Source organism: Dipteris shenzhenensis, chromosome 14, assembly GCF_047967505.1.
Source record: "Dipteris shenzhenensis isolate YYH24624 ecotype China chromosome 14, Dip_SZ_1.0, whole genome shotgun sequence".
Taxonomy (NCBI): domain Eukaryota; kingdom Viridiplantae; phylum Streptophyta; class Polypodiopsida; order Gleicheniales; family Dipteridaceae; genus Dipteris; species Dipteris shenzhenensis.
In genome coordinates, this window is record NC_141609.1 from 9130906 (window position 1) to 9410258 (window position 279353).

Genomic DNA, 279353 nt, shown 5'->3' on the forward strand with positions numbered 1-279353 from the left:
TGCCCAATGCCTTCGTGAATATGTCAGCTACCTGATCCTCTGTGCTGACATAAACTAGATTAATAAGACCTAGTAAAACCTTCTCCCGCACATGGTGATAATGCATCTCAATGTGCTTTGTTCTAGCATGATAGACTGGGTTATTTACCAAATGTATACCGCTCATGTTGTCACAATAAATGACAACTGGCCCATCTGTAGACTGATGCATATCATAAAGTAGCTTATGCAACCAAGCTACCTCACATGCAGCCATTGCTACACCCCTGTACTCAGCCTCTGTGCTCGACAAAGGCAACTGTAGGCTGTTTCTTGCTGCTCCAGGTGACTGTAGCACTCCCAAAAGAGAACACATATCCACTGGTAGATCGTTTATCAGAAATACTACCAGCCCAATCAGCATCAGTGTATGCATGCAACTGTATCTGAACCCCAGCCTCATAAAATAGTCCATACTGCAATGTGGACTTCACATACCTGAGTATGCGTCTAGCCGCATCCAAATGCGGTTTCCTTGGAGCCTGCATAAACTGACTTACCAATCCAATAGCATAGCTTAAATCTGGCTTGGTAATAGTCATATAAATCAAACTTCCTACTATGCGTCTGTACATAGTAGGGTCTTCCAAAAGCTCACCTGCATTTGTGCTCAGCTTCACATTCTGCTCCAAAGGAACTGAAATAGGCTTACAGCCTGTCATCCCATATTTGGACAGCATGTCCAATCCATACTGCCTCTGTAAGAGCTGTATCCCACTTGGTGATCTAATCACCTCAATGCCCAAGAAATAACGCAGCTCTCCCAAATCCTTCAACTCAAACTTCTGCTTCAATAGCATTTTTACATGAAGGATATCTTCATCACTATCACCTGTGATGATCAAATCATCAACATAAATGACAAGCAGCATAATCCCTTTCTCTATTTTTCTCACATAGAGTGAGAAATCTGCCTTGGAAATCTGAAAACCAATAGTGACAAGATACTATCCTATCTTGTCAGACCATGCTCTAGGTGCTTGCTTCAAACCATACAGGGCTTTCTTCAACCTGCAAACAAACTCAGGATGAATAGCATGAACATAACCTGCTGGCTGCTCCATAAAGACCTCTTCTTGCAAATCACCATCAAGAAGGCATTCTTTACATCCATCTGATGTAAAGACCATCCCTTTGATGTAGCGATAGCAATGACTACTCTTACAGTTGCCATCCTTGCAACCGGACTGAATGTTTCTTCATAATCAATGCCATATGTCTGTGCATACCCCTTGACAACTAATCTTGCCTTGTATCTATTCACAGAACCATCTGCATTGTGCTTGATCTTATAAACCCACTTATAGCCAATTGCATTCTTGTTTTTACGCAAAGGTACCAATTCCCATGTAGCATTGGCTTCCAAGGCATCCATTTCTTCATCCATGGCTTTCTCCCATTTTTCATTTCCCATGGCTTGCTCAAAAGAAGTGGGTTCTGGTTCCTGTATCACTTTGACCATATAGGCATAGTGAATGGCTGTAAACCCATCATATTTCAGCCTATCCACAGGATACCTAGCTCTGGTAGACTTGCACAAAATAGGCTCACTTCTAGGTGCTCTCAAAACATCCCTGGTCTTCCTTACTCCAGGTGTAACAACAAAAGGAATACCCAACTCATCATCAATGCTCTATTCTGAGCCACTGGATTCACCATCCACATAAGAGTGACCTGCCTTCACATCAAACATGGGCTGATCTACCTTCTCTTTTCCTTTTCGTGATACCTGCGTACCACTATATGCATTGCTTTGAGGAGATTCTCCTGATCTCAATCTACCTGTCCATGGCGAAGTATGTGAACCACTGCTAGAGGACACTGCAGGTCCACTGATATTTTGTGATTGCTGCTGTGAATTCTGTGCAGCATTACCATTTTGTGCATCTACATCAATCATCACATTTACTAGTTAATACCAGCTGCTCATCTCATCAAAAACAACATCTCTGCTCATTGTAAACTTACAAGTAGAAGGGTTATAGCATCTATACCCTTTCTACTACAGAGAATAACCAATAAAGATGCACTTCTCAGCTTTTGGATCCACCAACTTGGACCTCAACTCATCTGGCACATGTACATAGGCAATGCAACCAAAAATTTTCAAATGAGAAATGTCTGGTTTCCTACCAGTATACATCTCCTCTGGCGTCATGCCATGTATTGCTGCAGTGGGAATCCTGTTCATTATGTAAACTACTGTAGCAACTGCTTCAGCCCAATAATAATCTGGTAGATCTTTCTCATTTAGCATGGCCCGAGATACCTCTCCAATATGCCTGTTTTTCCTTTTTGCAAGTCCATTTTGCTGTGGGGTATGACTGCATGAATATTGTTGCTATATGCCACATGCTCTTGCAGGAACCTTGCAAACTCATTTGAGAGGTACTCTCCCCCTCCATCTGACCTTAGGCATTTTATTTGCAGGCTGTTTCTTTTTCAACCATAGCTTTAAAAGCTTTGAAGTGCCCAAACACTTCACTTTTCTTTTTCATAAAATACACCCAAACTTTTCTGCTGAAGTCATCAATAAAAGTGACAAAATAGTGACAGCCTCCAATAGATGCAGCTTTAGTAGTCCACACATCAGAATGGATTAATTCCAATGGCTTTTTACTCTCTTGAACATGCCTAGGAAATGGTTTCCTTACCTGTTTTCCAAATTGACAGGCTTCACAAACGTTATGCATTTCTGCAACCTTGAATTTAGGCAATCCTACAACAATATTTTGGGCTTGCATTGACTTAAGTCACTGTATATTAACATGACCAATATGTTTATGCCAGATATCAATATCTGCAACTACACTGGTCCCATGTGCAAACATTGCTGCACTCAATTCGGGCATGTCTGCATCCAATGTAAACATCATGCCCTTCTTCTTTCCTTTTGCTATCAAGCGACCGTTATTTTTCATATCCTCAATAAAGCATCCATCAAGATTAAATTTGACCTGCAAGCCCTGCTCAACCATTTGACCAACAGAAACCAAGTTCTTGGTGATGTTCGGGACATGAAATACATCAGACAGGTATTTCTTTTTCCCATCCTGCATCGACAAAGGAATTTTACCAATCTGCACAATAGGATGTGCAGTATCATCACCAGTCTCCACAAATCCTGGTTTTTCCATTTTCCTTGCATCCTGCATCCATTCTACATGACCTGTCATGTGGTTTGATGCACCTGAGTCAACATACCACACATCAGTTCGTTCTTCTGCACTTGTCACAGAATTGGTCATATGCTGCATCATAAATAGATGCTCATTTCTGTCATCACCCTATCTACTAGAAGATGCATAATTGCCTTGCTGCAATTTTCCATTCATAATGTCATTCTACTATTTGTAGCAGTCCTTAGCCATATGACCCATTTTACCACAGTAGTAGCATTCAACATTGTTGTTTGCATTTTGGCCTCTCTGCCATCCACCACGGCCTCTTTGGCTCCCCTTACCTCTAGAGTTACCACGTCCTCCTCGATAGGACTGGTTTTCTTGAGTTTGCTGCATATTTTGATTTCTACCACGGCTTGCAGATCGGCCTCCTCTACCTCTGCCTCTACCTCTTCTAGCATTTGAGTAGAAGACAGTTTCTTTTGAAGTTCCTCCTGAAGAAGATGCACCCCCATTTCTCTGCTCTTCAGAAATTAGAAGAGCAAACAACTCTTCGAAATCAGGAAATTTTTCATGGATGGCAATGGATGTTCGGAACTATGCATAATCCTTTCCTAGACCATTCAAGGTCACAGAAACTAGATCATCATCTTCCACTGGCGACCCAATGGAAGCAAGTGCATCTGCAATTTTCTTCACCTTCATGTGGTAGTCATTTATGCTCAAATTTTCTCTCTGCACATTGTGCCACTCCTATTTGAGCTGCATTTTCCTGGCTTGCATATTTGTGCTGTACATTTTTGCCAAAGTATCCCATACCTCCTTTGGCGTACTTGCATCCTGAATATGCACAATCATAGAATCCGAAATACTGATAGATAGCCAATACATAACTTTTCTGGCTCTCTCATGCCATCCTTTAAATGCTTGCATTTCTTGTTGATTGGGAACATTAGGAAGAACTGGTTCTTCTTCATTTCCTGTAATGAACTCCCAATAGCCTTTTCCCATAAGGAAATTCGTCATTCTAAACTTCCATGCCTAGAAGTTATTCTTGTCAAGCTTTTCTGTGACAATCTGTGAAAGAGAATCAGACGCCATTACAGAACACTGCAAAATATTCTCACTGCGAAAAACACAACTTTTGCCTCACACGGGCAGATCTGCAAAACTGATGAAAGTGGTATTTGACCATACAGTCACTTCCTAGTGATGATTTTGCATCAACATGCAACAAGCATGATTCTGCAACTCCCAATATCTTTGCACATAGGCATACGATGCAATTTCTGTAACAACTTTTCACCGACCAGCCGAGCAGTGGTCGCACAACAAAAACAGGGCCTTTTTCTGAGTGCCTGCGAAGTACTTCCGCCTTCAAAACAGGCCCTAAAATGGCCTTGAATCAGAAAAATAAAGTCACTAAGGGCTTTGCCATCTCTCGTAGCATATACTGCCCTCTCGCCACACCACGAAGGGCGTCTCAATCTGAGAAAGTGCACTCTTGCACTTTTGGCTATGCTACCTACAGAGATTTGCTCCCAAACTCGAAATAGGAAAGCAACACTGGTCCTCTTACCAGGACACCGCGAACTTGGTTTGCTTTCTTGAGCTCCTTACCATGAACAAGGCTCTGATACCATGTGACGATAGTGGGAGAGAGGGAAGGAGTCTCATTTGCGGCTTTCTCACATGCACAATGGGGGAATACACACACAGGTGGAGGCTGAAAACAGTTTTCCTCTTCTTAGTTGTGAAAGCCAAAAGAACTCAAGTATAAAGAAATAAAAGAACCCTATATGTGGGTCTCAAACCAAACTCAATTAACTATGGTGGCATACTAACTGAGCCACGAACTAGAGTAGATAAGGATAGCTATCATCCAGCTATTATTCGTGGGCGGTGTACCGACCGCATCTGTAGCTAACAAGTCGATGACATAAATGCACAACGGTCACCCTGGCATATCACGAGTGGAGCTCGATATCTCAACATCTAATGCTTCAAATTTTCTCATCTGTACATCATATAGCTCTTGTTTCAATAAGGCCTTAGAGTGTTTCATTCTCGGGGGGGTTCACCTCACAAAATTTTAGTGTACCACGTGCATTCAAAAGGAGGGGTGTTTTAATTTAACTTTTTGGAAAAATTTAATAGGATTACAATAACAGGAGGGGTTTGTTAATTCAATTTTAGAAAAAAATCATTTAGTTTATAAGTAAAGATTGGTGTTTTTATTGGGTGAAATTTTTTAATTGAGGGGTTTTTAAAATACCCCTTGAACACACGTGATACATAGGGTTTCTTGGTAGTGCACCCCCCGAGGTTTCATTTTGACTCCAAATAGAGTCTTGAATGTCACCCAATTCTCTATAGTTGTCTTTGTAGTATTCAAATGATCAAAGAAATATGCTCTGAGAGCTTGACCCATCATACCCAATGCTCGTTCAATTTTTTGTTCCCACACAGGGATATTTTCTACTTTGTGACCACTACTCTTGGGTTTCTTCTCCGTGCCTGATACCACACTCCAAAGGTTCTTATGCATGAACCACAACTTGTTTGATAATTGCCAACTAGAGAAGTTTTATCCATGGAATTTTATAATTGGCTAATTTAGATTTCTCTTTTATCATAGACTCCATCATGAATTGTCACTTACGAAAGAAAGATTACAATCTTCTCGGGCCTCTTGCTTACTAAGATCTCCCACACCCTTGCCAGACAACAAGCCTTCTCAACTATAAGGCTCTGCATGGATGTTTTTATCGAAGCTATGCTTATATTTTTATATAAAATATTGGCAAAAGTTAATTAAGATCATTTTTTTAGTTTTACAATATTGATAGAATGTACTACACTTATATATTCCCTTTTTAATTTTGAGGTAAAAATGTAAATCCTATCAAAACTTTAGATTTTTTTCTATAAAGTTTCAAAATCTTGTGAATATTTCAAGTGTTAATTTTTATTAGAACATACAAACTTGCGACATCAATATAATAGTTTAGCTTCTTAACGAAACTAACTTGAAAAATCATCCATGAGGCTCTGACACCAATTGTAGGAATTTGCATGCAAAGAAGTGCATCAACTTTGAACACAAATAAGAATGCTCTCATGAAATATTCAAGCTTAGTAGGATATTTTCTCAAAAGGTGACTCTTCCTCAGAGAACACAACATGACAATAGTAACAAAAAATATCTTTATTGAAAGCATTCTATCATACGAATGCAGCTCATCCCTATGGGGCTATTTGCTGCAATACAAAATCAAAAAGATTCAGAGGATTGACTCTACTCACGACATTAGTAATGAGCAGATGCTATAACGAACCTATAGATAAAGACAGACATGCTTGATAGAGAGAACGACTCTCATAAGAGAGCTCTAGATGTCTCGACCTTCCAAAAAGAGTTTGTAAAATGTCACTCGCCACCTTCATAGAAGTCTCCACCAAAATGTTCATCTCCATCCATGACAAGTATTCCTTTGGACAAATGTCATCCATGCATGACCAAACAACTAAACCACCCAATCACATATCTCCATCATGCATGGACCAATCCCTATGAGTCCACCAGCAACTGCAACCAATCACATGATACCTAAACAAAACCACGATTTAACCTTAGTAAGAAAACACCCCCATGAGGCTTACTACCAACAACAACAAGCTTCTTCTTAAGTAATCCCAGACAATTGATGGAGTCTACACTGTCTTTCCAATGCTTGCTAAGGAGATCTCTTTTTGAGGGATCCATTTATTTTCAAATGTAAAAAATGAGATTCAAAATTTGATAGTCAATAATGTGATATGATATTAAGAATACCTCCTCAAGGGGTACACTACCAATAAATCCTAGGTGTCACCTGCGTTGAAGGGGTATTTTAAAAACCCCTTAGCTAAATTTGTTTCCTCAATAAAACCACCCCTCTTTACTTATAAACTAGCAGTTTTTTTTTCTAAAATTGAATTAAGAAACCTCTCTGTTATTGTAATCTTGCTAAAAGTTTTCCAAAGTGGGATTAAAATACGCCTCCTTTTTTAATGTACGTGGTACACTAAATTTTTTGGAGGTGAACCCCCCAAGAATACCTCACAATGCCACGATCATGTAGATAACTTTTTAAATCTCTTTTGATAAGCATTCTTTCACCAAAGTTGGGAGGATAAACTATCCAAGAAATAAATCAAAGAATTTACAGCAATGCATCATGATCCTAAGGGCGCTCAAGCATTAATATCAAATTTTGAAACATGGAGAATACTTATAGGAACTTATGCTAGTCGTGGGACTTGAGGCAAACAAGCTTATTGTCTTTTGTAAATGTTCCTTTCAAGCAATTATATGTGTCATTTTACTATCCAAAAAGAAGAAATGTCCTTCTTTACCCATTATCTTGGTAAAGATCCATGGTGCTTTCATGAGAATAATTTGACCATCACGGGTTCAAAATCACAACTTGAACAAGCTATTAATTACTTTAAAATCATATCATGCTTCCCTTGTGCCTTTTTGACCAACCAAACGTCCCTAAATAGAGCCCCCCACATTCTTGGAGATATGCATGGGATCCAAGAGATGATTGATATGAAATTGACCCTAATAAGAAAGCTCATAGACAATCGATATACTCTTGATTTTGGGCGGAAGCATCTCTTTATTCACTCTCCAAACCTGAATCCAATCACCTTCCTTCAAAGATGGTGGTGTAACAAGCATACAAGTCATGCACCCTAATTATTTTACACAAATTTGTATTTTCCAATAACAAGTCATTTGAATGATGAAAGTGGCATGTGAAGTATAACGGAAGATGGGCCGTGGGTGGTGGAATAAGTACTTTGACTACTACTTTTGTCGACGTTTTTGTGTGAAGAAACCATGAAGCGAGTGACAGGGATTTAAAAAGTACCTTTTTAAAAAAAACGTAGTTTTCAATTAAAGAACGTGGCCTAACACCCTAAACGCCAAAAAACACGGTTCTTTACACCAGATGTAACCGGTAGCATACTGCGTGGTTTGTAATATTACCACATGGTATATGGTTTGGATTACCACATGGTATCAAGCCATACCAAGCGGGATGAGCTACCCTACATGGTCCCACATCAATAGCGCATGGTTTTTTTTAGGGTGCCATAAGACACCGCACGATAACCCACCAATACCATGTGGTAGATGTCATATCGGCACGTGTGCCATCGTGGATTGTCCAATTTAAAATGATCTCAGAATGATATGCAATTGTGGACATTGACATACTGCATGGTGGGGGAAGGTACCGTGCGGTGTAGCTGCAAAAAATCTTATAAAAAGACCCCACCACTACTGGCGTGCGCATACCTGTCACTTTCTCCCATAGTCTCTCCTGAGTCTTTGGGTGAGTTCTTCTATAGCCTTTAGTGTAGGTCAGCTGGTCTAGGTGATGACCCACCTGGCCGGATTCACCCCGCCTTGGCTGATTGTCAATAGGTTGTTTGAGAGAGGGAAAGAGAGGGAGTCAAAGAGAGAGAGAGAGGGGGGGGAGGAAAAGAGAGGGAGGGAGAGTAAAAGAGAGAGAGGGAGTGTAAAAAGAGAGAGAGGGATAGGGAAAGAGAGAGAGGGAGAGATGCATGTTTATGTATTAGCAGTCAGGCTAGGAGATGATTTGCTTCGGCCAATCAGATTCACGTTGCCTCAATTGATGTTTGTAATAGTAAAGATTGAAGTCGGCTGATGGGTCGCATCTACCATTCGGTTCCCCCCGCTTCGATCTTCTTATATATCATAATTATCTATGTACATAGGTGTCAATAGAGCCGGGTTTTATCCCAATGATGGCTTACTTTAGCCGATCAATTCATCTCAATAAAACTCTTCCCAATTGGAAGGAGATTGGAAGTGTGATTGGCAAAGGTAATGTAGATGATCTTGATTATGTGATGCTATTATATGTTTCTTATCCTTACCTCCACTAGCTGATAGATTGAAACTCAATAGTGCCTTTACAAAATTGGCTCTATAATAGTAGATCACATAGTGATTGCTATAGTAGTGGAATATAATAATATTGCCTTGGAAAGTTAGTAGTTTATTCTAAGGATCGAAAGTCATGTGAAAGTTATTTAGAAATGTTAATCATGTTTCATGTTGCATGTTGCTTTTGAGTGGTTTAGTTTATAGTAGCATTGCAAATTTGCATGTGTCACTTTGGGTGCTTTTTATTTTGAAGTTTGAGAGCTTACAAAATGATTGTTGCATGCACTAGATCACTACACGCCCATCCTTGATGGCAACACAAGAGCAGTTGAAGACTGAGATTCTGATGCTTGTCAGTAAGACAACGATTGAACACTTGATAGGATTGAGTGATGAAGAAATCCGTGCACATGCAAGCTCAATTTTTTTATGCGATCAAATGGTATCCCAAATATTTGACCTTATGTACAATTCCTTTTGGGAGTTTCACAACTTACAAGTATTCAAGTGTTGTTCTTATCCATGGCATCCCTCCAATCTGAAAATTTTATAGCCTCCTCAAAACTTGATGGCTCAACATGTTGCACTTTGCTAACCATGTATACATAGTGCATCCTCATAAATCCATTGTAAGTCAATATGTCAATGGGATGTCTCACCCTTTTCGATCTTCTTAAGGGCTGTGTATTTGCCATTGACTTTCTAGCATGTGGCGGAACATACTTTGAAGCATGCTTGGTCTCTTGAGCCTTCACAAGCTGTAAATCACTCTCTTCATCATTATTGTCATCCTCAATACTCTCTTCCACTTCAACTTTTGCTTGCCTTTCTCCACATGCTTACTCCCCCTCAATCTACCACTCCATGGGCTCACACTATCAACACTTCCTCATGTTGTGATGGTAACTTGATAGCTCTTGGCTCTAATTTCTTCCTTAACCTTAACTCACTTGGAACATGCACATAGCAAATGTAGCCAAACACTTTCAAATAAGCCAAGGTTGTCTTGTACTCATAAAGATTTTCAAAAGTTGTCAACCCATGTATGGCATCTGTGGGTGTTCTATTCATGATATACATGGCCATATGCATCGCTTCAGCCCAAAAATGCAAAGGCATATTCATCTCATCCGTCAATGCTCTAGCCATGTCACCAATCACTCTATTCTTCCTTTCTGCAATGGGGTTTTGTTGAGGAGTGTATCTACAAGTGACCCATCTCTTAATGCCTTGAGCATCTAGAAACTCATCAAACTCATAGGACGCATATTCCCCACCATTGTCCGTATGAAAGCACTTGATATAGCATCCAAGCTCCTTCTCTATCATTATTTTGAATTGGAAAAACACTTGAAAACCATCACTCTTGGCTTTCAAAAAATAGACCCATGTCATCCGGCTATAATCATCTATAAAGGTGATCTGATATCTTGCTCTCCCAGGCATTGTATGATCCGTTGGTCCCCAAATATCTAAGTGAACTATTTCCAAATGTATTTGCTCATTCTCCCCCTCTTTGGAAATGACAATCGTGTTTGTTTGGCAAATTGACATGCAGGGCATACATGATTGAAATCCAAGTGACCAAATGTGGAAAGCCCTCTCACCAATTCTTTTGCTTGCATTTCTTTCAAACGTCTATAGTTGATGTGCCCAAGTCTTTTGTGCCAAACTTGAGCCTCGTGATCTTGTTTGTGACCATTATTGGCATACATATCTTGCTATAAATGAGGCTTTCCTGCATCAAATGTGAACAATCTTCCTCTCTTTTGTCCTTTAGCAACAATCTTGCCCACTTTGCCATTATGAAACTCCTCTACAAAGCATCCAAAATCGTTAAAGCGCACTTGATAATCTTCATCAGCCATTTGACCAACAGAAGCAAGATTTTTGGTGATAGTGGGCACATATGAGACATCTCCCAATGTGTTTTCCACACCATATTTATCTCTTAAGGGAATATCACCACTATGAGTAATCTTGTGCATATTATCATCTCCCATAGAAATAAACTCATCACCAAACATCTCATCTTTGCCAAACCACTCAACATGATGCATCATATGATTCGTGGCTATCAAGAATCTCTGAACCACCAATCATCACTAAAAGAGGGCTCTTGCATGATGCTCATAACACGCTCCATACTAAAGAGATGACTGCCATATCCACGCTCATATGCATGCTCTCTTTCACCAACATAATGATTGTATTGTGGTCTTCCACCATGCCCTCTATATGTGGCATTATGCTTGGCATAGAAATCTATTTCAAAGTGCCCATATTTACCACAAAAGTGACAATTTCCAGCTTGTGGACTATGAGTGGCTCTTCCTCTACCATGAGGTGTATCTCTCCCCCTTCCTCTTGGCATGAAACCACGTCTTCTTTGAGCAAACTCATTTCTGTCCATAGTGTTTTGAGGCATATGAGGCTCTTCCACAGCCTCTTGGGGTTCCACTTCTCCCTCTAAAATCACCTCTTCCACCCCGATGATAGAACAAATTGTCTCTTCCACTACTTGTGGAGTCTTTGAGCCCACCAAGCTTCACCTCTTCCGTCATGCATAATGCAACCACCTCCTCAAAACTGGGCATATAGCCTCTCATGGAAATAGAAGTATACAACGATTTGCACTGAGGGCCTAAACCATTCAAGGTGATAGACACCAAATCATCATCTCTGTAGAAGACACATCAAGCCATTGTTGGATACATAAACCCCTTGCTCTTGAGCACAGTTAAAAGATTGAAGTGCCTCACTTAACCATCCCCCTTAACATAAACTAATCAATCCTCCAAAAGGTACAAACGAGCCAATAGAAGAATCGTTCCCTGCCATTCATGATCTTGCACGTTTGCTGCATTTAATTGAAGCTCAAAATCTATTCCCACAATTGCAACTCTCAATTCTTTTTCCAGAGAAGGGGTGCTCCACCAACCACCAATCTACAGGGGCTTTGTTTTTCTTAGCTCAAAGTATGTAGTGCGCATCAAGTAAGGGATGTTCCCTTTTATATGACAACGATTTGATCAGAGAATCGAGGATGGGGCTACACTCAATCTCGAAGTACTTCTAGCATCCTTTTGCAACGTTCAGCTTGCATTTCCTTTACAATCTCATATTGTCTCATAGAATAGTTAGTCTCATAAGTGATATCGCCTTCTCTTCACTTGCTTGTGGCTTCTAATTGCAAGCTTCACAGGGACCTGTCTATAGATAGTATGCTGCACTTATCTCCACAGCTCCCTTGCTAAGTATTCACCAATCTCTAATGGCAGTACACAACTTGAAATATTTCTTGGCAACATTCCTCCTAATTTTCAACTGTGCTCCAATATAGTTTCTATCACTCACTCTCAATGAACAAACTCCAACCAAGCTCACACTGGCTCTGATATCAAACTGAAAATGTAAAGGGGGAAGACAAGGGAGGTACTCATGAATCCTCCATCTATCATTCCAGGATTCCAACACACTCTTGTCTATACAAGAGAGTCCTAAAAGGCTCTTCACATCACTTCTTAAAAGAAGTGGACAGTCATCCAATTATCCACAACTATCCATTCATCATATGCATACACATAGCTATGCATCTACAAATAGGGACTAGCTTTGAAAGTGCCCTAAACTTTATCATCTCCTCTTCTCATAAGGAGAGAATGAAGGATGGAAGCATAGTAGGGTGATGGAACATTACCATGTAGTGTCCTAGTGTTGCATCCATGCTGATGCTGTCACTGTGACCCCCACATTGTGTTGCAAAAAGTATGAGCTTCAATGACACCTTGAAAGTTGTGATAACATTAGTAATCTTTTTTAATCTTAAACTAAGAACATAAAATCATTCATATTGATAAAATATCACGAACTTATAATGTGGAGAACATCTTTTTTGTCATATCTTTGTTGAGAAATATTGATGGAGCTCTTGATCTCATCAATTATTGGAGGTGGTGCCGATGATAAGGCTGCCATAGGGGTCTCAACTCTCTATTCTTTATGCTCCCTCTCTACCTCCAATGTTTCTTGGACCTTAGGAAACTCCATCTCTATAACTATTGCATTATAGGAGTCATGTGTTTCCTCCCACACAGTCAAGATCGGTAGCTCCAAAGTGTTTGAAGGTGTGTTGAGGGTGACCTCTCCACCCATGTGGACCTCACCCAAGGAGGGTTAGTACACCCCTAGTAAAGTGAAGTTACATTAGTGATGAGTAGTGGAAAATTTTATAACTGTAGGGACAGTTATAACTGCCCCTAATAGCCAGTAGTAGTGGCCTTATCTACCACATCTTGTTTTGAACAATGTCTATTTTGGACTATTACCCGATTGAATTTGAATGATGTTATAAGTTGATTATCTCCTGTATTAGGGTGGTTGTTGTGATTTGCTGAAATACAAACTATTAGTAGCATTTCTACTCTATACACAGTTGTCTCAGTTCTTTGTATGTTTTGTACTATCTTTTCCTCTTTTTGACGTTAGTCAGACACTTAAGTTTGACCCTAACATTTCCATTTCAAGGTGTGGATATGTGTAGGTGTTTTCTAGTCTTTTGGAGACACCACTAACACTATTGGCAATCCTCTACTGCATTTGAACTCTCACTGCCAGTTGCTGCTACATAGCAATTTTGCAAAAGAGTGAAAAGCTATGATCTAAAACCACTACAAAGAAAATAGACTAGCAAATGCAACAACTTCCAAGAAAATCAAATCCATAATGACGCATTGTTGCAAAGACAACTTCTCGCAAAGAAGAAAAGGCACACAACCATGTTCAACAAGCGAAGTCATTCAAAATCACTTGAAGCTAGGCCACGGTCGGAATACCTTGTAGACTCTATAATCGACTTCATCAAACAAAAATCAACTAGATAGCTGCCACAACACTTCGAACAAGTGAATACACTGCAATGAGTGTGGTGCCTACGTAGCTGTGCCTCAGAGCGATCAATTAGCAAGAAGCGGATTGTAATCCGACTCCTTTCTGACCATACAAGTGTGGAAGAATAGTACAGCAAGCCCACACATCATCATTGGATGGATAGGCATCCTACTGCAAAACAAGAACAATCACGTACTGAAGGCAAAAAGATCGAGAAAGTGCAAGCAAATTCCTTATGAAAATGCACTAGAGGCAACTCAACAATAGCCAATAACTACAGTGCTCTATTTCTCTCTTACATGGAGAGTACCTTGGTCCATGTCGGACAACTCTCAGGAGTAAAGTCACCGAATTGGCTATGTGTATTTCACAAGAAACCGTGCTACACTGGAAGCGAGCACACAAACGGATGATCAAGATGACATTTTCCACGATCCAAATTACACACCAAGTGGAACAAGTTCTTTTGACAATTTTGCGCATGGTATAGAAATAAGTGAAGTACAAACCAAACTTACCCAATTGATGGTGCAATCATCTGCTGAAGAATTAATCAAGAGGAGTATTGTGACAAATTTCATAGCACACTTATTTGTATAAGCTCAAAGGAAACTTGACTTCAATCCACTACCTCCACCTCCAAAAAGGAGACAACAAGATCCACCTCAAAGACAACAACAATAGCCAAGAATGCAGAATCCCTTGGTGAAGTTAGCTAAATTCAATGGCAAGAAAGGACAAGATCCAGGCAGTCATGTTGGACAATTTCAAACAAGATGGGCTACAAGCGGATTCGAACAACTCGTGGACCTCACCAAAAAAGAGCAATTTGCAACAACTTTTAATGGTAAGGCAATGATTTGGCTTATGCAATATGGTGTAGCTAATTTTCCATCTTATGATGAATTGAAATTTACATTTTTAAGCCGTTTTCATAAATAAAAGACCCCAAAAGACATACTCAAGAAGCTTCAAAATATGAAGCAAAAACATATGTTAGTTGAGGACTATGCAAAAATGTTCAAAAATCTGAACAAGAGGTTGACAAACAATCAACAACCCACTGATGAGAAGTTGGGAGATTATTTCTGTAAGGGACTTAACAAAGAATTATGGACAATAGTAGTAGTTGGCAGAGATCATCTTGGAGGAGTAAATGATTTCAACAACATGGTTGATGCTGCACAAAGAGTAGAACAAATACTTGGCACAAAGTCAAGGTTAAAAAACAAAAGAAGAAAAGGCATTTAGACTCTGACACAGATTTTGAAATAGAAATAGATACTGATGTAGAAGATGAGAAAAGTGATATTATAGAATATGACACTTCAGATGACGAAAGTGAAGAGGAAGAGACCTCAAAGAAAAAGAAAAAACAGAACAAGAACAAAGAAAAATCAAAAGGCAAGAAGAAAACAGACAAGCTCTCTAAGTTAGAGCAAATGATCAAGGAGCAATTAGAAACATTAAAAACACCCCCACCCCTGCCCAAAGTTACTTGTGCATTTTGTGGGAAGGAAAATCATGAGAAAGAAAGATGCTAGTATAATCCAAATTACAGGGGGAGAAATCCTCCTCATGCACAAAACTCAAACAACCAAACCCCACCCGTGGCAGCTAATCAAATTACAGTAGGCAGGCAAGGACAACAAAGATTCAATAATGCACAGCCAAGAAGACCCAATCAACAGAATTGGGGAAATCAACAAGGACAAAACTAGGATAAAGCATGCACATACTGTGGGGCATGGTAGGCCATAGACAAGGACCTCATTGTGAGTTTTGGTGCAAGTAGAGAGGAGAAAGAGAAATCCCCATCATCAATTATAATGCAAGAGGTAACCAGAATTAGCAGTAGCAGCCACGTTCACATGGTGTGCCTGGATCCTATAAATTAGGATTACAATCAACAAAATCAAAGAAGTCAAGGTAATATACATGCACTAGTAGTGACCAGATATAAAGGTACAAAGCCCATGCCCGCCGGCCTTGGAGATGCACCAAGAATGACAACAAAACCAATGAACTGGCCTAATGAGGCACAGGTCAGAAATCAATCTCTAAAACAAATACTTCACAATAATGCAGCAATAGAAGCAAGAACACCACAACTCCATAACAAGGGTAAGACCTCAAACAACTTCAAACACAGCCCGATAGTCTTTCGATAGAAAATGTTCAACATCGAAGTACAACTAATCAACTTCAGCATGGCAACATACAACTTAACCAGGTTCCAGACACACACACAATAGTATAAGCTTCTTCCAACTAGAGATATATTTCAAAAGATAAAAATGATTTGCTAGCCAGAACCAGCTTGGACGCAGCAAAATAGAAAAATAATGGTGACAGGGACAAGCTGACAAACATCAAAGAGGAACAAGCAGTTCCAATTACAGACACCACGCTGAAGAACATAAGTCAGATACAGGAAAAGGCCAAACATGAACATGAGGACCCCACACTATTGTTTAAAGAGCTTTTGGATTCCAGATTTCAAATAGCATTGAATCAACTTATGAATCTTGTTCCAATATTGAAGAATCAATTTTGTCAGAATTTGCATTTTACTGATGCCCCTCAACCCACAAATCACCCACAGAGTGATGAAGAGGAAACAACTGATATTTACACATCTAGCATTGAAGATGTGGATTATCAAGTCCCACTCATAGATGTGGATTATAAAAGGCAAAGGAACCCTGAAGTACTGGTAGATGGAGGATCAGGAGTGAACATCCTCTCTGAGGATCTATATAAGAAATTCTATTGCAATGAACTTGCACTAGCACCATTTCAGGTTAGAATGGCTGACCAAAGGAGGATACAACCTCTTGGAATACTAAGAGGACATGAAATTACTATTATGGGACTATCCTTCACAGCTGTAGTACTCAGAATGGAGGAAAGAGATTGTGCCTATTCCATCTTATTTGGGAAGACCCATAGCTGAGAGCTGCCAAAGTAAAACAAGACTAGGGATCAAAAATAATTACGATTAGGAAAGGCAAAAAGAAGTTTAAAATCAATCTCTCTTTAAAGATAAGCTTCCGAAAAGAAGTTCAGCCACTACAAGCAAAGGGCATCAACATGATAGCTAAATTTGAGGAAGACGAGGAGGAAATTTTCCTTAGGAGAAATCCTCTTGTTTTCCCAGTATACATGCTCAAATAAACAAACAAAGCCATCATGGTAGAACAAAACACGGTCGAAAAATAGTCAGAAGCACATTCTATCAACCACAGTATCACAAGTGACAATCATGCCCACCCAGATGACTTGTTACATGAAGACAATCAAAAATCAGTTGCACAGGCCATCCTAAAGGAGTAGACCCTAAGTTCTATCAACATAGGATCAAGATGTTATCCTAGTGATACAAGGAAGATACAGAATGAATCCCAACTATGCAAAATAAGTGAAAGAGGAAATTGATAAGCTATTGAGAGTTGGTTTTATATATCCTCTCACCCATATTACATGGCTTTCACCTATTGTGACTGTGCCCAAAAATAATGGAAAACTCAGAATACATGCAGACTACAGAATGTTCAATGCTACCACCATAACTGACCCTTTTCCTCTACCATTTTGTGATTCCTTACTAGATGTTGTAGCAGGTCATGAAATCTATAACTTTTTCTTAATGGTTTCAGTGGGGGTACAACCAAATAAGAATGGCACGTGAATATAAAGACAAGACAGCATTTGTCACTGTGAATGGGGAGTATTTGCTTCTAATGTTATGACATTTGCTCTTAAGAATGCTCCTCCAAGCTTTCAAAAATCCATCCAGGAAGTACTTGCTGAGTATCTTACATATTTCATGAAAGTCTTCCTAGATGATTTTTTAGTATTTGGGGAAAAACTGGAACATCTACAACACTTGAGTTTATGCTTTGCCAAGTGTAGAATGGCTGGTCTAAGCTTAAACCTAGCCAAATGTGCATTTGGTATGAGGAGAGGAATTCTCCTAGGGCACATTATCTCACAAGATGGAATGGAAATAGATCCGAACAAGGTTTCAGCCATTCAACATGCCAAACCACCCAAAAACATTAAGCAAGTTCAAAGATTCATAGGCCAGATTAAATGGCACTGCAGATTTCTTAGATACCTTGCTGACATTTGCTATCCTCTCACAAAACTCACACGGGAAACAGAGCCATACATCTTGGGTGATGCATAGCAATATGCTTTTAATATCCTAAAGAAAATGTTGATGATAGCACCTATACTACAACCCCCTAGCTGGACACTTCCATTTGAGGTTTTTGTTGATGCTTCTGATGCAGTAGTAGGTGCAGTACTTATGTAGCAAAAAACACCAAAGTGGTTCAAACCAATTTACTTTGCTAGCAGAATCTTAACCAAGCATGAGAAAAACTATGAAGTCACAAAAAGGGAAGCACTTGGAATGATCTATGCATTGCACAAATTTAGACATTATTTATTGGGCAACAAAGTGCATTTTCATGTGGATCATCAAGCTCTCATTTACTTAGTGAATAAATTGCAACAATTAATAGGAAGATTGGCCAGATGGATGCTCTTGCTGTAAGAATTTGACTATAGCATTGTGCATAGGCCTGGAAAGCAACATGCCATTGCTAATTACTTGAGTAGGTTGATATCAAGAGAAGCTCCAATAGGTCTACCAGATGAACTTCTTGATGCAGGCATTTTCATGGTGAGAATTGAAGAACCACCAAATTGGTATGATAAAATGTTGTTCTTTCTGACTGATGGTTTGATCCCTGAAACATTAACTAGGGATCAAGGAAGAAACTTGTTTTACATAGCAGACCTTTCCTAGTGATTGCTGGTGTTTTATATAGGATAGGAATTGACTAGGTAATCAAAAGATGTGTCCAAGATCATGAACAGAAAGCTGTCCTAGCTGAAGCCCATGGAGGACCAGTAGGAGGACACTTTTCTAAAGACATTATAGGTAAGAAGATTTTGCAAGCAGGTTTATGGTGGCCTACATTTTTAAAAGATGCTCATGGTACATGAAGGGTACCAAGGAGATGTGCATCTGCTTTGGTAAAGGAGGCATGCGTGTACTTGGGTACACAGATTTGGACTATGCAAGAGGCATGTGGATAGAAGGAGATCCACTTCTAGTTATGTGTTCACCTTTGCAGGTGGTGCAGTGTCATGGATGTCTCGCACATAGAATTGCGTTGCTTTGTCTACCACAGAGGCTGAGTATGTTGCAACCACAAAGGGTTGCAAGGAGGCTATATGGCTTGATCGGCTAGTGGGAGATTTGGGGATTCATATAGGTGTACCAACATTGCATAGTGATTCCATGAGTGCTATTTAGCTAGCACGGAATCCGGTATTTCATGCAAAGACCAAACACATTGAGGTCAGGTACCATTTCATTAGGGAGGTACTTGAGGACAAGCGCATAGAGCTTGTCAAGGTTCATACAGATGATAAGCCTACAGATATGCTGATGAAGAGTCTACCTAGTCAGCGGTTTGAGTATTATCATGTATTGATGGGCATTGGATAGTATGCTCACTGGTTGTTCTCCCTTAAAGGCACATTGTCCTTTAAGTGGGAGGTTGTGGGGGTTAAAGGTCAATGTGCCTTTACCCCAGTTATGTACAATACTCAAATGCATATATAAATGAATGAAAAAGAAGATTAGGGTGATTCTGCACCCACCAAAACTTGTGTGGCTCTCTGTTTCTCTCTCTCCCTCTTTCGTTCTTGCTTCCATTGAGAGCACTCTCACTAACCATATTCGATGGATACATTACTTTGCACACATCTCAACTTAGATGGTATTGAATTGGTTGTGAAGTGGCATGCCCATCTGATAGTACTTGTTCACATAACATACCTAAGACTACGTTTTTTTACAATTGTGCATAACACTAGGGGAAAATTAGTATATAATGCATGATCAAGCATGCAAAGCATATCCAATGGGCACAATACTTTGCACTCACCTCAACCTAGGTGATATTGAGTTGCATGCAATGTGGCACACCAATCTGATAAGTACTTGTTGGAATAACACACCTTGGACAATGTTTTTTGACGCTTGTACATGACACTAAGGCAAAAGCGGAGTTTAATGCTTGGTCAACCATGAATATCATATCTGATTGCCTAAATACTTTGCACAGGTCTCTATTCAGGTGATATTGATGTGCATGCAAAGTGGCATTCCCATCCCATAAGTACTTGTCTGGATAACACACCTAGGAGCACTTTTATTGATGGCTAGGAGGAAAACATTGTATAATGCGTGATTGAGCATGAAACTCATATTTGATGGACAAAATACTTTGCACACGTCTCAAACTATATGGTATTGACTTTCTTGCAAAGTGGTGTGACCATCTGATGAGTACTTGTTTGGATAACACACCTAAGCTCGTGTTTTGCATGGATGTGCACCACATTGAGGCAAAAATGGTGTTTAATGCTTGATTAACAATGCAAAGCCTATCTGATGGGCACAATACTTTTGAGAAAGTTTATGCCTCTGATTTCAAGATCTACAATGGTTTGTATGCATCCAAGACAAGTAAGAGAGAATGTGGATTAAAGATCCTATGCCTCGAATCATTCCTCATATGCATTCGGAGTCCATATCTTGACCAGTCTCTACAACATAACATAAGGGGGACTTCCAAGAGTTTGCATCTCATGCTAGAGGAGAAAGAAATCCACAGGTCCTCTCATCATCAAGTGCACTCCAAAATCTATGAATGTCCTCCAAAAAGTGGAAGTCTTTTGATTACTATGTTGGAATACTTGCAACCGCCTAATTGGGAGGTCACCCTATTATGGATGGGATATCTTTTTGAAGATCTTCTCAGAAAAGGATAATCCACGAATATTATTGAAAGAAAGGCTTGCATGGCACACTCTCGGCACACTTCCACTTTCAAGCTGATCTAACTGTCGGCTATGAGAAAGAGGTAGAACATAAGAGGATTGGAGATAATGACATGGAAGATCTTCCTGGTTCACAAGATTACTAAAAGAAATCATGGACACATATCCTGGTATGACCCTTTACTTTTCTTTTACCAGCATTACATTTAACTATAATTTATCAATCTCACAAGCTTTTGTATTTTTTATAGACGGCAAAGGGGAAGCAAGAAGAAATGAGTTCACATGGATTTGAAGTTAGGAAGGCCACAATATTTCCTTCAAGTTTAATTGATATGGTGATTGCTGGAAAAACTACAAGTGAAATATTTATGACAATAAAAGGATCACCAAAAGACTTTCCTGATATAGAGGCTCTACTACTTCGCTTCTATGGGAACTCAGAGGATATGATGATGGCACGACTTACGCTTAAGAATTCTGAAGATTTATCCAAGCTATAAGAAATAGGAAGCAACTTTGATATTCAGGTTGTGATTGGACAGCAACCTCAATATCTATCATTTGTTCTATCAAAATTATGCCAGATCTTCCCTAGCCCTCTACCCTCTTCCCAGCCCCCCCACTTAATGTCCTCATCCTGATCCTCCTCCATCGACTCTCTTCTCATGCAACTACCCTCCTTTTTCCCCATGGAGCCCGACAACAAATTTGAGACAAAACTCGTCCTCTACCCCGTAAATCCATAGCCCACCAGCCCCTCTGAATTCAAGAGTACACCCTTAGGGACAATTCGGATGCCCTCTAATGTTCGAGCAAAGAAAGAAATCCACAGGTCCTCTCATCATCAAGTGCACTCCAAAATCTATGAATGTCCTCCAAAAAGTGGAAGTCTTTTGATTACTATGTTGGAATACTTGCAACCGCCTAATTGGGAGGTCACCCTATTACGGATGGGATATCTTTTTGAAGATCTTCTCAGAAAAGGATATTCCACGAATATTATTGAAAGAAAGGCTTGCATGGCACACTCTCGGCACACTTCCACTTTCAAGCTGATCTAACTGTCGGCTATGAGAAAGAGGTAGAACATAAGAGGATTGGAGATAATGACATGGAAGATCTTCTTGGTTCACAAGATTACTAAAAGAAATCATGGACACATATCCTGGTATGACCCTTTACTTTTCTTTTACCAGCATTACACATGGATTTGAAGTTAGGAAGGCCACAATATTTCCTTCAAGTTTAATTGATATGGTGATTGTTGGAAAAACTGAAAGTGAAATATTTATGACAATAAAAGGATCACCAAAAGACTTTCCTGATATAGAGGCTCTACTACTTCGCTTCTATGGGAACTCAGAGGATATGATGATGGCATGACTTACACTTAAGAATTCTGAAGATTTATCCAAGCTACAAGAAATAGGAAGCAACTTTGATATTCAGGTTGTTGTGATTGGACAGCAACCTCAATATCTATCATTTGTTCTATCAAAATTATGCCAGATCTTCCCTAGCCCTCTACCCTCTTCCAGCCCCCACTTAATGTCCTCATCCTGATCCTCCTCCATCGACTCTCTTCTCATGCAACTACCCTCCTTTTTCCCCATGGAGCCTGACAACAAATTTGAGACAAAACTCGTCCTCTACCTCGTAAATCCATAGCCCACCAGCCCCTCTGAATTCAAGAGTACACCCTTAGGGACAATTCGGATGCCCTCTAATGTTCGAGCATAGGAACTGCAAATAGAGGAAGAAATCTAAATGCAATAGGCCTCCTAGGAACCATTAGCAGAAGTAGTAGTGGGGCTGATACCACCTCCTTAAAGACATCCTAGAAACCATCAGTAGTGGGGCTGAGACCACCCCCTCAAAGACATCCAAGAAGCATACCCCAGCTCCAACACAAGGGGAGTATAAGATTGTGAGGTCCCAAACGCACTCGCCGCTCTGAGAAGCCTGGCTGCTTGCAACAACTCAATGGTTGCACAATCCACTCCAAATATGCCAATAAGGGGCATGATTACACCCTCCACTACCACAACGCGGCTGTATACCAATCCCTCAAGGAGCTAGAGGTACAAGCCTCCCTAGATTTGATAGGCCTTGGACTCGTTGTTGCGGGCTACCTTCCTTATCACCTCGACATGAAACTCCACGGGGAATTCCTCCAGGCCTACAACACAAAGACCAATGTTAGCATCCTTCGTGATGCAACATGCACTGCCCACTTCTACCATCTCAATGTGGATGTGGTGCACGCTAACTTCAGCCTCCCCATCATTGCAAAAAAGTACTCCCATAAGAAAAATTTGCACAAGGCCCTTGGCCAAATCTATAACTATGACCAGAAGAAGAGCAAGGGCCACATCCACTTCTCTAAAATCACCAAGCCATACTTGGAGAAATCAGCATGTGTGATCTAGTGTGGCTGGCAAGCATACGGACCACCACCAATCAATCGTGCCCAACATCCTTGCAAGATTGACAGCACCACAGGTAACCGGACTACTTCTACACCCAGATGTAGAAAGACCTCTCACAGAGAGTTCTTAGGCAACCCCATGCTATATATGCCAGTGCTCTACCACATGCTACAACAACAACTGCTGATTGGATATGGGCTAGCTGACAAAGCAGCCACAGAGCAGCCACATGACATGTTCCCATAGAAGAAGAGGAGACAGTGGCCATACCCAATGACCAAGAATAGATCCAAGTGCCACTCCCTACAACCATCCCTTGCAGCCACCCCTTGACAGCCAGCTACGTGCCCAATACGAGGACAGCTAGATGCAGGAATTCCTAAGAAGGTAGCACCGTGTCTCGATCATTTTGCTCTACTCTCTAAGGGCAAGGACACCACCCAGGACCCCATCAACATCGAAGACTTACATGGCGATGATACTGTATGCATTGGCCTCTACCTTGGAGCCCAAGGCACTTAGGACACCCCCTCTACTCCCCAAGTCTTGACCTCAAGCCTCAAGAGACTGCCTCCTTCATCACCAAATTCTCTTTGTCCCAGTGCACCCCAGTACTAGACCCCGTGCAGCTACAACACCATGTCAACTGAGTAGACACACCAATTAGATGGAGCTCTAGCTACTACTAGATGAGATGGCCTAGCTCCCATAGGTGGCATGAATAATTTTGTAGAGGAGGCAAGAGAACACCTCCAAATTGTCATCCTCTCTCCTCCAAGCACAACTTAGTGTGCGTGACAGCCACATGCTTATGGTCACTGCACAAGATACCTACCAAACCACCCTCGATAGAGTAAAGGAATATCAAGCCAAGTTGAAAGAGCTTGAATTATCCCTCACCAAGATCAAGGATGAGCTTTCTACCAATGAATCCTTGGTCTAGACCCTCATGGACCAGTTGCATAAGGCAGAATCCAGCCTTTGTGCCATAGAAGAATGCAGACCACAAGCCAAGGAACAGCAAGCTAGACTTAGGGAGGGGTACAATAGATGGATCCAAACCCTCTAGGATCTCCTAGCACAAAAGTGCACCCTCATCGTCCCCAGTAGGCAAAGAACAAGAGCATGCACACCTCTGGCCGCCCAGAGAAATCAACATTGGAAGACAAGGAGCAGCTGGAGTTCCAAATGTACCAAAAGGTCTCTGCACAACATTCCACTTACGTTCCCCTAATCACTCCAAATGCACTTCGACATACTCTATGCAAAGAACCTGATCTTCCACATAGACCTCACCGCCCCTCTTCTACCCAACGAACTCCAAACCATCCTCCACCACAATCACGACCATTGCTGCCCCATCCTTGCCATGTCTTATTTCTCCCTTGACCTTCAGCCCGCTAGTCTCTCACTCCTACATCCTTTTGATCTTTAGACCCTCGCTGCCCACCCCATCCTCATAAACTTCTAGGTGTGGTGTCACGGGTAATCATGGAGTCCACAAACTATCCACGGGATGATGAAGTGATGCAGTTAGCGAAGCCCAACAAACTTAGCCCATGGGTCTGCACTCTCGATAGCCTCCAAGCCGACATCAATTGGATGAAGACCTACAACTGGGCCTCCACCATCCAAATGCAAGGGCACTTAGTTGCATACCGGTCCACCGCCTACCATCCCCTTGGAATAATCATTTTGTATAATTGGGTGCTATAGGCCCTCCAAGACTTCCTTGGGTCCTTGGTTAGCCATTTGAAACTATTCACGTAGCCTACTCTCCTGAAGATGTCACCAAGGAGGAAGGGCAAGAACCCATAACTATCTTCAACTCTACCACCTCCCCCTTACTAAATTTCCATAGCCACCTCCCCTAGCAACCCACCAATCCCATCCTGTCCCCTCTCCCACACACCAACCTCCTGGAATATTCCTCTAATGCCTCCAATACTAGCTCTGCACAGCATGGGATCTCCCAGTCCATTTCCTCCAATGCTCCTATCAACCTTTCGGATGAGGCACTTAACACACTCCTAAAACCGACAAATTTTGAACCTACACCCATTGATCCATTGCTCATAGGGACTGCTGAGGAGGAACCTATGCCCATGGACAACGATGATGTCCCTCCAGTACCCCCCTCAACCCCACCTGAAGATGTCCAATGGCAACCCGATCTGTAGTCCTTTCAAGACTTGCCCAACAATGCCCTAATGCATCACTAGAAGGCTCAGAGCTCAAAGGCTCTCGCCTCCATCTCTATGAAATTATGGAAGTCCGCCCCCTCACTTAGTTGATTACCCAACCCTTCAATGACTAGCGGTGAACCCATCCAAAGTGCACAGGCTGTAACCACCAATAGTAGCCCCCAATATGCCCATTGCCCTCATCGACTTGAACGTCGTCTTCAACCCTATTGGCACATCCCTTTTTTAAAGAAGGAGCAATTTTAGAACTCCTACTGTAGCACACACATCGACCGGTGGATCCACCCCATTTACATATCCATGGAACAACGATGGGATTGGGCCCACTTTTTGGAGCTCCAACAAAAGGACCCAAATATTCTTTACTTCCCAAAGTATAATTTTCCCAAGGAAATGACTCAGAACAGATTTTGCTTCCACCTCTAATCATTCAATGACACATACAACTCTATTCTAGACCTTGTGGTGGTTGTAGCGGTCCACTTTAACTATCTCATCCTCTTACTCCTCTGTGATCTCCTCACCCACGGTTGCCCCATTGATGACAAGCTCCATAATCTCAACAAGTAGATTTTCTTCAACCCCAACATCAGCCCCTCTTAGTTCCAAGACCTCCACCTCAACCTTCAAATCTACAGCCTCCATGTCCATCACATTCGCACCTTCAAGAACATGCATGCCATCCACTTTTTATACTTTCTTAAGTGTACATAAACAATGGTCTCCATTCTGTAAACCCTCCCTAATATCCCACATTGGCTATAGAATATTATCATGAAATTCCTTTGCTAGCTCTTTGCATACCCACATGATCTTTGTTCATGTAGATGAAGATTGATTTGAAAAAAATATAATGGATGGCATGAACCAACTAACCCTAGAGATTTTGAACCGAAAGTAAATTTCATTGATGATTGAATATTTGATCACATCTTCACATCCCCCCCCCCTCCTCTCTCTCTCTCTCTCTCTCTCTCTCTCTCCCCCCCTAACACCCCCCCTCACCCCCCCCTCTCTCTCTCTCTCTCTCTCTCTCTCTCTCTCTCTCCACAACACACCCTTTCTCAAAACACATACACACATATAAATTATTAGTATGCACAAATGAAGTGACATAATGAAAAAAAGGACAATGTAAAAGAGAGATACATTTTGAAGGAAAGAAAGTTTGACTTGCCGGGTCCAAGTTCATGTCTCAAGCCATGTACACATGTTGAACCTTCACCTTAAGTCCTTTTTTTGTATTACAAAACCCAACAATATGACCCTTCCAATGCTTCTCTTTCTTTGCTCTATTCTTTCTAGAAACCTTGAATGGACCTATTTCAGATGGTTGCATTGTGACCCAGGACATTAGCCTAAACTCTTGAGGGAGGTAGATTGAATTGATAGCTTTGGCCTAGGGGAAGGGGAGTGCTTTACCATTGTAGAAATAATGGGAGCAAGAAAAGAGAAAGAAGTTGATAGGAGGAAGAGGTTGAGAGGAGGAGGCTGAGGAGAGGGATGAGGTTGGGAGGAGGATGAGAGGAGGTTGAGAGGAGGAAGAGGCTAAGAGGAAGGTGGGGAGTCAATGGGGATAGTTTGGGGAGGCTCCTGGGAGGTGTTTAGGGTGGTAGGGACACTTTTGGAAAATTTCAATTTTTTTAAAGGGGAAAAAACTCACGAATTTGGGGGCCTACCAAGAGAGGGAGGAGGGTATGGCGACCAACTAAAAGTCAAGGGGGGGAGTAAATGCTCCAGAAGGTGGTGGGGGCAACAAGAGGGAGGCAAGTTCAAGCCTCTAGTGGGGGCCAAGGGAGGAATCTCCACCAATGAGAGGCCGATTTGGAATCCTCCATTCTTTTAATGCCCAAGCCTTCCCATTGGCTGGTTTGCTAATCACAAATCTTAATGAATTAATCCAAGAGGCCCTTTTTGAGTCCAAATTCCCCTAATATAAAAATGTACAATTTTTTAGTCTAGTTAATTTTTGGAGTAAATGTTATTCTCATTATTTATTCAATATATGCTATGATTTACATGTGCTGGGATTATTATTCTTTTTGCATCACATAAATTGAAATTGATAAATTGTTTTGGAAATTGCAGCTTGCAATAGTTAAAAACTATGGGCTGCATATATTAATGGATAGCATCTATTCTTTGCTATTTAGTATATATTCTTTGATTGTTAGTATATGTACTATGTTAGGCAACATATCTTGTATGCTTGTTAGCATGTGTTCTGAGCTAGGTAGCATACATTCATTTGCTAGTTAGCATTTATTCTCTGTTATGTAGAATATATCATCTACCTATTGCATATGTTCTATGTTAGGCAGCATATGTTCTATGGTAGTTGGCATATGTTCTATGCATGTCAGCACATGTTCTATGCATGTTAACATATGTTCGATGCATGTTAGCCTATGTTCTATGCATGTTAGCATATGTTCTATTTAAGTTAACCTCTAGAGATATTCTACTCCTGTTAGCATATGTTTTGTGCTAGTTAGCATATGTTATGTGCCATTTAGCATATGTTCTGGTCTAGCTAACTTGTAGAGCATATTTTATTATATGCCTATTCGCATATGTTATCTAGCCACCTAGCATATGCTCTATGCTAATTAGCATATTCTCAGTGCTAGTCAACTTCTAGAGTATATATTATTCTATGCTTGCTAGCATAGGTTTTGTATCAGTTAGCATATGTTCTATGCTAGCACTATATAGTAATGCAAATCCTTAACGTGAGTGTTTTTTATGTTAGCATGTGTTCTATGCTAGGTGGCATACTTTCTATGTCTATATAAACTATAAGAGACATCTTGCTTGGCTATCTATACTTCAGTCTAGACTAAATCTGGCATGTCGATATGGCACTTGCCCCTAAAGGGCCATATTGACATGCTAGTGGATATTGTAAATATGCCCTTGAGGGGTCCCCTTTAGGGGTAAGGGCATATTGACATGCCAACCACCCCATTCTATCACAAGTGTATGTGATCCGGTATGAAATTATGCTAAGTTTCTGTGGTAAACAAGTGGGATGGGTGTGTGTATGTAGGACTTTGCGGAGGCATATTCTTGTTCATACCTCTAGAGACCAACAGGAGGGATTGATGTATGCCTGATAATATTTTATCTTTTCTCTCTTCTCCTCTATCCACCATTTATCTTGGAGTGTATCTAAATGAGATATCTAGAAGCGATGTATGTCGACTATCTTGGTGGCATAGGCAAATAAGCACCAACATTCCATCTATTGAACCAGTTGTTGTGGATATCCAATCCCCATCTAGTGGACAAAACTTTGGTTTTGTGACTCTTTTGCATTACCTTCATGAAGGCATGAAATTAAATGGGCCTACATCCTGTCTCTAGAAGCAGTACTGATGAGTATGGTGCTGTAACCATCACACCCAAGTGTTGATGCAAAATCTTTCTACATTTTCTCAATGTCATTCCATGTGGATGGTGTGAGAGAGAGAGAGAGAGAGAGAGAGAGTTTACCATTTAAAAATGGAAGCTTATAAAATGTTAAGCATTACCCAAAAAAAGTTAGATCTCAAAGGGCATGCTATTATAGATTGCCACATACATATCCAATGTGATACAATACATATTTCTTTTATGGGGGATACGCTGCATGGGCATCTTGATACAATAGACAAGATGTGATAGTATGTGAACTGGGGGCATATTTGAAAGGCACTTGCATCTCTTTTCTTGTAATACAAACCTTTTCCGACATATGATTGTTTGGGAATTTGATTTTCCCATTCATCCTTATAGTCTTGTTTAGCCTCCTCCTTCTATGCAATATATTTGATGAGGTAAAAGTCAGTTACCTCTATATTGGTTGCCAAATCTAGTTTGATTGAAAAAGTGTTACCAATCTGCAAAGCATTACTTAATGCATTATGATGTATGTCATATGTTACCTCATCGTATGCATCTTTTTCACCACCAGGAGGTTCAGAACTAGGCAAAGATTCCAAAGTATGATAATCCCATGAAGTAACATGTTCTTTGTTCATGCATCTATTCCAGCATGCATAACAAAAGCAAGCCAAATGTCTCATGGCAAGTCTTCTAGGGTCCCATGGGTTAGGACCACGAACAATATGCACAAATCATGATTTTGGGATACTTCTACAAAATTCCATTTTCCTCCCTATTCACATTTCCTAAATTAAACCTCCCAAAAAACATGGGCACAATTTCTCTATTTTGAAGGATAGCAAGCTTCATGCCCCTTTAAAAGATTGGCCCTACAATAAGTGACTACATCAGTAGCACACTTTAAGATAGCTCCATTTGGATTCAATTGTTTGTGTGTCAATGTTCTCTTCACCATAGTTCCTACTCCGTAATGTTCTCCCTTGCGGTGTCCTAATGCTAAGAAAAAATCACTCATTTCTAACCAAGTCAAACTAGCATATCTTGCCACAAAAGAAAAAGGTCTACAAGCCTTGAACTATGAAGCAACCCCATCTGACCACACCCAATGTTGTTTAAGTACCACACATTGTTCCCTCAATGATTGAAAGTGTAACATGAAACAATGTTGCACAAACAATGCATCATGCATTCTATCATCTGAAATGAAAAAATGCATAGATTTTGATCAGTTCATTCATCTTCCCATAGTACATTATGTGTACAAATATGGTAACTTCTATAGAATGCCAATGCATAGACTAGATCTCATTCTTGCCTTTAAAAGCATAGTTCTCAGCAAAGTCTACCATAGATAGAACCACATAATTTGAAAAATTATGAATGCACTCCTTGAACTATTGTGCCTATCGCCCAGTGATGAAATTGTGAGTAATGAAGAGGTTGAGCTTTGTTTTCAACATTTTAAGGAATGACCAACATTGCATCTCCTTGCTCACAAGATCTTTCCTTTTCTCTTTGTTTCCTTGTTTGTCCATAGTCTCCACATATTCAAATAGCTTCACAGTCATATTTTGCTCGATCTTTCTTGTCTCCAAAGGGTAGCATTACAATTTTTTAACACCAAAGTTTTTGCATTTCCCATCAAGCATTTTTTGTCATGAAAGGATTTGTCTTCCTTCTTTGGGCATACTATAGGCTCCCACAACTGTGTGACACCATTGAACGTATGAACTATAGAAGTACATGTTATGCTTTTACCATCTCCTACACATGCCTCACATCTACATTTGCATCCACATCCATGGAGACCAAAATTTTGAGAACAAATGTGGTTGAGTGCATCCTTCAAGAAAAATATCTGAATGTAATATTCACAACAACATGTATATCTAATCCTTCACTCGACAAATAAGGAAAGGCTTCAATGCAAACTATCTTTAAAGTTCAATGTTGACTATCATAAAATAGGCACTAACTATCATTAAAAGTGAATGCTAACAATGATAGAATAGGTATTAGCATATTGACATTAGGCTAATTATCATAAAACAGAATGCTAACTATCATCAAATAGGAGCTAACTATCATTAAACTAAATGTTAACAATCATATAATAGGTGCTTACCATCATGAAACTGAATGCTAACTGCCATAAAACTGATAGGTTCATTATCATAAGACAAGTGCTAAAAATCATGAACAGAGTAAGGGCTAACTAATAAAATAGGTGGTAGTTATCATGAAACATGTAGTAATTATCACAAAGCTGAAGGCTAACAATCATAAAATAGGTGCTAACTATCTTTAAATCTAAATGCTAACTATCATAAAATAGGTGGTAACTATCATTAAAAGTGAATGCTAGCAATGATAGAACACGTACTAATTAGCATACTGACATTAGGCTAATTATCAAATAGTGTGCTAACTATCATAAAATACGAGCTAACTATCATAAAATTGAATGCTAACGATCATAAAATAGGTGCTTACTATCATAAAATTGATTGCATTCTCTCATAAAAATGATAGGTTCACTATCATAAAACAAGTGCTATCCATCGTGAACACACTGAAGGCTAACTAAGAAAACAGGTGGTAACTATCATGAAACAAGTAGTAACTATCACAAAGCTGAAGGCTAACTATCATAAAATAGTTGCTAACTATCATTAAATCTGAATGCTAACTATTATAAAATAGGTGCTAACTATTATTAAAAGTAAATGCTAACAATGATAAAATAGGTGCTAACTATCATCGAAGCTAAATGCTAACTATCATAAAATCGATGCTAACTATCATTAAAAGTGAATGCTAACAATGATAGAACAAGTGCTAATTATCATACTAACATTAGGTAATATTTGTTCCTAGGTAACCAAATCCTATTTCGAATCTTCCACCGACTTGTAAGCATTCAACAACTCTTCTTTTCTCTCTTGCCTTTCCTCATCTTCACCATTTTTTTCAATACAGCTTCTAGCCACCGCCATATCCTGTACGAAAATTTAACTCGTTAGCATAAGAAGTATGTGATTAAAAGAAGCGAAAAAGAAAGCTAGGGATATTCACCTCTTCTACTGAGTTCAAATCAAGCAGCCATGTGCGTAACATATCCTCCTCGAATGATTTTCCCTTCATTGGTCCATACAAAAGGGATCTAAGACAGAATTTGAGTTCAGTAAATGAAGTCGGGTAGTAACTAGTCATTGTCTTAGAGGGAAAGTGGGAGAAGGAGAGTGAGGGAGCGATAGCGAGGGATGCATAGTGAGCTGCCCCTCCTTCAAGAGTGATAGAAAGTGAGGGAAGACGTAGAGTGAAAGACGAATACAAGTTAATAAGAAGGACTAGGATGTAAGAAATAAGAGAGTGTCTATGGAAGGACTAGGATGGAAGAATACAAGTGCACTAAGGCACGTGTTCGCTATGATAAGGATAAGGGTTGGAATAAAGTGAGAGAAGCATTGGGAATGCTCTACTTTAAGTGAGTGGAGACTGTCCAACTGAATAAAATTTTGCAGAGCATTGGGAATGTTGTACTTTAAGTGAGTGGAGCATTGGGAATTGATACTTTGGAGTGAAATATATTACAAATATTACATCATCACATATTCATATCAAAATTCTCATCACACAAGGCTATATTTCCAAATAATCACATCATCACACATTCATATCATAAAATTGTGTGCATGAAATAAATATATAAATATCATGACTAAACGCCACTTAAGTAATAAGTCACAAATTGGTAGATAATCAACAAAAACTACATCATGATTCATACATTACAACAAATAAATGTCAACCATAATATTCATGGAATAAACAACATCATGAGAATATGCTCCTCATGCATATATACAAACACAACATCATACATGCATCACAACTCTTCTGATGCTTCTAGTGGAGACTATGGCAACTCTTCTGATGCTTCCAATGGAGGCTGTGGTGCTCTAGATGAACACTCAGTCTCTACTTCTTCTATAATATGTAGTGCTTTTGGAGTAGAATCAGTATCCTCTTCCTTAAATGCAAGAAGCGGAGGCTATGGCAACTCTTCTAATCTTCCAGTGGAGGCTGTGGTGTTATAGGTGTACACTGAGTCTCTACTTCTGTAGTGTGCAATGCTTTCACAGTAGACTCAATCTCCTCTTCCTTAAATGCAAGCTTTGATATTGCTTCAATTGCATGTTGTATTCTAATGGCAGCAATTAGGTCTCGAATGATTTCAGCCCTAAAAAATTGTATATCCTCCTCTAAATATTTGAGCTCCAAAGAGTCTTCTGATGAGACCTGTGGCTTAAGTGAGAAAATTTCTTTGAAAATCAACATGCAGTTATAGGCAACTCTCCACCCACAACTATGCCCATCTTCCTACTCTACTACTAAATGATTTGGGAAGTCTAGCGAGTCTTTATACTGTCCTGTTTCTCTGATAGCAGATACCAACTTCTCAATCGACCTGCTCATCATGACATATTAAAAAAACTTAGTGTGTCTATTACATAAGGTACATAATATAGAAGTACCAATAGATTAATAGAATACTTACACTTGCACTGAGCCATGAAAGCCTGCAATCAAGCTGATAGACCAACAATAGTTGTCTTTAAGGTCCCAAACCACTAGACTCCAATGTTTCCTACACGAATAACTAAGAACCATTATTATTTAACACAATGTTGCCAGTATAAGATGAAAATAAAGGTTTCCATGATACTTACATCTCGTGATATGCCATAAATAGGACTCGCACGCCATGTAAATGTAAAGGCTGTAACCATTTACAAACATCGGCTATCGTCTTTCTGCTATCGCTAAGTATAGGAGAAAGGAGGGAATCCAACATATACACATAGTTTTGTATGGCTCTACAAAATCATGAGATAACTATATTGCACCAACAAATAAATGAATATTAGCTTATTAGATTTAATCAAAATATTGAATTATCAAGCAAAGAAAAAGTTTGTATCAAACCTGAGAATGGCCATCATAACATTGTTATTGACCTCATTTGAAGCTTTAGAGAGGATTGAAATCTCCTCTCCACCAAATTCAAGATACTGAGATCTATGTTGAATCATAACCCTAACATTAAAAGAGCTTCCCAATTCTTCCAATGAAGCCATGTTTGTAGAGTTGAGGTCTTCTATCCCCTTTGACTCTTTGACAGCATTCATTTCGCACTCCTCTGAGCCATTATCTATTTGACTTGTGGGAGGGTCCATAATGTTGCCCTTAATGATTGCTCGAATGGTACATGTTACAAATGCATAGAGATGCAAGTCCATATATGTTGACAATGTGGTGTCATTTTGTATCTCAAAAATTTGACCAAGTACCAAAAAGCAATTGTAGCCCACCCTCCATCCACAATTATAGATGTGGCTATCCTCTTGATGTGATACCTGACATGTTATATACTCTATTTGTTGTGCCAAGTCATGTTGCCGCATTACTGTGTCGATAGCACCTACCAACTTTCGAGCCGATCTGCACATCAAAACATATAACAACAATGAATATGTGCATTGCATATCAATCTACATGTCAAGAAGTGACAACAAGTGTAGTCTATACTTACCCTAACACAGTGCCATGGACGGATGTCATTGAGTTGGCAAAGAAGCACTTCTTAGCAAAGATGTCCAGGACCACCAAACTCCAATGTGAGCTGCATTATCGATAAAGAATAATTACTATGTTTGAGACAATTCTAGCAACGCAATAGAAAAAACAAGTAGGGTTTTGATGCTTACTTCTCATAATATGTTGTAAAGATAACTCGTGCCTCATTCATAGGAACATGCTTCAACCACTTGCAAACATCCTCTATGGTTTCTTTTTTGTTGCTAAGCACTTCAGAAATAAGAGGATCGAGCATATATGAAACTCTTTGTATATTTTGAGGAAAATCTGCTATAACATTACTATATTTTAAAAAAAAGTATTAGCTTCTTGGGTTTAATCAAAATAAGCAAAGTATAAAGCCAAGGAAAAGGCTGCATCAAACCTGAGGATGCTTGTAATGACTTTGACATTAACCTCTTTCTTAGGATTAAAGAGGATTAAAATCTCTTCTTCACCAAATTCAAAAAAATGAGGTTGTTGTCGAATTAACAACATAGCGATGAATGAACTTCCAATCTGCTACAATAGAGTCATATTTTCATGACTCATCTTATTGAGAGAGTAGTCTACATCGTATTCTTCTTCACTTGCTATGTCTTCTACATCCTCCTGCTATAAAAATACAAAAAATTTATGAGATGTACACATCCCAAATAAAGGCTTAAACAAGCATAGAAATATAAAGATAAGATTTCATACATGCTGCAATGTAGTCATATTTTTAGGTTGTTCCCCAACATTAATAATGGTTTTTTCATTAGACTACATAGAAGTATACAGATAAGGTTTCATACATGCTTTCATTAGAGTGAGTCTCTCCTCCTCTTGGAGCAAAATTTTAAAAAGTAAGGTTTCATACATGCTTTCATTAGAGTGAGTCTCTCCTCCTCTTGGAGGAAATTTTTAAAAAGTTATGAGATTTACACATCCCAAATAAAAATAAAGGTTTAAATAATCATATAAGTATAAAGATAGCATGCTTTCATTAGACTCAGTCTCTTCTCCTCTTGGAGGAAAATATAAAAAAGTTATGAGATTTACACATCCCAATTAAAGGCTTGAACAAGCATACAAGTATAAAGATAAGGTTTTATACATGCTGCAATGTAGTCATATTTTCAGATTGTTTCCCAATGGTAGCAATTAGATGCTGAATACTCTCAGCCCGAAACACTAGTAGATCGGCTTCTGTATATGATTCCATTTTGATTGGTAACTCCAAATAAAAAATCTCTCTAAGAAGCAACATGCAGTTGTAGGCAACTCTTCACCTACAGCTGTGCCCATCTTTTTACTCCACTGGTAGATGTTGTTAGAATTCTACTTTGTCTTGTTGCTCCCTGGTTGTTCTAACAATAGATACTAGCCGATATGCAGCACTGTCCATCATGACATATGAAGTATATTAATATGTCATGATCATAAGATACAAAATAAGAAAGTAACAAAAATATTAAGAGAATAATTACCTTGGGGAGTTGGCATGATAGCCTTCCATTGAATTCACAAACCATAAATAGTTGACTTCAAGGTCCCAAGCAATCAAACTCCAATGTGAGCTACACGACCAGATTAAAAATGATTATTGTTTTACACAAACTTGCCAAAGAAATAGTAAAAATAAGGTTGGAGTTGATACTTACTCCTCATGATAAGGCATAAAGATGACTCGCACCCCATCTAAATTCAAAGGGCTTAACCAGGTACAAACATCTTCTATAGTCTTTTGAGGAGAACTAAGAATAGAAGAAAGGAGAGCATCGACCATGTAGACACGATTCTGCACTGCACTAGGAAGCTGAGAAATAACTACACTGCACCAAGAAATAAACAAACGTTAGCTCATAGAATTGATTTGCATTCTGCACTAGGAAACTGAGATATAACTATAAACAAATAAACAAATGTTAACTCATTGAAGTAGCAACAAATAAACAAACGTTACCTGAGAATGGCCAGGATAACATTGTCATTAACCTCTTTTAAAGGATTGGAGAGGATTGAAACCTCCTCTCTACCAAAGCTCAAATATTGAGGTTCTCGTTTCAAAACGATCCTAATTTCAAATGAGCTTTCCATTTTATCCAATGCAGCTAAATTTGCAGAATGGGTCTCTGTCATAGCTTGTATTCTATGTTTGCGGTCATTCTGCTTTTCCATGGTGTCTTTAAAGCTCTTGTGCTCATGGGATTCTTCAACCAAATTCAGAGGTGGTTGCATTGCTGAAGTAGAAGGGAGTGCCTCCATATTGACTTCATTCATTTCTTCTCCCTCTATTGCCTGTAAACAAATATGAGAGATTAGATTCATTATATTTAAATTTAAATCTTATTTTAAAAATGGTATTTAGTTGAGAAATAGAGAGTTCATACCGCTAAGTATTGTCGTAGTGACCTTTTTACATAACCCTGCAAGCCATAATTATCAAAGAAGGCATCATCATCTTTCTCTTCATCCACCAACCTCTCTCTGAACAGGTCATGTAAGTCCATCTTTTCATCATCATCAACTGGGACATTATGATCTTCAAGGTCATCATCCATGTCATCAGTCTCCTTGTGCTCTACCTCTTTTTTATAGCCTGTGGTTAGATCTGCTTGAAGCTAAAAATAGGCCATGAAATGGTTGTTTTCAATAATATTTGTGGAGTTCCCTTTTCTGAGGAGATCCTTAAATAAATATCCCATCTTGCACAAGGTGACCTCCCAACATGCCGGTAGCAAATTCTCCACCATGGTAAGCAAGAGACTCCCACTTTTTGCCGAACTTCCATAGTTGTTTTTTTGATAATGTATGGACCTGGGAATATCTTGCTCTTCTAGCATCAATCTCAAATTATTTGAATTCCCTCTTATGTTCTTTTGTAAGGAGTGATCAGGGTTGGGACTCCGCATACACAAGAAGAATGATTCAAGAGATTGAATCGCTATGCCACATTCTCTCTTGCCTCTCTTTGCTGCATAAATACCACTATGGATCTTCACATCTGATGAATATGCTCGCTCTAGAGTAACCTGCATGGCTTCTTTGTCTTGTTTATCAACAAAAATGACAATGTTGTGAATTTCCACTTTGCTAATGGTGGTATATACTATTCTATCAATGAAGTTATGGATATCATCGCTAGAAACTTCATTGATGAAGAATAGTTGTGGCTTGTCCCATGCTGATTCATTCTTAATGAAGTCATCTTCTGAAACTCCCTTGAAGTTCACAAGCTTTCCAAACTCTGATGTAACCTCTACATTGAATTGAAAGCTTTGGTGCATATTTGTCGGCATCCTTATCTCGTTGATTAATCTTTCCACATATGCAACCACCTGTTGTGGAATTTCTTTTCTCATGTAAGAGGTTACTATTTCTGACCCATCTTCATCCTTTTTAATCCACCTGTTTGCCCATAGCTTAACCTTGGATGTTGACAAAGAATCTATATGCTTGACCACATTATAGTCAATGTTACAATGACTAAGTGGGATTTGTTTCTTTGACAACAAATACTTAATGGCACTATGCACTGCATCACGCCTCACCTATACATTGATGCATTCTTCCAAGCAGTGGTCTTTGTCTTTCTTTCCAAAAAACCATTCTTTCTCTAAAAGTTTTTGTGCTGCCATGGATGCATACTTATCAGGTAAGTACTTTATAGGCCTCCACATCCTTGCTATCAACTCCTCCTTATCCATTACCTTTGACTTTTCGGAGACAAACAAAGGAGCTTCATAAGTCAACTCTCCACACTCACATGCAATGCACACTTCAAGCATCTCATTGAACGCTTCAACAGGATGAAATATGATGGAAGTGTAGTCAGCATATCTGTCTCTCACCACCTTGAGGCTTGTCATATTTTCTTCTTGCTCTTGAGTTCCCCTAGGCACGACTACACTCAAAGAAGTATAGAAGTTTGTGAGTGTGTCAGCATCTGCTTTTGTGACATTTCTCTTCAAATCAGGATTTGGAGAACCAAATGTTGTCCATACAACCCTTGCCTTCTGTAAGACCTCTGATGTTGAGGATATCTTACGCTTTCCATGGACATAATGATTAAGTCTTTCAGACTCAATCAAATACTTGATCTCATGCTTGAATATACAGATGGTTGCAGGATAACAATGGAATGAAGTTATCTTTGCAAATTGTTCTGAAGTGAGTCTTTTGACCTCCTTTGCTTCTTTGGTGATCTGATTACCAGCATAAGCCCAATGTTGATGATCAATGGGTTGGAATCTGCAATTAAGGAGGAATTCCTTCTTTGCTTCCTTTAACATATTCTCACCTTGTGGCTCTTGGCCTTGTCCATGTGGAATATTTTTAAGAGTGTCTTTAAAGAATCAAGTGAAGGTTTCCTCAAAATGTGTAGGCCCTGTAAATGTAATTTGATCCAAAAAGCTATTTTTGATTGGACAAAACATTATTGGACGCAGGACCATGTTGCTTGCCACAGGTTTCTTTCCATCTCTCAAAGCCTCATATATTTGCAGTGCATAGGATATATCAAGGTTTCGACTATTAGTAAAGACAGCTGCAACTTCTACATCTTTGGCATTCACAAACCACGTCCCCCAGATATATCCCACATCATCATCCATTACTGCTTCATTAAGACGCAAATTGAGATTTTTGATTGAGGTGAGTTCATCCTAATCATCTTCAGCTTCGGGTTCTGAGTCTTCTTCATCTTTCTCTTCTTTTAACCGGTTTTCATCCACATGATCTTTCTTTACAGTGGGACGATGCCTTTTTCTACTGCTTGGAACCGTGACTCTTGCAGTACTAGCCTTTTGCATTTCACATCGTGGTTTGCTAGCAAGAGCTTCTAGCATAACTTTAGTGGATCGACCTTCATCTTCTTCAATTTTTTTAATTCCCGTGCACTCAAGGCTTGTGTTTCATCATCCTTAGTGACATCCACCATTTCTTGCTCTAGAAGTTTACGCTCATGTTCTGCATGTTTGTGATAGTGTGTAGGGCTTTACAAAGTATTTTATAGCAATAAATGTGGAAAATAGCCTAGAAGGCTTTACAAGGCTTAAATATTTGTACAAATGTAAGAAAATTAGCCAATAAAGCTTTACAATGAAATAAAATGCCCTCTAGTGATAAAGCTTCAATCTTCGTGATGACATGCAATCTATCCATCCATTGATTGGCCCTCTAATGATAAAGCTTCAATCTTCGTGATGACATGTAATCTGTCCATCCATTGATATCTATGCACTGATACCCAACTAATGCAATCTACCCACTAAAAACTGTTCCACTGATATCCACTTATGTAGTCCACTGATACTCATTAAATAGTGAATCATCGGGTTTATTACAAGGCGCTTCATATGGCAATAAATGTGAAAAATAGCCTAGAAGGCTTTACAAGGTTTTTTATGACAATAAATGAGCTTAAATATTTGTACAAATGCAATAAAAATAACCAATAAAGATTTACAATGAAATAAAATGACCACTATAATCATCAAGCTCCAATATGCCCCATGACATGTAATCTGTCCACTGATATATGTAATATGTCCACTGATATCTGCTATCTGCTCATGCAATCTGCCCACTGATAAACTTCTTGGTAAATGGTAAAAGGTCTTATTTAATAGCATGTTATGAGTGTGAAACCGCATGTGAGCGAAGGGACTGACAATGATTAGGAACTACTTAGAAAAATTTGAGCATTGCTTTGATTGGCAACTTGGAGAATTGTCTCTCCTCTAAGGCAATCTAATCTATGCTAAACCAACCGTCGAAGCGAAGAAAAGCAATAAATAATTTCTTTTTCTGTGTTCATTTTAATGTGCTGGGGTTTAAGAGGATTAAATATGCAAAAGAAGGGGTTTTGATGTAGAGGCTAAACCTGCATGTGAGAGAAATGAAGAGCAAGTACCTAAAGAAAAGTTAACATTTTTCAATTTAAAAGATGAATATATATATAAATATTATCTCACCTTCAAAACAAACCATAAATTCACACTTTTATAATTTTTTAAAAGTATAATACAAAACATGTAAATATATAAAACTTTCTCTCTTTCCTCTAAACTTTCTCTCTCTCTCTCTCTCTCTCTCTCTCTCTCTCTCTCGACTCCTAATTCTCTCTGTAGCCATAGTCAAGACACCTCATTCTCTCTCTTAATTTCTCTCTCTCTCTCTGACAACTTTTATGTCTTTCCCTCTCTCTTCTCATCCCACTCATTCTCTCTCTTAGTTTATCTCAAGTCTCTCTTTCTCTCCCTCCCATGGCCGTTAGGATTTATCATTCTCTCTCTTCATCTCTCTCTCTCTCCCTAGGATTTGTAATTATTTCTTTCTCTCCACCTCTCTCTCTAGAGATTTATTATTCTCTCTTGATCTCTCTCTAGGATTTGTAATTCTCTCTCTCTCCTCTTCTCTCTCTACCTAGGATTTATCATTCTCTCTCTTCATCTCTCTCTCTCTCTCTCTCTCTCTCTCTCTCTCTCTCTCTCTCTCTCTCTCTCTCTCTCTCACCCTCTCTACCTCCCTCCCTCTATCCTCTTGGCCGCTAGGATTTGTCATTCTTTCCCTCTCTATGTCTCTCTCTCTCTCTGAATTCTCTCTCTTAATCTCTCCCTCCCTTCCTCCCTCCCTCCCTCCCTCTCTCCCTTTCTCTCTCTCCTCTGTCCCTCTTCTCACTCTTAATCTCTCTTTCTCTCCCTCCCCTCTTCTCTCTCATTTCTTATTCTCTCTCTCTCTCTCCCTCCCTCCCTCCCTTGGTGGCCACGGCTGTTAGAAGTCTCATTCTCTCTCTCTCTCTACCTCCCTCTCTTGGCGGCCACGACCACTAGAAGTTTTATTCTCTCTCTCCCTCTCTCTCTTTCTCTCTCTCTCTCCCTCTCTCTCTCCCTAAGTCTCCCTCCTCTCTTCTCTCTCATTTCTCTCTCTCTCTCTCTCTCTCTCTCTCTCTCTCCCTCCCTCTGGCAGCCGTGGTTGCCAGAAGTTTCATTCTCTCTCTCTCCTTGTCTCTCCCTCTCTCTCTTTCTCTCTCTCTCCCTCTCTCTCCCTCTCTCTCTTTCTCTCTCCCTTAGTCTCCCTCCTCTCTTCTCTCTCTCTCTCTCTCCCTCTCCCTCCCTACTCTCTCCCTCCCTCTAGCAGCCATGGCTACCAGGAGACCCTCTTCTCTCTCTTAATCTCTCTCTCCCTCTCTCCTCTCTTTGTTTCCCTCCCTACTCTTCTCTCTTAGTTAAGGATCCCCTCTTCTCTCTCTAAATCTCTTGTCTCTCTCCCTCTCTCTCTTTCTCTCCCTCCCTACTCTTCTCTCTCATTTCTCATTCTCTCTCTCCCTTTGGCAGCCACGACCGCCAAGAGCCCCTCTTCTCTCTCTTAATTTCTCTCTTTCTCTCTCTCCTCTCTGCCAAAAGTTTCATTCTCTTAAACTTCTCTCTCTCTCTCCCTCTCTCTCCCTCTCTCTCTTTCTCTCTCTCTCCCTCTCTCTCCCTCTCTCTCTTTCTCTCTCTCTCCCTTTCTCTCTCCCTTAGTCTCCCTCCTCTCTTCTCTCTCATTTCTCTCTCTCTCTCTCTCTCTCCCTCTCCCTCCCTACTCTCTCCCTCCCTCTAGCAACCATGGCTACCAAGAGACCCTCTTCTCTCTCTTAATCTCTCTCTCCCTCTCTCCTCTCTCTCTTTCTTTCCCTCCCTACTCTTCTCTCTCATTTAAGGAGCCCCTCTTCTCTCTCTGAATCTCTCTCTCTCTCTCTCCCTCTCTCCTCTCTCTCTCTCTCCCTCCCTACTCTTCTCTCTCATTTCTCATTCTCTCTCTCATTTCTCATTTAAAACATGACATAGGGGGGTTTGCTATGTCCTTATATGGGCATTCGCTTTCCCTACGTGGACCTTGACATGTATAGCATTGGATCAGGGGCCTTCACACCAAGAAATTCACGTATCTTACCCTCACAACCATGGGCGTTGTCTCATATACTGGAACATGTTGATCCTCATGTAAAAGGTAGTGGTTTATGATGCCACTTCCCTCCTCCTAAGGATGATACTCAGGATGTCTATGATCATGCTCAAGCTCTTCCCAATCATTAGGTAGTTCTTCCACCAAAACTTGGTTGATTGGAGTTATACGAGGTGGGGCAGGTATGGGTGGTAGTAATGGAGCATGTTGTGCCCTATATTGCCCTGATTGTCTAAAGGGGCTCCTTGCGCATTCATTAGGTTGGATGGGGTTGTCAAGGCCAATTGAGGCCTTGGATGGTAGATCGATTGGGGAAAGACCTTCAAAAATCAGCACTAAGAGGTATCATGGTTCTCCTATCTATAGAAGTGTGCACAGTAATAGAGGGCTTTCCTTGCTCTGAGGTGGGGGTGCTCATTTGAGGGGTGATTACCGTTGAATATGCCACACCACACATTGTCTCTATGGGGGTTAAAGGCCACTGTGCCTTAACCCCAATTATGTACAATACTCAAATGCATATATATATAAATGATATAGAAGATTCGGGTGTTTTGCACCCACTAAAACTTGTGTCTCTCTCTTCTGGCTCTCCCTATCTCACCTTGTTCCATTTCGCTTCCATTGTTGAGAACTCTCAACTGGTATCAGAGCTCCAATGTTTTGGTTGAGCCTGGGTGTGAGTCTAGAGCCCAAAGTCTGCAACTGCAGCTCTAAGGGAAGAAGGAGAAGCTCTATTGTGTGATTTTACCTGCATCCTAGTGTGTACAGACCTTGTAAAAACCTTCGGAAAGTTCCCTGAGTAGTTTTTTTTAAGCCTATAGATGGTTTTGGGGGAAAAATATGTTTTTTGATGATTGTGGTGACTGAGAGTCCAAAATGATGTGTAGAGGCAACCATTGCTTGTTTTTGGTGTCCATTGCACTTTGAGAGTTTGAAAACCCCTTATTCTTGAATTTGGGATCATTTCATTGGATTTTTGACTCATTGTCTTTACTTAAATGTTTTTTTACCAATGTGTTGGAACTCAAGTTTGAAGCAACCATTCGCAGATCTGTCAATTTCAGCCAACTCAAGAGATCCTAAAGCATCTGTGTTGCTCGTCATTTGCACTCTAGTGGTGTTTACAAATAGGTCTATTTGCAAAAACGTTTTTTGTTCTGTGTGTTAGACCCGATGATTAGGACCACGGTTTCCAAAATCATATGTTCCATTGCGTTTCGGAGGACAAAAACCCTTACCTGTCAGCTCTTGCATGATTTCATGGAGATTTGGAGAAGTTATGTCTCTCTAAGATGCTGAATCATTTGTTTCTCTATTAAAAATCCATTCAAAGGTTCAAACCTTTAACTTTTTGATTATAGGTCAATTGTAAGGGTTGACTCCCCATTTCCCATTCATCGGTTGGGATTTAGGAGTTCCAACAGAAGAGACATATTTATAGATGGTCTTGTTGAGTTTGATTATGCAGTAATGCCCATGTTTTGAGGTATTCTAATTTCTATTTTCGCTAGTGATCATTGCCGTGGGACCATGATTTTTTGGATAAACCTTATGCAGGTCTCTTTGGTTGTAGTCTAAGCCTTGTGTGCTCATCTGTGGTTTGCATTGGGTTGCAGTGGATGCTTTACAGGCCATTTAGATGCATTGTGATCCTTGTTGGATGCATTGATAAGCCGAGATTGCCTTGTGGGATGCTTTATTGATGGACGTTTAGCACACATGCTAAGGGACAGCTTGCAATGGATGCACAGGTTGTGCTATGATCTCTTAGATGAGATTTTGTTCATGCATATGCTCATGGACAACATTTACACTTGAGGCATTTTGGCATTTATTGGCATTGGGATTGCCATTATTTTGCCATTGCAGTTGGCATTTTCTTTTGGGCCAGATTTGCTCATATGGATGCATAGTATATGCACATGAGTTAGATAAATTTTGATGCCTTGAGCATTGAGTTTTTGGTGATATTACCCCCCATTCTGGTTGATATATTTGGGCACGCCTGGTATTTGGTATGATTCTTTCTTACAAGCACTAGCATTTGGGATTTTGCTTTATTTGCATCATGGCATCCTCTTCCATGTCTGAAAAGGAGTTTTTTAGCATTAAAAAGTTTGATGGAACAAACTTTTCTTTGTGGAAAGAACAGATAAGGGATGTGCTTATTCAAAAGAAGCAGATTAAACCCTTGGGATTGAAGCTAAGCCTGTAGATATGTATGAGGATGATTGGAATGAGTTGGATGCATTAGCAAAGTCCTATTAGATTTCATCTTGCAAAGTCAGTTTATTTCATTGTAGTAATTGAGCAGACTGCGGAAGATTTGTGGAAGAAATTATGTGCTATTTATGAGAATGAAACTACCTCTAATAAAGTTTACCTCATGAAGAGGTTGTTTGAGCTACATATGAAGGAAGGGGTCTCCATTGCTTCTCACTTGAATGAATTCAATATTATTTTTAGCCAGCTTCAAGCTCAGAAGCTGAATTTTAATGTGGACACTAAGGAAATATTTCTCTTATGTTCATTGCCATCCTCATGGGATACCTTCCATACAGCTACTGTCAATACCTTTGCACCTAGTAGAGTACTGATGTTTGATGATTTTGTGGATAGCTTGTTGGCCAAGGAGATTAGATGGAATTCTATGGATGGCAACAAGAAGGATGCATCCTTAAATGTGCAAAGGGGGAGATCACAGCTCAGGGGGAAGTCCCAAGAAAGAGGGAAGTCTCATAGCAAATCTAGGGCACAAAACATTGAGGGTTGTTGTGGCAAAAAGGGCCACATGAAAAAGGATTGCTACAAGTTGAAAAGAGAGCAAAAGGATAACAAAAATAATGTAAATTGGGGTGCAAATAATAAGGACGAGAGTCCAAGGGAGGACAAAGGAAAAATGAAGATCGAGGAGATCAATGTAGTCACTGATAATAGTGACAATGACATTTTCTTCATGTCTAGTCTACTTGTAGACTTGCTTACCACTTCAGCCAACATTTTTCTAGGGGGTCGCGAGTGTGCAGTTCCTCCCTTGGACGTGTGTTGTCACTCCTGCTAGTTAGTGAGTCGGTCAGCTACCTTATAAGCCTCTACCACGGTCTTGATCTGTTGCCTCATGAGTTCGTCACTCATGAGCCCAGGGCTTCAAACGGGTGATGAAGTGATACAGACAGTCTGCCTCACTCATCTCCTTGATTTGAAGCATCAAGGATGAGTGGGCCTTGATGAAGTCCCTTAGAGTCTCGGTATGGTGGAGGCTACTGAGTGCATCACAAGCCTTCCACTCAATATGTACAGGGAGGAATTGCATTCGAAGTCCATGCTGTAGGTCATCCTAACTATTGATGGCAAAGGTGTTCCTTTGTAGTCTCTCATCTTCCTTGAAATTCTGCCACCATTGCTTAGCGTCATCCAAGAGGTACATAGATGCATGTAGCACTTGCTCCTGTGGCTCGCTGATTTTTGCAAGGGCTAGGTACTATGTCATGTCATAGACAAAGTTCTCCATAACCTTTACCTCTCGAGCTCCTTTGTAGACTTCAGGTTCCTTGGGCTTTACATTTACCTTGCCGGCTATAACATCATCCTTTTTGTGGTTGAAGGAGGTTATCTGAATACAAGCATCAGAGAGCTATTGTTGCAAAAGATCATAGCCCGCCCGCAATCCACCAGTATGGCCTCGTGCTCACGAAACTTTGTCTTCATCTAGCTGGCATGACTTTCAGGTCCTTCCTCCGTACGTGGTTCACCTTCGACTTGTGAAGCATCCATAGTGATGCTCTAATCTTACTTGTCACGGGGGTCGAGTTTACTCCCAAAATTTTCTCTCTTTTTCTTAAACACTCCTGCCCTCATGTGTGTCCCCTCCGGGATCCTCCTATCGATGGCTTCACAACACAGATGACCCCCTTGGTCACACCCGCATAACTCCGCGTGCACCTTTGATCGGGCTCAACTCTTCAAGGAGGCCCTGAAATGGCTAAGCCCCGCAGACGCATCTCTATCATCATCCGATTAGGCAAGAAAGATCTCCTCACCACTCAATCTTCACGTTTGAACCACACCATTGATCTTCCACTTTGAATCTCGACCGTCGGATGCCGATGGGACCTTTAAAAGTTAACCTCCTTGGAACCTAGGGCTCAGGCTCTCGAGTCCCCTTGGAACCTAGGGCTCACGCTCTCGAGTCCCCTTGGAACTCGCCGCTCCCAGTTAACAAGCCATCACGTGGCAAAAAGAGTCTCGCCACCCAACATGCACACTGCCGATCGAACCTATATATTCCACCGCTGATACCTCCCGCACAGACCCGCACATAGCCGATCAAACCCGTGACCCCCCGATCTGCACACAAGGGATCTATGCAACGGGATACGGTCGCATATTGACCTTATACACACCTCGCTTAGTTATAAAATATTAACTAAGAGGGTGGCCGCACACAAACCAACAAGAAGTTGTCTAAGTCTGAAGCTGCAGAGAACATAGGCTTCGAATAATGACGATTCTCAAACATACATGATGATTCTCATCTCTCTTTTCCCCTTTTCTTTCTCTTTTTTCTTTTCTTTCTCTTTTTCCATCTTTCAAAGCAACAAAGAAGTCATGTCACTAATCCTATAGCTTAGAATACTTGTAAGACATTGAGCAAGCTTAGAATCCTATAGCCTGACATTGAGCAAACATTTACAAACTCCTGCATTCTTTGAATTAGAGTGACAGAAGTCCGTATTTGTTTGCTCATGATAGGCTATTGAAGCTTCACGTGGGGAAAAAGCGAGAAGGAAAGAGAGAAGAAAAGAGAGGAAAAGAGAGGAGAAAAAAGAGAGAAAAAGAGAGGAGAAAAGAGAGGAGAAAAAAGACAGAAAAAGAGAGGAGATAAGAGAGAAAAAGAGAGAAAGTGAAAAGAGAAAAAGTGGGGATAAAAGAAAGAAAAAAAGAGAAGGAAAGAGAGGAGAAAAGAGAGGAAAATAGAGGAAAAGAGAGGACAAAAAAGAGAGAAAAAGAGGAGATAAGAGAGAAAAAAAGAGGAGAAAAGAGAAGAAAAGAGAGGATAAAAGAGAGTCACAATTCAAACATACATAGGCTTCAAATAATGATGATTCTCAAAACAAACAATATCTAGATAATGAGTCAAATTAATGCGGGAGCTAACCTCATCAAGGTCGAGACACTTATATCCGACCACCCATACTTTGCTTGCAGATTCCAGATTGAGAGACAAGCCCATAGTTTAGACATCCTAGCATCCTTGTACAACTGTGTTGATTGCAACTCTTGCATATTGACCTCAGACTCTGACATCACGTGTACATGTGATATAGTGCCCCTAAAAATAGAATCCATCATGTCCACCATACCCTCGTCATCATTTGGCACATCCGGGAGACTATAGTCTTACTCAAAGTGTGAAGGTATATGCGCACCCTCGACACCCTCATCCTATCTCAAGATTTCGTGTAAATATAAGATCTTGTCTCAAGGTTTCGTGTCATAATGGTATCTAATATTAATCACGAACTCAAATAGCATTGACTTACTGATGATCCATCACCACATGCAACACCAACGGTGGGTGCTGGTTCGGGCTCCTCCCCATACATCCACAAGTGGCGCATGACAATATGACGTTGATGTCGTACTTCTCGCTTGCAATGAGTGCAATGACAATACAACCTCTCTGTGAGCCACTTTGCACTCCTGGGCATTGGTGCATTATCTGACAAGCTTCCACTCGTCCCTTCCATCTACACACTTCCAAAATCACAACATGAGCTAAAAGGAAATCTATTAAGATCCAAAAAATAGCCACCCATGGGCTCCTTTTCTCTCTTCTGACAATAAGTGCCCTGAACCGTCACTATATAGCAATACTTTGTCCTATTCGTCACTATATAGCGATGCTTTTTGGATATAAACGTCATTATATAGCGACTGACCAATGTCACTATATAGCGATGCTGGGGGCATAAACCTGAAACCCCGCGCGATGCCGTCTTTCACATCTCTATTGCAAGAAAAGCAAAAATCTCTCCTCCCACCTTATATTTGACAACCTCACTTTCCTCCTCTCTATTCCCCACTCCTCACCCCTACCTAGCCCCTCTCCCAACACTTGTGCTCCCTCTCCACCCTTCTCCCTCTCTGCTTGTGTGAAAGGAAGTTTTTCAAGAAGGTGAGCCTCTTTAAGCAATGTAGGTTCATTTTTTGTGAAATTTCATTTTGTGAGTGTTGAAACATGTTTCTCCTTGTATTGCTAAGGCTATGTGCTAATTTTCATGCTTGATTTTCAGAGGTTAAGGACAAAAAACGAGATTTGGTAAAAGAAATAAGACTCACCTCTTCTCTTTTTGGTATTTCTCTTCCTCCTCTTTCTCCTTGTTTGTAGGCTTATGCTTGTCTCCTCAATCCAATCCCTTTGAGAAGTTGCTTCTCTAAACTCCTCCTTCCTCTAACTAGTTATCTGAAAAATGGTATGTTTCCTCTATTTTGTAGGGCCAGAGTCTACGAAACACCGAGCGGGACTTTTCCAGGTAAGAAAGTGCTTCCTCTTTTTTCCTTTTCTCATTTTTGTTATTTGCATTGGCCTGCAGCTAGTGCCTTATGTGCTAGCTGTAGTGATGGGCGTAGGAACCCTCTCTTTCCCTCTCTTCTCTTATTCCCTCTTCTTCCCCTCTTTTCCTCTTTTTCTCTTTGTTTCCCCCCCTCTTTCTCTCATATGCTCATGCATAAGCATAAGCATACTATTTCTCTCTTTTTCTCTTATGCATATGTTTTTCCTTCTCTTATGCTTATGCTCTTTTCCCCTCTTCTTTTTCCCTTCTTTCAATCTCTTTTCCCCTCTTCCTTCTCTTATTTTTTACTCTCTTTTTTCCTCTCTTTTTCTCCTCTTTTCATAAGCATATGTATTTGCCTATGCTTATGCTTATGCATGAGCATATGCTCATATGCTCATGCATAAGTCTTTAGCTTATGCTTTTTTCCTTATGCTCATATGCTCATGCATAAGCATAAGCACATGCTTTCTTTCTTTTTCTCTTATGCTTATGCTCTTTTTCCCTCTTCCTTCTCTTATGCTTATGCTCTTTTCCTCTCTTCTTTTTTCCCTCTTCCTTCTCTTATGCTTATGCTCTTTTCCTCTCTTCTTTTTTCCCTCTTCCTTCTCTTCTTTTTCCCTCTTCTTTTTCCCCTCTTTCAATCTCTTTTCCCCTCTTCTTTTTTCCCCTCTTTCAATTTCTTTTCCCCTCTTCCTTCTCTTATGCTTATGCTCTTTTCCCCTCTTCTTTTTCCCCTCTTTCAATCTCTTTTCCCCTCTTCCTTCTCTTCTTTTTCCCCTCTTTCAATCTCTTTTCCCCTCTTTCAATCTCTTTTTCCCCTCTTCTTTTTCCCCTCTTTCAATCTCTTTTCCCCTTCTCTTCTTTTCCCCTCTTTCAAACATATGCTTTCTCTCTTTTTCTCTTATGCATATGTTTTTTCTTCTCTTATGCTTATGCTTATGCATGAGCATATGTCTCCTTCTCCTTCTCCTTCTTCTTTCCTTCTCTTCTTTTTCCCTGTCTTTTTCTCTTCTTTTCATAAGCATATGCCTATCCCTATGCCTATGCTTATGCATGAGCGTATGCTCATATGCTTATGCATAAGCATAAGCATATGCTTTCTCTCTTTTTTTCTTATGCATATGCTTTCTCTCTTTTTTCTCTTATGCATATTTGGTTCTTTTCCCATCTTTCAATCTCTTTTCCCCTTTTCTTTCTCTTCTTTTCCCCTCTCCTTCTCTTATGCTTCTCCTTCTCTTTTGCTTCTCTTATGCTTCTCCTTCTCTTATGCATATGCTTTCCCTCATATGCTTTCCGCTTCTTCCCTGCTCTTGTTTTTTGGCTTTTGTTTTTGTGTTTGTGTCTACGTTTGTCCAATCCACCCAAATTAGACATGGGATCATGTCGCACATCCGACGAGTATGAAAACTCTCATAGGAGGAGACATCATGATCTCTATTCTCCAGAGGACTTTGATTCCACTCAGGTGACACCTCAGGGGCCTACCCTTACGACTTGACCCGACTCCTCTTGGATGTAGCACTGTGACTACCCCTCGGGGGACTCCTTTGCTAGCAGCCCATGGCTTTGTCGAGAGTCCCGACGAGTTTGTCGCATAGATGATCGATGTGGAGGCAGCAATATTCTTCTCTCTGCTATCCTAGAGGACCTCAGTAAATCCCTCTCCTACACCGATGGCTAGACCTACTGTCCAACTATCCCCTCTAGCTCCTTCGACTGAGGGGTCATCACCTGGGCATGCCCATCGTAAGGGAAGGAAGAGTAGGAGGGGTCGCTTATGTTGTGCTGACTTGGGAGATGTAGATGAGTCAGCACACTCACATCCCTACAAGTCTCCACTTGGTCCCGAGACCCAATACTAGTTAGGTCCCTTGCCCTCTACTACTCCCACTGCTACTCCTTGCTCCAGAACCTTGCTCCGGAAGCGCTTGCACAAACACCACTCGCTCTAAGTCTACCACTACCATGAGTCCTCCTTACCCGGTCGAGGACCTGTCCTATCAAATCACGGCTGTTGGATAGATAATAGAAGATAAAAAGGGTGTAGCAGTGATGGCCACCATGAGGCAGTTGATGAGCCACCACTTCAGGAGTGGCATAGCTACTGACTGGTGGTACCAAGATGACCAAAAGAAGTAGGCAGTCATCGATGAATTGAAAAGAAAATACCCTAACCCCCCAAATTGGGAGTTCAATGAGAATTACATGCAAGAGCAAATGGGTTTGGTCTTGAAGCATCGTAGGTCAACCTTGCATACTTCCATCGCAAAGGGGAAGGCTAAACTCAGATGGGTAGACAAAGCTGATTGGAAGTTTTTCAAGAAGCAAAACAGGGACCATCTCGAAATGTTTGAGGGTCAGAGGAGGGCTGCGAGGAGACGATTGGACTCCGTAGGTACTTCGCACTTTGGTGCAGGTGGACGGTTGGCATTCGAGGCAATCGTGGTAAGTCTACTTCTTTTTATTTAATGTATTGTTCTATTTGTTTTACTACATATTGCATGCACTTTATCTAACTCTCATAAATTGGGCCCACAATAAGTTGCAATGGGTCGCCTTCCTACAGACACAGAGACAAGACTCACATTTCGCATAGGAACAAAGCCATGGTTTGGTGGCTGCTCGCATGGTATAAGTATAATCCTACTTGTAATCTCACTTTTTAAACTGTTTTATTAAGTTCCAATCTAATTTCCAATTAATATGGTTTCTCTTAGAATCAAAGCTCGAATGTCCCATCAGCGGAGGTGAGCGGTGATGATGAGGGATTAGGCTTACACGGCTTCGACGAGGGCCAAGGATCAAGCACAGCTCGCGAGGGCTAGGGATCTTAGATGTAGCTCATGAGGGCCAAGGATCAGGCCAGCAAGACAAGGACGATGACGATGACGATTCGGATGAGCAATAGTAGTAGTAGTAGTCTACATATACTTCGCCATATATATGCTTTTGTATATCGGATCGTTTGAGCAATTTTGTATCACCCTTTTTGAAAGAGTAATTTTGAAACAAACAATCGACATGTATATGCTTCTGTCACTCGATTCATTTGAGCGATTTTGTATCACCCTTTCCACAAGAGAAATTTTGTAATAAAAAACATTCTTTTGTAATTACTAAATAAAAAACATTAGTGGGGAAAAACAGGGCTTGCTATGGCCTATTAAACCCCACTAATGTTTTTTTAAAGCTTTCGTTAATCATCACTATATAGCGACAACATTTACCAATGTTGCTACATAGCGACGCTTATATAGCGATCGTTCTTTTTCGATGCTTATCACGATGTAAATAACAACCTTTGCGCCCCTCCAAAAAAAAACTTTTTAGTGTAAAAAAGGTCGGTATTTTCGTCGAAAAAGGACCTATGCCTTGTAGTGAACCAACCACCGTGCTGGCGATAACTTATCCTATATATTACTACCGTGTAATCCCTACACTACTACCAAGTTATCCTAAAATTTGTTGCACAGTGCTAGTGCCCTTTAGGTTGGTTATCATTAAGCATTAGATTTAAAACACTCGGTTACTTAAAACATTTAAGTACTAAAACGGAAGTAGGTCGATACAAAATCAGGTGTTATGAGCACAATGAGAAAGTCCACATCCAAGAAATGTCTGCAAGATTTTTATTGTTTCAAAACACAACGACATTTTGCTTTTTCAAGGAAATTCTAGATTCCCAACTATCTTATTAGCCTCTCTATGGCAAGCATCTCCCACCTCTTTAGGGTAGTCTGATACACAATGGTAGACCTCTTCACACACTCGGATTACACACTACTTGCTTGACTTTGCCGACTTATACGCCCATAGTAACTCTTCCTTTCGCTGGGGGTCCTCTTCATTCTGGTCTTTGCACTCTATACATCTTCATGCCTATCATGTCCTACCACAAGAGATCTGCATCATGAGCTTAACAAATACCGAGCAAATACCTTAAACGAGCAAGAAAAACAATAGCTAGGGAAATTAATATTCACTGTCTCTGCCGACTCCAAGTAATACACCCACCATTAAAGCATGTCCTCCTTGCAGGTAATTTTCTCATTTTTCGAGTCTGTTTCTACGAGGATGCCATCCAACATCGTTTTCAGATAGAACAAAATCATTCCAAAGTTATTTGGGTATTCCATATATTCATTGTAGGTGGATTAGGAGTAGGTGGATCAGTGTACAGAGTTTGGATCGGTGTACAAAGTTTTGGGGCTAGATTTCATAATGGGCTCTTAGTTGTGTTTGCACTGTACTTAAATAAGGAGAGACTTCATTGAGCCCAACCTTCTCAATCTTCAATCTCATGTTAGTTTGGTAATCGAAATCTTTGAGTTCATTGAACCCAACCTTCTCATTCTTCAGTCTCATGTTAGTTGTCTAATCGAAATCTTTTATCTCACATTAGTTGTCTAATCGAAATCTTTCATCTTACATTAGTTCACTAATCAAAATCTTTCAGTCTCACATTCGTGATCTAATCGAAATCTTTCGTCTCACATTACTTGTCAAATTGAAATCTTTTGTCTCACATTACTTGTCAAATCAAAATCTTTGTCTCATTATCATCACCATGCTGGCATGGATCAAAGGACACTATCTAGTCACATAGCTGAGAAAACATTGCCCAAGTGCCCAAGTAAACTCTGGAGAAGATTAACAATTCAAAAGATTACACACAGATTACATAGATTACAATCTCAAAGACTTCTTTACTTCAGATTACATCTCAAGGACTCCTTGTTGAGCTCCCTAATTGCAGACTTGGCCCTCCTTGCTCCTTTCCAGAATGGGGCTGGTTCCTTACTACGGGGGCCCGACCCCTCCCTTCATGTCGCTTCCTCTTTCCTTGATTTGAGCTTTCTGGTTGTAGGCTCGGCCCTTCTTGCTCCTTTCTTGAAGGAGGCTAGTTCCTCCCTTTAGGCTCCTTTTCCTCATAGTTAGGCTCGATCTTGGCTGCCTTCAATTTGAGATCCCTATCTTTAAGATCCTTTGCCCAAATGGCAAATTGAGCTCCAGCATCTACTTTCTCATCATAAGTAGCTGTGGTAGTAGGCATGCACATTTGATCTATCCCATGACTTGGGCAATGGCAAATGGCATTCTCTGTAGCTAGATTTTGTATACACAAATGCTCTATAGCAAAAAACGTGCACGTGGTGGTAGCACGCAGGCCATCGGATACAATAATTATCTATGATGAGGGTATGGTAGACCATGCATTTCGGACCCTGTTGCAAAGCAGGATAGGCATCCGATTTAACTATTGCGGCTGTCAATACCACAGTCTTGCTCTGTACATGATGAAGTTGCTTCTTGATTCCTTCCTCCCTCATCCTAAGGCTGCAAATGTTCTCCTTCATCTCCTCTACTCATTTGCTCACTCTGTACAACAACTTCATTTGAATCCCTCAACATCTGTTGAAGCTTGCGTAAATTGCTGGAAAACATCTTCATGGGCATACATCTATCATGATCTTCTTACAAGGTCTTGTAGCTTACTCTTTGGATTTCCAACAGTGTTTTGAAAAAACAACCCTCACCGTGGCTACTGTAAATTGCTCCACCGTGGTGGCTAGAGCTTCCTCCATCATGGTGGATGAAACTTGCTCCACCATGGCTGCTCTCTCTACATCTTTCCTAGCTTGGGGAGCTACCTCGCTATCTTCTCCATCTTGGCTGCTCTCTACCCCATCCTTCCTAGTCTTGAAGCTCTCTCGCACTTCCTGCATCACCTTTCTGGTTTTTGCATTCTCCCTTTTCAGCTCCTCCATCATCTGGTCTTTTTCAATGTTCAATGCATTCTACATGTTGCAGAGCCGTTTGTAAAGACCCTCCTTTATGGCTCTCTGATCTTCAAGATCCTTTTTTATCTTTTCTAGCTCCTTGTCTGCCATGTCCCTGTCATTTCTCACTTCTTCAAGCCTACTATCTCGGAGCTCCTCCATCCGCTTCTCTACTTCTTCTCTTCTATGCCTTTCCATGTCTACCAATTTTGTAGCGGCCTCAGCTTGCTCTTGTGCCTAAAAGGCCCTCGCTTGTGCCTACTCTACCTTGGCTTCTACACCTTCCCTGAGACTTTTCTCAAGTTGCACTACCTTTATTACATCAATGGCTTTCTCTTGTAGAAAAGTCACCTTTTGAGACATCTGCTTATTGTATTGCGCAAAAATCCCTTTGAGGGTAGATGCCATCAGGCAACTTTAGTGGACTGAGATGACAATTGGGATCTGCCATCCACACAATTCTTTAGGTTGGTTAACATGCTTTTGGAGATCGCCCTTGAAAAAGATACATCACATCCTTTCATTTGCTCTACTACTGCTTGAACCTACTGCTTGAACCTACTAGAACTTGCACGTTCCTCTTGTATCAAGAAAGAAGTGAATAGCTTCTTTAGCACATCTTGGAGGTTTGTTGGCAAGCTCGAAATCTTGACTCCACCATCTTTACTAATGTGAGCATTGGGGTATACATCTAGAATATCATGTCTCTTCCACTGCTTCCTAAAAAAGTATGCTTGCAAACTGCCTCTAAAAATTCCTAGAGCATTTTCAATCACGCTTTCATTGATGGTAATCTTCTAACCTTGATAGACTAGTTGCCCCTCCACATTCACCTCCTGTACCAACCTGGTGAAGTTTTGGAGAGCATCCAAATTGGGCTTTTGAAGAGCAAGAGAGAAGCTTTCATATGTCACAATTTCAAGATTAGGGAAGGAGGGGCTCTCACATTGTGCTGTAGAGGGGGAGGAAAGATTGTGTGAGGAGCTCCGAGACTCTGTGCAGGGTCCATTATGAGAGGGGATAGAAGTTGTAGGAAGAGTGCAAGGGAGATAGAAATGGTTAAGAGGGATAGAAGATGAAATAATGAAGAAAATGGAATAGTGGAGCCTTGAGTTTGCATTCCAATTGCAAGGGAGAAAGAAATGGTCGAGAGGGATAGAAGATGAAGCAGTGAAGGAAATGGAATAGTGGAGGCTTGAGATTGCAAGGGAGAATGAAATGGTTGATAGGGATAGAAGAAAAAATGGTTAAGGGAATGGAATAGTAGTTTGTAGCCCGACTACACTATGAAGGTGAGAGCCACTGCAGTGGTTGTAGCCCGACTACTCTTAAGGTGAGAGCCACCATAATGGTTGGCCCGAATTTTGATTAATTCAAGGTGGCAATACTAACTTGCATGATAATGAATGATTAGAGGTGGTGGCATCTAAGATTCCAAGCCACATCTATGGTGGTTGTTAAGACCCACCGGGCTGGCAGTTAATTACCAGCCACCGCAGTGGCCCACAATTACTCAACTTCCAATTACCACCATCGGGCTTGCATACATGATTACTACGAGTGCAGTAAATTACCAGTCACCGAGCTTGCATGCTCAGGATAGTACTAGAGTGCATGGTAATGAGGGATTAGAGGTGATTAGGCTTCATGATTTACAAAATTGGTGGAAATTATTGCCTGATGGTGGTGGCTATCATCATCAGCCACGTCTGTCATGGTTACAATTCCACCGTGCCACCACTCACCCACCACCGGGCTTAAGCATGCATGATCATTACGAGTGCAGTAAAAATTACCAGTCACCGGGCTCGCATGCTCAATAGAGTACTAGAGTGCATGGTAACGAGTGATTATAGCCACGTGTATTGTGGCTACAATTCCACCGGGCTGGCAGTTAAAATTAACACCCACCACTCACCCACCACCGGGCTTAAGCATGCATGATCACTATGAGTGCATTAAAAATTGCCAGTCATAGGGCTTGCATGCTCAGTAGAGAACTAGAGTGCATGGTAATGAGTGATTAGAGCTTTATGATTTACCTTTGTGGGAATTACTACCCGGTGGTGGTGGCTCTCATCAGCTACATCTATCGTGGCTAAGATTCCACTGGGTTGGTAGTGAATTACCAACCACCGGAGTGGCATCACATGGTATCTTCTTCATGATTACTAGCCTATCTAGGGTGGCACCTAAGGTTCCACCACGGTGGCTTGCAATTAATATGGATGGAACCCCAGGCTCCAACCCCCATGGCAGCTCGAACTTTATAATATATATAAGATCCGTGGCATTTGGCATTTTACTACGTTGCTCTGATCCGCCCATGCTCTACTACTTTGCTTCACATGCTCTTCTACTTTGCTCCACACCCCTCCTCTAGCTCTTTTCCACCCTTGATCTACTTTTCTCCATGCTCCCTCTTGCAACTCTCATCACTCATCTACTGCTCACCCACTCATCTTCAACATGCCTACTACCACCCCCCTTGATGCTTTGTGATCCCAATGGTCCTAGTGCAGATGTTCAACCACGCCATATGTCATGGCTTCCTACACTCATGGAGTACCACCACCATTGTACCGATATACAAGGCAGGTGACCCCATGGATACTAGGAACTATCGCACTCTCATGATTGGCCATACACTGGCTAAGATCTATGGATCGGCGGCACTGGAGAGGGTGATCAGCAGCCATATAGAGACACATGGGTAGCATGCTCTAGAGCAAGCAGGTTTCCGGATACGTCACTCCACACTAGACCACATCTTCACCTTGAGGACTATCATTGAGGAGGTGAGGTCGAGAGGCCAAAAATTCTACACTTGTTTTGTAGACTTTTGGAAAGCCTTTGACACACTGTCCCACGATCCTGCATGATCATGAGACTGTAGGATATACAGATTCCAGAGATTCTGATCTGGGCCCTCTTGCTCAGATGAGGCAGCAATGGCTAGATGTAATATTTTAGCCTCTAAGGCTCACTGAATGTAATGTTTTGGTCTCTAAGGCATTTATGTAATCTCTTTTTGTTCAATTTGAGGGTATCCGTATGCAGCATTGTTGTTAAATTTTATATTTGAATGGTTATGGCCACTAGCTACAATCTTTTGGCCTTTAAGGTTCTCATCAATTGCTGAGTTTTTATAAATGTAAGAGCCTCAATTTTTGCTCAGTATAAGTTGATAATTTTTATATAACCTGTTATTGGACGTAGATGTACATTGTAATCACTTTTGCTCAATTTTCACTCGATAAATTATACTTTTTTCCTCATTTATATTTATTGCAACAAGACTAAAATACCAGGAAAGAAGGACTACAATTTCCTTAGTTTATGACCAAAATAGCATTAAAATAACTCCAACGATCCCACCGTCGTGATTGCATGGAGATACATCTAGAAAAATACAATTAAACTTTCAAAAAATGCAATTGATGATATGGCCCTTGAGGGTTTCCCTCTAGGGGCAAGAGCCATATCGACATGCATTATACAATATTTAGGATGCCACTGGACAGAAATGGCATGTCAATATGGCCCTTGCCCCTAAAGGGGACCCCTGAAGAGCCATATCGTCAATTGCATTTTGCATGGAAATGCAATTGATGATATGGCCCTTGAGGGTTTCCCTCTAGGGGCAAGAGCCATATCAATATGCATTATACAATATTTAGGATGCCACTGGATAGAAATGGCATGTCAATATGGCCCTTGTCCCTAAAGGGGACCCCTCAAGGGCCATATCGTCAATTGCATTTTGCTCGGTTGCACAACAGAATACATTTTCCTTGGTACACAAATATATAACTCAAAGAACCAAAATGGTGGCTATCATAGATCTCCTTCTGTTCTAATTATTACACCAAGAACCAATGCGGTGGTCTCTCCAAGCCAACCTTCAATTTTAATAATCTACATGGGTGCGGTGCCCAAAGACAAGTGGCAAAGCTACAGCGGTGGCAAAAGGCTGCATGATGATAAGTGATCAGGCAGCGTAGGCCAAAGACTGCACTACGCAAAGTAGTGCAGAGATGCCGTGTGCTGAGCTATGCAGTGTTCAAAACAAATAGATTGTGTCTCATTATTATGCCAATGTGCCCTCATGACATAAGAAAAATTTTTTGACAAGAGCGCAGGTCCACGCAAAATGCAAATATTCACCCAAGAGCGCATCACATCGCGGCCCCAAAATGGTGCCAAAAATAGTTCCGTGATTGGCTACACCCAAGCAAATGTTGACCCTTCAACAATGCACTTGCCAATGAGGCATTGTTTCATGTATGAATAGAAATCATAAATAATACAAAGTGTTGTTTCATTTATTGTTAAGACATTATTTATTAAGTTTTCACCTCTAGATTGATGGCTCTCTATGGTCTATGAATGATAAAGCGATAAATATTTGTAATTTTAAATCTGTGTGGATATTTTTATATCTGTATTGTGCACGAGAGAGAGAGTGTGAGAGAGAGAGATAGCAATTAGAGTGTGCAAGAGAGACTGAGAGAGAGAGAGAGAGAGAGAGAGAGAGAAGTTGAAAGTGCAATAAGTGACGTAAATAAAGCACTTCGCCATGAGACAGAGTTAGATGTATGAATAGAGAGAGAGAGAGAGAGAGAGAGAGAGAAGTCAGGGACACAAATAATGCACATGGCCATGAGACATTGATAAATGTATAAATAGAGAGAGAGATATACTATGAGAGAGAGAGAGAGAGAGAGAGAGAGAGAGAGAGAGAGAGTAGTTAAGGACATAAAGGGAGAAAAGAGACACAGGGAGGGGGAGGGGGAGGGAAAGATGGAGATGGGGACTGATAGAGAGAGAGAGAGAGAGAGAGAGAGAGAAGTCAGGGACACAAATAATGCACGTGGCCATGAGACATTGATAGATGTATAAATAGATAGAGAGATATACTATGAGAGAGAGAGAGAGAGAGAGTAGTCAAGGACACAAAGGGAGGGGGAGAGGGAGGGAAAGATGGAGATGGGGACGGGGATAGAAAGAGGAATATGGAGAGTGGGAAAGAGAGAGAGAGAGAGAGAGAGAGAGAGAGAGAGAGGTAGAGAATGGGAGAGAGAGAGTTAAGATTGCATTTATTCATTTGCACCTCTAAGTTGAGAAAGAGAAAAATAAGATAGTTAATTAAGGTCTTCGAGAGACTATGAGATTGAAAAAAAACCCAGATACAACTGATCCAAACAGTGGAGCCGCTAACAACATACAAAAGCCATATATGTAAAATCAATGCCCATGACATAGATAGCTAAGGGCAACAAGGCAACAAGATGATCATCGTGTGTGTGTGTGTGTGTGTGAGAGAGAGAGAGAGAGAGGGAGAGTGAGAGAGAGAGAGAGAGAGAGAGAGAGAGGGAGAGAGAGAGCAATGAGGGACACAAAGGGAGGGAAAGAAAGAAAGAAATATTAAAACATCCTCAAAAGACCTTGCAGGTCTATGGGGGAGAGAGAGAGAGAGAGAGAGAGAGAGAGAGAGGTATATAGCTAAGGGCAACTCTCACCCCTTCCATCCTCCCTTTCCATCAATTCATTCCCTTATAAACCAATTGTCATAATAACATCTCTGAGTTTTCTTGAGATCACTCATTAGTAGGGGTGCTCATGCTAGAGATAATTCTTTTTATGAGCATTTCCTAGTGAGACTTTTGGGCAATCCAACAAATTTGTGAGATTTTTGAATGATCAAGAAATTCATTCAAGAAAGTTATCTAGGATATCAATGATAAGGTATCACTGTGCGTTTGAATTTTAAGAAAGAGTTATTGAGCTTACATTCTAGGGATTATGTACATAATTTCATATGGAGGATGTGTGTGTGTCGAGCAAGACAAAAATATGGAGGAATGATTTCACACACCTTTCATCATCCCAACGCACCCACTCTTGTACTTTTGGCTCATCATAGCTCGAGAAGCCCAATGGACGTGTGTGATTTTGTGCAAACTAAAAAATTTTAAATGATCTATGTAACATAGACTCTCAACAATACATTTTAAGCACAATTTAAAAACATTAAAACCTCCAAGGAGCATACTAGAAAGCAAAGGGCATCAGTTTCCTTATTTGTCAGTGGATTCTTAAGAAAACATTTTAAATACATTTTGTAGCACAGTACAACTTCCATAGTGCATGCACTTTATGAAAGCAGTTTCAATTGACAATAAAATGAGAGAGACACCGAGAAGCAATAGGGTAGAGAGCCACAGTCTCTTCCAAACTTATCCAGATGAACTCTCTCCATTTGGATTGCTCATTTTACTGATGTTGTTTCCCTTGATTCTTTTGTTGATAGAAGATTGCAAGAATGGCTAGCAAGGGGAGGAGAAAGGTTTGAGAGGTGTCAATTTATGATTAGGTTAGTTCTGGAAGAGGACGGTATTTGGATATATACAATAACGAACTCCAAAGGCTCTCAAAGTGCATTGCTTTGTGAACATCCAAGGAACAACTTTTGAAGATGTGGAGCAAGTTAAGGAGATAGACGATACCAAGTCTCTACTGATGTGACACTACTGACATGGTACTTGATGACATGGACTTATTGATGTGGCCCTATGACATGGTTTGTGGTGATGTGGTAGATATGCTTACATGGCACTATGTGTGGTTGCTGACATTGATTGATAAGGTTAATTGATGATGTGGCAATTGTGCATATGTTGATGATGTGGTAGTGTCCACCTCGTGTCCACATGGTAGGTAGCAAGCCACATGGCTATTTGTGGACTCAAGGGTAACCCTATCTCTAAAGATTTGAATTGTGCTCTACCACATGTCGTCCATCGAAATCTTTTGGAGATTTTGTGAGAATCCAAAGATTCTGTCAGGCCTCAGAATTCTCATCAAGGCTAGAGAGTGGTTCATCGTGGCATCATTGTGGTATCATGTGGAGAGATTGTGGGTTGTAGGAGTCATCCATGTTGCAGTGGCATGTGAGCTTATTTGTTCGTTGATGCCTTTGTCTACTTGAGGTCCGTGGCATTGTACATTGTTGTTGAAGCTTATCGCCGTCTGCCATGAGAGTCGTTGAAGATTGCCAACCAGTCGCTTGTAGTTGGCCCCGTTGAGTTCTTGGCTATGGTGCTATAGTTAGTCACTGAGCAAGTCACGTAGATGGTTGAAGACAAGGTAGCCGCCCCTGTTGAAGAGGTCACGTAGGCTTGCTACGTGTTAAGGGCATGTCATATGAAGATATGGAGGCTCTGTAGTCGTGGCAAGCCTACGTGTTAAGGGCATGTCATATGAAGATATGGAGGCTCTGTGGTCGTGGCCTGACTTGTGGAATCGACAAGTCTGTGTTATGCATTCAAGCTACTAGTCGACTGGTACGTGCTACCTTTAGATTTGCTTTCTTGTGAGTTGTTATTTGCTATTGGTCAAGAGGATGCTTGTCTAAGCTTGATGAAGTCATTGATTGAGTCATGTCCGAGCACTAGCTCGTATTGGATGTGCTACTAGGTACTCTCGAGTAGGCTGAAGGATGTTAGTGATGAGTCATTGCTTTGTAGTTTGCAGTCCAATTGAGCTACGCTGAGCTGTAGAAGGCATCGTTGTGTAGGAACCTTCCTTTCCTTGCTTGTTGTGTGTCATAGTATAGCTGTCGGGCTTGTAGTGTAGCCTAGTTGATAGACAAGGATGTCGAAAACCACTATGGAAGGTATCTCTCTAGATCTTATCACTAAGATCTCAGCTCTCTCTCTCTCTCTCAAAGCAATAAATTGAAGTGAAGATTTCTTTATCACTAAGATCTCTATCTCTCTCTCAAAGCAATAAATTAAAGTGAAGAATGGATCTCTCTCTCTCTCTCTCTCTCTCTCTCACATGAGCAAAAAATGGACCAAAATTCTCTTGAACAAAGAAGAATTCTCTCACTAGAAGAGAACACTCAACAATCTCTCGATCTCTTTCACTCTCTCCGAATGACGCATCAGCAGAAGGTAGAACCATGAGCTCTGATACCATGAACAAATATGGAGAGGAGAGAGGAGAACATTGGAGATGAGGAGAGATGGAATGGCTAGAGAGCACACCACAAATGACTAATTGTACACTAATATTAGTGGAAAAGAATGAATATATACAAACCCCTTTAGGGTTAGGGTTAGGGTTAAGGTTAGGGTTTTCAACCCTTGTCTCTTTAGCACTCTTTTGGTTATTGATATGCACAATATCAAACATGATGTTGAGATGAATCCTCAACAAGGCTCTCTTCTTCTGAAGCATGTAGGGTTGGGGCTGGGGTGTAGCTATTTGTAAAGTTCAACCACAACTTGATTGGTCGAAAGACTTTCACTAGCCACATTTTCAAAATCAATTTACTCGATTAGTTGTCTACTAGAACTCTTTACCCTAGCCCTAGCAATAACAAAGTTATAGACAATTCTGCTAAAGTGGTGCATCGTTATTGAGAGCATTTGGCTCATCGTGTAGGATTGAAAGTTAGAAGGTTCTAGTTGCAAATGGATGATGCTAGGGTTCTACAAATTACAGGATAGTGGAGGCTCTAGCTTACGAACACTATTGGAGGAGGCAATGCCAATTAGGGACGTTAGGAGGGTCAAGAAGCCGATGGTGACAGTCACTAACATCGATTTTAACTAACTTTCAAATTTGAGAGTCTCATCCATCATCGTAATATGCATAAACAAAGCATTATGTATAGGATTGATGATCCCCAAAGTTAGGAACGCTACGAGGGTCAAGAAGCCACTAGTGACAGTTGTGATAACATTGTTTTTAACTAACTTTCGACTTTGGGAGTTTCATTTGTCACTGCAATACACATAACATTATGTAGAGACTCGAGGTGCGTGCATCTTTTCTTTGTTTAAGGGGGCTCATTATTGATAGATTGGAGTTTTTTGCTCAAAAGAAGCCATTCCTCAATATGAAGTGCATGTGGAGATCCATTTCTCTACTTTTCGCTTGTGCATAGATTTTGTTCTAGTGCTCTATTTTGCCTTTGGTTTCATGAGTTAAACCGATACATGCTACCATTACCCTTCCTCGCAGATTGATCAGCATCAATGGATTCATCAAGCATGATGATCATCTGCTTGGCCATCATTATTAGCTTCACTAATTGGCTTTCATCGGTCACTAGCCTATTTAACAAATCAATGTTGTGGTCCCCTTTAATGTCGCACAAACATTTATTGAAGCCCCTCATTGATCAATGCAGTTTGCCTTGCTTTGCAGGCTTCATTTTCGATTCCTTTCGTAACAGAATGACATGCAAGCCTGCATGTCACTGGCGACGATTGGTATTGACCGTGGATCTCAAAAAAGCCTACAACCTTATGTCACTGGCGACGATTGGTATTGACCGTGGATCTCAAAAAAGCCTACAAGCTTGTCACTCGGGATTGACAAGCTTATCACCAATGATTCGTTGCAGTCGTTGAATCAAGTGCCAAGTGGCCTACACTATGGCACATTCAGTGTTGTTGGAGGTCTATGAGACTCCTAATAAGGTATATCATAGAAATCATCATTCTTCTCTTTGGTAACTTCCACTTCAAGAATCCGATTCCACTAACTTAAAGGCCTAATGAATAATATTGAACTTATTTTTGGAGTTTTATTCGCAATCTATTTTTAAGAAGAATGGCCTAATGAATAATATTTACCTTGTTTTTTGAGTTTCAATATCCTTCATGTGAAGCTTTTGAATGCTATGAAGGTTGAAGTGCTCTAAGAACCAAGAATTCATGTGGTCTTTCCATGCGATGTGCATGTGTCAAGCCCATTGGCCTGCGCCGACAACTAAGGCCAAAAGCCTAATGAAGGTGAGGGCGTAAGGCACAAGGCGACGATTGGTGGCCCCTCGAAAGGAAGCTGTGAGCGACCCCAACACCTGCACCAAAGTTTACGAAAAAAGTTGTAAAGAACTTGCAACATTTTCCTTTTCACCTCTATTGTTCCTGCACCAAAGTTTACGAAAAAAGCTGTAAAGAACTTGAACATTTTCCATTTCACCTCTATTGTTGAGAAAAATGTTTTATGTGAACACTAACCTGCACTCCGAGATACCACTGCAACAAAGCGCCCCCCATCATCAAACCCCGGAAGATTGCCTGGAACCAATGCCCACCCACAAAGCCCACCCCCTCCATTATGCTCAAGATCACCACCGCTGCATTCACTACCCCACAAACTCCTCCCACTTCTACCCACTTTCGCCTCCTCTCAGCTTGGCTTTCCTGCTTGTAGTAGACTGCATTCAACAAGCTTGCCATAGTCACCACAATCGCACACACCGCACTCGCCCACATCGGCTGCCCTTTCAAGTAGCTGCTGCCCGCCGGGTGCACCCATGGCGTGATGAAGACCGCCGTCATCCATACCGCAAGCACCGCCCCTTCCAGCACTGCTCCCAACCATAAAACCCTCTCTGGGAGCCTAAGGATTACGCTTCGCTTTGGTTTCAGGACCACCATTGGCCTCCCGCTTGCTTGCTTTTTGCCGTAGCTTTGCGCCACACTGCAGAAGTTCTGAACTGGGAGCTTTGTTCCCGTCCTGTCTGTTACGTAGCCGCGCAACGCTCGCCTAGCCAGTAGCACGCTGGAGAAGGCGTCCGTTCGAAACACCGCCGAGAGCGTGCCTGCTATTGCCAACGCGCTCAACCTTGATAGCCACCATGAGGAATCCTGGTACTCTTCCCTGCCGGTCGACGAGGCCGACTCCTGCAGGCCTTCAACTGCCTTGCTGTAGCTCACAGTGAACGGATTCTCGTTACCTCGCTCCTCAGAGTCTTTGGTTACACTTGCTTCTAATATCGTCGTCGCCCACTCCACGCTATCTTCGTTGGCCGGCTCCAACATCACCAACCCGCTGTTTCCTTCCTCTTCAATGTATAGGTCGGCTATGCTCCGCAGAAATACATCCGCTTCCTCTACCCAATCTAAACGAGGACCCACGGTAGCAACACCCATATTCACGTCTAGCCTGTACACAGAATTGTTGAATTCGTGGCACTCATTATGACGGCATCCTGCACATATGACAGCATCCAGCTCGTCGTCCAGTTTGAAGATGACCCCGGCCAGTCCAATCGTTACCAAATGCTCGGTTACGCCGGCCACTCGTTTCCAGAAGAGGCACTTGCATTTTGTCGCTGGACACTTGCATCTATCTAATATTCAGAGAGGAATAAGTAAACCAACTGAATCGCAGGCTTTACAATTAACTAATTTACAGACCACGCTCCTTATAAAACGCACACGTGTATGGAGGCTTCAGCTACCTCATTTCCACGGTTGCACCAGGAGGATAATTGTCCGGGTGTAGCCACCGACCTGGGACGAGATCTATAGTCTTCCCGGACGTTGCCCCATAGTAAGAGTAGAGCTCTTGAGCCCACGTTACCGCTTTTTCCTCCACGATCAGGAGAGCCTTGCTCAAGGAATGCGTTTGGTTAGCATCGCTCCCAGCCGCTACTGTTACTAGTTTAAGTCGTCGTCCCTCCTTGAAGACCAGGAGATCTCTCGTGCTGTTCTCCGTATCCAGCCTTCCTCTCAAGATTGTTGTTACCAACGCCGTTACCAAGCCCAGAGCAGTGAGACCTGCATCGAAGAAATTCACAGCGTCTGAGAGAGCGAGGTTTGGTTCGGAGGCCATCGTTGTTGGAATGCGCAAAGGGAAATATTGCCAACCGAGGCTGCTTGTCTGTGGTGGTGAAGCGGTGATATGGACGACAAACTTTAATTATGTCACCATATCACAAACTTTATGTCATTGTCATCCCGTCGAGTCTGTCATAAGCTGGCAAAATCCGTCCATCTTCAAGAGAAGCTTGCAAGTTGCGCGTTGCAGCTTTTTCCTTCACGATCAGAAGAGCCGTGCTCAAGGAAGCGTTTGGTTATAGCATCCCTCCTAGCCGTTACTGTTAGTGGTGTAAGTCGTCGTCCCTCAGCAGAACTCTCGTGTTGTTCTACGTATCCAGCCCTTCCTCTCAGTACAGTTGTTTACCAAATCCAGTGCGGTGATGAGACTTGCTTTCAAGAAATTCACAGCGTCTGAGAGAGCCAGGTTTGGTTCGTAGGCCATCGTTGTAGCGATGCGCAATGCGAAATATTTGGTTGATATTTATGGCCTTTGGATGGCAAGCAAACTTTATGTCGTTGTCGTCCTGTGACCTGTCTAGTCTGTACGATGGAAGATCTCATCCGCACATGCTAGCAAATCTGTTGCCGTTGCTCCCTTCCTAGTTCCTTGAGCTCTCCTAGTGTACAACCGTGGCAAGCAATGTGGCTTGAAAATGAATGAATGTCCCCCAATACATTTTATCAGTGTGTGGGGGGGACATTCTTTAATTTATTTATTTATTTTATTTTGTTTTTGTTAAACAGCCACATCATATTAAAAGCAGGGGGGCCCCTTAAAAACCCCTACAAAAGGTGGCGAACCAAATGGGTAGGACCCTAGGCATACACTCATGGAGTAGAGGGAGAGCTATACGAAGATCTACTTCCAAGTGCCAGGCTAATTAGTCGCCCAGGCATTGGCTTTCCAGAGGCTTCCAGATCACACAACGTGGCTTTAACCACTCCAAAAACTACAACCTCCTTGGTTCCCATGGGTATATCTTTCCGAAAGATTGCTTGGTTCCTGACAGTCCAAATGGACCAACAGACAGCCCCTCTAATGAGAGGCCAGCAAGCTTGTAGAGTGGATGGGAGTCCCGAAGCGTCTCCCAACAACAAGCTCAATTCCAATGGAAAACTTCGTCATTAGCCCTACATCTCTGACAACTTTCTCTATCTTCTTCTAGCTCCCTTTGGCAGCAGGGCATTGCCACATCAGCTGCATTACAGATTCCCTTGCACTCCCACACAGGGCAACCTAGAACTTTTTGGCAAGCTTGAATCTTACCGGCAGCGACTGGTCTTGGATTTTCCAAAGTATGAAGCTGAAATATCTGCCCACAAAGCACGTTTTCCACACATCCTTAAATCTATCACGCCACCATCCATGAGTATAACGAAGACCCCACTTCTTGTTCAGGTTCCAAACTGGTATGTGACTTTCTAGCAAGCATCTATACATAGGTTTAGCATAGATCTTCCTTAGAGGAGTTCTCCCCAGGTACCACTGCAACAGTGTCCAGCCTAGAGATTCTATACAATTAGAGGGCCAAGTTTTTGGAATCTTTTGTGGTACATCATGGATCAAGGCAGTCTCTTGCACTGTCAATAGGTAATTACAGCTGATGTCAACTAAGCGTATCCAACTACCGCTTTTAGGGTCCCAGATTTGTGACCAAAAGCTTAACCCTTTTCTGAAAATACTACATGTAGCCTTCATGTTTAAGTGAGCTCGGGACACTCCATTGTGTGTCACAGCTTTAGACCACCAAATACATTCGCTCTTAGACCTGCATCCCCTTTAAGTCCACCTAAGTTTCTCCATGAGCATTTATCAATCACCGTCCTCTAAGCCACTGAGACCAAGCCAGTAGTTGAATCAAATCCTCTGATCTGTAATGGGAACTCAGAAAAGAGTCTAGCACCCTAAGGAGTGCAAAAAGGAGAGGGCAGTCCTCACGGATAGAGCACGTGAGATTAAAGGTTCCAACAATACTAAAGACCGACATGTTAATAGCTGCATGAAAGCCTTTATGTCTTCTTTGGTTGTGATTTGAGCTAACCTTCCCCCGGCATTTATCCATTCTACACAATGTAGTAGAGGCATTCCCAAAGAGCATTGTTATCATTTGAGTAAATTGTGGGGGTTAAAGGTCAGTGTGCCTTTACCCTGGTTATGTACAATACTCAAACACATATATAAATGAATGGAAAATAAGATTAGGGTGTTTTGCACCCACCAAAAACTTGTGTGGCTCTCTGTTTCTCACTCTCCCTCTTCCGTTCTGCTTCCATTGAGAGCACTCTCAACTAGTATCAGAGCCCGGGTGATCTAGCTGAGCGTGCATGAATGCCTAGAAGCTCAACAGCTCTGTGGGAGGAAGGAGAAGCTCTGTGGGAAGCTTTGTGGGTGACTTTACTTGCATCCGAGTGTGCAGAGACCTTGAAGGAACCTTTGGAAAAGTCACTTTGGTTTTGCGAAGTGGTTTTGAGAGCTTGTTAAGTGTTTTCAAAGAAAAAGTCATTTTTTTAGCTTTTCCTTGTTTCGTTCGACGACAGAGACTTCGAAACACCTTCATTCTTGAATTTGGGATCATTTTGTTGGATTTCTAACTCACTGTGTCAATTTGAACGTTTTTCTACTCGAGTGTTGGAACTCAAGTTTAGAGCAACCATTTGCAGATCTGTTAGTTCGGTGGACTCAAGAGGTCCTAAAACTTCTATGTTGCTCATCATTTGCACTCCGGTGGAGATTATAAATAGTTCAATTTCCAAAAATGTTTTTTAGTCCATGTGTTGGACCCAGTGATTAGGACCACAGTTTCCAAAACTGTCAGTCCCATTGCATTCTGGATGCCTAAAAACCCCTACCTGTCAGTCCTTGCATGATTTGGTAGAGTATTTTCAAAGTTATAGATCTCTGTGTATTTGATTTCGTCTCTCTGTTATGCATTTTTCATTCTAAGGTTTTGAAACCTTAGATTTATGTCACATTGGGTTGCAGTGGATGATTTATAGGCCATTTGAATGCATTGTGATCCTTATTGGATGCGCTAATAGGCCCAGATTACCTTGTGGGATGCTATTTTTTATGGACGCTTTGCACATGGATGCTATTTTATGGTGAGGGACAGCTTTGACACATTGTAGGTGATGCACTGATAGTGTTATGCTCTCTTGGATGAGATATTGTTGATGCATATGCCATGGACAGTGTTTATGCTTAAGCCATTTGGCACTTATTGGCATTTTGGATTGCCATTGCAGTTGGCATTTTCTTTTAAGCCAAATTTGCTCATATGGATGCATCGTACATGCACATGAGTCAGTTGTATCTTTTGATGCTTTGAGCTTTAAGTTTTGGTGATATTCCACTCTATTGTGGCATGCATATTTGGGTGCACCTGGTATTTGGTGTGATTCTCTCTTGCAGGCACTAGCATTTGGGATTTTGCTTTATTTGCATCATGGCATCCTCTTCAATGTCTGAAAAGGAGTTTTTCAGCATTAAAATGTTTGATGGAACAAACTTTTCTTTGTGGAAAGAACAGATAAGGGATGTGCTTATTCAAAAGAAGAGATAAAACCCTTGCAAGGGATTATAGCTAAGCCTGCAACCATGTCCACAAATGAATGGAATGTATTGGATGCATTGGCAAAGTCTACCATTAGACTTCATCTTGGGGAGATAGTTTATTTCACAGTAGTCACTTAAAAGACTACGTAAGCTTTATGGAAAAAGCTGTGTGCTACATATGAGAAAGAGACTACCTCAAACAAAGTCTATCTCATGGAGAGATTGTTTAAGCTGCACATGAAGGAGGGAGTATCCATAGCTTTGCACTTAAATGAATTTAATATCATTTTCAGTCAGCTTCAAGCTCAAAATCTGATTTTTGATGCGGAAATGAGGACAATACTTCTCTTATGCTCGTTACCATCCTCATGGGATACTTTTCGTACTGCTATCAGTAACTCTGCACCTGGTGGAGTAGTGAACTTTGATGTTGTGGTCGGTAGCTTGTTGGCTGAGGAGATTAGATGGAAGTCAATGGAAGGCAACAAGCAGGATGCAGCCTTAAATGTGCAAAGGGATAGATCACAGTCCAGGGGGAAGTTTCAAGAAAGAGAAAAGTGTGGTGTGCATTGGGTCTGCATTTATTTTGAAAAGTGTGAGACATGTGCCTAAGCTAACCAAGAGTCTCATTTCAACGGGTCAGCTAGATGATGCTGGTTTTCAGACCACCATCTTTGGTTCTAGGAGTTGGAAAATTCAGAAGGGTTGTATGCTTTTGGCCAGGGGTGCCAACTGTGGGACTTTGTACCCCTTGCATGTATCAAGGATGTTTGATCATGTTGTTGCAATAACCGAGCAGCCAAGCACTTCTTTATGGCATTGCCAGTTGGGCCATATGAGCCAAAATGGGATGAAACTCTTATGCCATTTGGGCTTATGCTATAGCTCGAAAGAGTGATGTGTTCAAAGTGTTTTAGAAATGGCTAGCCTTGGTTGAGAACCAGTTAGGTAGAACACTTAAATGCCTATGGACTAACAATAGTGAGTATCTCTCTCATGACTTTCAGCATTTCTGTGATAGACATGGGATTAAGAGGGAGCTCACATCCCCTCATACTCCATAGCAAAATCTAGTTGCAGAAAAGAGGAACCGTACCATTCAAGAAAGGTTGCAGTGCATGCTTTCTAATGCAAGTCATTCTCGTGGTTTTTGGACTGAGGCAATGAAGATTGCAGTGCACGTGATCAATAGATCACGTAGTAAGAGTTTGGATGGTGGTATTCCTAAAGAGGCAGGGAGTGGCAAGAAGCCTCTTACTCTCATTTGCATATATTTGGGTGTGAGGCATATGCACATGTGCCAAAAGAGCTTCGAAAGAAGCTAGATCCTAAGTCTAGGAAATGCATCTTTCTGGGTTATGGTGAAAGTGGAGAGATGGGCTATCGTCTCTAAGATCTAGAAGCAAAGAATATCATATGCAGCCATGATGTAGCCTTCAATGAGAAGAAGATGAATAAGGCACCCATGAGGGATGTGAAAATGAGGAGAATCACTTTCCAGGACGTGAATCCACCTGCATATGTTGATAGACAGCAAGCTGTCCATGCACCAAATGTGCAAGAAATGGTACCAACAAGTACTCCCACAGGTATACAATCAAGGGTAGATTATGGATCATCTATTGGTGGAAATGATGAGCCAAATGTGGCTAATATGTAGGTGGGACAGCAACCTGAAATGCCCTTAAGAAGATCATCTAGAGTGTCTAGACTACCTGATAGGTTTGTTCCAGGGGTAGACTATATGATGCTTACTGATTGCGGGGAGCCTTCTTACTACAAAGAGGCTATGATGCGCGAGGATCAATGCAAGTGAGAGTATGCTATGTAATCAAAGATGAGTTCACTTATGAAGAATAAGACTTGGGACTTGGTTTCTTTGCCACATGAAAAGAAAGCATTGCCATGTAAATGGGTCTACAAGATGGTCACAAGTGATGATCTGCCTAGGTACAAGTGATGATCTGCCTAGGTACAAGGCCTATTTGGTCACTAAAGTGTTCAAGCAAGAGAAGGGTGTGGACTTTGATGAGATATTCTCTCCAGTTGTGAAGATGACCAACTTAGATGCATGCTTGGACTAGTGGCAGTAGAGGATATGGAGCTTATGTAGATGGATGTCAAGACAGCTTTCTTGCATGGGGATCTGCATGAGGAAATTTACATGGTGCAGTCAGAAGGCTTTGAAGAAAAGGGCAAAGAGCATTTAGTTTGCAAGCTGAAGAAGAGTCTCTATGGTCTTAAGCAAGTGCCTAGAGAATGGTATCAGAAGTTTGATGCTTTCATTCGGTCCTAGGGTTTTAGAAGGAGTGAAATTAATCACTGCCTCTACACTAAAAGGGCTAAGGATATTAGCCTAATACTCCTAGCACTATATGTGGATGATATGCTATTGGCTAGCAAGAATACTTATGAGCTAGATGCATTACATGCCAAGTTGCATGAGGCCTTTGATATGAAGGATTTGGGACTTGTAGGTCATACTCTTCGTATGCGCATCACGCGTGATTGGAGTAGGAAACTCCTTTGGCTTTCACAAAAGGAGTATGTTACAAAAGTATTGCAACGTTTCAATATGGAGGGGGGAAAGGTACTGAGTACTCCATTGCCTCCATATGTGAAACTGAGTCATACAAATAGTCTCAAATCAGATGAGGAGAGGGCCATGATGGCCAAGGTTTCTTATGACAAAATATGAAGAGGGGAGAGGAGAAGAGTGAAGATGAGGAGAGAGGGCACAGCTAGAGAGCACACCACAAATGACTAACTGTACACTAGATTTAGTTGAAAAAATAGAATATATACAAACCCTTTTAGGGTTAGGGTTAGGGGATCTAACCCTTTCCTTTATAGCACTCTATAAGGTTAGTGCTATGCACATATGATCACGTGATGGTGCTATGCACACATGATCGCATGATGTTGAGCGTGAACTCTCAACACCTTCCCTCAAGATCAACATCATGAAGTAGGCCTTCCCTCAAGATGATGATTCTGGGGAATCGAAGAAGGACTGAGCATTACATTCCATCACACCCCTTTAATGGGAATGTTATTCCTCTGCATCAAACCAAGAGCTAGTCGGTGTTTCTCGAATAGCTCTTTATCGAGTGGTTTGGTAAAGATGTCTGCAACATTTTCTTTGCTATCACAATGCTGCAGTGTGATGTCACCAAGTAACACTCTTTCTCTGATGAAGTGCTCTCTGACATCAATGTGCTTTGTCCTGGAGTGATATACTGGATTTTTGGCCAATGCTTGAGCCGATTGATTATCACAGTATATTGTTGTTGGCTTTGACTCATCAAAGTAATCTGTTTCTGACAATAGTCTTCTGAGCCATATAGCCTCACATGCACCTGTAGTGAGTGCTCTATATTCTGCTTCAGTCGAAGACAAAGAAACAGTTGGCTGTTTGTTTGACAACTATGATATAGCACCCTGACCAAGGAAAAATGCATATCCCTATGTCGATCTCCTGGTCTCATGATCTCCGGCATAGTCACTATCACAGTATCCATGCAACCGTGGATGACTTCCTCTGTATTCTATCCCAAACTATCTTGTACCTCTAATGTATCTCAAGACTCTTTTGGCTGCATTCCAGTGAGACATTTGCCATAAACTGTGCTAGTAAGCTTACTGCATAACAAATATCTGGCCGTGTGATTGTCAGATATATAAGAGATCCAATGAGTTGCCTGTAGTATCTGTCATTGACTGTAGGCTTTTTTGAATCTTTAGTAAGTTTCAAACTCTGTTCCATGGGAGTGGCTGCAATCTTGCAATCTGCCATATGAAACTTCTTCAGGAGACTGTCAACATACTTGAGCTGACTCGTGAATGTGCTATCTGAATCTCTCCAGAACTCAATTCCAAGACAATAGTGCATAAGTCCAAGATCTTTCATGTGTCGAACTCTGCAGATAAGTCTTGTTTTAGTTTTCTGATGAAGCTATCCTTGCTTCCTGTCACAATCAGATCATCTGCGTACAAAAGTGCAATAGTAATGTCGTCCCCTTGAACTTTGTAGTAGAGAGTGTGATCTGCATTGGACTTCATGTATTCCAAATCAGCAAAATACTTGTCAATTCTGCTGTACCAACTTTTGGGTGCTTGCTTTAAGCCATAGAGACTTTTCTTGAGATGGCAAATGTCTACTGCATCTTCGAAGTACATTGGCTCTTCTGTAGCCATGATGGTAGTCATAAGAGCGTAGTTGGTAGTTTCCACCTGAATTGCTTTGCCTTTCTGAGCATATGTCAATCTGGCTGGTGGTCTACTTTCCCTAGTAGACCGTCTGAGCTGCTGTGGCTCTGCTTGGGGTGTTGCTGGCAATTCTTACTCTTCTTCATCAATTTGTTCTATAGATGACTGTGAAGTCGATGCTTCTATCTCCTGTGTAGGTGAGGTTTTCCATTCTGATTCCTCATCGAAGATTACATCTCTGGAGATAATGACTTTGCGGTTGATGGGATCATACAATTTGTATGCTTTGCTTTCTTCACTGTAGCCAACCATGATGCATTTGCGTGACTTCGCATCCAATTTCCTGCGATGATCATCATGTATGTGGGCATATGCTATGCAACCAAATATGCGGAGATGCCCAATGCATGGCTTGTGTCCAGTGAATGCTTCATAAGGAGTCATACCTTGTATCGGTTCGGTAGGAAGCCGATTAAGCAAGTAGTTAGCTGTAGCTATTGCTTCTACCCAATACTGATTCGGAAGATGCATTTCACTAAGCATTGCTCTAGCACTGTCTGCTAAAATGTGAATTGTCTTCGAATGCCATGATTTTTGCAAAAGTTCATGAATGCTGAAGACATGTATTCACCTCCTCTGTCTGATCTCATGACCTTGATCTTTCTGCCTGTTTGGTTTTCTACCATGGCTTTGAATTCTTGAAATCTGGCAAACACTTCAGATTTTTCTTTCAAAAAGTAGACCCAACAATATCTACTGTAATCGTCGATGAAGGTCAAGTAGTAAAGTGAACCATTGATGCTGCGGGTCTGGGCATAACCCCATACATCTGTATGAATCAAATCAAGAGTACCTCGTGCACGAGAGGTACTTTGTTTGCCGAAATAGCATGAATGTTAAACTTTTCCAAGAAACTGTAGCTTCGGAATCCCAATTGCCATATTCTGATTCCTGAGATCAACAAGTACTTGAAGTTGACATGACCATATCTCTTGTGCCATTTTACAGATAGTGGCATCTGTTGCATTTGAGCTGACATGGCATGCTTATCTGGTACTGTAGCTAGCATCCTGTATAAGCGTCCTTCCTTGACACCTTTTGCTACTAGCTGACCTCTTTTGGATTTGTCTCTGATAGTGCATTCATCACCGTCGAAGATGACTTTGTAGTTGTGTTCTGTCATTTGACCTACTGACAAAAGGTTCTTGCTGAGCTTCGGAACATAGAGCACATCTTTGACTAATCCTTTTGTACCAGTGAAATTGTTCATAGGGATAACACCTGTCCCTTGAACTGGATTCGATGTATTGTCTGTTGTGTAGATGACATTCTTTTGACCTTTTAATGGCTTCATTTCTGTGAACCATTCCTGATGATTTGTCATATGAGATGATGCACCGTTGTCGATGTACCAAGGATCCTGTTCCACTTGGTCGACTTGATAGTTGAAATCCTCTTTGGGATTGAAATTAGTGTGCATTGTATCAGTCTGATGCAATTCCTCACTTGCAAGAAACATATTTCCATGTTCATTTGCAAAATGACTGTGACTAGAATGTCCACCACGATGATTTCCTCTTCCTCGGGAATTCCCTCGATTACTGCTGGATTGACCGCCTTGGTCGTACTGCTTCTTGCAGCAATCTCTTTCATAGTGTCCAAACTTGTGACAGTAGTTGCACTGGATGTTTGACACATTGGTGGATGCATTCCCTCATCCTTGAAATCTTCCTCGGTTGGAATGATTTCCTCTTTGCTAATTTTGATGTTGCTGAGGATGATGCTGATGCTGATTCTGATTTTGTTGATGATGACCACTTTTCTGATATGATCTACCTCTGTTTCTGCCTTTGCCTCTGCTTCTGTCTGAAGCTGTGAATGCTTGATCATTAGAATGACCTTTACGTGCTTGAATGGCCTGAGTCCTGAGTTCTTCACCAAGTAGAACTGACTGAAGTTCTTCCAGTGTTGGAATTTGCCGTTGGATGGCAATACTCTAGACTAGATTCTCATATCCTTCTCCTAGTCCATTCAGGATTACTTGAACCATTTTTGCGGGATTCATAGTCTCTCCTGCTGCTGCAAGTTGATTGTTGTAGTCTTTGATGCGGAGTACATAAGCATGACCGGTTTCATTGCTATTGCGGAAACTCTGGTTGATCTGGTTTCTCAGGGTGAGAATCCTGGATGTGTTCTTGGACTCGTAGAGAGCTGCAAACATATCCCATGCTTCTTTTGATGTCTTGACTGTGTTGAGCTATCCTAGCATGACATCTTGCACATTCTACTTGATCAGGTGATAGGCATACTTGTCTTTCTTATCCCATTCTGCTTGAGCTGGGCAATGGCAGGATCTGCTACTGGTGCAGAAACTGTTTGTGTAGATGTAGATCCCGTTGCTGGTGCTGTGACAACAGATGGAGTAGAGCTACTGGTGGCTAGATCGACCAATGGTCTAGGTATAAATCCATCGACATACTCCCATTTGTCCTGAAGCACAAGAATGGTCTCCATTCGGTATTTCCATGTACCATAATTGGAGTTGTCTAACTTAGCAGATGCCTCCAGATTGAGGTTGCTAGTCGACATGGTGCAAACAATGTACTCAAAAAGTGTCCTGAAAAACTCTGTATGAATCAACTGCAAATACACTGAAGATGCCAAGTGAAATCTCTGTACCGTCGGTGAAGATAGAACTACAGTATATAAAATCTGATCTGTGTTACAAGGCTTGTGGCAATAATGTCGGGAATAGCCAAGAGGCTTTACAAGGCTAAAAATGATGTGCACGATGCCGTGAGATAGCCAAATAGGCTTTATAATGGTGGCATGTGTGTGTGAAATCAAATGATATCTGCCCACTGAATCAATCTGCAATGCCTCTGAACTCTGAAGTCTGCTCACTGAACTAATGAACGTAAGGTTTCAGGTAATGTAATGATGTGAAATCGGATGTGAGCGTATGGACTGACTCCGAGTAGGTACTAGTCGAGAATTTCGGGCATGGCTTAGATTGGCAACTTGGGGAAATTCAAAGCGTCCCCTCTATGGCGATCTAGTCTACTCTGATCTAGATCTAAACCAACCGTCGATCGATGAAAGAGCAGCAAATAATTCCTTTTCTTTTGTTCTTTTTAAGTGCTGGGTCAGATGCGTCGATGTAGAGGCAAATGTGCGTGAAGGAAGTGGTTTTGTCGGCGAGGCTCAAATGTGAGTGTAACTTGCACCAAAATGTGTGCGTGATGTAACGAGCACGTAGAGCACAAAAAAACGAGCGACTTTTCTTTTTGGAGCACCCTCAAATTCTTCCTGGATCAAGAGATATGACTTGATCTAGGTGGAGGGGCAAAAGGAGTGCAAATGGTGCTCAATGATGATGTGTCACTGTGAGTCACATGCAGTGATGATGTGGCACTGTGCTTAGCAAGAGGTGTGCCAGTGAAGCTCTGTGCTGAGGTGGCAGGAGTGTGCACAGTGTGCCTGGCAAGAGACTGTGCCTGCAGGGGTCAATGCTGAGGTGGCACTGCTGATGTGGCAGAGATGACATGGCAGTGATGACGTGGCCTGGTGATGTGGCTTGGTGATGTGGCTTGGTGACGTGGCCTGATGACATGGCCTGATGATGTGGCCTGATGATGTGGCCTAGTGATGTGGCCTGATGATGTGTCAGGTGACGTGGCAGTCAGAGATGACGTGGTAGATAGGATTGACACATGGCAATGATGACATGTCACTGATGACATGGCAAGTGATGTGGTTGATGACATGGCACTGGTGACATGGCTAGATGACATGGCTATCGGTGCTGACGTGGTAGATGATGTGGCACTTGGAGATAAGGTTGCCACGTGGCACACTGGAGACCTAGCCTACGTGCTATCTTATCTTACCACGTGTCGCTTGGAGAAGCTCACGGAATCTGTTGAGATGCCGATGGAATCTTGAAGATTCCGTCGTCATTTCCGTTGGAGAGGCCGATTGGAGCTCTGTTGAAGAGGAGGCCCTTCGTTGGAGGATCTCGTTGCGGGCTGCTCTAGTCGTTCGGATGGAGGCTTGTAGGGGGCTGTTGATGGAGCTTGTGCTAAGGAGCCATCGGTGGGCTGGAGGCGATGCAGTCCATTGGCTTGTTGGAGGCGCGCTTGGATCGCAGCAAGGCTTTGAAGGTGGCTATTTGTCCGTGGCATAGCTACTTGGTCGTTGCCATTTGGGTTGCTCTGCAGCTAGTTATGGAGCTGGCTCGTGAGCCACGACTAGAGATCCTTGGAGCTATTGCGATGCTGAAGCTGTCGTTGCCCGTGTGCGCTTGCGAATGCGCTTGCGAAAGAGAAGATTTGTGGGCAAGGTCGTTGCAGTTCGGAGTAGCCGCATATGGAGAGAGCTATGAAGGGATAGTCGCTAGTCACTAGAGGACTCAGAGGTCGCTAAAGTTGGTAGCTGAGCGTAGGAAGTCGTTGTGTGCGCTAGAGTAAAGAGCTAGCCGGTGAAGTCGCTAGTGCTTGTATGTAGTTTGTAGGGGAAGCAATGGCTTGCTCATTGATGTGCTGCAAAAGCGCTGTAGATAGGAGTCGACTGAGACATCCGAGATGGAAACGCTTCAATAGAAGTGGAGGCAAGTCGAGCTGCTGCTTGCAGGTCAAACAAACAAAGCTTCACGAGAAGCAACAGCAAGTTGAAGCAGTTGCAATCTTTCTCTTTCTCGCTACAAAGGTCCTCTCTCAATTCTCACAGAAAGAATAGAGACTCTTCCTCAATAGAACTCTCATGAAGTGTATGATCTCTCCCTATCTCTCTCTTAGAGTACTATCTATCTCTCAAGAACTAGATCTCTCACAAAACAAGTGAACAAAAATCTTCAACTCAATGGACAGAATCTTCTCTATCACTCAACGGAAGTGAAAGAACACTCAATCTCTCAATCTCTCGATCACTCTCACAATGATCTCAATGCCTCAGTGGAAGGCAAGGAAGCTATGATACCATGACAAAATATGAAGAGGGGAGAGGAGAAGAGTGAAGATAGGAGAGAGGGCACAGCTAGAGAGCATACCACAAATGACTAACTATACACTAGATTTAGTTGAAAAAATAGAATATATACAAACCCTTTTAGGGTTAGGGTTAGGGGATCTAACCCTTTCCTTTATAGCACTCTATAAGGTTAGTGCTATGCACATATGATCACGTGATGGTGCTATGCACACATGATCACATGATGTTGAGCATGAACTCTCAACATCTTATGCATCAGCGGTTGGGAGTCTTATGTATGCTATGATAGTTACTAGACCAGACATTGCATTTGCAGTGGGAGTTGTTAGCCGGTATAGGTCTAATCTAGGAAAGAGACATTGGAAGGCAATTAAGTGCATCATGAGGTTCATGAAGGGTACCAAGGAGATATGCATCTGCTTTGGTAGAGGAGACATGCGTGTACTTAGGTACATAGATTCAGACTATGCAGGGCATGTGGATAGTAGGAGATCCACTTCTAGTTATGTGTTCACCTTTGCAAGTGGTATAGTGCCATGGATGTCTCGCACACAGAAGTGCATTGCTTTGTCTACCACAGAGGCTGAGTATGTTGTAGCCACAGAGGGCTACAAGGAGGCTATATGGCTTGATTGGCTAGTGGGAGATTTGGGGATTCATACAGGTGTACTAACATTGCATAGTGATTCCATGAGTGCTATTTAGCTAGCACAAAATCTGGTCTTCATGAAAAGACCAAACACATTGAGGTCAAGTACCATTTCATCAGGGAGGTACTTGAGGACAAGCACATAGAGCTTGTCAAGGTTCATACAGATGATAACCCTGCAGATATGATGACGAAGAGTCTACCTAGTCACCGGTTTGAGTATTGTCATGTATTGATGGGCATTGGATAGTATGCTCACTTGTTATTCTCCCTTAAAGGCACATTGTCCTTTAAGTGGGAGGTTGTGGGGGTTAAAGGTCACTGTGCCTTTACCTCGGTTATGTACAATACTCAAACACATATATAAATGAATGAAAAAGAAGATTACGGTGTTCTATACCCACCAAAGCTTGTGTGGCTGTTTGTTTCTCACTCTCCCTCTTTTGTTCTGCTTCCATTGAGAGCACTCTCATAAATGTGGGTCCAAAGCTTAACTTATCTAGGACCATGAGGATAAAGTCCCATCTTATGTAGTCATATGCCTTATCGAGGTCTAGCCCAAACAAAACGCAACTTTTCCTTATCGTTGTTGCATATCTAGAATTGAATTGATATTCAAAATATTGAAAAAGATCTCCAAAATATTGACAAACCCATCTTGTTTTCTGTCAATGACTTGCATACAAACCTCTCTGATACTAAGGGCAAGTGACTTTGCAATTATCTTATATGAAGAGTTTAGCATGGTAATGGGATGCCAGTCCCCCACTTGCATACGACTTTGTCTTTTAGGAAATAGTTTTATGAGACTTGTATTGACAGGGTATTGACATCCATGGAGAGGGTGCCCTTCATCATTGAGGCATTAGCCATAGCCACAAGGTCCTTCCCCAAAACATCCCAAAAACTCAGTTAAAACTCAGTTGTAAGGCCATCTGTACCTAGAGCTTTCTCCTTCTTCATCATGGAGAGTGCTTCCCACATTTCCTCCCGTGTGAATGGGGCATCCAGTCTCCTCCTCTGTGCTTCGGAAACCCTTGGCTATAGCTCTTTCATGGTACCATCTAGGGCCTTCTATAAGACTTCATCTTGTGTATCATGGGCACCCACCAAATCCCTCAAATGTTTAAGGAAGGTTTGTGCGATGTGACGAAATTCGATTTGCACTTCAACTTCACTATCCATTATCCTATCGGTAGTTTCACGCTGTATTTTCCTCTTGGCTATATGGAAAGAGCAGTTTTTAAGGGCAATCTCCTACTTTCAACCAAAGCTACCTGCACTACGTACACATGCATTCCTTGCTTACTCGATCTCTTTGGAGGCTATTTCTTGTTCTATCTCTGTAATCAATGTAACTACATGCATATCTATAGGGGACATACTAAATGCGGCCCTAAGAGATTCCCTCCCTAATCTTAACCCGGTCTTGCACCTTCCATATCTTGGCCTTATCCCTTCGCTCCCATAGCATCAATTCATGTACCACAGCCCTTATGGCAAATCCCATTTCAAGCAAGGGTCCTCGGTCTGTGTAGTAGCTTCAGTTGGGAACATGTGTGTCTTATACATGCAGAGAACGTATATGATGCAAGATACTTTTTTTTAAACTTGAACGAAATGTCATGGGATTGACCCATAGCTATAGGAAAACAAAAATTCCAAAGTACCAGGATATGATTAGATAGACAAGACTTGGTTACATATTCACCTTTCAGAGTGGGCTCATCGTGACCATCCCTCACATAATGCATAAATTTTGTCCAGTCTTCCTACCTCCCCCTTTCTTCTGTTGTTCTAGGAAAATCCATCCAACCCAGCCAGGTTGAGTTCCAAGCAGTCAACAAGTCCAAGTTGAAGGCATAGCTCCTCCCACTTCTCATGCTCGTTAGAGTGAATGGCCTTGGATGGATGAGAACGATCTTCACAATCCTCTGTGAAGTTCCAATTGCCACCAAATAGCTAATTATCATTGGAGATAATAGAGCTTAATGACATCTAGTAGTTTGCTTATGATTCAGTAAAGTTGGGTGCATAGACACTAAGAGCATTGAACTAGAAACCCTCTACAATAACTGCAACATCTATGTAGCATCCCTCATTATGACAAAGTAACTCCTTGGCTGAAAGAGCATTCTTCACCAGTATTGTAGAGCCGCCCTTACCCATAGAAGATATGTCTAAGAAGAGTGCACATTATTTAAGAGGGTAGGATTGGAACCCACAATGTTGTATTTCCCACATGTGAGCCCTACCACTAAGCTATAGTGTGGAAGAGTATATCTAGTGCTAACTAAAATATTATAAATGGTCCCTCTTCCCCCTTCCCCTTTAGTAATGCCTTCTTCTTTAAAGCCCCCTTCAAATGGTCCCCATTCCCCCTCCCCCTTTAGCAAGTGCCTTCTTCTCTAATGTTCCCTTCTTAAGTGGTCCCTCTTAATTAAAACTCCACTTTCCCCCCTTTATCCCTTAGTTTAATCATGCCCTTTCCCTCTTCCTTTTCACCCCTTTTCTCATCCCAACAACTAATTAATGGGAATTTCCCATTTTTCAATGTATGGGGGACATACTTGTAGCCAATGACTTAAAGAGGTAAAAGAGCTACCCCTCTCCTAATGACTTGAAGAGAATCAAGGAACCTTGAGTTCATTGAGAGAAGCATACCTAGTTTTGTAATGGTGTTTTTTGGCCTGCCATGAGAAAGGCCTTAGCAAACGTGATAGGAAAGAAAAACTCATTTCTTTTTTGTTTTAATGCTCCCAAAGTATTCGATTGGTACGTGTCCTACAACTCAATGCAAACTTCAAAGTAATAAGTGGTAGCATTGTATTGGCGCATGCAGGCTTTTGTTTGCATGTGCATAGAAATCTTCATGAGGTGGAGTGTTTCGTGTGGTCATTCATCTCTGCAGACATAAAGGCTCCCAAGTTGCACGTCTATCAATTTATCTTGTCACACAATCAAAATCTCTAGTAATATTTATTTTGTAGCTCCATGTGAAGGCATTGAAGATATTCAGGTGAAGGCATCAAAGATATTGTGAACTTGATTTCTAAAGGTGAGTTTGTAGAAGGCTCCACTTGCTATTAAAGTAATGTTTGCTTGAATTAGTTAGCACTGCATGCAACAATTCAATACTATACCATTTCAAGCAAGAGGTTTCGTCTGGAGATATGAATTAGCTAGCACCACATGAAACAATTCAATATTGTGCCATTTCAAGGAAAGGATTTTGTCTGGAGATATGAACACCGCATGCAACAATTCAATACTGTGCCATTTTAAGGAAGGGATTTTGTCTGGGAATATGAATGGTGGATGGTTCATTACTACTACAATTTTCTTACAGATTCGTTCTGAGATCTACTTGAGGGAGGTAGTGTCTACCTAGACCCATTATAAAATGATCGTGGTGTGTTGTAGAGCCATCAATGTATGGGGGGACATACTCGTTCAACTTTATTATATTCTTATTTGTTTTGGACCATAGAGGTTGGGTCATTGTTTGCTTGGGTGTAGCCATTTTTGGTGAGGTGGTGAAGACAGTGGGAGAGAAGTAAGGAGTCTCACTTACAGCTTTCTCTCATACACAATGGGGGAATACACACAAAGGTGGAGGTTGAAAACAGTTTTCCTCTTCTTAGTTGTGAAAGCCAAAAGAACTCTCTCTCTAAGTACAAAAGGAATAGATGAACCCTATATGTGGGTCTCAAACCAAACTCAGCTAACCTAGGTGGCATACTAACTGAGCCACTAACTAGAGTACATAAAGATAGATGTCATCCAGCTATTATTCATGGGCGGTGTACCAACTGCATCTGCAACTAGCAAGTCGGTGACATAAATGGATAACGGTCATGCTGGCATATCACAAGTGGAGCTTGATATCTCAACACTCCCCCTCGAGCTCAATCCCAATTCCTGCACACCAAGCAGGTCTCTGAACTTGCATAGCTTATCTGCGCCTAATGCCTTCGTGAATATGTCAGCTACCTAATCCTCTATGCTGACATAAACTAGATCAATAAAACCTACTAGAACCTTCTCCTACACATAGTGATAATGCACCTCAATGTGCTTTGTTCTACCATGATAGACTGGGTTATTTGCCAAGCGTATACTGCTCATGTTGTCACAATAAATGACAACTGGCCCATCTGTAGACTAATGCATATCATAAAGTAGCTTACGCAACCAAGCTACCTCACATGCAGCCATTGCTGCACCCTTGTACTCAGCCTCTGTGCTCGACAAGGCAACTGTAGGCTGTTTCTTGCTGCTCCAAGTGACTGCAACACTCCCAAAAGAGAACACATATCCATTGGTAGATCGTCTATTAGAAATACTACCAGCCCAATCAGCATCAGTGTATCCATGCAACTGTATCTGAACCCCAGTCTCATAAAATAGTCCATATTGCAATGTGGACTTCACGTACCTCAATATGTGTCTAGCCACATAAAAATGTGATTTCCTTGGAGCCTGCATGAACTGACTTACCAACCCAACAACATAGCTCAAATCTGGCCTGGTAATAGTCATATAAATCAAACTTCCTACTATGCGTATGTACATAGTAGGGTCTTCCAAAAGCTCACCTGCACCTGTGCTCAACTTCACATTCTTCTCCAAAGGAACTGAAATAGGCTTATAGCCTATCATCCCATATTTGGACAGCATGTCCGCCTCTGCAAGAGCCATATCCCACTTCTGGATCTAATCACCTCAATGCCCAAGAAGTAACGCAGCTCTCCCAAATCCTTCATCTCAAACTTCTACTTCAATAGCATTGTCACATGAAGGATATCTTCATCACTATCACCTGTGATGATCAAATCATCAACATAAATGACAAGCATCATAATGCCTTTATCTGTTTTTCTCACATAAAGTGAGAAATCTGCCTTGGAAATCTAAAAGCCAATAGTGACAAGATACTATCCTATCTTGTCAAACCATGCTCTGTGTGCTTGCTTCAAGCCATACAAGGCTTTCTTCAACCTGCAAACAAACTCAGGATGAACAGCATGCACATAACCTGGTGGCTGCTCCATATAGACCTCTTCTTGCAAATCACCATGCAAGAAGGCATTCTTTACATCCATCTGATGTAAAGACCATCCCTTTGATGCTACCATAGCAATGACTACTCTTACAGTTGCCATTCTTGCAACCGGACTGAATGTTTCTTCATAATCAATGCCATATGTTTGTGCATACCCCTTATCAACTAATATTGCCTTGTATTTGTTCACAAAACCATCTGCATTATGCTTCACCTTATAAACCCACTTGCAGCCAATTGCATTCTTGTCTTTAGGCAAAGGCACCAATTCCCATGTAGCATTTGCTTCCAAGGCATCCATTTCTTCATCCATGGCTTTCTGCCATTTTTCTTCTCCCATGGCTTGCTCAAAAGAAGTGGGTTCTAGTTCATGTATCACTTTGACCATATAGGCATAGGATACTTAACTCTGGTAGACCTATACAAAATAGGCTCACTACTAGGTGCTCTCAAAGCATCCCTTGTCTTCCTTACTCCAAGTGTAACAATAGAAGGAATACCCAACTCATCATCAAGGCTTTGTTCTGAGCCACTAGATTCACCATCCACATAATTTGTGCATCTACATCATCAATCACATTTATTGGTTTATACTAGCTGCTCATCTCATTAAAAAAAACATCTCTCCTTACTGTAAACTTACGAGTATAAGGGTTATAGCATCTATACCCTTTCTGCTGCAGAGAATAACCAATAAAGATGCACTTCTCAGCTTTTGGATCCAACTTGGATCTCAACTCATCTGGCACATGAACATAGGCAATGCTTCCAGAAACTTTCAAATGAGAAATAACTGGTTTGCCACCAATATACCTCTCCTTTGGCATCATGCCATGTATTGCTGTAGTGGGAGTCCTATTCATTATGTAGACTCCTATAGCAACTGCTTCAGCCCAATAATAATCTGGTACATCTTTTTTGTTAAGCATGGCACGAGATGACTCTCTAATATGCCTGTTTTTCCTTTCTGCAAGTCCATTTTGCTGTGGGGTATGACTGCATGAATATTGCTACTCTATGCCATGCTCTTGCAAGAACCTTGCAAACTCATTTGAGAGGTACTCTCCCCCTCCATCTGGCCTTAGGCATTTTATTTGCAGGCGTGTTTCTTTCTCAACCATATCTTTAAAAGCTCTGGAATGTTCAAACACTTCACTTTTCTTTTTCATAAAATACACCCAAACTTTTCTGTTGTAGTCATCAATAAAAGTGACAAAATAATGACAGCCTCCAATAGATGCATCTTTAGTAGTCCACACATCAGAGTGGATTAATTCCAATGGCCTCTTACTCTCTTGAACATGTCTAGGAAATGGTTTCCTTGCCTGTTTTCAAATGGACAGGCTTGACATAACTTATGCATTTCTGCAACCTTGAACTTAGGCAATCCTGCAACAATATTTTGGGCCTGCATTAATTTAAGTCATTGTATGTTAACATGACCAATGCGTTTATCCCATATATTAATATCTACAACTACACCGGTCCCATGTGTAAACATTGTTGCACTTAATTCAGGCATGTCTGCATCCAACGTAAACATCCTGCCGTTCTTCTTCCCTTTTGCTATCAAGCGACCTTTATTTTTCATATCCTCAACAAAGCATCCATGAGGATTAAATCTGACCTGCAAGCCTTGCTCAACCATTTGACCAACAGAAACTAAGTTCTTGGTGATATTTGGGACATGAAATACATCAGATAGGTATTTCTTTTCCCCATCTTGCATAGACAAAGGAATTTTACCAATCTGCACAATAGGATGTGCAATATCATCACCAGTCTCCACAAATCTTGGTCTTTCCATTTTCCTTGCATCCTACATCCATTCTGCATGACATGTCATGTGGTTTAATGCACCTGAGTCAACATACCACACATCATTGCTTTCTTCTGCACTTGTCACAGAATTGGTCATGTGCTGCACCATAAACAAATGCTCATTTCTATCATCACCCTGTCTACTAGAGGATGCATAATTGCCTTGCTGCAATTTTCCAGTCATGATGTCATTCTGCTTTTTATAGCAATCTTTAACCATATGACCCATTTTACCATAGTAGAAGCATTCAACATTGTTGTTTGCATTTTGGGCTCTCTGCCATCCACTAGACCTCTTTGGCTCCCCCTGCCTCTAAAGTTACCATGTCCTTCTCCATAGGACTGGTTTTCTTGAATTTGCTGCATATTTTGATTTCTACCATGGCCTCCAGATTAGCCTGCTCTACCTCTTCCAGCATTTGAGTAGAAGATAGTTTCTTTTTAAGTTCCTCTTGAAGAAGATGCACCACCATTTCTCTACTCTTCAGAAATTAGAAGACCAATCAACTCCTCAAAATCAGGAAAATTCTCACGGACGGCAATGGATGTACGAAATTGTGCATAATCCTTTCCTAGACCATTCAAGGTCACAGAAACTAAATCATCATCTTCCACTGGCGACCCAATAGAAGCAACTGTATCTGCAATCTTCTTCACCTTCATGTGGTAGTCATTGATGCTCATATTTTCTCTCTGCACATTATGCAACTCCTGCTTGAGCTGCATTTTCCTGGCTTGCATATTTGTGCTATATATTTTTGTCAAAGTATCCCATGCCTCCTGAATATGCACAATCATAGAATCTGAAATACTGATAGACTGCCAGTACATAACTTTTCTGGCTCTCTCATGCCAGCCTTTAAATGCTTGTAACTCTTGTTGATTGGGAACATTAGGAATAATTGATTCTTGTTTAGCTCTAGTAATGAACTCCCAATAGCCTTTTCCCTTAAGGAAATTTGTCATTCTAAACTTCCATGCTTGGAAGTTGTTCTTGTCAAGCTTTTCAGTGACTATCTATGAAAGAGCATCAGACGCCATTACAAAACACTACAAAAATATTCTGTCACTATAAAAAACACAACTTCTATCTCACAAGGGCAAATCTACAAAAGTGACGAAAGTGGTATTTGACCACATAGTCACTTCCTAGTGATGATTTTGCATCAAGAGGCAATAAGAATTATTCTATCACTCCCACTATCTCTGTGCAAAGGCATACGATGCAATTTCTGCAGCAACTTTTCACCAACCTGCAGAATAGTGGTCACACAGCAAAAAATAGGGCACTTTTCTAAGTACCTGTGAAAAACTTCCCCAACCAAAACGGGCCCCAAAATGGCCTCTAATCAAAAAAATAATGTCACCACACTGCGAAGGGCATCCCATCTGAGACAGTGCACTCTTGCACTTTTCGACTATGCTACCTACAGAGATTTGCTCCCAAACTCAAAAAAGGAAAGCAACACTGATGCTCTTACCAAGACACCATGAACTTGGTTTGCTTTCTTGAGCTCCTTACCACGAACCGAGCTCTAATACCATGTGGAGAGTGGGAGAGAAGTAAGGAGTCTCACTTGCAGCTTTCTCACATACACAATGGGGGAATACACACAAAGGTGAAGGCTGAAAATAGTTTTCCTCTTCTTAGTTGTGAAAGCCAAAAGAACTCTCTCTCTAAGTACAAAAGGAATAGGTGAACCCTATATGTGGGTCTCAAACCAAACTCAGCTAACCTAGGTGGCATACTAACTGAGCCACTAACTAGAGTACATAAAGATAGCTGTCATCCAGCTATTATTCATGGGCAGTGTACCAAGCTCATCTGCAGCTAACAAGTCGGTGACATAAATGCACAACAATCACCCTGGCATATCACGAGTGGAGCTCGATATCTCAACAAAGGTTCAGGGACTTTTTGGTATATAGGTATCTTGCATGGCCCATAACTTATGCATTGCTCAATGGAATTTGACAAACTTTGTCTTCAAGTTAGTAGACATTATGGAATAAGGATTTGGAACAAGACCGTTAAAGCATTATAAGTGCTATGATGCATGTGAAGCATGCATCCTGAAGACTATAGAATATAGCAATTTATTCAAAAACATCAAAATTTTATCCTATACATATATGCAACCAAGTAATCATTCAAAACTACACTACGTGAGCTTCTTCTCAACACAAGGACACACCCAAATGAGATCATTATGAATGGGTTAATAGGCCTCCAATGTTGTGCTAAAGTGATGTATACTCATTTGAGGGCATGCTCCATAACTTTTTTTTAATTTGCTGAAAACCAAACCAGATTGAAAATTTGGAATCCAAACTATTGGGACTAGTGCATGATGGTCTTAAAACATTGATAGTTGCTGGTATTGGTATCTAGATTTACCCTAAAATGGAAGAAGTTGGAAAAGTACAATTTTTGCATCTTCAAAGATAATTTAATAAATCCAACACTATTTACAATTTTGAATTGTTTATTTTTCCATGCACTTGCTTGCTATATGGCTCATAAGCATGCCAAAGGTCATTGCATTTAAAAATACACAGCATCAAATCCGATAGCATGCCCTTTTGCCTATTTGTGTTTTGAAGTATTTTAGGCCACATTGCACTTGTTTGTTATATCCAATTCTACTGACGTCTATCACCAGAGGGGGAAATTTTGACGGTTAAAATTTCACTACTCCCACGAATTTTGAATTTTCACACCTCTCGCCCATCAAATCTTGGAAGATTAAGTACCAACAACCTGCCCCCGCACTGCAAATGCCCTGCAACCTGCACACACCTCGACGTGACCTTGCACAGTAGACTTTGGTTTGCCATTGTCTTCTTTCGGGTAAGTTGTCTTCTATTCTTTGCTTGCCTCACCAACTAGCTTCTCTGGGTCTATTCTGGACTGATCGTGGCCATGGCATCAATGGCAACATGCATCTTGCCATGGCTTGCAAGAGAAGTAGACAGAGGTTGTGAGATAAGAAAGCCGAAAAGCCAAGTCAAGGCACAAGGAACAGAGGGTGGGTCGAGGAAAGCACTGGCACGGTATCGAATCACAACAAAATACACTTTTGCAACATTTGTGAAGGGAGAAACAATGAGAACAAAGAAGATTCCTTGCAAAGCAGCAGTAAGAAGCAATTGTAGATGCACGCATTCGATCATTGCCATCGAAGCAAAGAACATGAGTTGTGGTGTCATGATTGGTGGGAGCATTCGAGGCAGCAACATCAAGCCATTCAGGTTATTACCAGTCTCAAGTCTTCATAAGCTTTAGCCTACACCCTAAAGGTCATAGAGTAACAGTCCTACCAACACCTCGGGAGATGCATGCCCAAGAGGCGATGCTCTCTAACTTGATAAATGGCCTACAGAAAGTGAAAGGGGTGCACAGCTTAGATCAACTAGCTATAAAGAGGGCGACATTAGCTATGTTGGTGTCCCGTGAAACAAAGGAGAAACAGCTTGGGCACACAATGTTGAAGATGTTGAAGATTAGAAGGACTAATGTGGCTCCAAGAGTTGAACATAGAGTAGAAGCAATGCATGATCATCCCGATCTGAGAGGTCTATGGGCTTCAACAGAACGCAAGAAAAGGAGAGACAACCTAAGTGCGGAAGTCATTGCTACAGTGACAACGCTTTGGCATGAAAATACGAGAGTTTCTCCAAATAGAAAGGACATCTGTAAGAAGCAGACGGGACACAAGGGGTTTGAGGAGCACATCATACACGTGCTAGATACAATGCAGGTCAGTGGTGGTGCCTAAACCAGCCCAATGGTTCTTTGTGATTGAGCTTTGGGATACTTGTTTCATTTATTAAACCAGGCTTGGACTAAATGTGATTGTCCTACACCAGCCCGGTAGTTGGAATATCATGCGATCGTAGGCTGGTTCAGCTTAATCATCACGAGTTATGTGACTATCCTGAACCAACGTGGGTGAATACCCATTAGTTGTTGTCCAACTCGGTGGCATGGTTGAGCAAAAATTAACAGCATTATATTTTGCAATATATTGTTATTTTACTAAACCATCCCGTTGGTTGGAACATCATGCAACTGTGGCTGTTTCAACTTAATCACCAATTATGTGATTGTCGTGAACTAGCATGGTTGAATAGACATTAGTTATTGACCAATCTGATGGTTGAAATTATTGTGTTTCTTAGTACTTACATTCATTAAATTTTAGTACTGAGCCTCAATTATTAATTCATGAGCCTCCAAGCCATACTCAATGGCCTTCTTGTGAATCTCTTTATGATCGATAAAAGAAAGAGTGGCTTATACCATAGGACTAAGAATGGGAAGATTATTAGAGTATCCCAAGTCTAAAAGATCAGTGTGCCACTGTAGAGCCATCTCAAGAATAGTCATAAGATGAAGTGTTACTCATATATTCAAGGAATGAAGGTGACTAAGCCTTGGTGGCAATATTTGTGTGTCCCTTAAGATTAGATTAGAACCCCTCAAGAAGGTCCGATAATATATGAACAACACTTAGCATAAAAATGATTATTATATGACAAAAGGTATTTATAAAGATTAGATGTACTTGACTCACAAAAAGAAAATATTTTTAGGACTGAAAAATAATAATTCATGTAAGAACCTTTGCACAAAACTTCAACCTACAACACTGATACCTAAAACCATCCAACAAGCTTAAGCTTAAGTTAGGATAGCTTAAACTGGAAGGGAAGATAAGTGTCATATTATTACTAGACTTCTTATCGATGTCCAAAGTAAAGCAAAGGTTTAATCCCCAAAAAATGAATGGATTGGAAATTTTCTTAATCCTTGCACACATAAAATATCACCACACATGCTAAACAAAATTAATTATCCATGTATAAAGAATAATAGCTTTATAAAGAAAAGGCCAATGCTAGTAGAAAAGTATAGGCATATACTTTTAAATTTTCCACTCATACATGGTAGGGCATTTCTTTTTACTTAATAAGAGGAACCGATAGTTTAGAAAAAATTAGGGGAATAATTAGGAAAAGTTTTAGAAATAATTAGGAAATAATAAGGAAATAAGGAAATAAATAGGGAAATTTAGGAAAACATAAATAGGAAATAAATAAAAAATAAACAAGAAAATTTTAAGGGAAATTTAAGCAAATTTAGGGGGAAATAAAGGAGAAAACTAGGGAAAAATTAGAGAGGCGGGGTTAGGAAAATTAGAAAAAATATATAAGAAAAATTTAAGGGAAATTTAAGCAAAATTAGGGGGAAATAAAGGAGAAAACTAGGGAAAAATTAGAGAGGGGGTGGGGAGAAGGAAGGAAAAAAGGAAAGGGGGGGGGGATTAAACATGGAGGGGGGGGGGGGGGGATTAAACATGGAAATAAATAGGGTGAAGGGATAAAAAGTAAATTGAATGTAAAGTGGGAAAGGGATAGTAAGTGTGTGTGTGTGAGTGTGTGTGTGTGTGTGTGTGCGCGCGCGCATGTGAGAGAGAGAGAGAGAGAGAGAGAGAGAATATAGTATACAATTGTAATGTTCATTGGAGACCCGCTAGTATTTATGAGAGAAGAAAGGTAAATGTAGCTATCAATTGTTATAGGTTGCACCTCTATGCTTAGCTAACAAAACTACCTAATTCTATGTGTTTGTGTCTAGGCTTACTTGTTTGGCTAGCTATTTGAAGAGGGTGTGCTAGTCCTTAGATGTTTGAGCCTATAGTTGTGCTTCTCCTATGTGTTAGATTCTCTTTGTTTTTGTCTCGGTCAACTTTCATGGCTAGCCCTCATCTTGCATATTAGGTATCTTTTGAAACTAGAGATGTCCCACTAAGGTATCCATGTGTCTCATAAATCAGCTTGGGTCCTCACTTGTAGAATACCCGCAAGATACCCGCTTTCTTTTGTTTTTTTTCCACACAAAAATTGTGTTACCAATGGTTACATCCCTAGCTTTGGAATATTAATGGACCTATTCCACAATATTCCATTCATTTTCCTATTGCTTTGTACCAAATATGTTGTCCCATTTATTACCTAGCCTTGCACTTCATCCGATAGCATCAACTTCAAGCATTAGTTCAACCTTCAACATCAATTCAACCTTTAACCTTCAAGCATTAGTTCAATCTTAAATCTATTACTAGTTCTAGCTCTACCTTCAATATTTGGCAAATGTCAACTTGGACCTCACTATTTTTTTGTGGACACTCCTTTTCTTCTTTGTGAAAGAATTGACTAGACTAGTTATTCCAAGTATAGGAGATATACAAGGGTCTTTGATGTTGATTGGCTTCTCATATTTATTGATTAGTTTGGTATCCAATTGTAAAGTGATTATTGTCATAGGCATCTATCTATCAAAGATCTCTCATATTATAACATGATGTAGTATTCTTATTCTTGTCATATGTACCATATTAATTCAAAATCAAAGAAAAAAAATTCATTTGTAGTATTGTAGTCCTCGTCATATGTACTAGTATTCTTTTCTTGTCATATGTAGTATATTGTTTTAAACTCATTCCCTTGAATGCAACCCTTGCATGTTTGGTATAATGTTTTTAAGATGTGTCACATACTTATGAAATATCTCATTTTCATGACTTATTTTGATTTGGTACACAAGTTTTTTCTTTCTCTAGATCCCAAGCATGATGTTTTTCTAGGAATATGCCTTAGTTGCAATACATCAAGTACTAATGTTATGTTTTTTTCTACCCTATTTCTAAACATATAAGGATCCACTTTTTTAAACATATTGGAATAAAATATCCATATAAGGATCCACTTTTTAAAACATATTGGAATAAAAATTTGCCTACTACAAAAGCAACAGCAGACATTGATTTGCATAACAAACGTGATATGAAGAAAGAAAGAAAGGACATTGATGCAAAGACAGAAAGAAAGAAAAGATTATCATAAATACATGATGCATATACATTGATACAAAGAAAGAAAGAAAGGACTGTCATAAATACATTATATTTTAATTAGATATAGTAAAAAATTTTAGATATTTAAAATCCAATCACAAACCAAGGTTGCAAATGAATCTAAACATGAGTGATATTTGAAAATAGTACTCATTTCATAAGAGATCATATACATATAAAATCATATCGTGAATATCTTGTGCATTAAATATCTTTGTCCATATCTAAAAAAAGTATCATAGTGTGAATATCTTTGTGCATATCTAAAATAAAGTACCCTTGCATATAAGGTGTCTTTTGAAAATATAAGACGTCTGACTAAGGTATCCATGTGACTCATACATCAGCTTCGGTCCTCACTTTAGAATTCCAACTTTCTTTTGTCTCTTTCCCACTGTTTTTCAAAATTGTGTGAGTTGCCCACGTACCGAATGGTCACATCCCTTTCTCTTGAAGATCCATGGACCTACACCACAATATTCCATCCATTTTACTATCGCTTTGTACCAAACATAGTGTCCCATGTATTACCTAGCCTTGCATTTCATTCTATAGCATCAACTTCTAGCATCAATTCGACCTTCAACAATTCTTCTTACATCAATTCAAACTTCAATCTCTTACTAATTCTAGATTTAGCTTCAATGTCAAGTTAAAATTTCCATCAATTTGGACTAGGCTAATTTTTTTAGAAAACTCATTTTCTTGTTTGTGCAAGAACTCTTTGACTAGAATAGCTATTCAAAATAAAGGAGATATCCAAGGGTCTTTGATGTTGATTGGCTTCTAATATGTGTTTATTAGTTGTTATCCAATCGTAAAGTAATTATTTTCATAGGCATCTGTATGTGAAAGATCTCTCATCTTATGATATGATGGAGTATTCTTGCTCTTGTCATAAGTACTATATGGAAAATCATCCCCTTGGATACTACTCCTTCATGTTTGGTATAAGTTCTTTTTATATATGTCACTTGTACTTATGATATAATTCATTTCATATAGATTTTGGTTCAATACAAAGTTGTTTTCTTTCTTGACCCCAAACATGATGCTTTTCTTGGAAATAAGCCTTCCTTGCAGTAATCAAGTACCAATGTTATTTTCATTATCTACCCTATTTGTAAAATATCCATAGAAGGTTCCACTTTTTTAAATATATTGAAATACAAATTTAAAAAGCACCAATAGAGATTGTATTTACATAGATGCAAAGAAAGAAAGGAAAAACTGTCATAATTACATGAAATGTTAATTAAGTGAATGAAAAAGATTTAGATATTTAAAATTTAATCACAAATCAAGGTTGCAAATGAAACTCAATATGAGTTATATTTGAAAATAATTCTCATTTCAAAAGAGTGCATGTTAATATAAAGTTATATTGTGAATATCTAAAAAAAGTATCATTAGCTCTAAAAATTCCATAAACCAAGATTTTTACATAGTTCAATGCATGTTTCATCATCATTATCGTTACAAAGGATAGTGTCCAAGTATGTAGTTCTTGATACCCTTTTCTAGTTGTATTTGTCTTGCTATGAACAAATTGATAATGGGCCCATAAATTGATATCGTTCATTTTGAAAGTTTCCTTTAACAAATTCCCATTCAACACTTATTAATTCAAAGTTTGTATTTGTTATATTCCCATAAAGACCAATGTCTTAGTGGTCCTGGACCAGTCAATATCTTTTTAAAGCCATAAGGATACCTTCTGTTAATCTTCTTATCTATTATTTTTGCTTGTAAACCTGATATCTAATAAAATGTGCCATCATCATTATAGCAATATTCATATAATGATGAAAATGAGAGTGGATCTCCTAACCATGAAACACTAATATGTCCTTCATGCTCATAACAGATCCATCATGTGAAAGTCCAATTCTATTTATAGAGATGTAGCATTGATTGTTGTGCAATGAATCACTATTTTGATTTAGACATATGTCCAAACCTTGCTCGTATCAATGAAAGATGACTATGTCCTTCTATACTCATAATAAATCCCAGCAACATACATGTGCTGTAATGTGCTTCACGACTAGGGATACGTAAGGTTTCCCGTCTATTTAAGTTTCTTCGTAACCGATGCTCCCTAACCGGACGCTTCCCATTTCGACATATCTTCCGTGATTCCGATCCCGGCTGAATGAAAGTGGCTGTCAGACGATCGAATAATAGGTGGCCGCCCGAACGTAAACTCATCCATCAAATGAAAGTGCAAATCTACTTGTTCTATGGAGATGTAGCATTGTCTGTTGTGCAATGAATCAATGTTTTGGTTCAAGATCATTCCAAACCTTAATAGTATCAAAGCATAGAATAGCAAGTGAAGCCTATATATGAAGCCCAATTGTGTTAACTTTTCTAAAACTACCGTGTATTGATTAGGTCCAACTATTGAAGGGTTCAATGAGAGTATGCAAACTTCCAAGTTCTCATTAGTCATCTCAACATTTTTATATCTATCAAACCATTCATTTCATGTTAAGGAAGATCTTCACAGTACCATGTCCCTTTAATCCATAGGCTTGGTTCTTGATCTCATTTTAGACTTTGTCTAGATATTCAACTATAGTACTCATTAAATAATATGTTTGTAGGACAACCAACATACCAATAAGAATGACATTTGTATATGGAAATATTGAACATTGGTCCACGTTGGAAATATACCAAAGGAAAATCCCAAGTTTCTTCAACTTAGTGCAATAAAATTTTATTCAAAGTAGCCAAGTGATGATTATGAGAATGAAGCTTAACTTCTTATGCATTCTTGTATTTCAAGAAACACTCAATGATTTTGTTCTTCTAAGAACTATAACAAGGCAAGTCTTTTGAATGAGTTATAGAACTTGCAAGTATGAACAATACATGCTTGCTTGATAGATATTCAATATGTAGGAAAGAGATGATGCAAGTTTGGATGTTTGTTTAGTCAATTATTATATTTTGTTATTTTAATGGGATACATATGTCTATGAGAATGTATGATCTTGAAAAGACTAAATAATACTTCATCAACAAATAACAACTAGAATAAAAGACATATATGTAATCCATTCATACTTTCAATTCAACATATAGACTTTGCCAACATTATTCTTGATATAAAAAGGTAGCATCTAGTATCTAGTGACATACATGTCAAGATTTCTAAAGGATATAGAGAGAGAGTGATATAATGTAGACAATGGAAGCTACTTGCATGAGAGATCAGACTCAAGCATGGAGAAGATTTAAGGGGGAGAGAGAGAGAGAGAGAGAGAGAGAGAGAGAGAGAGAGAGAGAGAGAGAGGAGACCACATGTGATGTAAGACTTTGATCTATACAAAAGGTTAAGGTCAATTGTATTTCAGTCCATAAGAAGGGACTCTCTCAAGCCTCTTTAAATAGAAGCTAAAAGCTCCAGCAAGTCATACACTTGGATGTACCTACATCCACATATTGGGTGTACATCTTGCTCCATATACTTGTTTACATCCATCACCACAAGTACAATAGGCATGCTTCATGTGACACCATTAATGAGGCCAATTTGCGAAGCTACTTTAGTGTAGCTATTGCAGATCTTCTATAAGGATGCAACTAATCTTGCATTCACAAAGTGGTGGCTCTCCAAGCTTTGTTGTTGCAAGTCCATTCGGCGATTGTTCAAGCTGGTTGAAGTTTACTTCAAGCTTTTTCTTGCTATGTGCCTTCTAAAATTTACGATTTTGCTTTATGTGGTTGTTCTTATCATTGCTTCATGCTCATGGTCACTAATAGAGGCTTCTATAGGATCCTTCTTGTCTACAATGACCTTCTTCAAATAGGTCACGGTCCCATACTCATTTGGCACAGGCTTAACCTTTGTGTGGTCACCTCTACAAGTCCTTCGAGCTTTTTCACTAGCACTCTATTTGGTCGTGAGATGCTTGGGTAGCTCTTTTCATGTATAGTGCCTTCCCATGCTCAACAAGCTCGCCTTTAGTAGCCCAAGCTGTTCCCTCCATGTTTCTACTCCAAGCCTATTGCTTACTGTCATTGTAGATAGATTTGAGGTGTTCAAGTAGTGCATAATACTCGGCTTCTTCTCTTTGCTTCTAATCCATCTTCTTGGCACAATTCCTGGTTTTGTTCATTGCCTTTTTGATTACTTGTTGTTGGCCTCTTTGCATCTCATTCTTTGCTACTTCTAGTCAATGGCTTTCTTGCGAGCTTGCTACTTGGTTGTCTTGATGACTTCTAGCTTTGGCTATAAGCAAGCTATATGTATGGTTTGCTCTTTTAGGTTATTGCATAGGCTTCTCTCAATCAAAAGGTTTACTACAAGCTTGCAAAATGGCAGATAAGAACTTCCACAACTCTTAAACCGTAAGACCTAACAAATTAAAATGAAACCTCACACAAGAGAACCTTCCAACTCTTAAGAAATCTTTGGCAAATGCATTCACTCACTTTCAAAGAATGAGGTACCCCAAGCTTTGATATCATGTCAAGATGTCTAAAGGATCTATGAGCTCTAGAGAGAGAGAGAGAGAGAGAGAGAGAGAATGAGAGAATGTAGACAATGGAAGCTACTTGCATGAGAGAGAAGACTTGAGCATGGAGAAGATATAGGGGGGAGAGAGACAGAGAGAGAGAGAGAGACCACGTGTGATTTGAGACTTTGATCTATACAAAAGGTTAAGGCCAATTGTATTTCAGTCCGTAAGAAGGGACTCCCTTGGGCCTCTTTAAATGGAAGCTAAAAGTTACACCAAGTCATACACTTGGTTGTACTTACATCATCCACACATTTTATGTACATCCTACTCCATATACTTGTTTACATCCATCACCACAAGTACAATAGGCATGCTCCATCTAACACCATTAATGAGGCCCATGATCTTTCATGTGAGCCTTCATGAGGACAATTTGCACACTCACCTTTATCCTCTAGGGAGTCTTCTACTAGCCATGATCCTTTTAACAATACAATGCTTTGAATAAATGTTAAGTATAGTCTTGGAAATATACTCCACCACTTTAATACTTGTTCTCCACCACTGACTCTGCTCTATTGAAACTTGTAAAGTAGGTGCATGGCTTTCTATATGGTAGCTAGTATTTCAAAACTCTGATAGTATCCAACCTAAAGAGTATAAATTTCTCTTTTTATTTCCATCAAAATGACCAAGAGCTAACCAACCCTTATTAGAATTCTTCTCACTTTATTTTTGTGTTTCTTGATGTACTCTATCTCATTGCATTACTTAGGTAAAAAATTATCCCTTGAGTTTGGCATATATGATGCTTGTCTCCAAGCAAAAATGGCAATGTGTACCTGATCTTTATATGCATAATCTAGTAGAAGATAGGCACTATGGAAATCATTATGAATCCAAACTTTATTGTGCAAGTTTTGAATGCCAAGAAAAAGGGCAAAAGGAAGCTATGGTACCAAACTGACAACTCCTTATAGCCTATTTTGAATGATGTATCTTTGCATCTAAAGTAGATTTGCAACGTAGGTTAAAAAATTTTAACTATTAGAAGGTATTGTATAGCATGACCCCATTGAAATCTAGTGTAGAAACCCAAAACAATAGACCTACAACAATTACAAGCAGATAAATTAGTACATAATGCTTTACTTGAACTATCAATTCCTTCATGAAAGTTGATAATTATCTCTCCCTATTCCCCTTGAAAGTTTAACTACATAGTAATTTTTTGGATTTATGCCTAGAGCACATTTTATCTTTATAATAAATTATCCCCCTTTAGAACTAATGCTAACCTATTTATTCATATATATCACGTATGATATTCGTGGTAGGAAATTCACCAAAAGCATCATAGAAGGCTATAATGTGGCTTGTGTGTATTGCTTGATTGCATTCATCTCAATATTTTTCTTAGCTATGATGCTTAATTTTGCATGTGTCGCACGTATTTTTGGCTCCCTCCACATACTATCATTTGACAAGATTGGATCCTCTAAATGACTAGCATGGAGCATGATATTTCCTATGACAATAGTGATACAACCTTTTTTTCTTCCCTCTAGCTGGCATCTATCCTATTTTCTACCTTCGATCACAACTTCGATATGTATTTCATTTTATTTAGTCTTTGCATGACATCATCCTTGATTGTACTTAACAAGCTATCATCGTGCCTTAACTTTTTTGGATTATCCTTTATCCATGCATGATACCAACAAGCATATTTAAACAAGCAACTTTTTTTGAGTGACTACTTCATATCATCTTTTATTGTTGCTAACACTATATATGCACTATATGTAGAACATAAGAAATTTCATAATGAGTCAATTAGTACAATATAAAATTCTATATTATATACATTTCTTTTCTCAAACTAGTCAATGTATGTGTAAGGTTTATCTAATGGCTAATCAAAGATCAATTTATTATTGATTTCCATGTCTTTTGTAGTCTTCAAACAATGTATTACTAGATAGAATATGTAAGAAAACAATACAACGTCTGTGCTCAATAGATAACAAGATCTCGTATGCAAGAGAGAAAAGCAGATAGTATGGAGAATCAAAATTTTGATTACTATTAAACTGATACAATAGATGGCGCTACCTCCCAGCCGTGGGCTTCTGTGTGAGAAGCTTCGATGGCATGCTAGAAATAGTAGAGGATGGAGGCTGGATGCTAAGGAATCAGGGTTGCTGTAGCCAGTGATAATGATGGGCTTCACAGGCTTGCTCTTATATAGCCACCAGTCGTAGTCGGTTAGACCCAATTGGGAGATTGACCTAGTCGGCCCAAAATGATTCGGTCCCAAAATAGGCCACCAACCACATGTTAGAACTGTGGCGCAGAATAGAGCAACTGACCTATGGTTGCCATTCGGCCCAGAGCCATCCGGGATCATCTGGGGCTCCAAACGGCGGGCCCTGTAACCTGAGAGTGGGCTGCCTCAATAAATGCTCCATCTACCCTTAGTGCAGTCAGTCATAGGATTCCTTCCTGCACTTGCATGTAGCCTAGTTGGTAGTGTGCCAACTCTATCTGAAACCGTCCAACCATCAGGCCACACATGGCCCCCATTGGTGTCCAAACCAAGACCTACCGGATAACCGAGCTACTCAAATGCCTTCTCCTCATATGGGGGGCTTACAAGTAGAGTTAGCTGGTTCCTGCGTAGTTACACGAGAGTGGAGCATTGATATCTAACACCCCCCCTCAATGTCCACCCATAAGTGAACTACTTTTTCGGCCCAATGCCAAGTCGATGAAGATGCCTCTACAACAAGTCTCTTCCAAGAGCCTTTGTGAAGATGTCCGCAGCATTCTCTCTAGTCGGACAGTATACCAAGTTGACCTCTCGATCCATGATGAGCTCGTGTACAAAGTGATATTAAATCTCAATGTGTTTTGTGCGAGCGTGGTACACCGGGTTCTTGGCAATTGCCATGCAACTCTGATTGTCACATGATAACTGTGTAGGCTTGTTCTGCACTGCACCCATGTCCCCTAAAATCCTCCTTAACCACACTACCTCACAAGAAGCAAAACATGCTGATTTGTACTCAGCCTCGGTAGAAGAAAGAGCAACTGTAGGTTGGTCCTTGCTGACCCATGACACAGCTCCAGATCCAAGTGAGAGACAATAACCTGTCACTGATCTCCTACTGTCCACGTCTCCTGCCCAAATCCGAGTCTTAGAATCCGGTCAAGATGTTGCCCTTGGTATAGGTGATGCCATAATCAAGTGTGCCTTTGATGTATTTTAGCACCCACATCCCTGCCCTCCAATGGTTCTCCCGGGGCTTATTTGAAAACCTGCTTAGTACACTAGTCACAAAACTGATGTCCGGCCACGTGTTGCACAAGTAAATCAAACTGCCCACAAGCCTTCTGTACTTTGCTTAGTCCACCAGTGGTGATAAATCCTCATTTGAGAGCTTCATGTCAACCTCCATAGGGGTGCCAATTGTCTTGCACTCAACCATGCCAAATGCCTTCAGTATCTCTCCAACATCCTTCAACTGTGAAATGAAGATCTATTTTGGCTCTTGCCAAACTTCAATCCCCAAACAGAAATGCATCAATCCAAGGTCTGTCATTTCAAACTCTCTTCCTAGCAACTGCTTTGTCTGCGAGACCTTCTCTTCATGGTTCCCTATTATGACAAGGTCATCCACATAAAGGACCACGATCATACACCTGCCTCCTTCCCTGTAGATATACAAATTTGCATCAGATGGGCTCCTCCTAAACCTGTTTTGCATAAAGTAGGCATCAATCCACTGGTACCATGCTTGTGGGGCCTGTTTCAGCCCATAAAGTGCCTTCTTCAGTTTACAGACTTTACCTTTTAAACCAAGGATCACAAAACCTGGTGGTTGTTCTACGTATACCTCCTCCTTGAGATCTCCATTCAGAAAGGCAGATTTTACATCCATCTGAAACACGGGTGAACTTTCCTATGCTGCTAAAGCCAAAACACTGCGAATTGTGGCTAGTCAAGCTGTGGGAACAAAAGTATCCTAATAATCAAAACCATGTACCTATGCGAATCCTTTTGCCATGAGCCGAGCCTTATACTTATCCAATGTGCCGTCGGACTTGTACTTGGTCTTGTACACCCACTTGGTGCCGATTACCTTGCGTTTTGGTGGTCGATCCACAAGGTCCCAAGTGTTGTTCTTCATTATGGAGCCATACTTTGACTGCATAGCCTCCATCCACCTATCATCACCATGTGCCTCTTCAAGACACTTGGGTTCTTCAGCACGGATCACCTCTATCATCAAAGCATAGTTGACTAATTTTTCTTGCGTCCTTCTTTGCTCCTCTAATCTCTTGGACCGGCGGTGTTCGGATGATTCCTCCTCAATGGCTGGAGGTTCTCTGCCATCCAAAAGCTGCTTTACCCACTTCGGGGATGGCTGTTGCCGTTGTGGTTCTGCAGGCTCTTCTTTCTCTTCTTTATCTTGAATCCTCCCAAGCACCGTTGGGGGGATTTTGTTTTCCATTGGTGGTTGTACTGGATGGATATCCTGGTCCTGGTTGCCTGGTAAGGAAGCATCCTCCTCTAATTGATGCGGCTATTCTGAGAAGACCACATCGCGACTTACTATTACCTTCTTGGTAACAAGATTATAGAGATGGTAACCCTTCGCCTCTTCACTACAGCCCAAGAAAATACACTTTTGGCTCTTCGGTTCCCATTTGGTCCTATTACCAGCAGGGACATGCACAAAACAGTCACATCCAAAAACTCATAAATGTGCAACTGAAGGTTTCTTATCAGAAAAGGCCTGCAGTGGAGTCATCCCATTCACAGCCTTCATGTAGCTATGATTCAAAATGTAAACTACCGTGTTACATGCTTCAGCCCAAAAAGTCTTTGGCAAATCTTTCCCATTCATCATACTCTTGCCCATTTCACAGATGATGCACATCTTGTGCTCTGCTACTCCATTTTGCTGTGATGTATGTGGCGGGGGTTTCGGCCTCTTGATCCTGTGACTTTTGCAGTAACTTTTGAATTCACTTGATGTGAACTCACCACCTCTGTCTAATCTTAACTTCTTCACCTTCCTTCCCGTTTCTTTCTCGACCATTACATGCCATTCTTTGAACTTACTAAAAGCCTCATCTTTAGTCTTCAGGAAGTATATCCATATCCTTCTACTGTAGTCATCGATCAGCGTCATGAAGTAGTAGGAACCACCCAAAGCTTCCGTCTCCATCTTTCCGTGAAGGTCCATGTGAACGAGCTCTAGAGGAGCCTTTGCCCTGCTGGCCTCTTTAGGAAAGGGCTGCCAATGCTGCTTGCCCATCATGCAAGCTTCACATACATCAGGCAGATTTGTAATTTCTGGTAGATCTACAATCATTCCACTTTTATGCATCTCCTTTAAAGAACTAAGGTTTAGATGACCAAACCTCTCATGCCACAGCTTAGTGTTGCTGACATCGGCTCGAGCACTGAAAGCTGAGAGTTCGTAGATGTTGTTGCACTGTGTACCTTTACCAATGACCTTCCCTTGAAGATCCAAAATCTGTGCGCCATTCTTATCGAAGTGAACTTTGAGATCCCGATCCATGATCGCAGAAATGGACAACAAGTTCCTCTTGATATCTGGCACATAAAGAACATCGGACAACTGTTTTTTACAACTGCATCTGACTTGAGAGCAATCGTACCTTTTCCTTTTGCTGGACATTTTGCATCATTGCCGACTGCTACCAGGATGTCATTCCCTACCGGATGTAGAGAGGTATACCAATCCTTCCGACTGGTCATGTGGCGCGATGCACCACTGTCAATAATCCAAGGTTCATCCGTAGGTACATGAACTGCCTCTATGCAAATCTCCTCGATTGCTACAAACAGCTCTACTGGTACTACCTGCATGTTGTTGCTGGACTCTTTCTTTACTCCGTTCTTCTCATCTGCAATCTTCTTCTGGCACTCATTCTGCTTGTGCCCTACCTTGTTGTAATAGAAGCACTTGATCTTCTTCTCTCTCTTTTTATCATCAAAAGAAGATGGGTTACCAGAGTCCTTACCCTTGCCTTTCTTTGATCCAGCCGAGAAAGCCGAATCTTCTCCAGTCCTTGTCTTTTGACGCATTTCCTCCTCCAGAAGCATCGCACTGAAATCCTCAAAGTTGAGGGGTGGATTTTTGTTCTGCATATTCAATGCCATAATAAGACTGTCGTACTTTGCTGGGAGAATTCGTATGCACCTTCGTGCTAGATTCTCGCTGGTGATGGTGATGCCAATCGCAGTTATCTAATCGCGTAGATTCTTCACCCTGGTGATGAACTTCTCTGTCGTTTCAGACTCAAATAGTTTCTCGTTCGCGAGTTGTCTTCAGATTCTGAATCTGTGTCTGATTCATGGTCTCGTACTGATTTTTCAAGACCATTCATGCCTCCTCCGCTGTTGTGATATATTGAATTAATGCCATGACAGAATCATTTACACTGCAGACAATAGAACACAACGCATCTGCATTTCTTCTTGTCCACATCAGAATCTGATATGTAGTTGGTCCTGTCTATTGTCCTGCATTGTCTGGATCCAATCTCGCAACCGGCTTCACGTCCACCCCAGTAGCAGTATCCCAAAGCTCGTATGCGCTTAGGATGATCTTCATCTTGAACTTCCAGAGTGGATAGTTAGTGCCGTCCAACTTTTCGCTTTTGCTGAATGGTGGGATTCGCAGTCTTGCGGGTTGGGCCATCTCTCACAATCTGCTCACAAACAAAAACACACTACCAAATCTTCTTGCTAGAGCCCAAGCTCTGATACCATGTAAGAAAACAATACAACGTATGTGCTCAACAGATAACAGGATCTCGTATGTAAGAGAGAAAAGCAGATAGTATGGAGAATCGAAAATTTGATTACTGTAAAATTGATACAATAGATGGTGTTGCCTCCCAGCCGTGCGCTCCTATATGAGAAGCTTCGATGGCATGCTGGAAACAGTAGAGGACGAAGGCTGGATGCTAAGGAATGAGGATTGTTGTAGCCAGTGATAATGATGGGCTTCACGAGCTTGCTCTTATATAGCCACCAGTTGTAGTCGGTTAGACCAAATTTGGAGACCGACCTAGTCAGCCCAAAATGACCGACTGGAGGTCAGTCCTGAAATAGGCCACTGACCACATGTTAGAACCATGGCATAGAATAGAGTAGCTAACCTAGGGTTACCATTCGGCCCAGAGCCATCCGGGATCATCTAAGGCTCCGAACGCGGGCCCCGCAACCCGAGAGTGGATTGCCTCAAGAAATGCTCCATCTACCCTCAGTGCGGTCAATCATGGGATGCCTTCTCACACTTGCATGTAGCTTAGTTGGCAGTGTGCCAACTCTATCTGAAGCCGTCCAACCATCAGGCCACACATGGCCCCCATCTGGTGTCCAAACCAGGACCTACCAGATAACCGAGCTACTCTTTTCCTCATATGGGGGGCTTACAAGTAGAGTTAGCTAGTTCCCACATAGTTACACGAGAGTGGAGCATTGATATCTAGCAGAATATACATTCAGCTAATATACCATACGAACAAATTCTTGTGGAGATGCTCCAAGTTACAAAGTTGGCACCTTATATCCACACAAACGAGAGAAGAAAAGGGGGAAAAAATGCATAACGTAACCCTTTGGAATGATAGCCGAATATCATCGAAGACATTCTCTTCATTCTCTAAGTTGTTCTGCTTGTTCTTTTTTATGTTCTACATTAACATGTTTTATCAAATTCAAAACCACTTACACTTTATCCAGTACTTATTAAAAGGTAGGATCATAAATGTTGCTTCAAAATTGGAATTTATCTAGACTATACTACCACGTCAACCACATCACATGAGGACAATGGTATCGCAATCAAAAAGAAAACTAGAATACAAGACAATATACATGAGTGGCAATATTCTTCCAAACTTAATCATGCCTGATCTTAATTCTCATTGTACACCAATATATTAACAATAACAAGTGACTATTTCATGCCTATGGTTAATACATTTCAACTCAAAATGGAAACATGACAACACCACATGATAGATATTCATGGAGTAGAATCCAAAGATGGGAAACTTGATGAGAACATGGATCCATTCATAGATACATTGGTATGTGGATTTATTAATGCAGATTAATTTCTGGATACCAATGCAAATACCATGCCAATTGTGTCAATAGTTAGTGTGGTTCGCCCTCATGGGAGATAGTTGCTGGTGATTTGGTTGGCCCATGCAGGCCTCAAAGGTACTATTGGGAAAAGACTCTCATGGAGGACACTTGGCAATCAAGTCTACGAGGTGTTGCATGGCGGTTCTACTGACAGTGACCTTTCGACATTTCTGGCTCCTACATGCATGAGCACAATTTTCGGCACCCTTCTGCTGACCTACGAGGTCATGAGCTCTCTATGAGAGTCACCTATGAGCTTTGATGAGTAGTGTTGCAGGGCCTTTGTGGCTGCCTTGATTGCTACACAGTTTGTGATTGTCTTTTCAACTATGTCAACCAGCATTTGTCTAGGGTCCATAATAGAGTCTTGATCTGAGTCTCTTTCATTGTATGACAGCAACAAGCGCCATAGGAATGCACTATTGTTAGCTAGTTCTAGTCTTGTGTGTCTACATGCAATACAATAGTTTCATGTGCTATTCAAAATCTTCACATGTGATATGAGAAGTGAGTTTGTAGTATTCATAATTCGTGATTTTATGCTATATGTGAAGAGTGTATCTCATCTTAGCTAGAGCTGTAAATTCCATCAGTGGTATCAGAGTGGCGTTAAGAGGTCCCGCTAGTGTGAGTGTCCATGTCCAAAGAAATTACATATTGTGCTAAAAGAGTTCAGAAGACTATGTAGTAGTCGCGGTTCAAGGAGCATACAGTCTTCCTTACATCTATTAGCAGAAGCTTGTTTCGTGGAGCTTCTACAATGTTTATCATGGAGACATGCAAAAAGGAGAAGGGTCACAAACTGATCGTCACATTCAACGGAAAAAACTTTCCTTCTTGCTAGTTGGCAACTCGATTGCTATTCATGCAAAAAGGTTTAAGCGTAATGGTTGCTAGAACAGAGAAGAGGCCAAAGGAGAGGTTACAATATGTAGACAAAATCCCTGCATGGGAAACAAAGAGCGAGAAAGCAGTTGGATACATGGGAAGAGCCTTGGGACCGGAATACTTCCACCATCTTGACATGAAGTAGACAACTACCAAAAATTGGCAGCCTATTGGCAATGCTAGAGTCCCTATTCGAAGTCCGGATGAAACATTCGAAGGCCAATCTCAAACAAGATTTGCTTGATTTGTAGATGGATGAGTTAGAGTCTCTTAGAGTATTTCTCAACCGCATGTAAGCACTACTACAACAACTAAATGAGCTGGGAGCCAAGGTCGAAGATGAGGATAAGAAAGCAATCTTACTAAAGAGTTTGCCGGTTGAGCAACTTAGTGACATGATGAAGATACTATGTTTGGATGATAGTATAGACTTTCTAGTATATGTGGGATTATTACTTAGTGAGGAGAAGTGTACTTGTGTGTCCATCTATGATTTAAGAGCTTATTCGACTTACTGACAAGAAGAAGAGAACTGCTCATGACACTTAGAAATGCTCTTACTCTGGTAAAGATGGTGGTCACATAGAGAAGTTATGCTATACAAAGAAACAAGATGAGATTCTAAAGGGAAAGAAAAGTAAAGACAAAGCACTGGTAGTGGATAGAAAGGAGGAATCAACTATGTTGGTTGAAGATGATCTTCGCAAAGATCAAGATTGGGCCTTCTTATGAATGAATGCTCTTCGTGAGCAGTCAGTTGTTATGTTCTTTGTGAACAGTTCTAGTTTTTTCAAGCTCTTTGTGAGCTATTGGTTCTTTGTGAACGTTATCTTTGAGATATTCTTTGTGAGTATAAGGTTTTATATGCATTAGACACAACAAGCCTGGTTGGGATGAGCCTATGTTTTATTTTCTTACCTTCCATTTTGGTCGAGGGAGGGTATGTTAGTAGTTAGTGTGCTTCGCCCTCATGGAAGATAGTTGTTGGTGGAATTGATTTGATTGGCCCGTGCAAGCCTCGAAGGTACTATTGGCTAAAGCCTCTCATGGAGGACACTTGGCAGTTAAGTCTACGAGGTGTTGCATGGTGGTTCTACTCACAATGACCTTTCAACGTTTCTAGCTCCTACATCTACGTGTGAGCATTATTTTGGGCACCCTTTTGCCGACCAGTGAGGTCGTGAGCTCTCTATGAGAGTTGCTTGTGAGATTTGACGAGTAGTAGTGTAGGGCCTTTGTGGCTGCCTTGATTGCTACACAGTTTTGTGATTGTCTTTTCAGTTGTATTGACCAACTATTGTCTAGGGTCTATAGTAGAGTTGTGATCTGAGTCTCTTTCATTATATGATAGCAACAAGACCCGTAGGGATGCGTTGTTGTTAGCCAGTCCTCGTCTTGTGTATCTACATGCAATACAATAGTCTCATCTGCTATTCAAAAGCTTCAAATGTGATATGAGAAGTGAGTTTGCAGTATTCGTATTTCGTGATTTTATGCTATATGTGAAGAGTGTATCCCATCTTAGCTAGCAAATTCCATCAAATTTCTTCGAGTGAAAATAAAAAACAATGGGCATATACAAAGGCAAGTATTGCAAGAAATTGAAATACCCAATGCTTGTCTTTAGCAAGCTAAAGAATGCACAAATGCTTGAGAAACTGAGCTATCAAAAAGTTGTGCAGTGGGAAATTTTGCATGAAGATCATCATTTTACAATGCACATCATAAACCTTTTCATTAAATTAATCAAACTCCTCAACCATTTCATTGCAAGTTTATCATGGACCTGTGTAAGAAAAGCAAAGTTAGACAATAGAGCCTTGATTGCTAGGGATGTCAAGCTAAGACCAACTTAGATTTACTCATAAATTTTGACATTGATTATTGAGAACTTGAATGTATTCGAGCATCTCCACACTACTTGCAATGCCAAAAGGAAATTTCGATTTGCAATGATTTGCCAACTAGGTCCTCCGACCTTCTTTGCAACATTTACAAGTGTTGAAAGAAACTAGAAACCATTGCTAGATGCACTAAAGAAACTACAAGGAACACATGATAATTTAGACATTGAGGAGATCCCAACACATCAATTTATCGGTGATGACCTAGTAACATGTGCACATTATCATGATCATTGTGTAGGAGCACTAAGGAAACTGCTAAAAGTTGATAATTTATTTTTGGAGAGATTTAAGATCTCTATTTTGCAACTGAATTCCAAAAGCATGGAATAAAAAATGACCACGTCCTACTATGGGAAGAGAGAACTCCTATTTTCCAAAGAGAAACAAATCAACAAATCAAAGACTTTGTCACCCAATACTTGTCATGTGATTCCAAATTCCTTCATGAGACATTACAAATATCCCAACACCATGAGCATGTGCGCACATGCTAGAAAAAGGGGAACACTATATGTAGGTTTCATTTTCCATTGCCTCCAATCGAGCAACCATTTTAGAACCTCTAGACATGCTATCAAAAAATAATAAAACTATTCTCACTAGCATCTATAGAGAATTAAACGAGACACTACGACTTCTTTAGAAACATAAGATGAATTCTTAGCAAGACTACATACTATGAAAGAAGACTATATTACATCCTTATAAACAAATTGAAGATGGCCTACACTGTTTAAAAAAAGAAACGAGCAGATGCTTGGACAAACCCTTCATAAAGTTGGTAACACCATTATGAGATGCAAATACCAATGCACAATTTATGCTAGATCCATATGCAATAGCTACACAATCTACCTCTTACATAAAAAGGTTGACAACAATGTAACAAAAGCATTCCACAAGATAATTCAAAATTGTGATCATGAAAATAACAATGCTACTAATGCATCAAAAAGCTTGGAACAACCTTCTTAAACTTATAACAGATGTCAACCCAACAATCTTTCTACACAATATGCTCATTACTATTACACCATGCTTTTAGAAGAACAAAATTCATAAACACTCACCCTCTTAACAACAATCAACAGTGCTAAAATTCTACAAGCATTGCCAAAGGATTCAAATGACAATGTTTTTATCAATTGTTGACCATTACTTGAAAAGGCCTAACACAATGGAATCCATACCCCTCACAGTGTTTGCATATAAGTACAATAATAGGACATACAAAGCTAGAAAATAAATGTACGTAATTAGATACACAATTTTGATAGGCATTGAGACCCAAAAAATCATTACAAAACATAGCTGATGTTCTATGTTCCATAATGTCGATTGAAGACAAGTTAAACAAACAAACCATACTTGGCAAGAAGCTTACATAACAAATAGATCAAATCACATAGTTTCATGACAGTTCCACTTAAAATATAAATTTTTCGAAAAGAAATTAGTGAACTCTAGCAAAACCTTGAGCATCAAGTTCATAAATCAGCAAAATAAGCAAATACAAACATTTGGGTAGAGACATTCAATAATTATATTCTATAGATCCATCTAACATAATAGTTGTCACAACTCACAGTTACACAGACAATCCTATGCTTGATGTCTATATATCATGCCCTTAAAAAAACAATTTAACATTGCAAACAACCCAACATTCGAATTTTTTAATCCAAAAACTTTATCCGCCCGAATACAAATGCTCAACAAATAATAGAGACATATTTGATGAAATAATACAAAAAAAGAGAAATGGTCCCCACAAGACTAAAAATCAAAATGCAAAAAATGGTATTCGTTGTGACAAAGCTACCTACAACATTGATGGAACAACCCTTCACCTATACCTATAAATTATAAAATAATACTTGAATTAAAAACTGGTGGATTAGACAAATTAACAAAACAATACATTGACCTTCAAGCAATTGGTGAAGTCTCTTTAAGGAAAAAATAATCTTTGGATTTGTTGAGAAATGCCTATATGCTATGCTATCAAACACATGCACAATCTTTCGTTTGGTAGTGTAGAGGTTATAACAATGGGAGACCTATGTCAATTATTGCCTATAAATGGTATTCATTTTTTTAAAAGCCTATAGAAAATTTCTTAAAACAATTACATCAAATGCTATCAACTATCCATTTTTATGCAACAAGATGGTCCAACCTCCATACATTTGGCACTCATACAAAAACCACATATTTATAAAGAAGACATCAACCCATCTTAGATAGCAATACTTCTTGTTATTACGAAGAAACACAAATGGAAAAAAATATCAACTACACCATCACATGAACATAGTATCCAATACAACTAGTAGCAGTAAGAATAATTCATCCTACACAAGGACCAATTGGCCTACCATGATATTGAATCATGTACACATCACTATCATGAGTCATAACAAATAAAATTTATAACTCACCAAACTAGTAAAATCCAATAACTTTCACAGAGATACATGTATCAGACATGAAGTGGAAAGGCTTCTTACCTGAATGTCTTGGCAATTTGATATAGCACACCTAGAAAAATGGGCTAGGACTCACACCATTATGCAAGGCATACACACGTGACCATTATCGTCCCACTATCTTGAACTAAATAATGACTATAACCTTCAAGCATCATATATACTTTGCCTCAATGAAATAAGAACCACAGACCCTACCATTTATGTTAACACACAAAAGTATTCTGTAATAAATTTTTTTGATAAATGTTGTGTACCTTATTGTTATACAAAAACAAGCTTCATCTAACTCCCAAAATACAATAGCCACAAATGGGCTTAAATTATCATAGCACTTTTCCAAACAAACTCAAGACAAGCAATCTTCCCTTAATCTTCATTATAGCAATATATAGCACTCAAACATGCAATATGAATACACTCTTACAATATATAAAAGAGGTATTGGACCAAAACGTTCATTATCCAACATTCTTGTTTAGGACCTAAACATTGGCATGCTATAAGATTCACCCAAAAGAGTTAACTTGGCAACAAAACTAATGATATATTGCAAACACAACTCCTACAACAATCCACAAAATCTCAAATTAACCACATTTGGACAAACAGACCCAACAAAATATTCACATGGGCACAATTGAGGACTACTGACCACATCATTGTATGCATAGTTTATCAATTACCACCACAATTTCCATATTTCAAGATAAAATAAAGCTAACCAACACCCAATAGGTAACATTTTCTTCCAAAGAACAAACATACATCCTTCAACATACACCCACCATCAATATACATCCAAAAAAAAAATCTAGATCCACTTGTTCTTGGGAAAAAAGTAATCAATTGTCCAACATTAAATACAAAAAGATTTGATGTACATCCCAATGAACTAGGAGGTAGTGCACACGTGCACCCTTGTTTTTCATTAGAGAAATTCAATAGATTTCTTAGGTGAAATGGTGGCCTCAATTAAGCTAAGGTCAACGGGATATCTTAAAAACTTCATGCAAGGGGGAGACTTGAACTCAAGACGTGCACAAGTGCATGAGAGCACTGCCTATTAGTATAGTGGTAAAACAAGGGCTTTTGGATGCAAAAGAGAAAATGATCTTTAAAGAGTCTTGGGCTATTTAAAGGCAATTTTTGTAGGATGTTCTCGATAAATGGCAACTCAAAACACAACTTCATTAATCTCTTAGTATAGTGGTAAAACAAGTACTTTTGGATGCAAAAGAGAAAAATATATTTAAAGGGTTTTGAGCTATTTAGAGACAATTTTTGTAGGATGATCTCTAAATGGCAACGCGAAACACAACTTAATTAAAAATTTTTAAAATCATACGTGGAAATTCACAAAAGAGTTTCAATCCTTCGGTATAGCACTAGCTCTAAGGAGGTAGTGCTAATAAATAGAGGGACATCCACGTTAATTCCCCTCATGTTTTAAACTAATTAAGGGCCTTTTCCCACTTAGGTTATGTTAGTGAGCTTAACATAACTAGTTCTGTTAAGTTAAAGTTAACCTTCAAATGGAAATTATATTCCCATTGGTAACCCATTATTAAATGTACTAAGTAGTCTTAAATAAAACTTTCAGGGTATTTATATCTCATCGATCCAAAGTTAGTTCTTTAAAGTAAAAGTCACAATGGATTCTTCTTTTCAAGTCCTTTGAAATGAGTACCCATGTTGTATAGTTCCGAGTTGATCTTGACCATAAAATTTTCTTAATAAGAATCTTGCTTAAAGTATCATTCCCACTGCTCACCTTAAGTTAACCATTAAATTTTCACATTCCAACTTCTTTCTCTTCTTAAAAGTCCTTAAAGTACCTATTTTGAAGGGGTTAAATTTACAAACATTTTTAATAGGCAGTTAGGAGATTTAACTTAACTACATTCAAAAAATGCTAATGGGAATGCACGCTAATGTGGACACTCCCTTAAGAGCCTTAACGAGTGCTCGTGCTCCTAATTGGTAATGGGAATAGGCCCTATACATTTTTATAATAACAAGTTGAACCACGTTCAAGGTGGCCTGCCGTGAAGAGAACAAGAAATAGAAATTAAGTGGCCAAGAAAAAGGGGGACCAAAAAACAAGAGAGAAAGGGGGAAGACAAAGGAGCCTCAACAAATCACAAAAAAGAAAGAAATATTTTAAAAATTAGTGAATTTCGCTTCTTCAAAAAGTCCTGCCTCAACTTAGGCCTACCTATGGCAGGCCAAAAAGAAAGACATTGGAACCTTCATGTCATGACATATATGACATAGCCAACCTGCAGTAATGCAAGCGTCTTTCAATTGACTCATAAGTACTAAAAGCGTTGTATGCTGTGATCTGTTGAAGGTGCTCTGAGCTGTTTAGGCTACACTGCCATGGCAGAAGCTCCCAAGAAGAGCTCCTTGCTCAGAGCTGCCGTGGATGCTTTGGCCCAAGGCAACCCCGCAGAGGCTATCCGTTGTTGCAAGCAGACACTTAAGCAGGACCGCCAGAATTACGACGCTTTTGTGGTGCTAGGAAAGGCTCTCTTTTCAAGTAAACAGTATGATCAGGCTGATATGTCTTATAGGCGTGCTGTGGAGATCAATGCCACTGGTCTCAGAGCTTGGCAGGTACGTACATTTTATCTTGTGTATTCATCGTGTGTGCAGATCTCAAAGTCTCCGGTTGGAATTCTGTAGTGATCAGGTCGTTTAGGGTCTAATTCTTACTCCCAGATAGTCAAAGGTGCAATGGAACTTCTTTGAGAAAGAAAGAAAAAGTTGCCATGTAGATTCAGTAAAAAATAAATGCAATTTCATCAGGGTACCCTAGGCAGTGAGCTGGGAAGCTGTGAGGCAGGCAGCAGGACAGCTGGCCACGTCACAGACGGCTCTTTTGATTGTGTGTTTTCCACGATTAATAGATGGTTCTGTGCTCTGTTTAGAAAAAAGTGCATTTTTATTATTTCAGCAAGAGTAATTGTATTAAAAAAAGGAGGTCGTCTATTGCTTTTTCATTTCAGGGTCTTGCAGAAGTACACGAAGCAGCTGGAAACGTTGAGAAAATCATGGAAGCTTGTGAAGCCGTTATTTCAATATGCAAGAGTGCAGGCGATATGGCACATTTAGCTGAGTATACACGAAGATTGGCAGCTGCATATGCAACCATTCCAGATCATTTTAAGGCCCACGAAGTCTGGCAGTCTCTTCTAAGAATTCCATCCGTTCCAGAAGCTCTGCGTTTGGAAGCGCTCTGTGGAATTATAGATGCCAATGCTGGCCTCATGGAGACCCAAATACAGGAGGATTGCAGCAGGTACCTTTCACAAGATAAGAAACTTGATTCTGCTTCAGCCAGGCTAATTGCAGAGAACAGCTGGGCAGGCAGCAATAAGAGTCTAAAAATGGAGGAAATGCTCTGTTCCATTCTGGAACAGCTGCCTGAAGCTGAGAAGTACGAAACCTTGCTCTTGCAAGTGCTGATTTGTCGAATGCGTGCAAGTTTTTCAAGCACAGGTTTTGTATACGTTTGACCTTCTGTAGAGAGTTTATTTTGTAATATATGTGTTAACAAACAATGGTGGCATTTTATTTGAATATATTGGGAGTTCATGTGTGAGGTGCTTGATTAGTGCAGGACAAGAACGGAGACAGCCACGCTTGCGAGTTTTGCAACTATGTCTATCTGTACTGTCTCGGCATGTGTCAGCTGTTGCCATATCAGTACTTCTTTCAATTTGCGAAGAAGATAATGCGGATGACCTCTTCCATGAGATAGGAATGCAACAGCTTGCTGAAGGCCGAGTCAATAGAATTGCAATTCTTGGCAAGAGACTTGCACACACTTACCCTGATCAGGGCCTCATAATTGCAGATCTTGCTTTTGCCATGCATCAATCCTTGAATTGCTTCCAAAAGTAAGCTGGCTTTATGTAAGGAGGGTTCCTCTTTCTTTGTGAGAGATTTAAATCCACAAATTTCCAAGATCTTTCACGGAAGAGTTCATGAGGTTGAGATTGCTGAATCTATCTTGTGGCAGCTTAGGGCATAAGAGGTCTTGCTGCGAATATGCCCTACGACTGAATGAGAATAGCATAACTGGGTATGCTTCCCTTATTTGTCGAGACCTTGTAGTGCATTCTGACAAGATATGTCTGAAACATTGCCCGTGCAACTACACATGCAGGTGGCAGGTTTTGGCAGAAGTAAGGGCAGCTGAAGGAGCGTATTCAAGTGCTGCTGAGTGTGTAAGGAGAGGTCTTCAAGTCATTGCCAGATTCCGAACTCTTTATGGGCTGAGTTTGCAGTTTGTTGAACTTCATCTCCGATTGATTTTGGGAAGTTCACTTCTCAAGTTGGGGGCTTACAGTGAAGCTTCCGAGATCTTTCAACATATAATAAAGGTGCCGGATGTACCTGATGGTCATCCATTTTCCGAAACAAGGTTTATGGCTTACAAAAGGCTGTGATACTGATCCCTGTAACGTAAATGTGCAGGTTGCAGAAGGGTTACAGAGTTTGGAGGCTAGTAAGCTATTGACATCAGCTGTAAAGGTAAATACGTAGGACTGCTGTACCAGCTTGGCTGCTGATGCAAGTCTGTTTTGATTTAATTGCTGTAGTGTGTACTCATAATAATGAAAGAAGCTTGAAGTGCACCGAGCCGAGCATCAACCCTCAGTGGAAAAGGTGTAGGAAACCCTTTAGGAGAATATACTCTGGTTCAGGCATTTAAAACACACTACAGAGAATAACGTTTTTCAGGAAGTATGTGACTTTTTGAGCTGGCCACTTCATTGCGTATGCCATCCATTTAGTTCAGAATATGCATGATGAGGCATTGGTTTAGATAACCATAATTGTTGGCCAGAAATAGTGTGATTTCAGCAAGGGTGGGTGCCTAATGGGGTTGCAGGAGACCAATTAGTTCTAGAAGGGGTGAGGAGGGCCTGCAATGCAAATTGCAATTCCAGTCAGCATGTGCAATTTGAGGTGAAGATCGGCATTCCAAACCAGAGGAAGTAGAGCCAGTTGTAGGGTGTCCAAATTGGAGAAAGGCGTTGTGCCGAGACAGATGCGGGTAGGTTAGAAGGTGCAGGAATGGAATGCAGAAGATACATGCCATGGTTAGCCAATATTAAATAAAAACAGAGGGTCTGCAAAAAGTAATTTCCCAACGTGCTCCTCCCCACCACCCGGCTGCTGCACGCACCCCCCACCGTTTCCTTTTTATTTTAAAATTTCCCATTTCCCAACTTTCTCCTCCCCTCTTTTTCAAAACCCCTGCCCCCCCCCCTTCTCCTCCTTAAAATCCCCTCACACTAATTAAAATGGAATAATCATATTTTATTGAGTAGGGAGGCAGCCATACTAGAGTTACAAATTGTGAACTAAACCCAACTTTACCTACCTACCTTGTACTCCGGTGCTTAAAGAGTTACAAATTGTGAACTAAACCCAACTTTACCTACCTACCTTGTACTCCGGTGCTTAAAATTAAGTGGCTAGAGTGCAATGGGCATAGAGTTCTTGGTAAGCAAAGTAAGCCTGTACTAATTGTACCAAGATAACTAGATGGTCTTAGGCCTTAGAGATAAGGCCTTATTAATAGGCCTTGCCTTCTAAAATGCATGTTGGATGAAAGCATTTGTTGGTGAACGGTGATTCGTGTTTGGATTTGTGTATACCCCTAGTCTTGCATGTCTTCCGAGCCTTTACACAGCTCTAATCACTCGGCGAGGGATCTGCTACATACAATACGCTTCCAATCCAAAAATGGTGATTATCGTTGTGTAGAGTCTGGAAACAAGGAGACCCCACTCATGCATGATAATACATGTGCAAAAATTAAATTTAGCATCTAAATAATACTATGACGGTAGTGGAAATGCCAAAAGCACAGTGTGTTGGTACAATTGGATATTGCAATTGTATAAGGAACTTTAGATTTTGTCACTTTTAAAAGTTGTGTTTTGGTGTTGTCATGTGGCTCTCTATTGAATGGTTAGCCATTGGCAAATTGCTTCTTTGCGTTTTATGAATAAATCCCTTTTGAGAGAAGCAGGAAAAAACAAAAGTAAAGCAAGCAATCTATTCGGTGCCCATCCAGTCTAGGATGTGTATCGATATGGCAAGACTGATTGGGGTAGGCAGACGTTACCAAGGAGGGCTCTCTCATCATCCATGTAGGGATGATAATTGTTGGTAACCGGGGGCCACTAGATGGTTTCACTCTTGTGGCATTTCTATTGACAATCTCTTCCCATACCAGTCTTCTAGCAAGAGATTCATTGTGTCATCAGAGATGATCTATGGTAGGTGTACATTAAGCAACATGGGTCTCCGTTTCATAGCCTCATGCCACCTAAGTCGCATGCTACGAAGAGCATGCCCTTCCCTCTATTGAGGATGTCTTCATTCAGAAACTAGAGTACCTATCGATCCATTTCTCATATCGAGTATAGAGCATGGGCCAGCTCAAGCATTTGATTGATGCCATACGACTATGCACTCTATGTGATATGCATGGGGTGGAGACAAGAAAGACAGAAAGGAAGGAAGGAAGGAAGGAAGGAAGGAAGGAGGTTATTAGAGTCTTCGAAAGACCGAATGAAGGAAGTCTTTGAAAGTTTATCAACGTTTTTGAAAGAAAGACAAAGAAAGGAAGAGTTAATCTAAGGCTTCGAAAGACCAAAGGAAGGAATGTGTGACTGCCGTGGATGTGTTTTTCTTTGGAGATGAGGTTGGACTCATGACTCATGACATGTGAGCTCCCACCCGATTCGCGAAACCTCACTATGTGCGTGAGTTTGTCCTATTGAGTAAAGGAGATGATAATAGTGGTAGACACAAGACTCTTATTGGGACCCTAGTCTGGCCTCCATAAAGCCCAAATCACTCATGGCTGATTCATGATAGGATCCCCTTCAACAGCCTCTCACAATCTTTCAAATTGCATTTCTGTATTCAACGTCAATTTAGGTCTTCAGGGGTGTCCTAGACACCCCTAGCGCCCCCCCCCCCCCCCATGTGGTCTAACTCATTTTTTCTCCTACTAACTGCCTACTGGAATAAAGAGAAACTGAGAGAAGATGCACTCATAAACACAATTGAAAGCGGTGAGGTGAATGCAAGGACTGAGGGGGGAATTAGGGTCATCCGAAGAGGGGAATAAATATTTACTTATGTCTGCCCAAGGGGCTGAATAGAACTGTAGTAAAGAAGGGAAAAATACTGCATGGAGGAAACTGATCCCTCATGTAGAAGACTGCGAACACTGATGGAGAAGGGGGCTGCAATGAAGCCACCCTGCTGCTGCTGTGACCCAAATGGTGGATGCCAAGACCAGCCATCACGTGCCACTGATAAAGTTGGAAACTCAAGTTGCCGATCAAAGAAGCAAATGAAATGCTGAGACTCGCCCTCAACTTGAAGAAGGAGAGAATCAGCCACCCTTTAATGAGGTGCTGAACTCTCTCAAAACAGAGAATGAGAAACTCAAGAAAGAGATTGCTGTCCTACAGGTCATGATTCAAGGAAAACACAATGAATTTCTCTCAACAAATAAACACAGGGAAGGCAGAAATGAAGGAATGGAAAGAGGTAGTCAGCAAGGGCACATCAGCCTCAAAAAAGGAGTTTATTTCCGATGCCCTAGAGGAGGAGAAGAGAAGAAACAATAAAGCTTTAAATATTCTCGTTAGAGGCTTAGCACGGTGGGAAAAATTGCGATGGCAGATGCCAAAACATTGATTACTAAGATGGGGCTCAATCTGACCTTTTGAGGCAGCTGGGAGAGTGGGTAATTCTGACATGAGGTCACCACAAGGGGTCACAGCCTGTACGAGACGATATATGGTGATATCATGGAGGTCTTTAGGCAGGGGGAGACTCTCTTTCTAGGTGACTTTAATGCGTGTACGGAGAGCAGGCAGGTGGGTTTGCTTGACTTTGGGTTTGACCCCCCTCAGAGTACTAGAGATAGTAAGGCACTCAGAGGATGCACCACAGGTCACAGGATATAGGTGTCCTTTTCAGATCACACTTGAGACCACTCATATCTGTGATGTAGAAGGAGGAGCATGCATTATAGTTACCAGGGAACGCGAACATTTTGGGAAGGGGTAACAGGGTAATGGGAACGCCACGTCATCAAATCACATGGAAAGATACCAAAATATGCTAAGAATAACCAGATGTAGCAGCTTTAAGCTTTCCATTTGATCTTTGGACTTTTAAAGACGCAAAATCTCAGGAACGGGCATTTCGTTGCAGATCATTGCATTGCAGGATGCACATGAGGATACCCTTGCTTTGATGTGTTCAGTCGGGAGGCAGACTTATCAGATCTTCTGATGATATTCTTTTGGAGGTTGCATTTCAGCCTGTCAGGATTGCAGGATTCATGGAGTGGGGTAGGGATTCACAGTGGTATCTTGACCCTGTTCCTATTCTCCTTGCGTTGGGGTCTTGGAGACTCTGGCTGTATGGTGGCTCCCCTATTAGGTTCTTGCAGTGGGACCTTGGGGAGCGGGAATGGATTGATGAGGGGCATCGAGAGAAGAGCTTTTCCTTCTTTCGCTACACAGTTAGAAATGCCAGGAGGTTTCAGCTCAGCAGTAGAGGTTGGAGGCCCTCCAGAGCGCCCTCCAGAGCGCCACATTGGGATAGTTTTCAGATTTTTGCAGCCGTGCGGAAGAACTTTTGGTGCAGGCTCTAGAAATCCCTCAGGAATAGAAAGATCACTCTTTTCTTTTGGCTTTCTATTCATGGAGGGATTGCAGTGAACCTGTGGAGATCCAGGTTCGGGGCTGACCCTGCTTGTCCTCGTTGTCACATGGCAGTTGAGTCATTACAGCATTGCCTTTGGGAGTGCAGACAGGCGAGGACGATTTGGAAAGGTGTTGCTAGGATTTTCAGCATCTTTCGTACATCACCTTTCTATATGACCTGGGGTTCAGTGGCTTGGTTATCTCTTAGTGGCCCACAGGGGTTTTTCAAGGGACATGATCCAGATCCAACTTTCATTGTACGGCGACACTCAGTGGAGTCTTGTTTCCTCCAGGATGTTCCCCTCAAGCTGCTCATGCCTTAGTAGAACGTCTTGGGAGATTTTGGCTAGCATTGCAGCTTGGCATATTTGGAGAGCTAGGTGTACACAGGCGATGGAGGGTATCGAGGTTATCCCTTCCTAGACTATGGCCAGTATTTGGACTGACATAGTACACACTCTGATGGCCATTTGGGCGAGCATGCAGGGATCTTCCAGAGTAGCCACTGCCAGGAGAGTTACTTTTTTCAGAGTTTGGAGGGGATCTCCTTTCTTCTCTGAGTTTCCTTCAGGGTTGAGATGGCATTTTCAGCCTCCGCCTTGTTTCTTTATTAGCTCACTTTGAGCTGTTTTTTCCTCATGCATTGCATGATGTACTCCTGCATTTGAGCTTGCTCTCGCGGTTTTCATACTTAATGAAGTAATTTTCTGGAATGTGCATAAACTTTAAAGTTTAAAGCTTTAAGTCATAGAATTGCAGATCATAGAAGCTCGAGCATATAATATGCAAAATACAAGAAAAGGAGGCCATGCCTCAAGCCTGAACATAAGGCCTCAATACCAAATAGTAAATACAAAAAAGGACTCGAGACTCTTGAGTCAAGTACATGGTATATAGGAAAATAGAGAGTCAGGCTTGCCGCCTAATGGTCTATAGGAACAGAGGACTCTCCCTCATCCTGCTGAGCCTCATCATCATCCTGGACCTGGGGGGTCATCATCCTCGTGCTCATCCTCAGGCTCAGTGGAAGGAGAGGGGGGGGAGTGGCTGAGTGGAAGGGGGTGGAGAAGGGAGTAGGAGAGGAGGCTGAGTGGAAGGAGAGGGGACTGAGTGGAGAAGGGAGTAGAAGGAGAGGAGGCTGAGTGGAAGGAGAGGGGGCTGAGTGGAGAAGGGAGTAGAAGGAGAGGGGGCTGAGTGGAAGGATAGGGGGCTGAGACTGAGTGGAAGGGGGTGGAGAAGGGAGTAGAAGGGGAGGGGGCTGAGTGGAGAAGGTTCAAGGGAGTAGAAGGGAGTGGAAGGAGAGGGGGCTGAATGGAAGGAGTGGAAGGAGAGGGAGAAGGGAGTGGGAGGGGAGGGGGCTGAGTGGAAGGAGAGGAAGTAGAAGGGAGTGGGAGGGAGTGTGGGAAAACCCCTTGTTGGCAGCTAAAGACATTCCCTTCGCAACCCCAAACCCTAGCCATTCCAGCCGTTCCGGCCACTTTCCTTGGCGTTCCCAAAACTGGGAACGTTCCCGGGCATGCCCTGGCGTTCCTGGTAGGCGCTCCACCTGGGAACGGCATTCTCATGTTCGAGGAAGACGGAACGCCGTTCCGTGGTAACTATGGCATGCATGGCACATGTGGATACGAATTCAGCCAATTGGTGCACGGCTGATCTTAATTGTTGTGTGCTACTTTCCCGCAAATACATCATCTTATGTGCATGAGGTCACCACAGAGGGTCATAGCCCATATGAGACAATGTATGATGATATCACAGACCATATGAGACAAGGTGACTTCGATGCAGTTATAGGGGACAGACTGGTGGGCCTACTTCATTTCAGATTGGACCCCCTCAGAGTATGAGAGATGGACCCTATAGAGCTTGGGATAGTAAGGCATTCAAAAGATGATGCACATGTGATAGTTTATGGATGACACTGACTAGAGATGGGAGCAGTGCACGATTTGATTATCTATAACAGTCTCCATAGATAGTTGTTATCCGGAGGGTTTACTTGTTTCCCACATGGAGGGGGAAGGAGTACAGTGAATTACCGGCTTCCTTGCTTTTCAGGGGATCCCATGAGCCGGAGAACCACAAGACCATTATGATCAGACATGTCATGTCCAAGATTTATGCATCATTGCTTGATTCTAAGGTCAGTCGATTCGTAGAGTGCCGGGGACTTAGAGCAGCCGGATAGGCTAGATTTTGACGCGATCATGGGACCATGGATCACATTCTCACACTTAGGTTAAGGAGACGAGGGCACGAAAACAGAGGGAATATTATTGTGGATTTCCGCAAAGCCTTTGATATGGTTCCGAGAGCCCGCCTCATCTTCCGCCTACAGGATTTGGGGTATGACTAGGAGATCAGTTGGGACATCATGGCTCTTTACAAGAGAGTCTCAGGTAGAGTCCGGGTAGAGGGTTGGGGTGGACAGATGAGATCATGAGCACTATTGGTGTCAAACAAGGGTGTCCTTTATCACCCACCTTGTTTGGCCTCTACATTGATGAGCTTGAGACATTTATGTAGACACTGGGGGGAGATGAATGCTCTCTAGCTGGCACGCTAATCGGGATATTGCTATATGCAGATGAGTTGGCACTTTTGTTCTCATCAACAGAGGACCTCCAGAGACACCTTGATGCGCTACAGTCCTTTTGTGAGTCCCATGATTTGAAGGTCAACCTTGGTAAAACCAAGGTCATGATCTTCAATACATCTCGAGCCGTTATGCACTGGGAGCAGTTCACGTTTGACGGGTCGCTTGTTGAGATTGTTTCATCATATACATACCTTGGGGTTATCTTCTCTGGACCTATCTTCACTGTGAGACCCACGATGCAAGCCTGCCTGAGCAGGGGATACGCTTCATTGGACATATTAGAGAGGCAGTGCTTCTGCTTAATCTTTCAGGATCCGCGGACCAAGGGATTGCTGTTTGATTCCTTGGTCCGTCCAACGGGGATGTATGGCAGCCTTGTTGGAGGTTGGATCTGTCAGATATAGTCTGGGCTCATGTGGATGGCTACGCTATCGTGGATGATCCGCAATAAGCCGTCTGTCCCTCACTAGATTTAGGCTGAGTTTGGGTCATCCCCGCTAGAGCTAGATGCAGTATATCAAAAACCTATCTATACTGGGTCAGGGGGGTATGGGGATTGCACTTCTTGGCGCAATAAATCACCATTGCTAGCATTGTCCTCTTCCGTGGCACTATCAACAACAAGTGACCAGAGATGCTGGTATGCATGCACAGAGAGATGGTTTGAGTGACTGGGGCTCCACATGGATAGACTCCCTCCCTTCCAGTATAGCATTGACGTGCTGTTCTCTCCTCTCTTGTCACACGAGGTCAACTAGGTCATCTGCGAGGATCTTTTACAGCTACACACATTCCGGACCTGGTTGGGACCGAGTGAGCTCAGCTTCTACAGGGATCATTGCTTACATAGCACAGAAGAGGGTTTTATCGACCCACCAGGATGTACGCAGATCCACTTACCCCACTCACTGAGGATCTCTATTGGGCAGTTTCGGGTCTCTTCACATAGATTGTGCAATTAGAGTGGCAGGGTAGAGGGTCTACCTTGGGAGAGGTGCATATGCACATTATGTGACATACAGGAGGTTGAGTTGGAGGAGCATTTTATTTTCAGGTGCCTAGTTTACTATGAGATGCAAGGATGCTTCTACTGCCTCTTCAGTGACAGTTCTGGGGCGTTGTCCCGATTTCTCTCCTATCCAGACCAGAGATGCTTGGCGGCTTTCATTTTGAGGCAATCAGGCACTGCGAGCATCTACTTCGATCACGGAGACAGGAGTAGATTCTTCCTTGGTAGACCCTTCTCAGAGCTCGATCACAGAGTTCTTCTAGCTAGAGCATGTGGACCCCCATACTATGAGGCCCCGACATGATCGGGATCTAGAGCCAGCAATACGACAGCTCAAACAGAGGGTTGACACACAGCTTACACTTGGGGATATCCCTCTCTGTTCAGAGTCGGGGCTGAACCGACAGGGGTCATTGTAGCCCTTGTCAGGCGCAGAGCTATGACCATGAGATGACACATGACCATGCCTGCAAGCAGCCGACATCACTCTATCGCCGACTTCATGCTTCAGCTGTCTCATCCACTTGGATGACATGATGATGATGATGGTGATGATGATGATGATAATACTGATGTGTAGTCAATCACTTTGACATGACTATGTAGTACTTAGCACTAGCTTTTTGCATTCTGCATTGGTGTGGATGCTCGTTTAGTAGCTCCACCCTCACAGTTATTTGTATCAGGATTCTCACAGTCTCATAGACCCATCGGTCTTCCGAAGACTTTAATAAGCTTTCTTTCTTTCTTTCTTTCTCTCTCTCTCTTCCTTCTTTCTTTATCATGTCATTCTTGAGAGATTCTCAATGTTGTTAGACTGGATGTATTTTTGTTTTAATCTAGTTCTTGAAAACTAGTTGGAAATGATTGTATTTTTATGTGGGTGTTTGATTTTAAATTTAAGGGTTATACAATTAAATGTGTACATTTGGTTGTTCATATGACTTTGTGTGCTGCTCAAACATTCCAATTGGTTAACCATGTTATTTCCAGGGGCAAGTTCAGGTCTTTCTTGCTGAAGGACGTGTGCAGGATGCTTCAGCATCTCTTTCTTCTTTGCTCAATATTGATGCAGACAATTCGTGGGCCTTAGCTGAACAAGGCTGGCTGGTATTCCAGAACAAAGATTTTTTCCAGGCAGAGAAATTATTGGAACGGGCAGTAGCTCTTAGACCAGAAAATGCAAGCTACCGTTACCGATTGGTACGTACTCTCACGTGCTAGTCAATTTGTAAGATTGGATATGCAGTCTTTCGAAGGACATATGAGTGTTGGCATGCCAAAGTTTAGATTGATGAAAGTAAATTGTTTTAAATGTGCTAAATCTGTATTAATAAGGTACAACTAGCTGCTAAATGGCTTTGCATAACCAAAGCTTTGCAAAACTAATGCTCTTCAGATTAAGGAGTGCAAGGGAAGTAAAATGCTATTCATCTTCATACTGAATTTTAAAAAGTAGATGGTTACTCTTTCACACATGAAGCTACTTAATAGACCTTTGCACGTGCATTCCAGCCCTTACTGCAAACTCAGCCCGTGGGAAAACTTCTCCGGCAGATTTCTCTTCTTCTGCCTAAAAATGCCCGTTATATTGTTGACTGCCATTCAATATGGTCTGCTGCTCTCATGTCTACAGAAGCGCTTATGTGAACAACTGCTCTGACCTGCTGGTTGCGCATTGCGTCAGGACTGCAGCCAGTTACAGTAAACAAGATACCTTCCGGACTAGATGAACTGCTAGTTCCCCTAGGCCCTAGTTGGGTAAGGGTATTCTGTTGTTTTTCCCAGGTCCTTGTTGACACACTCAAATTTGTTGAAAAGTACAATAGTGCAAAGAGTATTGCATGCAAACAAAATGGTGCTGGAGTATGAGCAGCAGGACAGGACCTTCGTTATCTGTTACCTTCTTGGTGGTCTATGTTGGTTAGCGCAGGCTTGATTCCACGCCTAACTCTGAATTTGATGTGCACAAGTGCAGGGATGAGGGCTTTTGGTTGTCCCATCCAGTGAAATAACAGACATGGCTCTCCCATGTTGAGCCCAAATATGAATCTTGCACATGCACTTGGTCAGTATGTTTGGTTGCCTTGGTTCTTGGGCTTTGTTCAAGTTAACCCTGAAGGTGGATTGTGTTGGATTAAAGGTAGGGGGTCCCCACTTGGCTCCTTAACCAGTCTCCTTTTCTGAGTTTCTCTGTGTGGATTTTTTTGAAACAACCACTGTGAAGATTAAATATAAATTGACATCCACTCTAAGGTCAACTTGGGTGAAACCAAGGTTATGATCTTCAATACGTCTCAAACCGTCATGCGCCAGGAGCAGTTCGCATTTGATGGGTCCCCCCCCTGTTGAGATAGTTTCATCATACACTTATCTTGGGGTCGTCTTTTCCGGACCCATCTTCACTATGAGACCCGCGATGCATGCACATCTGAGGAGAGGATATGCTTCATTGGCTAGACTAGAGAGGCAGTGTTTGGCTGGTTTCATTCATGAGGTGCTTAGACACCGCGAGAGGATACTCCGAGCACAGAGACAGGAGCAGATTTCTTCCTTGACTGATACCTCTCAGAGCTCTATCACGGAGTTCTTTCAGCCAGATCACATAGACCCCCACGAGACGAGACCTCGACATGACTGTGACCTGGAGCCTATGACCCAACAGCTCAGACAGAGGGTTGACACACAGATCATACGTGGGGACGTCCCCTTCTTGTTTAGGGTCGGAGCCCGATCGACGGGGGTCACAGTGGCCCTGGTTAGACACAGAGCTACGACTAGGAGACGTACCAGGACTGCACCCTTGAGGGGCCGACAATGCTCTATTGTTGACCTCTGATGATGACGATGATGCTAAGATTGATATATAGTCGACTATCGACATGACTATGTTGTACTTAGGACTTAGTACTGCCATGTTGCATTTTTTGCATTCTGCATTGGTGTGGATGCTCGTTTAGTAGCTCCACTACCACAGCTCATTGTATCAGGTTTTTCACAGTCTCATAGACCCATCGGTCTTCCGAAGACTTTAATAAACTTTTTTTTTTTCTTTCTTTCTACATCACTAGCCTATCTCACCTGGGTCCTGGTATCAGAGCCAAGGGAAAATTTCTTACCTTGCTGGTTGTAGGCAGTGAGTAGCCAAGTTTGGCTCAAATATTTGAATAACCAAGGAAACTCCTTGCCTTTTGCTGCCAACTCAGATATATGCTTACTGCAAGAACCACTCCCAAAACTTTGGGTTTATGATTGCTAAGTATCTCTTAGTCAGTGTCCCAGCTCTGTAATATGGAGAGATTGGTACTGTGGACTTTGTAGCTGATATAGTCTAATGGAGGTATAGGATTGATAACTACATTGTTGTCATAATGTCCTTATGTCAACTAGGTCACTTATTGGTGCTTTGGAGCCCGGTTGATTTCGTCTTGCATTGACTTACCTTTGTCTCTACTTGCTTAAGGAAAAGTTATGGTTTCACAATGGCCGTCGCTTTATCTCTATGATAGGTTTCTGTTAAAGAACGATTCCATCAGTGCATACTAGTCTACATTAGTCTAAAATAATCCTATTAGTGGGTTCATGTCTTATCACTTGGGTTGTCCCCTACGATTTGTAGTCAGTTCCTTCCAAGCATCATTCACTCTAAGTCCTGTGTAGTCTACATCATTGGGTCCCTACCAGCATCTCCTCCTCTAACCAATGCAGCAGCATCATCAAAGTGTTCCGAAGAGCTCTGTACAGTTACAGATCCAGAATGACCAGCTTCGAGAATGGAATGAAACTCAAAAGATTCCAAGGATATGGGAGCTTGAAAGGACGCGGCTGATCCAAATTCTAGCATCAAGGCAACTTGAATCCTAAGTAGGTTTCAACATTCTAATTTGGCACATCCCCTTTCCATACTGTGTGGTAGCAGAGGAAAAGACATTGCCATTTTTACAGTTCTCATTCCTCATCAGATGTGTCCCATCATAGAACAAAGGGTTCAACAATTTGAGATTCTTTTTTATAGAGAGAGATACGGAGACAGTGCAATAAGAAAATTTGCCATCTTACACCTTCAGGGGGTTGCCAGTACATGGTGGACAGTGCAATAAGAAAATTTGCCATCTTACACCTTGAGGGGGTTGCCAGTACATGGTGGACAACCCTTGAAACGCAAGGAGAGCACCCTTGAACCTAGACATCTTTTGTGAAAGCCCTTCACCTCCCCTTACAGAGAGAGATATGGAGACAGTGCAATAAGAAAATTTGCTATCTTTTGATAGAGAGAGATACGGAGACAGTGCAATAAGAAAATTTGCCATCTTACACCTTGAGGGGGTTGCCAGTACATGGTGGACGACCCTTGAAATGCAAGGAGAGCACCTTGAACCTAGACATCCTTTGTGAAAGCCCTTCACCTCCCCTACTATATAAAGCAAGTGAGTTTTTTGATTGCAGATCTTGAGGGGTTAGATGTGATCCTTGACATGCCTTGGCATCCTCACAAAGAAGCCGTTTACTCACGCAGCAAAAGGATCATCATCCGGTGGCATGCGGTGGAGGTCTAGGCCGGAGTAAGTGAGGAAACTATCCCTATGGTAGCTATGCTCAAATAAATAAAATTCTCCCCAAAAGTATCCATGCTTGTTTGATTTTTGTTAAGGGTGTTGTTGAAAGTCAACCCTGTTTCCAAAGGGTAGGCAGTGCTAGCTTTTGAGTCTTTCTGTCCTGCTTGGTTTTCACGAAGCATGACTGAGATGCAAGGAACGAAAAACGTCATACTTGAAGCTTATGCTTCGGTACTACAAGCCTTTCCAGGTAATCAAGAAGATCAAATGAACTAATAGTTCAGCTTGGTCTTCATCACCATTGATGCACAATGCATTTTATGTTAGCTTATTAAAGAAATTCAAGGGTCAAGTACTGCCCAAGCTTGTTCATGAAGACTCTCTAGAAATTGAGGGCATAGACGAAGTGTTGGAACCTGGGTCCTGAACAGATCATGATGCACCGAGGTCAAGAGACTTGTCGTGGTTGAGTAGATACAGGCAGATTGCTCCTGCGAATGCTCCCAGCCGCCCCCCCTCCCGTCTACCTCCCTCGCGCTGCGCGGCCCCCCCCGTCCCTTTCTTCCCCTCCTCCGCCTCGCGCCGTGCTGCCGCCACCCTCCCTCCTCCCCTCCTTCCTTCTCCGCCTCTGCCTCGCGCCGTGCTGCCACACCCCCGCCTCCCTTCCTCCCCCTTCCCTGCCTTTGTGCTGCGCTGCCACCCCCCCCCCCCGCCCCCCCTCCCTCCTCCCCTCCTTCCTTCTCCACCTCTGCCTCGCGCACACTGCCACACCCCCGCCTCCCTTCCTTCCCCTTCCCCGCCTTCGCGCCGCGCTGCCACCCCCTCCCTTCCCTCCCTCCTCCCTTCCTTCCCCTCCTTTGCCTTTTTTCTCTCCCCGCTGCCGTCTCTCCTCCCTCCGCTTCCTCCTGCGCCTCCCTCCCTCCTTTCCTTCCCCCTCCTCTGCCTCCGTTCCTCCCTCCCTCCCCTTTGCCGTTTCTTTTCCCCCGCCTTTTTTCTGCGCGCCCCCCCCCTTTCCCCTCCTTTTGACCTTTTCTTCACCTCGCCCCTTTTCCTTTCTCCGCTTCCCCCTTGCTTGGAGCTTTCGCAGTTTGTCGGTGCGATATGGCGGCCTTAAGCCCGAAACCGGTGGCCCAGACGGACCCCCCCCTCCTTCGGCCTACCGCGTAACATTGACAGAGCATCAGGTCTCCTTGGTGAAGCAGGCTGCCAATGACTTTTCCCAGACTTCCGTATATGGAAGAGTCATTGGCTACGCCCCTTCAGGAGCAGACATCAGGGACTAGCTGCAGTCCACCCTATACCTTGAGGAGGTCGCACTCATGGGACGTGGTATCTTTTGGCTCAAGCTCTCCTCGGCGTAGGCTGCGAGCGATATGGTCAAACGGTCCCCTCTCTCCGTGGGTGGGAAGATCATCCTTATGGTCCCGTGGTATAGGGGTTTCAGTGTAGCGGACTTCGATGCCTGCTTCCGCATCCCCGGCCATCCAGTTACCCTCATCTTCCCAGGCCTTGCAACAGAGCTTCGCCCGATCATCAAGGACTTGGGGGCGACTTTGGTTGGCTCATGTAGGACACCTTCGTTGATGCGGCGGTAGCCCAAGGGGTGCCACGCGTCAAAGTGGCAGTCCTAGATCCGCAGAGTATTCCCTCGGAGTTCGAGATTGAGACGGACGCAGGTGTGGTGACGCAGCACATTATGGTCACTGGTCGCCCAGATCAGTGTCTGAGATGCCACGACTTCAGGCACCAGGCGCGCTCTTGCCCTTGCTTCATGAGGACAGAACCTCCGATGGTCCCCAACCAGGCAACTCAGGATCCCCCTCGTTAGGCGTCGATAACCCCTCCAGAAGGGGAAGGTTGGACTGAGGTCAAAAGGAAAAGGAAAGGAAACAAAACAATAACCAAAAAGCCCCCTCTCCAGTAGGAGACCCCTAAGGGCACCAGTCAGCAGTAGCTTGGTAAGGGGAAGGAGAAAGGGAAGGAGAAAGGGAAGGAGAAGGTCAGCCAGCCTCCTCCTCATCCTTCACCCCACCCCCCTCCTCCCCCCCCCTCCTCCTCTGTTCCCTTACCTCCGCCCCCTCCGGGACCCCCCTCGGCACCTTTGGTTTCAGCCCCCCCCTCTCCCTCGAGCATGATCGTGCGGGGACCCCCCTCCTCCTCCTGCGGCCCCGAAGCTAGCACAGACCTCCTCCGCGCCTACCCCCTTGACCCGGTGGAGGGAAGAGGCCCTTCCCCGCAGACGGCTAGCACCACTCCAGCTCTTCTGACGGCTAGCACCCCTCTTTCTGGTTCTGACTCCTCATCTTCGTCCCCCCACTCAAGGGCAGCTCCTAGAGCTCTACCTTTGGAGTTCTATCGAGCAGGACCTTGGGATTACTTGGATGGTGTTGGTATTGGCTCCTTCCTTGCATGCTTAGACATCAGCATCTTCTTCCTCCGAAAGGGGGCGGAGGGTGAGGTGTCCGTCCTCGCCCCCCATGATGGTTCCAGCTATTCCTTCACTATCACTAGTGACGGGAATGAGCAATGGACGAGTGAAAATGTTTAGGAGACGATTCGTGATCAGTCCCAGGAGCAGGCACAGGATTGGATTGGTAGCAGAGCAACGGAGCTTCTTCAGCAGCAGTGGAAGGAGGGTGACGTTCGACTGAGATGGCACTGCAGCGCCAAACGGTTCCGCCTTTTGGTCATCATTCGACCGCCTTTGGAGTGGATCTACGCGGAAGGGCTGCGCCCTTGGAGGACCTCAGAGGTAGCGGGCTTCTACAGTATCTCCCTGGCGGAGGCTTCGAGTTGGTTAGAGAGAGCTTACCACCGTGGGACGAAGGGCCTTTCCCCTCTGCTGAAGGTTTTAGAGGATGGGTCCGATGATCCGGCCTCACCTTCGAAACCTTCATAGAAGCGCCTACGTCTGCATACCGGACATCCTCCGACCACCTCGACATCGACCGCAAGCAGACAGCTGTTTGTGGCCCATCTCTTCTCTTCATGAGTATACACATTATCTCTTGGAACGTCAACGGGTTCCACTCATCTGGAACCCGCGGCCTCAGGAAGATGGTGCTCAGACAGGAGCTCCAGCTAGCTTTGGTGGGAAGGGTAGATGTGCTCCTATTACAGGAACACAAGCTTTCGGCTTCTCAGATCAGTAAGTGTGGGAAGGTCCTCACAGGGCGCTCCCACACCTATTGGGAACCTTCGATTGGCGAGCAGGGGAGGAGCAGAGGTGTCTGTACCTCCATTGACGCTTCTATTGTACAACATGTGTGTGGTTTTGGCACCTTGATCCCAGGACGAGCGCTTTAGGTGGGCCTAAATATTGAGGGATCCCGCATCGGCATTTTCAATATCTATGCCCCGACCAATCTTAGACGGAGAGCCGCTTTTGGGAGCTTTTTGACAGACTTATTGCCAGAGATGGATTCTTGGATTGTAGGCAGGGATTTCAATAACCTTGAGGCTCTAGAGGATCAGCAGGGACGGGGCCCAGAGTTCCTTGGTATAGCTCAGGCGGAGCAGGCGGAATGGGACTCCTTGTTCACTGTGGGAGGTCGGGACAATTGGAGAGAGCCTTCCTTTTGCAGGTGGCCAGGGAGCTTAGACTTCTCTTGGGGTTACAGGAGGGAGGGAGGTAGACTTCTGGAGCGGTTGGACCATTTCTATGTCAGTGATTGGGTGATAGGCAGAGGTGGAGAGTCAGGGGTGGTTCCAGGGACGACCCTTTCTGACCATGCCCCAATCATCCTAGTCCTAGACTCAGCCTCTCATTCCTTACCTCCCCACACGTGCCGGATCCCAGACTCCATCTACTCGAGAGCAGAGGTTCGCAGTAGGATAGTGGACCTGTGGGAGCAGGATTGGGACCCCATGGGGGATATGGCAGCTCAGGTAGCTCAGGTTCTTACCGAGTCTAGTCTCATCTGTCAGCAGGAGGCGACCTTGGTTAGGCAGCAGTGGTGGGCGAAGGAGAGGGACCTCAGACGAGACCTTGCCTCGATACAGCGGATGCAGCAGTCTTCTCCAGGCTCTGAGGAGCTCAGACGACAGGAGTTTAGAGCCCAAGCCATGTTAGAGGAGATCACCCAGAGACGCTCAGAGTTCTCGTTCCACGCTTTCAAGTCCTTTTGGGCTAGGAAAGGCGATAGGATGTGCAGAGAGTTCTTCAGGACTCATGGCCAGAGGTCAACAGGGGAGCAGCTCCGCTCTCTTAGGGCGCATGATGGTAGTGTCAGGACAGATCTAGATGAGGTCAGGGACTTGGCGACAGATTTCTATAGATCCTTGTTCTAGCAGGAGCCCCTAGACCCTTGTGCCCGCCGTTGCAGGGAGGAGGTGTTGAGGTATACGCCGACGCTCGTGCAGCCTAGCATGAGTGAGGCCCTTCTCGCCCCGTTCACCGTGTCAGAGATGCAGGGTGCTGTGAGAGATATTGATGGGTAGAAATGTTTAGGTGAGGATGGGCTCTCTAGAGCTTTCTTCACCACCTTTTGGGAGCAGATCCACCAGCCCCTGCTCGCAGCCTTCCAGCATATCTTTTCCAGCGGACAGATGCCAGAGAGCCTTGCGACAGGCTTGATTTGCCTCATCCCCAATGGAGGGGACCGTCAGGAGATCAGACAATGGCGCCCTATCACCCTCCTTCCGGCTGCCTATAAAATCCTCACCAAGATGATCAGTAGCCGCATCCGCCCCCTGCTACATGACTTGATCCATGACACCCAGACTGGTTTTGTCCAGGATCGCAGCATTTGGGACATCTTCACGTTCTTAGAGGCGACAGAGTGGGCCCAGCATAGTGGCCAGCACCTAGCCTACTCCTTCTTTTGACTTTGAGAAGGCGTATGACAGGGTAGACTGGTCCTTCTTGGAGGGCACACTTTCTCGGTTCGGTTTCCCGGATGAGTGGATTAGAGGTATTGCGAGCCTCTACAGATCGGCCTTTAGTCGGGTTATCATCAGTGGCAGGATGGGGGAGAGATTCACCCTCGAGCGCTCGGTACGTCAGGGCTGCCCGCTTGCGCCCTACCTCTTCCTCTTTTTTGCGGAGGCCATGGCTCACTTCCTACGAGCCCGTACCACTGGTCTTCGAGGGATGCGCCTCCCTATCAGGGACGATGCAGAACTTCTGGACTCCGAGTATGCAGACGACACAGCCTTGTATGTGCAGGATGATATTGAGTCACTGGAGCGAGTGAGACTATCTCCAGAGGTTTTCTGCCTAGCTGCTGGGGCGAAAATCAACTGGCATAAGTCAGTTGGTTTTCTTATGGATCCGGGAGCCAGCTCACAGTGGGGTATTTTCCTAAGGTTTCACTAGATCCCTAGAGGACAAATGACACACTACCTGGGATTCCAGGTAGGCCTGGATACCACGCCGGCTCAGCAGTTCCTACTGGTCCTAGCTTCCATACGACGGAAGCTTCCAGGTAGGGCTATCTCTGGTAGGCAGGGCCCTTATGGTCAATCAGGTCGTCCTAGCCACCGCTTGGTATGTGGCATCCTGCTGGTGCTTCTCGAGATCGTGCGTAGCCCAGCTGAGGAGACTGTTGCAGAACTTTTTATGGTTTGGCTCGGACGGTTCCGGCACCACCAGAGCCCCCGGGTCGCCTGGCAGACGGTCATTCTCCCCCAAACAGAGGGCGGTCTTGGCATCATAGATCTAGAACTTCAGAGTCAGGCATTACTTGGCAAGTTAGTCATCCGCGGTCTGATCCCATGAGGGCAGACATGGAAGCTCTTGCTTCATCATGGTCTCAGCGCGTGTATCCCCCAGAGAGGGGGTGATTGGCAGCCTTCTATCCGGTGGATTTTCACTTCAGCCCGGCTCCCCTTTCCTCCGCAGTCTCTTCTCGGTCTGGAGGAAGCTGCGGCATAGCCTCTCCCAGGTCCCCCCTAGTTGCCGAGAGGAGATAGACAGACAGCCCCTGATTTGGAGCAGCCAGGTGACAGATGATATAGGTCGCCAACTTGGAGAGAGATCCCATATCCCATGGGCACTCTGGGCGCGTGGGCCTGCGCGCTTAAGGTTGGCTAATATATTTGGCAGACATAACTGGCGGCCTTCTAAGACCATAATGTCAAACGTGTGATCAGATAGGAGCTATTAGTTTTGTTGCCTATGTGTATGTTCAAGCTTTGAAAGCTAACAAGTATGAAGACTATCTTCTCTTCTTCACATGGGTGTATGACCGGGTTTGGAGGGACGTCTATAGCGCAGCAGCAGTAGGTACGGCACGAGGGATCCAGGCTCGACGAGCGGAGATTGATGCTGCCATTCCTGCAGGTTGGAGGATTCCCACGGTCACCAGACAGTTCCTCCCAGGAGATGAGAGGTGGCTAGGGCAGTTCACACCTCGCGGTATTCCTTTGGTGGTTGCATGCCTTTTCTCGGACTCCTCGATTCATTTCTTCTCCGTCGCCGATGGTAGCCGCCTCCAGAGCAGAGAGGCTGTGATCGACCCCCAGCTTCCCTGGCAGCGCCTTTGCATTATAGGGCTGCAAGGGAAAGCGTGGCATATGGACCCCCTGATTGTGCAGGCCCAGGACGGGAGACTCTAGATTTGGGAGGGCCGCTCCTTGACAAAGGTGGAGTGGGACCCAGGGGAGTGGCATTGGCCACCACTGAAGGCCTCAGAGAACCCTACCCCCTTCTTCTCATATAGCACGCGTATCGGTAGGCGTGCTCTTGGGGCTCTTCAGCGCAGGCTACCCACCCAGGCACATAGCTGGTATGCCCAAGGGATATCTCTGGTCTTTCTTCATACATTCTGGAAGACTCTATGGGCAAGCTGGCGGCCGAGGAAGATCTCTTACTTTCTTTGGATGGTGGTCCATAAGGGGCTACCAGTTGGGAGCGGGCTGAGGCAGATGGGGCATTGCCAGATGTGTTTTCAAGAGGAGGAATCCCTGAAGCACTGCCTTTGGAGCTGTTCGCATGCTCAGACAGTGTGGAAGGGAGCCATGGGGATCTTAGCGAGGGCTGCACCCGAGCTAGGACCAGTCACTTGGGGAGCCTTTTGCTGGTGCAGCACCGAGGTGGGACATCACTTGGCTTACGAGTTCTCTCGGCAGGATCCAGTTTTCTTCATCACGCAGGCCACCTGGGCATACATGGAAAGCTTCCCTTGGCATCTGACAGAGACAGACGCAGGAGCGATGACTCGGCACCCAGTTTGGGAGATCATTGGGAGTATTGTAGGCTGGCATATCTGGACTTACAGATTCGCGCAGACCCTAGGAGATCAGGCTTCTTCTGCTACCCAGACCCTAGTGGACATCTGGAGCATGATCATTCACACGCTCAAGGGTCAGTGGGATGAGAGTCAGGGGGACTCCCGGGCCCGCTTATGGCAAAGCATTCCAGCTGAGGATAATTGATTCATAAGTGCGCATTGCCATGAACCCAATCAAAAAGATATCCTTTTTTAAGTGATTGTATTTTTTTAAAGTGATTCTTTTTTCCTTATTGAATCAGACATATGCGATTATGTGGATCGGGGACTCACTCTCTAACTTTGGGGTGAGATCCTTGGAGTTGGTTAAGTGAGGACCAGCCCTAAAATCACAATGCTTTGGTGACCATGATTTTTTGAAACCCGTTAAAATCAGCATCATACGGTACCTTTGTTAATGTAATCAATCTCTTATTTTGTTGTATGGGATGAATGGAAAAATTTGGAAATCATAAAAAGCCATCATATTAGCTATTGGATTGATAGAACAATTAGACTTGTTCATTAGCTACAGATTGGGCTCGGTGCTGAAAAGTCTTTCTGTTACACCTATGTTTCTGTAGCAATCTTTCATAATGTTGCATGTACTAAATGAAACTGTTGCATGTACAGAAAATTTTTTCTGCTACCCCTGCATTCCTGTAGCAGTCTTTCATATTGTTGCATGTGCTAAATGAAAATTGTTCAGAACTCATAATAATAAACACTGTGTGATGCAGGTTGAAAGAAAAGTTTCCGTGACTACAGATTAGCCTTGGTGCTGATATTCCTTCTTTAAACCTTTGTTCCTGCAATCAGTTGTTCATTGTGTTCCATGTGCTGAATTGAAATTCTTGAAATCCATAGAAATTAGCACTGCGTAATGCTCAACATTATAATTACAGTCAACTTGTTGTCTGCATTAATGATTTGTAGATGGCAAATGCATGATTTATGGGAGAAAGATTGACTCACATTTTTAAAAAATAGATGCATGCTTTGGACTACTGATTTTATGCAGGGCCTCTTGTACTGGACATCTGGCAGTGAACTGCAGAGCAAAGAGAAGTCCTTGATTCATCTTTTGGAGTCTGCGAGATTAGACCCTCATCAACCGGAGGTATTCCGCATTCTAGGCCATTATTATAGAGAGACTCCTGCTGGTGGTACAAACAGGGCTGTACGCTGTTATCAAAAGGCAGTGCAACTTAACTGTGAAGATGAGGGGGCAGGAGTAAGTAACAGCTACAATTTACTGTGCCATTTCTTTATCTCTATCTAAACTCTATGATTGTACTTTCATTGGCAAATCTGGCAAATCTATCACCGTAGGGATGGGAGATGCATGAAATGTGTAGATATCTCCGTTGTCAGGCATTTTTTCAGCTATCAAGTTATGATCCACAGTCCTCACGTTGGTGCTTCTCCTTTTTGCTTCAGGAAGCATTGTGTGATTTGTTGGATAGTGGAGGACAAGAGCTTTTGGAAATTACTATCTGTCAGGAAGCATCCCAACGATCACCTCGTGCATTTTGGGCTTTCCGTCGTTTAGGGTATATTCAGGTAATTTATATGGCCGTGCTAACATTTTCTTGGATGAATATTCAAGCATCTATTGTTTCTGAGGAGGAACAGACTGATCATATTTCAAAACTTCAACTTCTAGCTACTATGTCATTGAATTGTCCAAATTCGGTACCTACAGATTCAGTACCGTGATGTCCTCTCCATATGGGGGCTTATAGGTGTGCCATTGATCTTTTCTAATAACAGAGGTCTCTATTTAAGGCCTCATTCTCCTTGTTGCTTGCGACGGACCTGTCTTTTGTGATTCTTTGCTGCTCTCTTGCCTTACTTTCTTGTCCAAAACCTTTCTAATGGGGCAATGCCAAGGGGTTTGCTCTTGCGAGGAGGTCCGACTGGGAAGAGAGTGGGTCTTGACCCTCCTACCATCTTGTTGGCCATTTAGTGGGACTTGGGAACGAAGGAACGGGCAGGTCGCAAAGTGTGTGCAGGCCCTTACTAGGTGGCCTATCTATTTGTAACATAAGCACTGCCCTGGTAAGTCTGGAACCTTGACCCTCTGCATGGAGACGACTCCATCCAAATTCTTCAGAAGTACCTCTTCGGGGATGATGTATGGGTCATCCACTTCATGACTCCATAATAAGAGAGTATTGAGGCTGTTGTGGTCGGAGCCACTAAAATAATGCCAAAACAAGCCTCATAGAGGACAATTTGGCCAGCGCAAGGGGCCAGAATGCCCCCCCGACAGCGTGGAGCATTAGGCCTTTCTGCAAGACAAAATGGGCTGAGCAGCAGCCTGAGTTGGCACAAGAAATGGGCATGCCTTGAATGGGCTGCAGGAAGGCACAAAGCGGGCTTCGCTTAGGCCTGTCATGGGCTGGCGTGAGGAAGAGGAGAGGCAGCAAGGGGTGAGCAGGGAGATGAAGACACAGGTGAGGGAAGGAGGATGATGGAGGGAGGCGGGCTAGCAGGTCGTGAGGTCAGCAAGGAGAATTTGACCTTGAGGAGAAACAGAGTTTTAGTCAATCAGACAAAGTATGCTAAAGCTTGCTTTCAAATTCCACATGCAGGACGTCAAACCAATTTCCACTTCCATGGAAAAGAGTGGTCCAAGATAGACTTCCCTAATGACGTGAGAGCCGGAGTGCTTTCTGCCATGCTTCTTGTATTTACAGAGGAGATGCTACTGTTGGATTCACTGGTCACTGGTATGGGGTGCAATTTTTGGGCAGTGGGGCAAGATGGAGTAACTACAGGTCATGATGATCTCCTGCATCATTTGCAAATAAGCCCTTGATTCCCCACCAGATGATGCAGGTAGAGTTTGGAGCATCAGCTCTGCAGTTAAATACGATGTTCGAGACCATCCATTGCATATAGAGGATCATGGAGATGCATGTCCAACTACTTGGAGTGAGATGGTCCAATGGTAAGACTTGAGGCATATTGACATGATGATGGCACACATGGACTCAATATCCTCCAATACAGCCCAAGTATGCTACACAAATGGGAAGAATCTGTGATGGTCATCCCCTCTCTCAACTGGAATCCCAATTCAATTTTCGAAGTTAGGAAGCACCTTGGTAACTGTATCATATGTAACATGACTGACTGACTTGATGGGCTTGGTGAAGATGATGAGTTGGCTGTGTAGGTTGTCCTGTGAAGATTTGTAGTTCGAACTGACTCTGCTCCCAGCAAGCCACCTTCTTTTCCATGCTGTTAAAGCTTGCATGAAACTTGAAACCCCATGCGATGGCTGCACTGGCTCTGTCCAAATATTTTGTCAAGGAGTTTGACCAAAATTTCTAGCAGGCAAGGTGTCGGGGCTCATTCTCCTAGGACTTATTTTGGCGTCTAGCCATCCTTCAGCACTGAATCTGAGCCACCTAGAATGCAATTTTAGCCTAATGTGAATGCTGGGAAGCCTGCTGCTGACGTGCTTGGAGGTGCATGCCAAGACACTTCTAAATTCAGGATAGATCCAAATTTTTTGTCAGGCGTCAGTCTTCGAAAGGGAAGAGCATGTAGCAACAATAGACTCCAAAATTTAAAGATTCTCTCCTTTTATTGTTGCTTCTGTGGACGAAAAGTAGCAACTTTTTCTTTGCCCTGCTATTTGACGCACTACAGTCCTTTTGTGAGTCTCATGATTAGGTCAACTTGGGTAAAACCAAGGTTATGATCTTCAATACATCTCGAGGCGTCATGCACGATGAGCATTTTGCATTTGATGGGTCCCCTGTTGAGGTAGTTTCATCATACACTTATCTTGGGGTCGTCTTTTCCGGACCCATCTTCACTATGAGACCCGCGATGCATGCACGCCTGAGCAGAGGATATGCCTCATTGGCTAGACTAGAGAGGCAGTGCTTCCGCTCTCACTTTCAGGATCCACGGACCAAAGGGTTGCTTTTTGAATCCTTGGTTCGCCTAGCAGGGATGTATGGCAGTCCTTGCTAGGGGCCAGACTTGTTGGATACAGAGTGGGCCAGGGTGGAGCGGCTACAGGTTCTCATGTTATCACGGATCATCCGTGATAAGCCATCCGTCCCTCACTAGATCATTCGGGTGGAGTTTGGGTCACCCCCATTATAGCTAGATGCTGCATTTTAGGTCATTACGTATTTGTACCGAGTCAGGGAGTATGGGGATTACACATCCGGGCATAGCAGGATACCATGGCTAGCACTGTCCTCTTCTATGGCACATGCAGCAGGGGGGGACCAGAGGTGTTGGTATGCACGCACAGAGAGATGGTTTGCAGGACTAGGGCTCCACATGGATAGATGACCTCCATTCCAGTACAGCATTTATGCTCCGTTCTCTCCCCTCCTATCATACAAGGTCAATGAGGTTATCCGCGAGGATCTACTACAGCTATACACATTACGGACTTGGTTGGGCCCCAGTGATCTTCCAGTGAAGCTGGGCTTCTAGAGAGATCACTTCTTACATATCACAGCGGAGGGTTTCATTGATCCACCAGGATACATGCAGATTCACCTACCCTACTTGCTGAGGATCTCTCTTGGGCAGTTCCGGGTCTTTTCACACAGACTTCATATTGAGAGCGGTAGAGCAGAGGGGTTATACAGGGAGAGGCTCATATGCACACTTTGTGACATACAGGAGGTTGAGACAGAGGAGCATTTCGTATTTAGATGTCCTGTTCACTATGAAATCCAAGGGCGTTTCTACTGCCTCTTCAAAGATAGTTATGGGGTTTTGGCCCATTCCTCTCCTACCCAGACCAACGATGTTTGGCTGGTTTCATTCATGAGGTGCTCAGACACTGCGATAGGATACTGCAAACACAGAGACATGATTAGAATTCTCCCTGGACTGATACCTCTCAGAGGTGTATCACGGAGTTCTTTCAGCCAGATCACATAGACCCCCACGAGGCGAGACCTCGACAGACTCGGAGCCTATGACTTGACAGCTCAGACAGAGGGTTGACACATAGATCATACTTGGGGACATGCCCTCCTTGTTTAGGGTCGGAGCCCGACCGACGGGGGTCACAGTGGCCCTGGTTAGACGCAGAGCTACGACTAGGAGACGTACCAAGACTGCACCCTGGGGGGGTGACAACGCTCTATTGCTGACCTCATGCGTCCACCTCCACAGCCTCATCCATCCTGATGTCCTGCTGTTGCTGATGATGATGATGATGGTTATGATGATGTCGACGCTGATGTTGAGATTGATTGATATATATAGTCGAGATATGACTGTGTTGTACGTAGGATTTAGCATTTTTTGCATTCTGCATTGGTGTGGATGCTCGTTTAGTAGCTCCACTACCACAATTTATTGTCTCAGGTTTTTCAGTCTCATAGACCCATCGGTCTTCCGAAGACTGTAATAAACTTTCTTTCTTTCTTCTTTCTTTCTCTTAATAATAGATGGTTGTGCCCTAGTAGAAGTGCGTTTTGATCAATCATGTAAAAATTGTAGCCTTCATTTCAAAAATTTCCAAGCTGAACATCAGAAATACGTAAAGATGATATTTAAGGTCTTCAGGTGAAAGTAAGAAGATTATAAGAAGATAGTTTTAGTGCCATATTTAATGCGAAAAGGGAGCTGGCACAACACGAGTGTGAGGAGGTTTGGTTCATATTTGCTCGGTTCTGTTGGACTTGGACCATTTCTGTAGAATCTATGTGCTTTGAGATAAACTTATTTGCAATCATACTGATATGATTCAGGTTAGTCGAAAGGAGTGGTCAGATGCTGTGAGGAACCTGCAACATGCCATCAGAGGTTATCCAACCCTTGGTGAAGTGTGGGAGGTGTGCACTGTCCCTGCATTAGAATCTTAATTGGTAGTTTAATCTAGCTGATTGGATTATAATGTGTATAGTGTCAAGACCGAGTTTTAGTCTTTGTTCGGTTTGCAGGCATTGGGTCTGGCATACCAGCAACTTGGAATGCTTACGGCTTCACTGAAGGTGGGTTATTTTGTTCAATTCTGAAGGAAGCACCTTTTATCAAGAACCTGTTCAGATTCACTAAAGACATCTTTTATCTCCAGGCATATGGTCGAGTTATTGCGATTCCGGATAGCTCTCCTATATATGCATTACAGCAAAGTGGCAATATTCTCTTGACGCTTGGCTTGTATAAAAAGGTTTGCCAATCTATCATTGTTTTTGTGAACTAAATGAGATATTGTTGCTTAGTCTTTTAACACGATTGACATGAATGCTATATTACAGGCTGTTAATATGTTTCAAGCTGCATTAGAAAAAGCACCAGATCATCTTGCAGGCCACTATGGGCTGGCTTCAGCTCTTCTTGGGCAAGCACGGGAATGCAGGTCTATGGGTGCAATTGGTTGGAGTGCTGCAATTCTTGAGGTGCATTTTCAGTCTCTTTGATGAGCTCATGCTTTTGGAATTAGCCACCTCTTGAGGCTTGAATGTTATGTTTTTTTGCATAAAACATGGCCATGCAAGTGCAGCTTGTGTGACATGCCTCCTTACCCTAGCATGCTTGCATTGGAGTTTTCCCTTCCGTACCATTCAACAGGGTTGCACTTGATTTGTGTTCTGGTTGTCCCTTGTTTACTTATTACAATTCATGTCATGAAGGTCGATGGTTTATCCCAAATTTTCTTGAGCATGTTAAGAACCCAATCCCTTTGTTGACAGCTAGCGATCGTCCACCCCAATGGGTAACCAAGATGGCTTACAAGCTGCGTGGGTAGAACAATGTCCCCCAGCTATAATAGACGATGCCAAGCTTTCTCATGGAGAGGAAGAAGTTTAGATTTCTAAGTGCGTGCGCGCACGCACATACACACACATTTTTTGGGTGAAATCCCTTTAAGCTTATATTACAAGAAACAGTCCCAAAAGAAGGGACAAGCAATTACAAGCATCAGAAGATGTCATTATATGACAAGAAGGCAGAATAATCTAGATCCCGTGCATGTAGACAATCATAGAATGATTGCCATACAGATGCTCGGAAGAACATATATTTAGTGAGAGGGGTCACCAAAGACCCTACACACTTTTTTTTATTAGTGAAATCTTATATTTCCGTGTGGGAAACCCCAAAAAGAGGTAAAAACCCACCAATAAGTACAAAGGAAAAATTTACACAACTAAAGCCTCAAAGCAAAAGTCATGAGGCAGCCAAGTAAAAAGTTACAAGATCAAACTGGAGGAGGATCAAACACAACATCCTCCAGTTCAGGATTGTTGCTCTGTAAAAAGAGACGCAATGAAGAAACTGCACCGTCAATAAAAACCACCTGTTTTTTGCCCTTGTGATTCTTCTTAATATAAGCCGGCACCCGAAATTTCTGAATCACAGGGTCAAAAACCTGTTGTAACATGGGATGAAAAGAATCCAGTGAAAAGGGCACATCTGCATCCCGAACAGAAGAAGACTCTGGCACAGGCATCAGAGGCAAAGGAGCTAGATCAACATCTGTATTATCCGACGAAGGAGCTGCATCTGATGAAGCAGGACTCACCATAGGCAAAGGAACATAATCAACATCAAAACACTTTGATATAGGAGCTGCAATTGGTAAATCATGAGCCATCATGTCAGCATCACCCCGGGTGTCATGCTGAGATAGAACATGTGCATCATCCTGTAAAATCTCCTCTTCAACAGGCAACTCCATAGCTTGAAGAGAAGCAGGCTGAATATGCTCCATAATAGACTGATCTTGAGCTTCCTCAGCAAGAAGAGTAGCGTGAGATATAACGACCTTCTGCCAGTGTTGCTTAAAAAGACCCTACACACACACACACACACACACACACACACACACACACACACACACACTTTTTCATTAAGAAATCATTTATATTCATAGCTGTCCCATAGCTGTCCCACAGTGGGACAGCTACTACTCACAACAAAATACCGACAACTAAATGTAGTAAACGCTGCCCCAGCAAAGAGCAGCTAGTACAAAAGAACTAAAAACACTCAAAAAACTGTTGGCTATGACAAGCAATGGAAGCTCAAAAATGGAAGCAAGAAGGAGAAAAACGAGATGCTGTAATAGATTGCTGCAAAAACTGAGAGTGAAGTCTCAAGGGGGAGCCAACATAACAAAACCCTAGGGCTAATTGCCCTAACAGGACTAAGTGTCCTAACTGACCTAGGTGGTACATGTACTAACTGTACCAATAGTCCTAACTGACTATAACTAGGCCTACAAGGCACATACCAAGGAATAAGTGGCATCTATGGATAGCCCATAGGATGGCCTACAAACCCCCCTCCATGGACATGGCTGAAGTATCCTGGACATAGCTTAGGATACCTAAATATTGAATGTCATGGTTGCACATGTTCGTCCTGTAGGGATATAGCAACCTATGACTGTACAGAGTACAACAGATCAGGTAATAAGTTTAAAGCTTGCCGAAAAGACTCAAACTTAGGTCGAGGTAGAGCCTTCGTAAAAAGATATGCCAAGTTGTCTTCAGTGGGAACATAAGACAACTCAATATCACCTGTTGATAATCGCTCTCTGACATAGTGATAGTGAACCTCAATATGCTTTGTGAGAGTGCAATAGCCAAAGCAATCTGACTATCAGTAAAAATGACGGTAGGAGCAGTCTGACATGCACAAAGATTTGGAAGTAGCTTCCGAAGTCAAACACACTCCACTGTAGCTGTAAAAGCTGTTCTGTACTCAGCTTCACAGCTAGAAGTAGCAACTGTACTTTGCTTCTTGCTGAACCAAGAGAGGCACTTGTAGTGTTAGTGCTTTTTAGGCCACATAGGACACTTAGTCCTATGTGACACCTAGGACACTTAGTCCTAGGTCTAGGTACAAGTACCTTGTACTCTCTATTTTTTTATTATCCAAGTTTGATGTGATGGCTAAGACTAGTGCGACTCTAACGTAATTGTACTCTCTCTCTTTTGCCATCCACCCTTCAGTGGTATCAGAGCCCAGATGTTCTTCCTGTGCACCTTTTACGTATAGTCCGTACCAGCTGCCTGTACACTCGCCGTACATTGTTGCACCTGTGCCATCGTACAACGTACCTGCATTTAGTCTACGCCACCGTACGTATATGCGCTTACCTCCGTATGTAGTTGCGTGGTATATTTTGTACACAGTACATGTTAACACACCTACGTCGTACGTCTGTACTTGTGTTGTCGTACAGAGTACACGCGTTCCGTACATCAGTACCTGCATCGCCGTACATCTTCCGTATAGGCGTACGGAAGGTCTAGTAACTGATTTGTACCTGCATTGTGTACTTGTCCGTACTAGACGTCGTACTTGCATGTGGGAGCCTCCGTACTTCAGGACTCCGTATTTCAGCCGTATACCGTACATTGTACGGTGTACTTGATCCGTACAATCATTGTACATTGTACTTGAGCTGTCCGTATGGCTAGTACTTCTTTCGAGATCTCCGTACAGGTTTTGCACGTACAAGGTCATATTCAGGACATTGGTATTTTTTTGGGGCTTCCAGTTCTTTTCACCTTCTTTGGTTGCAATTTCTTGCAAGAACATTGGGGCTTTGGAGTTTGGTGTGCAATCTCTTGTTTGTTTGCAGTACATTGGGCGAGATTGTAGGACATTGAGTCACTTTTGCAGGACATTGAGTCAGATTATCATACATTGGGTCACATTTGCAAAAATTTCAGCAAAATTTGGGGCTTTTCTGCATTTGCCCTTTTTTTGGCCTATTTGCCCTCATTAAATTTGGGGCTTTTGCCAGATTTGCTGTTTTTGCAGTGAACATTGCCTGCCACAGTCACATTTGGGTCAGATCTGCATTTGCCCTTTGATTTAGGTCGGAAATTTGCAGATATTTGCTGTCATTTTTGGACAGCCAGCTTTTTGCAGTGATAGCCTTGAGGCTTTTGGGTTTTCAGGTCTCTTTCAAGGTATCACATTTGCTATGGCTGGGAACAATCAAGATCTATTTGGTGTTCTTCGTGAAGATGATAAGTTGGATGGCACCAACTATCCGATGTGGTCTTATCTCATGAAACATAGTCTTGTTGCAAAGCATTTGTGGAATATTGTTTCTGGGGTTGATCTGAGGCCAGCCAATGCCACATTGATTGCCTCTACTGCTGGTCCCTCTGTGGGGGGTACTACTCCTGATGCCTCATCCTCTAGCTCCTGCTACTGCTCTTCCAACATAGGAACAGTCAAGATGGGATGCAAGAGATGCAAATGCACATTCATGTATTGCTTTATCATGCAAGAGAATCATTATTCCACACATCCAGTCTTGTAGGACAGCAAAGGATGCTTGGGACAAATTGGCTTCTCTCTATCAGATTCGCAATGAAGCACGTGTTGCATATTTGAGAAGGCAATTACAGGAAGTCAGTATGAATGAAGGTGACTCTATGGATGCATACCTGACAAAGGTCAAGGACCTTATGGAACAACTTGCCAACATTGATGAGGTGGTGCCAAATTCACAGCTTGTGAGTACCACACTGATTAGCTAGTTACTTTGCTTTTGCAGGAAGAGCAAAGTCGAGCCAATAGACAAGCCATTATTCCTGATCATGCATTTGCTTCACAGCAGACAGGAAAAAGCAAGGCTTCCAAGCCTATGGGCAAGCCAAAATCTGCGCATAGCAGCTGCAATTCCTCCCATGCATCCAAAAATACAGCAGATAAGTCAAAGAAGAAAAGATGCAACTATTGTCGCAAGCCTAGACATGACATTTCAGAATGAAGAATTGGAGAAAAAGAAAGCAGGATTGACAATTAATGCCTCACATGCTATTGAATCTCATGAGACAAAAGATGCTTCACATGCACATGCTCTTCAGGATGATTGGGCATGGGCTGTCCATTGCTCATTTGATCCCTCCAAAGATGATGCATTCTTTACTGCCGATGATGCTCAGTCCTGGTACTTTGATAGTGGTGCTTCCAAGCATGTCACATCTTGCAGACAGTTGTTTCATTCTTTAGCTGATGCACCTCGAGGGGGGACTGTTACATGTGCTAATAATGCTTCATATGCTGTAAAAGGAGTTGGAGATGTGCAGCTCACATCCATTTCAAGCCATCCTGTCACTTTGACAAATGTTCACTTTGTGCTTGGAATCGAAGTCAACTTGATCTCAATTTCAGCAATTGCTGCTTGAGGTTTCAGAGTGATTTTTGATGGCTATAGATGCCTAGTATATGATATTCGTGATGACAATGCCATAGTTCTCACTGGCACTTTGCAAAAGGGGCTTTACCACCTTGATCATCACTCAGCTGCACTTTCTATTGAAGCATTTGCAATTTCAGATTCACAGCTTGCTGAAACTCATCTTTGGCATGAGAGAATGGGTCATCTGAATTATAGAGCTCTTGCAAAGCTACATTCATAGCAGATGGCAAATGATGTACCTCAAACTCACACAGTTTCCAAACATGTGTGTGAGAGTTGTCTTTTGGGTAAGACGCATCGGTTTTCTTTTCAAAAGAATTGTCCAAAACTCTCACAAAGGAAATTGCAGCTAGTACACAGTGATGTCTACGGCCCAATGAGGACAAATGCCATTGGGGGGTATAAGTATTTCATGACTCTCATTGATGATTTCACAAGGTATTGCTGGGTATATCCTTTAAAGGCAAAATCTGAAGTTTTCTTATGCTTTCACTTGGTTCCCTTTGTTACATGATGTGACATCCCTTGTACATTCATAGGTGGCTATATCCTTTTGGATGAACATGTGCCACCATGACCAGAAAATACCAGGTATTCTGAGACGTTTCCAAAGTACTTCAGCCCATCCCTTGGAGGGGGTTTGTAGGCCATCTCTTGGTGGTTCTAGTGATGCCCTATAGGCCATGGTATGTGCTAGGCATAAATAGAGGCACTTGTAGTGTTAGTTCCTTTTAGGCCACATAGGACACTTAGTCCTATGTGACAGCTAGGACACTTAGTCCTAGGTCTAGGTACAAGTACCTTGTACTCTCTATTTTTTTATTATCCAAGTTTGATGTGACGGCTAAGACTAGTGCGACTCTAACGTAACTGTACTCTCTCTCTTTTGCCATCGACCCTTCATTGCTGGTAGAGAGTGACATCACATGTACTGCTGCAATCCTCAGAATAGAAGTGAAAACCAGGCTCTAATGGTGTGGATATTGGCTTGCAATACTCAAGCTGAAAATGTTGCAAAAGCTGTCCAATGTACTTGGATATGTACTTGGATTGTGACATCAAAATGCCCCCCTCACTGTTAGCAGATTGGATGCCCGCAAAAGACCAAGATTAGACATAGCAAATGTCTGCTGCAAATCAAGTTTAAAATCTGCAATTTGCTGCATGTGTCCCAGTCACAAGCGTATCATCCACATAAAGGACTAAAATCAGCAAATCTGTCCCACGCTTGCGGATGTAAAGGGTAGTCTCTGTAGGGCTGTTCTGAAAGCCAAGTGTGAGCAAATTGAATACCAAGCCCGAGGTGCTTGCTTCAATCGATAGAGGGTCTTTTTCAATCGGCAAATCTTGCTTTTAGAACCTTCAACCTCAAATCCAAGAGGTTGGGAAACATAGACCTCTTCTTGCAAATGCCCATGAAGGAAAGCTATCTTGATATCAAGCTGATGTATCTCCCAATCAAAGTGGGCAGCAAAGGCAATAACAATGTGAATAGTAGTGATCTTGGAAGTGGGAGCAAAAGTCTCCTTAAAGTCAATATCATGTTGCTGAACATACAACTTTCCATTTGATTTTGTAAACCCACTTAGTTCCAATGGCATTCTTGCCAGGAGGCAAATCACACAACTCCCAAGTGTTATTCTGATGGATAAAATCCAATTCAGCTTGCATGGTCTTCATCCAACAATCATTCTAAAAGGCATCTTGATGACAAAAGGGTTCCTGATTGCATGCTGTAGCAACCAAAGCATAAGCAACAAAACTAGCATGCTCTTTCCGGACAGCTGCTCTCGTACGGGCTGGCAGAGGAGTGTCTTGTTTGTTGTCTTTTAATGTGTCAAGGAGCCAACGGGGTCTTATTCAGGGACTCAGACAGGATATCATGTAGCTCCGACAGGAGGTCACAGCCATACACACTGTCCCAGGGAGTACCCCGGTGGTCGAGGCACATATTGCGAGCATGCAATCTGCTATTGAGGAGACTTCCAGATGGGTTGAGGTGGCCAAATGGGAACCCGCAAGGGTCACTGTTTCGGCTACCCTCATGGAGCAGCAGGAGAGAGCCAGTAAGGCTCTCAACATCAGAGTACGCGGGATCCCACGCACTGAGGCTACACCGATGGTAGATGCGACTGCGTTCGTGACCGCTACCTTGGGTGTGGCTGAGCACAGGATAGACAGGGCATGGCGGGTGGGGAGAGATCCCAACCGAGAGCAATCCCTGATCATACGATTTCATGACACTCAGGCACGACTTTCAGCTCTACGACGCAGGTTAGTCGTTCGAGATCAGCCAGCGATCTCTATGGATGAGGATCTCACACCTCTACAGGTTGAGGAGAGGCGCTCTTTGCTTCAGCAGTGGGATCAGGCCCGAAAGGAGGGAAAGTGGGCAATGGTACGAGAGGGACGACTTCTTACAGGCCCCCGTAGGACACCTGTCCCCTCCCCTACATAGGGAAGCGGGGCCTATGAGACTCAGATATCCGAGATCCTGTCCTGCACCATTTGGAACTGTAATGATACCTTATGGTCAGAAATAGGGAACTTCTCGAAATCCTATACAGGCCACGACATAGTCTTCTATACAGGGACACATCAGAGTCCAGAGCGCCCTCTCCCAATAGTCAGCGGATATACATGGGAGTCTGCCTACAGAGATGAGACGAGGGGTACAGGAGGAGTTCGAGGTTCAGGTGGAGTTGCAGTCTTTTTTAGATCCACACTTCGGGGGATCATTTCAGTAGAGTAGAGAGATACACATTCTAGATTTCTTTGGATCCGAATACGACACATGGATAGCCAGGATCTGTTTGTCGTAGTTTGCTACTTCCCCCCGGAGACCTCCCACTTTGCCAAAGATATTCGAGGTGATGATGAGACATCCCCATTTGATGCCTTTTATCAGTCCATCGTTGACTTTTCTAGCCGCGGAGAAGTCCTTCTAGTGGGGGACTTCAACGCGAGGGCAAGGACCCGTCAGGTACCACTTCTTGATTTCAGAGATGATTCCACTCTACTAGCAGATGTTGACCTTGAGGAGGCAGGTATGCTACGGGTTTCGGTTGACAGGCGAGGTCCACTTTCATCCTATGGGCAGGCCCTATTAGACCTGGGCAGAATACATGATCTCATTAGCTATAATGGTCTTGACAGATGGCCCGCTTCAGGTGGTTTCACATGCTTTCCACATGGGAGGGGCTCCAGTGTTGTTGATTACATCATGGGATCCCCTGTCTTCACATCTCGCATTACTGACTTCACTGTAGCACCTCTCCCCCCAGGGGCTGATTACACATACCTTTTCTTTCGCATCTCCACCTCCCTTCGCACAGCACCTGACCATTAACACTATCTCACCCATCCACAAGGCAGGGGATCCCATGAGCTCGGAGAACTACATGACCATTATGATTGGACATGTCATGTCCAAGATTTATGCATCAGTACTTGACTCCGAGGTTAGCAGACTTGCAGAGTGTCGAGGACTCAGAGCAGCAGGACAGGCCGGACCGGCGTGATCATGGAACCATGGACCACATTCTGACGCTCAGATGTATCATCGAGGAGGCGAGATCACGGAAGCAGAGGGTTTATTGTTGCTTTGTGGATTTTTGCAAGGCATTTGACACAGTCCCGAGAGCCCACCTCATACAGTGCCTACAGGACTTGGGTTATGACCAGGAGATCATATGGGCTGTCATGGCACTTTACGAGAGAGTTTCTGGCAGAGTTCGGGTAGGATCCGGGTGGACAGACGAGATCATGAGTACCATGGGGGTCAAACAAGGGTGTCCTTTGTCGCCTACCTTGTTTGGCCTCTACATTGATGAGCTTGAGACAGTGATGCAGACACAGGGGGATATAGGTTGCTCTCTTGCAGGCACGCTGATCCAGATTTTGCTCTATGTAGATGACGTGGCTCTCTTGTCTTCCTCAGCAGAGGGGCTTCAGAGACACCTAGACACACTACAGTCCTTTTGTGAGTCTCATGATTTGAAGGTCAACTTGGGTAAAACCAAGGTCATGATCTTCAATACATCTCGAGCCATCATGCGTCAGGAGCAGTTCACATTTGCGGGGTCATCTGTTGAGATAGTTTCATCATACACTTATCTTGGGGTTATCTTCTCCGGACCGAGCTTCACTATGAGACCCGCGATGTAGGCACGCTTGAGTAGAGGGTATGTCTAATTGGCTAGGCTAGAGAGGCAGTGCTCCGCTCACACTTTCATGATCCACGCACCAAGGGGTTGCTTTTTGACTCCTTGGCTCGCCCAGCGGGGATGTACGGCAGTCCTTGTTGGGGGCCAGACTTGTCGGATACAGAGTGGGCCCGTGTGGAGCGGCTACAGGTTCTCATGCTATCACGGATGATTCGTGGTAAGTCATCCGTTCCTCACCAGATCATTCAGGCTGAGTTTGGGTCACCCCTTTACAGCTAGATGCTGCATTTCAGGTCATCACATATCTGTACCGAGTTTGGGAATACCGAGTTAGGGAATATGGGGATTATACCTTGGGGCGTAGCAGGCTACCATGGATAGCTTTATCCTCTTCTATGACACTTGCAGCAGGAGGAGATCAGAGGTGCTGGTATGCACGTACAAAGAGATGGTTTGAGCGACTGGGGCTCCACATGGATAGACTACCTCCCTTCCAGTATAGCATGGATGCTCCATTCTCTCCCCTCTTATCACACGAGGTCAACCAGGTTATTCGTGAGGATCTACTACAGCTACACACTTTTCGGACCTGGTTGGAACCGAGTGAACTTCCTGTGAAGCTTAGCTTCTACAGAGATCACTTCTTACATATCACAGTGGAGGGTTTCATTGACCCACCAGGATACACACAGATTCACCTACCCCACTCGATGAGGATTTCTCTTGGGCAGTTCCGGGTCTCTTCACACAGACTTCGCATTGAGAGCGGCAGAGCAGAGCGACTACCCAGGGAACGGCGCATATGCACACTATGTGACATGCAGGAAATTGAGACAAAGGAGCATTTCATCTTCAGGTGTCCTGTGTACTATGAGATCCGAGGACGTTTCCACTGCCTCTTCAGAGATAGTTATGGTATTTTAGCCCATTTTCTCTCCTACCCAGACCAGCGGTGTTTGGCAGGTTTCATTCATGAGGCACTTAGACACTGCGAGAGGATACTCGGAGCACGGAGACAGGAGCAGACTTCTTCCTCGGTTGATCCCTCTCAGAGCTCTATCACGGAGTTCTTTCAGCTAGATCACATGGACCCCAACAAGACGAGGCCTTGACATGACCGTGACCCGGAACCTGTGACCCGACAGCTCAGACAGAGGGTCGACACACAGATCACACTTGGAGACATCTCCTCCTTGTTTAGAGTAGAGCCCGACCGACGGGGGTCACAATAGCCTTGGTTAGACATAGAGCTACGACCAAGAGACGTGCCAGGACCGCACCTCTGAGTGGCCAACAACACTCTATTGCCGACTTCATGCCTCCACTGCCTCATCCATCCTGATATCTTGCTGTTGCTGGGGATGATGATGATGTTGATGATGATGCTAAGATTGATATATAGTCGACCACCGACATCACTATGTTGTACTTAGGACTTAGTACTGCCATTCTGCATTTTTGGCATTTTGCATTTTGCATTGGTATGGACGCTCGTTTAGTAGCTCCACTACCACAGCTCGTTGTATCAAGATTTTCACAGTCTCATAGACCCATCGGTCTTCCGAAGACTTTAATAAACTTTCTTTCTTTCTTTCTTACTTTCTGTTCTCCAAAGATGCACGGGGGTTTGAACATACTCAATATTCAAATGCGTATAATTGCTCACAGGGGAAAAATAATGTTGCAGTTTATGCAAGGGGATCAGCCTTGGGCTTACATGATCCGCTCTCTTTTGTTGCAGATTGATACTTCTGCTTTTGGGCATTGGCAGCCTACACAGTGGGATTTTCCATTTGGCTCTATTCAAGGCAAGATCAAAGGTTGCCCTTTTGTCTCTCGTTTGCTTCTTGATTGAAAGTATATCTTATCCCACTTGGTATGAAATGGTAGGGATTCTTTGTTTGGAAATTCTTGGAGGGCTGAGAATATTTATTGGTCCAAAGTATTTCACCCTCCTTTGGCTATACAAGAATCCAGGCGTTCTTATTTTATATCTTTTAAAGGTATTACTTCTGTGGCGGATGTACTTCAGGATGATGGCACTCTTTTATCTTTTTCTGCGGCTGCTAGCAAGTATGGTTTGGGAGCTCATTATTGTCCTTTATGGCACAAAATTTCAGAAATGCTTCAATCTATTTTGCCGGTACCTCGTTTGGAACTTCAGGATAGGCTTGAGGATTGGACTCTTCATTCTTCCTCTTCTTCAACCCGTCCTTTGAACTGTCACATATCACAGTGCCTTCTCTGTATAAAGTGTTGTTACCTCCGTCTTGGATTTCTGACAGAGCCAATTCTGTTTGGCATATGGATTGCCCATCAAAGTGGTGGAGAAAGCGGCTGCGTCTCCTTTGGCATTATAAAGTCCCTCTTCGGTAACAACTTTTCCTTTGGGGAGTCCTACTTGACATTTTTCCATCTGGGCAGTTACGCATAGACATATTGGCCCGGCTGCTTGCCACAGATGTCTACATCCTGCTGAATCTGTGCCTCATCTTTTCTGGCACTATCCACATACTTGTGATTTCCTCGCTCTCATTCGTCAGGAGCTTCGAGCGAGATTTCCTATTGTTACTTTTGGTAGGTTCTTCTGGTTATTTGGTTTTCATCCCGCTAGACAGGGTTTTGATTTATTTTTTGTTTGGGTGTGCTACTGGGCACTTTGGACTCTATGGATGGACAGAAATCATAGTCTTTGGTGATCCTGCACTTTTGTGCCAAATCCCAAGGCCTGCATCGTTTGTGAAATAAAGTCCCACTGAGCAGTATCAAAAGCTTTGGCAATATCAACTTGTAATAGCAAAATATCTTGCTGCATATATTTGGCATATTCTATTCCAACATAGGCGTTAGCAATGTTGTTTGTGATATGCCTACGAGGAACAAAACCATATTGTGCAGGATGCAACCCATCATGCAAATAGCCTTTTATTCGATCAACAATCATTTTGATAGTAAATTTATAAATGATTGGCATCAGCGTGATAGGTCTCCAATCAGCCAAAGATTCACAGATTTGCTTTTTTGGAAGGAGTTTAACAAGACCTCTCTTCCATGTGTCTGGCATTTTCTGATTTTGCCAAGCAGAATTCACCATTTGCAGCAAAGTATGCTTCAAAAGAGGCCAATATCAAAAAAAAAAACCTCAACTGTAAGACCATCCCATACTGGAGATTTCTATCGACCACAGGATTTGATTGCATCTGACAATTTCCTTTCAGTAAAAGGTTCCTCCAATTTTAAAGCTTAAGTAGTGGAGATAATAGGAGAAACATGCTGTAAAAGTAAATTTCTTGCAGACAAAACTTGCTGCGAGGGAGGATCTGCATAACCAAACTGCTGAGAGAAATGATGTACACAGACAGAAGCAAGCTGTGACCGTGATGTAGTCCATGAACCATCAGGCATAAGCACTATGCAAATGTTTGTTTTTAATCTCTTCTGATGCAAGCTTTTAAGAAATTATTTGGAAGAACATCCTTTATCTGTGAAAGCTCTTTGTTTGGCTCTGGTCTCCCATTTAGCAAGTTTCATGTGATCATTGATTTGGAGACAATGTTTAGCCTGGCATAGTATTGTTGGCTCATGCAAGGACAAAGGACGAAAGTGATTGAGTTCAGTGAGGTCTTGGCAAGTCAATTTAGCGTGAGCAATAGTTTCCCTCAGAGTCTTCATAAAGGACTTGCCGTAACCTCTAATCACAACTTGCATTTTGAAAACAAAAGAATCCCATGCATTATCAATATCAAAGGGGCTCTGAGAAGACAGAGATTGATAGGCTTTAGTAACCATTGCCTTGAAATCAACATGCTGCAAATAGCTATTGTTCACAATCAGATGTCGCCTTTGAGGCAATCTATCATCTGGCATATCATGAAAAGATAGCCTCAACCATAACGGTGCATGATATGAATGCACAAAGGCATAGTCAACCCACATTTTGCATGTAAAAGCATCATTTTGTTGTGGAGCTACACTATACCAGCGATCCAGACGTGCCTAATAAGAAGAAAGGGCATTATGTTGAAAAGTGTATCCAGGTGACAAAGGCTGCAATTCCTTCCAAAGATCAACCAAATCAAGATGAATCAGTAATTGAGACCATGCATGCCTTTCAGAGGTTAACATATGAGTATTTCCTGATGTATTATCACCTTGTTGCGGAGCATTATTGCTTTATGGTTTATGTGAATGCTTGATGTTTATGCCTATGTCTATGCTTTGTGCTTTATGTGAATGCGTATGTCGAAGTGAATGCCTATGTCTATGCATCTATGTTTATGTAAGCCTATGTCTATGCTTGCATATATCCATATGCCTATGTGAATGCCTATATGCCTACGCTTCTATGGAAATTATGCTTATGTTTCTATATGCTTTATGCTTTATGGATCTATTCTTTAAATATTTATGAATGTCTTCTTTATGCTTTATGCCTATTCTTTAAGTTTATGTCTATATGATTTATGCCTATTATGCTTATATTTCTATATGCCTATGCTTCTATATTTCTATATGCCTATGTCTATGCTTCTATATATCTATATGCCTAGATAAGACACATATAAATGCATGATATCTCCATGGATATCGTTGCATGGCATCCCAGATTGCACTTCTATCTCGAGAAGATTGAGGTGCATATACAGAAGCAAATTCAAACACCTCGCCTTGAATGATGCATTGAAGAATAATCTATCTGCCTTGATTGTCATTTAAAGCAATAACTGGCTGAAGCTCATGCTTAAGCAGAATGACTACACCTGAGAAAGAGTGCTCCGCATCATAAGAGATATCATAGCCACAGTAATGACCTGTCTTTCCTGCATAGACATGTTGATTGTGTTCTTGTAATGCCACTATATCAGGCTGAAATTGATTGATATACAGCCACACAGATTTCCATTTCCTACTGTCGCACATCCCTTGAACATTTAAGGTAAGGCATTTGATATGAGCAAGCATATTTACAGATATTTATAGGAAAAAAACAGTTATGTACAGCAGCAACCTTCAGGATGTCAACCCTGCATTTCTACCTCAGGGTGAGGGCCTCTTCCATGGGAAGAAACATCCGCCTGAGGAGTGGATAGCAATGCAGCAACCTCTTCTTCAGGGAAGAGGGTTTTGCTAGCTGTCATTACAGCCCATGTGATTCCAATTCGTGAGTTGACCTCTGGGAGTTTCCACTAGAAGATGCACCATTCCAAGTGCGAGGGGGTGGAGGTCGTTGAACATAAATAACTTTTCTTGGACTTTGCCATCTATCAATTGGAGTTTTTGGTCCTTTTGCTGAGGGTTGAATAGCAGGAAGCAAAGGGGAAGAAGCCCTAGGGCTTTGCCTTTATCCTGATTCACAAGAAACTGTCTATTACCTTTATTTTTATTCTCAATAGAGGTAGGAGCATCTTTATTGGGCATCTGAGCAGGCAAAGTAGCAGGAGGCATTTTATGCTAACTCATTGGACACTGCGAAGCCATGTGCCCAAATTTTTTACATTCAAAGCAAGCCCCTGCAAATAGTCCCCATTTCAATTTATAAAGTGCACTTCCCATGTCGACATTGTTCACCGTGACTGAATAAGACTCCGGTGTGGGATTATTAGTATCCCAAAGAATGCAAAATCTATTAGAGTTGCCGTTAGGCCGCGGTGGGCAAACCACTTTGCCTAAAGTTGCTGCAATTTTAGGCAAGAGTGAAGCCATGCATTGCGGGAAGTCTACAACTTTAACCCAGACCGGACATCGGTGTCGAATCGGAACCTGATAATCCCTTGTGGGGGACCATGGCAAAACGTGCACCATTTGCTGCCCAAAAAAGAGTGGCGAATGTTCCAAAAGCATTTGCTTGTGAATGTCATCTACCATAATGACCTCAAAAAAGCCTCTAGCTGCATAATGTACCTTATGAACAAACGAGCCAGCCAGTGTGTGGGTCAACTTGTTGCCTACCTCTGCAGTAGGTGGCATATGACTTGGGAAAAATAAAATAACTGCATTTTTGGCATATTCTCTAACTGGATCCACAATCTCATCCACTTCAACCATAAGACCAACCGATGGAACTGAGTCTTTCCACTCTTTCCTTGTGTCTGCAAATCCTTTGTGCATGACATCATAAACCAGTTGTGCTTCAATAGAATCATGCACGGGTTCATGTTGACCCTCAGCCTGCTTTTGCTTTTTGTATTGAACCGATTGATCCTTTTGAAAAGTTTTTTCATAAGAGTATTCAGCCATGTCTTCTGAAGAAGATGGAACCTAAAAAGAGGGTACCTGTAAAGTGATAAAAGAGAAAAAACAGTCCCTAAATACAGCCCACAAAAGAAGAGGGAAATAGTGTATTTGCAAGGAGAAGAAGGAAGAGATATTTAAGGATTTAGAGAGAAGAAAATACAAGTTCTGGAGAAGGAAAAGAGAAAAAACCAGGAAAAGTTCCAAGATGAACTATAAATTAGAGAAAAAAGAGAGGTTCTGGCGATGGGAAGAGTACACAAGACCCAGGAACCGGGGGAGAGGTGCCCGAGCTCCAAGTGCAGGTCAAAGAGGCCCTCAACATCCAGGAAGAGGTCCTCCGCATCGAGGGCAAGGAGGCCCTCCTCCAGTGAGGCGGCACAGATTCAAGCCAGGGACAGTGGCCCTACGGGAGATCAGAAAGTTTCAGAAGTCCATAGCCTCTGTGCATTTGGCTCTCCAGATATGCCAGAATGCTATGCTCGCTAAAATCTCCCAAGAAGTATCCACAGAGGCATGTACATCTGTAAAAGGAAGGTGTGGTACCACATCCAACGAACATGACTCAATCTGATGACATCGAACCAAAATGGCCCGAGAGGAGTCAAGTCTCTCATAGAATACTTGAGGCCTTGTAAGAGAAAGCCAAGCCACTGAGTCCCATGTCATAAAGAATGGGGAGTGGGCAAAGTGACTGAAAATCCTGGCTACCCCCATCCAAATCATCCTCGCCTGTCTACAATCCCATAAACAATGCTGAATAGTCTCCGAAGCAGAGAGGCAACGAGGGCAAGTAGGGTCGGCTCTGAACCTGGATCTCCAAAGGTTCATTGCAATCCCACCATGGATGGTTGTTCAAAGTTTCTCCCCTGGCCACTCAGGCTTGATAGACACCCAGTCACAGAGGGTGTGCCTAGACTGGTGCCATAGGGGCCGTGTTGTGATTTCATTCTCGCATTGTGGTCACTTGACCATTTCTGGGATCTGTGGAATGCATTGCTACTCATAGTTGGACACAAACAGTGATGAAGGCCTCAGCCTTGCCTTGGTAGTTAGGTCCTAGTGAGTGCTGGGATCGGATGCATCTTGAAGCCAGGAATTGGCTTGGACAGTGGACTGCTAGAGGTCTGTTGATCCTTAATCCAAAGAAGTCTGGAATGTGTCATGTCTCTAGATTGTTCGGAAGAGCGAGCCCTCAGAACCAGCGTGTAGAAGCAGCCCGTGAGCTAAACCTGGTACAACAGCAACCTAGGAGCAGGGAATCAGCCGGCAGCAGCAACCTGAACAGGGCGGGAAAGGCTGTACAGGTCCGTACACCTGTATGGAATTGTACGGACCTATGGCGGGACTGTACGGCAGGGATTTACGACTCCAGAGAGCTGGTTTTTGGACGCTGATTATGAGCAGCAGGTAGCTGAAGCAGACGGGCTTATCTGAAGAGGCTATGGAGCTGATAGGAGGGCTGGAGCAAGGGCTGCAGGTCCTCTCTCTCTCTCTCTCTCACACACACACACACACTTCTGAACACCACACACCACCACCTCACACACACACCACTGGGTTCACACACGGACAAACACACACACACCCACTTTTTTTAAAAATTTTTTTTATAGTGAAATCTTATATTTTTGTGTGGGAAACCTTAAAAGAGGTAAAAACCCACCAATAAGTACAAGGAAAAAATTTACAAGTAAAACCTCAGAGCAAAAGTCATGAGGCAGCCAAGTAAAAAGTTACATATCAAGCTGGAGGAGGATCAAACACAGCATCCTCCAGCTTCAAATTGTTGCTCTGTAAAAATTGATGTAGTGATGAAACCACACCATCAATAAAAACAAGCTATTTTTTGCCCTTGTGATTCTTCTTGATATAGGCTGGTACCCGAAATTTGTGAATCACAGGGTCAAAAGCCTGTTGTAACATGGGATGAAAAGATTCCAGTAAAAAAGGTACTCTTGCATCCCGGACAGAAGAAAACTCTGGCATAGGCATCAAAGGCAAAGAGGCTAAATCAACATCCGACGAAAAAGCTGCATTTGATAAACAGGACTTAGCATTTGAGCTTCATTCTGAGGATCATCCTGAGTAAGAGCAGGGGCAGCATCCTAAGAGAGAGCATGCATATCATCCTGTAAAATCCCCTCTGCAAGGGGTATATCCATATCCTGAGTAGAAGGAGACTGATGGTTGTAGGCCATCTTTTGGTGGTTCTAGTGATGCCCTATAGGCCATGGTATGTGCCTTGTAGGCATAAGTGTAGGCACTTATTGTGTTAGTGCCTTCTATGCCACATAGGACACTTAGTCCTATGTGACACCTAGGACACTTAGTCCTAGGCCTAGATACAAGTACTTTGTACTTGTGTTTAGGAACCTTATCTATCAATCTAAGTTGACGTGACTTCTTCTTCGACTCGTCCTATACTGCACACACTCTCTCTCTCTCTCTTCGTTTAGCATCTTCAGTGGTATCAGAGCAGGTTTTGATCTTGTCTTCCAGCTCTACTCAGCCCCCGAGTCCTCCATTGCTCTTTGGGAAGTCTGCTGCCCTGCTGGTCGACATATCTTCAGCACCTGCAGTTTTTTCGAGGTCACCTGTTCCGTACTGCATACAGTACCTTAGCCGTACAGCCAGTACGCGAACAAGTACATTGCCGTCGCTGTACAACTGCGCGTCACCGTACTGTGCATCGTCGTACCGTACTGCCATAGTCCATACGTGAGCAGACTTGCATCACTTGTACCTTCTGCATCGTCGCTATACGCCGTACGCCGTACCTTCAGCGAGTCGTCAACTGCACTCGCGCCGTACATTCGTCGTACCCGTACTTTGCTCCGTACAATTGCCGTACCCGTACTCTGCTCCATACATCTACCGTACTCGTACTCTGCTTGTACTTTGCGCCGTACATTCGTCGTACTCGTACCTTCAGTGGTACACAGTACAGCCACCGTACAGGGTCGCACCTTCAGTAGTACACCGTACGTCCGTACAACCGTACAGCAGTACTTAAGCTGACAGTACAGCTGTACGTTGTACTTGAGCTGCTTGTACAGCTAAGATTTGCAGGACATTGGGTCACATTTGCGAGATTCCAGCAAAATTTGGGGCTTTCCCACATTTGCCCTCTTTTTCGCCTATTTGCCCTAAATAAACTTGGGGCTTTTGCCAAATTTGCTGTTTTTGCATCAGATTGCAGTACATTGGGTCAGATTGCAGGACATTCAGTTACATTTGCAGGACATTGAGTCAGATTTGCATACATTGGGTCACATTTGCAAAATTTCAGCAAAATTTGGGGCTTTTCTGAATTTGCCCTCTTTTTGGCCTATTTGCCCTCAATAAATTTGGGGCTTTTGCCAAATTTGCTGTTTTTGCAGTGAACATTGCCTGCCACAGTCACATTTGGGTCAGATCTGCATTTGCCCTTTGATTTGGGTCAGAAATTTGCAGATATTTGCTGTCATTTTTGGGACAGCCAGCTTATTGCAGTGATAGCCTTGAGGCTTTGGGGTTTTCAGGTCTTTTACAAGTTATCACAGTTGCTATGGCTGGGAACAATCAAGATTTATTTGGAGTTCTTCGTGAAGATGATAAGTTGGATGGCACCAACTATCCGATGTGGTCCTATCTCATGAAACATATTCTTGTTGCAAAGCATTTGTGGAATATTGTTTCTGGGGCGGATCTGAGGCCAGCCAATCCTTCAGTGGTTGTTTCTACTGCTGCACCTTCTGCAGGTGGTACTTCTCCTGATGCCTCTTCCTCTAGCACTCCTGCTGCTGCTCTTCCAACTCAAGAACAGTCTAGATGGGATGCAAGAGATGCAAATGCACATTCATGCATTGCTTTATCATGCAAGAGAATCATTATTCCACACATCCGTTCTTGCAGGACAGCAAAGGATGCTTGGGATAAATTGGCTTCTCTATATCAGATTCACAATGAAGCTCGTGTTGCATGTTTGAGAAGGCAATTATAGGAAGTCAATATGAATGAAGGTGAGTCAATGGATGCATATTTGACAAAGGTCAAGGACCTCATGGAACAGCTTGCCAACATTAATGAAGTGGTGCCAAATTCACAGCTTGTCAGTACTACATTGAATGGACTACCAGATACATATCAAGGGTTTGCTACAACCCTTCGATTAGTGGCCATGGGTAATCCAGACCACTATTCTTTTGATCAGCTTGTTACTTTGCATTTGCAGGAAGAGCAAAGTAGACCTAACAGACAAGCCATTATTCCTGATCATGCATTTGCTTCACAGCAAACATGAAGAGGCAAGGCTTCCAAGCCTATGAACAAGCCAAAATCTGGGCATAGCAGCTGCAATTCCTCTACACATAGCAGCTGTAATTCCTCCCATGCATCTAAAAATACAGCAGATAAAGGAAAGAAGAAAAGATGCAACTATTGTCGCAAGCCTGGACATGACATTTCAGAATGCAGGAAGCGCATTGCTTCGGAGAAAAAGAAAGCAGGATTGACAGTTAATGCCTCACATGCCATTGAATCCCATGAGCCAGCAGATGCTTCACATGCACATGCTCTTCAGGATGATTGGGCATGGGCTGTCCATTGCTCATTTGATCCCTCCAAAGCTGATGCACTTTTTACTGCTAATGATGCTCAGTGCTGGTACTTTGATAGTGGTGCTTCCAAGCATGTCACATCTTGCAGATAGTTGTTTCATTCTTTAGCTGATGCACCTCGAGGGGGGACTGTTACATGTGCCAATAATGCTTCATATGCTGTAAAAGGAGTTGGAGATGTGCAGCTCACATCCATTTCCAGCCATCCTGTCACTCTGACAAATGTTCTTTTTGTGCCTGGAATTGAAGTCAACTTGATTTCAATTTCAGCAATTGCTACTTCAGGTTTCAGAGTAATTTTTGATGGCTACAGATGCCTAGTATATGATCTTCGTGATGACAATGCCATAGTTCTCACTGGCACTTTGCAAAAAGGACTTTATCACCTTGATCATCATGCAGCTGCACTTTCTACCGAAGCATTGGCTATTTCAGATTCACAGCTTGCTCTCAATTATAGAGCTCTTGCAAAGCTACATTCACAGCAGATGGCAAATGATGTACCTCAGACTCACACAGTTTCTAAACATGTGTGTGAGGGTTGTCTTTTGGGTAAGATGCATCGATTTCTTTTTCAAAAGAATTGTCCAAAACTCTCACAAAGGAAATTGCAGCTAGTGCACAGTGATGTCTGTGGCCCAATGAGGACAAATGCCATTGGAGGATACAAGTATTTCATGACTCTCATTGATGATTTCACAAGGTATTGCTGGGTATATCCTTTAAAGGCAAAATCTGAAGTTTTCTTATGCTTTCAGAGATGGCTGAATATGGTTGAGAATGAATCAGGATGCAAGCTTGTCACCCTCAACACAGATAGGGGGGGTGAGTATATGTCAAAGGAGTTTGATGCATTTCTTTCCTCACGGGGCATTATTCACTCATGCACTACTCCTTACATTCCTCAGCAGAATCCTGTTTCTGAAAGGAAAAACAGGTCCACAATGGAGATGGCTAGATGCATGCTTAAGGCCAAGTCTTTGCCCAATAAATTTTGGCTTGATGCAGTAATGTGTGCCAACTATGTGCTGAATAGATCACCTACACGGGCATTAAAGACTATTACACCTTATGAAGCATGGAAAGGCAGGAAGCCTTCACTTTCACACATGAAAGTTTTTGGGTCTCTTGCATATGTTCATGTACCATCTCAGCTGAGACATAAGCTTGATGACAAGGCAATCAAATGCATATTCATTGGTTACAGCCAGGAGAGCAGAGGGTATCGGTTATATCAACCAAATACTGGGAAGATTATTGTCAGTAGAGATGTGATCTTTGCTGAACATTCAGCTTCTCCTCTTGTGGACTGCAAAGCAAAGCCAGATATTGACATGTTTGATGCCTTTGAATCTTGGTTACCTCTACCATCATCAGAAGAGGATTTTGAGCAGCAACATGCGCCTCCTGCAGGCCCTCCACAAAGCAATAATCAGCCTCAACCTCATGCTGATTTGCAGGTTTCTCTTCCGGCACAAAATGATCCCATTACTCATGATGCAGTCATTGAAGAAAGAGCTGTTAATAGACAGCAAAGGCAAGTTCCGAGATGGCTTCTTGATACATTGAGGGAAGCAAACAAGATCAGCCTTTTGCTGCACGGACAAGATCAGGGAATAGACAGCGTGTTCACTTTCTTGAGTTTGCACTCCTTGCTACAGCTTGCAATGAAGAGCCTTTGTGGCATAAAGATGCTTTCGACAGCAAAGAGTGGATGGATCCAATGAAAGCTGAGTTACAATCTATTGCAAAAAATGACACTTGGGAATTAGTAGATCTCCCACCTGGCAAGCATGCCATTGGAACGCGATGGGTCTACAAATTAAAAAGGAAATCTGATGGCAGCATAGATCGATACAAAGCTCGTCTTGTTGCAAAAGGGTATGCCCAACAACAAGGCATTGACTTTGAGGAGACGTTTGCTCCCACATCCAGGATTACTACCATTCGATGTGTCATTGCCATTGCAGCCCATCATCATTGGCAAGTGCACCAACTTCACATCAAGACTGCCTTTCTTCATGGGGATCTGCAGGAAGAAGTCTATGTCACACAACCTCCTGGTTTTGAGGTTGTTAATTCTGAAAATAAGGTATGCCGGCTTAGAAAAGCCCTTTATGGTTTGAAGCAGGCACCCAGGGCATGGTATGCCAAAATTCATGCACACTTACTATCCCTTGGTTTTCAGAATAGTCCCGTAGAACTCTTTATTTCCGTGGGAGTGGATCTGATTTTTTAGTGCTGATTTTATATGTGGATTATATGGTTATCACGGGCCCAGATACTCAGCAAATCGCAGCTTTCAAGGCTGTTTTGCAGCAGATTTTTGACATGTCAGACATGGGACAGCTCCATTATTATTTGGGCATTCAGTTTGCTCATGTTGAGGGGGGTATCATGATGTCTCAGTCCAAGTATATTGGACAGCTCCTTGATCGTTTTCAGTTTGAGGATTGCAAGCCAATCTCTACTCCAGTGGACCCTGGCTTCAAATTCTTAGCTCATGATGGGAGCCCACCATGTGATATCACTCTTTATCAGCAGGCTGTTGGATGCCTTATTTATTTATGTCACACTAGACCTGACTTGCAGAGTATGCAGTATCTCAGCTCAGCAGATTCATGCACATGCCCAGTTCATAGCATTGGCAGGCAGTGAAGAGAGTCTTCAGATATCTGAGAGGCACTTAGGATTTAGCCCTCTTCTATGGTGATCAGGGTTCACTTACCATGCATGCTTACACGGATAGTGACTGGGCAGGATGTTCCGACACCAGAGTGTCACATACTGGCAATTCTTTTTTGCTTGGCAATTATGTATTTCTTGGCTCAGCAAGAAGCAACCGACAGTTGCCACGTCTAGTTGTGAGGCTGAGTACAGGGCAGCCTTCATCGCTACAGTAGAGTGTGTTTGGCTTCGACAGTTACTTACAGATCTTGGTATTTGCCAGACATCCTCCACTATTGTCTACACTGACAGCCAGAGTGCTTTGGCCATTGCGCGTAACCCAGTGTTTCATGCGCGTACCAAGCATATTGAAGTTCACTGTCATTATGTTCGGGAGCGGTTGTCAGCAAGCGACATAGAATTGTCCTATGTTCCCACAGAGGACAACATCGCAGATATGTTTACAAAGGCACTTCCTCATCCCAAGTTCGAAGTCTTCCGATAGGCTTTACACTTGGTTCCCTTTGTTACATGATCTGACATTCCTTGTACATTCATAGGTGGCTATATCCTTTTGGATGAACATGTGCCACCATGACCAGAAACTACCAGGTATTCTGAGACGTTTCCAGAGTACTTCAGCCCATCCCATGGAGGGGGGTTTGTAGGCCATCTTTTGGTGGTTCTAGTGATGCCCTATAGGCCATGGTATGTGCCTTGTAGGCATAAGTGTAGGCACTTATTGTGTTAGTGCCTTCTATGCCACATAGGACACTTAGTCCTATGTGACACCTAGGACACTTAGTCCTAGGCCTAGATACAAGTACTTTGTACTTGTGTTTAGGAACCTTATCTATCAATCTAAGTTGACGTGACTTCTTCTTCGACTCGTCCTGTACTGCACACATTCTCTCTCTCTTCGTTTAGCATCTTCAATGGTGCTCAACAGGGGTGCAATCCTGAGCTTCTTCAGCAAGAGGAAGATTTGCCTGTGATTTATCTACCTTCCTCCAGTAGTGCTTCAGAGCAGTAGAAGGCTTCTCCAAAGAAGCCATAGCAGAAACCGGAGGAGAAGGGAGAGTAACCTTGACAGCTGAAGGAGGAGCAGGAGGAATGGGCCTGGATGTAGAAGGGCAATCACGTGTAAAATCACCAACCTGTTGGCATTGATAACATGCAGTGGGAAAAGATGCAAGATGCAGATTGATGCGCATCGGATGGGCAAATCCCAAACGGGCTGCGTCATATCCCACAAAACGCAAAGGAGAGCATCACGGGAGGCTTGCAAGAACTCCTGTCTCGGAACATGAAGAGGCCTTCCCAAAAAAGCTGAAAGAGTTGGAAGATGCTGAAGAAGAGGCACAGATAGCGCTCTGAGAGTAATCCAAACCGGAGAGTGAGTTAGAAGGGTAGTAGAAGGATCGAAAAGTGGATCCCAGGGCATGACATAAGCGAAGAAACCAGCCCCAGGAACACCAGCACGATTGACTAGCTGCTCCACCACATTAGTCGAAGAAACGTGGGCATAATAAAATCCTTTGCCTAGAAAGACAAAGGATGAAATACAATCCGGACCGATTGCAGCTTCAACTCGACGACGAAGTTGAGCGGTAGAAAGAACCGTGTCCATAAAGTAGAGACAGATTCCAAAGTGTTGAGCTTGTCGAAGACCTGAAACCAGAAGGGCAGAATCCAAAGAGCAAACAAACAGGGAATTTGATGAAGGAACATCTGTGACAGAGGCTGAGCATAACTGACGCAGAAGATCCAGCTGCAAGGAAGAAGAAGGCAAAGCACTGCGTTTCCGTCGAATGAAGACTCGAGCAGGAGGAACAGAGGAAGCATAAAAAACAAAAGATGTTTCGGGAGCCTGTATGGGCAGGGAAATCTGTACAGATTTTGCTGGTACGGATGAAACAGGTACTGGTGTTTGCACCACGTCTGCTTGGACGGAGGGTTGTACGAAGGGCTGAATGGAAGGCTGTGTAGATAACTGCATGGGTCGGGGGGGTTGTACGGAATTTCGTACAGCTGACGTGAGTTGTATGGATGGCGATGAAGGCTGCAAGGTGGAAGACGGGGGCTGTACGAGCAAAACGAGGGAGGGAACAGAGGGGGAGGGAGGGTCGACCAGGGCTATGGGGGCTCCAGAGCTCTCCATAGTCACCTTCCACACCCTCTTCACACACACACACACACACACACACACACACACACACACACATGTATGTATGTATTGATTGATTAAATAATAGAACGGAACGTGTACCTTTTTGGAAAGAGCTTTTATCTTGGGCCCCCATTGCAGACTCTTGGATTATTGGAGGTGATTTCAACATGGTGGAATTACCTTTAGATAGAAAAGGGGGGAAGATAAGGAGACATACATTTGCTAGAGAGAGCTACTTGGGATGCCTTCCTTTTTCAGTTGAGTGGCAGAGGTGTGTGGTTTAGGTAGATATCGCTGGGCTGAGACTACCATTGAGATAGAATGAGGAACTTTTTTTTTTTTTCCAGAGATAGAATGAGGAACTTCTAGACAGTGAGTTGGTTGATGATACTAGTGTTTTTATGGATGCCAATACACACAATCTCACCTCTTTCTTAGAAGTGCACATATTAAGTGGAATAAATGCAATGGTTTATGGATTAGCGACTAGGGTACTCAGGATTGGGGGACTGGTTTTGGATTCACTTGGATCCAAAGGGGTGTTTCTACCAGATATTTGGGCTGCCAGGTCGGTTTGGGCATCTCTCCCTTACAGCAGTTTGCTCCTGTGTTGGAGAGTGTCAGGAGCAAACTCCTGTTGTGGAGTTCAGCTTAACTTGATCTTGCCTCCAGGGTGGTGGTGGTCAACCAAGTACTGCTGGCCATAGCTTGGTTCGTATGCTCTTATTGGTGTCATTCCAGGGGCTGCATCACTCAGCTCATAAGGTCTATAAGGAATTTTCTTTGGAGTGGTCTAGATGGTTTGGCAGACACCAGAGCTAGGGTAGCTTGGGAAACCTTCATTCTTCCTACTCGGGAAGGAGGACTTTATATCATAGACCCAGACATGTAGAGCAGAGATCTTTATGCAAGATGGTGGTCAGAGGTCTTATGCTAGGGCGGGAACCTTGGAAGGACTTTTTCATCGATGCATACAGGCTTGTTCTCCTTCCATAGGTGGAGATTGGATGGATAGCACCATGTGAATACTTACTTCAGCCCGTCTCAGGACCCCCTCTTCCCCTCTCATGGCTGCCATCTTGAAAGCCTAGCCTAGCTTCAAGAGTACTCTCTGGAGAGTGCCCCCGCCCCCAACCTCTCGAGACCAGATTGATAGACATCTTGTCATGTGGAATGAAAGCATACTTGACGAGCATAGTAGACCCTTGGGTTCTTGGTACATGCAGTGGTCTAGATGGGAGAGAGATCTTGCTTCCTAGGTGGGCTCCTGGAAGGATTTCAAAAAATTTACAGATGAACAACAATCTCACCTCAGAGGAAGTGCAGGGAGGATTTTCATGTTTCGGTAGGGATGCGTTGGTCTTCGATGTTCATTTTGGCGGTAGGCTATTGAGATCTTTGAAGGTTATACTTAAGCATTTCCTTTTCAGCTTATCAGAGTTGTAGGCCATGTGGAGTAGAGCTTCTTGGATTCAGGATGGTACCTAGACCCTAACCCAGATCACATTCCTGTGGGCTCTTGGAGACTTTGGATTTATGGAGGGGTCCCAATCAAGTAGTTGCAGTGGGATCCTGGAGAATGGGAATGGATTGATGTAGGACATCGAGAAGAGCCTCCCCTTTCAATACATGGTGAGCAATGCCAGGAAACATCAGCTAAGCTTGAGAGGCTGGAGGCCTACATAGCACTTTAGTGAGAGAATTTTCAAATTTCTGCAGATTTGCAGAAATATTTTTGGAAGCGATGGTGGATGACGTAGAGTCTGTGGTTGGGAGGTGAGTTTGTTGCTTATCCCATTGTCACTAATGAACTGTGTTTATGTCGCTCAGTGTTCTACTGAATACTGTTTCGTGAATATGGTGGGCATGGATTTAGTCATCATTTGAAGCAATTAGTATATTAGATGTATTGAAACAACTAATCCACTCTCTAGAGACGTTTGGGAGCACTGCCAAAATGGTTTAGGGTGGCCTGGTTCAAGATCAATGAGGCCAATTTTTGGGTACCTAGAGAAATGATGTCCTTTTTACCACTGCTGTTCATGGTTTGGAGTAGTATATGCCCCCGGCTTCCCTCCCTCTGGTTGTAGGGTATCCTGGCCTTTTCGATAATTTCATTAGGCTGCCTTGATTATTAGAGTTAAGGGTTGTGCTACCAGGGAAAGGCAGCTCTGTCTTGTCCACTTAATTTGGTTTGGTGCAGCTCTTTTTACCATGTAATTTCATCTAGCAAAAAAGGAGTTTTTTAGGACAAAAAGGAATACCCAAGGAGTCCCACTACATTCATTGGAGGCAGTTCATTGCTGGCTGAAAGCCACTACTTTGGAAGCCCAATAGTTTCCTTAACGTAGGTGCACAGGAAAATGTTCTTCAATGTATCTGATGATCTTCCTTTTGGGGGAAATGAGACAATTTATCTTATTTAGCCCTTGCACAACCTAAGTTAATTCAGAAGAAAAACACGTGTTCTGAATGGTACACAACGCCACACTTCTCTGTTTGATTTATTTCATACAGCATGGAAACAGTTTTATATTTCCTTATAATTGTGACCGATTGCGGGCTGTATGTAGACCACAAATGTACTTATAGATTCAGTCTCTGCTTCTGATGTTTTGCAGGAGGCATCCATGGTGATGTTACACAGTGCATCAAAATATGCGAACATTCCCTCTAATTGGAAGCTGCTCGGAGATATTGAGGTGGGAGTGACAGTCCTTTGACACTGAAAGTTCTAGTTTCTGGATGCAGTAGCTAACTGATACCCTGCAGCCATTTCGATTGTGAAAGTAGTGAGCGAAGGTGCGGCTGCCACCCAATGATTTTGAAGTATGATTTGTTTTATGATGCAGACAACTTATGCCAGAACTTTGCCCTGGGAGCTTTCATGTGGTGCATCTGAAGGAAATCTGACAACTATTTCAAGAGCCTGTGAAGCAGGTCAACAATTACCTGGGAAATTTGGTACCTCAATGGAGTCATGGAACAAGCAGCGCCTCTTAGCTGCAAAAAAAGCCAAACATGCTTACCAACAGGCATTACATTTACAGCCATGGAAAGCCAACTTATATGCAGACTTGTGCTTATCCTTGCAGCTGATTAGTTCTCTTGACAAAGATAACAACAATAGCTTGTCACACCAGTGAGCAATGTGTTCTTACTTTCTTATGTTCTAACTTCTGTTTTAACTCCTCTTTTTAGATTTTAAGTGATGACATCCAAATAGCTTCATGTGGTATCAGGTTACTGTCCATGGAATCCACTGCTTGTTGTGGTTTGGCCCTGGAAGGCAGCAATGCAGATTTATGGACTTCTTTTGGCGCTATGACAAGGCATAAAGGAGTACGTCAGCATGCTCTTGTTCAAGCTCTTCGAGTAGATGGAAACCATGCAGTTGCATGGGCTCAGCTTGGACAAGTATGTGCTCTGAAGGACACGTCAAAATGCTTTTGTTTTGGGTGGGGAGGGGGGGGGGTTCATTCCAAAATTGTGCCCGTGTATGAAGCTTTTCTGTATTTTTTTTCATTGTTGTTTTTCTGGTTGGTTTAAACAGTTGTACTTGAAAGAGGGTGAACAAGAGTTGGCCAAGGAGGCATTTACTCGTGCCAGAAGTTCAGATCCTACTCTAGCATCGCCATGGGCTGCTATGTCAGTCATACATGTTTTGAATGGAAGGTTAGATCTAGTTTCAGCACTTTGAGCATTCTACCTGATTTGCTACTGGCCTCTCTCTTTCAAGGGAAGTTATTCTTGGTAAGCCTGTTCAAGTAGCTTGATCGTTCAGTATATGCTTGTCTTATTAATGCATTTTGTTTTATTTTATTGTGTCAACTGGATACAGTGACGGCCATCATGAAGCCTTCGCGAGCAGTTTGTATGCAGCACAGCTATTACCTGTAAGGTTCTGGTGACTTAATCAACAGGATGTGCTTTATCAAACTTTTGTTCCCTCCTCTCGATTATATATAGCACTATATAGATATAGCTAAAACTAATTATATAGGGTATTCCACATTTGGCTGTTGCACCTTTCTCCTGTCAGATGGTGTGCTGTCTGTCATACAAGTACTTGTTTCCCTTATCTCTCTGTGGATTATCCTCATTTAAAGGGTCGACCCCACGAATAAAAACAGGAAATATTCTTAGTTACTGATCTAGAGATGGTTCCTATAATATTTAGAGTAATGCTGTATTTTACACCAGCCACTATTGTACAGTGTTCTGAACAGGAACTTTGGTACTCAAAATTGGTCTGTCTATGCAATGTGTAATGGGGAAAACCAGAGTGAGATTTGAAATAAATATAGTATGAAGACCATCATATAATTGTGTGAATATGGATGTGGGTGTATGTGTATCCATGTACATGTGCTAAACCATATTTTGATGGAGTGGTCTACATTAACTATGGAGTACTTATGATGTGTATGGGGATAACATCACTGGAAAAGGTCCTGTACATTGAACTACAGGTGGAAGGGATGGCGCGATCTCTGACTTTTAGATATTTGTCCTCTATCCCTAGTAGCCTGGCCAATCTTCTGGATGTATATGAAAATGTGTAATCTCCAACAAAATCTGCAGCAGAATCTTACCGTGTGACATGCTTACAAGAGGCACAGAAGTTCCTTTCAGCTGTGGAATAATATTCAATAATTAATCTTTCATGGAGGACATAATGGTTTGGTCAGGTTGAAATTGCTGTGTAAGGAATACCAGTAACGTGTTATGTCATTTGTTGACTGATGGGTCAAGGAATGTTGCTATTAGTCGGCTCATCAAAGAGCAAGGACTGCCAGCAATGGAGCCTTGAGAAGCTCCACCCCACAAGCCGAGTGGCTTGACTAATCAATAAGTAGATGCCATGATACATGGGCTGAGGTGACGGGAAACTCAAGATCTGTGCTTTGCACCCCTCTTCTCATGAAGACAGTGACCATGAAAGGCACCAAATGGAGACCTAACACAAGTTTGAGAGACTTTGCCTCCATATTATCTGTCCTATTTAATGAAGCGATTTGCTCTAGTTCTCCATGCCCTCGACATAAAACTCTAGCATACACATTCTTAAGCCATGGCCCAAACATTTACCTCACAATCAAGATCCATAGGTACTAGAAACAGGTAACAGGAAATATTCTTAAAACTTTCAAAATTACAATGTAGAAAGCATACTTACACATCACATTTACACACATTACATTTCAAGCAGCCAGTTGAAGCGTGTGTCAAATTTCAATCAAAGAGACTTATTTTTAAAAAATAGAAATGCTTTTAATTATAAGTAACAAACTTCCAACATCAAAGTATTAGAAGGAACTTAAAATTTCAAACTTCAATTCACTGGAATATGTGTGTGTGAGAGAGAAAGAAAGAAAGAAAGAAAGAAAGAAAGTTTATTAATGTCTGCTAAAGACCGATGGGTCTATGAGACTGAAGAAAAACCTGATACAATGAGCACTACTAAGCGAGCATCCTAACCCATGCTAGAAAACTGTGTAGACACAGTCAATGATATCATATCACATGTCCATCAAAATCATATACAACCATCGTGGAATCATCCTCCTCATGTGGAGACATAGTCTGATCCTATAATTGGGATATAGAACATCAAGCTGCACCCAACCACGGACTGGGCTGTGTAGGCAAGAAGCCCGTAATGGATCGTTTTTTGCTATCTGGATGAGTAACCTGTCGTGCCCTCCTGGCTGCTACATGAGGGAGAGGGTTGGAAGGGTTCCGGAGATGGGTCCTGCGATTCGATTATTTAATTTGCAGGTTTATCGGTGAATTGTCTAAAGTCACGTAAACAATCTGCATTTGCGTCAACACAATCGGCATTATCCTTGCTACAACCTGCATTCTCCTCACTGACGATCGCTAGTGTAACTTCGGTCGGCTTCACCCCAAGTCTGAAAATGGAGGAGATGTCAGTGAGTTTTACCCAGGTTGATCTTCAAGTCATGAGACTTGCAAAAAACCTGTAGTGCATCTAGGTGTCTCTGAAGCCCCTCAACGGACGAGGCTAGGAACACCACATCATCAGCGTACAAAAGAATCTGGAGCAAAATAACCGGCAAGAGAGCAACCATCACCTCCTAGTGTCTGTTGGGAGAAGTGTGATCAAGGGCTTGCTCTAAGGTGCATGTGTGCATCTAGGGGAGTCATGTGTGTGTGTGTGTGTGTGTAGAAGCACACCTACTGCTATGAGGTGTCTAGTGTGACCTAAGTGATGATGTAAGCACAAAGGCCCCCACATGGGAAGTTCCTTTGATTTAACCAGTCCCACTGATGTAGGGGCTGATTGCCACTGATATAGGGGAGGTGCCTACACCTACCTCTCACTCTATATAATGGAGGATGTTCCTTCATTCTAATACAATGGATTTTTGTCTCACTTGAGCTCTCTCTCTTTGTGCCATGATGCATCTATTCTATCCCACTCACTTCTACATAGCTGGTAGGCTTTAGAGAACCCACTTTGAAAGTGCCACCTCATCATCTTCTCCATCACCTCCTTTTGAAGCTTTCTTCTTCCTTCCTCTTTAGAAATGGCTTAGCTTTGTTCTCTCCATCCCTTGCGTCTTTTGCCACGCTCTCTTAGCTGAAGAGTCTAACCTATGGGACGCACCTCTGGCTCAGAGCATTCCTCCAGAGATAGTCTCTATCACCATGCTGATCCAAACAGAGGTCGACGTTGACAAAACACACAATTCCGCCTCTGTGCTCACCTAATGCCAAAACCCTTCGAGCACAAGTTAGGCTATGCCTAGAGCTTGCTACTAATGAATTCTGAGGGCCAATGCTTGCTGGAGCGAGGAGAAATCAAGGAAACAACAGTCAAAGAAGGCGTAGCTCTCCCAAAGAGAATGGCGCACTATTTCGCCTAAGCTCTGTGCTGAATCTACCTTGGTATTCAAGCTTTAGTTTTGCACAGAAACCCCTCTCAAACTCTTCTCCAGTTGTGTGAATTCTGCCCTTCAAGTTGAGCTAGTATTTTGCAAAGCATTTTTGACAGTTTTGAAAACTTGATGCTAGAGTAAATGCTAGGATGATGTTTGAGGAATGAAGTGATGCTAAGGTATAGAACAGAGAATGCAATTTCAGATTGAAGTTGGGACTAATCTTGTGTCAAGTGCCAGGCTTTGATTGTTCTTCAAATGCTAAGCACTTGAAGAAGATAACAAGAAGGACAAAGTTTAAAGTAAAGAAGACCCCAACCAAGAAGCTTTGGGAGAAGCCAACTGGGTATGAATATGCTAAACAATTAGGCTTTTCTGAGTTTATCTCTAGCAATCTACATTTGTATGGTGAGGGAGATTTCTTTGTTCAACAAGATTAGTCATTTTGTAAGAGAGTAGACATTGCCTGAAAAAGGTAAGACCCTCTCATGGCTGCCTATAAAATTGACAAGTTCAATGGCCAAGGTTTTCATACTTGGCAGATGAAGATAAAGTTTATGCGTATGAAAGAAAATTTATGGGACTTAGTCAAGGCAGGAACTCAATCCTCTCAAGAAGGTGAATCAACTAAAGGGAAGGCCACTGACTCTACTTCTACACTCTACTTCTACACCTGCAGATGCAAAAAGGATAGAGAAAGCTTATGCAATATTTGCATTAGGTTTGGGAGATGATTATGTACACCACATTTCAGATTTGGAATCCCCTTTTGAAGCATGGCATAAGTTAGACATATTATTTGGTGCTAGCTCTCATACTTCAAATTAAATTTGAAAATTAAGTTCTTTGAACTTAAAATGGAGGGAGACAATGTTGCTGCTCATGTTAATACTATGAGGAGTCTTATGACACAACTAGCCTCAATTAACTCTCCTGTCACTGAGGATGATGCTATGGCTGTGCTCTTAAAGAGTATGCCTCAAGACTTTGACTATGTGGTTACTACTTTGAAGAAACTTCCCCAATCCACACTGGAGGGCATCATCAGTGATTTGCAAGAAGAGGAAAGAAAGAACACTTAAAGAATGGGTAAAATGCACACAAAAGCACTTGCAGTGAAGTTTCAGGTACAAGGCATGCAAACATTGTGGGAAAAACAGTCATCTTGAGAAGGATTGTTATAAAATCAACCCTTGCTCTTATTGTGGCAAGAACAATCACTCGTAGAAGTTTTGCAATGAGAAAAAGAGGAGTATGACAAATCTGGTTGAAGAGAGAACTCCATCAACAAATGAAGCATCAAACTTTGTGTAGAAGACGAGGACTTTGCCTTTTGAGCAATTTGTCTTTGCATTTTTGTTTATCATCACTTGGTCAAATTTTGAGGTTCTCTGTGTGGAGTAGTACTCCAAAAAGAATGCTATGTATTTTGTCTTTTGTAAATCACCTTTGGTCACCATATGATGTAGGCCATGTGATATGTGTTTGATTTATTCCATTTTTGTAAACCTTGACCCTTGGGCACCTTTGCTAACATGAGATCCTAGCCATAGATTTATCTTTGACCACCATGAGATGGCATGAGAAACTATGAGACTAGATGTATCCTTGAGATAGCAAGAGGAAAACGCTTGAGGGGGGGTATGTTGGGATAAGTGTGATCAAGGGCTTTTGCTCTAAGGTGCATGTGTGCATCTAGGGGAGTCATGTGTGTGTGTGTGTGTGTTGTAGAAGCCTATTAAAGCATATAATCTTATGAAATTGGGCATAAGATTTGTCGGAGATGCGGTGGATCAACATGGTTATGTGCTTTCATTTCCACAAGCTTGCAGGACATTCCCCTTGGGTCTGCATCACAGGCCCATTTGGAGAATAGTTACAACTATGTTGCAGCCATTTGTTCCTGTTCCTCCGCTGTTTGTACAGGACAGATTACTGGACTGGAATTTGACTTCCTTGTCTCCTGCTACCTGTTCACTTTCAATGCATAATTTGACATCCTTGATGGTCTACAGATTTCTTCTTCCACCGCCATGGATTGATAAGCATGCCAACACTCTTTGGAATTTGGATAGGTCTTTATCTTGGTGGCAATCAAAACTTAAGAAAATTTGGAAAGCTAAATTGCCATTGAAACAGAGGCTTTTCTTTTGGAGATGTATAGTGGGAGCTTTTTCCATTGGGGTGAAATTGGAAGCACGTCGTATTGCTTCTTCTTCCTGCCCCCGTTGCTCTCATCACCGTGAGACAGTTCCCCATTTGTTATGGTCTTGCCCGCACTCTCGGATATTGATCACTCATGTCTCTCATTTGCTGCGGCTCCGGTTTCCCTCTATCAGATTCGGGAAACTCTTCTGGATGTTTGGATGCTTCTCATCTCAGATGTCTCCATTCCTCCTTTTCTTTCACTGGGCTCGTTTTTGGGTACTATGAACTATTTGGACACAGAGATTGCATTTAGGATGGGACAACAGTTTCCTCAGGCATATGCTTTCTTCAGAATGTCCCTCAAGCAATCTTTATATGATAGTTATGCTGCGAGGGACTTGGATGCTACTAGCCTTGAAGTGTTTTCTCACTGTTTTTGAGTTCTTCCATTAGGCTCTCTTTTGGAGTCTAATGTCATGTACATTGATTTCATGTTAATTTTATAGTTACTGGTTTCACCAAAAAAAAAAAAAAAAGTGTGTGTTGTAGAAGCACACCTAGTGCTATGAGGTGTCTAGTGTGTGACCTAAGCGATGATGTAAGCACAAAGGAGGTTTCTTAAATCCAAGTTTTGAGTGGTATCCACTTTAGGCTCTAGAGCACTTCTTTTTACAGTCACGCTCGAGGTGCTAGATCTATAGATCTCATATGCCAGTCAATTGTATGGGGATCAAAAGCATGAAAGCATTATGTATGATGGTCCAAGATTTACTTATCTAGGGTTTGAGATCTATAAGTTTTCGATACAAGTCTTGATCATATTATTTATAGATTCATTTAATCCAAATACTAGATTGAGATCCTTAGTTCAAGGATCCATGACCAAGTAATGCTTTTTTGGACTATTTTAGATTTATTTAATCTAGATACTGGATTCAAATTCTTTGGCCAAGGTTCTAATTCAAATAATCCTATCTCTGAATCCATGCATCTCTGCATAGTGACTGACCTCCATATCCAGCACTGAAGCATATATCTTAGACATGACATGCCCGATCATAATGGTCTTGTAGTTGCTTGGATCCATGGGATCCCTTGCCTTGTGGATAGGTGTGATAGTGTTGAGGGTCCAAGTGCGTGGGAAGCCGAGACAAACTGCTTCATTAAATAGCTTTGCAAGGATAGGGGCTAGGATATTATGCAACAAACTCGGTGCATAATCCCTCATGATCCTTCGCTCAACCATTATGAAGCTTCATGACCGCATCTTTGATGCCTTCCTTAGTGAAGAGAGTGCAAGAGGTTGGTCATGGTGTGTGCGACAGGTCAGGTGACGTGAATGTCACAAAGTGTGCGGGTGTAGCTGTACCAAACTTCAGTGTCTGTGAGTGGTGAGGGGGATTGCCGTTCAAGAAACCGTCGCCAAAAGTCTTTGGAATTATTACTGAAAAGAATGCTCAATAATTCGTCCTCGTTTTGGCAGACAAAGTTTCGTTTCTTTTGGTGAACTAGATGACGGTACTCGCGTAAGGTGTTCGGCTCACTTGGTAGGCCATGTTGGGATTCGAATCAGAGTTGTCATCGAAGAGCCTTACACTCACCATCGTACCACCTATTACATGGCACGGACTCTAAAGGCTGTGGATATGTGGCGTACGGGAAGGCAGGAAGGGCAGCTTCGTGCAGTGATCTACTAATTAATGCGGCCTGGTTCTCTAGGAGGGGTATATGTTCAATATAGTTGAGTAGAGTGTATAGCCGTGCAGAGTATATGGGTGAGAGGCTGTGGTCAAAGTGTGTGTCGTGATAGGTAGTGTAGGTGGGTGGTAGAGCGCGGGGAGTGGTGGTATTGAAGAAGAGAGATGTGTGATCAGCCCCAGGTGGTGATGTGTGATGTGAAGGCAGGGGATCCCAAGATATAATCAACTACGCTAGACCACCCTCCATGCGGAAAGCAAGTGAAGCCGCTAGAGGAGGGCCATCGCTCAAGACCATTATAGATAACGAGATCGTGTGCCGCACCTAGATCTAGTAGTGCATGTCTGTAAGAAGTGATAGGAGCCCGTCTATCAGTAGAGACAGGACATGTCAGCGTCTGCAAGATCTATGTCAAGAAGTAAAACAACATCCTCTCAAAAATCTAGTAGTGGCACCTGGCTGGCATGCTCCTGTCCTCCGTTGAAGTCCCCCACTAGGAAAACATCTCCGTGGCTCGAGAAATCTATGATATCATGATAGAGGGATGTATATGGTGATATCTTGGCCTCCTCCCGTACTGCCCTGGCAAAGTGTGAGGTCTTTGGTGGAAAGTAGCAGATTGCTATGAAGAGATTACGGCTGGTGAGGCATCGTAGTTGGATCCAAAGAAACCCAGAATGTGGATCTCTCCTCTCCATTTACAATATGTTTCAGTTGTATGGATAGGTCGGTGGCCAGAAGGTCCTTATCCTGACAGATTTAGGCAGTTGCGAGGACATCTTCTCCACCAAAGCAGCTTAGAAGGTTTAGTGCCTCTTACACCTAGGGAACCAATGACCTCAAATGGTGCATTTCTAGGGAAGGAGATAGAGAGCAACATGCAGATAGCTTCAGCCAATTTGAAGGTCTCAGGGTGGGTACACAGTTGGCCACTCAAGGTCGCACCTACTCTAGGAGCGGATGTGATCTTGGGAGCACAATGGTGGCACTGGTTCGAAGTCCGACTAGAATATCAGCACCACCAAGGCTTGGATGTCAAAATCCCAGGTCATGGGTCCAAGTTCATCTACTGGATTAAGGGTGGCGTTCCAAGCCTTTAGTGCACCAGTAGCTAGGCTTCCCCGCAGTAGACCAGTAGGGTGCCTCAGCCTCTACAAGGATCTTGTGAGGATCAGTGTAACCAAAAAACGCGTTTCTAGCATGTGGAATACTTGGAAACGTTTCTAGACGAAATGTTACGCCGAAATGGGCGAAACGCCAGTGCATTGGGCAAAACACCCTAGTACAGGTTGTCACATGTGTCTTGACTCTGTGGAGAGTGCTCAATGTGTATATGTGTATTTGAGAGATCTTTTCAGAGACAGAGAGAATCTGAAGATAAATATTTATGTTTTACATATAAACCGATGGGTCTATGAGACTGAAAGAAAACCTAATACAAATCACAGTAAGGGTGGAGCTACTGAAACGAGCATCATCACCCGTGCTGAATCCTAAGTCTGATCATACATAATCAAATACATCTGGATGTAACAATGAAAAGAAAAGGATTGGAGCGGAGTGGAATCCTCCGTATGTCATGTCGCCCTGGTTGGTGTATAGCCAGTGATGGGATGTTGGCGCCCGTCAAGGGGTGCCGTGCGTCTCGGTCTCCTGGACGAGGCTCGACGCAAGACCAGAGCCATCGTGACTCTCGTGGGACGTATCCCGGGTCTAAACAATGACGGGAGGTTCCCAAGAGTGATCTGTGTGTCCCCTCGATGTCTCGTGTGTCGTGTTGCGGTTGTCGGGTCGGGGTCTCTGTCACGTCTGTGGCTAGAGACTGGACAATCAATGTCACTCGATGGGAAGAACTATGTGATCCTGCTCTGAGAGGTGTCTGATGATGTAGCCAAGCCCCGTTGCCTGAGTAAGTACTCTCTGTGTCGGACCCCCTCGTGAATGAAGGCTGCGAGGCATCTTTGATTTGGGGGAGGTCTCACGAGCCTATGGGACAAAATGCAAAATGTCAAAATGACTTGCAACATCTGGATAAAACCAGAGAGTCGAGGAGTGCACGTGGCATCTCCGCTCGAGGTTATTATAGCACACATGTAAATTCTAGTCCTATCTTAAAATGACCTTCATTACATTAGTTTAAGACCAAGGGTCTTTAGGTTTTGTTTTGAAATCTCTATTTAATGCCAATTCATCTCTGTAGACTACCCACTTTCCAGCTTTGCGTGCATCCTTCACTTTAGTAAGTTCGATATTCCTTTGTTTGAGCTGAGTTGGAGTGAGCTCCTTAGATATCCATACTGGTGTACCCTTCAGCTTGTTGTTTGGCGGAGAATCTTTACTCTTCCTTCCCTCTCATTGAATAAACTTGCAGTTGTTTTCCCTTTTTAGTGATATAACTAATATTATTTGCATCCCATTCAAGTTGTGCTATTTCCTTCTTTAGGCATGTGAGTCTCTCCTCCTCATTGTATCTTCATCATCATCAAAACAACCAAGGAAATCTTCTGCTAGCCCTCCAATGTGTAGGTTTTCTTCTTATTATGTACTCTAGTTTCTTGCTCTTTGACCTCCATGTATAGGTCAGCTTTATTGACTTTACTGCTAACATTGTCATCTCTTGCTTGATGGAACTTACCTGAGTAGTGATCATTTCCTTTACTGTAGATACTATTGGAGGTGGTGGCCTTCACCCCTCGGAGCATGGTTAAATAGAAGAATTGAAGAGGGGGGCTTGCGCTCATTTTGACACATGTACTTAAGGGAAGTTATACCATAAATCAATGTGTATATATGGAGGCCTTGTATATATGGCCTAACTTGAAAGCCTCCTTGAATCCCTGGTTGACCCTTTTGGGTGGAAGGAGAGGCATGGCTATGGGGTGGATTAGGACACACACTTGGCGCAGCTTTGACACGTGGCAGCCTGCATGGCTGCTAACATGGTATCAGAGCAGTCAATCAGACTGCGGATTGTGCAAGCTTTGGGTGCGGCCCCGCGTGGGCGACATGTGGTGGTTGCGGACTTGATTTTGTCTTTCGGCAGCGGCTCCTTATGATTCCATGACGTGTGTAGCTCTCTCGTGGGCTGTGTTAAATGACATTTGAAGACTTAGGTGGCGGCTTTGATTTGCACGCTGCTGGCTGTTTGGTGGTGTGACATGAGCTTTGAATACACTTTAGGGTAGCTTTGATTTGCGCTTACCCCCGTGCGGTTTGCTACACATCAATCTTGGTTTCCAGTGGTTACAGGTGCTCATGGGTTTGTCCATAGGGGGTGTTGGAGGTGGTGGCCTTCACCCCTTAGAGCATGGTTAAATAGAAGAATTGAAGAGGGGGGCTTGCGCGCATTGACATGTGTACTTAAGGGAAATTATCCCATAAATCAATGTGTATATATGGCCTAACTTGAAAGCCTCCTTGAATCCGTGGTCGACCCTTTTGGGTGCAAGGAAAGGCGTGGCTATGGGGCGGATTGGGACCCGCACCCGGTGCTGCTTTTGACACTCGGCAACCTGCATGGCTGCCAACAGATACCAATTGAGGTGCTGGTAGAGAGGAAGTCCATTTGTTCAACACTTCTTGAATAATTTCCTGCTTTCCTTTCCCTTCCATATCATTGTTTTTTCTCAATTCTAAGCTTCAGCTCATGTATTTCCTGTTGCAAATAGTAAATGTTCTCTTGCCAGTTCTTCATGCTTACAATTTTCCTGTGCTGCATATATGTCTTTGCAAATGGAGAGGGCGTCTTTGAGAAGATGTATGGGGGAGGTGATGAAGCTGCGATATCGGAGTAGGAGGGCTTGCTTAGGGTTGCAGCAAATGTCTTCGTCTTTGTGGAACTCCATGTTACTGGCCTGCGTTAACTGACAGGCCCCTTTGCTGGTATTAACCCCCAAGCTGGGCCAAGGGCTCATCCCAACTTGGGTTGACCTCGGGCTTGGAGCTGTCTTCTCCCCCGCGACCTACTGTGCACCCAAAACTGGGCCTCTGCACGGGCGGCTAGGGCTGGCTAGGGTTTGTATGGCTGGCTTGATGTAGCTGATGTACGATGTACGACGCAGGTACGGAAGATGAGGCAAGTACCTACGAAGGTATGATGTAGGGACGTACGAAGGTACGACACAAGTACGGAGCTGTACAGATGAGGTACATAGGTACATATGTACGACGTAGGTACACACGGGAGAAGTATGGAAGTACGCATGAGGGAGGTACGTACGTAGGGGGGGAGAGAGAGAAATTTTATTAGAGTCTTCGGATGACTGATGGGTCTATGAGACTGAAAGAAAACCTGATACAAATCACAATAAGGGTGGAGCTACTAAAATGAGCATCATCACCCGCGCTGAATCCTAAGTCTGATCATACATAATCAAATACATCTGGATGTAACAATGAAAAGAAAGAAGACTGGAGTAGAGCAAAATCGTCCGTATGTCATGTTGCCTTGGCTGGTGCATAGCCGGTGATGGGACGCTGGCGCCTGTCAAGGGGTGCCGTGCGTCTCGGTCTCTTGGACGAGACTCGACGCAAGACCAGAGCCACCGTGACTCCCGTGGGACGTATCCCAGGTCTAAACAATGACGGGAGGTCCCCAAGAGTGATCTGTGTGTCCCCTCGATATCTCGTGTGTCATGCTACGGTCGTCGGGTCGGGGTCTCTGTCACGTCTGCGGCTAGAGACTGGACGATCAATGTCACTCGATGGAAAGAACTCTGTGATCCTGCTCTGAGAGGTGTTTGATGATGTGGCCAAGCCCCTTTGCCTGAGTAAGTACTATTTGTGTCGGACCCCCTCGTGAATGAAGGCCGCGAGGCATCTCTGATCTAGGTAGGCGAGGAATCTGGAATGGAGTTCGGAGCCGTCTCTGAAGAGACAGTGGTAACGACCTCGGATCTCGTAATACATTGGGCATCTGAAAATAAAATGCTCCTCTGCCTCAACCTCCTGACAGTCGCACAATATGCATAAGCGATGCTCCCTAGGGATCCCCTCTGCTCTGCCACTCTCTATGCAGAGGTGGTGTGATGATATCCAAAACTGTCCGATGGAGATCCGTAGTGAGTGAGGCATATGAAGCTCAGTGTACCCCGGTAGTGTGATGAGTCCCTCCTCCTCTATGGTTACCACCACTATTTCACCACCATCATCAGCCTCATCATCTACGCCACCTCTCTCCTCCCACTCTCTTGCATCATCATCACAGGTCTCCTCTCCAGTAGCCTCACCACTAGCCTCACCAGCCACGGCTCCACAATACTTTCCCCTCGTATCACCTCTACCTCTCAGTCAGCCACCCTTCATCACCTCGTCCGGCCTCGCTACTCCTACATACCACTCCCCTGCCCAGATCACGCTGTCTCCACCCTCAGTACAACCTCAGCAGCCCACCTTCATTCCAACCCCTCTCGAGATCCAATTCCCACTTGGACATCTTAGGGCCCCACCAGATGCTTGGAACTCCCTATTGGCTGAGATACACAACATCCGGGCCCGTCAGGCAGAGCTGACACATTACACTCAGGAGCAGGCCCGATACACCCAGGAGCAGGCCCGCATTATACACGAGCAGCGCACCCTTATCCAGGGGCTCAGACACGACATCACATAGCTTCAAGAGGAGCTGGGGACCTTGAGAACAGCGCCTAGAGGGACCCCAGTCACAGAGATGGAGGCACAGATAGCCACTATACAGTCGGCTATAGCAGAGACGACTAGATGGGTGGACATGGCGAAATGGGAGCCCGCAAAGGCAACCGTTTTAGCCACCATACAGGAGTAGTAACAGAGGGCTTCGAAGGCCCTCAACATTTGGATACTAGGGATCACGTGAGACAGCACCAGCACCACTACGACGCCCATGGAGGATGCGATCGCCTTTGTGACCACCACCATCGGGGTACCCGACCATGGCATACAGGGAGCATGGCATGTTGGGAGAGACCCCAACCGAGAGCAGCCCCTAGTCATTCGCTTCACAGATTCACATGCTCGACTAGCGACACTCCGACGCCGAGCCGCTCTACGAGAGCATCCCACCCCATCCATGGACGAGGATTTGACACCACTACAAATTGAGAGGCGACGAGTTCTTCTGCAACAGCGGGATGTTGCCCGCAAGGAGGGAAAATGGGATGTGGTCCGAGATGGTAGGTTGTTGACCGGCACCCATCGGGCTCCCACCCGTACCCCCTAGGGGGACGAGGCCTATGAGACTCAGGTTTCCGAGACCCTAGCCTGCACCATTTGGAACTGTAATGATACCTTATAGTCAGACCCAGGGAATTTCTCGGAGTCTTATACAAGACGAGACATAGTCTTTTACACAGAGACACACCAGAGCCCAAAGCGTCCACTACCGATAGCAAGTGGCTACACATGGGAGTCAGCCTTCAGGGATGAGACGAGGGATACAGGAGGAGTTTGAGGATCAGGCAGGGTCCCGGTGAAGTCAGTGATACATGAAGTGAAGGTAGGGGGATCCATGATGTAATCTACTACACTAGTGCCCCCCCCGTGTGGGAAGCAAGTAAAATCACTTGAGGAGGGCCATAGGTCAAGCCCGTTGTAGATGATGAGATCATGCATCTTGCCCAGATCAAGGAGCCCGTGTCCATATGGTGTAACATGCCCATGTCGGTCTGAGGTCTTGGTCATACTTGCTCCGTCTAGGTCTATGTCTGGTAGCATGATAGAGTCGTCTCGGAGGATGTGGTGAGCGGCATGGGCTTTGGGTGCGCCCCTTTCTTTTGGGCCGCGATGCTGTCCACTGTCAAACCGCTCCGGTTGCTGCGTTTGTTGAAGTCCTCCAGATTGAGTTGCTTTTGTGTTTTCCCATTGTCACCGTTCCCCTTCCCCAGCTCCTCGCGTATGTAAATTTGGACCGAAGGGTCTCTCGCCTAGTCTCCTTTCCTCATCCCCCTTTTCCCTTCAATATGGGGGAGGCAGCAGCGAGCAAAGAAGGGATTACAGGAGGTCGAAGCTGCAAGCGGAGGGGGCCCCAAAAAAAAAAAAAAGAAAAGAAAAAAAAAGAAAAGGTAGCACGGGAGGGGCAGCGAGAGGGCAGGGCGGAGGGGCAGCGAGGGACAGCAAGGGAGCAGGGCGGACGAGGGGGAGAGATGTTTTAACGTCTATGGGAGGCCTTGTGGGCCTATGAGACAAATGCAAAGCCAAAAGGTAACTCATACAAGCCACTAAGGGCTGAAGCAAAGGGCTCGCTAAGGCCCTTGCTGAAAGCGAAAGTGCTAAGCTAGTGAATAAAGTAGTAGAAGTAGCAAAATATCTAGAGAGTGTGAGGTGCTCAGAGCTAACGCTCCTAGTACATGCCCAGGTTCCATATATACAGGTAACCTAGTGGCTCTCTAATGAGATGTGAGAAGCTCTCGTATCTATGCCTATCGAGCTGTCTCTCGATCTTTGTATCCGAAGGGCTACATCAAGGGTGACTCCTCGTCTCTGGCGGTCACCTCTGAGGAGGGTTGAGATGGACCGGACCTCGATAGTGCGTGACCCTCTCCGTGTTGCATGTGGAGCGCGCGTCTCTTGTCTGGTAACATCGTGGTGGAGACTCCCACCATCGCTAGTCCATGATGCTCTCATCTCATCAAGCTCCTCTCCCTCAGCCTCGTCGGCAACTGACTCAGATGCATAGAAATCTGTAACAAGTGTCTATGCTCTGTCGATCTCTGTGACCTGTGGCCTCAATCTCTGCTGCTCTCTGGTGTGTCGCATCAGTATATCTCTCTGTCATCACATCTCAATCAGATTTTGCCCAACACAGAAATGGATCAATTGTGTAAGTGGACCAAAGCCATGCCCCTCCTGGAAGAGGCAGTGATGTCGTCCTCAGATCTCATAATAGACTGGACAGACACATAGAAAGTGTTCCTTTGTCTCGATCTCCTCCATCTGGCATAGTGTGCAAGTCCTTTGCTCTCTGGCTATGCCCACAACTCTCCCTGCCTCAATCCTAAGCTTATGTGACCAGACTCGCAACTGACCGATAGTGATCCTCAATGCATGTGAGACTATCCTGTCCTCGAGATACTGAGCTCTGATGACAAGACCACGCTCCGAGACTCTCTGAAAGTGGTCATGGTAGAAGTGGATCTTGGTGGGAACTCCTCTCTCCCCAAGCCCTAGATGTATGGAGCTGGAGGAGGTCCAACCGTATGATTCTGTTGATCTGCTCTTTGCTAGTCGCCTGGAGGACTCCAATGCTAACCTTGGTAATCTCCACTGGGATAAGGCCCAGACTCTGTGAAGGAACGTCACTGTCTGAAAGATGGCATCCACTTGGAGAGTGGTCATGGTGGCGAATTCTGCCTATATTATTTGATGGGGGACTGAGGCCTTACTCCCAATCATCGTGGATCCCATAATCACCTGTAGCTTCTCAAATCTCCTCCACTCTGTCGCTGAAATATTACTCCCCCAGAAAGTTGCTGCATACATGGCAGTCGGTCTCACCAGCGTGTCAAAAAGCCAAACCTTTGTTGGAGGGTCGTGGAACTGTGCCTGGAAGCATCGCTTCTCTAGTCGGGCTAGAGCACCCCTTCCTCGTGGAAGTCGTGCCATACCTACATGGGTCATCATGAAACCCGGTGTGGGGAACACTACCCCCAAATATGTGTAAGATTGCACTATCTCCACATGCTCGTCACGGTATGTGAAGCTATGGCGACGGGACACGGCTCGCGAGGTGTTGAAGATCATAACCTTGGTTTTCCCAAGGTTAACTGTCAAGTCTCTCTCTCTCTCTCTCTGCAGAACACTGCTAGAGCTTCTAGATGTTTATGTAAGTTCTGCTAAGGATGATATGAGGACTATGTCATTTGCGTACGTCAATATCTGCACCATTAGGTCAGCCAGAAGTGAGCACTCTCCACCTAGGCGATCGACAAAAAAAGCAATCTGGTCGATATAGAGCTCGAAAAGAGTTGGTGAGAGGGGCAGCCTTGTTTCACTCCGATAGTGCTCTCAACCTAGTTTGATAGGCCTCTTGGGGCATGCACCTTCCCTCTGATGGACTCATATAGACTCATGACCCCCCAAATGATGATCTCTGGGAGTTGCAACTCCTGTAACCTCCTGGTCAAGCGAGAATGTGGGACATTATCAAATGCCTCATGAAAGTACGAATCAAGTGTAGACTTTCTGATGCCTTGAGTTTACCTCCTTAACAATAGCCGTCAAGGTGAAAATGTGGTCTTGGGTGGAGTGTTGTCTCCGAAAACTTGCCTGCCCAAGAGCCCGTTGCCCGTGACCCTGTGTGTGGTTGCTGGTATCCCTCTCTAGTACCAAACCATATATCTTAGCCAAAGTGTGGCCAGTTATAAGAGCACGATAGTTCCTAGTGTCCATGGCATCACTTGCCTTGTGTATCAGTACTATGGTGGTGGTGCTTCAGGTAGGCGGGAAGCCATGGCATACGGCATGGTTGGACAACGGTGCTAGGATTGGGGTCAAGATCTCCTGTCCATGTGCAAAGTGCTCAGTGCGTAGTCCCTCTAGTGGGTCTAGGCATAGAGGACATATCGGGTGGTGCCTGCATATAGAGAGTATGCATATGTATGCCAAACTATTGGATCTGTGATGGGGATGGGAGACTTCCCCTCCAACAAGAGCCCCCATCCCATAGTAGGATCTCCTCCGCGAAAGGATCTGATCACCTCATCCATTCTGTATATGAGGAAAGCTCGCTTCTTACGCCGTGTCACTCGGCATGAGATCCGATGTGCCTCTAGTGAAGTCAGGTGTCCTAGTGCTCGCTCATGTGTAAGGTGGGCTCTCATCTCTCTGCACTCATCGTTGAACCAGGGGTTTTGGGGCATCTTCCCATCTGGGACACGTGGGGATCGTGTCGTGGGAAAGGATATGGTGCCAACATCCTGTATCACAGAGACAAGGGTATTTGATGCATGTGCGAGGTCCATCCCCTCTCCAAGTAATATTTGGAAGCTCATAAGCCAGGTGGTTCACGTACACCTGGTTAAGAGCACGGTCAAAAATGGAACGTGAGTGGGTGGCGGGGGGGCCCTCCTCATGGCTGGCATGGCGACCGATATACAGAAGGAAAGGTATGAGTGGTCAGCCCCGAGTAGAGGAGGCAATGTAGGCCATCTTCTGGTGGTTCTAGTGATGCCCTATAGGCCATGGCATGTGCCTTGTAGGCATAAATATAGGCACTTGTAGTTTTAGTGCCTTTTAGGCCACATAGGACACTTAGTCCTATGTGACACCTAGGACACTTAGTCCTAGGTCTAGGTACAAGTACTTTGTACTCTTTCTTTTCTACTACTCTAGTTGACGTGACAGCTGATTCTCATCGACTCTTTGTACCTTGTATTCTCTCTTTTGCTTATTGATCCTACAGTGGTATCAGAGCTCCAGATTTGCTTCCTGTCCCCGTACAGTCTGTACACCTGTACGGACGTCCATACAGATACATACGGATCCCGTACGTCTCCTCTAGCTGCTGTCCAAGGCTTCCAGAGATTTTTTGTCATCACAAAGTGCCTCATTGCTGTTTCCAAGCTGAGGCGACTGCTCTAGGACCTTGCTTCAGTTTTTTTCGTGGACCATATCAGCTCTGCCAAATTCATAGCTTGTCAGTACCACATTGAATGGACTGCCAGATACATATCAAGGGTTTGCTACAACCCTTCGATTAGTGGCCATGGGTAATCCAGACCACTATTCTTTTGATCAGCTAGTTACTTTGCTTTTGTAGAAAGAGCAAAGTCGTGCTAATAGACAAGCCATTATTCCTGATCATGCATTTGCTTCACAGCAGACAGGAAGAGGCAAGGCTTTCAAGCCTATTGGCAAGCCTAAATCTGCGCTTAGCAGCTGCAATTCCTCCCATGCATCTAAAAATACAGTAGATAAGTCAAAGAAGAAAAGATGTAACTATTGTCGCAAGCCTAGACATGACATTTCAGAATGCAGGAAGCACATTGCTTTGGAGAAAAAGAAAGCAGGATTGACAGTTAATGCCTCACATGCTATTGAATCCCATGAGCCAGCAGACGCTTCACATGCACATGCTCTCCAGGATGATTGGGCATGGGCTGTCCATTGCTCATTTGATCCCTCCAAAGCTGATGCACTCTTTACTACTAATGATGCTCAGTCTTGGTATTTTGATAGTGGTGCTTCCAAGCACGTCACATCTTGCAGACAGTTGTTTCATTCTTTAGCTGATGCACCTCGAGGGGGAACTGTCACATGTGCTAATTATGCTTCCTATGCTGTAAACGTAATTGGAGATGTGCAGCTCACATCCATTTCAAGCCATCCTGTCACTTTGACAAATGTTCTTTTTGTGCCTAGAATTGAAGTCAACTTGATTTCAATTTCAGCAATTGCCACTTCAGGTTTCAGAGTTATTTTTGATGGCTACAGATGCCTAGTTTATGATCTTCGTGATGACAATGCCATAGTTCTCACTGGCACTTTGCAAAAGGGGCTTTATCACGTTGATCATCACTCAGCTGCACTTTCTATTGAAGCATTTGCTATTTCAGATTCACAGCTTGCTGAAACTCATCTTTGGCATGAGAGAATGGGTCATTTGAATTATAGAGCTTTTGCAAAGCTACATTCATAGCAGATGGCAAATGATGTACCTCAAACTTACACAGTTTCCAAACATGTGTGTGAGGGTTTTCTTTTGGGTAAGATGCGTCGGTTTCCTTTTCAAAAGAATTGTCCAAAACTCTCACAAAGGAAATTGCAGCTAGTGCACAGTGATGTCTGTGGCCCAATGAGGACAAATGCCATTGGGGGGTACAAGTATTTCATGACTCTCATTGATGACTTCACAAGATATTGCTGGGTATATACTTTAAAAGCCAAATCTGAAGTTTTCTTATGCTTTCAGAGGTGGCTGAATATGGTTGAGAATGAATCAGGATGCAAGCTTGTCACCCTCAACACAGATAGGGGGGGAGAGCACATGTCAAAGGAGTTTGATGCATTTTTGTCTTCACGAGGCATTGTTCACTCATGCACTACTCCTTACACTCCTTAGCAGAATCCTGTTTCTGAAAGGAAAAACAGGTCCACAATGGAGATGGCCAGATGCATGCTTAAGGCCAAGTCTTTACCCAATAAATTTTGGCTTGATGCAGTGATGTGTGCCAACTATGTGCTGAATAGATCACCTACAAGGGCATTGAAGACTGTTACATCTTATGAAGCATGGAAAGGCAGGAAGCCTTCACTTTCACACATGAGAGTTTTTGGGTCTCTTGCATATGTTCATGTACCATCTCAGTTGAGACATAAGCTTGATGACAAGGCAATCAAATGCATATTTATTGGTTACAGCCAGAAGAGTAGAGGGTATCGATTATACCAACCAAATATTGGGAAGATTATCGTCAGTAGAGATGTAATCTTTGCTGAACATTCAGCTTCTCCTCTTGTGGACTGCAAAGCTAAGCCAGATGTTGACATGTTTGATGCCTTTGACTCTGGGTCACCTCTGCCTTCCTTAGAGGAAGACTTTGACCAGCAACATGAGCCTCCTGCAGGCCCTACAACAAGCAATGATCAGCCACTACCCCATGCTGATTTGCAGGTTTCTCTTCTAGCACAAAATGATCCCACCATTCATGATGCAGTGATTGAAGAAATAGTTGTCAATAGACAGCAAAGGCAAGTTCCCAGATGGCTTCTTGATACATTGAGAGACAGCAAACAAGATGAGCCTTTTGCTGCGTGGACAAGATCCGGGAATAGACAGATGCATGGTCACTTTCTTGAGTTTGCACTCCTTGCTACAGCTTGCAATGAAGAGCCTTTGTGACACAAAGATGCTTTTGACAGCAAAGAGTGGATGGATGCAATGAGAGCTGAGTTACAATCCATTGCCAAAAATGACACATGGGAATCAGTAGATCTCCCTCCCGGCAAGCATGCCATTGGTACCCGGTGGGTCTACAAATTAAAAAGGAAATCTGATGGCAGCATAGATCGATACAAAGCCCGTCTTGTTGCGAAAGGGTATGCCCAACAACAAGGCATTGACTTTGAGGAGACATTTGCTTTCACATCCAGGATTACTACCATTAGATGTGTCATTGCCATTGCAGCCCATCACCATTGGCAAGTGCACCAACTTGACATCAAAACTGCTTTTCTTCGTGGGGATCTGCAGACTTAATCGTTTTTAGTTCGAGGATTGCAAGGCAATCTCTACTCCAATGGACTTTGGCTTCAAATTCTCAGCTCATGATGGGAGCCCACCATGTGATATCACTCTTTACAAGCAGGCTGTTGGATGCCTTATTTATTTATGTCACACCAGACCTGACTTACAGTATGCAGCATCTCAGCTCAGCAGATTCATGCACATGCCCAGTTCACAGCATTGGCAGGCAGTGAAGAGAGTCTTCAGATATCTCAGAGGCACTCAGGATTTAGCCCTCTTCTATGGTGATCAAGGTTCACTAACCATGCAAACTTACACGGATAGTGACTGGGTAGGATGTTCCGACACCAGAGTGTCACATACTGGCAATTGTTTTTTGCTTGGCAATTCATGTATCTCTTGGCTTAGCAAGAAGCAACCAACAGTTGCCACATGTAGCTGTGAGGCTAAGTACAGGGCATCTTTCACTGCTATAGTAGAGTGTGTTTGGCTTCACCATTTACTTACAAATCTTGGTATTCGCCAGACATCCTCAGGTATTTTTGGGTGGTGACCCTGCCATGTAAGCTGTCACAGGAGGCTCGTGGGCCTATGGGACAAAGTGTGCAAAAAAGGTAGACTCATACAAGCCTCAGGGGGCTGGAGCAAAGGGCGCACAAGGGCCCTTGCTGAGTACTAATCTATGCTAGCATAATCATAATCATAACCATAACCATAACCATAACCAGTCAAGCACAAGTTGAATCAAGTCGATCTCGGAGCTCGGACTTAGAAGCCAAAGCCCGGCACATTGATGGCTCTCTAGTGAGCTGTGAAAATATCTCGTATCTGCATCTGTCGAGCCGTCTCGCGTTGTGGTGGGGGGTGCGGTCTCCTTGATCTATGAACTCTTTGGCTATGTCTAGGGTGACCCCCCGTCTTCGTCTGTCCCCCCTGAGGAAAGCTGTGATAGGTCGAACCTCAATAGAATGTGCTCTGGTCGAACCTCAATAGAATGTGCTCTGGTCACTCTCTGTCTTACGCATGATCTCTACGTCTCTCTCTCAGTGGCACCGTGTTTGCTCTCTCTGTTGAGCCAGGCTGCCCTCACCTCAGCTAGTTCTTCCTCCTTTACTCCACTATGTCGTGGAGTTGACTCATATGTCTAGAAGTTTGTGACATGTCGTTGTGTCCGGTCAGCCTCCATGTCTGTGGTCTAGCCGCCTCCTGCTGCTCTCAGATCCATCGTAGGAGTGTCTCCATGTGCCGTCGCATCTCCATCAGATAGAGCCCAATAATAGGTTGGGAAAATATAGAGAAAATGCTCCTCTGTCTCAACTGTCCCCAGCGTACATAGCATGCAAATCCTGTGCTCTCTGGGTATACCTGCAGCTCTCCTTGCCTCAATCCTTAGTTGATGGGAGGAAACTACATCTGTCCAATGGCAATCCTCAGTGCATGTTAGACTCCTTTGTCTAGGGTCTAATGATGAATCCCTCCTCTAACCTTCTCAGGAAGTGGTCGCGATAGAACTTGATCTTGGTGGGGAACTCCCGGTCCCCTTCCCATGTCTGAGATTTGTGGAGTTGGAGGAGATCTAACTATATGGTATGGTTGACCTCATCTCGTGGGATCGACTTAGGAGGCGCGTCCATGTTGTAGTGAAAGGGATGAAGTTTGTCCATCTGGATACCGTGCCTAGCAAGCCAGGTGGATATACGTGCATATCATGCCGCCCTCTGCCGGGCTCTCTAGTGAGCTGTGAAAATATCTCGTATCTGCGTCTGTCGAGCCGTCTCGCGCTGTGGTGGGGGGTGCGGTCTCCTTGATCTATGAACTCTTTGGCTATGTCTAGGGTGACCCCCCTTTTTCGTCTGTCCCCCCTGAGGAAAGCGTGGCACTTCGAAAGTGAGCTAGTGGGGGACGCAGAGTGCCACGTGGAGTCTGAGCTAGACCACGTAGCAACGTCCCCACACTGTCTCATGGGTAGCAATGGTAGAATATTAAATGCTCCTTAGTCCAGTCTGTCGCTCGGCAAACTATGGGAGTAGCACTCGTTGACTCATGTTGACATGGCACGATAATTTTGTGCTATGGTGGGTTGACGATGGCACGACGGTGAGCAAACTCAAGTTGACATGGGTGGTCAGTGGCAGGTCGATGGTGTGCGACGTGGTGCTATGGTGGTGCAATAGAGCTACAGCTGCGCGATAAACATGCCGCCTGGCGACACGTAGACCTACAACAGAAAAGACATGTGCCGACTTGCAGAGAGAGCGCGGCGGCCATGACACATAGTGGCGTTGCAAAAGGTAGCACATGGCTATGTGCACAGGGTGGCGCACGTGGCATAGTCAGCGAGGGCGACAGCACAATCCAACAGGTCAGTGACGACAAGGAAGTAGAGAGAGAGAGAGAGAGAGAGAGAGAGAGAGAGAGAGAGAGAGAGAGAGAGATTTTCAGCTAGGTTCGCTATTGGGTAATCTGGACTCTATGGTCAACCGCCCCCAGCGTACATAGCATGCAAATCCTGTGCTCTCTGGGTATACCTGCAGCTCTCCTTGCCTCAATCCTCAGTTGATGGGAGGAAACTACATCTGTCCAATGGCAATCCTCAGTGCATGTTAGACTCCTTTGTCTAGGGTCTAACGATGAATCCCTCCTCTAACCTTCTCAGGAAGTGGTCGCGATAGAACTTGATCTTGGTGGGGAACTCCCGGTCCCCTTCCCATGTCTGAGATTTGTGGAGTTTGAGATCTAACTGTATGGTATGGTTGATCTCATCTCGTGGGATCGACTTAGGAGGCGCGTCCATGTTGTAGTGAAAGGGATGAAGTTTGTCCATCTGGATACTGTGCCTAGCAAGCCAGGTGGATATACGTGCATATCATGCCGCCCTCTGCTAGTTGTTTGGATGACTCCAGGGACAGCCTTGGAAGTAAGTCCTAAACTCTATGGCTGACCATTCTACTTCGGGACTTTGAGAAAGCTTATGACAGGGTAGATTGGAGCTTTTTGGAGTGAACTCTCCTTCGTTTTTGATTCACAGGTGCTTGGATTAGAGGGGTATCTACTCTCTATAGATCAGCCCATAGCCATGTACTTATTGGAGGAGTCAGGGGAGACAGGTTCCGGATCTCTAGATTAGTTCGATAGGGATGCCGTTTTTTGTGGCTGAAGCTATGAGTATCTACATTAGATCTCAAGCTGATATTGTTGGGCTGAGACTTCCATTGAGGCACGAAGATGAGCTTTTGGATAGTGAGTTGGCAGATGACACGGCTTTTCTTTTGGATGCCATACCACAGACACTCACTGCTTTTAGGACAGCCTTGGATTTGTTTTGCATGGCAGCAGGGGCACATTTAAATTGGCACGAATCCAATGGCTTTTGGATCAGCGATGAGGACACTCCAGACTTGGGAGCTGATTTTGGGTTCACTTGGATTCATAGGGGTGTTTCCGTCATGTATTTGGGATGCCAGGTATGTGTGGGCATCTCTCTTGCACAACAATATTCTCATGTGCTGGAGAGCATAAGGAGGAAACTCCTCTTCTGGAGTTCAACCAAACTAGACTTGGCATCCAGGGTTGAGGTGGCCAACTAGGTGTTATTGGCGACTGCTTGGTTTGTTTGCTCATGTTGGTGCCGCCCCAAGGATAGTATGAGTCAGCTCCAGAGACCTATCAGAAACTTTTTGTGGAGTGGACTTGATGGGACGATGGATGACATCGCCAGGGTGGCTTAGGAGAAGGGGGTCTTAATATCGTTGACCCTGACTTGCAGTGCAAGGCCCTGCTCTGTAAGGTAGTGGTTAGAGGATTGATACCTAGATAGGAGCCTAGGATCCTTGGAAGGATTTTTTCATTCGCAGCATACATACATGTATTCCAACCTCGGGAGGAGAGTGGATGGACAGAACTAGATAGATTTTTACTTCACTCCCGCTCAGACCTCCCTACTCTCCTCTTATGGCTGCCATTCTGAAAGCTTGGGATAGCTTCATAAGTACAATTTGGAGAGTGCCACTCTCCTTTCATGAAGAAATTGATAGGCAGTCCATTAGGTGGAATGAAAGCATACTTAATGAGCATGGCATACCACTAGGCAATTCACACTATATGTAGTGGTCCAGATGGGAGAGAGGCCCTGCATCCACTGTTGGATCTTGGAAAGCTTTCAGGAAGCTTCCAGAGGATTAGATAGTTCTATCTGTTGGTCACCCGAGAGGGAGTGCAGGGAGGATTCAGCAGATTGATGCTGCCATTCCAATGGTGATGATGGATACAGATAATATGCCCCTTACGGACTCCACTTGGTTGGGTACTTTCACTGGGACGGGTATTTTATTCAGGTTATTGTTTTGTGGGATGCACATGAGGATGCCCTGGTTTTTGATGTTAAGTCTGGAGGGAGGCTAGATATGTCTTCTGATGATATCCTTCAGGGGGTCCCCTTCTAGCCGGTCAAGGTTGCAGGTTTTATGGAGCAGGGAACAGATTCACAATGGTACCTAGATCCCGACCCTTTTCTTTTGGCTCTGGGTTCATGGAGACTTTGGCTCTATGGAGGTGTCCCTATCAGATGTTTGCAGTAGGACCCTGGAGAGTGGGAGTGGATTGATGAAGGAAACTGAGAGAAGAGCATCCACTTCTTTGTTACATGGTTAGAAATGTCAGGAGATTTCAGCTTAGTTGTAGAGGTTGGAGCCCCTCTAGATCTCCTCATTGGGACAACTTTCACATTTCTATAGATGTGCACAAAAGCTTTTGGAGGAGACTCTGAAAATCCCTCAAGAATAGAAAAATCACTCTCTTTTTTTGGCTTTCTATTCATAGAGGGATTGCGGTGAACCTATGGAGGTCCAGGTTCGTGGCTACACACGTCCTTTACCTTGATAGCCATTTGGGCGAGTATGCAGGGGTCATCGAGAGGATCGGTACCCTCTCACTAACTCCAATCTTCACTATGAGTTCCATCACTTGTACTCAAGCCGCCAATTACATAAGTCTGAGAGGGGTGAACCTGGGATCCATCCAATGCTGCTATACATCTGGCTCTCCAAATATGCCAAGCTGCAATACTAGCCAAAATCTCCCATGATGTGTCTACTGAAGCATGTGCAGCTCCGAAAGAAGTAAAAGCAACATGTAGTGAACATGGCTACTAAGTGTCGGTCAACCAAAAAAGCCCCATCTGAATCATGTCCCTCAATAAAGACCTGAGGCCCCATAAGAGAAAGCCAAGCCATTGAACCCCAAGTCATGAAGAAGGGTGAGGTATGGAAAATACATAATATCCTCGCAACACCCTACCAGATCATCCTCGCCTGTCTGCACCCCCAAAGACAATGTTGAACTGTCTCAATCGCAAAATGGCAAGCCTGTGCTAGGAGCAACACTTTCTTCAGAATTTGGAGGGGATCTCCTTTCTTCTCTGATTCTGTCTCAAGGTTGACTTGGCATTTTCGGCCTCATCCCTGGTTATTTGCTAGCTCCTTTTGAGCTTTGATTTCTCTTATGTTTTTTTAACATGATGTACTTTGGCATTGAGCTTGCTTTGCGGTTTCTTTCATACTTAATAGAAGTAATTTTTTTGCAAAAAAAAAACCCTGTGTGGATAAAAGTCACTATTGGAAAGATGGCATCAACCTACTGTCACATGTGGGACTGAGGGCTTATACCGAATCATCCTGGACCCCATGATCACCTGTAGCCGCTCAAATTTCATCCACTGTGCTTTTCGGAGATCGCATGCCCAGAAAGGCGCTGCATACATGGCAGTCGGTCGCACTAGCGTATCGAAAAGCCAACCCTTCGTTGCTGTATCCTAGAAGTGTGCATGGAAGCATTGTCGCTCTAGTCGAGCCAAAGCACTCCGCCTCCGTGTGAGTCGTGCGTGGGCTGCATAGGTCATCGTGAAGAGGGGTCGTGTGAAGACTGCTCCCAAATACGTGTAGGATTGTACTATCTCCATTGGCTCGCCACGATAAGTGAAGCTGAGTCGGCATAGCACTGCCCGTGAGGTGTTGAAGTCTGAAGACCATAACCTTGGTCTTCCCAAGGTTGACTGTCAGGTTTCTCTCTCTGCAAAACACCTTTAGGGCCTCTAGATGTCTCTCAACCCTTTCGCCGAAGATGATATAAGGACTATGTCATCAGTGTATAGCAGTATTTGTATCGTGAGGTCTGCCAGTAATGGTCCCTCGCCTCCCAGGCAGCTGGCGAAGGATGTGATCTCATTGATGTAAAGTCCGAAGAGAGTCGGTGAGAGGTGACAACCCTGCTTCACCCCGATCTTGCTCTCGACCTAATCCGATAGACCACTTGGGGCACGAACTCTGCCTCTGATTGACTCATATAGGCTCATCACCCCCTAGATCAATGTCTCTAGAATCTGTATCTCCTGATCATGCGGGAACGTGTGACTGTCAGAGTGAAGCTGTGATCTAGTAAAGAGTGCTGCCTCTTGCTGCCTGCCCTAGTACTCGCTGTCCCCATTCCTTTGTATGGTTGCTGATCTTCCTCTTTAGTACTGATCCATAAATCTTGGCTAGTGTGTGGCCAATCATGAGGGTGCAGTAGTTCCCGGTGCTCCAAACCGGTGGGAAGCCATGGCATACAACATGGTTGAACATCTGTGCAAGAACTGGGGCTAAGACCTCCTGCCCATGTGCGAATTGCTCAGTCCGTAGGCCCTCATGGTCCTGTGCCTTCCACTTGTGTAGCCGGTGGAGCACAGCCCGTGCATTTGCCTAAAGGACATGTCCGGTGGTGCCTGCATCAGGATGTCATATAAGGAGCATGCATAAGTGTGCCACACTCTTGGATCAGTGATGGGAATGGGTGGCTACCCTTCTGAAAGAAGCTCCCATCCAGTGGTCAGGTCCCTGCCTTGAAATGATCTGATGATCTCATCCATGTCGTGTGTGAGGAAGGCCCCTCTCTTACGGTGTGTCGGCCGTCAGAAATCCCGTGAGCCCCTGATGGCGTTAGTTGACCCAGGGCTCACTCTCGTGCGAGGTGGGCTCACGCTTCTCTGCACTCATTGTCAAGTCAAGCCAAGGGTTTTGAGGCATCTTCCCACATCTCGGGCCCGTGTGGATCTGGTCGTAGGGAAGGATTTGGTGGCAGCGTCCTGTACTACTGAAGAAAGGGTGCCCGAGGCGTGGGCAAGGTCTATATCATCTCCTAGAAGGGGAGAAAGCTCTCTGGCTAAGTGATTCACGTATATTGGGTTGAGAGCCCGATCAAAGTGGATCTGAGTGTGCGAGCAGGTGTGGCAGGGCCTCTCTCTGTGACTGGCATGGTAACTGGGATACAGAAGGCCAGATATGAGTGCTCAGCTCTGAGTGGAGGAGGGGGCACTGTGAAGTCATGTATCTCGCGAAGTGAAAGCTAAAGGGCCCAGCAGGTAGTCCACTTTGCTTTTCCCACAGCCATGTGGAAAACAAGTGAACCCTCTAGATGATGGCCATCTTTGGAGGCCATTGTAGATGATGAGATCATGGACTGCTCCCAACTCAAATAAAATTCGCCCGTATGCTGTCACATTATTCAGGGCATTTGCAGAATGTCTCAGGATCCCGAGCTCTGCTGCATCTAGCTTTGGGACCACGTGGGGATCTCTCGTATGCAATGTGTAGTAGGCCCTATTGTCTATTTGCTATCCTTGCATTGAAGTCCCCTAGAAGGAGGGTGTCTCCCTGCCTGGAGAGCTCTATGATGTCATCATGTATCGTCTGAAACGGGATGTGTCCCTCTATAGTGACCTCATGTGCATATGATGACGTGTCTGGGGGGAAGTAGCATACTACAATGAAGACCGGTTGGCAGCTGGCAGCTGGATTTGTATCCACATATGACGTGCATGCTCCTCTTTTCGTACCATAGATACAAATGGTCTCAGGTGTGTTTTGAAGAGGACAGCCACTCCTCCAGAGCCTCGTACCCCACTATCTCTCCTTAGCTCTCTCCTATGAGCTGACTGCCAAGTATAACCTGTATAACCTGTCACTGTGGGCAACCCTCTCTCTGGGCTCTCATGTGTGTCTCAGTGTAGAAAATAATGTCTCTATCTGTATATGTCTTTGAAAAGCCATTACAGATCGGACCAGACAGTGCCATAACAGTTCCCTACAGCCATATTCAATCTTCCTTGTGTCTTTGTCTCAGAGGCCCGACACCGTCATGCACTACCTGTATCTCCTCCACCTCTTTCTACCCTTTCTCGAATGATAAAATTACCATCTCGATGTACAGCCCATTTTCCTTCTTGCCTCGCAGCCAGCACTCGGGTCATCCCCTCTCTTGTGTGCTCTTGTTGTAAAAGCGTGAGATCATCATCCAAGTATGTTCTAGTCCCCTTCAGAGCCGCCCTCACGCTCATGAAGGTAGTCTGGTCTGCTCGTGTCCGGAACCTCACAATCATAGGTCTCGTAGGTGCATCATCCTTTCCTATCCTCCAAGCTGGCTCAAAGGTGAGATTGACCCCTATCTTAGTGATCAAAGCTTCAGCATCTGCCATGGCGGTGTTCCCAACTACAAGACTTCTAACAAGGACATTAAGTGCTTTACTTCTCTTTTCTTCTTGTAAGGCATCAGAAATGAACTCTTTCTTTATTGGATCTGCTTTGACTACTTCTCTTTATTCTTTCATGTCAGCTCGTCCCCTATTTATCTGCTTGGAGAACTCCTCATGCTTCCCTTGTATTGCCATTTGTAGGGTAGCCATCTCTTCCTTGAGTTTTTCATTTCTGTTTTCAGCATGTTTAACTCCTCATTGAGAGATGGTTGGATTTCCCCCTCTTCAAGTGGGTTACGTGCTTTCAGTAGTTCATTCTCTTCCGAGAGAGAGAGAGAGAGAGAGAGAGAGAGAGAGAGAGAGAGAGCACTTAACATCTAGCTGATTGTTTACAGATTGCGGAGTTTCAATTAGGGTTGGCCAAAATTGCAGTAGATACACATCAACTTCACTCTGCACAGGTACATGGGGGCATGCAAGTATTCAAATGTGTATTATCTATAAGATGTTTCAACAATGAATATATTCGAGTCTAGGAAGATTAAGTGCATGGTTCATAAACTTATCAAATGGCATGCCCACATGTACCTTTGTTGGATACATTTTACTTGATGTTGTCCTCACATTCTGGATCTCTTTTTTCCTCTAGCAATGTATACGTGAGCTGTGTACGTGTGTGCATGAGTGACAGTGCCAAATCCAGCAAATGTACACACTGAATTGAAAAATTGCAGAATCATAAAAATGAGTTTCAGCTAGATTTGCATTCGATATGGGAACGTGAGATGAGCCCGCACATACATGCAAGGTTGTTGGGAAGGAATGCACATTGACGAATAAAGAGCGATGCACTCAATAGAGCGAGCGGGAAAAAGCGAGCGAGCTCACAAAAGCGAGCGACAATTTGTTGAAGCTGTAGGAAAATCAAGCAAGTAAAGAAAGAATCTTAGTGTCCCATAAAATTGCTTGAAATAGAAAGTATTCAGAAGGGGGGTTATGTGTCATAGTTCTTTTAATTTGACCCCATTTGGGTTTGGCAATTACGCCGAGAGTCACTCATAAACATGTTACATAGCACTTTAGTGTACTAAGGGGTATCTTGTCAATTGGGAGACTTACATGCTCTTTATGTGCATGAGGGGATTTATAAAATAGCAACTTTATGAAGGAGTGTCACAATTTCAAAATTGAAAATGTAAGCACGTTCAGGGGTTTACTAATTACATGAGAAAATGTAAAAATCAAGAATATGGGCAACTTTTAACACATGCTTGCTCGCACATGCTTTATGGGTTTATGAAGAGTGATCCACCGCGTGCTTTTAAAGGTAGAGGATGTTAAAACGTAAATAGATAGTGTCTTCTCGCTCCCTAAATTTGGTTTAATAAATTGGCCAAAAACTACAAATTTCATATTTTGATGCACACAATTTTTTTAGATGGTGCATTATGTTCATATAAATCATGCCTTGTCATTTAATTTCATATGTAACATTATGCCATTTGTATTTGACAATCAAAAGATGAAGGGATGTTAAAAACTTGTCTTTGGGTTCAAAATACGCTCCCTGTTTTGTCCCAAAAGATGACATTTTCACATCCATGTATCTTTTGATTTACAAGTCCAAACAGGGTCATGTTACATATCAAATCAAATGGCAAGGCATGATTGAGATGATTATCATGTTTATTTGGACCATCTAGTAAAATTTCATGCACCAAAATATGAATTTGTGGTTGATTTGTTGCATTGGTTGGATTAGTGGGATGTAAGGGTAAATCATTGGGAAGGGATGGCTTTACAGTAATAAAGAAACATGGGTTTGGTTTTAAGAGTAAATAGAGTTAAAAAAGCTAAGCACTTACATATGCATGGAATCTAGACTAATCCATTCAAGGAGTCCTTGGAAACACCCCACTTGTGTGGAAGGTTGCATTGATGATCTTAATTACTATGGTGGAAAGGGATAACTTACTGCAGTAGGGTTTTTCTTTGATACTAACGATGACTTGGCAATGAAACATACCAACTCTCTTATGGGTGATGTGAAATTAGTGTTAGTGGCTTTAAAGTTATATGCATATTTAACATTTAGCATTAAGGAAACATATGGACTTTTGAATAAATTATAAATTTTTACCTCTCAAATAGGGGATTTATGAATCTTTTATTGTTTTGTATGGCTCGCTTTTTGGTAATCCTCTTCATTTCTTATCCTTAAGATCACTCAAGGACCACGTTCCCATGTAACATCACTCTTAGCCTGTGACTCAAGCCTACCAGTCAATGCATCCTAATGTTGAGTGTGTAGTCATGGAATGCTTGCTCTACTAATGCTAAACCTGGTAGTATTGGTGGACAATAATCATGTGAAGGCCACCTCACTGATGTGGATAAGGTTCCTATATAAGGCACACGTGTCCCCTTGAACCAACGTCTTGAAGATCATTCTTGGTGACCCTAGGAACTACAAGAAAGACTACGTGTGTCGGGAGTAGTTCTTTCCCTGTCCTTACATGTATCATGAGTCAGGTATCGATCATGAGGTGTGTCAGAGATCTCTTGTTGCTGTCCTCAGCTCCTCTCTATTAGGGTATAATCAAGGGTGGTAGTGAGGCTTGTTGTTGTCAATGCTGCAATGATGGTACCATTGAGGTGATGGGTCTGTATCCAATCTTCTACTAACTTGGAGTGCCTGAAAATCAAGGTTTCGATCTTGGCGTTCCACGATTGTTTCCTTGCCTGTGAAGAAGCATGTGATCTACTACTGTGTAGGGCCGATAGGCTAGATCTGAGGGTGACTTGCATACATTGTCTATGAAAGGCCAAAGAGGCCTATGAGACCAAATGAAATTACAACATAATAGAGAAAACATCCATAGGGAAAGTAGAGGCGTGCAACACTCCTAATAATCTAACAAACAAAGAGTAGTAGAAAAACACAATCAAGATATGTATTGCCAGGGAAATTCGTTTTTACCTAGGAGCCAGTTTCAGGTGATCTAGGGCCTGCCAGGGAAATTCGTTTATACCCAGGGGCCAGTTTCAGGGGATCCAAGGCTTGCTAGGGAAATTCGTTTTTACCGAGGGGCCAGTTTCAAGTGATCCAAGGCCTACCAGGGAAATTCAGTTTTACCCAGGGGTCAGTTTCAAGTGATCCAGGGCCTACCAGGGAAATTCGTTTTTAGCCGGGGGCGAGTTTCAGGTGATTAAGGGTCTGCTAGGGAAATTTGTTATTAGCCAGGGGCGAATTTCAGGTGATCCAAGGCCTGCCAGGAGAAATCGCATCCAATCCAAGATCCTGTTGTAGATTGCGTTTTCTGCTAGGGCACCTGTCAGGGATTGCGATTTGTTTATGCTGTTGTTTCCAGGTATTTCCAGGCTGCTACAGGAACCACGCTCTGTTTGTAGGAGTTTCCAAGCTGTCAGGCTGTTCTGGGGAAATTGCAATTCTGTTTCTAGGCTGTCCAAGCTGTGCAGGAAGATTGTGATTTGATTTCTGGAGGCTTTCGGGCTATGCCAGCTGATTTTGGTAACTTTCCAAGTGTGGGTGTTCGCTTCTAAGCTGCTTTTGGAGCTGTGCCTGAGCAGAATTAGTTTATCTCCGCAGGATCTAGGGTTTTTGTAGCCCATCTTCTCCCGGTCGTATTGATGTCCTATGGGCCCTGGTATGTGCCATTATGTTGTTGAGGCTGGTTTCAATGTACTCAGCTTCACAACTAGAAGTAGCAACTATACTCTACTTCTTGCTGAACCAAGAAATGCATGAAGTACCAAGCATGAAACATTTGCCACTATGTGACACACGGGTGTCTGAACAGCCAGCTCAATCACTATCAGTGAATCCATGTATAACAAGTGAAGAATTAGTATTGATAAAGAAGGCCTAAATGATGCTGAGTGCCTTTGAGATACCTGAAAACAGGCTTCACGGCATGCCAATGGTGCGTAGAGGGACTGTGCATATATTTGCTTAACTGCGAGACATCATATTGAAGATCGGGTCTCGTATGGCATAAGTAAATTAAACAACCAACCGCCTGCTGATAGAGAGTGACATAACATGCACCGATGCCATTCTCAGAATAGAAGTGAAAACCATGCTCTAATGGTGTGGACACTGGCTTGCAATCCTCAAACTAAAAACGCTGCAAAAGCTGTCCAATATACTTGGATTGTGACATCAAAAGCCCCCCCTCATTGCTAGCAAATTGGATGCCCATATAGTATTGCAAAAGACCTAGATCAAACATAGCAAATGTTTGTTGCAAATCAAGCTTAAAATCTGCAATTTGCTATGCAAAAATATGGTAAAAATGGATAAGAAGAAAACATAGTTTCACTTAGAAATATGCAAAGTATTATAGCAATGCCTATTTTATACACAAATATTTACGTGAATCTTTAGGAATGGTGAGAACATAATGGGATGGCTTTTGAAGAAACCCACATGTAGACTAGACTTCTCTACGAAAATTCCCTTATGATCCTTCTTACAACTCTTACTTGATAGGGGGTGACATTGAAAAACATGTCTCAACCTATCTTCATGAAAGGGTTTCTTCAAAGAAAACTCATTGAAGCAAGACATCCAGGTAGTTTCGCGAGCGAAACCCCTTTGAAGTAGGTCTTCTAAGGTAGTTTCGCCAGCGAAACTACCTTAGACAGCACTTTTAAAAGTGACATAACTTTCACATCCAATGTCCAAATATAGTCATTCAACCACTCAAATTGATTGGAACACCCTATTTGAGCACATCTATGGGGTTATATTTTGGAAAATCTTGCATATATAGTATTAAATATTAATGTCTTTAAATTAGAAAATTTATGTTGTGTAAAAATGAATCAGTGACTAGTCTGTATATTTTTATGATAAATGGATCTAGTTCTAGTGAAAATAAAAGTGTGAAAACCATGTTTTCTAAAGAAATACCATTTTTTAAATCTCTTTAAAAACATGCTCGGATAAACCTGCTCATAGGTTTTTGCTCGTAAAATTGACGAATCCATGTTTAACTGTAGCACAGGTTCATGTTGCAGTCGACCAATTGGTCCTTCAGGCACCAGATTGGCCTGAAGTACACAATTTCAAAGGTCTTGTTTGTGAACTCCAAGGAAACCATCTGGCTGCAACTAAAGCATTCAACTTGGCACGTGCTGCCATAGATCATTCTCCACAGTTCAACTCAAGCGTGGTCCATGATCAAAGACTTGCAATCAGCATCAACCTGGCCCGTGCCCTTTGTAAGGTTAGCATTTAGCAAGCTAGCATCTTGGATGGGGACCCTAGGTTTCTGCTTCTAAATATGGACTTATTGATGACAGGTTGGAGATGCAGAGTCTGCAGTAGAAGAGTATGAAACACTTGCAAAATCAGGCATGATCCCCCCCCCTCTTTCCGAACGAGGGAAATGGCTAACCTTGTTCTGAGATGTGTTTAATGAGAAGGAAATTGCACTTATTTGTTGTGTTTTCAGAGTATGGGTCTGGGCATGTTTTTGGAAACATGTAGATATATATACGGATAAGATTATTATGACCATTGTAGAGGGGGACGGAAATCCCAACGAGTTACAGGAATGGTCCATCAAAGTGGAAGATTACTTCACTGTCAATGCTAAAGATGATAGTCAAAATAAGATATGCTAGTTTGTAGCTGGTTGAAAAAAAAAAGGGAAGCAGAGTTGAAATTCTTGTCTGTCTGCAAACTTGCCTTTGAAGTTCTGGCATACCAACCAGGGGATGGAATTTGGCTGGAACGGTGACATCTACCTTGTGAATCGACAATAGTTGTATCATAACTCTCGTATCATTCTATCTGCCAATATAAGCACTTTTATGGATAGGGATTAGAGAAGAAAATAGGATTATGGTATGCTGGTCAAGCAACGCTTATTCAGAAGGCTTTTCAGGATTTGGAGGGCCTATCGCAATCTGTCTTAACTAACGCTAAGGCCCTACAGTGCCATTACATTGATTAACTTGCATCAATCGGAGTAGAATGTCTTTACAGTGGCATCCAGGGGGCAATCTGTTTGATCAAACTGACATGAAATATTTCAGCCTTGTTTATTAAAAGAAGTGGTATGGATGTTATGAGTTTTCAGAATTTCTCATGGATTTCCTTACAGGTAACCTAGAAGATGGCAGTGCACTTCGGGGTTATGCAGTTGCACTGTGGCAATTGGGTAGGCGTAAATTGGCTCTCTCTATTGCAAAGGTGTCAGTGAAGAAATCGAAGGATCCAAATGGAGTTTCTGCATCTATAATACTGCTCTGGAAATTCATGTATTCACTTTCAGGGCCGGCATCTGCATTGGGTGAAATAGATTTTGTATCGATGGATTTTTACTCTCAAACCAGCCTTGCATTAACAGCTTTTGCAATTGCGAGTACTGCTGTGAGAAGTGATGTTCTCTTGCAACTGGTTTCAAAACATGATGTGCTTTTTATGCATGAGAAGGCTGCACAATTCATTTCTTTACTTACTGCAAGCATGCAGGTGCGACCCTGATACCATTTTGAATCAATTTAGGAATAGCATTATTTTCGATGCTCTGCACAGTTCTTTTAACCATTCTATTTGTAATGTTTTTATCAGCTATGTCAAGAAATGCATGGAAGAGTGGATTACAGCAATGCAATCCACCTGCTTCAAAAAGCAGTACACATGTATCCTCAAAATGTGTTCTTCAGGTACTTTCTGACTGGAAATTTCCATCTGTGAGTGTCTTGAAAGATTGTGCACACATCTACTATCTTAAATTATCATGCTGTTTGAGAGTGATTGATTTTCATGAAAGATTTTTACCTAGCCAGCGTCCTATTGGTTACTGCTTCGTGGAGTTACGTGGGTCACATTCCGATCTGTCCCGGGATGACATTGCTGCTATATGCCAATCAAAAGGAGAATTTAAATGGCGTCAGAACATCACTGTGCTACCATTACTGCTCATAATCATTGGGGTTTCTTTCTACCTAACCAGTGTTTCCAGTGACAGTTTGATAAACAGAGGATAGCCTTGCTACCAGGTTTCCTGGTAATGATGCCAGCGATGGAACAAAGAAGCCAAATAAGGGCCATCAATCAATAGAAAACCATTAGATATGAGTGTTGAAACACGTGGGATAGAATAGATGCATCTTGGAAGAGGAGTGAGAGCACAAGATGTATCAAAAAATGTGGTTCTATATTGATTGTGAGAGAGGTGACTCTCTCTTATAGAAATGGGGAGAAGGTGGCCTAGATCAAAGGCACCTTCCCTACATCAGTGGCAATCAGCCCTTACATCAGTGGGATTGGCCTAAATCAAAGGAACCTCCCATGTGGGGGCCTTTGGCTTATATCATCACTTAGGTCACATACTAGACACATCATAGCACTAGATGTGCCTCTACAACACACACACACACACACACACACACACACACATGTGACTCCCCTAGATGTACACATGCACCATAGAGCAAGCCCTTGACCATAGTTATCTCAACATACCCCCCCTCAAGGGTTTGCCTCTTGCAATGTCAAGGATACATCTAGTCTCATAGTTTCTTGTGCCATCTCATGGTGGTGAAGGATAAATCTATGTCTAGGATCTCATGCTCGCAAAGGTGCCCAAGGATCAAGGTTTACAGAACTGGGATAGACCAAACACATATCACATGGCCTACATCATATGATGACCAGAGGTGATTTACAAAAGACAAAACATATGACATTCTTTTTGGAGTACTACTCCAGGCAGAGAACCTCAAAATTTGACCAAGTGATGATAAACAAAAATTCAAAGACAAGTTGCTTAAAAGGCAAAGTCCTTGTCTTCTACTACAAAGTTGGATGCTTCATTTGTTGATGGAGTTTTATCAATCAGATTTGCCTTGGCATTCTTTGTAAATGCTTGATCATCTTCAAGATTTCCAGTGTCCAAAAGTGATGCCTCTTGTTGAAAAAACTCACAAGAAATATGAGTATTATTCTTCATCTTGAAAACTTTGAGGAAGCCTTCGAAATTCAAATGTGGAGAGAGTAGATCTCCCTTTTCTTTGATAGCACCAAGAATACCTCGTCATCAAGAATGTTGTACTTGAGAAGTACAAAATATCTCCAAAAGGAAACATACTTTGAAACATAGTCATCAATATTTGCATCCATTTGTTCACCACTATGAGTGATCATAGACTTCATGATTGTACAGAAGAATTCAATAGAGTTTGTCTCACCATATGCATACAATACTTGCTCATCTACCATGTTATGCCTCAATGCTTTTAGAACTGAAGTCTCCTATCAATGCATCAACCTCAACACACATTTGTACTTTTTTTTTTTTTCAAAAAATAGACTTCTATTAAGTAAGAGAAAAAACCCGTGAGAGCAAGCTCTAAGCGGAATACATCATGAAATCATGAGGATATATAAACTTTCTTAAAGTGAGGTGAAAAACAACCAAGACTGAGGCTGAAAGTGCCACCTCAACCCTGTAGGAGTCTTAGAAAGAAAGAAAGAAAGAAAGTTTATTAAAGTCTTCGGAAGATCGATGGGTCTATGAGGCTGTGAAAATCCTGATACAACGAGCTGTGGTAGTGGAGCTACTAAACGAGCGTCCATACCAATGCAAAATGCAAAAATGCAAAAAATGCAGAATGGCAGTACTAAGTCCTAAGTACAACATAGTCATGTCGATAATCGACTATATATCAATCTCAGCATCATCATCAATATCATCATCATCCCCAGCAACAGCAAGATATCAGGATGGATGAGGCAGTGGAGGCATGAAGTGGGCAATAGAGTGCTGTCGGCCACTCAGAGGTGCAGTCCTGGCACGTCTCCTGGTCATAGCTCTGCGTCTAACTAGGGCTACTGTGACCCCCGTCGGTTGGGCTCTAACTCTAAACAAGGAGGGGATGTCTCTAAGTGTGATCTGTGTGTCGACCCTCTGTCTGAGTTGTCGGGTCACGGGCTCCGGGTCACGGTCATGTCGAGGCCTCGTCTCGTTGGGGTCCATGTGATCTAGCTGAAAGAACTCCGTGATAGAGCTCTGAGAGGGATCAACCGAGGAAGAAGTCTGCTTCTGTCTCCGTGCTTGGAGTATCCTCTCGTGGTGTCTAAGTGCCTCATGAATGAAACCTGCCAAACACCACTGGTCTGGGTAGGAGAGGAAATGGGCTAAAATCCCATAACTATCTCTGAAGAGGCAATGGAAACGTCCTCGGATCTCATAGTACACAGGACACTTGAAGATGAAATGCTCCTCTATCTCAACCTCTTGTATGTCACATAGTGTGCATATGCGCCGCTCCCTGGGTAGTCGCTCTGCTCTGTCGCTCTCGATGCGAAGTCTGTGTGAAGAGACCCGGAACTGCCCAAGAGAGATCCTCATCGAGTGAACTCCCAGTGAAGAAAGGAGAATCCTTCCATTTCTGAAAAAAGAAGCCCTCCTAGCTGAGGCTGCGCGGGAGTCTCCTTGGATACTCATCCATACGGCCATTAAAGTATGTATGGTGTCTGTCTAGATACTAGCCAATGTGTGCGAGGGATGAACCTGAGTTCCCTCCAATGCCATTGTGCATGTGGCTCTCTAGATATGCCAGGATGCTATGCTCGCTAGAATCTCCCAAGATGTATCCACAGAGGCATGTACAGCTGCAAAAGGAAGGTGTGGTATCACATCCAACGAACAAGACTCAGCCTGAAGACGTCGGATCGAAATGGCTCGAGAGGAGTCAAGTCTCTCATAGAATACCTGAGGCCCTATAAGAGAAAACAATTTGTACTTATTTCCAAGCATGAAGCCTCTCAAAAACTGTTTTCTTCTTCTTGAAGTAGTTAGAGTTTCATTCAATAACAACAAGAATTGGCCATATTCCCTCAACTATCAATTCAAACTAATCAAATACTTACAGATGAATAAAAGTCTTGAACTTCCTCCACTTGCTCAAAGTCAATGGATTCTTCAACCAAAACTGCCAAAATTCTTCAAACAGTAAACATGGAAGTTAGAGGCCACAATTTGCACAGCTTGTAGCTCTATTCAAGGGGGTTTTAATGCAGAAATAAAGGCCTTATACTAGAGAAGGTCCTCAACTTAGGAAGAGCGCAATGTTGCACCAGGTCGCCATAGAGAAGCTTAGCAAAATCGACTGGTTTTTTGTTTGTTTCTCCTCAAATGCTTGACCAAACAAGCTCAAACTTCATTAACAGCTTGCTTGTAGTGTCACCCAACTTGTGCTCAGAGGAATTATCGAATAGTCGAGGCATTGGGCAGAATTGTGTGAAAGTTTGCCGAGCGCCGCAGAAGCTATCAGCACGGGCGTATGCAGGAATATATTTCTAATTGCTTGCAGCCAGGAGGTCGCCCATATTCAAGGATGCTTAGTTTTAAAGGACTCTGGGAATGGTTGGTTGTAGGTCTCACAAAATTTTGGAAGGAAAGAGGAAAATGGAGATGATGACGAATCTTTGAAAAACCTAGTAGTTCATGCTAGAGAGAGCATCTAATGCTAGGCTAGGCTAGATCTAGAACCTAAGGCTTTGATACCAAATGTAGAAACATGTGGGATAGAATAGATGCATCTTGGAAGAGGAGTGAGAAGGACAAGATGTAACAAAAAATGTTGTTTCGTATTGATTGTGAGAGAGGTGACTCTCTCTTATAGAAATGGGGAGAAGGTGGTCTAGATCAAAGGCACCTTCCCTACATCAGTGGCAATCAGTCCCTACATCAGTGGGACTGGCCTAAATAAAAGGAACCTCCCATGTGGGGGCCTTTGGCTTACATCATCACTTAGGTCACACACTAGACACATCATAGCACTAGATGTGCCTTTACAACACGCGCACACACTTTTTTTTAAAAAGTGAAATCTTTATATTTCTGTGTGGGAAACCTCAAAAGAGGTAAAAACCCACCAATAAGTACAAGCAAAAAGTTTTTACAAGTAAAACCTCAGAGCAAAAGTCATGAGGTAGCCAAGTAAAAAGTTACATATCAAGCTGGAGGAGAGTCAAACACAGCATCCTCCAGCTTCAAATTGTTCTGCTGTAAAAATTGATGCAGTGATGAAACCACACCATCAATAAAAACCAGTTGTTTTTTGCCCTTGTGATTCTTCTTGATATAGGCTGGTACTCAAAATTTTTGAATCAGAGGGTCAAAAACCTGTTGTAACATGGGATGAAAAGATTCCGGTAGAAAAGGTACTTCTGCATCCCTAACAGAAGAAGACTCTGGCACAGGCATCAAAGGCGGAGAAGCTAAATCAACATCTGTATCTTCCGATGAACAAGCTGCATCTGATGAAGCAGGATTGAGCATTGGATCTTCATTCGGAGGATCAATCTGAGTAATAGCAGGGGCAGTATCCTGAGAGAGAGTATGCATGTCATCCTGTAAATATCTCTCTGCAAGGGGCACATCCATATCCTAAGTAGAAGGAGACTGATGGTGCTCAACAAGGGTGCAGTCCTGAGCATCTTCAGCTAAAGGAAGATCTGCCTGTGATTTATCAACCTTCCTCCAGTAGTGCTTCGGAGCAGTAGAGGGCTTCGCCAAAGAAGCCATAGCAGAAACCGGAGGAGAAGGGAGAGTAACCTTGACAGCTGAAGAAGGAGTAGGAGGTATGGGCCTGGAAGTGGAAAGGCAAGCACGAGCAAAATGACCAACCTGTCTGCACCCATAACATGCAGTGGGAAAAGATGCAAAATGGAGCTTGATGCGCATCGGATGAGCAGAACCCAAATCAAGATCCAGAGTAGATGGCACAGGCTGCGTCATATCCCACAAAATGCATAGACGAACACACACACACTTTTTTTTGTGGGAAGAAATCTTTTATTAGTGTAAAATAATTACATTCATAGTTACTTCAAGAACGAAGTAGCTACTACTCAACTAAAGATCTCAGTATAAGCTGTATACACATCTTGATCAATCAAACGAGTCTGAAGACAATCGTAGAATGATTGTTGCAGAGAGCGTTTGGAAAAATGAAAGGAAGAAAATATTGGATCACCAAAGACTCTATGATTTCTGTCCATCCATAAAGTCCATAGGGTCCAATAGCGCACCCATACAAAAAATAAATCAAAACCCTGTCTCTGTGGATGAAAACCAAACAACCAGAAAAATCTGCTAAAAGTAACAATAAGAAATCGATGTCGAAGCCTCTGTTTGATGAGAGCAATGAGATCAGAAGTATTTGGACAGGACCAAAAAATGTGAAGCACTGATTCAGTAGAGTGCTGGCATCTGTGACAAACAGCTGAAGCAATATGTCTGTGTGCGAGTAACTGTCCGGATGGAAAAATACCAAGGAGAACTCGCCATAGGAAAAGCTGTTGTCGAAGAGGGACTTTGTAATGCCAAAGGAGATGCAGCCTTTTTCTCCACCACTTCATTGGACGATCCATATGCCAAACAGTATTTGCTCTATGGGAAATCCAAGGTGGAGGTAATAAGACTTTATACAGTGATGACACTGTGATATGTGAGAGCTTCAAAGGACGGGTGTATAAGGAAGGAGAGCGTAAAATCCAATCCTCAAGCCGATTCTGAAGTTCCAAATGAGGTACCGGCAAGTACGGTTGGAGCATTGCTGAAATTTTATGCCATAAAGGACGATAGTGAGCTCCTAAGCCATATTTGCGAGCAGCCATAGAAAAAGATAAAATTGTGCCATCCTCTTGAAGTACATCCGCCACAGATGAAATGCCTTTGAAGGAGAGAAAATAAGAACGTCGGGGTTCTTGTATGGCCAAAGGAGAGTGGAATACTTTAGACCAAAAGATATTCTCTGCCCTCAAAGAGTTGCCCGAGAGAGAGTCCCTGCCATGCCATTCCAAGTGGGAGAGAATGTGTTTCCAATCAAGAAGCAGACGAGAGACAAAAGGGCATCCTCAGATCTTGCCTTGGATAGAGCCAAATAAAAAATCCCACTGAGTAGGCTGTCAATTCCCAAAGGCAGATGTATGAAGATGTAATAAGAGAGAGCGGATCATGAAAGCCCAAGGCTGATCTCCTTGCATAAACTGTATCATCATTTTCCCTCTGTGAGCAAGTAAATGCATTTGAATATTGAGAATGTTCAGACCCTCGTGCATCTTTGGAGAACAGAGACGATGCATAGAGAGTAATGTGAGACTTTTCTTGCCATGTTTTGAACGCCAGAAAATTTCCATGATAGCTGACATAAATGAGACCAGATCTGCCTTAGTGAACATAGTGAGAGGCAGATAAAATTGTATGTATGCTATCAAAATGGATTGTGTAATTCGCAAACGAACATGTAATGGCCAAGTTGCAAGCTTCCAATATTCAAGTTTTGCCCTAACTTTACTAGCACCCAATCAGTTTGTTGTGAACGGGTGAGTCCCCAGCCTAGAGGATAACCAAGATGTCGAATGAATTGAGAAGCGGGGACAATTTCCCCAGGCCGCAGAAGGTTGTGCCATTCCTGTGCATGTAACGGCAGCAATTTTGATTTCTGAAAATTTACCCGAAGGCCAGCAGCCAATCCATATGTGGAAAGAGCATGCATAATCATGGACAGATCAGCCCGAGTATTTTTGGGAGTAAAGAATGAGTCATCAGCATAGGCCTGAGCAATCATGCTATGACTGCCAGGAATCTGCAAACCGTGCAACTGGTTAGTGTCCAAGAGGTAATCTAGATATTGAAGCAGTTGATGAGTAGCTATGGCAAAAAGTAAAGCACTCAGGGGACATCCTTGCCTGACAGAACAAGCAAGAGTCCAGGATGGAGAAATATCTCCTGAAAGTGTGCAGGCAGCTTCACTATCTTGATATAGCCAAGTGATGAGTTGCTGCATTTTTGTGCCAAAACCCAATGCTTGCATAGTCGATGAAATAAAATCCCACTGAACAGTATCAAAAGCTTTGGCAATATCAACTTGCAATAACAAAACATCCTGCTGTGTGTGTTTGGCATATTCAATTCCAATGTAGGCATTAGCAATGTTGTCTGTGATATGCCTACGCGGGACAAAGCCATATTGAGCAGGATGCAACCCATCATGTAGAAACCCCTTTAGCCGATCAACAATCATTTTGGTAGTGACTTTGTAAATTACGGGCATAAGAGTGATAGGTCTCCAGTCTGCGAAAGACTCACAAATTTGTTTTTTGGGAAGGAGTTTAACAAGACCTCTCTTCCATGTGTCCAGCATTTTTTGATTTTGCCACGCCACATTCACCATATATAGCAATGAATGCTTCAAAATGGGCCAATATTCTAGAAAAAACTCGACTGTTAAACCATCCCATCCTAGGGATTTCCATCTGCCACATGATTTGATCGCATCTGACAGTTCCCTCTCGGTAAAGGGTTCCTCCAATTCCAAAGCTTGAGTAGGGGAAATGATAGGAGAAACATGTTGCAACAGTAAATTTCGTGCAAGCAAAATCTATTGCGAGGGAGGAGCTGCAGAGCCAAATTGCTGAGAGAAATGATGCACACAAACAGAAGCAAGCTGTGACCGTGAAGTAGTCCATGATCAGGCATAAGTACTCTGCAAATTTCTGTTTTGATTCTCTTCTGATGTAAACTTTTGAAAAATTCTTTGGAAGAGTAGCCTTTATCTGTAAAGGCTCTTTGTCTTGCTCTAGTCTCCCATTTTTCCAGTTTCCTGTGATCATTTAGTTTAAGACAATGTCTGGCCTGGCATAGTGTTGTTTGCTCATGCATGGACAACGAACGATGATGGCTGAGTTCAGTGAGGTCTTGGCAAGTGGATTTGGCCTGAGCAATGGTTTCCCTCAGAGTCTTCATGTAAGACTTGCCATAGGCTCTAATCACAACTTGCATTTTAGAAATAAAAGAATCCCAGGCACCATCAACATGAATATGGCTGCTAGAGGAAAGACAATGAGCTGCTTCGGTAACCATTGCCTTGAAATCAGCATGTTGCAAATAACTATTGTTGATGATTAGATGTCTCCTTTGTGGCAATCTATCATCTGGCATATTATGAAAAGATGACTGCAACCATAGTGGGGCATGGTTTGAATGCACAAAGGCATAGTCAATCCACATTTTGCATGTAAAATCCCCATTTTGTTGGGGAGCGACACTATACCATCGATCCAGACGTGCCTGATAAGCGAAAAGAGCATTATGTTGAAAAGTGTAGCCCGGTGACAAAGGTTGCAATTCCTTCCAAAGGTCAACCAGATCCAGATGCAAAAGTAGTTGAGACCATGCATGCCTTTCAGGAGATAACATATGGTCATGCTTGGAGGTGTTGTCTCCTTGTTGTGGAGCATTATTGAAATCCCCACATATGTAGGCATGATATCTCCATGGATATTGTTGCATGGCATCCCAAATTGCAGTTCTTTCTCTAGAGGACTGAGGTGCATAAACTGAAGCAAATTCAAACACCTCTCCTCTAATAATGCATTGAAGAACAAGCCATCTGCCTTTGTTGTCATTTAAAGCAATGACTGGTTGAAGCTCATGTTTGATCAGAAGGACAACCCCTGAGAAAGAGTGCTCTCCAGCATAGAAAATATCATATCCACAGTAGTGTCCTGTCTTGCCTGCATAAATATGTTGGTTGTGTTCTTGTATTGCCACTATGTCAGGCTGAAATCTGTTGATGTATATCCACACAGATTTCCATTTCCTACTGTCACATATGCCATGGACATTGAGTGTAAAACATTTGATGTGAGCAGTCATATATACAGGTATTTATAGTAATGTAACAACTATGTACATCAGCAAAATTTATGAGCTCAGCCTTGCATTTCTATCTCAGGGTCGAGGCCTCGCCCCTGAGAAGAAGTAGCCGCCTGAGAAGTAGACAGCAAAGCAGCAACCTCTTCTTCAGGGAAGAGTGTTCTGCTGGCTGTTACTGCAGCCCATGTAATCCCAATTCCTGTATTTATCTCTGGGGTATTTCCGCTAGAAGATGCACCATTCCAAGTGCGGGGGGGTGGAATTCTTCGAGCAGGAATAACTTTTCTTGGACTTTGCCAGCCATCAGTTGAAGGTTGCTGGCCTTTGGTCGAGGATTGAATAGCAGGAGGTGAATTGTGAAGTGAGATTCCCATTGGGAGCCACTGGAGCTTTGCCTTTATCATGACTCCTAGAAGGCTGTCTACTGCTTTTATTTTTGTTGGCAACTGGAGTAGAAGCATCTTTGGTAGGCATGTGAACTGGCAAAGTAGCACGAGGCATTTTATGTTGATTCATTGGACACTGTGAAGCCATGTGTCCAAACTTTTTGCACTCAAAACAGGCCCCTGCAAATAAACCCCATTTGAGTTTATAAAAAGCACTTCCCATGTTCACATTGTTCACCGTGACTGAATAAGAGTTCGGTGTGGGATTATCAGTATTCCAGAGAATGCAAAATCTGTTTGAGTTGCCATTTGGCCGTGGTGGGCAGACCACTTTACCTAAAGATGCTGCAATTTTAGGCAAAAGTGAGGCCATACATTGTGGGAAATCAACAACTTCAACCCAAACTGGGCATCTGTGTCGGATTAAAGCCTGAAAGTCCCTTGTGGGAGACCATGGCAAAACATGCACCATTTGCTGCCCAAAAAAGAGAGGTGAATGTTCCAAAAGCATTTGTCTGTGGATCTCATCCACCATGATAACCTCAAAAAAGCCCATGGCTGCATAGTGTACTTTACGAACAAAAGAGCCAGCCAATGTGCGTGTCAGCCAGTTGCCTATCTCTGCAGCAGGTGGCATCCGGCCTGGAAAAAATAATATAACTGCATTCTTAGCATATTCCCTGACTGGATCCACAATTTCATCAACCTCAACCATGAGGCCAACTGAGGAACCGAGTCTTTCCACTCTTTCCTTGTATCTGCAAATCCTTCATGCATTACATCATATACCAGTTGAGCCTTAAGAGTATCATGCATCGGGTCATGCTGACCCTCAACCTGCTTTTGCTTCTTGCAGGGAACCGAGTGCTCCTTTTGAAACGTTTTTTCATATGAATATTCTGCCATGACTTTGTAAGAAAGGGAGCTCAGAAATGAAGTACGTGTACGGTAGGAAGTACAAGATTGTACGGACGATGCTGAGTTGTACGGAGGTATATACGGGCTGCACAGAGAGAAACTTGACAGTACGATGGTACGGACTGAGTACGTGAAGACTGGCCTGTACGGACGATGGACAAAGTACGGAAAGGTACGGGCGTACGGACACACACACACACACACACACACACACACACATGTGACTCCCCTAGATGCACTCATGCACCATAGAGCAAGCCCTTGACCATAGTTATCCCAACAATGAGTGTACAATCTACACGTTGTCTCTTTGCAAGAGCAAATTTCTTTGGTAGTAGTGGCCATCAGAAGAGGAAAACAAAACACATGCTGGAGAGGGAGGGGCTGCCAAGTGATTGGTTCTACTTGCAAATGAAAAGGGTTAGTATATCTTTCTTAGGTGTCTTAGAAGTAGCTATGTTATGAATTTACCAAGGGAAACAACAATCACTGATAACACTTGCTACTCAACTCCTGTGCGGGAGCAGAAACTGGGATGGGAAGCATACCCTTGGAATGAGAGGGAGATTGGAAAAGTCAATGGAGTTAAGAACTCGTGAGCATCAAAATGTGAAGATCTAAGGACCGATTGCTAGTACATAATCTGCTGTTTGTCACACACACAGGGGACTGTACCTCACCCCCAGCCTTGAAGGAACATATAAATTGTGTTCTCAAGTTGTAGTAGCATATTCTTGTCAGATTACCGTGCACCATTGCAAATTTCCTGACTTAAAAAGACGCCATACAATAGCAAAGCTAGGGGACTAGGTTCAGGAAACACGGTGTCTTTCGACAAGAGGAGGAGCTATTGAATTTGGACTTTATAGATGACACGGCCCTTTATGTGGAGGGTTCAGCAGCGAGCCTTGAGGCGGCTAGGGGGGGCTTGGATTTATACTGCGTGTCTTCTGAGGCTAGGATCAACTCGACCAAATCTGTCGGCTTCCTCACCGTGACAGAGGAGGTCCAAGAGATTTGTGACTTGGGGGCAGCCCTTGGCTTTCGGTGGATCTTGCAAGGGTAGACATCGAGGTGTCTTGGTTGTCTGGTGGGTATAGACATTTCAACAGAGCAACAAATAGCCTTAGTTTTAGAGTGTGTGCGGTGCAAGCTTCTATATTGGGGCTCGACCAAACTCTCCTAGTAGCCAGGGCCCTTGTGGCTAACAAGGTCCTCCTTGCCACAGCTTGGTACATTGCCTCTTGCTAGTGATTTCATAGGGGATGCATGGGCCAGCTTAGGCGCTTAGTACATAATTTTTATGGATAAGATTTGATGGTACGTGGAATACCGAAGCCAAGGTCGCATGGCAGACAATGATCTTGCCACAGGCACAAGGAGAGCTGGGAATCATTGATCTGGAGATGTAGAGCAGAGCCCTACTAGGCAAGCTCTAGTCATTCGAGACCTTACCCCAGGCCCTTGCTTCTTCTTTGGAACACACTTCTTTTATGAGGACTGTGGCAACAATCTCATAGGTGGATCTTTTCAGAGATTCCCTCACACGGAAGGGCTCTCCCTTGATGAGGAGTCTTCATAGGGTTCGGCATCGCTTATCAGGGGACTCATTCGGGCTAGTCTTACTTGCTTAGAGGAGTTTGAGTGGCAAGCCAGGCATTAGAAGGGTCTCATGTTAGGGCAGTGGACCCACATTAGCTTGGCACAGTGGGACGGTGGTCTTGCCAAGTTGTTTAGGACCTAGAGATGTCTACCCTTAGATAAGGAGGCGTGAGTAGAGACCCTTTCGCATCTAAGGGGGACAGGTACACGGATGATATAGATCAACACGGCGATTCGTGTTTCATGGTGGGAGGGGCAGCGAGCTACATGTCCCCTGGGCTATGGTATTGACAGTTTTTGAGATTAGGGGTGTCTCTCAGGATTTTGTTTTGGAGCCAGCACTTGGCTCCTAGCTGTAGATACTATAGAGTAGAGTTGGGGGGCCTTCTTCAACCCGAGATGGCGGGAGACCTTCAGGACGACGTGGCATGGGTTCAGGGTTGTGGGCCGACTGGGCAGTGTATGGACTATAGAGTGTGACACAGCCTTAACTCGTCAAGAGAGCGCACAGTGGAGGCTTTGGGAGGGCCGGCCTCTTTGAGAGATTCAGTGGGACACGAGAGAGTGGTTTTGGCTCTCTCGGGTAGGGCATTTTGACAGGGTTTCCAAGGTGCCCTTCTTTTCTTACATCGGCCACATTGGTCGATGTCTTTAGTTGGAGGCAACAGCCTGGACTCCCTCAAGGGAAAGGCATGGATAGAATAGGAGGCTCCTAGGGAGATCATCTCTCGCTTCTGGTCGTGTCTTTGGATAGGCCATAGACCACAAAAGATTTCTTACTTCTTCTTGATGATTGTGCATGGAGGCTTGCCCATTGGCCCTTGGTTGGAGCAAATGCAGTTGTATGGTAGCTGCCATTGTAGTGCTGACAAAGAATTGGAGATGATCCCACACTGTCTATGGTGTTGTCCAGCAGCATAGCGGATTTGGCCAGCGGCTCTCAGAATTGTGGCTAGCACGCAGCGCATGTAGCGAGACTTTACTTGGGGGATGGTGGTATGGCTTACAGAGGGGAGCCATGCATTCTTAATTGATCCAGCCTCTCTAACCTAGTGGATCCAAGGTCAACATGTGGTTGGGGGGTTGAGCTATATGATGTGATGCCTCCTTCCTCCGTGCGCCTTGTGCCTTTGGCAGAGAATAGCGTATACGAGACGGGTGTCATGCATCACTGCTTGGAACATCTGGATTGCTCGCTTTACAGTTTGGTGATGAGAGGTTATCATGTCTCCCCACTGTAACTCTTGTCGCCATCTAGCTTGACATTATCTCCACCCCGGCATGCCATTTGGGATCGTGGGACGCCGGGTTCTAGAGTGTGCGCCGAAAAGCGGGAGTAAGGCTTGGCTTGCAGGCATTTTTTATATCCTCACCGTAAGAGGTATTCACTAGATGTATAGTCTACCACCTTGACTTTGCTCTTGTGAGATTTGTGAGGGTCCACTTCTTGGTCCTTGCCAGAATTTTTCCGAATTTTCTTGAGGTGGGGGATCTTGAGTTCTTTGGTGCTCCCTACGTTCAGTATCGGCTCTGGTGTATTGTTTGGCTTGCTCACTTCCCTCGGTTTGTGTCACTTCTTTGGTCACCGTTCAGAGTCCACTTGCTTGAGCTTCTATTCCTGCTATCCACTTGTCTAGCAGGGAGTGGATGCTCGAATGCTTCTAGTTGAAGCAAGATCACGGGATTTGTAGAAATAGCCATGCTTGAGTTTCAATAGATAATTCAAGATATTAGAGTCTTAGAAACATGGTCCAAAGTCAGCTTCATGTATTCTATAGGCTCAGCCTTGTTTGCACATAATGAATGCTGGGTTTGTCATTCAACAGTTTGTAACAACTGTTCTTGACAGAGGGTTTATTGAAGCGGGGCCAAGCTTCAAGGCTAAGGGGACTCTTACTAGTCCTAAATTCTAAGGTTCTCTCCATGCTAACCACCCATTCTACATATGTGGATTAGAGACATTGTGTTCTTTAAATATTTATGCATTTGTGAGATAAAAGCATCACTCTTGATGCTTTGGGCTGAGAGATTGTGACGCTTTAGCTTGTACTGTCAATAGCCTTATAGAGCAACCTATCAAACAACACAAATCATAGGCTTGCAGAACAGCTCCATTACCTATGAGGGACCAAGGCAACGTTTGACCCGGGTCCCGCTTCATTCACCATCATGGGAGCTTCAGATGCAAGCAGTTGTCTCTCGCCTCTTTGGTCATGTTGACACATTTTGGCCTTTTTGACAACATATGGCTTGTTCCATTTCACCATGGCTCCATACAGCATTTGAGATGCCATAGTCCCTAACCTGATTAATATCATCCATTACCCTCTTTTGGATCAAATATTTCTTGTTGATTCTCTTTAGACCTTAACTTAGTCATTTCTGTTCTCTTGGCATACTTTTTCTTCACTCACAAAGCTGACATCTTTCAGCTGCCACGTTTCTATGCTCAAAAAATAATTGATGTGGCCTTAAAAGTACAGCCTGGATCTGTTCATTCCTTGCAAGCATAAGAAAATCAACATACATAATGATAAGAATGATGCCATCTTTTTTTTTTGCAACGCCTAAAGATGGGGGTTGTACAAGCCCACTTGGCTGCTTCATCATAAACATTTTCTTATCTGAAGCTCATTCAAAATTTAAAATTGACATCATTTATGTGAGAAGTGTGCTGCCTAGAAAGCACTGACAGTGGTAGAGTTTGCTAGTTGTGTGAAAGTCTGCAAAATTTAGTCCATCTTCCTAGGAGTATTTTTGGGCAATCTATCTTGCCTTTTACTCATCTTTTGTGACTATCCTTCGACAAGCCAACCTTTCTTTAATGCTCTTTGCACTGCTGTTGTTCTTGCTGAGTTCTTGCGCTTCTTTAGGTTGGTCACTGCTCGATGATTGTGGTGGTGAAGATTCATCCCCATCCTGTTGTTTCTCGTCCGCCCTAATCTGGCTGTGATTTTTAAGATGTAAATCTCTCAGCCTGCCTCGCCCTATTCCCACCTAGCTCCCTCTCAGCCCGCCCGCCTAGGTCCCTCTTAGCCCGCCTAGCTCTCTCTCTTAGCTTTCCTAGCTCCCTCTCAGCTTGCCCTGCTCCCTGCCTAGTGGCCTGCTCCCCGCTTAGCACCCTCCTCACCTAGGATCTTCCCTCTCTGCTCCCCCCTAGCTTCTTCCATCCCCCAACTAGGTCCAGGTTTGTGTCTCTCCTCAGACAAGCCTTGACCTTATGCTGTTCTCCCTTAACCGGGTCTCTAACTAGGCCTTCACGGGATGTCTCGATTAGGTCTTCACTTGGGCTACAAATTGATAGCACAACTGTACAAAAGACAATTTCATCCTCAGCCCCAGCTTCCACATCAGATGACTGACACACACTTACCATCATTGAAGGGGGCAATATCACCATCAAGGACAACACCATTGTTGATGTCAGGGCCAGCTTGGGCATGCCCTTCCAGCCCAACCAACACCGCACCACTACACTTCCCCACAGTATGCCTCCTTCATGTCACTTCTACCCCTCAGCCAGCCGCCTTTTCCCTCTACAGCCGGACTCACCTCATACACTTTCCAGGGGTCTCTTCACCATCTTCAGTCTCATACCACTTCTATGCCCACACCTCCCATCACTCACCTATCTCCCATCACTCAGTAGCTACCCTCCATCACTCAGCCCCCTTTCATGCCATATCCATTTCCGTCACACCAAGAACACATGATCCCACTTGAGGCATGGGAGCATATCGTCATGGAGGTTCATCGCCTCCGTGCACGAGAGATGGCTTCATACAAGAGCAACATAGACAAATAGAGACCCTATGACAGGGTGTCCTCATAGCCCAGACAGTGGCAACTCATCTCTGAAAGGAGATGTGATGACCTCCGACGCCGTACAGAGGGAGCCCCAGGGTGAAGCCCTATTGTGGAGGAGAAGATTGCCACGATGAAGACGATCATCGAGGAGACCTCCAAGTGGGTTGGTATTGTGAAACAGGGCATGCGAAGGCAAGCATTTTTGCCACTTTACTCCAGTACTAGCAGAGAGCTAGTACGCTCTCAACATTAGGGTCCATGGGGTCACACGCACTAGTTCAGCTATTTCAGATGCTACCACCTTTGTTGCCTCCACTATGGGGGTACTAGAGCATGGTATTGAGAGTGCATGGCAGGTCAGACGAGATCCTACTAGAGATCAGCCTTTTGTGATATGCTTCAAAGACCCTCAGGCACACAAGACCATCCATATATTTACATTGATGAGGACCTCACAAGGAGAGGCGAGCCCTCTTACTGCAGAGCAGTATGCCACATGTAAGGAGGGAAAGTGGATTGTAGTAGGCGAGTGTCGGCTTTTGACTAAATCTAGGCGGGGTCCCATTGCCACACCCGCATAGGGATGTGGAGTCTATGAGACCCATAGGACCAAGACACAGCCTATACCATTTGGAACTATAATGGTACCTTATCGTTAGAGCCATGATTATATTGTAATCATATACAGGATGTGAGATATTGTTTTCTATACAGAGACTCATTAGAGTCCCAGAGTGATCTTCAATTTGTTTTTCTACCTCCTCTATTTCTGCACGGAGGAAAAGCTCCTAGCTCTAAGTCTATGGCATGATCATCTTCTCTCTCCATAGGCAATTCAAATCATTCATCTCTTGAAAACTCCTGGCTCTAAGTCTATGGCATGATCATCTTCTCTCTCCATAGGCAATTCAAATCATTCATCTCTTGAAAACCGATCCTTATAAGCTCTAAGGAACTCATTTCCCTGTGAGAAAGAGAGAGAGCAACAGTGAGAGCAAGAAGCGGGAGAGAGAGTGAGCTGAAAACTTAGTTGCAATAGAATGAGAGTAAGAGAGTGATACAACTGAACGAGTGAGATAAGGTTTTATCCTAGTGACGAAACCTTAGTAGTCACTAACCATAGTTAGTGGACTAACTGCGGTTAGGGGGAAAAACCTCTTAAAGAGGGAAAAGTGCCCCTAACTAGCTTATTAAATTACATTGGTCACTGCTGAATTATATCTTGAATTCTAACATCCCCCTGCAGTGCCAATGTCATGTACAAGGATGATTAAAACGGATATAAGTTCAGGGCACTGCGAAATGCCTCAAACTTTTCACGTGGAAGTGCTTTGGTGAAAATATCTGCAACATTGTCATGTGTGGACACAAAGATCATACTGATCTCTCCTGCATGCAACTTCTCTCTGACGTAGTGATAGTGAACCTCAATGTGCTTCGTGCGAGCATGAAACACTGGATTATTTGCCACTGCAATGGCACTCTGACTATCAGTGAGAATTGGAGAAGGACCCTCCAATGACAGATGAAGATCAGCAAATAGACGACGCAGCCAGACACATTCAACTGTTGCTGTGAAAGCTGCCCTGTACTCAGCTTCACATGATGAGGTAGCCACTGTAGATTGTTTCTTGCTCAGCCAGGAAATGCAAGCTTTACCCAAAAAGAAACAATTGCCACTAGTGGACTGCCTAGTGTCATAATCACCAGCCCAATCTGAATCATTGTAGGCATGCATCTGCAAGTCACCCCCCCTGGGAAATAACAAGCCAAAAGACTTCGTGCCCTGCAAATAACGGAAGATGCGCTTAACTGCCTGCCAATGCATAGTTTTTGGGCTGTGCATATACCTGCTCACTTGAGATACTGCAAACTGAATATTAGGTCTAGTGTTGCAGAGATAAATGAGGCATCCAACAGCCTGACTGTAAAATGTGGCATCAACTGATTCTCCTACACCATGCATTGTGAGTTTCAGTCCCAGCTCCATGGGAGTGGCTATGGGCTTACAATCATGCATGTTAAATCTGTCCAAGAATTTCTGCACATACTTGGACTGAGACATAACAGTGCCACGTCTCTCTTGAGAGAACTGGATCCCCGAATAAAAGTGAAGCAGCTCCAAATCTGACATGTTAAAGTTGGTCTGCAAATCAGCTTTGAAATCTGCAATATTATCTTCATTGGACCCTGTGAGCAGTAAGTCATCTGATGGGATATCTCAAGGTGTATGCCTCAGGCACACCTTGGTTTCTATGTGTGAGTGCTAGAGGCACAGTTAGGTGCCCACAAGCACAGTTAGGTGGTGGAGAGCCACATAGGATGATTGAGAGAATCTAGGAGCAGATTGAGGAGATGATTGTGGAGCTCTGAAGTCATCAGTGATGTCAGTGAGCATGTATGAGGTGCCTACTTAAGGACCTCACTCTTCTTCATTCTATATTGCAAGTATTCTGAGTTTGTATCCACTCTACTCTTTCTTTTCAGTTTACCAACATGGTATCAGAGCCATTTGATCCCCCTTGATCCATTTCTGCCACATCATCATCTTCTTCTTCACCATCTCTTCCTCTTCTTCCCAAAGTTTGCTTAAGCTTATTCTCCTCCGGTTCTGAACCATTTCCCACGCCCTTCCTGCTGGAGATCCACCTCGAAGGGGCGAACCCCTGGCTGAAAGGAATCAAAGAAAGACGCCCTCGTTTCGACGCCATTACACGAAGATCGTCGACTTTTGCTTCTGCGTTTTCTCTTAGCTACTTCATCTTCCTCTAATTCCTTTCAGGGGTAGATTCTCCATGCCTTGGGCTATCCTGTGCTGAAATCTGAGTAGCAATGGCTGCATATTCAAGGTAAAAACAGAGAAAAACCAGTCGTTTATCACACTTTCATTGATGGTAATCTTCTGACCTTGACAGACTAGTTGCCCCTCCACGTTCACCTCCTATACCAACCTGGTGCATTTTTGGAGAGCATCCAAATTGGGCTTTTGAAGAGCGAGAGAGAAGCTCCCATATGTGACGATTTCAAGATCAAGGGAGGAGGGGCTCTTGCACTGTGCTGTAGAGGGAGAGGAAAGATTGTGTGAGGAGCTCTTGGACTGTGTAGGGTCCATTATGAGAGGGGATAGAAGTTGTAGGAAGAGTGCAAGGGAGATATAAATGGTCAAGAGGGATAGAAGATGAAACAGTGAAGGAAATGGAATAGTGGAGGCTTGAGTTTGCAGTCTGATTGCAAGGGAGAAAGAAATGGTCGAGAGGGATAGAAGGTGAAGCAGTGAAGGAAATGGAATAGTGGAGGCTTGAGATTGCAAGGGGGAATGAAATGGTCGAGAGGGATAGAAGAGAAAATGATTAAGGGAATGGAATAGCAGTTTGTAGCCTGACTATACTGTCAAGGTGAGAGCCACCACAATGGTTGTAGCCCGACTACTATCAAGGTGAGAGCCGTTGTGATGCTACATAAGATGCTATTCTAGCATTTCTGGTTTTTTGAAACTTTCAATAACATCAGTACAAGTGTGGCTTCAGTTTTGCTTTGAATTGCTATACCTGGTTTTGATTGGAAAGTATTCATTTTAGCCACCTCTATGAAGCATGTAAGAAAAAGCATCATTGATTGAATATTGGTCACTAGTCTTTGCTACATCAAGTGCTTATATTTGGAAGCCTTTCAGTTGTTTTTAGCCTTGTAAGAGAGAAAGACACTGCCCAATATCTGGGTTAGACCCTCTCATGGCTACCCTATTGAATCTAGAGAAGTTCAATGGAAAGGGCTTCCACACATGGCAGATGAAGGTGAAATTTGCATTGATGAGGGAAAACCTCTGGGGACTTGTCAAACCAACTTCAACCGCTTCTTCTACAGCCTCCAATGCCGGAGAATCCTCAACTCCAACACGCCCGGCAAGGGATCCCGCTAGAGAGGAGAAAGCATATGGTATCATTGCTCTTGCTTTAGGAGATGATTATATTCATCACATCTCTGACTTAGAGTCTCTTTCAGAAGCTTGGCAGAAGCTTGACATGATTTTTGGTGCTAGCTCTCACATCTCTAAATTATCACTTAAAATCTCTTTCTTTGAATTGAAGATGGTTAGTGGCACTACTTTGGCAGCTCATGTCAACTACATGCGGAGTCTTATGACTCAACTCGCTTCTATCAACTCTCCTATTACTCGAGATGATGCTATGGCAGTGTTACTTAAGAGTATGCCTAAAGATTATGATCACATAGTTACCACTTTGAAAAATCTTCCTAATCCTAATCTTGAAGGTATTATCTCTGCTCTCCAAGAAGAAGAAAGGCATATGGAGCTCAGGAAAGGCAATGACACTGTTTATGCTGTAAAAATCCAGAAGGGCAAGTTTACCCCTTGCAATCACTGTGGAAAGACAAATCACCTTTCAAAGGACTGCTTCAAAATCAATCCATGCAAACACTGTGGCAAAAACAACCATCATGAGAAGTTTTGTAGAGCCAAAGCAAAGACAGAAAATGCAAATCTACTTTTAGTTGATGAGCCTCCACAAGATGAGGCATTCTTTGAAGATTATGCATTTTAAAACATCTCTATGTATGCTCCAGATCTCTCTTTTTATGTCAAGGTACTCAGCCTGGATAGTCCTTCAAAATGAATGAAATAAACTATTGTGTTTTGTGTGTTATGTAAACACCTCTGGTCACCTTATGATGTAGGCCATGTGTATGTTTTGCTCCATGGTACCTCCTGCAGACATTGTATACATGTACATGCAGGGGAGATAACCATTGGAAGGTCTTTTTGTATCCCTTTTGTTTACCTTACACCCATGGGAACCCTTGCTAGCATGAGAACCTAGCCATAGATTTATCCTTGACCACCATGAGATGGCATGAGAAACTATGAGACTAGATGTATCCTTAACATAGCTTGAGGCATTCCCTTGAGGGGGGGTTTGATGGGATATCTCAAGGTGTATGCCTCAGGCACACCTTGGTTTCTATGTGTGAGTGCTAGAGGCACAGTTAGGTGCCCACAAGCACAATTATGTGGTGGAGAGTCACATAGGATGATTGAGAGAATCTAGGAGTAGATTGAGGAGATGATTGTGGAGCTCTGAAGTCATCAGTGATGTCAGTGAGCATGTATGAGGTGCCTACTTAAGGACCTCACTCTTCTTCATTCTATATTGCAAGTATTCTGAGTTTGTATGCACTCTACTCTTTCTTTTCAGTTTACCAACATCATCGACATGAAGAATGATGACTAAAATTTCCCCCCCATCCTTCTTGATGTAGAGGGTGCTCTCAGTAGGACTATTGTGCAGCCCCTTGCTGGTCAAAAAGGCATGAATCTTGGCATACCATGCACGAGGGGCCTGTTTCAGCCCATACAAAGCTTTATTTAGCTTGCATACCTAAAGTGCATTTTCTGAAATTTCAAAGCCTGGAGGTTGTTTGACATAAAACTCTTCCAACAAGTCTCCATTTAGAAAGGCTGTTTTAATGTCCAACTGATGAACATTCCACTCAAAATGTGCAGCCATTGCAATAACAGATCGGATGGTGGTCATCCGGGATGTAGGAGCAAAAATCTCCTCATAATCTATGCCCTTTTTCTGAGCATAGCCTTTGGCAACCAGCCTTGCCTTGTATCTGTCAATGGAGCCATCTGGCTTCCGTTTCACCTTGAAAACCCATCTTGTACCAATGGCATGTTTACCTTGTGGCAAGTCTACGACATCCCAAGTCTAATTTTTCTGAATGGACTGCAATTCATCGTGCATGGCATTCATCCAATGCACATTGTCCTTTGCTTCTTCGAATGTTGCAGGTTCCTCCTCATCGAGAAGAGTACCTACATATGCTGATTCCACTGAATTAGCACCTTCCATGTGCCTTACTGCACTGCGAGTCCTGCCAGGTAATGGAGCATCGATCTTACTTTCCCTGAGAGTCTGTAATAGCCAGTTTGGGACTGTTTTTGCTGCATGTATGTCTGCAATTTCTTGCTGAACCACTTGTTCCACTGCCTGTGGAGGTGGCATCGGGAGGTGGCTGAACTGGAGCATCGGGAGGTGGCTGTAAATTCTGATTTGCATCAGAAATATCGGTGGGAACCCAAGGCAATGGGTAGCAACCCCTCAAAAACATCCTCGGAAGAAGAAGGCATATGAAATTCAGCCTGAGTGTGAGCTGAATTTTCTGCAAATATCACATCTCTACTGACAATGATCTTGCGTGTAGCAAGATTGTAGAGACGGTACCCCTTGCTATCTGCACTGTACCCAACAAATATGCACTTAATTGCCTTATTTGACAACCTATGCTGAAATTCAACTGGCACATGAGCATATGCAAGGCATCCAAAGACACGGAAATGATCAAGTGAAGGCTTTCTCCCATTCGAGACTTCATAGGGAGTTTTTGTTTTCAAAGCCTTAGTGGGAAACCGATTTAAGATGTAGTTGGCACACATTAGACCTTCAAGCCAGAATTTGAGAGGCATGTGTTTGCTTTTCAGCATACATCTATCCATCAGCTTTGCCGTTTTGCTGAGGGGTCAGCCTCACTATGAGCTGATGCACAATACCCTTGCCTTTCAGAAAAGCATCAAAATCTGTAGACAAGTATTCCCCACCTCTATCTGTGTGCAATGTCTGTATCTTGAGTCCAGATTCATTTTCAACCATGGCTCCTGGCCTGCTCTTCCTGAAGCAGAAGTCCTATCAACTCATGAAAAGTGAGAGGATTTGCACCCCCCCTCAATGATAAATTCAGCGAGGTACGAAAGCTGAGATAAGTCTCAGGAAGAGAATTTAGAGTGGTGGTAATCATCTCTGAATCAGGAATAATCTCATCAATGTTCAATAATTGCTCTCTGAGATCCTGTAGCTTTGTGAGGTGGACTGACATGGAGTCACCCTCCTTAACTCTCTTTTCAAGAAAGATACCCTTGCATCATTCCGGGCTGCATACATGCTTTCTAAGATATCCCACGCTGCCTTCGAGGTCTTACACGACCGGATATGCGGAATGATAAATCTTTTTACTGACAGAGAAATACACGACAAAGCTAAGGCATCACGTGAATCCCATCTCTTCTGCTTTGGAGTAGTGGCTATAGCTGCACCAACAACTTGTCCTGCAGCTGCACCCTGTGCACGACCTCTTCCTCCTCCTTGCTGGGAAGGGGTATTAGGTGCCATACCTGCTGGTCGGATCTCATCCCCATTCACATAATCCCACAAATTACGAGAAATCAGAATATTGCATACCATAAAACTCCAGAGGGAGTAGTTGGTACCATCCAACTTGTCTTCCTGTGAAAGACCACCGAACTGGAAATCATTCTGATTTTGCTGGGCCATGTCTAAGAAAGAGATTACAGAAAATACAAAACTGAATTCCGTTGCTGGGAATGAAATGCACAACTCCCAAAAAGCACAGCCAAGCACTGGCTGTAAATGCAACTCAAATTTTTGCACTTGCACTGTCAGAAATCTGTCCAAGCATCAAAAACTCTCCAGAATCTACCAAAAGTGCTGCAAAACACTTCAAGAAAGACAGTGTGAACTGAAATCTCCAAAATTGATCTCCCAACACAAAAGCCCCAATTTGTGGCTATACGCGTGTAATTGTGCGTCTAGATACACAGAGTAGACGCGGTTTTAGACGCGCCTATAGATGCGCACCACAGAACAGACAGACGCGGTTTTAGACGCGCCTTTAGACGTGCCACAGAGCTCTAAAATTAAATATTTGAAGAAAAGCAAAATTTTTTGGGTTGTTTGTTTGTAGGATGTCTTCATCTTCAACAAGTAGCTCCAGTCAGGATGAATCCCTCCGTATCCACCATCGCGAAATATGGTTGGAGCAAAAAATCAAATGTATGTGTGATCGATGTCGAGGAAACATATATCGTGCACACAGGATTACACTCAATCATATCTCAAAGTATGGAGAATGGGATGTGACCGTAAACATGGTAAGTGTTAAAGAGTTAAGGTTGATTGAGATACCTATGGGTGTTCATATGTTTGAGTTATGATCCTGTTTTAATTTAATACAGGATGCAGTGCCATGAAATTGCAACCAGAAAGGGGCAAATTTACTAAAAGCCCCAAATTTCAGATTAGATCTGCAAAATCCCCAAATTTCGAGTTGAAATTGAGCCAAATTTCACCCAAATAGCTATTCTCCTGCAAAAGCCCCAATTTCTTCAACATTTGCAGATTTACTGCAATGTTTGCCCAAAAAATCCAACTGTGTTCCCACAAAGCTGAGCCAAACATGGTTTACTTAGAATCATGTCAACGTCTTGTAAAGGAACTACTAGAAAATCCCTTTGGTCTCTATATTTTTGTATACGAAAAGGGATATTTTTCGTACTATGGATGTGTCTTCTTCATTATGTCCCCTAAAAGCTCCTGAGAGTGACATGTTTGTTATAGGTTCTGGTTTAAGATGGAGTAATTTTACCAATCTATCACTCACTAAGTCAGAATTACATCCATCATCTAGGAGAACCACTATTCTCTATCCATTTACGAATCCATATGCCTTAAAAAGATCGTGAGGCCCAAAGGTGTTGGCTGAATGGACAACATTCACTATTAGCTCAATAGTCACGGTAGATTTCAAGGATGACGAGGTAGAAGCCTCACCCTCCTGCTTGGATGCCTTGCCTTTCCCTTTTACTGAATTTGTCTTGGCAATTTTAGCCAAGAGAACATGACACTTATGCCATATGTGCCCTGGCTTATGTTTCTTACACCCAAAACATTTCCCTCCTTAATCAACTTCTTCTTCTCTTTATCCGTCATAGAAGGAAATGGCACCTATCCAAGACGTGATTGGCTGTTCACATTTCTTACAAGAGCTTTATCCTTTCCATTATTAATTTTTAAACCGGTTCGGTTTCCTAAACGTGGGTATGTTGTTGGTCTTAGATGTTGACCCACCCTCCTTATTGAAGGGTTTGCGAGGATTCAATATCCTCTTAGCTATTTTAGCCAGCTTAGTGAGGTCCTTAAGTGTGATCGGGTTAAACATTTCAACCTCGTATCTTACTTTTGGGCTTAAGTCTGCTAAATACTTCTTTCTTCTATCCTCCTAACTCTTTTCGGGTAACCCTAGAGAGTTTCTAAAACCTGGCTGTAAAACTTGAATTACTCTCATTATCGAATTACCTAAATCTTTTCCAAGGAAAGGTTAGGTTCTCTTCATGCGTCGGTGGCATGAAAGTGGCTTTCAATTGCTCCACAAACTCAGCCCATTCACGAATAGTCTCTTTTCTTGTTTGTGGCAAAGACCACCATATAAGAGCATCCTTTTGCAGATGCAATGTGGCAAGAGCAAGCTTCTCTTGCCCGGTGTTGTCTTGATGGGCAAAGTATAGCTCAAAATGGCAAATCCAATTGAGGATTTTGTGAGCTTCCCTTGCCCCATCATATTTGGGAAACTCGATTCTCTCTCGCGGTTGGAATTTGGATCTCTTAGAAGGGGTACTCAACCCTTCATCCCCAAAGTTTAGAGCTCTCTTAGTCCCTAATCTTGTCATAATGGACTGCTCAATCATATTGCTAAGCTGAAAAATCAGCTTATCAACATGAGTCTCCTCTCTTCCTCTTGCACTTGGATAAATCCATGTGTGCAGGGTTTCGAATTGAAGGTGTAAACTCATCACCTTGTTCTTTTTTTTTTTTGGCCGAAAAAACAGTGCTAATTATATTACTTCGAGAACAAGATACAAAAGGTCAGCTTGTAGCTGACAGGCTGCGTTCACAAATCGGACACAGCCCTAAAAGGTAACACAATAAATCACTCTCTCACGTCGGAATAAGGCAAGTGTGAATGAACAGCCATCGGGGTGGTGAGTAGTGCCACCGAAGGCCCTGCGAAGTCTGCTCGAAGAAGAGGCCCTGAGTGTTCCAAGCCTGGAGGAAGCGTCTCCGCTTCTCTTGACCGGACCGGGAATCTCCCTGAATCTGGTCCCATTGGCCTCTGAGGGTATGAATAATCTCGCACCAAATATCAGTCATGATCTGGGCAGTCGATAAGGAGGTGCCACCGAGGATCGGCGCGCAACGCGAGGTCCAAATGTGCTACCTTGCTATGTTGCTAATAATCTCCCAGACTGGCTGCCTCTCCTGAACTCCTGTATCCGCCTCTGCTAGGTGCTGCGGGATACCCTCGAGCGGCCCTCATGTACCCTGCGTGATAAGGAAAGTGGGGTCCTGCCGGCATGCCTCGAATAAGTGATGTAGACCAGGTGCGGTGCTGCACCAACAGAACGCGCCCCACGTGATCAAGCCTAGCTCTGGTGCTGCGCGAGTGAGAATCCCGAAAGTCCACCTCCACACTTCCTGGGCGCGAGTGCAGCTCCACAGGCAGTGTTTTGGTGACTCCTCAACCTCATGGCAGATCTGACAGCGTCCGTCCTGGCCTATCTGTCTCAACCAGCTCCCCACCGGAAGACCTTTGTGGGCGAGAAGCCACAGGAAGTAGGAGATCTTCCGCGGCCGCCAGCTCTCCCACAAGGCCTTCCAGAAGGCCTGCAAAAAGAATCTGGAAATACCCTGTGCATACCAACTGGGCCGCTGGGTGGGGGGGCGGCTCTGCATCCTCCCAAGAACTCGCCTGCCCAAGGTCGTGCTGTAGGCAAAGGAGGTCGGCCCCTGTCCTGTCACAACCTCTGGCCAGCTCCACTCTCCTGGGTCCCAATCAAGCTCTGACAAGGCCCGCCCCTCCCAGAGCCAGAGTCGCCAAAGCTGCATCTGATCCTGCTCAATGCTAGGATCGGTACGCCAGACCTTCCCCAAAAGGCCTACGATCCGAACCCTCTGCCATGGGAGTAGGGGGTCGATGAGTGCATCCTCTCTCCTGAGTCGTCCATCCCCCATAACCGCGAAGAAAGAAATAGAGGAGTCGTCCATACGTCCTGCGACCACCAGTGGGATGCCACGGGGGGTGAACTGTCCCAGCCAACGGTCGTCACCAGGCATGAGGATCTGAGGCTCAGGTGGAACCAACCAATCAGCTGGGATCACGCCGTCGAACTCCGTGCGTCTCGCCTGGGCTCCACGTGCACCTCCAGCTGCGTCTGCGAGATCAGCCGTCTCCAAATGTCTGTACGTGTTCCTCCAAACTCGAAGGGACCGGGCTGGCTCCCTCATCCAACCATCCCACCTGATATGTGATCTCTCCCCCAACTGAAGGCCCTCGGCATCTCTGACCTGATCATTCCAGATAAGCGGCTGGCGATCGATCTCCTCCTGACAGCGGGGAGGGGACTGAATGAGACTGAGGCGGAGCCGCCTCCAAACCATGAGGAGGCTACGAACGAGTGGGGAACGGGGCTGAGTGAGCGGGGCGGAAGTGAAGATCCACCTGAGGGACGGGAGCCACTCTCCACCTCGGCGCGGGACACAAGAACCGACCCCCTGCTGAAGTAGCATCTTCCACGTCTCCCCCCCCCGGGTCAAACCGCGGATGACTAACTTGCCTAACAAGGCCTGACTCTGCAGCTCTGGATCGATGACTCCCAGGCCTCCCTCAGCCTGCGGAAGAATAACTGTCTGCCAAGCAACCCTGGCTCTGGTATCTCTGAGGCCATCCTCCCCGGACCAAAGGAAGTTCCGAACCAGCCTCCTAAGCTGTGCCACACTGGATCTCGAGAAACACCAACAGGAAGCCACATACCAAGCCGTGGCAAGGAGGACTTGGTTGACTACCAAGGCACGACCTGCAAGGGAAAGCTTAGCAGTGCTCCAGAAAGCCAGCTTTCCGTCGGATGGAATCTAGCACCGGGAGAAACTGCTGAGCTGGCGTGATGTCCAGGCCGACCTGAAAACCCAGGTATCTAGCTGTCTGTCCCCGCGGGATCCACCTGAAACCCAAAAACCTCCCCCACTGAGAACGCGTCCCGGGGTCTGTGAGAAAACCAACTGATTTGTTCCAGTTGATTTTCGCACGAGCAGCCGAGCAGAAGACCTCCAGGGCCATCCTCACCCTCTCCAGCATCAACTCATCGTCCTGGACATACAGGGCTGTGTCATCCGCGTACTCCGAGTCCAAGAGCTCCGTGTCCTCCCGGAGGGGAAGGCGAACACCACTGATCCCTGTAGACCTCGCTCGGAGGTAGTAAGTCATAGCCTCGGCGAAGAAGAGAAACAGGTAAGGAGCAAGGGGGCAGCCCTGACGCACTGATCTCTCCAAGCTAAAACACTCACCCATCCTGCCTCCAATGATGACTCTGCTAGAAGCTGTCCTGTACAAAGCTGAAATACCCTGAATCCAACCTGCTGGGAAACCTAGCCGCTCCAGAGTCCCCTCCAGAAAGGACCAGTCCACCCGATCGTAGGCCTTCTCAAAGTCGAGAAGTAGGATGGCAAGGTGTGATCCACTGTGCTGAGCCCACTCCGCCGCCTCTGAAAAGGTGAAGACATTATCCAGGATACTGCGATCCTGGACAAAGCCTGTCTGAGTGTCATGAATGAGGTCTGGAAGTAGAGGCCGAACTCTGGCGCTGATCATCTTGGCGAGGATTTTGTAGGCAGTGGTAAGGAGAGTGATCGGGCGCCACTGACGGATCTCCTGTCTATCTCCTCCCTTCGGGATGAGGCAAATCAGTCCCGAGGAGAGGCTCTCTGGCATATAACCGCTGCTGAAAATCCTCTGAAGAGCTGCTAGGAGGGGCTGATGGATCTAGTCCCAGAAGGAGGTGAAGAATGCCCGGGATAGCCCATCCTCACCTGGGTACTTCTGTCCATCGATGGCCATCAAGGCCTCCAGCATCTCATCCGTGGTAAACGGTGCCAACAACGTCGCCTGCATGCTAGGCTGGACCAAGGAAGGAGTGTGTCTCCACACCTCCTCACGGGCACGACGAGTACGAGAAGCAAGCGGCTCCTGCTGGAAAAGGGTCCTGTAGAAGTCGGTGGCCAATCCCAAGACCTCTCCCGGATCCGTAACGATGTGTCCCTCCGCTATCCTGAGACTCCGAAGCTGATCACCTGCAGCTCTCTGGCCATGTGTCCTGAAGAACTCCCTGCACATCCGGTCACCCTTCCGAGCCCAGAAGGAGAGAGAGGCGTGATAGGAAAACTCTGAGCGACGCTGGAGTGTCTCCTCAAGAAGGGCTCTGGCTCGAAGGGCCTGGATCCGAAGCTCCTCCGAGCCCGGGGATGCCTGCTGGAGCCGCTGAATGGAGGCGAGGTCCCTCCGAAGAGCTCTCTCTCTATCCCACCACTCCTGTCGAACCTGTAGGGCTGCGAGCTGGCAGATCTTGGCTGGACTCCTGCAAAGCCTGCGCCACCGAATCAACCAAATCCGCGCACTTGCCCCAGTCTCTATCCCAGAGACTGCAAATACTGCTGCGCACGTCCTCCCTCGAGAAAATGGAGTCGGGAATCCGGCATGAGCGGGGGGGAAGGGCCTGAGCTGCCGAATCTAATGATAAGAGCACAGGCGCATGGTCGGAGAGTGTTGTCCCTGGAACTATACCGGCCTGACCGCCTCTGCTGATGGCCCAATCACTAACATAAAATCTATCCAGCCTCTCCAGGAGTCTGCCTCCTTCCCTGCGGAAACCCCACGAGAAGTCCAAGCTCCCGTGCCAACGCCGGAAGGACGGGTCTCGCCAACAGTCCCTTCCTCCTGTCGCAAAGATAAAAGAGTCCCAAGCGGACTGCTCTGCCTGAGACATACTTGTAAACTCTGGTCCTCTGCCCTGCTGGTCCTCCAAGGTCTCCAAATTGTTGAAGTCACCTCCAACAATCGAGGAATCCATGTCTGGGAGAATCCCTGTAAGTGTCCTCCAGAAGGTGGCTCTACAACGGAGATCTGTGGGAGCATAAATGTTGAGGATTCCAACTCTGGAGCCCTCCAATTCCAGGCCTACCCAAAGGGCACGACCTGGAATCAACGTGCCATGACCGAAAACTCCCTGGGCTAGCTGCTCTCCCACGGAAGTACAGACACCACCACTCCTCCCCAGTGCGCCGATCGAGGGCTCCCAATAAGTGTGAGAGCGACCAGGGAGGATCTTCCCGCATCTACGGGAGTGAGCCGCCGAAAGCTTGTGTTCCTGGAGCAGAAGTACATCCAAACGTCCAATCACTGCTGGCTGAAGTTCCTGTCTCAAAATGAGCTTCCTAGGACCACGGGTGCCAGAAGAGTGAAACCCGTTCACATTCCAGGATACGAGGTGTAGGCTCATGGTGAGGACTGGGAGGCAGCGAACAACTGTCTGCTCGCGGTCGAGGTCGAAGAAGAAGCTGACATTTCGGAGTGGAGGCGCTGGCGCTTATGGGAAGGTTTGGAGGGGGAGGCGGGGTCATCCTGCCCGTCCTTCAACACCTTCAGCAAAGGCGAGAGGCCTTTGGTACCATGAACGAAAGCTTTCTCGAGCCAGCTCGAGATCTCTGAGGTGGACATCCCGTAGAAGGCACGGAGTTTCTGAGGAGTCCAGGCTCTGACATCTTGGGGGAGGGGCCAAGACAGGGGGGGCCTGAGGATCACAATCAGTCTGAATCGTTTGGCGGCGTAGCGCCACCGCAGGCGCACGTCACCCTCGGACCATTGAGTCTCGAGAAGCTGTCCACCGGACGGGCCTATCCAAATCTGAGCATGCGTCTGCTCCCTGAGAGCCTCCCAGACCGAGTCGTCTGTCCAGGTCTCGGTGCCGTCGCTGAGGAACGTGAAAGCAAAGCTAGGGCCATCCCTAGGGGCCAAGGCGGCTATCTTCCCATCCGCCCCTTTGCGGAGCAGGAAGATACTGATGTCGAGGCAAGCAGGGAAGGTTCCGTCCCGAGGTCGGCCACATCCAAGAAGTCCCAGGGGCCAGATCTGTAAAAGTCGCGGGGGAGCTCTCTCTCCTGAAGCTGAGGCCCGTCAGAGTCTGCCATTGAGGGGCTAGCGGACGGAGAAGCCTGCTCCGATGGTGGTGTAGACTCAGGGTGTCCTGCCAGCGGAGGGGGAGGGGGAGGAGGCTGGGGAATAGGCAGCTCAGACTCCTCAGGGGCGGCTAGCGGAGGAGAAGAAGGAGGGGGAGCGGGGGCTGCCCTCGGCTGAGGAACCGTCGGACCAGCTAGCTCTGCGGGAGAGCTGAAAGAGGCCGGGGGGGGAGGGATGGGGCTGTGTCTGGAACTGGGGCTGAGAAGGAGGGGGAGAAGACTGAGGAGGACGAGGGGGCTGAAGCTGCGGGTCGGGAGACAAGGGGTGCAGTTGGGGGATGGGCTGGGGCTGGATGGGAAGAGGCTGGGGAGAGGAAGAGAGGGGGACCTGAGGCTGTGGAGGGCGGGCTACCGTCGAAGAAGATGCTCTCCCATGTCCCTGGGGCGGCTGCGTGTCGGGTCTCTGAGGTGCAGCTACAGGCGGGGTAACCTCTGCCTCCTTGCCTTTATCAGAAATCTTCTTGTTCTTTCCTCTTTTCCTTCTAACCTCAGTCCAGCCGCCAGCTATCTCTGGTCCGGGCTCCGGCTGCCTCTGCTCCTCCTGGCGTGGCTGCCCGGAGGGGGGGGAGGGGGCGGAGAGGGGGGAGGCGGGGGAGGCCGAGAAGAGCTGGCGAAGCGTGGGCAAACAGCCGCCAGGTGCCCAAAGCCGTGACACCTCAGACACTGTCCTAGCTGTCCGGTGACTACCATGCTCTGGGTGATGCTGCCGGCACCTGTCACGATCTCGATCACTGCCGGGAGAGTCGCAGGATCCGCCACAGCCACACGGACTCGGGGGGCTCCTGCCGTAGTCACCGCATCGGCGAAAGTATCGTGCATAACCCAGCCGAAGTGGGAGCCCAGGTCCCTAACAATCGGCCGCAGCTCAGCAGCAAGACCAGGAAAAACTAGCGTCACTGGATGGCGAGGTATACGGAACCGAGCATCAAAATCTGCTGCGCTGAATCCACGATACCACGGGACTATCATGATAATCTTTCCATCCACTGACGTGGGGGAGCCAGCAATCAGGTTGCTCGCAGCTTTCGCACTGGAGAGTTTAAGCCAGAAGATGCCCCTTCCCATAAGGGCCACCTCCTCAATATGGCCGTCCTCTAGCATGAGAGTGGACTGGAGCCAGTCCCTGATGGCTGATCTGGAGGGGGAATGTCCAATGACTCTGTCATAGACAGAGGTAAGGGCAAAGTCATTGGCAACCTCGTGAACCCGAGATGATTGCTGCTCTGTCAGGATGACGCGGTAGGCATCTGGAGAGGGAGGGACGGTCTGGGCCTCCGGTTCCGGGCAGGGAGCCGCCATACCGCCAAGACAAACTGCGAGGCTTCCGATGAGGAAGAGGCTGCCACCCAAAAAAGGGGGGGGCGTAGAAGCGGGAGGGTGGAGCCTGGGTGTGGCGGGAACGGAGGTGGCGTGAGGTGGAGGCGTGGAGGCGGGGAACGGGTGAGGTGGGGAGGCGGGAGCGGAAGCGGGGGCGGGGGAGAGGCGGAGAGGGGGGCGAGGGGGCGGACGGGGGGCGGGGGGAATGGAGGGACGGAGGGGGCGGGGTGGAGCGAATGGGCGGGGGGGGGCGGGGGTGAAGGCGGGAGGGGAAGGCGGGGGTGGAACGAGAGGGCGGAGAGGCGGGAGGGGGCGGGGCGGGAGGCGAGGGGTGAGGGGGCGGAATGGGCGGCGGGGGTGAGCGGAACGGTGGAGGGCGGGGTGGAGCGAGGGGGTAGCGGGGTGGAGCGGAGGGGGTAGCGGGGCGGGGGTGAGCGGAGGGGGTAGCGGGGCGGGGGTGGAGCGTGGCGAGGGGGGGCGGAGCGAGGCGGGGGTGAGGCGGGGAGTGAGGGGGGAGACGGGGGGGCTGCGGTGAGGGGGGGGGGGAGAGACGGAGGTGCGAGGGGGGGGATGAGAGCGGAGGCGGGGGTGAAGCGGAGGAGGGGCGGGTGAGGCGAGGGAGGGCGCGGTGGCAGCAGCGGGTGAGGGGAGGTGAGGGCGGAGGGGTAGGGGCGGGAGAGGGCGAGGCAAGGAGGGGCTAGGGGGAGGTAGAGGTACGGCGGGGGAGGGGAAGCTCGCAGGAGCTATGTGACCATTCATCACCTTGTTCTTGGATAATCTCATTTCTTCTTTCATTATGAAATGAGAACTCCCTATCAGGAGGTTCTTGAAGAAGAGACTGCTGTAAATCTATTTGTGGGTTATCATACTGAAGATGTGTATAACTCTCACCTAATCCATCCTCTTCAAGAGGGGGTGAAGGTGTTCTTTCTCTATCTCCTTGAGGTAATGGAGGAAAAGGAATAAGTTCATTGTTACATCTTCCCTCCCCTCCCATTCTTTCCCTTTACTAAGAGAAGAAATGACTTGCTTTAATTTTCAAAAAAGGAGTTTATTTTACAGCAAAAAATGAAGTGTTATAGAGTTGGTGGTACTTATCCGACTCCCGCTTCACTTGTGTCGAAAAAATGCTTCAAATGCTTCAAATGACCTCTTCTTCTTGTATTTCTGCTGTAAATTCCGTTTGGGCTACTTATTTTGAGTGGATTGGAGCTCTAGACACCGTTATAGGGGATACTTGGTGGGTGGGTCTCTTTTCCTCATGGTTTAAGGGTTTTAAGGGTGCATTCACACGGGGGAGTCACCCTTTTAGGACACCCCATTCCCCGTCCAAGAGCAAAATTTTCCAAGAAGTCGCTTGTTTCACAACCTCCAAAATTCAGGATTTGCATAACAGAAAACTATGCTCCCGCTGAATACTTATCTTAGAGACACCGCTACCCTGATTCGTCTTTTTGGTAGAGGTGCAGATTGTTGCTCTCACTCGTGCGTCGCCGCTTCACTCGTCGCCCGGTCTCTTCACGTGTGCCATCTTCGATGTCTTCAGGCGTGCCCTTCCTCTCGTTGTGCCAGCTAGGCTTGCTTGTTTCACTTCAGTCAATCAGTGCCGGTTCCTGTCCACCCCGCGCGCAGCCTCCCTCTCCTTCCCTACCCGTTTCCTCTCCTCTCTCCTCTTGTCCTGATGATGGACTGTCACCGCCCTGATTCCAAATGTGAAGCTCCAAGCCTTTCAAGAATACAAATGTGTACAATGCATGCAGAATTTGAATGCCGATTGGCCCTCCAATGGGGAAGAGTGCCCTTGTGAGAGCACTTGTTTCTCTTTCGACCTACATGCAAGGTGGGAGAGAGAAGGTGGATGAAGGCAATGTGGTAGAGAGAATGCTATAAATGATCACAATGAAAGGGAGCACCCTTTCATTAATGTCCCTTGAGATCACTCAAGTTCCATCTTCCCATTTAGACTTGCCCTTAGCCTATGACTCTTGCACCTACCATTTAATGCACTCTAATACGCCCCTTCCCTTTCCTATTGCCCCTAGGACCTAGACACGTGTGTGCACATCTTTATTACTAATCATTGGCCAATGTTACATAGTTTAGTGGTACTATTGACACCGCTTGATCGATCATAAATACAAACATATAACCGCACCACCAAATTGGCGCCTGACAATAATAAGGTTCTAATGACTATTAATTAACTAAATAATCATTTCTCTTGTCATGATAAGGTAGTTGTTTGAAATATGGTTGCCTAGTGTGTTTTCATCAGATGCTTTATCTTTTGGTTGACGCAATTTAGCTTTTTAGTCTTCCATTCTTCCTTGATTAAAATATCTAAGACTGGGTTGAATGTACAAAAAAGACTTCTCTTATCTATCTTTTCCATGTCATTCAGTGAATTACTGCACTCATGACTGGTTCTTCATATTGGGTTTGTATAGAGTTTTTGAAATCTAAGATGCCATTTTTGCAGGACCCAGCTAATGCAGATGTTAATTCAAAGAAGTGATGGAAGGGAGGTCAAGGTCGCAGTTAGGTGCTGCTATGCTAACTCGCTGACAATGGGCAATACTACTGAGATGAGTTACCTTTATGGTAGTCTTGGTGCATCAGCTGCTGCTTGCAGTGTTTGCGGCAACATCAAACCTCAATCTTCATTCTCAACATGCAGACCTCAAAGCAATGCAAAGCATTCAATAGTTCAAGAATTGCAACGGTATGGGTTGGCTTTCTTTGCTAGATCCTTTGCATTGATTTTATTTAGTATGAGTGGTTATTATGTATATTTTGTATGTGTGATTTGATGTTTCGCTACTGCCTTATTTGTTCAGTTGGGTGCACTTGGAACCTTGGAACCTTTCTCCACCCTATTATCTGGTGCTTTGTTTGATGCTACAAGCACGGGAGCAAGGGTTTCCATTTCAGGCTTGCAGTTTGCTTCAGCGGATGTCAGCAATTGTCTTGCCTAGGATGCCAAAAGATGATGCCGTAGATAAGCCATATCAGTATATGCGCCTGCAACTACTACTATGTGCTTCAGAAGCTGCTCTGCATTGTGGTGATTTTGATTCAGCAACAAAGGATGCTACAGAAGCTGCATTGCTCCAGCTTCCTAAGCATCTCCAGTCACTTGCTCATTTGCAGCTTGCTAGATGTGCCGTGGTCAGGAAAAATGCTTCCTCGTTTAACTTAGAATACCAAAAGATCAAGGATTCTGATATCAATGATTTTGCAACTTGGCTCTCCATAGTAGAGCTCAAATTCAGTTGCAGATTAGAAAGCCCCTCATCTGAAGTGGTGCTGCTAGAAGGAATGCCGAGTGAGTGGAAGGCACTCCTGGAACTGAAAAAAGCAGAGATGTATCTCCGAACTCAGGATCTATCTTTAGCAGAAAAGGCAGCTTCAAAGGCGGTGATGTTTTGGCCAGAAGCAGGTCTTCACCTTCTACATGGTAAGCTATCAAGATGCAAATTGTCTTATTTTACATGTAAGATAAGGGGTAAGGCTTAAGTATGCAGGAGATAACAGAATCTGCAAAAGTCGTTTGCTGACATGTATACGAATTCTACAGGTGCAATTTGCATAGAAATCTTCAAAAGTGGTGCAGGCCCGATGTATCTGTCCTCTGCAACTCGTAGCCTTTCAAAAGTGTTTTCTGGCAGTGTGCCTATGCTACCTATTGCAGGCCTCTTGCTAGCCCAGGCAGAGGCTGGCAAAACTGGAAGTCCTGTGGTAAAGTGGGAGAAATATCTAGGAGCAGAGTGGTCCATGTGGCCTTTAGGTAAGTATTCCAGATAATCAGTGATTGCATTTAGTAAGTTTGTTCCCAATGCAACTAATTCCTTTTTATATAATGTGTGGTGCAGAATACAAACCAGCAGAGCTATATTTTCAGATGGGATTACTAGCGAGCATGTCAAAAGGAACGAGTCCAGGTGGACTTGAGGTGCCTAATTCATTTCAGAGTGCAAGGTCATGGTTCAGAAGAGCTGTGCACTTAAATCCTTCACGTGTTACCTACTGGACTATGCTGCAACATGTGGAAGGAGACCATAAATGAATCCTAAGGTATATATCCCACCATGTTGTCAGGTCCTAGATTGTGAAACTCTTTACAAGTGCTAGCATCTGATCCATTCTTTGCGGTGGTAATGATTGCACATCGGTGATGGACCATTGCACATGTGAATGTTTGCATCTGTTCTCATTCTATTTTGTACAAGAAAGTTACTTGTTGATTACTCCCAAAAGTTTATACGGAGAGCTGAACTTGCAGCGAGGAGTACCAATCCCAACTCCCTTCAAATAAATTCATGCAAGCTTGCTCCCAGCTTTTGCACGATCATTGGCAAGCTGTATATGTGTCAAATGTGCTAGGCGAGTGGAACTTATGTCGATATGGCATGAAGACTAGTGAAAGACCTAGTGCAAAGATTTATGGATTATAGGCAATGTGACAAGAGCAGGGGTTTTGAAGAGTAGATTGCTCTAGCGAAGTTATGGACACGTCAAATGTGATCCAAGAAGACTAGCAGAAGACCTAGCTCAAAGATTTATGAATGATAGGTGATGTGAAAACAGCAAGGGTTTTGTAGAGTAGATTGTTGTAGCAGAATTATGCACACCACAGATGGCATTTTACTGCCAATCTATCACTTGGGACATGATTCTCTCTCTCTCTCTTTGGCGCACGCGCGCGCTTGCTCGCTGAATGAGCATCTAGTCAATGACCAGGTGTTACTTAAATCAGAGCACACAAAGCCACTAGAAGCTGCAGTATGTACCCTCCCCAAGCAACATGGCAAACATACAACTATATGACATCTAGGGACTTAGGTGGCTGTTGCAAAGAAAGGGCTTACAAAAAGACCCATGCAAGAGACAGTCTGTGCCACATTGGAAGAGGATGACTGTTGTAACTTCAGAAGCGAAAAAATCTGGACAATGGTGTAGAGAAGGGGAAACAAGAAAACACAAATAGGAAAAGATCCACTTTAGGGGGAAATAGTAACCCTAGATAAGTCATGTTGTATGCCCATGGGGTCTCAAAAGAGCCTCGTAAGGATTTGGCCTAATGAAAGCCAAGTCCAAGTGAATTCTAACCCGCTCTACCTAGGTGGGTTAAGCCCACATTTGAGTTCACCTCTTATACCTCTTCCACTTAGAAGGGAGGCCATGACTTCAAAATTTAAAACATGAAAATTCAAAATTTGAATTCCCTCTCCCTCTCCCTCTCCCTCTCCCTCTCTCTTCCCTCCTCTCTCCTTTCATCCCTCTTCTTTGCTCCTTATTCTCCTCCATACGCCTCTTCCTCTTCCACACGTCTCCTCTCTCTTGTAACCCTCCTCCAGCATTGAGCTAGAATCCATACACGCCTCTTCTTCCTCTTCCACACGTCTCCTCCTCATCCCTTCTGCCACACACCTCCTCCTCTAGTCTTCGACATGTGTGGTATGTAGTATCTCTGCACTTTTTATCTAGTCCACGTGGAACACAAACTTGTTTCTAAGGAGGTAGTGTCGAAATCAGTTGACTGAGTAAATCATTCCTTGTTTGTGGTACAATAGCACCATTATGGCTTTGCTAGTGTCTGATTGGCATGTAGATCGGGCGGTACTACTTCGGTTGTTTTTGGATCAACACACTACCAATTACAATGTCAGAAGCATCAATAAAAACATGAAAAGGCTTGGTCCAATCTAGTGGTTGGACAATAGGATTGTTATCTAGCATTAAATTGAGATGTTGGAAGGCTAAGCCACATGCTTCGGACTAGACTATGGGAACCTTGGTGAGGTGTATATTGAGTGATGCCACCACATTAATGAGGTATCGGAGCATCCGAACGTGCCATTGAACTTGGCCCATAAATCGGGCCTAATTGTTTGTTGTTAGTCAGTCTGTCGGCTTTCTAGATCAGGTCTATTTTGCTCAGATCCATGGCAATTCTGTCTTTGGAGGTAATGGGTCCTAGGAGTGTTCTCTGCTCAGTATCGTAAAGGTGCATTTGGCGAGGTTGAGGAACAGTCGGGCATCCCAACACTATGTAAAGCATAGACTAAGATGGTTCAAGTATAGGTCGTGGTTACCAAAAATGCTAAAATCATCTAAGAAAATCTGCATGAACGAAGTCAAGTATTCATAAAAAATTTCTTGGACCTGCTGCCATGTTTCGTTCTTTGATTTTGGCAAAAGTTTCACATTACTTTTTAGATGGCCAATCAAGTTTTTTTGCCCACTTGTAATAACTATCTGCTTGGGCAAAAATTTAGTTTTTGTATGTCCTCTTGTATTGGTTTGGTTGTTATAGCAGTCTTTTTGGTGATCTGGGTGCTAAGATGCCCATAAATACCAAGAGATGATCGCATCGACAACAAAAGATGGCAAAGACATCTCTAACAAGTATCATCACGACGTGTTGTTGGAGGCTCAATATGCAAGGACACAATTTGTGGGGCATGTAACCAAAGCTTTGTCTGCAAGGAGAGAAGCATAATGACCCTTGAATTGAAGGTAGCTTGTATCCTATAGACCCTTCCACACAAAAGAAACCTTCCATTTCATTCAATGCATGATTTTGTTCGCTTTGTTGGAGATGGGACACTGGTTTTCTTGATTATTGCAATCCATTCGTAAATGCTCAGATAATGGCTATGCTCAAGCAAATAACTCACAATATTGGGGTATAGTACAATTGTCACAATGCGTTAGTCCAGATAACATATTCACTTGGAGAACAAGGATCTCCATGACAAAGCACCTAGCCTCGGAGCGATACAGATTGCAATAGTCAATCTCAAACTTAGAGTCATACAAATGTGAATTGGAAAGATCTATACATTGCCATCCTTGGCGAAGGAATGGGAGAAGAGGACAAACCAATTGCAGAAGGTTCAATGATAGGAAAAGATTTCTCCTTTCTATGGATGCACTATCGAAGGCTAGTGGGGTTTGAAAGATGAGAATGTGGGCTACCAGGTTGGTGTAAAGTCTTTCCATACAATATACTACTATACCTCATATGCAATCTTAATTTGATTCTTGAAAAATTTTGATTCTTCTCTTCTTCAGGAGGGAGCAATGGACATAATTGATAGGGATACATCATAAATTTGAAAGCTTTATTGAAGCCTTCTCATTTCCTTGCATTGCTAAAGGACTTGAGCCATAAGGCTTGCTATGCGAGTTATTGATGGGGTAATGAAGGACTTAAACTGTATGTGGATGGAAAGGAGATGCTTGCAACTTGTGATGCTATTGGTGTAAGCCGCGAAGCTTACATCGTAGAATTTGAAATTCTCAAGTTTGCGACCATAGCAAAGGGTTTGAAGTTCGGAGTGCCACTACTCACACCTTGGAGAGTAAAGATTGCTCGATACAAAACAAACAATCTTGCCAGAGAAATATCATTGTGAACTAGCACAATGATTTGGCGTAGTCAAAAGTGATATGGTATTCACTCATTTGAGATGATTGAATTCAATAATAATTACTTGAAGGTTCAACATGTGCAGTGTCGTGGTCAAATTCTATGAAATGAGAGGAGGTAAAGACAAGTCCTATATTTGTTTGTGCTTGTCTTATTTTGGTTGAATGTATCTTGACAACTTTCTTGTTCATGCAGTAGAGTCATTGCGCTTTGTTCATGGGGAGGAAGAAGTTGTGTAGGATTCCTTGAACCGGTGTAAAGAGGACATATGGTGGGTTGCTACATTTGAGACTCCAAAAGAGTGCCACGAGACATTAAAGTGGATTCTAGATAAATTCGACATCTTATTAGTTATTCAGAGGCAAGAGGAAGGGCAACCATTATCAGTGGTGGGCATGAAACATTTCAAGTTGAATGGCATTTGGCATATCAAGTGCATGTATGGTTGAGAAACTTACAATGGTAAAATGGCATTCTCTCATTGAGCCAAAGGGAAGTGTGTGATTGTACCAGAAGAATCCTAAGTGGGATCCTATTTAATACATGCCATTGGATAGAGTACACATATGTACTCTGCATATTGAGCTGTGCATACTCGATAAGCTATTATATCTCCATCTATTTATGTTGTAAATTTGAGGCCAGAACAACTATCTGTAGAGTGCATTGCAAAAGATGATAAACTACTTTTAGGGATGGGATTTCACAGAGGCTATGTGGAGCTTAAGGAGGATAAGAAATGGTCACGAAGGCCACAAAACTTTCCTATCAGATTGCACATGGGTGGAGGAAAGGCAAGGAGATTCTTGTCTAACCGCATAGCTGATAAAGAAATACATACTTGTTATCTCATAGCATCCTAGGTTGGGAGTATTGGAAACATTTATGGGAGTGCACTACCAATCAAGCTTCACATCCTCAAATAGCTACGTTGAGAGTAAAAGTGTTGACAACGTTCTTTGAATCAATAAAACTACCTCGACACGGTCAACTTTGATAGTGGAAGTGAGAGAGGGAGAGAGAGAGGAGTGCATAGATATAGCTACGTGTGTAAGAAGTGTACTGACAATGAACATGAAGATATACATGTTAACCCCTTAGGGTTAGGGTTAGCAATTTGGCCTAATGTCCTACAAGTTTGGTGCAATTTACACCATCCTCAATACCCCCTCTTAAATTGCATTGGGTAAGTAGAGGGTGCCTGTACAAGACCTTTTTGTGGATTTCGTTTGGTGCGTATTCTAGCATCCAAAACTCAAAAGAAAACTTAGTACGTGCGTATGTGAGCACAGTGACTATGTAGCGGAAGCATGTACAATGAGTACAACTTATGATCCTGTACATAATGTGCATTTCCCCCTCTTAAGTTGTGGGTCATCCTTTGTCTTTGGAAATAAAACCCAGAAGATAGGCTGAAAGGAAGAGGAAGGAAAGCCAAAAAGTAAGATGCTCGCCTGAATCGAAGAATGGTCGATCAAAAGATAAGTGCATGGAGAACTATGGAGGCTGTTGTGGATGGATCCTTTTACCATGCAGGAGGTGTTGGGTGCCATTTTGCTGAGAAGGACGTTGGAGATGGAGGCGTTGCAAGGAGTGGTGCATGGACAAACTTTTGGGTGACGTGCTCTATTACGTGAGGTCGTAGGTCTATTGTTGCAGGCTGTGAAGCTATATGGGCACTTCGTAGAGGGTCGCTGCTGGGCTGCTTTGTGTGGAGGAAGCAATCGTTGTTGACAAAGCAAGAGGAGATTAGCATTAAGGTTGAGCTTGGTGTTGAGGGTGACCTATCCACCGACGTGGGTTAGTACACCCCTAGTAAAGGGAAGTTACATTAGGAAGTAGTGGGATAATTTTGTAACTATATGGACAGTTATAATTATCCCTAACAGCCAGTAGAAGTGGCCTTATCCACGACATCATGTTTTGAACTATTTTCTATTTTTGACTATTATCTGACTGAAGTTGGATGATGTTATAAGCTCATCTTCACCTCATGTATGAGGGTGGTTGTGATCTGTTGGAATACAAACTACTAGTAACATTTCTACTGTATAAATAACAATATCAGTTCTTTTGATGTTTTGAGTTATCTTTGCATCTTTTGGACGTTAGTCAGACGTAAGTCTGACCCTGGCACTACCATTGCCAAGTGTGGATATGTGTGGATGTTTTCTAGCTTTCTGGAGACACCATCAATACTATTGGCGATCCTCTACTGTGTTTGAACTTTGACTACCGATTGCTGCTACATAGCAATTCTGCAAAAAGAGAACAAACAGTAAGATCTACAATTAGACTAGCAAACACAATAACTTCCACGAAAATCAACCATACAACGAAGCATTGTCGCAATGACAACTTTGCGCAAAGCAGAAAGCAATAAAACCACGTTCAACAAAAGAAATCCATAAGAAATCACTTGAAGGCGGACTACGGTCGGAATTCCTTCAAGGCTTCTATTGTCAACTTCCTTCAAAGACAATCAGCTGGATAGCCGTCACACACTCTAGACAAGTGCATACACTGCGACAAGTGGGGTGCCTACAAAGCTATAGCTCGGAATCCGCAATCAACACCAAGCAAAGACTGGTCCGACTCTTGTCCGACAAAACAAGGAAGAAATCAGTGGACTGACATCCTACTGCACACAAAGCACAATCAACTACTGAAGACCGAAAGATCGAGAGTGCCACTAGAGTACTAATGAAATGATGATACCTTTGCAAATCTCACTCAAAACCTCCATGCCCTAGGACTCAAGAAGCTATCCATAATCTATTATCTCAAATGCTAACTTGAGGAGTCCATAGATTCTTTGAGTAATTGCCTAAGTTAACAAACTCATCTTGATGTATCTTGGAGAAGTTGAGATGCCCACATCATTTATCCAAATCCAGCCCAACACTTTGCATGAGCACAATGTCATCCTATAAAGACCCTTGACTTGAGTAATTACCACATCGTTGATGCCATCCACAATTAGCCCAAGACTTTGCATCAGTAGAAATTGTCATCTTGTAAAGACATTTTTCTAGCACACTTCAAGATATTATTTCTTTTTTTTCTTTGTTTCATACCAATGTAATCTTTCCTCAAATTTAACCTTCTTGTTCTTTATAGCATCTTTCATACACTAGATCATTTTACTTTACATAATGGCTCATCTTACTTAGAAGATCTATAACTTTTGATTCAAAAGTCTAATGAGAATGATTCCAAAGCCATCATTTTTTAAACAAATTAGCAAAACCACTATGGCCATACTTTAATTAAAGAAAGTGTAGTTGTGGTACTACTAAAGAACTACAACCTTTAATGCCCATTAACAACTAACACATAATTAAACACTAACCTAATTTCTAAACGGTTAACTCAACCAATAATCAAGGAAACCACCCTTAGCCCATACTAGAAAAAAAATCAACACTTTCCATAATCCCTTAGAACAACCAATAAAATATGCACTTTGAATTATTATAGCATCTTTAAGTTCGACACTAAATAAATGCATAGATGTCCTATTGTATAGCTTTGACATATCTCCTCTATCTCCCTTGAGTAGTGAAATTTAATGTGTTGTTATTTTCCATTAACACATGTAAAAGGCAAGACTAAAGTTTTGCAAACTTGAGAACTTAGAAGAGTGAAATTGATTTTGACACGCTCTTCATAGTCTCACCTTGGATGATTCCCAACAACTCTCTATAGATATCGTATCAATTTTAATGCCTTACTTGGATGACCATGATGAGTAGGAATCTATGCATTCAATATAAGTTACAATTTATAATAGACAATGATCTAAAAAACTCAAAAATATATTATATATCAAACAAGCCCCGTGCACTCGAAAGCTTACAACTTACCAACCCCTCATCATAACAAAGTACCCAACACCATCCCCAAGACCAATGCCCCAAACTAACACTTATAAAAGATAGAATGCTTGATAGTTAGGATACAAGTCCTAGGCTAGCCACTATAAGGACTACATCAAGGAAATCACTTCAAAATCTCCACTTATAGCAAGCCATCATACATTGAACACTTGTGAAAGAAGCTCTACTATATTTAGATTCTATAATCTAACTCTATGTATGAGGGTTCAAGTTTAATAACCCACTTTTAAAATAGCTCTAATTTGTCAAAAATACCCTCTCAAAGGACTTAAATATTATCCACTGTAGTAGTCCTAGTCTAAACTCCAAGCTTCTAGTCACGACAACTAAGTTCATCTTACCTCAAAAATGTCACTTTAGTGGTGGATTTTTTTCACTAGTTTAGACCTTGCTTTGCCTCAAAATATTTTGACCTTATCTTTGCAAGGTAACCTTGTAATATACACGTTAGCATTCAACCTCTACACCGCTCACTTAAGAGTAGACTCTCAAGTGACATGAAAGACTCTTCTAAGTAGCATTAAAGCTATACTTGCCCACCTTAGATAGCAATCAAAGCTATAATGCCTCGCATGAGTCTTGAAGGAGGCTTGTTGAAATTATTTTCTAAGACATATTGTCCTCATATTTGGTTGCAAGAAATCTAGCAAAATGCACAAAATTGACAAATAAACGCTTTTAACATACCGAATTTCCATTGAAATTCATCTCAAATGGTAGTCTCATAGTATCTCGGACTGAAATATATAAGAGATTTTAGAGGCATAAGATTTACAAGTTGACCCATACATGGCAAAGGGTAAGTAAGAGCCAACTGCACAATATGCGCCAGATAGAACGAAATAGTTTTCAAAAAGTCAACTATACAAATAGAATGTTTCTCATTGTCTATCAGCCCCATTCAACAAGGTGGCAATACTAGTTTACTTGTAATGGGCAAAGTATATTCACAAACCTCAAGAGAGAGAAAATATAGTCTTAGATAGAGCCATTGAGCAGGACATTGAGGCAAATTTTGACTCCATATTTTAGGCTTCCTCATTAATATGGAACTGATATTCATAACAAACAAGATAGGGACCAGGGTCATATTAAATTAATTTTAATCTTCAAGACATGAAAATCCACTTTGTTTTTGAAGACCATATGCTCCATTTATGTAAACCTTCTTGAATGAAAGCTGCCACTTAGCAATTCACAACAAAAAGAGAGCTAGATTCATAGTCTAATAAGTCATGGACAAATGGTCCTGAATGTGCTCCCTACCCACTATGCAGCTACAAACACATGCTGCTACTTAGTTTTTATAATTTACTTATTGATACAAGCCTGAGATCAACTTCTGATAACCACACAATGTTGCCTGTGATAATGCTTCCTTTGATCTTTATACTTGGATATACCTAGACAAAACATTTGTCCTTGCCTCTACAGTAGATAGAAGAATCATTTCTCCTTCTTCTATGTTTGTCATCAACATCTCAGTGGATTTCCCTATGTAGTTCTAGTAAATTTTGGGCATCAATAAGGTAAGCACATTTGTCATAGCCATATAGGGCATTTGGGAGAGAAGAAAAAACCAGTTCTATACTTTGATAGCATATGTATCTACCAACATGGCTCTTTGGCATAGCCATATGGACCTTTGGGGAACAAGATAAAAATTAGTCTCATACTTGATAGCTTAGTATCTACTATCATGAGGCCTCATCTTTCACGTGTTGTGTGGCATGACCATATGCCTCCATGTCTCTTTCTAGGCTCCTACACTACATGCACCACAACACTTTTGGATCAGTAGGCCTAACCTGCGATAGCATGAGTTAGATATGCTAGATGACTTGACTCTAAAACATGCATGAAGGTAGGCATGAATTATTGCATCCAAAAAAGTCAATAGGTAGTAATCATTGCACCCAGAAGAGTAGACTTTTGGCAAGAAAAACATGTCCAAAGTTGATGAGAAACACCCTCATTAAAAAAAAAACACACAAAAGCACATTTCAGATTGATTTTTGTCTCCTTTTATCAATGTTTGAACTACCCATATATAGTCTAACAAAGCATACTAGGTTTAGACATAAGTGTCCAGGCTTCCTTTACTGATTCTATTTCATAGTTTAGAGAAGCATAATAGACAATATTGGTCAATCACATAAAGAATACATCCTAGTATACCCAAGACATGCAACCTCTCCTTTAGCATCATATGCACAAGCTTCACAGTGAACAAGACGAGTCCAAAATTCAAGACTTGAGTCCAATGTGAAATTCAAGTTTCTAAATCCTGGAAAGAAATGTAGCACAGAGCACATGCAAGCATATGGTATCCATTGAAGGCAAGCCTTACTGATACCTAACAATAATACTAAGAGCTTTGTGAGGTATCACAAGAATAGTTGAAGAAAAATCATAGTGGGCAATTGAAATCAACCAATGCACAACTGCCAAGTTGGGCAATCAAAATCAACTAATGCACAACTCCCAATGATGTAAGAGTAAATCTCAAAACTCAAAAGAATAGAAGGTAGAGATTTTTACTAGTTATCATCCTATAATCATGTCCACTCATCAGAGCTATTCATACAAGTATAAGTAGCCTCCAATCCCTAAAACAACATTTACAAGATGAGATTTTGTAAGTACGGAAGATAAACAATTTTCAGACTACTAGCATTACAAAGGACTTGAGTTCGATGATCTCCTTTTACATTTTAAAGTCATCGGATGCATTCAATTTATATGAGGAAAATTTAGCTATGATGACAAATAGAATTCGAACATGTTTTTTGTATGGAGGGAAGACATTAAATCTTGCACTCTTAAGTAGACATTCTATTGAGAATGGATAGGTGCAATGGCATTGATCTAGCTACTTAAACACAATTTAGCTAGCTCTTGATTATGTTTTCATCACAATTATTGACTGAGAATCCTATAGCCAATTGAATGTAAGGAATGCTTAATGTAACACATATGATAGAACCATTAACGTGAACACATATGCTTAATGTAACACATATGATAGAACCATTAAAGTGAACACATAAGCTTAAAGTTTGTGGAATATTGGCCTGGTTGTAAAGTAGATTTCCAATATAGCTTGAGAGACATTTTCAGAAAGCATTAGTCATGCTCCTTTATCTTAGATGTGCAACCAACCCAAAGAAGAGCATATAACTAAGAGGTCACAAATCTATAGTGGAATATTGGCCTGGTTGCAAAGTAGATTTCCAATATAGCTTGAGAGACATTTTCACAAAGCATTAGTCATGCTCCTTTATCTTAGATGTGCAACCAACCCAAAGAAGAGCATATAACTAAGAGGTCACAAATCTATACCAAAATGTGCGGCCTCAAAAACTTGGAGATAATCCAAAACTCATCTGGGAGAAAAAGTTGTTTTGAAAGTCTCTTCACACGTAACAAAAGATTGTTAGCCTTAAAAGCATTAAATTTGAAAAATGACTATATAAAAGTGCAAATAAAGAAAACAAAAATAAAAGCTCAATGAAATTGACCAATATTCACATTCATGACAAAATAGATTACAAGATCAATACTGAGTCTACAAAAGTGAAACAATGTGGTTTATTATACATTTTGTTCATTTATACCCATGTAAAAGTTCTTTCTAAAAATTCCACAATGCAAGGGACACTGACTAATTGAATCAAGTTTTTAAACCATGATTTTATGCCTTCAGGATATTACTATCAAGGGAGAAAGAGAACGTTTAGCATATAATGAAGTTGCATGCTATCGAAAATCTCCAACACACTAAATAACCATTTCTACTGGATTCATAGTCTCTCTTGTTATGCTGTGAGTTGATTGTTATAATCTTTAATCCTAAGTACGTAAGCATGACCAATTTCACTATTGTTGCGAAAACTCTGGGGTTGATCTAGTTTCTCAGTGTGAGAATCCTGGAAGTGTTCTTGGACTCGTAGAGAGCTACGAACATATCCCATGCTTCTTTTGATGTCTTGACGGTGTTGGATTGTCCTAGCATGACATCTTGCACATTCTGCTTCATCAGATGATATGCATACTTATCTTTCTTGTCCCATTCTGCTATAGGTGTGGAAACTGTTGGTTTAGCTGGAGATCCCACTATCGATCCCATTGCTACAGGATTTGCTACAGGTGTGGAAACTGTTGGTTTAGCTGGAGATCCCACTGTCGATCCCACTGCTAGTGCTGTGACAACAGGTGGTGTAGAGCTACTGCTGGGGCTAGATCGTCCAATGGTCTAGATGTAGATCCATCGACATACTCCCATTTATCCTGAAGTACAAGAATGGTCTCCATTCGGTATTTCCATGTGCCATAATTGGAGTTGTCTAGCTTAGTAGATGCCTCTAGATTGAGGTTGCTAGATGTAGACATGGTGCAAGAAATGTACTCAAAGTGCCATGAAAATCATTGTCTAAATCAACTGCAAAACACTAACTGTGGCAAGTGAAATATGAACTATTAATGAAGATAGAACTGCAATATATAATCCAATTTAAATTATAAGGCTTGTGGCAAATGATGCCAGGAATAGCCAAGAGGCTTTACAAGGCTCAAAATGATGTGCACAATGCCATGAAATAGCCAAATAGGCTTTACAATGATGGCATGCATGTGTAAAATCAAATCATGTGCTATCTACCCACTGATCAATCGGCAATGCTCTCAACACTCTGAAGTTTGCTCACTAAACTGATAAATGTCAGGTTTCAGGTAATGTGATGATGTGAAACCATATGTGGGCGTAGGGACTGACTCCAAGTAGGAACTAGTCGGGAATTTTAGGCATGGCTTAGATTGGCAATTTGGAGAAATTCAAAGCGTCTCCACTATGGCGATCTAGTCTACTCTGATCTAGATCTAGACCAACCATCGATCAATGAAAAGAACATCAAATAATTTCTTTTTCTTTGGTTCTTTTTATGTGCTGGGTCAGATGTGTCGATGTAGAGGCTGATGTGCGTGTAGGAAGTGGATTTGTTTGCGAGGCTCAAAAGTGAGTGATACAGGGTGATACTTGTACTAAAATGTGCGTGTGATGTAACAAGTGCATAGAACACAAAAAATCGAGCGATTTTTCTTTTTGGAGTGCTCTCAAATTCTTCTTGGATCAAGAGATACGGCTTGATCTAGGTGGAGGGGCAAAAGGATTGAAAATGTGTCATGGGTCACATGCAGTGACTGTGCGCGTAGCAGAGACTATGCCCATGGATCCCTGTGTTGAGGTGGCAGGAGTGGTCACATGCAATGTGTACACAGTGTGCCTGGCAGGGGACTGTGCTTGCAGGGGGCAGTACTGAATTGGATAGCTAAAGTGGCACTAACTGAATTAACCCAGGGTCAGGTTGACATAACTAACTAGGGTTTGACTAGTCAACTATGACATGGCATGGTGATGTGGATGCTGTTGTGGTAGATGATGTGGATGCTGACCTAGGAGATGAAGTGGATGCTGTTGTGGTAGATGATGTGGATGCTGACCTGGACTTTGACTTTGAGTGCTAGGGTGGAGTGCTGACATGGCACTTGTGACTGGACCTACCTGGTGGCTATCTGATGACGTGTCAGTTGGAACTGACGTGGCAGATAGGATTGCAAGGACACGTGGTATAATTCTATGGTGCCACGTGTCAAGCGGTTCACCACACCTAGTGGGATAAGGGAGCACCTGACGATAACGTGGCTCGATGGAATATTATAGATGCTGGATGATATCTTCGAATATCGTCATCGGCGGTCCTATGAAGAATACAAAGGAGAGGTAGCGTCTAGTGGTGGTGCAGAGGCGCTGCTTGGAGCAGTTGCAGGCGTGCTATTTGGGGGAAGCGTTTGAGGTCCGTCGTCTCGTCGAAGGAGTCCGTGGGAGTGCGTTGAGGCGTTGCTTGCATGGAGCTATCTTATGATGGAGAGGCTGCTGTTGCAAGGCGTGGAGAAGAGTCGCTCAGTTGGTGTGCCGGTGCTAGATGGCCACTCGGTGCTAGGTGGCCACCCGATACTAGTGTAGGAAGCTTGCAATCGTGCTGGCTTGCACTCTGGAGTTACACTCGCAAGTTCTAACCGACGATCGCAACTCGCAAAACTGATGACTACTGCTAGCTGGAAGATTGTTGCAAGCCTTTACTTTTCGGATTGGCAAGATTGGCACACATGGGTCAGCTTCACAACAATATGTTGTCGCCCATTGTTCTTATCCCTACAACCTGTGCTTTGCTATTCTTCCTCCTGCGACCTTCTCGCTCTTTGACACTGCTGATGGCGATGAAAATGGCTGGAGGCTTATGACTGGAGTCGTTATGGTGGTACAGAGGCGCTGTGAGCCATCGTGAAGGTCTGTTTGCTACTGGAGGCACTGGGACTCTAAGTTGACGTTGGTTGCTCTAACTCTAAGTTGACGTTGGTTGCTAGAGCGGCTGGTCGTGAGGGTTGATGAGACCGTTTGAAGACCGTTTGCCGTCGCCTTGTTGTTGGAGCCACGCATGTAGATAGCTTGTGGATGTTGGACGTGTTGACGGTGCTTTGGACGTGTCGCTGGCCCATAGCCCGTAGTGGTGATGGAAGCTCTGGCGCTAGAGTCTGAGCTACTATGGAGATTCGGCCGTGATTGCAAAGTCGACAATGAGTGCTTTGGAGAGGCTGTTGGGCCTCATAGTGCTCGTTGATGGAGGACCACGACCCACAAATTTTGTAGGAGCTCGCTTCTGAGTGCTTGAGTCACTCTGCCTCTCACTCTCTCTTAAAAAAAACATCTTTCTTCTCCCAGAATAGGGTCACGAGATTTCTCTTGGAATCTTGAGAAAATGAAAGAAATTTCTTACACAATAGACTCCAAAATGGTCACAACGTTCTCTCCCAAAAACTTTCGAAGAAGAAGAATGAATAACTCTCAATGAACGGAACTTTCAAGTGGACAAAACATTTCTCTCTAAAATGACAGAAATTTTCTTTCAAAGAATGGATGAAGATCATCGGAAGTGGAGTCTATTGGAGAACACTCAAGAGAACTCTCATTCGCTCAATCTCTCACACTCTCAAGGATCACAATGCATCAGCGAAAGGCAAGGGAGCTTTGATACCATGACAAAATATGAAGAGGGGAGAGGAGAAGAGTGGAGATGAGGAGAGAGGGCAGAGCTAGAGAGCACACCACAAAGGACTAACTATACACTAGATTTAGTTGAAAATATAGAATATATACAAACCCATTTAGGGTTAGGGGATCTAACCCTTTCCTTTGTAGCACTCTATATGTGTTAGTGCTATGCACATGTAATCACATGATGTTGAGCGTGGTCTCTCAACAAACCTCTTCACCAAATGAGTTGTGACAAGGCATGTGTTATCCTCTGAAAGAAGAGTGGTGTCCTTGGTGTTGACAAAAAGCACAAGCCATACAAGTTGATTCCATTTGTTCTTATCTGTTAACAAATGATCCAAAGATCAGATTTTGGTCCGGAATCAAAAATGCACTGCAAACACGTGCCACTTCGCCACCACCACGTGATTCAGATGATGATGGTGAGCCAATGGGACCCTTGCTTCCTATAGCTGTCGAAGATATTGCTAATATTCCACTTGTTATGTCTCTGGATGATTTATAAAGGGATTTATGGCATATTAATCCTAGTTCAAAAATAGTAGTAGTGACCATTTCAATAATATAACACTGCCACTTTTTAATTGATATTGGTTTCATGTGATATGAACCCAATGCATTGTAATTTTTAGTTTTCCAAAGTGTTTGAATTGCAGCTATTTCCACAAATCTATCAAAATTTGGAGAGTGGCACTAGTGCCATTCTCTGATGATTTTTTTAAGAAATTCACAATAATCTCATTAAGGGATGATGTTATTGTCATCCACTTAAACTAAAATGGTACTAGTGCATTTTCTCTACCACTTCATATGAGGTTGTGGAGAAGAAGAGAAACGTTACTTGTAATGCATTTTTTTAAATATTTTAAGTGCTTCATTGAGAACCTCATGATGTGATGATAGGGTATAGTACTTTGTACAGCTCTCTATGTCAGAAATGACATTCTCCTTTACCTCATAGGGAGAATGGCACTAGTGCCATTCTCCATATTCTTAGAGGGAGAATGCCATGACAATTACATTGTATATAATGGATGAATTTCTTGGAATTATACTCCACAATAATTATTGATGCAAGGAAGGATAGAGGGACAAATACTACAAATCAAAACATAATACCAAAAATGTGTACATTGTTGGAAGTGGTATCAAGAGAAAGCAATTTTGAGTTCAATAAGGATGTTGGAATGAATAATGGAAGAAAGGAGAAAGAGATAATTAATACACAAGAGAACGTGACACTAGAAATGGGGACAACTAGGGATGTTTTTATCGAAGCTATACGTATATATTAATATAAAAACTTGGCAAAAGTATATCGAGCTAGTTATTTTAGTTTCACAATATTTTTAGAACATATTACAATTTTGTATATTTTCTTTTGAAATTTAAAGAAAAAGTTGTAAATCTTGGCAAAACTTTAAAATTTTTCTCATAAAGATTTCAAATCTTGGCAAATTTTTCAAAAAAGAATTTTTATTAGGGCATACAAACTTTTGACACCAATATAAAAATTTCGCTTCTTAATGAAACTAATAGGGGAAAATCATCCATGGGGACAACTACAAGCAACCTCATTGGAATATATTTTTGGAAGTGGTGTTGAGAGCTAGTGAGTCTGAGGTCAACTTAGATCTTGGTGATGTTGGAATCAGTGATGCTTCAAAGAAAGTAGAGACAACAACTAGACGAGAAAACATGCCATCAAAATTGTGGATAATTGCAAGCAACATCAATAGCAATACACTTTTGGAAGTGGTATCAAGAGCTAGAGAATATGAGGTAAAATTAGATCTTGATGATGTGCCAAACATAATTGAACACAGAGCACAAGGGAGCTTGGAGGAGTCAAGGTGTAGCAACTTTGCGAAAAGTCCAGATGTAATCCATCCAATTCCATCTTCTTGGGATAATCCAAGGATGACACTGATATTGGAATTGAATGGCTTACTATTAACATGTTGCTTGTTCAAGTCACCAATACACACATCTGTTATGTATGGCCACAATAGTTATATGGTTTTTTGACCCGACTGCATTGAATTTCTACGGACCTTGCTACAAAAATTTAATGTAGGTATTTGGTCAACATCAATGGAGCATAATGTCATTGAAATGGTAAAAAATCTTCAAATATATGCAAAGGAAAGCCTCCCTTTCTTTGTGATATGGGCTCAGCGGTGGCAGGGATGTTGCTCTTATAGTAAGAGGAGGATAAATAGGCCTGACAAGGTTGGTCTTGAGGCTATGTTCAAACCCTTAGCAAAAATATCAAAGGCATTTGGATGTGATGCTAGGAGGACAATACTTATTGATGACTTTCCATATAACTCTTGTATCAATCCTCCATCAAATTGCATATTTCCTCTTATGCTTAATGTGCAAGACAATGAAGATAACATTCTACTAGGAGAGTTGATGCCTTACTTGCTACATCTTGAAGAGGCCAATGATGTGCGCGTCCTGATTGAGAGTAATTGGTATGGGAAACCATTTTGACAAGGGAGGTGTACTATATAAATCAACATACACTAGACCCAAGCCACCTTTAGCCTTAGGAGCCTTCGTATTTTCCTAGGGGATGTAATCATTCTAGTTAGTACTCATTCTTTGGAAATTGGATTGCACCATGACTAGATTGGTTATTCTTATCTTAGCATTAGTTAATCCTTGGGATGAATAGTGCAACTTAGTAGGTACCCTCGATGACGTTATTAATTGGCGCGAGCATAGGTTATGGAAAAAATTATGTGTGTTTCCACAAGCTTCGTGGGTCAGGAAACTCCCATCTCGAGAAACTATATAGAAGGAAAGGGAGAGAGCAAGGAGAGAAAAGCAGAGAGGAGTGAGAGAAGTAGGGAGAGCAAAGCAAGAGAGGGGATGTCTCAGTAGTGGCGTTGAGTGGGATGAGAGGCGAGGGGGAGGAATGGAGGAGGGAGCATGGGAGGAGAGGCGAGGGAGATTAATAATTAGGTACATAAGCCTAGTTTAATTGGGCTTCTCGCTTCGACTAATTGAACTTGCCTCGCCTTGCTCTCCCACCCAAACTGTTCAATCACCCTACCTCTTGATCCTTTAGGAATTTTGTAAACACAATTAGGAATAGGATGCAAGTGCTTCTAGACGACGAGAATCCTTGTCATAATAGGAATTAGGAATTTCATGCAAAGTTCACATTCAATAAGGTTGACAGCGGATGGCAGGACTCTACCATACTATAATGTTTAGTCACCTTGGGCATTCATGGCTCTTCCCTCTCTGATGCAACCGTTAGTTCATGGCCTTGGATTTAACCTTGTGGCGTCTCCTCCATATGACCATTCTTTCAGCATCGAGCTGAGGGTGCCTCATCTATGAGCTTGTGCTTGTTGCATGCTACTGCCTCTCCCTCATTCGACTCAGGATACTCGTCTCTCCACGATTCAACCTTTCACATGCTCAAGGAAGTTGTCGAAGTGCACGATCATCCTCACGTCTTTGTATCCAGGTGCTTGCCTTTACTTCATGAGTGTATTCTTTGGTTCCCTTTTACATACGTGTTTTCTTCATGGCTCTTTTCTTGGCTTGTAGGGGAGCTTCATCGTTTACTACGTGTCTTGCATGTTGAAGCATTTGGGATAAAAGGTGCGTGCTACGCCAATGTTCTATGCAAACCTTCAGGTGAGTTCAATCCTCTCCTCGATTTATTGGCTAGTTTACTAAGCAAGTAGATGCGTGATGGTTGGGTGCTGTGGAGATACAAAAGAGTTGTGCTGAATGCACTTCTCTCTACCCTATGTTGAGAGACTTTACACTGCTGCTTTGAGTCTTTTGTCTCATCAGACGAATGGAGAGACTTTACGTTGCTGCTTTGAGTCTTTTCTGATCACGCCTAGATTTCTTGAATCATTGCATCTAACTTTCATCTGCTACAGCACCTTCATACGCTAGCATTTCTAAGACCAAGAACATTGATGAAGCAAGTTAGGGTAGCATATGAAAGCTTTTTCACTCTACTAGCTTTGAGTTGTTCCCCCTTCTGCCCTTCCTCTGTAGTGGAGCTTCGGCTTTTCCAGCTGCAAGAACTCTTTGGACGATTGGCAAAGGCTTTGCAGATGGCTCTTCACACAATAGCTCCTCGCTCTTAGCTAGATCACACTCTTCATAGGACGACTCCTCGCACTCTAATTCACATGACTCAGCTCGATAACACTCTAATTCACACACTATCACTATGTCCCTCCTCCCCAGCCATTCTTTCCCCTTGTCTGTAGCTATAGATACATACTCGATCCAATTGGATTCTTGACTCCAAGCTTCTCTGGAATGGGATTTTAATAAGAAGGCTCCAAGAATATGCGAGCTGGCTGCTGCATACAAGTTACTCACTTTGTTGAGGTTGTGCATCTGTGTTTAGATCGCAGCTCGCTCGCTCAGCTGCCACCATATGACTACTTCAAAGGTAGTCTCAAAGGCTCCTCTAGAGCTCATTCACACGGACCGATGTATGTGAAGCTTGCATGATGGGCAAGCAGCATCAGCAGCCCTTTCCTAAAGAGGCCAGCAGGGCAAAGGCTCCTCTAGAGCTCATTCACACGGACCTCTGCGGAAAGATGGAGACAGAAGCTTTGGGTGGTTCCTTCTACTTCATGATGCTGATCAATGACTACAATAGAAGGATATGGATATACTTCCTGAAGATGAAAGACGAGGCTTTCAGTAGGTTCTAAGAGTGCTCTCAACGGAAGCAAGAACAGAAGAGGGAGAGAGAGAAATAGAGAGAGCCACACAAGTTTTGGTGGGTGCAGAACCACCCTAATCTTCTTTTTCATTCATTTATATATGTGTTTGAGTATTGTACATAACTGGGGTAAAGGCACAATGACCTTTAACCCCCTCAACCTCCCACTTAAAGGACAATGTGCCTTTAAGGGAGAACAACCAGTGAGCATACTATCCAATGCCCATCAATACATGACAATACTCAAACTGCTGACTAGATAGACTCTTCGTCAGCATATCTGCAGGGTTATCATCTGTATGAACCTTGACAAGCTCTATGCGCTTGTCCTCAAGTACCTTCCTGATGAAATGGTACCTGATCTCAATGTATTTGGTCTTTGCATGAAAGACCGGATTCTGTGCGAGCTGAATAGCACTCATGGAATCACTATACAATGTCGGTACACCTGTATGAATCCCCAAATCTCACACTAGCCGATCAAGCTATATAGCCTCCTTGCAACCCTCTGTGGCTACAACATACTCAGCCTCTGTGGTAGACAAAGCAACTCACTTCTATGTGTGAGACATCCACGACACTGCACCACCTGCAAAGGTGAACACATAACCAGAAGTGGATCTCCTACTATCCACATGCCCTGCATAGTCTGAATCTATGTACCCAAGTACATGCATGTATCCTCTACCAAAGTAGATGCACATCTCCTTGGTACCCTTCATGTACCTCATGATGCACTTAATTGCCTCCCAATGCCTCTTTCCTGGATTAGCCATATACCGGCTAACAACTTCCACTGCAAATGCAATGTCTAGTCTAGTAGCTATCATAACATACATAAGACTCCCAACTGCTGATGCATAAGGAACCTTGGCCATCATGGCCCTCTCCTCATCTGATTTGGGACTATATGTATGACTCAGTTTCACATATGGAGGCAATGGAGTACTCACTGCCTTCCCCCCCTCCATATTGAAATGCTGCAATACTTTTGTAACATACTCCTTCTATGAAATCCAAAGGAGTTTCCTACTCTGATCACGCGTGATGCGCATACTAAGAATATGACCTGCAAGTCCCAAATCCTTCATGTCAAAGGCCTCATGCAACTTGGCCTTTAATGCATCTAGCTCATAAGTATTCTTGCTAGCCAATAGCATATCATCCACATATAGTGCCAAGGTTATTAGGCTATTATCCTTAGCCCTTTTAGTGTAGAGGTAGTGATCAATTTCACACTCCTTCTAAAACCCTGGGACTGAATGAAAGCATCAAACTTTTGATACCATTCTCTAGGCACTTGCTTAAGACCATAGAGACTCTTCTTCAGCTTGCAAACTAAATGCTCTTTGCCCTTTTCTTCAAAGCCTTCCGGCTGCACCATGTAAATTTCCTCATGCAAATCCCCATGCAAGAAAGCTGTCTTGACATCCATTTGCATAAGCTCCATATCCTCTGATGCCACTAGTCCAAGCATGCATCTAAGTGTGATCTTCTTCACAACTGGAGAGAATATCTCATCAAAGTCCACACCCTTCTCTTGCTTGAACCCTTTAGCAACCAAACGGGCCTTGTACCTAGGCACATCATCACCTGTGACCTTCATTTTTTAGACCCATTTACATGGCAATGCTTTCTTTCCATGTGGCAAAGAAACCAAGTCCCAAGTCTTATTCTTCATAAGTGAACTCATCTCTGATTGCATAGCATACTCCCACTTGCATTGATCCTCGTGCATCATAGCCTCTTTGTAGCAAGAAGGCTCCCCACAATCAGTAAGCATCACATAATCTATCCCTGGAACAAACCTATCAGGCAGTCTAGACACTCTAGATGATCTTCTCAAGGGCATTTCAACTTGCTGTCCCACCTGCATATCAGCCACATTTGGCTCATCATTTCCACCAATAGATGATCCATCATCTACCCTTGATTGTATACCTATGGGAGTACTTGGTGGTACCATTTCTTGCACATTTGGTGCATGGACAGCTTGCTGTCTATCAACATATGCAGGTGGATTTACATCCTGGAAAGTGATTCTCCTCATTTCCACATCCCTCATGGGTGCCTTATGCATCTTCTTCTCATTGAAGACTACATCATGGCTGCATATGATCTTCTTTGCTTCTGGATCCCAGAGATAATAGCCCATCTCTCCACTTTCACCATAACCTAGAAAGATGCATTTCCTAGACTTAGGATCTAGCTTCTTTCAAAGCTCTTTTGGCACATGTGCATATGCCTCACACCCAAATATATGCAAATGAGAGTAAAAGGGCTTCTTGCCACTCCATGCCTCTTCAGGAATACCACCATCCAAACTCTTATTAGGTGATCTATTGATCACATGCACTACAATCTTCATTGCCTCAGCCCAAAAACCACCAGAAAGACTTGCATTGGAAAGCATGCATTGCAACCTTTCTTGAATGGTACGGTTCATCTTTTCTGCAACTGGATTTTGCTCTGGAGTATGAGGGGATGTGAGCTCCCTCTTAATCCCATGTGTATCACAGAAATGCTAAAAGTCATGAGAGAGATACTCTCCACCATTGTCAATCTGTAGGCATTTAAGCGTTCTACCTGATTGATTCGCAACCAAGGCCAGCCATTTCTAAAATACCTGGAACACATCACTCTTCCGAGCTATAGCATAAGCCCACACTTTCCTACTTGCATCATCAATGAATGTCACATAGTATTCAGCCCCACCTAATGACCGTGTAGGCATGGGACCACATACGTCTGAATGCACCAAATCAAGCTTTTCAAACTCTTTCTTTCCCCTTCTTTTATGGGCTGATTTAGTCTGCTTCCCATAGAGACAGTGCTCACAAAATTCAAAATCAGAGAAACTCAAATGCGGTACACAACCCAAATGGCACAAGAGTTTCATTCCATTCTGGCTCATGTGCCCCAACCTGCAATGCCACAAAGAAGTGCTTGGCTGCTCGGTTACTGCAACAACATGATCAAATATCCCTGATACATGTAAAGGATACAAAGTCCCACACTTAGCACCCTTGGCCAAAAGCATAGAGCCCTTCTGAATTTTCCAACTTTGAAAGCCAAAAGTGGTGTGAAAACTAGCATCATCTAGCTGACCCACTGAAATAAGACTCTTGGTCAACTTAGGCACATGTCTCACATGTTTCAAAATAAATGCAGACCCATTTGCAAAAGAAAAATTTATGTCACCTACTTCCACTATGTCACATGCATAGTCATTTCCAAGATGCACACAACCTGTCTTTCCACTGTTATAAGTGGAGAACCATTCCCTATGGGGAGTAACATGGAATGAAGCACCAGAATCCAAAATCCAATCGTGGGAATATGCATCATCTGAAGTGATAAGCAACTCTGCAAATAAACTAGACATGAAGAGAATGTCATTATCACTATCATGTGTGACTGCATTGATCTCCTCAATCTTCACTTTTCCTTTGTCCTCCCTTGGACTCTCTTCCTTTTGATTTGCACCCCAATTTGCATTCTTTTCCTTATCCTTTTGCTCTCTTTTCAGCTTGTAGCAATCCTTTTTCATATGGCCCTTCTTGCCACAGTGGTAACACTCAATGTTCCGTGCCCTGGATTTGCTACGAGACTTCCCTCTTTCTTGGGACTTCCCCCTGAACTGTGATCTACCCCTTTGCACATTTAAGGCTGCATCCTGCTTGTTGCCGTCCATAGAATTCTGTCTAATCTCCTTCGCCAACAAGCTACCCACAACATCATCAAATTTCAGTACTCCACCAGGTGCAGAGTTATTGACAGCTGTACGGAAGGTATCCCATGAGGATGGCAATGAACATAAGAGAAATATTGCCTTAGTCTCTGCATCAAAATTCATCTTCTGAGCGTGAAGCTGGCTGAAAATAATATTGAATTCATTTAAGTGAGAAGCAATGGAGACCCCTTCCTTCATCTACAGCTCAAACAACCTCTTCATGAGGTAAACTTTATTAGAGGCAGTTTCCTTTTCATAAGTGGCACACACTTTCTTCCACAAATCTTCCGTAGTTTTCTCATTTACTAGTGTGAAATAAATTGACTCTGCAAGATGAAGTCTAATAGTAGATTTTGCTAATGCATCCAACTCATTCCAATCATCCTCAGACATATTTGTAGGCTTAGCTTCAATCCCTGCCAAGGGTTTAATCTGCTTCTTTTGAATAAGCACATCCCTTATTTGTTCTTTCCACAAAGAAAAGTTTATCCCATCAAACTTTTTAATGCTAAAAAACTCCTTTTCAGACATGGAAGAGGATGCCATGATGCAAATGAAGCAAAAATCCCAAATGCTAGTGCCTACAAGAGAGAATCACACCAAATACCAGGTCCACCCAAATGTGTATGCCACAATAGAGTGAAATATCACCAAAACTCATGCCTCAAAGCATCTGACTCATGTGCATATACTATGCATCCATATGAGCAAATCTAGCCCAAAAGAAAATGCCAACTGCAATGGCAATCCAAAATGCCAATAAGTGCTAAATGACTCAAGCATAAACACCGTCCATTGGCATATGCATTAATAATATCCCATCCAAGAGAGCATAGCACTATCAGTGCATCACTTGCAATATGTCAAAGCTATCCCTCAGCATAAAATAGCATCCATGTGCAAAGCGTCCATAAAAATAGCATCCCACAAGGCAATTTGGGCCTATCAGTGCATCCAATAAGGACCGTAATGCATCCAAATGGCCTATAAATCATCCACTGCAACCCAATGCACACCACAAATGAGCACACACTACTCAAACTACAACCAAAGTGATCTGCATAAGGTATGCCTAAGAAATCATAAGTGACTTTTCCAAAGGTTCCTCCAAGGTCTCTACACACTCGGATGCAAGTAAAGTCACCCACAAAGCTTCCCACAGAGCTTCTCCTTCCTCCCACAGAGCTACTGAGCTTTAAGCATTCATGCATGCTCAGCTAGATCACCCGGGCTCTGATACCAGTTGAGAGTGCTCTCAACGGAAGCAAGAACGGAAGAGGGAGAGAGAGAAATAGAGAGAGCCACACAAGTTTTGGTGGGTGTAGAACCACCCTAATCTTCTTTTTCATTCATTTATATATGTGTTTGAGTATTGTACATAATCGGGGTAAAGGCGCAGTGACCCCCACAGGTTCAAGGAATGGCATGTAATGGTCGAGAAAGAATCGGGGAGGAAGGTGAAGAAGCTGAGATCAAACAGAGGTGGAGAGTTCACATCGACTGAATCCGAAAGTTACTGCAAACATCACGGAATCAAGAGGCAGAAACCCCCGCCACATACATCACAGCAAAATGGAGTAGCAGAATGCAAGATGCACATCATTTGCGAAATGGGCTGGAGTATGATGAAAGGGAAAGATTTGCCACAGACTTTCTGGGCTGAAGCATGTAACACTACAGTTTACATGCTCAATCGTAGCTACACGAAGGCTGTGAACAGGATGACTCCACTATAAGCCTTTTCTGGTAAGAAACCTTTAGCTGCACATTTCAGAGTTTTTGGATGTGACTGTTTTGTGCATGTCCCTGATGCTACCGGGACCAAATGGGAACCAAAGAGGTGGAAGTGTATTTTCTTGGGCTACAGTGAAGAGGCGAAGAGTTACCATCTCTATAACCCTATTACCAAGAAGGTAATTGTAAGTCGCGATGTGGTCTTCTCAGAACAGCTGCATCAATTGGAGGAGGATGCTTTCTTTCCAGACAACCAGGACCAGGATCTCCATCTAGTACCGCCACCAATAGCAGACCGAACTCCCCCAACGGTGTTTGGGAGGATTCAAGACAAAGAAGATGAAGAAGAGCCTGCAGAACCACAATGGCAATGGCCATTCTCGAAGTGGGTAAAGCAGCTTTTGGATGGCAGAGAACCTCTAGCCATTGAGGAGGAACCATCTAAACATCACTGGTCCAAGAAATTAGAGGAGCAAAGAAGGGTGCAGGAACATTTGATCAACTATCCTTTGATGACAGAAGTGATCCGTGCTATGAACCCAAGTGTCTTAAAGAGGCACAGGGCGATGATAGGTGGATCGAGGCTATGCAGTCGGAGTATGGCTCCATAATGAAGAACAACACTTGGGACCTTGTGGATCGATCACCAAAATGCAAGGTAATCGAAACCAAGTGGGTGTACAAGACCAAGTATAAGTCCGACGGCACGTTCGATAAGTACAAGGCTTGGCTCATTGCAAAAGGATGTGCACAGGTACATGGTTTTGATTATCAAGATACTTTTGCTCCCACAGCTCGACTAACCACAATTCACAGTGTTTTGGCTTTAGCTACCTAGGAAAGTTGGCCTGTGTTTTAGATGGATGTGAAATCCGCCTTTCTGAATGGAGATCTCAAGGAGGAGGTATACGTGGAACAACCACTAGGTTTTGAGATCCCCGGTTTAGAAGGTAAAGTTTGCAAACTAAAGAAGGCACTTTACGGGCTGAAACAGGCCCCACGAGCATGGTACCAGCGAATTGATGCCTACTTTCTGCAAAACGGGTTCAGAAGGAGCCCATCTGATGCAAATTTGTATATCTTCAAAGAAGGAGGCAGGTGTATGATCGTGGTCCTTTATGTGGACGACCTTGTCATAACAGGGAACTATGAAGAGAAGATCTCACAGACGAAGCATTTGCTAGGAAGAGAGTTTGAAATGACAGATCTCGGACTGATGCATTTTTGTTTGGGGATTGAAGTTGAAGCAGATCTTCATTTCACAGCTGAAGTATGCTGGAGAGATACTGAAGGCATTTGGCATGGCTGAGTGCAAAACAATTGGTACCCCTATGGAGGTTGATGCGAAGCTCTCAAACGAGGATTCATCACCACTGGTGGATGAAGCGAAGTACAGAAGGCTTGTGGGGAGCTTGATTTACCTATGCAACACACGGCCGGACATCAGTTTTGCGACTGGTGTACTAAGCAGGTTTTCCAATAAGCCCTGGGAGAACCATTGGAGGGCAGGGATGCAGGTGCTGAAATACATCAAAGGCACACTTGATTATGGCATCACCTATACCAAGGGCAACATCTTGACTGGATTCTGTGACTCGGATTGGGTAGGAGACATGGACAGCAGGAGATCAGTGACAGGGTATTGTTTCTTACTTGGATCTGGAGTTGTGTCATGGGTCAGCAAGAAGCAACCCACAGTTGCTCTTTCTTCTACCGAGGCCGAGTACAAATCTACTTGCTTTGCTTCTTGCGAAGCAGTGTGGTTGAGGAGGATTTTTGGGGGACATGGGTGTAGTGCAGAACAAGCCTACATAGTTATCATGTGACAATCAGAGTTGCATGGTGATTGCAAAGAACCCGGTGTTCCACACTCGCACAAAACACATTGAGATTCAATATCACTTTGTATGCGAGATGATCATGGATGGAGAGGTCGACTTAGTGTGCTGTCCGACTACAGAGAATGCTGCGGACATCTTCATGAAGGCTCTTGGAAGAGACTTGCTGGAGAGGCATCTTCATCGACTTGGCATTGGGCCGAAAAAGTAAGTTCACTTGCAGGTGGACATTGAGGGGGGGTGTTAGATATCAATGCTCCACTCTCATGTAACTACGTGGGAACTAGCTAACTCTACTTGTAAGCCCCCCCATATGAGGAGAAGGCATTTGAGTAGCTCAGTTATCCGGTAGGTCCTGGTTTGGACACCAGATGGGGGCCATGTGTGGCCTGATGGCTGGACGGCTTCAGATAGAGTTGGCACACCACCAACTAGGCTACATGCAAGTACGGGAAGGGATCCCTTGATTGACCGCACTAAGGGTAGATGGAGCATTTCTCAGGGCAGCCCACTCTCGAGTTGTGGGGCCCGTTTGGAGCCTCAGATGATCCCGAATGGCTGTGGGCCGAATGGTAACCATAGGTTAGTTGCTCTGTTTTGTGCACCGGTTCTATCGTATGGTCGGTGGCCTATTTTGGGACCAACCCCCAGTCGACCGTTTTGGGTAGACAGGGTCAGCCACCCAATTGAGCCTAACTGACTACGACTGGTGGCTATATAAGAGCAAGCCTGTGAAGCCCATTTCATCACTAGCTACAGCAACCCTTATTCCTTAGCATTCAGCCTCCGTCTTCTACTGTTTCCAGCACACCATCGAAGCTTCTTTCACAAGAGCACATGGCTGGGAGGCAACACCATCAATTGTATCAGTTCTATAGTAATCAAATTTTTGATTCTTCATACTATCTTGTTTTCTCTCTTGCGTATGAGATCCTGTTATCTGTTGAGCACAGATGTTGTATTATTTTCTTACATTAGGTTGAATTCTAAAAGAGATGTGTCTCTTTTATGAGGATTCTAGATACCTTCTTGAGAAGGTGTCTAGACTTCCAGATATCCAGCTTATAAAGAAGGTCAAAGAATGGATTATAGACAATGTGATCAATGGAGATCCACGTGTTCGTTACTCTTTAGAACAAGTGGATAACTTCTTTGCAGGTCTTGGTTTCAAAGGGTTTCTTGCCATGCATCCTTGACATGAAATGGATCCTACAATGGTTTTGGGAGCAAATACTGTTAGATATCAATGCTCCACTCTTGTGTAACTACGTGGGAACCAGCTAACTCTACTTGTAAGCCCCCCATATGAGGAGAAGGCATTTGAGTAGCTCGGTTATCTGGTAGGTCCTGGTTTGGACACTGGGGCCATGTGTGGCCTGATGGCTGAACGGCTTCAGATAGAGTTGGCACACTACTAACTAGGCTACATGCACGTGTAGGAAGGCATCCCATGACTGACCACACTGAGGGTAGATGGAGCATTTCTCGGGGCAGCCCACTCTGGAGCTACAGGGCCCGTTTGGAGCCCTAGATGATCCTGGACGGCTTTGGGCCGAACGGAGACCATAGGTTAGTTGCTCTATTCTGTGCCATGGTTCTAACGTGTGGTTGGTGGCCTATTTCCTAACCTCCAGTTGGCCATTTTGGTCCAACTGGGTCGATCTCCCAATTGGGTCTAACCGACTACGACTGGTGGCTATATAAGAGCAAGCTCATGAAGCCCATCATCATCACTGGCTACAACAACCTTGATTCCTTAGCATCGAGCCTTTGTCCTCTACTATTTCTAGTGCACCATTGAAGCTTCTCACATAGGAGCGCACGGCTAGGAGATAGTGCCATCTATTGTATCAGTTTTACAGTAATCAAAATTTTGATTCTCCATACTATCTGCTTTTCTCTCTTGCATATGAGATCCTGTTATCTATTGAGTACAGACGTTGTATTGTTTTCTTACATGGTATCAAAGCTTGGGCTCTAGCAAGAAGATTTGGTAGTGTGTTTTTGTTTGCAAGAAGATTGTGAGAGATGGCCCAGCCCACAAGACTATGAATCCCACCGTTCGATGAAAGCGAAAAGTTGGACAGCACTTACTATCCACTCTGGAAGTTCAAGATGAAGACCACCATCCTGAGTGCATACGAGCATTGGGATACTGCTACCAGGGTAGACGTGAAGCCGGTTGTGAGACTAAATCTAGCCAATGCAGGACAACAGATAGTACCAACTACAGATGAGATTCTCGCGTGAACAAGAAGAAATGCAGATGCGCTGTGTTCTATTGTCTGTAGTGTAAGTGATTCTATCATGGCGTTAATTCAACATGTCACCACAGTGCAGGAGGCATGGATGATCTTGAAAAATCAATACGAGACCACGAATCAAATGCAGATTCAGAATCTAGAGACTCAACTTGCGAACGAGAAACTGTTTGAGTCTCAAACGGTAGCGAAGTTCATCACCAGGGTGAAGAATCTGCGCAATCAGATGATTGCGATCGGCATCACCATCACTAGCAAGAATCTAGCACGAAGTACGATGGTCTTATTATGGCGCTGAATACGTAGAACAAAAATTTGCCCCTCAACTTTGAGGATTTCAGTGCAATGCTTGTGGAGGAGGAGATACGTCAAAAGATGAGGACTATCGGCTTTCTCGACTGGATCAAACAAAGGTAAGGGTAAGGACTCTAGTAACCCATCTTCTTCTGATGATAAAAAGAGAAAGAAGAAGATCAAGTGCTTCTATTGCAACAAGGCAGGGCACAAGCAAAATGAGTGCCGGAAGAAGATTGTAGATGAGAAGAACGAAGCAAAGAAATAGTCCAGCAATAGTGCACAGGCAGTACTAGTAGATTTGTTTGTAGCAATTGAGGAGATTTGCATGGAGGCAGTTCATGTACCTGCAGATGAACCTTGGATTATTGACAGTGGTGCATCGTGCCACATGACCAGTCAGAAGGATTGGTATACCTCTCTACATCTGGTAGGGAATGACATCCTGGTAGCAGTCAGCAATGATGCAAAATGTCTAGCAAAAGAAAAAGATACGATTGCTCTCAAGTAAAATAGAGTTGTAAAACAGTTGTCCGATGTTCTTTATGTGCCAGATATCAAGAGGAACTTGTCCATTTCTGCGATCACGGATCGGGACCTCAAAGTTCAATTCGATAAGAATGGCACATGGATTTTGGATCTTCAAGGGAAGGTCGTTGGTAAAGGTACACGGCACAACAACATCTACGAACTCTCAGCTTTTAGTGCTCGAGACGATGTGAGCAACACTACGATGTGGCATGAGAAGTTGGTCATCTAAACCTTAGTTCTTTAAAGGAGATGCATAAAAGTGAAATGATTGCAGACCTACTAGAAATTATAGATCTGCCCGATGTATGTGAAGCTTGCATGATAGGCAAGCAACATCGGCAGCCCTTTCCTAAAGAGGCCAACAGGGCAAAGGCTCCTCTAGAGCTCGTTCACATGGACCTCTACGAAAAGATGGAGACGAAAGCTTTGGGTGGTTCCTACTACTTCATGACTCTGATCGACAACTACAGTAGAAGGATATGGATATACTTCCTGAAGACTAAAGATGAGGCTTTTAGTAAGTTCAAGGAATGGCATGTAATGGTCGAGAAAGAAACGGGAAGGAAAGTGAATAAGTTGAGATCAGGCAGAGGAGGTGAGTTCACATCAAGTGAATTTGAAAGTTACTGCAAAAGTCACGCGATCAAGAGGTAGAAACCCCTACCACATACATCATAGCAAAATGGAGTAGCAGAGTGCAAGATGCATGTCATCTGAGAAATGGGCAGGAGTATGATGAAAGGGAAAGATTTGCCAAAGACTTTTTGGGCTGATCCATGTAATACGGTAGTTTACATTCTGAATCATAGCTACACGAAGGCTATGAATGGGATGACTCCACTGTAGGCCTTTTCTGGTAAGAAACCTTCAGCTGCACATTTCAAAGTTTTTGGATGTGACTATTTTGTGCATGTCCTTGATGCTAACAGCACCAAATGGGAACCAAAGAGCCGAAAGTGTATTTTCTTGGGCTACAGTGAAGAGATGAAGGGTTACCGTCTCTATAATCCTATTACCAAGAAGGTAATAGTAAGTCACGATGTGGTCTTCTCAGAACAGCCACATTAATTGGAGGAGGATGCTTCCTTCCCAAACAACCAGGACCAAGATATCCATCTAGTACAACCACCAACATCAGACCGAACTCCCCCAATGGTGCTTGGGAGGATTCAAGATAAAGAAGAGGAAGAAGAGTTTACAGAACCACAATGGCAACGGCCATTCCCGAAGTGGGTAAAGAAGCTTTTGGATGGCAGAGAACCTCTAGCCATTGAGGAGGAACCATCCGAACACCGCTGGTCCAAGAGATTAGAGGAGCAAAGAAGGGCGCAAGAACACTTGGTCAACTACGCTTTGATGACAAAGGTGATTCGTGCTAAAGAACCCAAGTGTCTTAAAGAGGCATAGGGTGATGATAGGTGGATGGAGGCTATGCAGTCAGAGTATGGCTCCATAATGAAGAACAACACTTGGGACCTTGTGGATCGACCACCAAAATGCAATGTAATCAGCACCAAGTGGGTGTACAAGACCAAGTATAAGTCCGACGGCACGTTGGATAAGTACAAGGCTCGACTCATGGCAAAAGGATTACAGTGGAGACTCCCAATAAGTTGGATATACAAAAACTCCCCCAAATTGGGGCATGTGGAACCTTGTTGAAAATGCTGTGTGGCCAAGATTTCAATGCTCACTTGTAGGCTGTCCCTCCATAAATTTCAAGTCCACCTAATATTGCACTCCTATGTGCTAACGTCATGAATACAACAATGAGCTAAAGCCCCTGCCAATACCAGTCCTTCAAATAGTCAAATGAACACGGACCAGCCAACATCTCTCTCTCTCTCTCTCTCTCTCTCTCTCTCTCTCGGCTCTTGCTCTCTTGCTCTCTAAAGTTCTCAATATAAATTTGCAATACATTGATTCATTCATATCTATCTTCATGACACCCCCATCATTCCTTCTTTTCATCTCTACCTCTCAATGACTTGGCAAGTCTAGTCTTCTTCTAAATCTTAATAATTATGCAAAAATGTCCCTCCTCTTTGAGTAGAAATGCAAGCTTGTTGGGAAATACTTTCCTAAGATCATGCAATGTAGGAGGGAACATCTAATGCATAGCAATAGATTCCCAACTCGTGCATAAAAGTTATGCTAGAAAAATCAAGGGAAGAAAGGCAACTCCCATTTGAGAACTGCACAAGAAGAATACTCTACAATTGTCCATGAGAGAGAGGAAAAACATAGGACAAGATGATGATAGTTTCCTTAAAATTAGGATTTCAAAGTTGAAATTTGGAATTCAAATTTGAATTTCATGCCCTCATGCCACAATTACATTACTTTGGAAATTGCCATAGCAATAGTACATCTCATGGTTGCTAGGATAGAGAGAGAGAGAGAGAGAGAGAGAGAGAGAGAGAGAGAGAGAGAGAGAGAGAGAGAGGCAAAACATAGGACAAGATGATGATAGTTTCCTTAAAATTAGGATTTCAAAGTTGAACTTTGGAATTCAAATTTAAATTTCATGCCCTCATGCCACAATGACATTACTTTGGAAATTGCCATAGCAATAGTACATCTCATAGTTGCCATCCTGGCAACTAGACTAAAGGTTTCCTTATAGTCAATCCCACCTATGCATAGCCTTTTGCTACCAACCTTGATTCATACCTGCTGATTTGCCAAGTGGTGCTTCAACTTGTATACCCACTTACATCCTATTCCTTTATTTCCTTTAGGCAAACGAACCAACTACCATTTCTTATTAGCATCCAACACAATTATCTCCTCATCCATAGCTACCTTCCATACTGCATCTCCAATAGCCTCTTCAAAGTATGTAGGCTCCTCATCATGAACCACCTTCACCCTATATGCATAATGGTGAGCTGTATATGAATCAAATCCAAATCTTTGCATAGGATATCTTATTATAGTAGACCTCCTTACATTCGGATCACTCATAAATGTCCTTTCTATAGCTTGAGCTTTTTCCACTCTCAGAGTTCTTACTGCTGGTATGCCAAAATCCTTTCTAAACCACTAGAATCTCCATTAAAAAATAGAGTGTCCTACATTTAAGTCCACACTTGCATCCACTTTTCCCCCCCTTTTGCTTGCTTGCTGAATCTCTAGCATGTTTAGCACTTACAACTAATGCATTTGGACTATTAGCATGTCCTCATAATCTCCCTGACCATGTGCTAGCATTGGATCCACTATTGGAGGACTCTCCAGGTCCACTCAACATACATGATTCCTAGGTCTTGTTTTGGATAGCGTGTCCTCATCCTTCTTAACTGCAGCTTTGAAATTTTTGAAATGAGTGAATACTTCATTCTTCTCCTTTTGAAATAAACCCACACTTTCTTGGTGTGGTCATCAATGAATGTAACATAATACTTGATTTCATTGATTGATGCATTCTTTGTAGGCTCCCAAACATCTTGATGGATAAGATCCAATGGCCTTGCGCTAATTTTCCTATCTTGTGGAAAAAGATGCCTTGCCTGTTTTCCAAATTGGCATGCTTCACACAATTTGTGCATAACATCCCCCTTAAATATGTGCAAACCTGTCACAATACTATGTGACCACACAAATTTCAGCCTTTCCACATTTACGTGGCCAATATACTTATGACAAATATCCATATCAGAATCACAATTGTACCTTGTGCAAACATGGTAGCCTTCACACTAGGCATGCTAGAATCCAATCCTAGAGGATTAAACCTCACTTGCAACCCCTGCTCTACCATCTGACCAACCGATACCAAGTTTTTTGTGATACTTGACACATGAAGTACATTGGACATGTATTTTGTTTTCCAAGCATGAATAGAGAAGGGGACCTTTCCAACATGTTCAATTGGGTGGTATGAGTCATCACCCATCTCAACATAGCCTGGTTTATCCAATCCATCCAAATCTTTAAACCATTCACCATGGGAATTTTCAACTTCACTAAGCATATGTTGCATAACAAATAGGTGTTTGGTTCTATCATCTCCTTGCTTAGAAGATGACACATAATTTCCTTGCTACAATTATTGTTTCTCATATCATTTTGGCTTACATAGCATTGGGCTATAATATGCCCTAGTTTTTGAAAGCATCCATTATTGTTGCATTTTATCTTCTTGGGAGAAACCAACTCTTCCTCTTGATCTCCCCCTATCTTTCGGATTGCCTCTTGCTTTGCGTGTGATTGCATTTTTGGAAATTTTCTTTTTTGACTATTTTTATAGTTCTTACCAAAGTGTCCACCTCCATGGCCTCTATAGGATGGCCATCCTTTGCCTCTTCTAGAATTTGAGTAAATGGCATGAGTTTGGCTTGTATTATTGCTGGGCTCAGATAAGTCACCCTGCAACCTCATTTCTTCCATAACCATAGTGGGGGAAGCTCATCAAAATCTGGAAATGTTTGTCGAACAAACACCGAGGTTGTAAACGTGTTTTATGCCTTATCTGCTGTGAGCCATTTAGCATAGTACTCACAAGGTGGTCATCCTCCTGTGATGCATCAATAGATGCAAGTGTCTCAGTAATTTCCTTTATCTTCAAGACGTATTCATTTATTGACATGTTCTCTTTCTTCAGATTATTCAACTCTTGCTTCAGTTGAATCTTGCTTCAACTAAATCTTCACATCATTCAGCTCTTGCTTTCTCAGACGAATCTTCCTTGCCTTTTTATTTGTAACAAACATCTTCTCAAATATGGTATCAATACAACATGTTCATTCTTTGCATTCTGAATATGTCCAATCATTGTGTTGTTTATAGCCCCTAACAACCAATACATGATCTTCAAGTCCTTTTCATTCTGTTCCTTGCATTCCTTCACTTGTTTTGCAACAGTAGGATTGTTCTCATCCACTATCAATTGGGACAGGTTCTTTCACCTCACTGACCACAACATCCCACAAGCCTTTACCCATTAGAATTTTTGTAACCCAAAACTTCCATGATGGGTAAATATCCTTGTCGAGCTTCTCAATAACTACATTACTTAAATTCTCTATCATTTTTGCAATTTTTTGCAACTAGGACAACAAGTCCAATTTTTGCAATTTGCCTTCTCAAGAGAGTAAGAAAACTCAAAAGGTACTTATGCACAATATCCTGAAGAAAAGATTTAAAAACTATGCATCAAGCCCCCATCAAGCATATTCAAAATACAACATATTTCAAGGCATCAATCACTATTCCATTGCCACCACACAAGGCAACTCTCTCATTACTCCATTTTGTCTGCATTTGAATCCTTCTCAATCGAATTCAACTTCTTACTAGCTACCTCTAGCAAATGAATCTTCAACTCTCTGCAATTAAATTTTTGTCTATTGAAATGTTCACTTAGCAATAGAAATTCACGATCTCTCAGCATGTAGAGTGTTCACAACAATGTACTATCTTTGATTTTGTAAACTCTCTGCAATTAAATTTTTGTCTATTGAAATGTTCACTTAGCAATAGAAATTCACGATCTCTCAGCATGTAGAGTGTTCACAACAATGTACTATCTTTGATTTTGTATTATTGCTTCTTTACAACTATTCTTGCTTTGCTATTGCCTTCTACTATTATTCTTAAGCCAAACACTACATAGGACCATATAACATAAAATTATCTTTGCAAAGTTGCATTAGCAGCTCTTGTAGAAAGATCTGCCATAGCATACATTATAGATGTTTTTGCTACATAGACATTACAAGTGCAATGAAATTTGATAGAAATGAAACAAGCTCTTTGTGTTAGATTAGCAACTTACTTTACTTGTCACATTCTTCTATTTATCAAGTGAAAAAAAAAGAGGAGCCTTGTTTGTTTTTCACTTACTTTTACTACTATGGATCTTGTTGAACAATCTCCCACTTGCAAATGAGTTCTAATAGAAGGCACCATATCACATGACTAGGGTACTTCTCCTCAAACTTAGGCCATAGCCACATCACCATATTTCTAGGCATTACTATCCATAGCAATAGTCGCAAGGCTTGCTGGCTGCTAGTGCATTATAGCAACAAGTAGTGTAGCAAAATGTAACTGAGAGTGTGAGAAGCCAAGCCTCTCTCTTCAACACATACCAAAATTGAGAAGACTTTGAACACTCAAGATGGAGGTGGGACCCAACCAATTGCAACTTCTTCCTCTCTTTTATCTCTTCTAACCTTACGAACAAGATGACAAAGCATATATATGTAAAGGGACTCCCTAGTGTGAAAAAAAAAAGTAGATAAGCTATAGATATGCCAACTATAGAGTAGCTACACTAGTTGTCACCTATGATAGAGAATCACCGACGGTATCTTGATCATGATATCCATCGACTTTGCCAGTGTTGTAGATGTTGATCTATCAGCACAACGGATCACTAGTATCTTCATATATTGATATTGACTTCTCAACATCCAATGGGTATGATACTTTGCATAGGCCTTAGTGTGTAATATTAATACCTATGCAAAGTATCATACCCATCGGATATCATTTGCATGGTTGGGCATGCATATTTCCTTGTTTCTTACCCACACAATTCTTAGTGTCCCATGACCAAGTTTTAGTGTGTCACTATCTTTGGTAAGAGTAATGCTCATAATTTTTCAGCATATGAGCAAAATACAATACCATATGTGCAACCATCATTTGAAACATAAAAACCAAAACTAACATATCTAAAAACTCAAAGTTGACCATCTCAAGAAACGATGTGTATATGAATGAATATTTTCAAATAAAAAAGTATAAGCATTGCATCAGCATTTATGCGAATACATGATGCAAAAAATTACAAATATTTGAGTATATCTCAAATAAAACGAAAATGGGAACAATAGGCAATTCAAATATTGAATTAAATTAGCTTCCATTGCCATATATACATCAAATGAAAGTAAGAAGCAAAAATAGATTATTTCCATAAATAAAACTAAATATAATTTTTTTCAAAAAACTTGTCCTGCCAAATAACATAAGGGCAACCCAAGTACAAGATTCCCATAGAAGCATTTGGGGCAAAAAGTGACATAAAAGTCTCAGGAGTCTCTTGATTGTCATGGGTTGTGACTTGCTCTACTTTATGACTTATCTTGGTCATCAAAGCAGTTAGCCTGTTTAAACCAATTTTGAACATTGACACCTCAGTGGACAGTAGCTGAACTTGTTCTTTCAGCTTATCAACTTGTAGTCTACACCCATTCTCACATACAACTACCCCTTCTCCACCTCTCCCCAAAATCTGCTGCATCCATTGATTAGAGTCCTTAACGCTATTCTCAATTTGAGCGCACTGCTGATATAATGAAACGACTTAGAAGGGGGAGAGCTTCAAGCCATGCAACCAAGCATTCAAGTCATTACAATCTTTTAAAGTCCATTCAAGCCAGGTGTGAGCATAATAAGGATGCATGTGCCATGAACACATGATATTTAGCCTCTTTATGGGGAGAAATCCATTCAAATGGTGGTGCAATAATAGCGCAGGGCATGGGAAAATTCCTTGGAACTCTCATTACAAGGTTCGCGGCTAGACTTAAAATGCTTTGAAGGTAACTTGGGACCTTGATCTGCTCCATGGGTTAAAGTCTCCACCCTTGCAAAAACTTGATTTGTTGCATGAAGGCTATGTGGCTCACAAAAAGATGACAACAACACAATGTCAAAAATTGCAAAGCCCTCCACCCTTGCAGCTCACTTCATTGCCCGAAGGCTTTATCACCCATGGGAACCCGACTCCCCAAGATTTGGAACAACGGTAGAAGCCATTTCTGTAGCTGCATCCAAAACAAAATACAAAAACCTTTTCAGGTATATATTGGCTCATTTGTATAGCTAGATCACACAGATTCCATAGAACAAACATGAGCAAAAATAATTGGCATGATTGCCAAATCAAAAGTGAGCATACCAACGTATTTAGGAGGTAGATACCCAAAGATTCTAGCC

The 279353-nt window shown here is 43.2% G+C and overlaps 3 protein-coding genes across 3 annotated transcripts; 1 reads left to right on the forward strand and 2 right to left on the reverse strand.

Annotated features, from left to right (window-relative positions):
- Nucleotides 1–36191: 36191 nt before the first annotated feature.
- LOC147894163 (uncharacterized) lies at nt 36192–36631 on the reverse strand. The gene is made up of 2 exons (XM_087384669.1): nt 36498–36631; nt 36192–36366 (listed from the first exon to the last, which is right to left on the reverse strand). The coding sequence occupies exons 1-2, from the start codon at nt 36629–36631 to the stop codon at nt 36192–36194; spliced, it is 309 nt and encodes a 102-aa protein (XP_087240795.1).
- Nucleotides 36632–64231: 27600 nt separating this feature from the next.
- Nucleotides 64232–66600, reverse strand: LOC147894164 (uncharacterized). The gene is made up of 3 exons (XM_087384671.1): nt 66091–66600; nt 64862–65975; nt 64232–64701 (listed from the first exon to the last, which is right to left on the reverse strand). The coding sequence occupies exons 1-3, from the start codon at nt 66462–66464 to the stop codon at nt 64585–64587; spliced, it is 1605 nt and encodes a 534-aa protein (XP_087240797.1). The 5' UTR covers nt 66465–66600; the 3' UTR covers nt 64232–64584.
- Nucleotides 66601–113860: 47260 nt separating this feature from the next.
- Nucleotides 113861–242808, forward strand: LOC147894165 (Tetratricopeptide repeat (TPR)-like superfamily protein). The gene is made up of 27 exons (XM_087384464.1): nt 113861–114238; nt 114631–115123; nt 115245–115524; nt 115647–115709; nt 115794–116010; nt 116105–116161; nt 124980–125189; nt 136775–136987; nt 137194–137316; nt 141498–141581; nt 141690–141740; nt 141824–141919; nt 142008–142148; nt 169380–169460; nt 169611–169900; nt 170001–170175; nt 170312–170433; nt 170600–170654; nt 199567–199632; nt 204202–204423; nt 204500–204551; nt 205306–205676; nt 205776–205870; nt 240324–240566; nt 240682–241301; nt 241422–241631; nt 241717–242808. Exons 1-27 carry the CDS (start codon nt 114002–114004, stop codon nt 241908–241910), a joined length of 5061 nt encoding a protein of 1686 aa, XP_087240590.1. The 5' UTR covers nt 113861–114001; the 3' UTR covers nt 241911–242808.
- Nucleotides 242809–279353: the final 36545 nt, after the last annotated feature.

Bases quoted from the DNA above. Each gene is read 5' to 3' on its own strand.
- LOC147894165 (XM_087384464.1), top strand. From the start codon at position 114,002: ATGGCAGAAGCTCCCAAGAAGAGCTCCTTGCTCAGAGCTGCCGTGGAT. The intron at 169,901-170,000 runs GTGAGCAATGTG...ATGTGGTATCAG, and splicing joins AACAATAGCTTGTCACACCA to GTTACTGTCCATGGAATCCA. The intron at 205,677-205,775 runs GTGCGACCCTGA...TGTTTTTATCAG, and splicing joins TACTTACTGCAAGCATGCAG to CTATGTCAAGAAATGCATGG.
- LOC147894163 (XM_087384669.1), bottom strand. From the start codon at position 36,631: ATGGAAAGCTCATTTGAAATTAGGATCGTTTTGAAACGAGAACCTCAA. The intron at 36,367-36,497 runs GTAACGTTTGTT...TTCTTGGTGCAG, and splicing joins GTTATCCTGGCCATTCTCAG to TGTAGTTATTTCTCAGCTTC.
- LOC147894164 (XM_087384671.1), bottom strand. From the start codon at position 66,464: ATGGCCTCCGAACCAAACCTCGCTCTCTCAGACGCTGTGAATTTCTTC. The intron at 65,976-66,090 runs GTAGCTGAAGCC...AATATTAGATAG, and splicing joins GGTGCAACCGTGGAAATGAG to ATGCAAGTGTCCAGCGACAA. The intron at 64,702-64,861 runs GTTAGTGTTCAC...ACTTTGGTGCAG, and splicing joins AGTGGTATCTCGGAGTGCAG to GTGTTGGGGTCGCTCACAGC.